Below are 288,358 nucleotides of genomic sequence, written 5' to 3'. Positions count from 1 at the left end.
CCTCAGAGTTCTTGTTTACTGTTGTTACATTTTTTTTAACAATAGGAAGTTACACTTATTTGTATGGGTGTAATTTTGAACCAAAAGTTTTTATATTTTATATTTTGCTTGAAGTATCATATTACTCATTTCTTGTTCTGTGTCTTTTTCTGGCCACTGTATAATTTCCTTTTATTGCTGTCTAAAATTTACTCAAATCCCAACCTGCCATAGGAAGTTAAAATGTGCCTGTTGAAGAGAATGTCCTCTAAACTGCCCGAAATGGCCTTCTTTCACTCTGAGCCCTAGCATCAGTGAAATAATAACATGCCATTTAATTTGGATTGTGCCAATCCATAAATACATTTCTATTATTTTCATTAATTTTTTAATATAATTTCTTAAGTACCTTTTGCAAAAGCATTTTTCTGCTTAACACAATGATATGTGTGATACAATAGCACTGACAATAAATGCTTACATAATGATGCATCCCTGGGCAGAGCATTGGTGGAACCAGAGGACACCAATTTAAGGTGAATGGGAAAAGAACTAAAATAGATATGAGGAAAACCTTTTTTATGCATTGTGTGATTAGAATCTGGAATGCATTGCCCAGAGGTTGGTGGAGGCAGATTCAATTAAGACTTTCAAAATGAAATGGATAAGTATCTAAAGAAAAAAAATTGCCGGACTACAGGGGAAAAGCGGTGGACTGGGACTAGCTGAAACAAGAGACAACACTGACACAATGGGCAGGACTTTCAGCTCGGCATGCGGGTGTGTACCTGACACACACGAGCGTGAAATAACGTGTGATGATGTCGGGCAAGCGTCCCGACACCATCGCACACTCACGCGATATTTTGGTCAGCAGACGCGTGTGAGAGTCAGCCTGCCGACAATTAAGAGGCCTATTAAGTCCATTAATCAATTAACTTAATTAAATAGAATTCTTTGTTGCCCGTCTAACCTTATGGTTGGCGGGCAGGTGAATAGGCCAGTCAGCCTTTGCATTTTTTGTGAAACCTCATCCACAGTTGGGATGATGTTTGGAACAGTGATTTAAAAAAACAATAAATAATTTTAAAACTCATTTTTCACATGTCCCTGCTCATGTGACAGAGTCCCTAGGCCTTCAGGGAGCTTTCACTGAGCGCACCTGCGCGCATGAGTAAGCTTCAGCGCTCACGCTTCTCCCGCTCCCACGCTGGCAGCACTGAGATTATCAGCACGCGGTTCACAGTGGCTGGCCGGGAAATAACAAGGCAGCTTGAAATCATGGTTGTGGCCCGATCGCGGGCGTGGGATCGTTGTGTGGCCGCTCCCGAGCCCGCCCACCCAACGAGAGTAAAATTCTCCCCAATAGGCTGAATGGTCTCCTTTTGTGCTGTAGCAATTTTATGCTTATATAATGACACCATTTAGTAATGTATGGAATAGTCATCACTTTACACCAATAAATATTTTTAGAAGAAGAAAAGGTTGTATTACAAAAACAGAAACAGAAATACCTGGAAAAACTCACACTGTTGAATTCAGTTCTGTTGAAGGATCATGAGGACGCGAAATGTCAACTGTGCTCTTCTCCGCCGATGCTGCCAGACCTGCTGAGTTTTTCCAGCTATTTCTGTTTCTGTTTTTGATTTGGATTTCCAGCATCCGCAGTTTTTTGCTTTTAATAGGTTGCATTACGTATTTTTCATGAAACAAATTCTTTCTGTGCAGATGGTGCAATTTTCAAACTTGTTTCAAGTAAATTTAAATATGTAGTCATGATTCAGGTTTCTACTACTCTGATTGGATCTACCTTCTAATAATTAGCTTTATTTTCGATTTCAAGGCCATGCAGAAAAAAGTTCTGCTTAAGTAAACATGGACTGGATATTCCCATTGGTTGTTAGCTATTGAGCTACATGGACTGCAGCAGTTCAAGAAGGCAACTCACTACCGCCTTCTCAAGGGCAACTAGGGATGGGCAATAAATGCTGACCCAGCCAGTGAAGCCCACATCCCGTAATTGATTAAAAAAAAAGACTGTTGTCTCAGGTCTATGCTATCAGTAGCTTAATGGATAATATTTAGAAGCAGGAAATGGGTATGATTTTTCCCCCTTTCTAGTAAGGTGGTGGTGGTACACTGTTCCCATAGTGCAGATCAGTTAACTTAGCATCTGAAATGTAAACTAAGTCCTTCGAGGTCAGTCAGGGTTACGCCAGGCAATGCACCCACCAGCTGGAGGAGGTGGTTACATATGCAATAGCCTCACTTTTTTTAACCATACTGTGACTTATATATTTAAAGATTGTCATATTTTGATGGGAAATAGGCATTCAAACAACCACATAGTTCAAGTGCGCTAGGACTTGGGACTGAATTTTGCCATCAGGAAACAGGGGGCGGGACCTGCTCGCTGACAGGCAAAATGACGACATCATCCCGCCCCATTTAAATTTTCAGGAAGGCGGGGGCACAGCAAAATCAGCTGCAGGCCCGCTGACCTGTCAATCGCCAATTGAGGCCGTTGACAGGATAATGAAAACAATTAAAGGATCTGCCCATCCAACCTTAAGGCTGGTGGGCAGGCCAGGAGCCCCGGCGGCAAATAGAAAAAACATGAAATCTCATCCACCGTCGGGATAAGGTTTCATGTAGGATTTTAAAAACTTTAATAAAGTTTGAGTGAAATTTATTAACATGTCCCATCTCATGTGACATTGTGAGGAGGACAGGTTAAGGTTTTTATTATTTTTCTATTTTTAATGTTTGTACAAGTGCAAGCGATCTCCCTGAGGCAGCACTTAGCCTCAGGGAGATATGCGCAAAAGAGTGCACTCTCACATTTGGGGAAACCCCCCCACCCCCCGCCCACACAGGAATTGCATAGCACTTCCCACTGGGCTTCACGCTGGGCGGGCCTTAATTGGCCCGCCCACTTAAAATGGAGGAGGGGCCCGCTTCTCTGGCAGGGATCGGCTCCCCGCCTGCTGAAGATTGGGTCAGGCCCACCTGCCCCGGTGGGCAGTCACTGGGTTTTGAGGCATTGCTAAAGAGAGAAGTGTGACCTTGTATACTCCCACATGATCATACAACGAATGCTCAGGCATTCTGATTTCTAAGCCATTTTTAAGTATTTTTTTTATTCATTCCTGGGATGTGTGCTTCGCTGGTTGGGCCAGCATTTATTGCTCATTCCTTGTTGCCCTTGAGAAGGTGGTAGTGAGCTGCCTTTTTGAACTGCTGCAGCCCATGTGGTGTTGGCATCTCTGACTGAAGTGCATGAAATGGCTTTAAATTATTTTATTTTGCACTTTTTCCCCAACCCATTTTGTTTAAGAAGTCTGTCATTTAGATACAGTTTTATAAATAATCGTTGTAAAATAGCCTTTTACTTAGTACCTTGAAAACTAATTACAGAATGGACCCAACCGTGTAAATGATAAAAGGCCAAAGGAAGCTTTGTAATTACAATACTTGTCATGATAATTAGTGTCCTCTCAGTAAGTCTTCACTGTCAGACCATTGTTTGAGAAGACTGGTCAACAGCTGTTTTAATGACACACTTGCAAAGGATCTGTTAGGATTTTCTAAAGCTTAAATGCCTAAAATAGCCTTAAAAATTGGAACCGGGTGTCAAATAAATTGCTTTTATACTATCATCCCTGGCGTTTCTTCCTTCTGTGCGTTATATTGCAATTTTTACATGCCTAGACTTTACAAAATACGTGATATGCAGCCAAAACAAAACCTTTCCTTAATTATAGTCATGGACAATAGCCAATTTAAGATGTCCAGAAATCTCCATAAAAGACCTTTTTTAGTTATGGAAAGTGATGCAATTGGATTTTATTACAAACAGCTGCATCATAACTCTTTGAGTTTAGGTGGGCTATGTAGATTTTCTGGAAACAGTAATTGTTTTTAAGTCCCTTCGCTGCACATCCCCCCAACTCATCCAAATAAACACACACACACACACACACACACACACACACACGTGACCTTTCAGCTAATCATATTCAGGATATAAGTGGAAATATTCTAAAATAAGACTGCTTTGACAGAAAATTAAAGCTGCACTGAACTGGGTTTGGAAAACATTGGGTGGAATTTTACAACCCCGCCGTCATGGGGGGCAGGGGTGTAAAATGCGGCAAGTCATTTAAAAGTCCATTGACTTCAACAGGTCTGGAAAATCCCACCGGAATTTCTGCCCCTATTAGAATTTTAATTCATCTAGCTGGTCAAGAATAACTCCCCATTGGACTAATTTGGTGTAAAACTGTTTCTTGAACACCGGATGTGTGCAGCCCACTGTATTTGCAGTTAGAGACCAACCTAAACTTGGAGTTAGGCTTCTTCAATGTGCCTGTCAGGGACCAAATGTATGTTTCAGGACCTGCCAACTTTATAAAACTAGGTGGAACATGTACCATGCATGCTCCGCTCAATTTTATGGCAGGTTAACCAATGATTCTGAAAATGAATTAAGCTTTTTTTTCATTCACCTTATATAGAGCATGGAAGAACGGATTGCTGCTGACCCATGCTCAGCCCTCTTCCATTCATTTCACTACTATGCACCTCACAGGAATTATCTAAGGGACGGCTTACTATCTGAGCCCACAAATTTTGGTTCATCCTCCACAAATGAGTTTCGTGAAGAAGCCCTAGTGGCATGTGTAGCTTGTGGGTATTATGGAGTTCAGGCTCAACACCTACTTGATCATATCCTTTACTAACAGAGCTACCCTATCTCCTAAACAAAAATAAAAATAAAAATACCTGGAAAAACTCAGCAGGTCTGGCAGCATCTGCGGACAGGAACACAGTTAACTTCAACAGAACTAAGTAAAAATAGAAGAGAGCTGAACTATGACCTATGTATGACCTATATGAAATATACCCTATCTCCTTTTCCTTTCTGCCTATTCTTCCAGAATGTCAAGTATCACTACATATTCCCATTGCATATTCAGTTCCCAGCCTTGATCACCTTGCAACATGTCTCTACAATAGTTAACCGATCATACTCATTAGCAGTATTCTGCATTGTCAGCCTATATGTGTTCAATTCCATTTGGATCCAAAGATAACAGTGGATTAGGAACCAACTTGGATCTAAAATGCAAGCCACTATCTTCAGGCATGCATTCTAGGTGAATAAAACCAATTTCCTCCCCATTGCCTCTCCTGCAATGTTAATTTGCAGATATGATTGAAAACCCTTGGAGGGCCTAGCTAAGCTATTCTTTATTTACTAATCCATAATCACCAGAATGAGTACATTTGCAGGGAGGCCCATGTGTTTACTATGTTGATTAATAACTCAGAATCATCAGATACATCACTGAAACTTGTACAGGTCTTCTGATCAATGCTACATGGAGTGGAAGTAATATTTTGGTAGAAAAGCATGTGTAGCATGCCTGCAATTTCCTGATATGCACTCCTAGCTGGTGACATTGTGCACTGAGAGCACAAACTGTCAACATCTTAGATCCAAATTGGGTCCTAATCCACTGTTATCTTTGGATCCAAATGGAACTGAACACATATAGGCTGACAATGCAGTATACTGCTGATGAGTATGATCAGTTAGCCATTATAGAGATACATTTGCAAGGTGATCAAGGCTGGGAACTGAATATGCAATGGGAATATGCAGTGATACTTGACATTCTGGAAGAATAGGCAGAAAGGAAAAAGAGATAGGGTAGCTCTGTTAGTAAAGGATATGATCAGTCCTGCAGTGAGAAATTATCTTAACTTGGAAGATCAAGGTGTAGAATAAGGTTGGTTGGAGATAAGCAATAATAATGGAAAACAGTCACTGGTGGGAGTAATCTATAGGCCCCTAAGAATAGCTGAACTGTAATAGAGTATACACCAAGAAATAATGGGTGTTGTAAATAAGATACTGCAATAATCATGGTGTCTTTAATCTTCATATATATTGGGTGAAATAAATTGGGAAAAGTAGCTTTGAGGATAAGTTCATAGAGTGATATTTGGGACAGTTTTTTAGAACAATACATTCTGGAACCAACCAGTGAACAGGCCTTTTAGATTTGGAAATGTGTAATAAGGATTAATTAGTGATCTTATGGTAAAGAATTATTTAAGGAAAAGAGATCATAATATGATGGAATTCCACCTTTAGTTGGAGGGTAAGAAACTTAGGTCTGAAACTAGTTTCTTAAAATTAAATAAAGGCAATTACAAAAGTATGAAAACAGAGTTGGTTAAAGTGGGCATGAAAAATAGGGTTAAAAGATGGAGGATGAGCAGTGGGAGTCCTTTAAAGAGTATTTCAAAGCCCTCAGCAAAGATATTGAGGCAGAAATGCTCTATTAGAAGATGGACAGACCATGGTCAACTAAACTTTATACTAAATTGGAAAAAAGCACACAATGTTGCAAAGGTAAGCCATAAGATGGGGAAAATTTTAGAAGCCAGAAAAGGATGGCTGAAAATAAAAGAAGAAAATAGATCATGAGAATAACTAGCAAGAAATGTATAAACAGACAGTAAGAGTTTCATCAAGTATGTAAAAAGGAAGAGATTAGCTAAAGTAAATATTGGTCTCTTAGTAGATGAGACTGGGAAATTAATAACAAGAAACAAGGAAACAGCAGAGACTTTGGACAAGTATTTTGTACATCTTCCTGGTAGAGGACACTAAAAGCATCCAAGAATAGTAGAAAATCAAGGAGCCAAAGAGAAGGAGGGACTTAAAATGATCATTTAACCTGCCAACACTGGCAAAATGTTAGGTGGCTCACCCCACAGGCATTTAACAAAACGAGTGTTAATCGGTCCCTATCTGGATGAAGCCCTGCTCAGACAGCTTTCAGCTAATCAAATGGTCAGCAGGTCTCTGGTCCCGGTGCAGCCACCAGGAGTTGTAACCATTGCTGGAATTATAACAGTCACAAATGCCAAGCAGCTGGAGACAGAGTGCAAAGGTAATGGAGAGGGGTATCATTGTGACCAGGACAGTGACCCTGGTGAGGGGTGGTAAGGGGAAGTTGGAGGGGGCCAGGGTAGACAGGCCACGGGGCAGGGGAATCAGGATGGGGGGGAATGACCTGGAGGTGAGGCGGGCGTGCTCTCTGAAGGGCCCAGTCAGAGCTGCTGGAGATTTGGAGCTGAAATTTACAGCAGCGTGAAGGGGGTAGGGCTGCTCATGCCCCTGAAAAATTGCTGGGCATTATTTTCCATCTTCAAGTACCTCATCTCCTAAGTTACATTTCTTCATTTAAGAACATAAGAACATAAGAAATAGCAGCAGGAGTCGACCATTTGGCCCCCTCGAGCCTGCACCACCATTCAATAAGATCATGGCTGATCTTCTTGTGCTTCGATTTCCACATTCTCATCCAACCCCGATAACCTTTGATTCTCTTGCCTAACAAGAATCTATCTACCTCTGCCTTAAAAATATTTAATGACTCCGCCTCTACCACCTTCTGAGGCAGAGTTCCAAAGTTGCACAACACTCTTGAGAGAAAAAAATTCTCCTCATCTCTGTCCTAAAAGAGCGACCCCTAATTTTAAATCAATGCCCACTTGTTCAGTAGTTCTGGACTCACCCACAAGAGGAAACATCCTTTCAACATCCATGTTTTCCAAGGCTGTTCAAGATCTTGCATACTTCAATCAAATCACCCCTCACCCTTCTAAACTCCAAGCCCAGTATGTTCAACCTTTCCTCATAAGACAACCCACTCATTCCAGGTATCAATCTAGTAAACCTCCTTTGAACCATCTCCAATGCATTTACATCCTTCTTTAAATAAGGATACTAAAACTGCACACAGTATTCCAGTTGCAGTCTCACCAATGCTTTGTAAAAGTGAAGCATAATATCTTTACTTTTATGTTGAATCCCTCTCATAATAAAGGAAAGCATTCCATTAGCCTTCTTAATTACTTGCTGTACCTGCTTACTAACTTTTTGTGACTCATGTACCAGAACACCTAGATCCCTCTGCACCTCAGAATTATGCAGCCATTCTCCATTTAAGTAATACTCTGCTTTTTTATTTTTCCTGCCAAAGTGAAAAACTTCACATTTTCCCATATTAAACTTCATTTGCCAGATCTTTGCCCACTTATTCAATCTATTTATATCCATCTGTAACCTCCTTATGTCCTCTTCACAACATACCTTCCCACCTATCTTTGTGTCATCTACAAATTTAGCTACCATGTCTTCGCTCCCCTCATCTAAGTCATTGATGTAAATTGTAAAAAGTTGAAGCCCCAGCACAGACCCCTGTGGGACTTCACTCATCACATCCTACCAATCAAAAAAAGACCCATTTATGCATACTCTCTGCTTTTTGACAGCCAGCCAATCTCCTGTCCATACTAATATGTTAACCCCTGCACCATGCACTTTTATTTTCCGTAATAATCTTTGATGTGGCACCTTATCAAATGCCTTCTAGAAATCTAAGTACAGTACGTCTACAGGCTCCCCTTTATCCACTGCACATGTTATTCCTTCAAAAAAACTCCAATAAATTCGTTAAACATGATTTTCCTTTCACAAAACCATGTTGACTCTTCCAAATTGCCTTGAGTTCTTCTAAGTGCCCAGCTATAACCTCCATATGATCGATTCTAATAACTTCCCCACAACAGACATCAAGCCAACTGGCCCATAATTTCCTGTTTTTCTGCTCCCTCCCTTCTTGAAAAGAGGGGTTACATTTGCTACTTTCCAATCTGATGGAACCTTTCCAGAATCTAGCGAATTTTGGAAAATTAACACCAGCACATCGACCACTTCATTATCCACCTCTTTTAAGACCCTAAGATGTAGTCCATCAGGTTCCAGAGACTTGCCAGCCAGCAGCTTCATCAATTTGCTCAGTACCATTTCCCTTGTGATTTCAATTTCACCAAGTTCCTTTCTCCCATTCACCCACTGATTTGCAGCTGCTACTGGAATGTTTTTGTATCCTCTGTAGTGAATATGAAAGCAAAATATTTGTTCATTTCTTCCTCCATTTCCTTATTATCTACTATTAACTCCCCACTGTCACTCTCTAGAGGACCGATACTCACTTTACTTACTCTTTTCCTTTTTAAGTACCTAAGTACTCTTGCTATCCGTTTTAGCATTTAGGCAACTTTTATAAATTACTCTGCTCTTGTCAGTGCACTTAAAGTTTTGCTAAACAATTTCTGATTCAGAGAAATGTACCAAATCTGCAATGTGACAAAGAATGTGTGCATTGTGCTGTACTTGGAGGGCAATCTTGATTTTGTGCATCTGCAAGTTTACCCATTCTGAACTGACTGAATGACATCTGGATGGTGCTGCTCTGTGCTATGACTCAGGTGCTCACAATGATTTTCTTAATTTACTAACGCTTCCTCAGTTCATTCTGTAACTGAGTATTTCTGCAGACATCACTTATGCACAGTTGGCTGCTCTGATCCTCCCTGATATACGCGGGTTTGAAACAGCAATAACAATCAGCTGTTACCAGCATAGCAATTTGCACGCCACATCTTGAGTCTGTGGATTCAAAATGTACTTAGTTTTAGATGCATTATTCTGTGAAAATGTTAGGCTGGATTTTGGGGTCAGTGGTAAAGCAATAGCACTTACAGCTACCTTGAAGAAGGCTGCCCACAAAGAACTAGCAAACTCTATGGCACAGATTTCCCCTTTCCCAACAGCTGTTTAAGTCTTGCTCTTAGTCAAGGCAACCTCCTGGCATCTAACAGTAGTGATGTCAGCAGACAGGGTAAGCAGCCAATCACACTGGAGTATTCTCACAGACAGGAAAGCAGAAAAGTAATTAACTTCACTTTTAAATTATATTTTCAAATAGCAAAATGAATTATATGATTGTATTAAAAAGAGGAAAAAGGACTTCCATTCATGACCCACGGATGCCTCAAAAAACTTTACAGACAATGAAGTACTTTGAAGTATAGCCACTATTGTAATATAGGAAATGCTAAAATATCATATTTAAATGTTTTTAAAAATTATTGTAAAAATATGTAGAACCTTTTACCCTAATGTTGAAATTTTACATTCCACAAATATAAAATTAGCTTTTCAGGGCCAGTGAAGGTCTTTAACATTAAGTAAAAAGTTTGTATGCTATTAAAACCCCAGTCATGTCACATTCAACAATGTGTAAATTTCCAAGGATTTTTACAGCATGATTAACATCATAAAAATGGTGGTTTCCATAGCTTCACTAATGCTTAGGGATTGGATTGCTCTCTGCAGGGGAGGAGGGAGGGGCCTCAACAGTGCACCCTCTGGAGAAGCATAGAATTACTAACAGAAACTTCTGGATTTCCACCTATTCTGCATATGTGTGAATTCCTAAAATTGTTGTCAGCTTCAGTGGAGTAGTGTCAGCAAACATTTCTGCTTTCACTACCACTGCAAAATTCAGGTCAATAAACAGTGAGAAAAATACATTTTGTGGAAAATAAATCAAACCTTTACAATGCCCTTCTCCCTTAAACATTCTGATATAAATTATGGTTCTGAATTCCTGGTCAGATATGGGGGTAAAGAGTGGGAAAATTGTCCAACAAACTGAACAATTTGGGGTAAAATTTGGTTCTGCCCTGCATCGCATGCTCTGTAACTGCTAGTGAGGAGAGAGCAAGTGAGTTTTCTGCCTACTGTCCTTGGTCAAGCGGATGTGTTGTGGTGAGTTCTCAATCTGCCCAGGGAATTTCACACAGTGTGCTGCTATAACAGCAACAACAGCAATGTGGATTTCAAGGGAGAATTTACCATTGAAAAATGTCCCAAGGTGTTTCACAGAGGTGTGAATAACCAAGAATGGATCCCAACCCAAAGGAGGAGATAATAGAATGGGTAGCCAAAAGCTAAACTAAAGAGTCAGAAGAATGGAGAATGCATTAACATCTTTGTTGTTTGTTTAAGTTTGTTAAAGGCTGGCGATCAACTAAGAAAATGCTTGTGCATAATTGCAAAAGGCAATTAAAAAAACACAATTAGTCACATGAGTTAGTTGGAGTAAGAAAATATTAAGTAAAAAAAAAATGGCAATATGGATGACACGGATAGAATTGAGTAGGGAAGTGATGTTTTCATACCAAAAGTTTGACTGGAGCACCCACTGTCAGTAACATCAGCCTTTATGACATTGATTCCTGCCAGAAGTCACAGACGATTTCACAGGAGATAGTTACTATTTCATCCACTGCTTCATGAAGGAAGTAACTGATGTCCTGTTCATGCATGCACCTACATACATTTTAGTAATGCCCAATGCACAGGAAGGCAGCTTCAGTTTTACCTCATTGCTTGCTTCCCTGAAGTACAATGTCATTTAGTGTACCCATTTACCCACTGATGTGTTTACTAAGAGTCCTGTGCATTCTTAAATTAGAGATCACCATAAAACTGTATGCAACTACTGCAATGATACACATCAAGCACACACTCCAAGGTTTAGCATAATGAATGCATTCTGTTTGAAGGTGGAGAATATATGGAAAACAGTCTCCTTAGATATTTGAGTTATACAGTGAAACCATAGCTTTAGCTAACTCTTTACAATCCCTGTAACCCAGAAGGGATTAGGTGCATTACCACATGAACAAGGACCCTCATGGAACAAAATTTTAGAATATTTAACTAACGTTTATATACTTGAACACGTTGAGGAGGGAGGGGGATGGGGTCTTAAAATTGCCCCAATACATAGACTAAATTGATACTGTATGCTGCACAATGTTGTCAAGGTCAGAAGCCTCACATATTAGCCTTAGATGAGAAAGAGCAGCAAAGAATGGAAGATCATCACATGACGATGTACAGCAGCCATCACAACCCAGGAGATAAGCGCATGAGAATGTGATTGGCTAAGCATTCTAATGAGCACAAAATATTTCTCTTAGGTACACTTTCAAGCAAGAAACTGTTAGTAACTTTACCTGCTTAACTTAGTTTAAGAACGATTTGGCCAAATTTTGCAGTCAGCGTCCCTCGCCACTTCTTTACTGTCGCTGGATCAAAATCTTGGAACACACTCCCTAACAGCACTGTGGATATGCCTACATCACATTGACTGCAGCAGTTCATGAAGGTGGCTCATTACCACCTTCTTGGGGCAATTAGGGATGGGCAATGAATGCTGGCCTAGTCAGCAACGTCCACATTCCATGAAAGAATAAATTAAAAACACTCGCCATTCACTTCATGGACAACTACCCACAAAATCTTTGCAAACTTTAGAGCACAGGTTTGCCCTAATCTAGAATCTGATCTATAGAGGGTCTATGGTTTCTGTGAACGGGACAAGAAAGACCAAGGCCCTTCACCCAATCAGACTGAAGAATCCTTGATGAACCACGTAGGGCAGAATCTTGGGGAGGTGATGTTTGTCATGGCCGCTGGCTAGAGAGTCAGTGAGATTCTTGTGCCATCTCTTTTCAAGAAGGTCCGCCATATTTTGTGCCAATCAGGTACTTGCCAGGATAGCAGTGGACCTTCTCCCAGGATCCAAGGACCCTGGGGGTGGAAGTCCTGCCTGCTAAGAGCTGCTAGCCAATCGGAGGCTGACATTTCCTTTGAGCGGCAGTGACACCAGGGATGCAGTGGCTGCTGCTGGTATGACACTCACTCAAGGCCTAGGATTGTCACTGGATCCCAGGCAAAAGGTAAGTGATGGTATGAGGGTCATGATGTGGGGTTGTTGAGGTTGCGGGGGCAGTTGAAGTGTGGTTGGCAGCAAGTGCAGGGGGGTGACTCTCAGCAGCCCCTTCCTTTCCCCGTGCCAGCTCCCTTGATGAGAACCTTTTCATAAGAGGCACAGAGCTGCCTCAGGGAGATGAAGAGTTATAATAAAGAAATTAAAAATGTAATAAAACATATCCCTGTTCATGTGACTCTGTCACATGAGGTTTCCTAAAAAGTGCAATGGCCGCTTGGCCTTTTCACCCACCCGCCAACCGTAAGGTTGGATGGCAGCAAAAAATTCTATTTAATTGATAATTTAATGGCCTTAACGGGCCATTTAACTGTTGGCGGGCGTGCTGCTGAATCTGGTGCGTGCCCTCCGAATGAAATATCGCTTGACTGCGCATTGACATCGGGACGCAAGCACAACATCAACACACGTCATTTTACACTTGAGCTAAAAATTTTGCCCCTAGATTCCGTGTTTAACTCCACATGTGTGGACTCCAGAACTTGCTGTCCAATTTGCCCCATAGTGATTGTGAGTGATGATAACCTAACCATTATTCTTATTGCACAGAGTAGTCCAATATATTCAGTTTGCTTTACATTTGTCAGTATTACATTCTTCTGTAAAATAACTGAATGACACTATACTAAATATAATAAAAGTGTCCTAATTTTATTTTGTATATGAACATGTATGGCCTGATTCTTCCAAATATTTTTTCCAATTACTTACTGTCTGTAAAAAGGAGCAGCTTAATAATTCTTTATTAGCCCAAGCCTCATTATAATATTAATCAATGTGCCTTTCAGAAGTTTGGAGAAGTAGGCATATGGAAAGATTATAAAATTCAGTTCATATTGAAAGACATCTAAATTTTACAGCCTCAAGCATTGCAATCATACATCTAAATATTGTGAAGTGTAAGTAAACTCCTGTTCATAAGGGAGACATGGTCCATTTAGAGGAGAGACCAGTGACATTTAACCTAGGAGACTGTCTAGGGCAGACCCAAAACTTGTATGAGTCTGATCTCTGATTTCTAACTTCTCTTCTTTTTCTCCTTTCTCTATCCTGCTTTTGTTAATTTTGTTAATGATGTCTCTTGTCTGTTCTCATACTAGGAAGAAAAAACAGCTCTGAGATACTCTATGAAGAAAAAAGACAAGACAAGCAGTGATAACTGAAAACAAAAACATATTTGGATAATATAAGGGTTCCCATTAATTCTGGAATCCCAATGGATTTTATGTTGTTATATAATTCAGGGCATATACACCTACATCAAAATGGAAGCTGACCTGATAGAGGAAGTTAAAGCTCGCTGGCAGCGGGTGTGAGGATGGCGTGCGCGGAAAATATGGCGCGACCTTCTTCACGACGGCATAAAGGCAAGTCACGCTCGTCTGCTCAGCCCGCTGATCCCACCATCAGACAGGAGGGAGCTAATTGTAATACATCAACAAATAATTAAAAGGCCATCCCGCCAGGCTTTTGGAACCCTACCATATCATCCGTCCAAGTCGGCATGCTTTCCCGCACTTCACAACAGCACACTGGGGTGAAGTGCACTTGGCAGCCTTCACTTTGGGGGAACTGAGGTGAGTGAGCAGCAGCGTTCTCCACAGCTCGCCTGTTACCCACAGGCCTCAGGGGTGCCGGGGGTGGGGGGCAAGTGCTGGCAGCCTCAGAGACAAATGCTGAGGGGGGAGGGGGTTGGTGTCTGGGAGCAGTCGGAGGCGACTGCTGAGGGGGTGGTGTCCGGGGTCAAGAACTGGCCAGCCTCAGAGGCAACCGATGTCAGTGGTGGGGGCGGGGTCAAGTGCTGCCCTGGGGCTGCATCACGCACACAGACAATCAAGGTGGGAGTCTGGGTAAGCGAGGGAAGTGGCCACGCATTAGGGACACCTGTATAAACTGACCATGCCTCTGCGACTGAGACAGATCAGGCGCAGCCACAGTGATATGATCGGGGTCAGGGCCCTAGACTGGACGCCCATGCAATCATCACAGGGGCACCAAAGGGCCACCAAGCCCTCCATACCTTACTCCGTTCCCCGCCCACCCTGTGCCTCCATCCCCCAGCACAGACTTCGAGTCCACCAGCATTTTATTGGACCATGGAGCAGTTGGACTGCACATGTTGTACAATCTCCTTGTCAACATTGGCCATGTAGCAGTTACTGCTGGAGGTGCTCACAGCCCCTTATGATCTCAGCATCCTGGTTTGGACCAGTGTCCGCATGTCTCAGGTTGACAGGGCAGCCATGCAGCACACTCATCTCTGGCCATCCGAGGGGTGCCCAGCACTCTCCAGGAAGCATTATGGGGCTGTCACACAGGGCCAGGAAAGGTGTTAAGTACAGCCAAGGTAACAATCTCTCTCTCTCTCTCTTTCATGCTGCAGGAGGACCACACCAGGATCATGGATCCCGGTGATATAGCTGTGTGCCTGATGGCCTACAGAGACCATAGAATACAGAGGAGGGAGCGACTGAGGCACCTGGCTGCGCAAAGGCAGGAGCAGCAACCTCAGGAAGAAGGGGCTGCTGGGGCTCCTGCAAACGCTGCCCAGGAGCGACAGCAAGCTGTAGCTGGTCGGCACCTAGCGACAACCAAGGTCTATAGACGCCACCTGCCATTCCTGCAGATGACTGAGAACCCGTGTTGCCGATGACTGTGCATGTCCAGGGACCTGATGTCTCACATCTGCCATTTACTGCAGGACTTGGCGCAAGGGGACATGGAGGGCATCCAATGCCGGTGGCTTTGAATGTGACTGCGGCGCTAAATTTCTATGCCAGTGGCTCCTTTTAGGGCTCCACAGGTGACCTCTGTGGAATATCACAACCCGCCACCCACCATGAGGTCACGGATGCTATCAACTCGAGGGCACACAACTTTGTGCATTTCTCCCGGGACTGGGACAGCCAAGGGCCTTTGGATTAGCCCTGATCTCGGGATTCCTACAGGTGCAGGGTGGGATTGACTGCACCCATGTGGCACTCAGGTCTCCATCGCTACACTCAGTGGACTTCACCAACTGTAAGGGCTTCCACTCACTGAACGTGCAGCTGGTATGCGACCACCAGAAACACATCCTGCAGGTGTGCACACGGTTTCCAGGGAGTGTTCACGATGCCTACATCCTGAGTCGCTCGCAGATCCCTGAGGTCTTCCAGGGTCCACAGAGGTTGCAGGGTTGGCTCCACAGGGACAAGGGCTACCCACAGAGGCCGTAGCTCATGACACCCATGCAATGGCCTCGAGACTGCAGCAGAGCGAAGGTATAATGAGGCTCATGCTGAAGCTCACAACTTGCTGGAGCAAAACCTCGGGATGCTGAAGATGTGGTTCCGCCTGGACCAGTCTAGTGGAGCCCTGCAATACAGTCAGCAGAGGGGGTCATGCATCGTCGTCGTCTGCTGTGCCCTTTACAACCTAGCGCTGCAGCAGGGAGAGGAACTGGCTGAGGAGGAGATGGAGGAGCTGGAGGTCTCCTCAGATGAGGAGGGCGCCAGTGGGATGAGGGTCAGAGGGTTCTTCGCTGTGATGATGATGGGGATGAGGCTCTCGCACTGGCTAGATGAGGCAGGCACACTCGGGAGGCCCTCATAGCTGGCAGATTTGTGGAGGATGATGAGGTGTCCCTGTAGATCCTTACATCACAGTTGTGAACGTTTGACTCCAGTCTGGCTTATTGCAGTGCCAATATCCTCTGAGAGAATGCTCCTGTCATGGAGATGCAGTGGAGGCCCTAATCGTCACTCGATCGCAGAATGTTGATGACAATATGCAGTGATCTTCCCATGGCCTCTGAGAATGTCTGACTCCTGTCTGGCTGAGGGAAGCTTGCTTGTGCTGCATGATCAGAACCATCTCAGAGACACAAGGATGGAACTTTAGACGCACCTGATGCTGTGTCCACCTTCAGCACCTCAGCCCTTCAGGAGCTGGAGCACAGCATCACTGGTCACAGATGCTGGTGTGATGGGGGCCAGCCCCACCTTAAAGTTGCTGAGAGCACACAGAGAGTATGAGAGAACTTTGAGGCGCCTGCCCACTACATTCTGGCAGCAATGACCAGCACTGCCGAGGTGCAGGCATCATTACCGTGTCCAGGGAGTGTGAGGCTGGATCATCACTTTGGTCTGAAGGCCACACGGTGCACAGGGAAGAGGCCCTGGACTGAGACACCTGCCTTTATCTTGTGCAGAAAGGTTTCACAACTGAGTGACAAGAACACTGCTCATCAGAACAAGGAGCCACCGGCAGGGAGACATTCTTAGGAGTTTATATACATATGATCAACACCTGTGGCCAGGCTTTGTAACTACTTTTACCTAACTTTCCTATCCCTGCCACTACATCTTTGTGCTCCCCAGATATCCATAGCAGAGGTGGAGGCAGCCTGTTGACTGTGATGTCCTGTCTCTGGTGACTTTGGCGTGTATCCTCTGGAGGGCCGACACATGGTGGACCCAAGCCTGCTTTCGGGATCTGCTATGTGGCAGTGGCATCCTCCTCGGCCTGTGAAGCTGGAGCTGCTGAGGTCACAGGAAGAGGGGAGTCGGATGGGCTTGTCACTCCCAAAGTCACCTGGGTGGATGGGCCCGGAGTGTGCATCTGCTGATCCTCCTCCCTATGGATGCCTGAGGGCCCCTGGCTGACTCTGTGAGTGGAAAGGGTAGCTGGAGTGAGATTGAGATGCCCGGCACCGCTTTCACACTCACACTGTTGGAGGCCAACTATGGCATCAGCGATGGAGTTAAGCCGGCACAGCAGGGCAGGAATGACGTCCTGGACCAAGGACTCCATGGCGGCCGCCATCCTGCCAGTGTTGCCCTCGGTGTGTTGCAATGCCGGCGCTATCACCTCAGCCTGAAGATGGACGGATCCCTCCATCATGCCTTGCAATCTGAGGAGTGCAGCGGACATCCCTTCCTGATGTTCCCGAGCTTGCCTTTGCAGCTCCAGCAACTGTGACATGACCAAGTCCAGAGTCTCATCATCTGACAAGGACTCAGCAATGCTCTGGCCTCCAGCAGTCCTCCGAGTGCCGGGGACCTAGGAAGTACCTGCCTCCGCCTGCTGTGAATCAGAAAACGTGATGTGCTCACCAGTTTGTGATCCTGAGGCTACTGTAAAGCTAGATCCCACTGAGGTGTGTGTCTCTGGGCTGGTGGAGGGTGTGGGTGAGCGCTATGATGGGTCAGTCTTCGGGGAGTGTGTCTCCAGATTCTTCATCAGAAGTTTCTTTGGGTCTTGATTCGAGGCCCTGGGTCATGGACTCTGTCAGCTGTTTGGCAGATGTGCCTGTGAAAGCAAGGGGTCAAAGAGGACACATCACTCACGGCATGGTTGCCTGATGGATGTTGCGCTGCTAGATCCTCACTTGGTAGAGCACTGCCGACCTCACCGTCAGCACAGGACTGGTCCCGCTCATCTCCGGACAGCTGGATGGCTCTGTTTTCGAATTCTGTCAGGACTTTGATTGCTGGCATCCCTCCACCTGTCTGCAACCTTTCCCTCCTGTTGTGAGCCAGTTTGCCCTGCATGGATAGAGATGGGGAGAGTATATCAGGACTGCTGCTGGACCAGATGATAAGTATGCCTGGCCTGTGTGGGTGGTGAGTGATCCCATGGACAGGCTGAGAACAATGAAAGTGTGTGTGAAAGAGTGAATAGTGATGTCCCTTGCACTGGCAGTGAGTGAGGGCCCTGTGGATGTCTGATGGGTTTATGAGTGGCTGAGTTGGGAGTGATGAAAAGCGTGACCTACCCTGGTGGGATGGAAGAGATCATTCATCCTTTTGCGGCACTGGGTGGCTATCCTCCTCTGCAGTGCATTTGCGCTGACCACCACTGCCATCGCCTCCCAAGCTGGTTTGGTGATTTTGCTGCCAATCCTACAGCCAGAGCTGGGGAACAGCACATCCCGGTAGCCTCCACAGCATCCAGCAGTCATTTGAGGGACCTGTCATTGAAGCGGGGGCTGGCTGCAGTATTTTTTCCTTTGCTGGCCATGTCTCCTGGGCCGCGGTGGTGAGTTGGTGGCAATGAGCATTTTGCTGGCAGCTGCCTTTTAAAGATGGTGGCCGGTGTGATGCGATAGTGGGGTGATAGCTGGCGGGCGAATGAGAGCCTGCTCACCATGGAAACGGCCTGTTTCATGGGAATGAATAAATAATGAGGTAGGCTCGGGACAATATGGCGTGAAAACCTGTTATTTCTCTCGGCAGGTGGGACTCCATTATTCCCGTTCTGGGAAAATTCTGCCCAAAGATGAAATAAATCCAAAAGGTATCTGTATGTCATTTTCTTTTTGTATTCCAGAGGAAATAAAGTGATATATCATTCTTACCATATTAACATAAATCAAAAGTGATGTAATAATGCATTTTTGGCATCTTTTTCACAAAGATCTTTCCCATGAAATCTGCACTGCATGTCACAATAGTACAGATTAAAATCCAAAGTTACTACTTGGTCTTTATCTAATGGGTTCAATTCTTGAGAGTAGTTGTGTTGGTGGGAATTTTCCACTTGTAGTGTTAAGAAATCTCAAGTGTAAAGTGCGGATATTGCAGTTCTATGTTTCTTCAGCAGTTGGAGGATACATGACTTTTCTAATCTGATAAAGCAGCTGATCATGTTTGAGCCTATTTTAAGTTTTCTGCTTTGCAGTTTCTTCTACTTTAAACCAATTATGCCAAGGTAGAGTGCAACATCTTGGATCGTTCAGTAACAATTGAAGGTGGAACTCCAGATAAAAGCCATCTTGTTTTTTTTGTTGAAAAAACTCAGCTTGCTCTTAAAACTGTCTATCTGTGGGATTTTTTTTCAGATGTAACATTTGACTTGAATTTATCACTTCAGTGGTTAGTGAATAACCAAATTGCTGATAATTCAGTGGGGAGTAAAGAGATACTCACCCAAGGAGAAATGCAAATTGCCAAGTGAGTTTAAACAGACCAGTGAGATAGATGAACCAAATATTCTTCCAGTAAAAGCAAGTCCATATTTGACCACCTATCTATTTTCCTTTTTGTTTTGTTTAATGAATTTTCTGTATTATCTAAGGAAGTATAATTTGCTAAAACAAACAGCAACCCAGTGACATTATTATTGATATTTATTCATTATGAAAATGCTCTATCAGATTTAATTGATACCAATGTGACTTAGTCAAGTTGGGATGGGTGCGCAATGGATTTAAAGTCTTGATAATGGGCTGGTTGTTTAAGTGATCTTACATAACCAAGGAGCATTGAATATCTCTCCACCAACAACATATTAAACAATCAGATCCATCCACTATTTTTTTTTAATGCAATGGCATTCAAACCCATTTATTTATCAATAAATCGCAGTGCAGCTAATTTTTAATTGATGCTTATTCTCTAACTCATAGTTATACTCCAGTTTAAAGCATTAGTGTGATTAGGCTTTGTGTACAGTTTGGTTTTGCTAAATAAAGCCTTTATTATTCTTATTGGTAAATCAAGCAGGTCTTCTATCAGAGAGAAAGTTTAGACTGACCAGCTGAGTACTGTACAGTAGTCTGTCAACCTGTTTTTTTTAGGACTTTTGAAAATAGAAACTCAGGTCCAGCACAATTCCAGGCAAAATTTGGAACGCAGTAGTTGTGAGGCCCAATTATGAACTGCAACAGTCCTTGGTCTGGTTTTACTTAAGGCCTAATTAAATAGGTACTCTCCATGTTTATTTTAAAGAAAGATTTTAATTCTTAGTGAACAATGTTCTTTAAGCCATGAACAGATTTGAGAATCAACAGTTTTATACAAAACAGATGGCCGTGTACAGTAATACAGAGGTAATAAAGCAGGTTTTTTTGTACTTACTAGTTATCCCATTTCCTTGGAAAGATGTAACACTGACTTAACCCCATTTACCAATGCCTCTGGTAAAAGAGCAATTGCAGCTTTGGGATATCATGGAAACAATTTTTAATGCAAACTGGGATCAGAGGAAAGAAATGACAGGTTTTAGATGTCTGAACTGACTGGAAAGCCTGGGCAAAAAATGTTACCATTTTTAAAAGGAATGTAATGTACATGTGGAGATAACTGCGAAAATATGGGTGTAATCCAGTACTGACTCTAATAGTTTTACCTTTAGTAAAATGTAAGAGAATGTTGGTAAAATCTCTGTGTTTTTCTCACATTGCCCAACCAGATCTTACCTTGTAAAAAATATGCTTTTGTAAAATTGTATGACTGCAATAACATAGTATACTACAGCGAGCATAGCAATCAAGAACTACTAGCTAATAGTGAGTGACAAATACAGTGAGTTATAACCAATAATATAGCAAGTTACTAACTTAAGTAGAAAGTTATAATTACTAGCTAATATAACAAGCTACTATTATAACAAACTATTACTGCTAACTGATATAGATAGCTATTCTTAATAACCAATAAAGCATTCTATTACTATTAACCGTTATAGCAAACTACAAAGCACTAGTAATTGACGTGTGACATAATGCTATTGTGAATGACAAAAGCATTTTTTTTACTTTAGAAATCTTACAATTTTAGAAAAATAAAAACATTAACCCAGTATTCACTCCTATCTACTCCCACTCCCACCCAAACAGTCCCCTTCCCCCACACTCTCCAAATACATTCAGTAGCATCCAGCTAAATTACTTTGCTTTATTCATTCTGTAACTTGAAATTTTATATTTTATTCTTCAAATGTGATATGGGAGAAGCCACAAAGGAAGCATAGTATCAACACTTAATAAAGCATATAGCTACACTGTTATTTTAATAAGTTGGTCACTGGAGTTAGCTGAATACAACCGTTGCTTCCTACTGGAGAACAGGACTTCCAGTGCAAGTGTCTTGCACAACACATGCAGGAAACTGCCAGATTCCAGCTTCCTGGTGTCATGGAGTTAAGACCTCACTATATTTTTATGATATATGTATATTGCTTCCTAAAATATTTAAAACTGGACAAAGACTTTAAAAATGTTGAAGCTATATCTGCCTGTAAACTTGAGCAAAAGAGCTTTCTTGCAATAACTGAGAAGCTGACAACTCATTATCTCTAAAGAGATGCTAATGACCCCTGTGGCTGCAGAGATCAAATTCAAAGGGAATTACACAAAGGCCATCAATATTTCCTAAGCCAGGCCTGGCCAATGGATACTGACAGTCTGCATGGTCAAAGGACCTAGCAGCCTCCTTTGAAATTCTTGATGGTTGGGACATTCAGAATCTAGACAAAGGAATATACATCCTTTGTCAAAGCCAAAGTGGATAGCTGGGAGTCATGTAACATGACCCTTCTAGCTGGAAGGACCTGTAACACGGTCTTCCTGTACTGCCACTCAGTTTACCATTTTCCATCAAGCAAGCAATAGCTCAGGACAAAGGCTTGGCCCAAGTGAATGCCTGGCCCCTCTCTACACTGTTTCTACTGGAACTTCTGAACTTCTGTAATTCATCCGAATGTGCCTATCCCATCGTGGAAGTGATCTCTACTGGAAAAATGAATTATCCAGCATCAGCCTTCAACCTGCTGACATTGGTGAATGAATACGCCATTGGACTTTGATTCTGAGCTCTGGACTTAGGTGAAACAATAAGTTTTTATTCAGTGGAGAGAGAAACAGAGTTAACATTCTGAGTCTATATGACCCTCCTTCAACTCCAAGAAAGAATCATATGGACTTGGAATGTTAACTCTGTTTCTCTCTCCACAGATGTTGCCAGAAACTTGTTAAGTTTTTCCAGCATTTTTTGATTCTACTTCACAGTGTTTTGTTTATATCTTAGTATTTACACTTTTCCCTTCTTTATTCCTCTTTTATTGTACGAATGCAGTAGGGCTATGTAATGACACACCCCCTCCTAGGTTTTGAATGTGTGTGAATAAATTAACCCTCTGAGTTTACCCTATCTTGAATTTGCTGCTGGGTTATTAATAAAAATTGAATCACAACAAAACTGAGGGGTTGGGAAATATGCCACCGCTTATAAAGGGGGGAATCAAAATCAAAACATCTTTTGTTTACAGACAGGCGGTGGGAGCAGAAATTAGGGCTGCTTACATTAAACACCCTCCTGCTGTCCTGTCCATAACACTAGTCATGTTCTCAGCTATGGCAGTGGACTTATACCAGGGCCAGAATTTTATACTCCCCCACCAGCATGTTTTTAGGTGGGGGGGCACATGAAATTGATGGGATGGGATTCCCTTTGGGTTCCCGCCCGCCCCGACCACGCAGCAATTTTATGCTGGAATGGGCAAGGACTCAGACAGGAAGCCTGCCCTTTCCCAATTTGAGGCCCTTAATTGGCCAATTATTAGCCACTTATGAGCCGTTTCCCAGCCAGCCTCAATTTCAGGCTGGTGAGGGTATTGACCTTTAGTGGAAGAAGCCTGAAAATCAATGGGCTTCGATCTCAGGTGGGAAGTGGAAGTGAGGGGATGCCTCCACTAGAAGCCCCATTCTGAAGTCCCCTTAAGGCCTGGTGGTCTCTGGACCTCCCTCCCCACACCCAACCTCTCTCCTGGGACCCTGATCATCCTCTTCGCAACCCCCCGCAGGCCTGCCCTACCCTACCCGCCCTGGGACCCCTTGAATTACCTTGGCTTCCAGTGCCCGGACTTGGTCTCAAGCGTCCTCATGTAATTCCTCATCAGTCCACTGCAGCTCTTCTTGCTGCAGGGGCTAGAGAGCTGCTGGCCAATCTCTAAGGCAGGATTTCCTTCTGAGACAGGGGCCAAAGTCTTGCCTGCAGCCATTTAATTCGAGCATGAAATGCCTACAGGGCACTTGGAGTTGGCGGGGAAATCTTTGGATGGCAGGAAGCAAGACTCTACCATCCAAAAAACATAAGCCCAAGTCTAATTTACTTAGTGACAATTTTATGAAATAACTGGCACAAAGTGGTTCTGAGTAAGTACTTGACAATCTCAACCTTGATATTGCCCTACTATTTATAGATTCCAGAGTTCATAGATGCAGAAGAGAATTTCCTTGCAGATGTTTGACAGAATGCCATCACTTGTGTTTTCTACATAAATTGTCTTCCTTCATAATTGTTGGGTGGGAACTAAAGCTGCAGTCAGCAAAGGTAAGAATAAAGAGAAGTAGTGATTGAAAGGGAATATGTAGAAAGTTTCATTCTGGGGTACTTTACTGACTTCAGAAGTTTGTTCAGCTGTTTTTAATGTCTGAAGCTTCTTTAGCATCTGTTTTCAGTTTTATTATAAAATATTTGACCTGTAAGCAGAGTTTTGTTAAAATAATTATTTTGGCTTTTTTAAATTGATTGCATGCAAAAAAGAAGTTAAAAATTCAGGTTTAATAAACATATCAGGTTACCTCATTAATCAGGAACATTCCTTCTTAATTTTCAAAAATGTAAGGGTGAGAAATTTGGCTCTTCAGTCCCCAATTTTGGGCACTACTAGTGTCCACTTGGAGGCATGGTGCGCAGAGGGTGGTGTCCCTGCCTCTGATCTATAAGCTCTGGGTTCAAGCCCCATCCTTGGACTTGATTCCTAATGAAGATGTTTTCATAATGCAGTAAAACAGGTTGAATATCAGCCTGCAAATCCTTCAAACACATGCCAGTGGCAGGCAGTAAGAATGGGAGAGATTTCTGATCAGCCATGCGATGGAAAGAAAGTTGGAGTCTCTACCAACATGATCCATAGCTCCAGACTACAACATGTATGTAAAAGGTTATGTTGCCACAGCAACATTGAATTCTGAGTGAACTGTAACACATCATCACTCTTAGAGTTCCAACCGCAAGTACACTTGTGCTAGACCTATACAATTAATGCCCTGCTGCCACAGAGAATGGGCAGAATTTTCCCCCCGTTGGGGGGGAAGTTCAGGAGTGGGTGCGTGGAGGCGCGCCTCCAATTGGCGCCCCTCCAATCGGCGCCCTCGATCGGGGGCACGTGCCATTTTATGTGGGTGGACCAATTAAGGCCCACCCAGCGTGATGTCCGCCAGGAAGTGCTATGCGCTCCCTGTGCGGGCAGAGGGGATTCCCTAAGCCAAGAATGCGTTCTTTCATGCATGAGGCTAAGTGCTGCCTCAGGGAGATCGGCTCCACATTAAAAGATGTTTAAAATAGAGAAAAAAAATTTCCCCGAAATGTCCCCTCATATGACACTGTCACATAGGTTGGAACATATCCATCACTTTCAGTTTCACTTTTATTAAAAATTTATAAACCTTCATGAAACCGCATCCCGCCCATGGATGAGGTTTCATGCTTTTTCCAATGCCCGCCAGGGCTCCCGACCTGCCCAATACCCTTAAGGTTGGACGGGCAGGTCCACTAATTACATTATTCGCTTTGTCAATGGCCTTCAATTGGCCATTGACAGGTTGGCAGGTGCACGGCTGATTCAGCTGAGCCCCCGCCAACCTGAAAATTGAAATGAAGCAGGGTGATGTCGGGAGTTCTGCCCGATGTCATGCCATGGCATTTTACACATCAGCGAGCAGGCCCTGCCCCCTGCTTGCTGACCAGGAAATCCTGGCCAATGTGATAGAGTTGACCTCTGCCTGGACTGATCTGGCTGAAGTACTCAGCAAAGCAGGTGCAAAGATTTATGATGGTTTTCTGCATAATACATAACTTGCTATCATATGGGCAGGTGTCTGACCCGTCTGTTGCGCCTCTGTCCTCACACCTTCCCCTCCCTCCCAGGACCATGATAGGGTACCCCTTGCCCTCAATTTTCACCCCAACAGCCTCCACATTCAAAGGATCATCCTCTGCCATTTCCGCCAACTCCAGCATGATGCCACCACCAAACACATCTTCCCCTCACCCCCACTGTCAGCATTCCATAGGGGCCATTCTCTCTGGGACACCCTGTTCCACTCCTCCATCACTTCCAACAACTCATCCCCTTCCCACCATACTTCCCCATGCAACCACAGAAGGTGCAACACCTGCCCCTTTACCTCCTCACTCCTCACTGGCCGAGGACACAAGCACTCAAATCAGGTGAAGCAGTGCTTCACTTGCACCTCCTTCAATTTGGCTTACTGCATTCGCTTCTCCCAATGCAGTCTCCTCTACATTGGAGAGACCAAACGCAGACTGGGTGACTGCTTTGCGGAACACCTTCGGTCTGTCCGCAAGCATGGCCCAGACTCTCCTGCCATTTGCCATTTCAACACACCACCCTGCTCTCATGCCCACATGTCCGTCCTTGGCCTCCTGCAATGTTCCAGTGAAGCTCAACGCAAACTGGAGGAACAGCATCTCATCTTCCGACTAGGCACTTTACAGCCTTCCGGACTTAACATTGAGTTCAACAACTTCAGACCATGAGCTCTACTCTTCCATCCTCATCCCTTTTTTGATCCCTTTTTAAAACAATTATTTTTACTTTTTATCTATTTCTATTTTCATTTTTATTTATTTATTCATTGTTTTATCCCCTTTTGTTCCCCCTTTCTATCCCTTTCTCTATCCATTTTCCCAACCACTGCCCGCTATCATCACCCCACCCCCAAAGGGCCATCTATTACTTGTTCCATGTTGTTCTTTCACAGAGTGCTTACCCTTGTTCTGCTATTAACGCATTCTGCTTTCTTACCTTTATGCCACTGTTAGCACCTCTTTTAGCCCTTACCACTACCATTAACACTCCCTTTACCTTTTCATCCATGATATCTTTGCCAATCTCTTCTTACCTCTGACCTATCGCTAGCCTTCTAACCAGGTTCATCTCCTCCAACCCCTTAAACAGTATAAATTTCATCACATTTCTACCTCTCTTTAACTCTGAAGAAGGGTCATACAGACTCAAAATGTTAACTCTGTTTCTCTCTCCACAGATGTTGTCAGACCTGCTGGCTATTTCAAGCATTTTCTGTTTTTATTTCAGATTTTCAGCATCTGCAGTATTTTGCTTTTATCGTACTTTAGTGAAGAATTGTGTGCAGTGTCAGCAACTGCAAAAGTTACCTTCAACAGCTCCATTACACCCTTGGGAGTGGCCAGGAGGACCATGGTGCTGTTACATATTAACTATGTGGGACCTTTCCTGGGAACAATGGGAAGAATTTTCCGTTTGACAGGGGGGCAGGCAGCCGATTGCTGCTGGAGAAATGGGCCGCGCCGCCATTTTCCGCGGGCGGGCAAATTAAGGCCCACCCAACGGGTTAGCGACTCCTGTGCAGAACAGGGAAATAGTCGCGGGGGTGGGTGGCTTCAGACTGCCGGTTCCAATGGGGAGCCAGCAGCCTGCATAAAGAGTGGCCATGACACCTACTTGAGGCAGTGCACCATGGCCACTTGGGGAAAGAGGGAGGGAGGACCGAGTGGACAGCAGCATGAGCAGGAGGAGGGGGGCAGGCTGCAGTAGAGGCCAGCGAAGGGCCACTGTGCCCCCTGATTTTCAGATGCATGCCTTGCTGTCCTCCTCCAAGAGGTGTTTATCCGTCAGCATGTGCTGTACCTGGAGGATGGGAGGAGGAGGGCCCCCCATGTCACCAGCCAGGTGTGGGAGGTGTTGGTGATGCTGTGAGCGCCCTTGATGATGTGCGGCGCACTGGCACCCAGTGCAGAAAAAGATTCAATGATTTGCTGCGCTCTGGATGGGTGATGTCAGTCTGGGCCATTTGACCCAGAAAGAAGCCTTAGCCTTTGAACCCTCCACCATGTCTTGCTATCGTTAATGCATTGGGCATCTGGTGCACACTGGGTGAGCAAATGGGTACTGACCATGCTTACATCAGCCTTAGTGGTTGAGGAGAAGATGGGTTCTCCCTGTAGCATATGTTGGTGTTTGTCACATTTGAGTAGTCTGAGGGCAACCTGCAGGGGAGGCCGGTAGACACATACTCAGAACTCCAACACATGTCATATTGATGGTAATGAGATGCTGCAAATGGTGCTTCAAGATCTTTTGGGCAAGTCTCATTTGCTGGCATCAGCGCCGCACCTATTTGATCCTCCTTTCCATGGGCGCTAGGACCCGTGTGATATTCAAAGTGATGGACGCCGAATGTGTCCAAGGTGGCCATTGGGGGAGGGGATTGGGAGCAGCTGTACTATCTTCTGGGGACTGATCACCAAGTAGTGTGGACAGGAGCCACTGGAGGCCTCAAATGGGCCACTGTGGTTGGGGTAAGGCATGCGCGTGCAGAGTACATGAACAATCAGCCCCAATAAATCCTCTTCTCTGTTTTGCAGGCAAAAAGTCACCACAATGCCAGGGAGCACCAGAGGACTGGAGGTGGGCACACCCTCCTCCAGCACCATACAACCTTTGAAGAAGAGGTCATGGAGCTGGGCAGGAGGCAGGAGGCCAGGAGGGCCGGAGATGGAGAGGCTGGGGTCCAGCGGGCAGGTATTTGAGGTCCACAGTCACATCCACTCTGTCTGCCCACCATCCAAACCACTGATGGTTGCTGGAATCGTTAATGCTGCAACACTGCTCATTCACAGACTGAGACACTCTGACATGTGGGTCATACACAAAGGTCCCTCATCCCCTTGAGGAATCACGTCTCTACCACCTTCCAAAGTCATCTTATCCCATTTATGACCACTATCACCATGGTCTAATGCCATGGCTTCACTGCTGCACAGCCAAAGGTGTTTTGCATCTTAGGGGGTTTGGGACCTTGATCACCATTTCAGCCAGTGCGCCCCACATTACTCTGTCCAAAAGGTCCTCAGCACCTCACCTGTGAACCTCATGGCACTCAATTTAGATAAATGCCAGCACGTTACTCATCCCTGCGCCAAGGGGAAATGTTGCCTCTTGCACACGCAGTCTATGCCCCTCATAACGGTATGAAGATCAATAATGTGACCTCTCAATCTCCTATGATCCACAGCAAATGTTGCAACTGTTTGCGATGTTTCCTCAGCCCCGCAACAATCCAGGCCACAATGCATCCAGGTCAGGTACCTCTGCATTCTCTCCAATCCTATCGTACATAACATGCCATGTGGCATTCCTGAGGCCATCTGACCAGCTGGTCTGCATGTGCGTTTAATGGTTGGGCTCCTCTTGACTTTTTCCCACCTCATCAATGTTCGTCTCCTTAGGGTCTTGAAAGGTGAGCGACTTATGAGGCTGGGGGGAGAAAGGGATGAAAGGTTGAACTGAATGTACGCTAACTGATTCACTGTCCTTGTTGTTAACTTCAGCATCACCACCAGTGCGACGTGCACCACAACCCCCCCTCCATACCTGAGGGCCAACGTGTGCAACTTGCGGCACATCATTTCAGCCAGCCGGGCACCAGCGCAGACACACACACGTTGGTGGGGACTTTACCGTCGGCTGGTGTCCCGGGTCACAGTGGAGCGGGCACATCACAATCGCTGGAGGAGATGGTAGGGGCAGAGATTGCCAATGGCTCCAGCAGCCGGAGAGCTGCAGGGGATGAGGCACATGCTGAGTCCGGCCTTAATGATGTGCCTCTGGAGTTGTCCCCAAAGCAGCAGCTGCAGGACAGGCGGCAGGATGTACGTTTGCATCTGGCAGGGTTGCATGAGGGAATGTTTCAGTTGTTCTCTGCGATGGAGGAGTCCAGGCAGAGCGTACATGAAAGTTTGACCCTCAGGGCAGAGCTTCAGGGCTTCCTCCAATGAGAGATTAGCGACTCTCATTGAGAGGGGCTTCAATAGAATGGAACATTTTATGATTGGGCTACGCTCTGACCTGAAAGCCCTCACAGCGGTAATGGCCACAGGTGGTCATTCCCAATGTGGGAGATGTTGTGGGCACCAAGCTTCGGCACTCGGTGCCCATGCGTCTGCGGTGAGCAGGGAGGTCGAAAAGGACCTCATGTCGGTGCAGCAGCTGCCTGTCGTCACTGTGAGCACCTCTCAGGGTGCTCCGGATGAGGTCAGCAGCTCCTCCGCCCCTCTGCCAGTCAACGTCTCTTCCATTGACAACTGGGGAGGTGCCAGTTCATGAACTGGCCAGTCCCTCCCAGGCAGGGCCAGCAGAGGCTCCACGGGCCAGAGGATGCCCGCCAAGGTCGTCGAGGCCAATAGGACAGCAGAGTCAGCAGGCTGTCTCACAAGCCACTCCAAACGATGGAGCAGCATGTAGACGTAGCACCCGAAAACATAAGCATAAGGCACCTTAGGCACTCCCAGGTATGTCACTGGTGATTTTGTGTTGTCTTTAGAATAGGGACCCAAATTCTTCTTACTGCAATTGAGTGTTGTTTGCTTTTCTTTTACAGAATAAACTCCACCTTTATTACCATGGGTGAGGGTCTTTTGTTTGTGGTGCATTTTTCTTTTTCACATATTTATCATGAGTGTTTGAGCGGACATCGATGTTTCTGTACTAAGCTGTTGGTTGCAGCTGAACAGGTGGAAGATGTGCCACATGTCGGAGTGCCAGGCAATGCTGTTCCTACTGATCCATGTGTGTGGAACTAGCTGAGGGTTCTTTGGATTAAATTGTCCCAGATGTCCCTGCTTCCTTGGTGTAATTGCAGGTCGTCGTTCTGCCCCTCAACATCGCCCTGTGCTTCCTCATCCTCTGAGCCACTGCTGGATTCATCATGTGCAGCCTCATCCACTGCGTCAAGGTCTTTATCGTCAACTGCATCCCCCCTTTCCAGCGCAAGATTGTGCAGAGCACAGCATGCTACCACTATCAGAGAGACGCAATCTGGGGGGTACTGGAGTGCACCCCCTGAGTGGTCCAGGCAACAGAAGCACATCTTGAGAAGACCAATGGCTCTCTCCACCACAGCCCTTGTGGAGCCGTGGCTCCTATTTTAGCGCTGCTTCTGTTCTTGGACAGCGTAGTGGTGTGATGAGCCACCTTCGCAGGGGATAGCCCATATCATCCACCAGCCAAGAATCCAGCTGAGCCGGAGCACTGAAGAGCCCCAGCACCTGGAAGTGTCTGAGGATGTAGGCGTCGTGGGAGCTGCCTGGGTACCTTGCACAGACTTGTAGAATCTGCATCCTGTGACAACACACTATCTGCACGTTCATGGAGTGGAATCCCTTCCTGTTGATGAAGGCACTGGGCTTACCTGCTGGTGCCTTGATGGCCACATGTGTACAGTCTATTGCACCCTGGACGCGGGAGAAGCCAGCAATGGCCGCGAAGCCTCTGGCTCGCTGTGCCTGACTTGCCTGGTCACAGCAGATGTGGATGAAGGCGGATACCCATCTGAACAGAGCCTCTGTAACCTGCTTGACAAAAGTGTAAACAGCTGATTGGGAGACACCGCAAAGATCATCCACCGAACCCTGGAAGGAGCCAGAGGCATAGAAGTGGAGGGCAACTGTGACCTTCAGAACGCTAGCATGGGGTGTCCGCCGACACAGTTAGAAGATATCTCAGGGCCAATCATCTGACAGATATAGTTGACTGTCCCCCTTGACAGTCAGAGCTTCCTTCGGCACTGCACCTCAGTCATATTGAGGTAGCTGCTTCGCCACCTGTATACCCTGGCAGCAGGATAGTGGTGTCTCCTGTGGCCCCTTGCACCTTGGACAACCTCTTGGCCCTGCATCCCTTGTGCCTGCGCCTGGACACCCAAAAGTGGCTCCTCTGGAGGCTGATTGTCCTGTTTTGGCCTCCTCCTTATTATCTCCCTCCCTTCCTCCTCAGGGGAGCTGCCTCCAGTGGAGAGGTCAGAACCCATACCCCCAGGCTAAATGGAGGCCTCCAGTGCCGCCCCATCACTCGGAGTAGCTTGTGAGACAGCCTGTTAACTCTGCTGTCCTGTTGGCCTCGATGACCTTGGCGGCCGCCCTCTGGCCCGTGGATCCTGTGCTGGCCCCAGCCAGGAGGGATCTGTCAGCACTTCCCTGCTCACCGTCGATGGATGGGCAACAAGCTGGAAAGCTTGAAGCCCACAACATCTCCCACATTGGCAATGACCAGCTGTGGCCGCTGGCGTTGTGAGAGCTTGTAGGTCCGAGTGTATCCCCAGGAGAAGCTGCCCCTCTCCAAGACAGTCGCCACTCTCTCCATGGAGGAAGCATGATTCTCTAACATGATACTCATGGCATCACTCATGCCCGTGGTGGACTCCTCCACCACAGGCACCAAGCGAAGCATAATCTCATGCAACACTCCCAGATGCTCCCGCACTCCCAGCCTCATTTCCTGCAGCTGCTGTGTCACAGATGACTCCAGAGGCAATCATCACCCCCCGACGCAGCATGTGCCTGGTCCCCTGCACACTTCCGGCTGCTGGCACCAAGGGCACTCTCTGTCTCTGCCAGCTCCTCCAGCAGATGTGAAGTGCCCTCTCCACTGTGCCCCGGGACACTAGCCAATGTTGCAATTCCCATCGAGGTGCTAATATCTGCATTGGTGCCTGCCTGGCAGAAATGGTGTGACGCAGGTGACAGTTGAGGGCCCTCAGGTGTGAGAAGGGGCATCTGTTATCGATCCTGGTCGACAGGCTCTGATGGTGCTGAAAGTAACAACAAGGACAATGGATCAGTTAGCGTCCACACAGTGATACACTTCATCCCTTTCCCCCAGGCTCATTATGCACTCAACCTTCCCGAACCTATGGAGATGAATATTGGAGGGGTGGCAAACAGTCAGGAGGAGACCCTAACATTACAGGTGGATACAGATTGGCTGGTCAGATGGCCTAAGGGATGTCAAATGGAATGTTATGTGGATAAGTGTGAGGTGATGCACTTGGGCAGGAGAAACAAGGTACGAGAATACAGGAGGAATGGTAGGGCCATGGAAAGTAAGGAGGATCAGAGGGACTTTGCTGGGCATGTCGACGGGCCCATTAAGGTAACGGGACAGGTACATAAGGCGTTTAAGAAGGTAAATGCCATACTTGCCTTTATTAGCTGAGGAATAGAATGTAGGAACAGGGAGGTCATGTTGCAAGTGCAGAAAACGCTGCCGAGACTACAGCAATAGTTCTGTATGCAGTTGTGAAATGTGCTTCATGGGAGGGATGTGATTGGAGTGGGGAGACTGCAGAGGTCACTGACCAGGATGCATGCTGGGCTGGAGAGTTGGAGTTATGAGGACACATAGCATAGACTGGTGACATTTCCCTTGGAGCAAAGGAGATTGAGGGGTGACATAATTGAGCTTTATAATGTTAAGAGGGGCATAGATAGGTTCAACAGAAAGGAAATTTTCCCCTTGGCGAAGGGATGAGTAACCTGGTGGCATTGATTTAAGGTAAGGGGCATGAGGTTGACAGGTGAGGTGATGAGGAACCTTTGCACACGGTAATGTGGGACACACTGGCTGAAAGCGTGGTGGATGCAGAAACCCTCCTAACATGTAATAAGTATTTGGACGTGCAGTTGCGATGCCATGGCATGCAAGGCCATGGGGATAGTGGTCAGGAATGGGATGAGGCCACTTTGGAAGGTGCTTGACATGAGCAGCTTCGAAGGGCTGAGGGACCTTTGTCTATGATCCACATGTCTGACTCTATCAGTCTGTGAATGAGCAATGTTGTTACAATAATGATTCAAACAATCATCAGTGCTTTGGATAGTGGGAAGACAGAACGGATGGGACCGTGGACATCAAATACCTGGCAGCGCCACCCCAGCCTCACCGACACCTGTGGGCCTGAGCACATGTTGTCTTTCAAGCTCCAGGGCCCCCTGCTCAAAATGGCACAAAATTAGCAACTGGGCCTGGCCGCCTCCAGTGCGCAAACGCTCAGAGTCATTGTGAGCATTCTTCTCCTGAAAAACAGAGAAGACCATTCACTGTGGCTAATTGCACATGTACTCTGCACACGCACGCTGCACCCCAACCACAGTGGCCCATCTCAGGCCTCCAGTGCCTCCTCTCCCCACTACTGCTGATCAGTCGCAAAAATATTGTACAACTGCTCCCAAAACAATGGCCACCTTGGACACATTCTGTGTCCATCACTTTAAGAAACACATGGACTTAGGTCCCATGACAAGGAGGCACAGCTAGGTGCAGTGTCTAGGACAGCAGATGGCTCTTGGCCATGAGACCTTGAGGCTCCCCTTCCACAATCTCATCACCCTGAATCCTTGAATAGGACATGTGTTGGAGTCCTGAGTATGCACCTAGCTGCATCCCCCGCAGGTTGTCCCCAGACTAGTCATGTGCAACTAAGAGCAACGCATGGTGTGGGGGAGAACCCATTTCCTCATGAACCACTCAGGCAGATGTAAGCATAGGTACTATCTGTTTGCCCACCCAGCATACGAAAAATGTCCAACATGATTCAATGCAATCACAACAGTAACTCTTGGCTGGGGGGACATGCCCTCAAAGGCTAAGGCTACTGCTGGGTTAAATGCCTAATGCCAACGAGGTACTCACCCTGCCAGAGCCCAACAAGTCATTGAAGTGCTTGCTGCACTGGATCCAGATACGCTGCACCACATCGTGGGGGCTCACCACCTCCTCCCAGGCATGCCTGGTCATTGGGGGGGGCCTCCTCCTCCCATCCTGAAGAACCAGCACCTCCCGCCATGCTGCCACCTCCTCGACAAGGGCAGCAAAGCATCCGTCAGAAAAGCGAGGGGCGCATTGGCCCCCCGCTGGCCTACCCTCCAGCCTGCCCTCCTCCTCTGCCCTTCCCTCCAGATTGCCCTGCTGAGCAGACAACCTGTGGTTGGATCTCCATGTGGCCGTAGCAAAACAGCCTACAGGAAGCTGCCAGACCTTCTTTTAAACGTCTGCTGCAACCTGCACACTCCGGCGATCCACAGGAGTTGGAATGTGTTGGATGGGCCTTAATTGGCCTGCCCACGCAAAATGGAGGCGCGGCCCCACTCAAGGGCACCGATCAGCGCCTTGCCTGCCCACGTCCACCCCTGCTCAGTCTGCCCGCCAAGCAGAAAATTTTGGCCCAAGAGCTTCTACCTAAGAAGTATCGGTTGATCAATTCTATTATTAGTACCAACTCGGTCACCACTCACAACAAGCATGCGACGAGGATCCACAGGATCCAAAAAAAGTCAACTACCTAGACTTGTGCACTCCATTAGTGTTCGTTTTTCATGTGCCTTTGCCTGTTCTAGTACTTCTATTCAGTGCTACCCCAATGGCTGCGGCATGGTTCGTGGGAGGTTGCTGACTTTCAGTGGGGGAGACAACAGATGGCCTTGCAGGATAACTTTGAATCGAGTATCTCTGGGCTTAGAAGCTGTGGACTGCACCATCTCAGCATTGGCAGCAGCAGCCTGTGCTGACAAACTGGCAGGCAACAGCAAAAGCACTGGAAGAGTAGAAGTGTTAGGAGGCGAATGCTGTCTTACTCAGAGAGGAAAAAGGTTTGTGCTCTGTGAAATGACTGTCACTCTCCTGGCCTGGCCCTTGAACAACCCTAGGAAGAGGTTGGAAGTTAGATTGTTCGAATGCTGTGAGAGCCTTCAATTCTCTTTGGACATTGTAATCCACAACCATAATCACAGCAGCCTGAGTCTGACTTTACAGCACTCAAACATTGGGTGGCTGCTGCATGCGCTGCACTGACCTGACATTGGCCATCAGGCTTTATATCATGGTTATGCCGATAAGAGAATGAACTGATTTGGCCACCACTTGTATGCTGGAAGGGATGGTCTGCAGACTCTGCACAAAGCCCTGTGCCAAGTAAGTTCTGGACTACTCCGTACTCCTTGACATTGAATGCAGGCTTTCTAGCAACCCAACTAATGCACCATGCATTACAGTACGCACATCAATGAAAATTACATGGGTATCAATGCATGGCTATATTCTGCTCATTTTTACAAAACACGATAAAAAAATCAGATCAGCTCCATTATGGGTGTGCAGGCCTCCCTGTCCAACTTTCCTCAGTCCAATTCTTTAAGCTCCAGTGTTCTAATGGAAAATCAGCCTTGGTTTCTCCAACCTCCCCGTTGATGGCCTCCATATATTATAAGTTCCAGCTTGTCCAAAAGTGATACTTCCTGTGACCTGGCAAAGAAATAGGAAACAAAGCCAAGGGAAGAAATTAATCAACAGGCAATGAGAAATGTGAGTAGTAGGTGTCAGTAACGTAAGGTACTAAAATAATAGTGTAAGAATATAGATTACTGTCCCTGCAACTAAATATATGGCTAATTATAGAATTTATTGGGAGCTATGACATTTTTATATGTCTTGTTATGCCATAAACATTATTCATATAGCAATATCTTCAGCTGACTCAGACATAAAAATGGCAGCAGGAACCACTTTGAGAAAAATACATTAAGTGATGCAATGGATTGAAATAGCAGGTTTTCAAACGTTTGTCTATCTGTCAATTTCTGTGGGGTCTTTGCTGACCTGTATTTCAGTGAATTGGTACAGGTAAGTTGCTTATTGAGTCAATGAGAAAAGAAAAGTTTGACAAGGTATCACATAAACTCCTAAATGCCTCTGAAATCACCTTCTCAAGGGCAATTATGGACAGGCAATAAATGCTGGCCTAGCCAGCGATGCCCATATCCCATGAATGAGTTAAAAAAGACTGGTGAACTAAACTGAGGCTCATGGAATAGTCAGTGTCAGCTTGGTCAAAAATTTGGCTTAAGGATAGACAGAAAACAGCAAGCCTTTGTAAATTATTGTTTTTCAGACTATAGGTTGGGAGACTGTGATATTCCCCAAGATTTAGTGTTTGGCTCACTGATTATTTTGATATATATAAGTGACTTTGATATTGGAATGCCAGGGGTCTTGTGGCTCAGTAGGTAGTGCCCTCTCTGCTTCGAAGCCAGAAGTTCTGGGTTCAAGCCCCACTCAAGGATTTTGTTGGTCGTGGAAGGATCATTAATGACATGGTTCAACAGGCTGATAATCAGGTTGCTGATCCTTCCAACAACTTGTCCACTATTCGCCAAAGGAAAAAAATGTGCTTGAAGATATGAAACACATAAATGAAATAGAGAGTAAAATTGCAATAGTTGCTGATGATCCCAAACTTGGAGGTGTGGCAGATAGTGAAGATGATACCAATTAACTGCAATAGGACAGATAGGCTAGCAGAATAGGCAGACAAGTGGCAGATGGAACTTAATGCTTCTTCTTTCTTGGGCAGTCCTTCGGGGTCCAGGATGACTTGCTTGCACATTAAAAATGTGTTCTCTGGTGACTGAAGAGCCCAATGCACGACCTGCAGTCTCTGTCACATGTGGGGGCAAATGGCTGTAGTGGGAACGGATGGCTGGGGTGCCCAGGTTGCCACGCGCTCCATTCGCTGTCGACGCTTGGCTACAGTTAGCCCTTGGCGATGAGACATGAGGTGTTCAACTCCTTCCTGGATGTTTTTCCCCCACTTCAGGCGGCCTTGGGCCAGGGATTCCCAGATGTTGCACTTTGTCAAGGAGGTTTTGAGGGTGTCCTTGAAGTGTTTCCCCTGCCCTCCTGGAGCTCGCTTGCCGTGTCGAATCTCTGAGTAGAGGGCTTGTTTTGGGAGTCTTGTATCAGATATGCAGATGAAGTGGCCTGCCCAGCGGAGCTGATCAAGCATGGTCAATGCTTCAATGCTGGGGATGTTGGCTTGAGTGGGTGACTGATGTTGGTGCACCTATCCTGCCAATGGATTTGCAGGATCTTGCAGAGGCAGCGCTGGTGGTACCTCTCTAGAGTTTTGATGTGCCTGCTATACATAGTCCACATCTCTGAGCCACATAGGAGACCAGGTATCACTACTGCTCTGTAGACCATGAGCTTGGTGCCGGGTTTGAGGTCCTGCTCCTCTAACACGTTTAATGCAGAAAAACGTGAGGTGATGCTTTTTGCCAGAAGTGATGGTGAGAAACAAATATAGATGAAATGACACAGTTCCAAAGAATGGGAAGGGACAGAGGGATCTGGGGTTCATGCGCATAGGTATTTGAAGTTGGCACCACATATTGAGAGAACAGTTATCAAAGCAAATGGGATCATGGACTTTATAAATGGAGGTATTGAGTAGAAAAGCAGTGATGCCAGGCTAAACATTCATAAAGCTCTAGTTATGCCACAATGAGAGTGTTGCACCCAGTTCTGGTCAGCACACTTTAGGGGGAATTTGAGGGTCCTTGAGAGGGTGCAGTGCAGGTTTAACAGAATGGTTCATAGAAATATAGAAACTAGGAGCAGGAGTAGGCCATTCAGCCCTTCGAGCCTGCTCCGCTATTCATTATGATCATGGCTGATCATCCAACTCAATAGCCTGCTCCTGCTTTCTCCCCATACCCTTTGATCCCTTTCTCCCCAAGAGCTATATCTAACTCCTTCTTGAAAACATGCAATGTTTTGCTCTCAACTACTTTCTGTGGTAACAAATTCAACAGGCTCACCACTTTCTGGGTGAAGAAATTTCTCCTCATCTCAGTCCTAAATGGTCTATCGCATATCTTCAGACTGTGACCCCTGGTTCTTGACTCCCCACCATTGGGAACATCCTTCCTGCATCTACCTTGTCTAGCCCTGTTAGAATTTTATAGGTTTCTATGAGATCTCCCCTCATTCTTCTGAAGTCCAGCCAATATAATCCTAATCAACTCAATCTGTCCTTATATGTCAGTCTCGCCATCCCAGGAATCAGTCGGGTAAACCTTCGCTGCACTTCCTCTATAGCAGATAAGGAGACCAAAACTACATACAATATTCTAGGTGTGGTCTCACCAAGGCCCTGTACTATTGCAGCAAGACATCGCTGTTCCTGTACTCAAATCCTCTGGCTATGACAGCCAGCATACCATTTGCCTTCTTTACCACCTGCTGCACCTGCACGCTTACCTTCTGCGACTGGTGTACAAGGACACCCAGGTCTATTGCACATTCCCCTCTCTCAATTTATAGCCATTCTGATAATAACCTGCCTTCCTATTTTTGCTACCAAAATGGATAACCTCACATTTATCCACATTATACTGCATCTGCCATGCATTTTTCCACTTACTCAGCTTGTCCAAATCACACTAAAGCATCTCTGCATCCTCCTCACAGCTCAACCTCCCATCCAGCTTTGTGTCATCTGCAAATTTGGAGATATTACATTTAATTCCCGCATCTAAATCATTAATATATATTGTGAATAACTGGAGTCCCAGCACCGATCCCTGCGGTACCCCAGTAGTCACTGACTGCCATTCAGAAAAAGACCCATTTATTCCTATTCTTTGTTTCCTGTCTGCCAACCAGTTTTTTATCCATCTCAATACACTACCCCCAATCCCATGTGCTTTAATTTTACACATCAATCTCTTATGTGGGACTTTGTCGAAAGCCTTCTGAAAGTCCAAATAAACCACACCCACTGGCTCCCCCGCATCAACTCTAATAGTTACATCCTCGAAAAATTCCAGTAGATTTGTCAAGCATGATTTCTCTTTCGTAAATTCATGCCGATTCTGCCACTATTTTCCAAACTATTAAATCTTTTCTAATGCACTCTAGAATTTCCCCACTACCGATGTCAGGCTGACTGGTCTATAATTCCCTGTTTTCTCTCTGCTTCCCTTTTTAAAATAGTGGGGTTACATTAGCTACCCTCCAATCTGTAGGAACTGTTCCAGAGTCTATAGAATCTCGGAAGATGACCACCAAAGCATCTACTATTTCTAGGGCCACTTCCTTAAGTACTCTGGCATGTAGATTATCAAGCCCGGGAGATTAATCGGCCTTCAATCAGTTTCCCCAACACCATTTCCCTACTAACACTGATTTCCTTCAGTTCCTCCCTCTCACTAAACCCTGTGTTCCCCAACATTTCTGGTATGTTATTAGTATCCTTCTTTGTGAAGACAGAACCAAAGTATGTATTTAGTTGGTCAGCCATTTCTTTACTTCCCATTAAAAATTCCCCTGTTTCTGATTGTAAGGGACCTACATTTGTCTTCACCAATCTTTTTCTCTTCACATACCTATAGAAGCTTTTACAGTCAGTTTTTATGTTTCCTGCAAGCTTACTCTCGTACTCTATTTTCCCCTTGGTCTTCCTTTGCTGAATTCTAAACTGCACTCAATCTTCAGATCTGATATTTTTTTCTGGCCAATTTGTATGCCTCTTCCTTGCATCAAATACTATCTCTAATTTCCCCTGTAAGTCATGGTTTAGCCACCTTTCCTGTTTTACAGGAATAAACAAGGCAGACAGGAATAAACAATTGTTGCAGTTCGCCCATATGCTCTTTGAATGTTTGCCATTGCCTATCCACAGTCATCCCTTTAAGTAATGTTTCCCAACCCATCATAGCCAACCTGCACCTCATACCATCATTGTTTCCTTTATTAAGATTCAGGACCCAAGTCTCAGAATCAATTACGTCACTCTCCAGCTTGATGAGGAATTCTATCCAGGGATGGAGGTTTTTGGCTACAAGGTTAGATTAGAGAAGATTACTACTTGGGGGGAGGGGGATGGGGGAGGTCCTCCTTTGTAAGCACCATATGGCCCAAAGAGGAGTTCCCTGGGAGCAATGACTGTCCCCGTGGTAATAACGCTGCCTGTGCACTGTGAACACTGCACCTCCCCCCCACAGCCCCACCCCGCCAATCACAATGGCTTGTCTGCCTGGCCCTTGTGTCGCTCAACCCCACTTATTCCTCTTTGAGAGTGCTCAGCCATTGAGGTGCCTTTTCCTTTCAGCTACAGCCTCAGTGATAGTTACCTCTAGCGGTGGTGCTGCTGACGTTGCAGGGCTAGTGGTCCTTTAATTGAGCCAGCAGCTCTTGAGGCTGGATTACATCATTAATTGGGATGGTGGCTCTGGCAGCAGCCACCTAATTGGCTGCTGCCAGGAATATGGCCCAGGTCCCCAGGCCCCACAGCTGCCTGAAGTGGGGTCAGCCCCATTTTCAGTTCTAGTGGTGGGACTTCCGCCGCCTGCACAAAATCCAGCCTTATGATTGGCATTCACCTTTGTTTTTGCTCAAGTCAGATATAATGCACCAATTTGCAGATGTATGCATGTGACATATGATATACATGACAATTTAATTACATTGATAGATGGTGCAACATTTACAGTCATTGTGAAGCTTGTCTCCTTGTCCACACTGTCATCAGGCAATACTAAATTGTATAATACATAACCAATAAGGAATTCACAGACAAAGTTGCTGTCATCAAGAATCAATACAATGTAAGCTTAGAGCTCTAAGTACAATTTGATGCTTTCTTCCTTCCGGCAAATAATTGTGTTAACTGGCCAAACTAAATTATTTCTTAGTAAATCCAATAATGCATGAACATGACCTGCTACATCATATATGTTGCATGCATTTTTTGACTTGTTTGTTTGTTGTCCAGTTTCATTCTTGTGCATATTGGGTTTAAGTCGCCTGTGATTGATCAGCAGCATATATTCCATAGGCTTTCTGCATAATTGAAGTTTTCCTATTATTGTTTTCTAATATGCTAGCATTATGTCACAGTGCGTTTTTAACTTGTGTGCCTTCATGGGAAACTGTTTGTGTATGTTTCGTTGAAAGATTGCTTTCTATTGTCCATTTGCAGGCCATTGTAATACTGTCCTCGCTTTGTTGTCTTTCTTTTTGTTCCTTTCATTTCTTGTTTGCTGCATCCAAGAAATTGGGAGATTTATTTTGGAACAGTGAGACTGTGTTTAGCTTGCAGGTGCAAATAAGGGCTGATGGTTAGCAGAGATCACCTACCAGTTGTAACTGACACCTACTCTGAGGTATCATTCCACCTTCAACACATCACTGAAGTATGTCTGGTATTTAGTGTCTTGAGCTTGCCTTGAGTGCTCCTTGCAGTGTCATGTTTTTTCACATATGACTGCAATTCCAAAACTTGAGTGATGAAAACTGCAGTGCTATAATCTTGTGGTTGTGCCATTTAGACAGAAAAACCATTGTTTTGCAATTAGCAGAATCATTATTCAACTATGCAAGCTGGACAACCTCAGGAGCTGTGCACTTTGACAAAATCTCAGATCTGTGATGAGATTCTTCAGATTTAAGTTCCAACTAAGTCAATGCTGTTAAACTACCTGCAATTGATGGCAATAATTTCCTGAATCTTATTTTTAAAGATGGCCTGGCTTGGTGAAGTAAATTCTTAATGAATGTGAACTATTTTGTAGTTACACTCAATAAGAAGAGTTCCGACAAACTGGACAAGGGGTTTCCAAATTTAGTCTAAGTAACAGTTTTCAACTGGTGGCATATCTCTGAGACCAAGCTAATGAGTGGTACTCCCATCAGAAAGTGAGACATATTTTTCTATATATCCCTTCGCATCACACAAACCACGGAAGAACATCCATTTTAATCAAACAACTTACTGGAGAATTATTTAAATAGAGTCTATTGTATCAGAGCGTCTGGGACTAAAGTCTCTTCTTAGATAGTCCCTCGGGCTCAGGGATAACTTGCTTCCACTCAGGTTCAATAAGTTCTGATTTGGCTGATAAGTCCAATGCACGATCTGCAGACACTGCCACCTGCGAGGCAGGTTGTACTTGAAGACTCAGACAGATGATTTATTTGCGCTCTCTTCAATGCCTCAACTTCACCCCTGCACGTTCCCAAAGAAGTCTCGATCTCAAAGAATTTGGCGCCTTCCCGAATGATCATTCTTCATTTCAGTCGGTCAAAAGCCAAAGACTCCTATGAGTTTGACCTCTTCAGGGATGCTTTGAAGGCATCCCTAAAGTGTTTCTGCAATTGTCCTGGGAGACTCCAACCACGGCCGAGTTCCAAGAAGGGAAGTTGCTTCGGGAGCTTAGTGTCAGGTTTGAGATCATGGTCCTCAAATATTCCTTTCCTCAGTCGTCCGAAGGCTGAGCTGGCACATTGGAGGTGATGATGAATTTTACCATCTATGTCTGTCGTCATCAAGAAGAGGCTCACCATTAATCTTAATCAATGAGGGGAGGTGTTTTGTCGTGGGAGCTGGGTGGAATAGGGCCTTGGTTTTCGGAGTGTTTAGCGAAAAGCCCATTTTCCCATAAGCTTCAGAGAAGGAATCGACAATGACCTGGAGCTCAATTTCTGAGTGAGTGCACACCCAAATGTCATCTGCATTCTGGAGCTCAATGACTGAATTTGGAGTGGTTTTGATTTTGGGTTGGGGGTGACATAGGTTGAATAGTTTCCCATCTGTTCTATAAATTATCTCCATGCCTGTGGATAGTTTTCTGGAGTAGAGATGCAGTATTGGAGTGAGGAAGATGGATCTAAACATAGAAACATAGACATAGAAACTAGGAGCAGGAGTAGGCCATTCAGCCCTTCGAGCCTGCTCCACCATTCATTATGATCATGGCTAATCATCCAACTCAATAGCCTGCTCCCGCTTTCTCCCCATACCCTTTGATCCCTTTCACCCCAAGAGCTATATCTAACTCTTTCTTGAAAAAATACAATGTTTTGTTCTCAACTACTTTCTGTGGTAACAAATTCCACAGGCTCACCACTCTCTGGGTGAAGAAATTTCTCCTCATCTCAGTCCTAAATGGTCTACCCAATATCCTCAGACTGTGATCCCTGGTCCTGGACTCCCCACCATTGGGAACATCCTTCCTGCATCTACCCTGTCTAGCCCTGTTAGAATTTTATAGGTTTCTATGAGGGCCCCCCTCATTCTTCTGAACTCCAGCGAATATAATCCTAATCGAATCAATCTCTCCTCATATGTCAGTCCCGTCATCCCAGGAATCAGTCCAGTAAACCTTCGCTACACTCCCTCTATAGCAAGTACATCCTTCCTCAGATAAGGAGACCAAAACTACATACAATTCCAGGTGTGGTCTCACCAAGGCCCTGTACAATTGCAACAAGACATCCCTGCTCATTTACTAGAATCCTCTGGCTTTGATGGCTAGCATACCATTTGCCTTCTTTACCGCCTGCTGCGCCTGCATGCTTACATTCACCGACTGGTGTACAAGGACACCCAGGTCTCGTTGCATATTCCCCTCTCTCAATTTATAGCCATTCAGATAATAATCTGCCTTCCTGTTTTTGCTACCAAAATGGATAACCTCACATTCATCCACATTATCCTGCATCTGCCATGCATTTTCCCACTTACTCAGCTTGTCCAAATCACACTGAAGCATCTCTGCATCTTCCTCACAGCTCAACCTCCCACCCAGCTTTGCGTCCTCTGCAAATTTGGAGAATATTACATTTAATTCCCTCATCTAAATCATTAATATATATTGTGAATAACTGAGGTCCCAGCACCGATCCCTGTGGTACCCCACTAGTCACTGCCTGCCATTCAGAAAAAGACCTGTTTATTCCTATTCTTTATTTCCTGCCTGCCAACCAGTTTTCTATCCAACTCAATACACTACCCCCAATCCCATGTGTTTTAATTTTACACGTCATTCTCTTATGTGGGGCTTTGTCGAAAGCCTTCTGAAAGTCCAAATAAACCACAACCACTGGCTTCCCCTTATCAACTCTACTAGTTACATCCTTGAAAAATTCCAGTAGATTTGTCAAGCATGATTTCCCTTTCATAAATCCGTGCTGACTCTGTCCGATTCTGCCACTGTTTTCCACGTGCTCAGCTGTTAACCTTTAATAATGGACTCTAGAATTTTCCCCACTACCAATGTCAGGCTGACTGGTGTATAATTCCCTGTTTTCTCTCTGCCTCCCTTTTTAGAGTGGAGTTACATTAGCTACCCTCCAATATGTAGGAACTGTTCCAGAGCCAAAGAATCTCAGAAGATGACCACCAATGCATCCACTATTTCTAGGGCCACTTCCTTAAATACTCTGGGATGTAAATTATCAGGCCCGGGGATTCATCGACCTTCAATCCTATCAATTTCCCCAACACCATTTCCCTACTAACACTGATTTCTTTCAGTTCTTCCCTCTCACTAAACTCGTGTTCCCCAACATTTCTGGTATGTTATTAGTGTCTTCCTTTGTGAAGACACAACCAAAGTATATATTTAGTTGTATGTAGTTTTGGTCTCCTTATCTGAGGAAGGATGTACTTGCTATAGAGGGAATGTAGCGAAGGTTTACTGGACTGATTCCTGGGATGACGGGACTGACATATGAGGAGAGATTGAGTCATTAGGATTATATTCGCTGGAGTTCAGAAGAATGAGGGGGACCTCATAGAAACCTATAAAATTCTAACAGGGATGTGGTTTATTTGGATTTTCAGAAGGCTTTTGACAAAGCCCCACATAAGAGATTGACATGTAAAATTAAAGCACATGGGATTGGGAGTAGTGTATTGAGTTGGATAGAAAACTGGTTGGCAGACAGGAAACAAAGAGTAGGAATAAATGGGTCTTTTTCCGAATGGCAGGCAGTGACTACTGGAGTACCACAGGGATCGGTGCTGGGACCTCAGTTATTCACAATATATATTCAGCCATTTCTTCGTTCCCCATTATAAATTCTCCTGTTTCTGACTGTAAGGGACCAACATTTGTCTTCACCAATCTTTTTCTTTTCACATACCTTCTCTTCACATAAAGTAGAAGTGCATCACAAACCACAATGCATTAACCTCTACCAAAAATCTTTCTATAATATATAATATACCTTGCTAGAAAGTCCATTCCAGACTTTCAGCATCCTCTGTGTACAGTAATTAAATTCAAACCTTTATGCACCTTCCTTCTTCTGAGCATGAACCAATCATCCCTACTTTAAAATTTGTGTCAAAACTCTAGCATATTATAAGGATTCCATTTTCCTATTCCTTTAAGAGTCATGAATGCTTGAATAGTTTCTCCTCTCAGGCTTCTTTTGCTAAAGACTCCAATCCCAGTTTCTTCGACCTATCAGCGTAGCTGAAATGTCTTAGTTTGTTTCCCTTTTCTGCACTCTCTTCATAGCCTGGATGTCCTTGCTACATTATGGCAGCCTGCACTGTATTGGTCAGCTGTGGCCATATGTGGCCATACCAGCTCCATGCAGATTCATGACAACCTAATGGGATTTCTACGTTGACTTCAACACAGGCCATCTTTGTGATTCTCCATTCTCCATATCGCAATGCCCTGAGGGAAATCTGTGCACCCAATCTCCAAGGCTTCTTGTTCCACGGTACTGCTGAGGCCTGAAATGAAAGCTGTCCTTCCTCATATTTGCATCTACTCATGGGTATGGTGTGCCAACTTTTTCAGCAGCATGAAAGTAAGTTATTAGTGTGTGGTTCCATTAATAGGGCATGAATTTGTGTAAGACATGGTGATGTAGTCATGATGAGTGAACTAAAAGAAAGGCTTGCATTCATTTCATGACCTCATGACATCCCAGATTGCTTTAGAGCCAATGAAGCGCCTTTGAAGCATTGTCACTATTGTAATATAGGAAATGGGCAGCCAACTTGCACACTGCAAGCTTCCATAAGCAGCAAGATGATAATAACCCAGACTGGCTGTTTTTCTTTTAGTGCTATTGATTGAGGGATAAATGCAATGATGAGCTTCCTGTTTACACTAGAAAACTTGTGTCAAAGACTAATGAGATCTGATCATAAAAATAGTTTGGGTGTACCATCGAATAGATATTGCAATTGCCTCATCCACCAGAGATGAATGAAGCTAAAACTTACCCTAGTGCAGGTTTCTAGTTCGGAGACTCTGAACCCTGTTAGAATGGTTTTCTGTGAGCCTGCCTCCTTTACTTTTCATTGCTGCAGTTCCATTTGCTGCTTTCTGCTCTGGCTGCTGCTCCTCTTCCTTCTTCCTCTAGTCAGAATAGAATTGCTAGAAGGACCTCCACATAAAGCCAACAGCCCTTTAAGATTTCAGAAGTTTGTATGGATGCTACAGACATTTTTGTAAAATGATCTAAGAAACCAAAAGCCACAATATATTACCAGCTAAATTTTCCTCCAATCTTTGCACTGTTTTGAGTGGGCAACTGCAGTATCTCTTCCCTCCTGACCTGTGCACTCATGGTTTGTGGGTGGGTTGAGGAAGCAGCACTGATTAATATGAAAATAATCTTCAGTATCCTGAGAACGTTAGCTGAGTCCTGTTTAAATGCTGTAATTAGAACTCCACCTATTTCTGGTGGGAGCATTGGCTGCTGAAATCAGGGTCTGCCTGAAAATTAGAATAGACAGGCCACTCATGTGAAGTTGCTGATTTATTCCTCCTGATTTTTGTATTTTGCATCCCATTTCAGGTCCACAGTGAGATGAAAATCGACCCCACTGAGTTCAAACGGCAGGCAAATGTGGGCCTTAAAACTCTGAACTCAAACCAATGGCTTTATCATTTCCAATAGCTTACAGGTGCTGTTGTTTCTTATATTTCAATTATCTGAAATGTAGAAAACTTATTGTGTGCCTTTCTATTTTCTTTTAACCAAAGATCTTAGTCATAATCCATAATCCTCTTTTACAAATACTAACTAATGAGGTTTTAAATGTAGCTGGTTTCATATGTAGTGCTTTTTCTCCATCTTTAAATAAAATGTAAAAAAAATGCTTCTACTCATTGATGTAGGTTTAATTAAAAACTGGGTATTATATTTGCCATCAACATTTCATTATTTATTTTTCACGTAAGTCTGCTCTCACTCAGTGTCAGGTTGCAAGGATAAGGAAAATTGTAAGAGTGGAAGGATGTTGTCATGTCTTAAGGATAGCAATTCCTTCAGTTTGCTTGGTCAGTTATCAGGAATAAAGTGTTTGAAAATTGACCAGTAATGACTTCCTTTACCAGTCTAATTGTGTTTATTGATCTAAGGAGAATTGTTGGGTGGCAGCTTTATGCTGATCTATTGTTTTCTTTTTAAGAGAAGGGAAGGGGAAGATGGAGGAAAAAGTTGACAAACCTTGGACCAAAGTATTTGTGTGGATTCTGTATTTGACTGAGTCTTACATTGTAATTTTTATTGATCTGTGTTGACTGAATTAATTTTTATTAGAGGCCTATCTATTGCAACCACCAACTCCCCACCAACTCTGAAAGGTGATCACCATTATTTTGATCACAATTTTGGTAATCACATCAAAACTCAGAATTTTATAGTGATAAACTTCATATATTGAACAATTATTATAAGACTGCTTTCGGAGTGTGTATAAATAAAAGAACACTCAATTTGGTATCAAGATTAGACTAATTCTGTTGTGAACATAGAATTTCTCTACAAAGGGTAATGTAGGTTCTTTCTAGGAGACCAATCTTGTTTGAACGTGGCATCACAATAATATTCTTTACATGAATCGTACATGGTTTGTTTAATTTATGCTCTGAAGAACAAGTCTTGCGACTTTTCTTAAATTCCATTAGTACTGCTTCACAGAGGTTTAAAGTCAGGCAATGAAGAAGGAAAGGCTTATTTTGGATTTGCTGTCCTAGGGTCAGGTACACACAAATTCCAACTGAGCCTATTGCATTCCCTAGGTCTTACAGCGCAGACCAGATACAATTTCAGCGTTAGAGATTGCTCTTGTTTTGGTAAAAGCATGACTTATTTTCATTAGGTAGTCACTTGGGGCTTGACCAAAGCTTGCCTCAATTCTTTGGTCTGATAACACAGCCAGTGTTACTCCCAGTGGTACATGTCGAGGATGTTTAGACTTTATGTTATGTTTTAGATGTGCCCAAGAAAGAATCAGGACAACTGCTTTTTTGTATGATGAACCATTATATACAGAACTAGTCAGAAAGTGATGACATTAATCAAACTCTTGTGATGCTGAGAATGCTGAACACAATCAAAAACAAAGAATCCAACATAGGGAAAATTTCAAACATTTGAAAACACCTTCACAAATTATGATAAATATATATCTTTGCTAGAACACAAAAAATGCAGGACAAACTTCCTAGATGTATTTTGGAACTAATTTTTAATTTAAAAAAAAACTGAACACACAAAAACACACACAACAAAGACACATTTACATGGTTGAAGGAAAGTTTCCTGTTATTTTCTCCCTTAATCATGCTGCTGTCAAGCAAATTGGCATGTGACATGTTCCCATGTGCCTGCAGTGCTGATCTGAAATGACTGTAGAATGTACTTGAATGGGACAGGAGGTGACATTCCCTGCTGGTTTTCCTTTTCCAGGTGAACTGTCCATCCGCCTCTGCTCAGGACTCCCCATGCTATTACAGTGGGATCAAAACTCCATCCCACTAGTTTAGCTCACAGCAAGCTTTTTTAAAATATAAAAATAGAAAACTGGAAATTCTCAGCAAGTCTGACAGTATCTGTGCTCAGAGTTGTTTCAGGTCATGACCTTTCATCAAAACTGGGAAAAGTTAGAAATATAATAGGTTTACAGGAGGTAAAATGGGGGAGGGTGGGAAAAAACAATAAAGGGAGGTCTGCGACAAGGCAGAAGACAGAGGACATTAAATAATAAGAGTTGCTGAGGTAAAGCCAAAGGGAGTAGTAACGGGACGAGAAAAGAAGCAAAAAATGGCTCAGAGGGGTCTAAATTGCAAAATAATGAACAACTGCTGTCCGAAAGTAAAAATAACAAAACCAAGGTTCAGACCAAACCTTGAAAAGAAAATGAGACAAAATGGAAGGGCTGCCAAATGGTCTGAAATCGTTGCTTCATCTGGAAGATGTGATTGGGGTGAGCCTCTGCCATTTCTGCATCTTCCAGCATGATACCACCACCAAACACATCTTCCCTTCCCCTCCCCTTTCAGCACCCAAAAGGATTGTTCCCTCCTCAACACCCTGGTCCATTTCTCAATCACCTCAAACTCAACTCCTTTCCATATAGCGCAAGAGATGTAACACCACTCTTGTAACTCTTCTCTCCTCCCTGCACAAGGGCTCCAAACACTCCTTCCAGATGAAGCAGTGATTTAAATGTACTTCTTTCAATTTAGTATACTTCATTTGCCGTTCAAAATGTGGCATCTACATTGGTGAGACCAAGTTCAGATTGCATGACTGCTTTGTAGGACACCTTTGCTCAGTCTGCAAACATGACCTTGAGGTTCTGGTGGCTCATCATTTTAATTCCTCAACTTGCTTTTATGCTCATGTTCTGTCCTCAGCCTGTAGTGTTCCATTGGCGCTCAAAAGAAGCTTGAAGAATGGCACCTCATCTTTCAATTAGGCACATTACAGCCTTCTAGACTCAACACTGAGTTCAATAATTTCAAACCATAATGTCTGTCTCATTTTGTCTCATTTGTCTCTAATGTTTGTCTTGTTTTCTTTGCCAGTTTTGGTCTGAATCTTGGTTTTCTTGTTTTTGCTTTAAGATAGTAGCTGTTCATTTCTCTGCCATTTACACCTCCTCTAGACCCATCTTTTGCTTCTTTACTGATCCCATTAGCTCACCCTTTGGCTCCTGCCCTATCGCGGACCATTAAATGTTTTTTCTGCCCTCCCCCATTTCACCTCCCTAAAACCTATTATATTTCTAATTTTCCCCATTCCTGATGAAAGGTCATGACCTGAAACTCTTTCTCTCTTCAAAGCTGCTGCCAGGCTTGCTGAATATTTCCAACATTTTCTGATTTTATTTCAGATTTCCAACATCTGCTGTTTTTTTGCTTTTGGAAGCTTTTTGAAAAATGTATTCACTTTGCAAGATATTTTTGAAGAATTTCACAAAAGAGAGCCAGAGACATATTTACATGCTCATGGTCATAACTATATTCAAACTGAAATGGTAGAATGTGTGCTAACTGATTACCCACTAAAGTTTCAGTTGATAAATTCAGAACCTAGAGGGGAAAGAAAAGAGTAAAAATAGGTGTTAGAACATATCAATGACAACCAGGATGAAGGAAATTATCCTGTCTAGGACATCTAATATCAGCTGATTTCTTACATCAAACATGAATGGTTTGCTGCCAAGTAATGAAACCATTGTTTCATTCAATGTTTTTCAAAGAGGGGTGTTAGTAGCTGCTTTAACTTTGTTTTTAAATTGGGAAAATAAGAAATCTAAACAAGACTAGAGAACAAATATTTCAATGGAAGGGTCTCCCATTGAATCATGGAGTTCTGTAATGCTCTGTTCTTGAAATGCATTCATGGTACTCTAGTTGTAAACCAGGCCATTAAGTTTTAAACATACAGCTTCCAGGCTATTGCTCATCACTGAGTGCTCACCCCAGTAAGATATCCACAAGGTAGTGTGAGCGATAGATTACTGCTGCATTCAGCCTAACAAGAAGAATTAATACAACAGTTCTCAGAATAGTGGTTATTGCTGTATGAATGTAGTCAATAGACTATTCCACTTGTTACAGGCTGGAGGGGTGTTAATTTAAATGGCCCTGATTTCTCCTCCCACCAACCATTTGTAAACAGAAAGGTGTTTTATTTTCTTTCCCTTTTATAAGCAGTGGCTTATTTCCCAACCCTTCAGCTTTGGTATGATCCAATTTATATTGATAACCCCACAGCAAACTTATGATAGGATTAGCTCAAATGGTTAAATTTATTTGCATACACTCAAAACGCGGAGATGGGGCACCACATAGCCCCCTGTGCAGCCATATAGTAAAGGAGTAATAGAAGAAGAAAGATTCACAAGGCAAAGACCAGAGAGAAAATGATTATTGTTGCACATGTGCCCAGAGTCCAGAATCAAAGAGGTATTCCTTCACGGATGTCCACAGGATGAAAACTTATGCTGTATAATTCACTTCTCCAGTAGAAATGACTTCACACAAGAAGATAGACACAAAAGTGGATCAATTTTGTAGGCAATGGTACAGACATTCCTGTAGAAATGGAGTATATGGGGCCAGGTATTCAATCTCGGTAGAGCCTCTTTTCTGTACTGATGTTTACAGATGTTAAAATGGAAGACTGAGCTTTACCGTTCCACGAGGCAATTTTACTAGTTCCATAAGTAGGGTTTATATCACATGTCTCCCATCTCTCCACTTTGGTTTTAACAAAGGGTATGTATCCTTTTGTCTGCATCCGTGAAATTATTAAATGTTCCAAACATTAAGACTTGAAAGGGAGGTTGCAGGGTCCTTTGTCCTAGCAGACAAATAGGCCCCTGGTGGGCCAGGCCTGGCTTAAGAAATGCAGATGGCCTTTGTATAGTTCTCCTTGAATTTGGTCTCTGCGGCCCACAGGGATCATTTGTGTCTCTTCAGAGATAAAAAGGTGCAAATTTTTGCAATACTGCCATGGTAGCTCCATTTGTTCAAGGTCACAGGCAGACACAGCTTCAGCCATTTTTAAAGATCTTTGTCCTGTTTTTAAAATGTTAAAAATTAGCCATGAGGATATCTATACATTTTATAAAAATATATAGTGTGAGGTCTTAGTCCCATGACACACCAATCTGTATCTTCTGTTACAATCAGACATTGTGCAACCAGTTTTAAAATATCCTGTACATAAATATCACATTTCCAATGAATAAGTCTTGAGATGGTTATGATCCCAGCTGATGCTACTACTGGACAAGTCACACCCTAGGGTGGAACCTGGCTTATTTTTTTTTAGAAGTGTGGAAGGTGGCTATTTAACAGTCACAGGAGTCTGATGACAAACTTTTAGCCAAAGAATAAAATATTTAGTAAACAAGGAAAAAAACTATGTTACACTAGACAAAAAGGTTCAAAAGATTTCAATACAAACACCAGTAAATGAGTCAAATTACACTACCCCTTCATCCCAACTATACCTTTACAGGTACATACAAATTTGTAATGATAACAATTTAAAATATCTATCTTAAAACTCTAATATTCACTGTAAGTATTCAGTACATGTAAACTAATAGGTGAACAATGGTCAGACACACCACACTGAAAAAGTCAAGTGACAGATACCACTCAAAACAGATGCTATGGACTTCTCATCAACACAATCCAGATGTTTGGTACACTATGAGGCAACCGGTATCACTGAAACTCTCACCAGGATTTCCTGCTCCCAATCACAGCGGGTGTCATGGTGGATGAGACAGCTAAATCTCGTGAGGAGGCCCAAAGCCAGTTTTACGATGACGTAAAACGAGGAAACAATTGTGTGCTTCAGCTGTCACTGGTGGGTCGCATTTCCCGCCATCAAATGTCGTGAAAGTCATTAGTATAAATCAGCAACACATTATGATTCTTGCTCACCACACTGTGCACCACACTGGATTAAGAACCCACATTGGCATGCAATTAGAATGATGTGTTTCACAATGGAATTTAAACAACTGCGCTTCGCGAGAGACTCTGAGGTTAGTTCGCATACCTTGCATCACGCAGCACTTGTGGGCATCAGCGCCAGTGTTTGCAGGCTGCTCCGCATTAGGTTCAGGGGCGTCTCACTGGCAAGTCTCTACAGCTGCCACTCTAGGGTTAAAGCAGGTGTGCTTTACTATGCTGCAGAGCAATGGCTAGATTGGAGAGGGAGCAAGACAGGACTGAGGGAAGGGAATGGGCTGCCGGGGAGGGCTCCAGTGGGGACAACAAGCAGGGCCATGAGACACATGACTTGGGCGTGGGTGGGGGGGTTGCATTAAAGGGCCAGCAACTGAATTGATAGTTCCAAAATGAGGACAGAGGCACAGCTGAGTCAGGTAAGCATGAGTTCAATTGACACGCAGGGAGTTAGGAAAGTGAAGCAATAAGTCCTATTCATGCAACACTGATCCCTCAAAGTGGCTGTTCCCCTAGTTATAACCCCTCGTTCACAGCCTTTTAATTCATCAGAGTATTATTGAGCTGCAGAACTATTGAATGGCTGGACAAGCTTGAGAACTCCCTTGGAAATGTGGCCATTCATCACTCACAGGGGAGAAGCCTCTGGACTTCCTAAATTAATCTCATGTAGTCACTGAACATTAACCCTCATGTTTAGTCCAAACAGCGCAGGTAATGATGATCCCAGTGCCTGGGGTGAAAGCAGAACATCTGCCCGCTTTTCTCAATCCGTTGGCAGTCGGTCATGTGGGCTGGGGGTGGTGCGCTGGGGGATGTGGTGAACGTTTATGTGCAACCTGCACTGGGCATCAATTCAGGAGCCAGTACTCTCGAGCATACACAAAACGGTCTTGAGCCCACAATCATAGCTGATTCCTTGACAGAAAGTGGACCTTTGGAAACAAGTGTATTTTTCATTGATGCTGGAGCGAGGAGACTATCAGGAAGATGGGTCCTGGTGTTATCGTTGTCTGCATAACCGCAAACAGGCAGGTGAGAAGAATGAGAAGAAGTTGATGGAGACATCTAGCTCGCCAAAGGGAGGAACAGAACACTCAGGACCAAGGGGCAGTAGGTCCTCCTGTGGATGCAGAGGATATTCCTCAGAGAGCCGTCATTTGTAGGTGCCTCGCTAAACCCAGGATGTATAGATGTCACATGTGTTATCTGCAGATGAGTCACAGACTCCTAGGCATGTCAAGGGATCTGGTGATTCACATTTCCCACATTCTGCAGGATTTGGCAGCAAGGACACTTGGAGGCACCCATTGCCAGTGGTTGTGAATGTAACTGCCACACACAACTTCTACAGAAGTGGCTCCTTCCAGGGCTCCACTGGGAACCTCCATGGGATCTCCAAACTATCAACCCACAAAGGCGCCATTTTGTAAAGGCCCATAATTTAGTCAACTTTGACTGAGATCAGGCAAGCCAGAATGCCAGAGCGCTCAGTTTTGCTGAAATTTCTGGTCTCCCACATGTGCAGGGTGCCATCAACTGCATTCAAGTGGCTATAAAAGCTCCCTGGCAGCAGGGAATCCAGTACATCAACCAGAAAAGCCACCACTCGCTCAACTTGCAACTGGTGTGCTTGGACTGGGCTTGGGCTGACAAATGGCAAGTAACATTCGTGCCACACAAGTGCCAGGCAATGACAATCTCCAACAAGAGAGAAGCTAACCATCAGCCCTTAACATTCGATGGCATTACCATCACTGAATCCCCCACTATCAAAATCCTGGGAGTTACCATTGACCAGAAACTGAACTGGATCAGCCATATAAATACTGTGGCTACAAGAACAGGCCAGAGGCTAGGAATCCTGCAGCAAGTTACTCAGCTCCTGACTCCCTAAAGCCTATCCACCATCTACAAGGCGCAAGTCAGGAGTGTAATAGAATACTTCCCACTTGCCTGGATGAGTGCACCTCAATAACACTCAAGAAGTTTGACACTATCCAGGACAAAGCATGCCACTTGATTAGTACCACATCCACAAACATGCACTCCCTCCACCACCAATGCACAGTAGCAGCAGTGTGTACCATCTACAAGATGCACTGCAGGAACTCAACAAGGCTCCTGAGACAGCACCTTCCAAACCCATGACCACTACCATCTAAAAGCATAAGGGCAGCAGATGGATGGGAACACCACCACCTTGAAGTTTTACTCCAAGCCACCATCCTGACTTGGAAATATATCACATTTCTTCACTGTCACTGGGTCAAAATCCTGCAACTCCCTCCCTAACAGCACTGTGAGTGTACCTACACCACATGGACCACAGCGGTTCAAGAAGGCAGCTCACCAACACCTTCTCAAGGGCAACTAGGGATGGGCAATAAATGCTGGCCCAGCCAGGGAAGCCCACACCCCATGAATGAATATTAAAAAACAACTTAGAGATGATTCATTCGGTTATGGTGCACTCCCTGAAGTGACACTGACATCCAGCAGTTTAAGTTAGGGATCCTGAGCTGCATTTACCCTAAACCTAATATGGAGGTGGAGTACCTGAACATGACAAGGTCAGACACTTGGCTGCCTGATCTTGAAATACCTCCTCTCACACACAGCCAGTGTGCCCCCATGGCCAGCCCTGGCTCTTGCAAAGCCCAAAATGATCAGGCAACATGTAGCTCTCAATGGCACATATCATGCCTGCTTCATCATATACTCACTCCTATCCAATTGCTCTGCTCCACATCATCTGAAGCAATGATGTATAATTCCAGAGCATGCTTAAAAGCTGTTGTGGCCTCCAGAAATCACCATTTGGAAGTAGCATCAATAACCTCTTGGAGTTAAGGCGATAGGACGCACACCGTTTTCTACCAACTTTGTGATGAGACCCTTCTCCCTGGAATAGTTGTAATTACAGGGTGAGTGAGGCTTAAGTTTGGAAGTCTCAGTGCCTGCACAAAAATGTGTCATTGCTTCGCCATCTTGAGGTGGCAAGGTGCTCTCATTTTTTGCTGAGATCAGCAGATTGACACTGGGAACATCAGAAACCTGTTTGACTGAGGGCAGTGCTTGTCAGCTCTGACTATAGGCTCAAAGCATTCAAAACCCTGCCAAGAGACAGTGGGCAGATAGAGTTGGATGATACATGAGCCTTCTCCACATGTGAGCACATCTTAAATACCACACCTTCATCTGACAAGAATGCAGACGAGATAGGGGCACACCTCTGCTTCATTCATACAGAGCCAAGAATGCACTTGACGGGACCCTACAAGGTGTGGGAACGAGGTTTGTTCCACAAGCACACTTAACTTGAAGGTGCAGGCATTACTGATGTGGAGAATTATGTTGAAATGGGACACTCACTCTGGTGAGATAGTAGCACTTTGCACGATAGAGACAATTTCCATAATGGGTGCAAGAATCAAGGCATCACACATGATTGGCAATGACACAGCTCATCATAAGAAGGAATCCTAGACAAGGAGAGTTATGAAATGATTGTGAGTCTATTTACATTTGTGAATATTATATACATGTGGTTAACACCTATGTCAAAGTTGTACAACTACATCTTTTGAATTTTCCTTACACTGCTGCTATGTCTTGGTGCTCCCCTGACATCCACAGCAGAGGTGGAGGTAGACTACTGACTGCTACACCCTGTCTGTGATGACCTTGGCAGGCGTCTCTGGAGGGCCGAGACCTGGAGGGCCCCAGCCAGCTTTGGGGATTCTGTCATGCAGCCAGTGCAACCTCCTTGGGTTGTGGAGCTGGAGATGATAGGGTCACAGGAAGAGGGGATTTGGATCAGCTGAACACTCCCAGACTCACCTGGGTGGATGTTCCCACGGAGTTGAGCTGTTGATCCTTCTCCCTATAGGTGCGCAAGGGTCCCTGGCTGTCTTTATGAGGAGAAGGGGCAGTTGGAGTGAGATCGAGGTGCCCCGCCGCCCTCTTGTGTTCACACTGATGGATGTCACCAATAGCTACATTGATGGAGTGCAGCTCCTGTAGCAGTGCAGGACCAATGTCCTGGACCAACGTTTACATGGCAGCCGCCATCCTACCAGTGTTGACCTCGGTGCGTTGGCATGCCAGGGCTATCACCTCAGACTGAAAGCGGATGGATTCCTCCATCGTGCATTGCAATCTGAGGAGTGCAGCGGACATCCCTTCTTGATGTTCCCTTGCTTGTCTTTGCAGCTCCAGCAACTGATTTAGCATTGAGACCAGAGGCTTGCTGTTGCACTTGGACTGAGCAGAATCATGGCCTCCAGCAACCTTCCAAGTGCCAGCTACGCCTGATGTCCCTGCCTCCACCTGCTGTGGAGCAGATGTGCGCAATGCTCACCAGATGTGACCCCGAGGCTAATCTAGAACTATGTGCTACTGAGGTGTGTGTCTCTGCATTGGTGGAGGGTGTGGGTGAGTGCTGTGATGGGTCTTCAAAGATGTTGTCCTCAGGTTCCTCATTTGAGGTGTCGTTAGGACTAGAATTGAGGGCCTGGCTTGTGGATGCCCTTGGGCAGCTTCCCAGTGGTGTCTATGAAAGAAAGGAGAGACAATTAGTGCATGGCAGGTGACTCTGAAACAGGAGCAATCAATCTCACTATGGTAGTCTGGTGCAGTGTAGGATCCTCACTTGGTTGTGCACTGCTGACCTCACTGTCAGCACAGGCAGAGTCGACGTCCTCTCCAGCTAGCTCTATAGCTCAGTTCTTGACGTTGGTGAGAACCTTGATCTCGGGAACTCCATCCCTGGTCTGGGACCTCTCCTTATTGTGTGCCAGCTCGTCCTGAATGAAGACAGATGGAGAGAGTGTGAGCAAGACGCCTGTGAGGGCAGATAGTAAGAATGCATGGCATGTGTGGGTGGTGAGTGGGGCATGGCACCCTGGACAGGATTAGGACACAAACTCCAGAGGAGATGAGGCCAGATGGTGATGTGAGGATGTATGAGAATGAGTGGTGACATCCCTTGAGGTGGCAGGGAGTGAGATCCTTGTGAATGTGTGAGTTGAGACTGATGAGATGGTTGACTTCCCTGGTGGAACAGAGGAGATTGTTCATCCTCTTTCTGCACTGGGTGGCTGACCTCTTCTGCAGGGCATTTGCACTGATCATGGCTGTGACCACCTCCCAAGCCAGATTGGTCACCTTGGTGGAAGTCCTGTGTCCAGTGCAGGGGTAGAGAACATCACACCGGGCCTTGACTGTGTCCAACAGGCGCACCAGTGAGGGGGTCACTGAATTTGGGTGCAGCATGCTTTCTGCCTTTGGAAGCCATGGCCTTCACTGGAGATGCCCTAGGATGAAGAGAGTGCAAACGCTGTGCAGGGGCGTAATTTAAATATGGCGCCACCTGTTAGGGAACTCTGAGGTCACAATGGGGCGGACAAATCAGATGCCGCCTACCAGCAAAACAGTGTGTGTGCATGTGCCCAGGACCGTTTATCCGCCTGGGACCAACAAAATGCACCAATTGCGCATGTGCGGCCATTCTATTGCTGGTGCATTCGCAGAGACCTCTGGGGCCTGCTGGGATCTGTAGTTCCCAAACTACAAGGCCCATGATATCTTTGTCAATCCTTAGCCCTCACCCACCGCTATCCTTCTGTCCTGCTTTACCTGCTCCAACTGCCCCTCCAACACCACCCCTCCCCCCCCACTTAAACACTATAAATTCCATCACTTTTCTACTTCTCTGTAGCTCTGAAGAGGAGTCGTATGGACTTGAAACGTTAATTCTGTTTCTCTCTCCATAAATGCTGCCAGACCTGCTGAGTTTACTCAGCATTTTCTGCTTTTATTTCAGATTTCCAGTATCTGCAGTATTTTGCTTTCATCTGAGGCCCAATCTCCAATTCTTTTCCTTTTTGGGTTCATCAAAGAGACATTTTCTGCCTCTTTTTATTGATGGATGTAGATTGAGTGCTGTTCAGGTTAAAAGACTGGACTATTCCTTTAATAATCATTGGCTCTCTACCTTTGAGTCATTAGGTTTCCACCTTCATTCCTCCCACACATCACAATCAGTCCAATTCCTGGAAAGGCAGCTACATCTTGGGTAGCAATGAATAATTTGTAAACATACTAATCTACAAATTCTTAACTTATTACATTTAACAGATCATTATCCATAAGCACTTGTTAGATTTTAGTTGTCAGTGGCTCTTTATCCCTGGCATTTATAACTAATTTCAGGTTTTCCTGACCAATTAGCATGAGCAGGTATGATGGCAACCTGGATGAGTCTATTTCAGTTACTGTACGAGGTTAGAAATTAAAGGATTACCCAGACGTTTTAATAAAGTGTAAGACCACAGCAATGGACTCACCACATCACATTGATATCTCCCAGAACTGGTGCTGTGTGTGATAAGGGCCTACTGAAAGATTCTTTTCCCTCTCAACAGGAGGAAAAATTGTAAACCAGAGAGAAATTAACATAGCTGGAGATTGCTGAGGAGATTAGTGCTGATATAGTGCCGGAAGAGGTTCAATGACCTAATCAGGTAAGGAAGGAGAGTACAATGGCACATTCAAGTATATCCTGAAAGAATGTCTAAGCCCAAACTCCCACAATCTACTTTTCTAAGACTACTCCTCCTGTGCATCACTTCTTATACCATCTAACCTTACAGGTGCACCCATCCCTTTCTATCAATGCAACCTTCACATCCCCATCTGACAATCCACCACTAACACTGAGCTTAATGCAATGTCACACCTATCACTCACAGTGACTCTCAACAAATGTCAACCATCCATACACTAACATTCAGTAACATTTGTAACTCTCCTTCCTTGGAGGAGAAGAGAGTGCAGAGCTCTGAAGATAAGCCGAGTGTTGACATGTCTGGCCATCAGAGATGAAGAAATGGTGTTGGGGGGGTGGGGGGTTCTTCCAGCTACCTGGTAACAGAATTTTTTTTATTCATTCATAAGATGTGGGCTTAGCTGGCTGGGCCAACATTTATTGCCCATCCTTAACTGCCCTTGAGAAGGTGGTGGTGAGCTGCCTTCTTGAGCCGCTGCAGCCCATGTGGTGTAGGTACACCCAGTTTGATACAACTGAATGGCTTGCTTGGCCATTTCAGAGCACATTTAAGAGACAGCCACATTGCTGTGGGTCTAGAGTCACATGTAGGCAGGCCAGACCAGGTAAGGACGGCAGATTTCCTTCCCTAAAGGACATTAGTGAACCAGATGGGTTTTTATGACAATCGATGATGGTTCCATGGTCACGATTAGACTTATATTTGCAGATTTTTATTGAACTTAATAATGTTGCAGGTCTTCATGATGCTGTGTGCATCCATGGAAAGAGTGACCACCTGCATGGAGCATCAATATTGACTATCAAATGAGTGTATACCTGGTCTCATGAATGACTTGCACACTCTGAATGCTACTTTGATCAGGCTTGGTGAAAATCCTTCAGCACATTGCCGATCTGCAGCAAAGTGTTCTCCAACTCATTGCTAACAGGAACTGTGGATGGGGCATGAGCGGAAAGATGGAAAAAGGGGACATGGAAAAGGGGCCCCTGCTCAAACTGCTTCCATTTCTCACCACCCCCCACCCTCCAGTCAATACCCCATATACTGCCTCCTATTCCACTAGCTGAATCTGCCTTTCACAGGTACAAATCTTTGGCAGGGCCCTGATGAGCTCCAAAGCCCAGAGGACATTGGCCAAGAGTATAACCGTCAGAGCTGAAGCCACAGATGTAGCAGACAAAGGAAGAGTAAAAAATTTTAGCTGTGGAAGGGTATGCATGTAGGTGTTTAACACAGTTTTAGTTTATTGAGTTTCTGTTTAAATTTCCATAAAATTAAAATTATTTGTTGGCTCATTTTCCCACTTGTCCATTTTTGCCTGCTGTCGGACAGGTGGCTTTCTCACTTGTGATGAATGGTAATACAAGAGTTAAAGATGAGCAAAGGTGTCTGTGACAGAGATGCTTTATTGATTGTAGGATAGATTTGTCCTTGAGGTATGGAGGGGGACAAGTGGACCAGAATTTGGCTGCATAGCAGCTGCACTGCTTCAATTTAACAGACCAATGCCAATAGGCCATTCTGGACATCCTATGCAGCTATGTGGCCTGTTGATGATGTCCTCACCACATCAAGTCCTCCTACTCCTCATATTATTCCTCTTCCTCTGAAGAAGAAGAAAAAGAAACAGTGTGTTCAGCACTCCTCCAGCCCTCATTGTTCCACTAAGTTGTGCATGGTGCAGCACAATGCTATCATTTTCAATACCCAGGCTGGTGTACACAGATGTGTTCAGGCACCAAAATTGTACCTACAGCATCCTGATTGCTTGCTTGATGACAGCTTTCATGGTAAAATGGCTTGGATTGTATTTTTCCTGGGCCACATTGTCTGGGTTCCTAACTGATGTCACCAACCATGCCTTCAGTTGGTCACCCTCAATTACAAGTAGTCATTCACTAACAGCTTTGAGGTGCGGAGAACTCAGGGAACTGCTTTGCCGAACACCTGCGGTCTGTCCGCAAGAATTACCCAAACCTCCCTGTCGCTTGCCATTTTAACACTCCACCCTGCTCTCTTGCCCACATGTCTGTCCTCGGCTTGCTGCATTGTTCCAGTGAAGCCCAACGCAAACTGGAGGAACAGCACCTCATCTTCCGACTAGGCGCTTTACAGCCTTCCGGACTGAATATTGAATTCAACAACTTTAGATCTTGACCTCCCTCCTCCATCCCCACCCCCTTTCTGTTTCTTCCCCCTTCCTTCTGTTTTTTCCAATAATTTATATAGACTTTTCTTTTCCCACCTATTTCCATTATTTTTAAATCTTTTATGCCCCCCCCACCCTCACCCCCACTAGAGCTGTACCTTGAGTGCCCTACCATCCATTCTTAATTAGCACATTCATTTAGATATCACCAACTTCAACACCTGTGTCCTTTTGTTCTTTTGTCTGTGACATCTTTTGATTATTTGCTTCTATCACTGCTTGCTTGTCCCTACAACCACACCACCCCCCTCCGCTTCTCTTCCCCCCCACCCCACCACCCGACCACCACCTTAAATCAGCTTATATTTCACCCCTCTCCTTGGATTCACCCAGTTCTGCTGAAGGGTCATGAGGACTCGAAACGTCGACTCTTTTCTTCTCCGCCGATGCTGCCAGACCTGCTGAGTTTATCCAGGTAATTCTGTTTTTGTTCAAGGAACCTTAACTGACACAGGACAAAAAGACAATGGCAGCTCCCTGACAATCTTACAAATATGCACAAGCATGGAGGTATTTTTGTTATTGCACAGAAGCTGCACATTTATAAAATGGAATCAGTTGCATTTGATGAATATTCCAGGGTGATCAGGACACCTTAACTGCCACTTGTGTAGAGTTGGTGATTCCCTGGACTTGTGGGAAGCAAATTGCAAGAATCTGTAAATATTTCCTGCAGATCCCTAGAAGGAGGGAGAGGTAAAGAAATTAACCCCACTTGCAACTTTGACCTCCGCTGGCAATGCAACTTGGCAGAAGGTCTTCTTTCAGGAGACTGCAAATGCCAGCGACCACCTGGCACAATACCCTGACCCCCTGAGGCACTAGTGCTTGAACATGTCCAGGAAACTGACCCTCTGCCTATAAACCCCTTCACCTGCCTCCTGCTTCCTGCAAGCTGCATCCCTGTGTCAATCCCATTTCTCCTTTAGAGCAGCAGTCCCGTGAAGAGGAGGCTGCTCCTGATGGTGCTTCTGGTGTTGTTGTTGCTTCTGCTACTAATGCTGACACTGATGAGGCTGCTCATCTTGGTCCTCATTTGAGGTCCAGCTACATAAGCCATTTGACAAATTGGGAAGTTGATCATATCTCAAAACTCCAACTAGCAGAAATGACCTTCAAAGCATTGGAAATCACCTCCAAGGTAGTGAAAGCACATTCTCATAATATTACTAGACACTCTGGTTTTGCCAGGATAATCCTGATTTTATATTAAAGATCCTGGTGCCCCAACAGCTTTCTCTAGATTGCTCAAATGTCTGGGTTTTCAGGACCACAATTTCTGGAGGGATTTATGTCACCATTACTCTAATGTACTGCCACAAATTATTCCTTATATTGGGATTAACAATGCATCTCTATTTGTACTATTTTTGTTATATCAACCGGACCATGGATACTACAAACCCCTGAAATTGAGCAGAACACCCAGTAATTGCACCTCAAATGATCAAGGATATTTTTGACTGATTTTGTGTCATGTACATTGGTGCGCTGATGTGGATGGTAATGATTCTCCCAAATTCTGGGGGAGCTGCACTGTGGAGTGTGGTTTGTGTATGGCAGCTGGCTTTGATGCAAGTGAAGGCTAATCAACAGGGTTGATACAAGGACTTGAAATTCACACTAGTAAGTAAATAGAACACTGACAAAGTCATCACACTAATTTGATTTATTGTTACGTTGTGATGCACAGAGGTTTCTGTCATGTTACATTCAGTTATCATATTAGGCTAGAGTGGATCACTAATCCAATGCTACCACTCCCCTGTGAACATTTCAATACTTTTGCCATAGGAAAGAAGATGATTGCACAAACAGGTCTAAGTTAAAATTGCGGTACTGCATTTACAACCAGAACAGCATAAATATAGCGTTAACACCTGAGACTAACACAGATAATGAAGGTACCATATCACTCATTGTCCAGAGCCACCCTAAAGGTCAGAAGTATTCCTAATTAGCATAATGGTGTGAAACACAGGCTGGGTTTTGGAATCTCATTGGTACAGACCTTCTTTAGAATGCTCCTGGTCCATGCCAAAACTTTTCTGAAAGTTCTTTTTCATTGTAATTCTATCAAAATTACCCCTGCAGATCTGAAGCCACCGCAAGAAAATTCCAGGCTGTAGTGATATAAAGTTTATGGCTATTGAGAGGAAACTTTTATAGTGATGTAAACTTCTGGGTGGGAATTTAGTTACAGAATTTTGCAGCACAGAAGGAGGTTGTTTAGTTTGTTGCACTGGTCCCTGCTCACATAATCCCATTCCCAGTTCCCTCTTCTTGTAACCTTAAATATTCTGCTTTTCAAATGTACATTCACTTCCCTTTTAAAGGTTATTATAGATTCTGCCTCCTCCAGTGTAGCATTCCTAACAAGTTTGTGAATAAAAACATTCTCTTCACCCCTCTTTTCATTCTTTTGGCCAAAATGTTAAATTTGTGCCCTCCGCAATTACCGATTCACTGAACAGTGGGAACATTTCTCAATTTACCTTAAGTCTCCCCCTCTTTATCTCCTCCTAACCTTCTATGAAATATGTAACTCAGAAATGGAGTAGAAATTTTCATGCTAGTACAAGAGCCCTAACTGGGGTTAGGAAGTTTTAAAATCCTTGGTCAGGATGATAGAAGGTCACACTTCATTCTGGAGTGGAATTTGCAGCTTCCATTCAGCATATTGATGGACAAGTTGCTTCAAGATGGGGGAGCTGGAAACAACATTAAAGGTGCCCTATCTCCTTAGGAATGTAGCAAATCATTTTGTTACTTTACAAATACATAACCCGGTAACTGGTATTTAAGTATATCGTTGTGTTACTCGTGCACTAACTAGACTCTTCTTGCCTAACAAAAACAAAGTACCCCAAACACTTTTTAATGAAGACAGCCTGCTCTTTAAAATATGCAGCTGCGTGTTTTGTAATACTGTGCTTGGTTGGTTAACACTTTACTGGAAAGGAATGTGAACAAGCATATACCAACACCTCAGATAGTATTTAATATTACAACTATGATAAGGAACAAAGCTTTAATTTTGACTGATTTCATATAAAATAGCCCCAAAAGTGCAGGATTTGTGTGTGTATGTGAGTGTTGGGCAGACGAGTGGGGTGGGGGTTGAGTGGCGGAGGGTGGGGTGGGTGGGGGTTTGTGGGCTCTACCCAATTTGATTTTGTACAGAGTGGAAATGGAGCAATAGGATTTTGGGTCAGACCATGGCCCAGATCTTCCTCTAAGTGCAGAGAGGGTGCATTCAATGTTGTCTGCAATTTAAAATGCCCACTTACCACTTTATTTGAGAGCCTTTGCACCTTCTGGTGCCAGCTCCAGCAGGGACGAGCAGAATTGAGCAGCTAATTGTTGAATGTAATTTCAGCACAGTCACACTCCTTTTTCTCATCATGAACTGCTGGGAGGTGGGGGCAGGGCTGAACATTGCAAGGGTTGCTGGGGAGAGGGTGTCGGTGGTGTTGAACATTTCCAGGGTGGGACTGGGTGAACATTGCTGGGGTGGGAGAGGGGTGAACCTTGCAGCGGGAGGGAGTTAAAATTTCTGGGGGGGGGGTGTGTGAAAATTGCTCGTGGGGGTGAAAATTGCTGAGGGGGGTGAACATTGCTGGGGATGGGGTGAACATTGCTGGGGGGCCTGAACATTGCTCGGGGTGCTGAACATTCCTCAGGATGCTGAACATTGCTGGGGAGGAGTGGGGGTGAACATTGCTGGGGGGTGGGTAGGGGTTAATATTGCAGGGGCGTGAACATTGCTGGGAGGAGGTGGTGAGCATTGCTGGGAGGTGAACATTGCTGAGGGAGTAAATATTGCTGGGTGGATGGGGGGTGAACATTGCTGGGGAGGGGTGAACATTGCTAGGGGGTAAGTATTGATGGGGGTCAAAGATTGCTGAGGTAGTGAACATTGCTAGGGGGAAAATATTGCTGGGGGGTGGATATTGCTGGGGGGTGGACATTGCTGGGGGACTGAACATTGCTGGGGGGATGAACATTGCTGGGGGTGAACATTGCTGGGGGGTGGACATTGCTGGGGGAATGAATGTTGCTGGGGAGGGTTAACATTGCTGGGGGACTGAACATTGCTGGTTGTGTGAACATTTCTGGGAGGGTGGGGGTGAATGTTGTTGGGTGGGTGGGGGGTGACATTGCTGGGGGTGTAAAGAACATATCTTTTTATTTCTGTTGGAATGTGGATTAAAATTACAATGTCTGCAGTTTGAAGGACATTTCTACTGGAACAGTGTGAGGGATATATACAATGTTGCTGTTCTGGAACAGAGTGTGCCATGAAACACAGGATGGTGCCAAGGAGGAGTCTGGTCTAATGGGGAACTGTCTGGCAACAGCGATTTAATTAGCTCCTGACCAGGTGACCAGGGTTTATGTGAGAGCAGTGCAGCAGAATAGGTCCTAGCCTAAAAGGAAATGACCTAAAACCTCTCTTTCCTGTGTGTATAAGATTCCAGTAATTGTACAATAATAGCTAGCTGGGTTTTTCTCCTCATATCTCTATAACTTGCTTTCTCTCTGAGAACCTCTGTCAAGAGGCAAAGGGGATAATCACTGTTAGAGACATTAACAGGCAAGTGCTCAGCCAGTAGACTAAAGACTGAAAGTACTGGAAGACCATCTCCTGTCATCAACAAAGAACTGAAAGGAATTTGGAAGACATTGATCAAAATCAACCCATCAATTCCCATACTCCCGAATTGGTGCCCGTATTCTGGTAACCTAAATTAAACAATTAGGTGGGTTTATCAAACTTTTTCACATTTTTCCTAGCTCGGGAAACAGTGAGGCTTGATATCGCAGTTTACTATCCCCAGTTAGTCGTGACAGGGGAGTAAACATCGTTGGGGCATAAACATTGCCGGGGGTGTGAACATTGCCTGGAGGGTGAACATTGCTGCGGGGGGTGGTGGTGGGTGTGAACATTGATGGGGGGATGAACATTGCTGAGGGGGTAGTGAACGTTGCTGAGGGGTAAACATTGTGGAGGGAGTGTGGGGCCAACATTGAGGGGGTGGTGAACATTGCTGAGGAAGTGATTATTGCTGTGGGGTGAACATTGCTGTGGGTGAGGTGACATTGCTGGGAGAGTAAACATTGCTGGGGTTGGGGTGAATATTGCCAGGAGGGGGATGAACATTGCTGGGGGTGGTGACCATCACTGTGGGGGTCTGAGGGGGGTGGGTGGTGAACATTGCTGGGGGGGTTAACATTGATGGGGGGTGAACATTACTGAGAGGGTGGGGGGAACATTTCTAGAGGGGTGAACATTGCTGAGAGGTAAACATTGCTGAGGGAGCATGGGGCCAACATTGCTGGTGGTGGTGAACATTTCTGGGTGGGGGTGAACATTGCTCGGGGGGTGAACATTGCTGTCGGTGGGGAGACATTGTTGGGGGAGCCGGGGTGACATAGCTGGGAAGGGTAAACATTGCTGGGTGAACACCACTGTGGGCAGAGGTGAACATTGCTGGGGGGTTAAACAATCCTGCTGGGGTTGACATTGCTGGATGGGGGAGTACATTGCTGGGGGAGTCAGGGGTGGCATTGCTGCTGGGGGGGTGAACATTACTGGGGGAGTCAGGGTGACATTGCTGGGTAGGGCGAACATTGGCAGGGGGTGAATATTGCTGGGGATTGGGGATGTGAACGATGCTGGGGGATTTGGGGGGCCGGAGTGGTGAACACTTCCAGTGAGGGTAACATCGCTGGGAGAGGAAGCTGTCAACATTGCTGGTCAGGTGGAGGGGGTTCAAGCATTACTGGAGAAGGCAGGAGTGAACATTGCTGTGGTGGGACGGTGAAACTTACAAGGGGTGGGGTGTGAAATTGCTGGGGGAGCTATTGTGCTCTGACACTCCAGCTGATTTACTTAGAGTTACACTGTCCGAATACCTGCTATGAATAGCTCCAAGTAAATCCATGCAAAAACCAGAGTAAGTATGGGCCAAGCAGCCCAAGTTTATTTTTTATTAATTGATGGGATGTGGGTGTCGCTGGCTGGGCCAGTATTTATTGCCGATCCCTAATTGCCTTGAAGAAGGTGGTGGTGAGCTGCCTCCTTGAACCACAGCAGTCCATGTGGTGTAGGTACACCCACATTGCTGTTAGTTCTGGCTATTTAATCCCACTCTTGCAGGAACTGTGGAGCAGCCTGGGAAGCGCAAAACCGGCAATCGCAAGTTTAAACTTCCACATAAGTACTGCATATGTGCGCATGTCAAAACTTCCTCAGGGTCCCAACGCATGTCAGCAACGTAAGTTGTATCAGAGACCTCTCCCCACATCAGAAGATTTGGGCCCATTTCTGTAAGATCTTTTTACTCTTTTGATTAAATCAATTAAACTAAATTAACATAACAAGGGACAAATTAAAAAAGCAGCCCCTTAAAGGGATACTGCAAGAGAAAACCAAAATCACGAAGGAAGCTTACAACATCAAATCAAAATGTGATTAAAGGGTCAATAAAGCACCCCAGCTCCCACGTTGCCCAATGGGCATGGAAAGTCTCGACTGTGCCAGTGAACACCTCTCCAGCGACACCCAGCTGGGAACGTAGCCTCGGAAGAGGGGCAGACAGTCGGACCAGACGACTGTAAGGTCTTTTTATGTCCTCACAGGAAAACTCCAATGAAGGGCTGTGGGTGCTATATCTGTCAATCCTCTAAGCCCCCCTGCTGCACCCCCACAACATCATGATGCCAATTTTGGAGACAGTCCTGGCAAGATGCTGGACTCCCTGGAAATTCCACCAGGTGTTATTTTACAACCAATAGTATGAAGTGCATTTGTCATACAAAGGATAATATGTAAGCCACACACGGAAGGCAATGACTCGAAGATTGATGGCCATTTGGTTATCTACAAACCAGTGAGGGAGCAGCATGGAAGAACATCTAAACATGTTTAGAATAATGCCAGACTGGCCTGTATTAATCTCTCCCCTGAAGGAGTGGCAAGCTGTTGCTTTAGGGCCCAGCTGGTCTCCTGGGGTAGAAGCAGCAGCAGCACTATTAATGGCACTTAATATTTTCAGGATTTAAGATGGCACTGCACAGAAAAAATGAGAAAATGAAAACCCTATCATACCAAGCTTACTGTCTGGTTTTAAAGAAATTTGGGTTTTTAAAAAAAGACCACAGTTTCCTTTTTAGGAAAGATAAAAATTAGAATTTATTTGCTGATATGGCGCATTGTGAATAGGTTATATGGAAAAGGAAGGGGATTGTGGATAAGGACAGAGATCTAATGGATCTACAAGGCAAAGGCCACTTTTCTGTTGCTCAGTGAGCAACAGTGGTTGTAGTCGTTTCATTTCACCAGACGTACCATCAGTGATATAGGCTGGAATTTTCCTTCTCTGTTGGCAGCGGGTGCCATGCCAGGGATGAGTGGACAATATGGCAGGATGGTCAAAAATTGGTTTCACAACGTTGTGAAGCCAGTTTGCGATCATCTGCTCCGCCCGTCAATGGCGGATCATATTCCCCGCCGCTAGACATCAGGAACATCATTTTAATATATCTGCATATCATTATAATCCTGCTCACCAGGATCATCCCCCACACTGGATCATCCAGGCAACAGCATTTAAAAGGCATGCACCTGGCGAGCTGAACTTCGAGGGGAACTTGGAGGTGAGTGCACATTAACATTGCACAGCACTTGTGGAGTCATCCGTTGCACTTCAAGGTTGAGGTGTTGCACATTCAGTTGGGGGCACACTCAAATGGCTTTTTCCTGGTTGGCTGACAGTGTAGTACTGGGGCAAGGGCTGCACTTCATCTCAGGTGAGTTGGGTGGGGCAAGGCAGCCCGGTCTGATGGTAGTGCACAAGCACATGCCTGGGAGGGGTGGCTGGTGGGGAGGCCTTGTTGGAGACAAGTGGCCACACTTCCACACTTCGTGGAAACCTTGTATAAAGTGACTATTCCTCCACAGTTGAGACAGTTCAGGCGGAGCCGCATCGACATGCTTGGAGTCGGGCCTCAAGCTTATCTGCCCACTCAAACAATGAAGAGGCAAGAAAATGCCACCAAATGCTCCAGAGCTTTTCACCACTTAGGCATAGACTGCAAACTAATGAGCATTTTAGTGGACTGAGGAACAGTTGGACGACTGGGCATGATGTACAATTGCCTTGCTAAAGCTGGCCATGGAACAATCACTGGTGGAGGTGCTCACAGCCCCTTGCAATGTCATCATCCCGGTTTGAACCAGTGTCCTGCATAGTTTAAGCTAACAGTGCAGCCTTGCAGTGCAGGTTAGAAGAATGCCTACGCCTGAGCTGAGAGCACAGCATGCAGTCCAATGGGCAAAGCTGCCGCCAATCTGTCAGGTGGAGTGGGGTGGAGGTGGGTGGGGTTTTGGGCGGCCATGAAGCGCACTAAACTCTGGTCATCAAAGTGATGGCCAGCACTGTCCAGGATGCATTAAGGGGCCTTCAGGCTTAACCAATAGAGGTTCTTAGGACATCCATGCTAACCCATGTGTCTCTCTCTCTTTCAACTGCAAGAGGAGTACATCAGGAGCATGTAGCCTGGTGCCCTAGCTGTATGCCTCTGGCGTACAGAGGATGGAGATGAAGGAGAAGAGAGCAACAGAGGTTTCTGGCTGGACAGAGGGAGCAGCAGCACCCTCAAGAAGAATGGGTGGTTGGGGGTTCCTGCACACGCCACCTAAGAGCCACAGCTGTTGCTGGTCGGCACCTAGCTAGACCCAGGGTCTATCGAAGGCGCATGTCATCCCTGCAGATGACCGAGAACCAGTGTCGCCGAAGAATGCTCATGTGTAGGGAACTGGTTGGTCACACCTGCCTCCTGCTGTAGGATTTGGCGCCACGGAGACATGGAGGGCATCCACTGCCAGTGGCTGTGAAAGTGACTGCAGTGCTCAATTTTTACATCAAAGACTCCTTTCAGGGCTCCACAGGTGACCTCTGCAGGATATCGCAAGCCTCCGCCCACAAATGTATTCCGGAGGTCACAAATGCCATCTTCACGAAGGCACACAAGTTTGTGCATTTTGCTTGGGATCAAAGCCGGGAAGCAAGAATGCTGGGATTTGCTTAGATCTCTGGTTTCCCACAGGTGCAGGGTGTACTCATGTGGCGCGAAGATCTCCGTGGCAACAAGCAATCAACTATGGCAACCACAAGGGCTTCCATTTGCTGAATGTTCAGCTGGTGTGCGACCACCAGAAACACATCCTACAGGTCTGCACATGATTCCCGGGGAGTGTCCACAGCTCCTACATTCTCAGTAGGTTTCAGATCCCTGACGTCTTCCAGGGTGCAAAGGGGTTGCAGGGTTGGTTCCTCAGGGACAAGGACTGCCTGCAGAGGACATGGCTGATGACCCCTGTGTGGCAGCCTCAGACTGCAGCACAAAGATGGTACAACGAGGCCCGTACTGCATCTCACACTTTGGGGGAGCAGACCATCGGAATGTTGAAAATGAGGTTCTGGTGTTTGGACCGGTCTGGTGGAGCCCTGCAATGCAGTCTACAGTGGGTGTCACACATCATCGTCACCTCCTGAGCCCTTCATAATCTGGCGCTGCACCTGGGAGAGGAGATGACTGAGGAGGAGATAGATGAGCTGCACATCTCCTCTGATAAGGAGGAAGTCGATGGGGATGAGAATGAGGAGGTCCTTGAAGGCGACGATGACAGTGATGAGTCCCTCATGCTGGCCAGATGAAGCAGGTGCGCTCGGGAGGCCCTCATGACTGCTAGATTAATGGACGATGATGACGGCATGCAGTGAAGAGACACCATAGATCCTGATGTTGCCTCTATGAACTTTTGGCTCCTGACTGGCTGATGGCAGCACCCATACCCTCTGTAATAAAGCTCTTGTCATGGAGATGCAGTGGATGCCCATTGTCCCTACATTCAGGAGAATGGCGATGATATGCATTAGGGACACTCCATAGATCCTCACATTGCTTATGTGAATGTCTGACTCCTGTCTGGCTGATGGCAGCTCACTTGTGCCCTGTGAACAAGGTCATATCATGGAGATGCAGTGGGAACTTGTCCTCACCCTATGGCATCCTTCATGAGCTGAGCCCTTCAGGGCCACACTGTCACCGGGCACAGATGCTGATGAGATGCAGGGCCAGCTGCACCTCAGAGGTACTGGGAGCACAGAGAGAATAACAGTAACTCTGTGCCACCGGCCCAGGATGTTCTGGCAGCAGTAATAAGACCCAGCGAGGTGCAGGCATGACTGTTTTGACCAGTGACAATGAAGGCGCAACATCAGTGTGATGGGAGCGTTGCAGAAAACATAGGGAAGGGGCCCTGGACTGAGACATATGCCTCCATGCCTTTATCTTGTGCAGAGACCAAGGTTTCACATCTGAGTGACACGAACACTGCTCATCAGAACAAGGAGCCATTCTTGGGTGTTTATTTATAAAAGTGAACATTATGTACAAGTGATTAACACCTATGCCAAGGCTGTGCAATTACGACTTCTTAACCCTGCCCGATTGTTTGTCCCTCTTCCGTGGCTACGTTCACGGCCGGATGTCCTTGGAGAGGGAGCATGCGGTGTCTGCCGGCACTCTCGAGGCCTTCCATGCTCGGTGGGCACCGCGGGGACTGGGGTGTTTTATTGACCCCCTTAATCACATTTTGGTTTAAAGTTTGTAAGTTTCCTTTAAACTTTGTCCTTAGTTTTACAGCTGACCTGAATTAGGGGCTGTGCTTGATTTATCCTAATTTTGTTAATTTAGTTTAATTGTTTTAACTCTAAAAGAGTTACATCTTCTTAACCTTCCTAAACCTGCTGCTACATCTTGGTGCACCCCCGACATCCACAGCGGAGGTGGAGGCAACCTGCTGACTGCTATGCCCTATCTGTGATGACCTTAACGATCATCCTCTGGAGGATCGAGACAGGGTCGTGGCCTGCTTTCATGGACTTTCTGTGTGGCAGTGATGCCCTCCTCAGCCTGTGGAGCTGGAGCTGCTGGGGTCACAGGGAGAGGGGATTCAGATGAGCTGGACACTCCCGGAGTCACCTGGGTGGATGGCCCTGGAGTCTGCACCTGCTGATCCTCCTCCCTATGGGTGCCTGAGGGCCCCTGGCTGACTCCATGGAATGAAATTGAGCTACCCTGCAGCCCTCTTGCATTGACACTGTTGGAGGCCAAATATGGCATCACCGATGGTGTTAAATTTATAATTTCATTAGTTAAATTACTTAATATAACCTAAAATTAACGTTGAGTGATAGTTCAAACCTTGAATCCCTAATTAGTTAAACAAAATACAGGTAATGTAGCTGTAGGAGCTGGTGTGATTCACAACAACCATATCTGCAGGAACTGTTTGCAGCTTCAGTTACTTCAGCACACAGCTGATGAGCTGGAGTCTGAGGTTTGGACGCTGTGATGCATCAAGGAGGGAGGAAGTTGCCTGGACACTGTTTCAGGGGCAGCTGCAGCTCTTAGGTTAAGTACTTTAGATTAGGCCCATGGTCGTGACCCCCAGTTTGGGAAGCCCTGCTCTAGATCAACCAGTTGCCACCCACTCCAGCTGTGAACCCCATGTCACTTGACAGTTAGCAATAACTACAAGTTACATTTATATAGTGCCTTTAACATAGAAGAATGGTTCCAGGCACCTCACAGGAGTGATATAAGGCAAAAGTCAGCTTAAGTTATGTAAATTGTGAATTCCTGTGACCCTGCAAACCCTGTTAGTAGAGATCAGAAGTGGACAAACTTTGTCCTACGATGAGATGCACTTGGGTCAATATATCAAAATTAGTTCATAAGTAGTACACCTTTTTTTTCTATTTTATTTCTTACATCTTGAGAAAGCAACAACAATTTGCATTTATATAGAGCCAATGATGTGGACAAATATTCCGAGGTAACTCCTCAATCAGGCTTTTTCAAGGCTAAATGAGCAGTGAGCTGTAATGAGCCTCCAGGCACATCAAACAGCTGTATTCCTACCATAAGTAAGAAGCACAATTATGTACCATTATACACAATCGGAGCCTTCTCAACTCTAGAACACAACCAGCAATGCAAACCAATTCCTGGATAATAGTAAATTCCAAACATGTTCACCATTTTCTTTTCCTTTGTCTTCAGGATTTCCATCTTAGATTGTTAATTTAATCTTGTTTACACTATTTTTAACATTATCCATCATAAAACTCTTCCAGATCAGGCTTCTAGAACTTTTCTTTTGAACTATTTGAATTCTCCACAGTGAATTTTAACATAAAATCCACGCTTTGGCCTTTCTCCAATTATTACGAGTTTATCAATTTCATTGGTTCCATCAGATTCACTTTTTAGCTGTTTTGATACTCAGTCCCATTCCTTCAAACCCCAACCCCAATTTTTGTTTACTGTGTGGTCCAAAGCCACCTCCCTGGTACCCTCTCTTGCACCTAGATGTCCTCTCCTCAGCTGTTTTCATGTGGATTATCATTTCACTTTGTCCTCTGTTATATTGGGTCAGTATTCATTTGATCACATTTTTAATGTTCACATTCATGAATATTTATTAGCCAAATCATTCATTGTTGCAAACAATTCTCAAAGGTATTTATTACTATACTCATCTGCAATAATTAATAACTAATTTTAAAAATCCAATTAATTCTTTTTCATTTAATCATCTTTAATATTTGATTTTAAAATGTTCAACTTATGAATAATTATATATATTCATAAATTTAAATAAGTTCATTATTTAATATTTTAAAATGTTCCTTAGTAAAGGTAGATTTATGTTTCCAAGGTTATCCGACATCAATCACATGTGACTAACAGTGTAATACCATCAGTTGGGATACAGTACAGTTGACATCAGTACCATCGACAGCTCCAACAGGAAGTGAAGTAAAAATGAATAACAGGCTATCCTCTGACGCTCCATGGACAATGTTAAGGGAGATTGATTAGTCATGTGACCAAAGTGGATTAGTAAAAGCTGTCACCAGAGCAAGTGTAAAGAATGGTATAGTTTTAAAATAGAAAATCATGCAATGAGCCAACAGTTATACTGCACAATATCAGAGGAAAAGGACATGAATAAATAAGGTGGCCGCTTCAACATTAATTTCTTTGAAAAAGCCTTGCCAACTGGACAATATTACACTGACAGTTTTTACACTGATATGTATTTCCTCAGAAATATATAAACATCAAGAATTCGATAATGAAATGAAGTGGGTTAAAATGGAGGATAAATCATTGGAGTCCAGTGGGGTTCAGTCATGAGACCGTTGTTTGTAGCAGTAGATCTAATAATACACAGATTACTGAGCAGGAAAGGAATGGTCTCAAGGGAAGGAGTCAGCAAACATTTGGAGAGCTAAGGGTAGGTTTATTTGAATTCACATCACAATTTGGACATGGGGGTCAGCAGGCAACATAGGATTTTCTGGTCATTCATTTTTGGACTGAAAATCGTTTGGGAGTCACTGACCATTGTGCTTTAATTCCTGAGATACGCACCCAGCATGTGGAACTTCTGATAAGAGAACAAGTTCACAAAGTCTGCTTATCTAGACTTTCCTGATGATATATTGTTATTAGCAGAAATGGAGCAAGAAATGTAAAGCAAAATGGACATTGCCTACAAGATTAGACAATATGGTAAATTTTTGTCTTTGCTACATGGCAGTAGTCTTACAGAACAGTGTGCCTGCTCTATGGGTTATAGGACACATTGGATTTTCATTTAATTAATTTAATCACTTCTGTTCTCACTGGCCCCCATGCCTTTTATTTATAATTTTAGTTTTTAAATCCCTTTCTGTGTTTCCACCTCCCTATTTCTTCCATTCCAACACCCTCTGCCTTACACTCTTCATCCCAATGACTCAGGCCTCTTGTGCATCAACTCTCCCTTTACTCCACCATTGGCAGTTTTGTCTTCAGCTACTTAGGCCTTAGGACTTAATCCCTAGAACTCTCTATCTCCGTACCACCCCCCCTCCTTTAAGACCATGCTTAACACTCACATTTTTGACCAAGCTATTGATTATCCCTCTAAAAATATCTACTCATTTTCCTCTGTGAAGCACGTTGAGATTTTTTGCTATTTAAAGGTGCAGTATCAATGCAAGTTGTTGTTGAGTTATCAGTGAGCATTGGCAAAGTACTTAGTGCTTTTGACAAACTGGATAGAATATGGAGAAATTTTAAATATGCCTCAAAATAAAGGTCTAACTATACAATAGATGCATCTTTTTTTTGCCCACATATAGCACTAAAATCTGTGACAAACGATATGGAAAAAAGTTGACCCATCTGACATCAATTTATTTTCAAGTGAATTAGAATTGATTGGTTAGATGAAGTGATGAATGAGCTGGTCAGAGAAGGAAGAAAACAAAGCTTACTTTGCCCGTAAGCCAAATTGTTAAGTAATAAACTTGGCAACTACATGTTAGTCAGCCTAACGTCAGTGGTGGGGAGATGTTTTAAGGACGATAATCCAGGTCAAAATTAATTGGTATTTGGAAAAATGTGGTCTAGTGAATGAAAGTCAGCATGAATTTGTTAAAGACAAACATGTTTTATTAATTTGGCTGAATTCTTTAATGAAGTAATGGAAATGGTTGATGAGGGAAATGTGGTTGATGTTGTTATGACTTTTAAAAGGCATTGATAAAGTACCACAAAATAGACTTGTTAGCAAAATTGAAGCCCGTTGTGACAGTGGCAGCATTGATATGAAATTGGAAAGGGACAGAAAGCAGATAGTAGTGGAGAATGGTTGTTTTTCAGACTGGAGGGAGGTATAGGCTAGTGTTTCCCAAGGGTTAGGATTAGGACCACTATTCTTTTTTGTATATAATAGTGACCTGATCCAGTATAAAAGGCATAATTTCAAGGTTTGAAGATGATGTGAAACTCAGATATGTCACAAATAATGAGGAGAACATTTATAGACTGATGAAACGGGGCAGGGGGCTGGGGTAGTGTGGGTAGACTGGGGTATGGTGGTGCCCCTATGCCAAGCCGGGAGGTTGCTCAGTAAAAGCTTGTGGCCTCCATGTGGTCTCTGAGCGGGGGATCCTTCTGAATGGGCAGTTGTGGTCCAGCGAGATCTCTGCTCCCCACACCCTAGTGACAAGAGCTGTCCATGCTGAAAGCCCCCTACTCTCCACAATGAAACCCCCACTCCTCACCTGGGCCCACCTAAGTGGCATCAGCGAGCCCCACAGATTCACTTTAATCCTAGCATCCTCTCCATCTTTGCTGGTTTGGGCCTGCTGCAGTTCCAGCAATGGACACTGCTCCTGGTAGCGCTGCTGGGATTAAAGAGCTGCCGGCTATCCAACAGCCTGACAGTTCTCAGTGACAGAAGCCCTGACAGTAGGCTGTTAGCTGCCTGATTGCCATTGAATTTCATCGGGGCTTCCGAAAATGGTCGCAGTGAGGTTTCAGCCCTGCTTTCCAGGCAGTGGAAGGGACCATCTTTGCAGTCATTAAATTCAGCCCATTATTTACACTGTATGTTATTGTGATCTGGAATGGGCTGTCTGAGAGGTTGGTGGAAGCAGATTCAATAGTAACATCCAAATAAGAAATGGATAAATATTTGAAAGAGGAAAAAAATGCTGACTTGAGGAGAAAGAACAAGGAAGTGAGAAAGCTCTACCAAAGAGGCATGATGGGCTGAATGGTCTCTTTTTGCGCTGTATTATTTTATGATCCTATGAATAGCACTTAGGTTCGCCAGGGCATATTCTCGGGTGTTACTATGGGAAGCACTAAACTAAAATGGAAAAAGCATAAATAATAAATAGTAGAATGGACCTAGAATCTGACATTACCTATGAGGTGGTGCAGCAATAGCTAATGTATTTGGATTTTCAAAAAGCATTTGATAACGTGCAACACAAGGGGGAGAATTTTCTTCCCGTCGGGCGGGCCGGTCGGGAGCAGTTACGGGGCCTATCGGCACCCGCGATTGGCTGCATGCTGCCATGTTACGTGGTCGGGCCATTTAAGGCCAGCACAGCATGACGCGTGCCCGGTAGCACTCAGTGCTACCTGTGTGGGTGGGGGGAGGAGGGAGAGTCGGAGCCTGCGCTCTATCACGTATGCAGAGCTGCCTCAGGGAGATTAAGTTGAATTTGAAACTTCACAATAAAAGAAGTTTAAAATGATTTACACATGTCCCCTCATGTGACAGCATCACATGAGGTGGGACATGTTTATCAAATGCTTAATAAATATTTATTAATTTAATAAACCCTTCATGAAACCGTATCCCGCCCGTGGATGAGGTTTCATGAAAAATGCGAAGGCCGCCTGTGCTCTTCGCCTGACCACCAACCCTAAGGTTGGACAGGCAGCCCTGTCAAATAACTTAATTAGTTTATTGAGGGCTTTAACAGGCCTTTGACAGTTCAGCAGGCGCACATCGGAGTCAGCTGCATGCCCACCGAGCAAAAGATCAGAATGACATGCGGTGATGTAGAGATGCACACCTGACATCATCACACTTCATTTTATGTGTTGGCATGTGGGGCCTGCCCCAACATGCCAAATAGAAGAGCTTGCCCTAGAAGCAATTACACAAAATTAGGACTCATAGGATTGGGGTAATACATTAGCATGGATTGAGGATTGTTTAATGGACAAAAAACATAGAGTAGGAATAAACGGGACATTTACACGTTGGCAGGCGGTCACTAGCAGGACAAAAACAGAATTACCTGGAAAAACTCAGCAGGTCTGGCAGCATCGGCGGAGAAGAAAAGAGTTGACGTTTCGAGTCCTCATGACCCTTCGACAGAACTTGAGTGAGTCCAAGAAAGGGGTGAAATATAAGCTGGTTTAAGGTGTGTTGGGTGGGGGGGGGGGGGTGTGGTTTGGGTGGGGGGAGAGAGAGAGAAGTGGAGGGCGTTGGTGTTGTTGTAGGGACAAACAAGCAGTGATAGAAGCAGATCATCCAAAGATGTCACAAACAACAGAACAAAAGAACACATAGGTGTTAAAGTTGGTGATATTATCTAAACGAATGTGCTAATTAAGAATGGATGGTAGGGCACTCAAGGTATAGCTCTAGTGGGGGTGGGGGGAGCATAAAAGATTTAAAAATATTTAAAAATAATGGAAATATGTTGGAAAAGAAAAATCTATATAATTTATTGGAAAAAACAAAAGGAAGGGGGAAACAGAAAGGGGGTAGGGATGGAGCAGGGAGCTCAAGACCTAAAGTTTTTGAATTCAATATTCAGTCCGGAAGGCTGTAAAGTGCCTAGTCGGAAGATGAGGTGTTCTTCCTCCAGTTTGCGTTGGGCTTCACTGGAAAAATGCAGCAAGCCAAGGACAGACATGTGGGCAAGAGAGCAGGGTGGAGTGTCTACGGACTTGAAACATTAACTGTATTCCTCTCCGCAGATGCTATCAGACTTGCTGAGTTTTTCCAGGTATTTTTATTTTTGTTTTTGGTTTGGATTTCCAGCATCCACAGTTTTTTGCTTTTATCACTGCTTCTCTTTATTTATTCAACTAGATAAGTTAAGCGCGATTTCTCTTTCATAAACCAATGAGGACTTTATCTAATCCTGTTAATGCTTTTCAATTGTTGAGTTACCATGCCTTTTATAATATACTCTAGTATTTTCCCCTTTACTGATGTTAGGCTAACTGATGTTAGGCCTACCCCTATTGGGGTAATATACTTGTAATTCCCTGTTTTTTCGCTTCTTCCTTTTTAAATAGTGGGGTTACATTTGCCACCCTCCAAACTGTAGGAACTGCTCCAGAGTCTGTAGAATTTTGGAAGATGACCACCAATGCATCCAATATTTCAAGGGCCACTTCCTTTAGTAGTCTGGGATGTAGATTATCAGGCCCTGAAGACTTTTCAGTCTTTAACCCCATTAATTTCTATAGCACCATTTTCTTTACTAATATTGATTTTCTTAAATTCCTCCCTCTCATGGTGGTTCCCTAACATTTCTGGGAAATTATTTGCGTCCTCTTTTGTGAAGACAGAACCAAAATATGTATTCAATTCTTCTGCCATTTCTTTGTTCCCTATTATAATTTTCCCCATTTCTGACTGTAAAGGACCTACATTTGTCTTCGCTAATCTTTTTCCCTTCATATATTTATAGAAGCTTTTACAGTCAGTTTTTATGTTCCTTGCAAGTTTACACTCATATTCCAGTTTCCACTTCTTGATTAATCTTTTTGTCCACTTTTGCTAAATTCTAAATTCTAAATTGCTCCCAATCCTTAGGCTTGCTGCTTTTTCTGGCAACCTTTGTATCTAACACTACCCCTAATTTATTTTGTAAGCCATGGTTGAGCCACCTTTCCCATTTTACTTTTGCGCCAGACAGGAATGATCACCCTGGAGACTTCATCCCATGAAGGGTTGGTCAGATGGCTCGGCCTCCTCCTTCTATCCTCAGAGTATAGGACACCCATCCTGGGGTCCATTGCATTGAGCAGCATCAAAGGAAGCGTCACTGAATTTGGGTGCCAAAGCTATCTGTGATCAGTGAGCCATCTCCTCCTTCTATGGTGGGTACGGACGAAGTTGATGCCCATACTTACATATGAATTAGGAGCAGGAATAGGTCACAGATCCCTTCAAATCTGCTCCAAAATTCAACATGATCATGGCTGATCTGATTGTAACCTCAACCCCACATTCCTGCCTACCCCCAATAACTTTTCACCCCCTTGTTAATCAAGAGTCTATCTAGCTTTGCCTTAAAAATGACCTTCCTCCATCATAAGGTCATTTTTTGATGATTGCACGATGTCAGCACCATTCACGACACCTCAGATGCTGAAGCAGTCTATGTCCAAATTCAGCAAGACCTGGACAATATCCAAGCTGGGGCTGACAAGTGGCAAGTATCATTCACACCACATAAGTGTCAGGCAATGACCATCTCCACCAAGAGAGAATCCAACCATTGCCCCTTGGTATTCAATGGCATTACCATCACTGAATCCCTCACTATCAACATCCTGAGGGTTACTATTGACCAGAAACTGAACTGGACTAGTCATACAAATACTGTGGCTACAAAAGCAGGTCAGAGGCTAGGAATTGTGCAATGAGTAACCCACCCCCTGACTCCCCACATTTTGTCCACCATCTACAAGGCACAAGTCAGGAGTGTGATGGAACACTCCCCACTTGCCTGGATGATTGTAGCTTGCCCAACACTTAAGAAGCTTGACATCATCCAAGACAAAGCAGCCCACTTAATTGGCACCACATCCACAAACATTCAGTCCCTCCACCACCGACGCACAGTAGCAGAAGTGTGTAGCATCTACAAGATGCAATTCAGGAATTCACCAAATCTCTTTTGACAGCATCTTCCAAACCCACTACCACTAACATCTGGAAGGACAAGTACAGCAAATATATGGGAACACCACCACCTAGAAGTTCCACTCCAAGTCACTCATCATCCTGACTTGGAAATATATCACCATTCCTTCACTGTCGCTGGGTCAAAATCCTGGAGCTCCCTTCCTAACAGCACTGTGGGTGTACCTACACCACATGGACTGCAGCAGTTCAAGAAGACAGCTCACCACCACCTTCTCAAGGGCAGCTAGCGATGGGCAACAAATGCTAGCCTTGCCAGAGAAGCACACATCCCATGAATGAATAAAAAAACAAATTCAAAGACCATGCTTCCACCGCCTTTTGAGGAAGAGAGTTCCAAAAGTCTCACAACCCTCTGAGAGAAGAAAATTCTCCTCATCTCTATTTTAAATAGTAAGCCCTAGTTCTACATTCTCCCACAAGAGGAAACATCCTCTCCACGTCCACCCTGTCAAGACCCCTTAGGTTCTTAAAGGTTTCGATCAAGTCACCTCTTAATCTTCTAAACTCCAGCAGATACAAACCTAGCCTGTCCAACCTTTCCTCATAAGACAACCTGCCCATGTCTAGTATTGGTCTGGTAAGCCTTCTCTGAACTGCTTCCAATGTATGCATTTACATCTTTCCTTAAATAAAGAGACCAGTACTGTACACAATACTCCAAATATAACCTCCCTACTTTTGAAATCAATTCCCCTCACAATAAATGATAACATTCCATTAGCTTTTCTAATTACTTGCTGTACCTGCATTGTAGCCTTTTGTGATTCATGCACTAGGACACCCAGATCCCTCTGAATGTCAGAGCTCTGCAACCTCTCACCATTTAGCTAATATGCTTCATTTTTATTCTTCCTGCCAAAATGGACAATTTCACATTTGCCCATATTATACTCCACTTGCCGGATCTTTGCCCATTCACTATCTACGTCCCTTTTTAGCCTCCTTATGTCCTCTTCACAATTTACTTTCCTACCTATCCTTGTCTTGCCAGCAAATTTAGCAAACTTAACTTCGGTCCCTTCATCCAAGTTATTTTAAAATATAAGCCTTTTAAATTTGGTGCCCGGATACAACGGCAGGGCAAGTGCCATCCAGCCCGCCCTGCTACATGGTAAATTGGGAAAGCCCCAACAGCATAATTAATTAGACCAGCATTGTGTGATTAGATGCGAATTCCCACCAGCCTCCGTGGCTAGATATACTCCTGCTTCCCATGCCCGCCACTGGGCTTAGGCTCAGAATGGAAAGTTCCACCCATTAAATCATGGGGTTTGACAGGGTCAATGTCAATTTCTCCTTGCTGGGGAGTCTTGAACATGGAGTCACAGTCCCAGAATAAAGAGTTGGCCAACTTAGGACTGAGATGAGAACAAATTTCATCGCTCAAAGTTTGGTAGCCATTGGAATACTCTACCCTAGAGAGCTGTGGATGCTCATGTGTTAAGTATATTCAAGAGACTGATGGAATTTTGCATATTAAGGGATTAAGGGATTTAGGGGTAGCTGGAAAGATGGAGCTGAGGTAAAAGTTCAGCCTTAGTCTTGTTGAATGGTGGAGCAGGCCTACTCCAGCTCTTATTTTTTTTATGTTCTTATATTGCCAAAAACTGGGAAAATACAAAGCAATAGTGCTGGCCCTGTGCTTATAATGCATGAAAGACAACCTTTTACATAAGAAAAGCAATTTTAAAAATGAGTGATAATAAATTTTAATAAATTTTACTCCAATCTATACTTTTACCAAAACCTAACTGAAAACCGAATTGTTAAGTAATGCAATACAACATTAAGCAATATATCAATTAGTTAACGCATGCCAACGTTAAACACTGTAAGATAATACCTCAAAAGAGTGATTCATCTAGAATGCTCTGAAGTGGTATATCTTTTAACAATATATGAACTTTTAAGTGAACATCTCAACATGAGACCAATTGAAGTTATAAAAAAATGGTTATTTTTAAAATCTCAAATGATTTTTTTAAAAAACAAACATTCATTTTGGAGTGAAATGTATCCATCCAGATTCTTTTCCATCTGACACAAATGACACACAGATATAAACACATGGAATTCGAAAGTTGGTGTGCCAAATTTCTGGCAAAAATATGAGGGCAGAATTGTCCCAGGTTTGCATGAAGTGTGATAGCATTTGGGTAAAACAACGTTTTTACCTGCTGGCTGCAATGGTAGTTTTTCAAACCTGCAGAATTAATTATGCAATCCTGGGTGATATGCCATTTCAATGGCAGGCGGACTCTTGTTCGCCCGTTTGCCACACCAGCATCTCACTGTTTCATCATGCCGGGTGCCAGATTTAAAGTGCAGCCATGCGCACACCTCTCAGTGCTTCCAGCCCACCACTGCTGCAATGAAGACATGGCCCTGAAAGGCAAAAAGACTGCAGCCCCCATGGTTCAATGCCGTGTCTCTCAAGCTCCTTTTGGGCGCAGTGGAGGTTTGCTGTGATGTTCTCTTCCCCCTCTCTCGCAGAATAAGCAACAACCTCACTAATCCGGCTTGGGAGGTGGTGACAGTGGTGGTCAGTGCCAAGGCCCTTCAAAAGAGGACAGTCACCCAGTGCATCAATAGGATGAATGATCTCCTCCATTCCACCAGGGTAAGTCACTATTCTCATCACTCTCAACTCACACAAACCCATAGGGCCTTCACTCACTGCCAGTTCAAGGGACATCACCATTCACTCTCTCACACACAACTTCATTGTCCTCAGCCCATCTATGTGACCACTCACCACCCACACAAGCCAGGCATACTTATCATCTGGCCTGGCAGGTGTCCTACTTACACTTTTTCCATCCCTACTTATGCAGGACAAACTGGCAAAGTGCAACAAGGAGAGGTTGCAGACTGGTGGAAGAATGCCTGAGATCAAGGTCCTCATAGACTTTGAAAATGCCATCCAGCTGGCCGGCGAGGATCTGAACCATTCCTGTGCTGACAGTAAGGTTGTAAATGCTGTACCAAGTGAGGATCCAGCAGTGCAACATCCATTAGACAGCCATGCTGTGACTGATGTGTCCTCTTTCACAGGCCACTGCAATGCATTGATTACCTCTCCTTGCTTTCACAGGCACATCTGGGAAACAGCCGATGGAGACCCCGATCCACGGCCTCCAATCAAGCCCTGAAGAAACCCTTGAAGAGGAACCTGAAGGCACCCTCCTTGAAGTCCTGTCACAGCACTCTCCCACACCCTCCACCAACGCAAAGACACAGACCTTGGTGGGACCCAGCTTGAGAATAGCCTTGGGATCACAACCTGGTGAGGCACATCGCACTGTGTGATCCACAGCAGGCGGCAGCAGGGACTTCCCAGGTTCCTGGCACTTGAAGGGCTGCTGGGGACCAAATATTTGCTGAATCCGAGTCAGGTGATGAGCCTTTGGACTCAGTCATGCCACAGTAGCTGGAGCTGCAAAGGCAAGCTCTGGAAATCAGGAAGGGATGTCCGTTGCACTCCTCAGATTGCAAGGCACGATGGAGGAGTCCATCCATCATCATGCTGAGGTGGTAGCACTGGCACGTCAATGCACAATGTATATGCAAGAGGGGTGCAAAACATCTCAATCTCACTCCAGCTACCACTTCTCTTCAAGGAGTCAACTGGGGCCTTTGGACACCTGACAAGCAGGTGCACACCCCGGGGCCATCCATCCAGGTGACTCCGGGAGTGTCCAGCCCATCTGAATCCCCATGTTTCTTTGGCATCAGCAGCTTCAGCTCCACAGCTCAAGGAGGGTGGCACTGCCACACAGCAAGACCCCGAAAGCAGGCCGGGGCCCTCCAGGACCCGGCACTCCAGAGGACGCCCATCAAGGTCATCACAGACAGAACGTAGCAGTCAGCAGGCTGCCTCCATCTCCACTGTGGATGTCCAGGGAGCACCAAGACGTAGCAGCAGGTTTAGGAAAATTAAGGAGATGTAGTTGCATAGTCTGGGCATGGGTGTTAATCACTTGTACATAATGTTCACTATTGTCAGTAAACTCCCAAGAATGAGCAATGTTCTTGCCACTCAGATGTGAAACCTTTCTGCACAAGAGAAAGGCAGATGTCTCAGTCCAGGGCCTCTACCCTCAGCTTTGTGCAGCCTTCAGACCACAGTGATGGTCCAGCCTCACATGCCCTGGACACATTACTGCTGCCTGCACCTCGATGGTGCTTGTCATTGCTGCCAGAATGTCATAGGCATGCGTCACAGAGTTCCATCATTCTCTCTGTGTGCTCTCAGCACCTTTAAGGTGGGGCTGATCCCCCTCTCTTCAGCATCTGTGACCAGTGACACTGCTCCTGAAGACCTCAGGTGCTGAAGGCGGACAAAGCATCAGATGCTTTCAAAGTTTCATGGCAGCATCTCTACATTATGACCCTGATCACAGAGCACAAGTGAGCTGCCCTCAGCTAGGGAGAAGTCAGACGTTCTCAGAGGCAATGTGAGGATCTATGGAGTGTCCTCACTGCATGCCATCATCATCCTCCTGCAATTGACCGACTATTAGGGCCTCCGCTGTATCTCAATGACAGGAGCATTCTCACAGGAGGTACTCGCGTTGCCATAAGCCAGACTGGAATCCAACATTCACAGATGCTATGTGGGGATCTATGGGGTCGCCTCACTGCATCATCCTCCACAAATCTAGCAGCTATGAGGACCACCCAAGTGTGCCTGCCTCGCCTGGCCAGTATGAGGGCCACAACCACGTCACTGTTGCCTCCAAGAATCTCCTCATCCTCTTCCCCATCAGCGTCCTCCCTATCGGAGGAGACATCCAGCTCCTCCATCTCCTCCTCAGCCAGCTCCTCTTCCCGTTGCAGCACCAGGTTGTTAAGGACGCAGCTGAAAATGATGATCTGTGACATCCTCTGTGGACTGCAGGGCTCCACCAGACTGGTCCAGGCACCGGAATCTAATTTTCAACATCCCGACGGTTTGTTCCACCAAGTTGCAAGTTGCAGCATGAGCCTCATTATACCTTAGCTTTGTTGCAGTCTGAGGCCGTTGCGCAGGTGTCATCAGCCAAGGCCTCTGTGGGTAGCCCTTGACCCCGAGGAGGCATCCTTGCAGCCTCTGTGGACCCTGGAAGACTCCAGTGATCTGTGACTGACTGAGAATGTAGGAATCATGCACAGTTCCTGGAAACCATGCACAGGTCTACAGGACGGGTTTGTGGTGGCCACACACCAGCAGAACGTTTAGCGAATGGAAACCCTTGTGGTTGACATAGTTGACTGTGGGTTGAGATTTGAGCGCCATGTGAGTGCAGTCGATGGCACCCTGCACCTGTGGGAAAGCTGAGATCTGGGTGAATCTAAGTGCTCTTGCATCCTGGCTTTCCTGGTCCCAGTCAAAATGCACAAATTTGTGGGCCCTTGTGAAGATGGCATCTGTGACCTAATGGATGCTTTTGTGGGTGGAGGCTTGTGAGATCCCACAGAGATCACCTGTGCAGCCTTGAAAAGAAACATTGGCTTACAAATTGAGCGCCACAGTCACTTTGAAGGCCACTGGCAGTGGATACCTTCCAAATCCACATGACACCAAACCCTGCAATGCTGGCAGCTGTGACTGACCAGTTCCCTAGACATGTGCAGTCTTTGGCGACACTAGCTCTTGGTCATCTGCAAGAATGAAAGGCGGTATCTATAGACCCTGCGTCTATTTAGACACCGACCAGCGATGGCTCACTGTGGCTCTTTGGCTGCGTGTGCGGAAGACCCAGCTGCCCCTTCTTCCTGAGGGTGCTGCTCCTCCCTTTGCACAGCCAGGTGTCTCCATTGCTCTTTTCTCCTTCATCTCCACTCTCTGTAAGCCACAAAGCATACAGCTAGTTCACCAGGCTCCATGATCCTGATGTACTCCTGCAGGATGAAAGAGAGAGGCACATGGGTTAGCATGGGTGCACTAAGAAACTCTCTTGGTTAAGTCTGAAGGCCCATTAACACATCCTGGAGAGTGCTGGACACCACTTGGATGGCCAGAGATTAGTGCGCTGCATGGCTGTCCAAAACCCCACCCACCTCCAACCGACCGATTAGCCACAGCTTTGCCCACTGGACTGCATGCTGTGCTCTCAGCTCAGGCGTAGGCGTTCTCCTAACCCACACTGCAAGCTGCCCTGTTAGCTTGTACCATGGGGAGACTGGTCCAAACAGGGATGCTGACATTGCAATGGGCTGTTTGTGCCTACACCAGTGACTGCTCCATGGCCAGCTTCAGCAAGATTGTACAATATGCTCGGTCATCCAACTGTTCTGCAGTCCACTGTAATGCTCATTAGTTTTCAGTCTGTGTCTGAGGGGTGAAAAGCTCTGGAACACTTGGTGGCACCTTGATGCCTCTGTATTGCTTGAGTCATAGAGTCATGGAGGTCTAAAGCACAGAAAAAGGCTCTTCAGCCCATCGAGTCTGCACCGGTCAAACAAGTACCTAACTATTCTAATCCCATTTTCCAGCACTAGGCCCATAGCCTTGTATGCCATGGCATTACAAGTGCACATCCAAATACTTCTTAAATGTTATGAGGATTTTTGCCTCTACCTTTCAGGCAGTGAGTTCCAGATTCCCACCACCCTCTGGGTGAAAAAAGTTTTCCTCACATCCTCTGTAAACCTCCTGCCCCCTTACCTTAAATCTATGTCCCCTGGTTATTGATCCCTCCACCAAGGAGAAAAGTTCTTTCCTACCTACCCTATCTATGCCCCTCATAATTTTATACACCTCAGTCATGTCCCCCCCAATCTCCTCTGCTCCAGGGAAAATAACCCCAGTCTATCCAATCTCTCCTCATAATTAAAACTCTCCAGCCCAGGCAACATCTTGGTAAATCTCCTCTGCACTCTCTCTAGTGCAATCACATCCTTCCTACAATGAGGATTCCAGAACTGCATGCAATACTCTAGCTGTGACCTAACCAGCATTTTATACAGTTCCAGCATAACCTCCCTGCTCTTATATTCTATGCCTTGGCTAATAAAGGCAAGTATCCCATATGCCTTCTTAACCACCTTATCTACCTGTTCCGCTACCTTAAGGGACTGGTGGACATGCACACCAAGGTCCCTCTTATCCTCTGTACTTCCCAGGGTCCTACCATTCATCGTGTATTCCCGTGCCTTGTTTGTCCTGCCCAAGTGCATCACCACACACTCATCCAGATTAAATTCCATTTGCCACTGATCAGCCCATCTAACCAGCCCATCTATATCCTCCTGTAATCTAAGGCTATTCTCCTCACTATTTACCTCCCCATCAATTTTCATGTCGTCCGCGAACTTACTGATCAACCCTCCTTCGTTAAAGTCTAAATTGTTTATATATACCACAAACAACAATGGGCCCAACACTGATCCCTGTGGAACCCCACTGGACACAGGCATCCAGTCACAAAAACACCCCTTGATCATCATCCTCTGCTTCTTGCCACTCTGCCAATTCTGGATCCAATTTGCCAAATTGCCTTGGATCCCATGGGCTCTTACCTTCGTTATCAGTCCCCCATGCAGGACCTTATCAAAAGCCTTGCTGAAGTCCAAGTAGACTACATCAAATGCATTGCCTCATGTAGACACCTACAATCAAATTGGTCAGACATGGCCTCCCCTTAACAAAACCATGCTGACTGTCCTTGATTAATCCCTGCCTCTCCAAGTATAGATTAATTCTGTCCCTCAGAATTGCTTCCAATAGTTTCCTCACCACTAAGGTTAGACTGACTTGCCCCTAGCTCCCTGGTTTATCCCTTCTTCCCTTCTTGAATAATGGTACCACATTGGCTGTACTCCAGTCCTCTGGCACATCTCCTGCGGCCAGATAAGTATTGAAAATTATTGCCAGTGCCCCTGCTATCTCCTCACTTCCCTCACCCAACAGCCTGGGATACATTTCATCCGGGCCTGGAGATTTGTCTACTTCTAAGCCTGCCAGACCACTTAGAACCTCCTCCCTTTCTATGCTAATTTCTTCAATTATATCACAGTCTTCCTGCCTGATTACCATACCCACGTTGTCCCTCTCACTCGTGAACACCGACACAAAGTATTCATTTAGAAACCTACCTATATCTTCCGGCTCCACACACAAATATACCACTATGGTCCTTAATGGGTCCTACTTTTTCCCTAGTTACCCTCTTACTCTTAATGTAAAATAACTTTGGATTTTTCTTTATTTTACCTGCCAATGTTTTTTCATGCCCCCTTTTTGCTCTCCTAATTTACTTTTTAAGTTGCTCCCTACACATTCTATACTCCTCTAAGGCTTCCGCTGTTTTTGAGCCCTCGGTATCTGCCATAAGCACCCCCCTTTTCTCTTCATCCAATCCTGTATAATCTCTCAACATCCAGGGTTCCCTGGATTTGTTGGTCCCACCCTTTGTCTTTCTTGGGACATGTTGGCCCTGTACTCTTCCTATTTCCTGCTTGAATGAGTCTCACTGCTCTGATGCAGATTTACCTAAAAGTAGCTGCTCCCAGTCCACTCTGGCCAAATCATATCTGATCTTATTAAAATCGGCCTTCTGCAATTTAGAACCCTGATTTCTGGCTCATCCTTGTCCTTTTCCATTACAACCTCGAATCTAACGGAGTTTTGATCACGATCTCCACAATGGTCCTCCACTGATATCTCTACCACCTGCCCGGCTTCATTCCCTAAAATTAAGTCCAGGACCTCTCTTGTAGGACCTTCTACATACTGGCTTAAAAAGTTCTCCTGGATGCATTTTAAGAATTTCACTCCCTCTAAACCTATCACACTATAACTAACCCAGTTAATGTTGGGGAAGTTGAAATCCGCCACTATTACTACCCTATTATTTTTACACTTGAGTGGGCCGACTCCAATCATATCAATGTGGCTACGCCTGAACTATCTCAGCTGCAGGGGATTGGTCACTTTATTCAAGCTTTCTCTAATGTGTAGCTGCTTCTTTTGCCCACTACACCCCTCACCCAACATGTGCATGTGTGCTACTTTCAACCACAGGACAGCCTTTACACACCCCCACCCCCCACCGCCCCCCACATACACTTCCAATGTCACCTCAGCCACAGGGTAGCCTTTGCCCCCATCCCCCAATGTACTTCAACTGCTGGGCAGCCTTTGTCCCACCCCCACCACCAACACATCTCAACCTTGAAGTCCAACAGGTGTCCCTCATGAGAGCTCACCTCTGTCATGAAGCTATTAATACATATATCACTAGAAATTATTTTTCTTTTAAACATAGAGATTTAGTCTGTGGGTGTGTCTGTGTATGTTTTAGTTGGATTAAAGCCAGCCAGCCTGTATACTTTGATGTATACTAGTTTGATGTGAGAGAGGTAAGGTACATTTGCATGTTGTTGAATAGAATTTTCAAGAAAGGGGTGAATTCTGGCACCAAGCTAGCAGAGATCAAGCCGGGTGTTTATATTACTAATAAAATTGGTACTATGAAAGGGACTTTATTGTTAGAATAGGTGGAGTACAAAAGGGTTGATGATACAATGAGAATTCACATTCAGTGAGCTGTGTTGGTATAACAGACAGACAGTTTTGTGTGTGCAGGGCAGAGGCAATGTAAGGTCAAGCTGTAAGCCTACAACTGTCTCAACAGGAACCAAAGAGAAAGGAACCTCAGTTGGAATTTTTAAGGTGAAAATGCTTTGCCTGGTGTCTACTGAAAGCCTGTGGGTTGCTGTTGTTTTAATGGAGATTAGTTTGGGAAATTATTAAAAGTTATGATAGTAGTAATTTGTAGCCATGTGTATATGTTTAACTTGTGTAAGTTAATAAAATTTTTCATTTAGTTTGATATAAACCCTCTTGAGAACTGATGGTCTGAGTGAGCTTGCACACGAGCAGGGGAGGGAGCTCATCCCTCCTGGCTGTGAGACACAGCCAGAGTGAGTGTGGTTATTGGCAATTTGGTGCAAAGTGGGAATTCGGTACAGAGGGGAAGAGGTGCTCTTTGCATTTTTCTTTGCTATCCAACTTCTTAAATCTTCAGAAAGTGGCCTTGCCCTGCTGCAGCAGTAGAGGCTACAAGGGAGAGAAATGACTGGTAAGTAGTGGGTAAGGTCGGGGAAGTATTCACTACTTAAATCGCTTATAGTTTAAGGTCTTTTTTGCGGTTTATAGTTTGTATATTCTGTAGTAATGAGGATCAGAAAAGAAGGGCCCTAGAGTAATTGATTTGAAAGATTTAATTGAAATGGATAAGTCATGGCAGGAGCACTCAAAGCCATGGTGTGCTCCTTGTGCTCCATGTGGGAAGCTGGGAACATTTCCAGTGCCCGGGACCAGCGTGTGTGCAGGAATTGTTTCCAGCTGCAGCTCCTGGAAGCACATGTTTCAGAGCTGGAACAGCGGCTGGGGACACTGTGGTGCATCCACAGTGTGGATAGCACATTTAGAGAGGTGGTCACACCACAGCTCAAGAGACTTGAGGAAGGAAGGGAATGGGTGACCACCAGGCAGTCCAAGAGAAACAGGCAGGTAGTTCAGGAGTCTCCTGAGGTCCCGCTCGCAAATCAGTATTCCATCTTGGAGGCTGATGAGGGCACTGGTTCCTACAGAGATTGCAGACAGAGCCAACCTTCTGGCACCACAAGCAGCCTGTCTGTACAGGAGGGGAGGAAGAAAGGAAGACCAATAGTAATAGGGGATTCCATAGTCAAGGGAACAGATAGGAGCTACTGTGGCCGTCAACATGACTCCAGGATGGTGTGTTGACTCCCTGGTGCCAGGGTCCGGGCATCCTGAAGGGGGAGGGTGATCAGGCAGAGGTCATGATGCATGTTTGTACCAATGACATAGGTAGAAAGAGGGATGAGGTCTTGCATCAAGAATTCAGGGAGTTAGGCAGTAGACTGAAAAGCGGGACCTCTTGGAATGTAATCTCTGGATTACTCCCAGTGCTACGTGCTAGCGAGCACAGAAATAGGAGAATAGCACAGATGAATATGTGGCTTAAGAGTTGGTGCAGGAGGGAGTGTTTTGGATTCGTGGATCACTGGGACCGTTTCTGGGGAAGTGGGACCTGTGCAAATGGACGGTTGACATCTGAATCAGAGTGGGACTAACATCCTTGCGGGGGGTTTGCCAGTGCTGTTGGGAGGAGCTTAAACTAATTCATCAGGGGGAGGGGACACAGAATGTTAGCAGAATAGGGACACATCATAATACAGCAAAACAATCAAGTCAGAGGGAGTAGAGCTGCATTAAGTTTCAAGGGAATAAGGCAAGGCTGGATGGACTCTACTTTAATGCCAGGAATATTACATGTAAAACGGATGAGTTAAGGGTGAGGATTGACACGTGGAATTGTGATATGGTAGCAATCACAGAGACGTGGTTGAGGGAGGGGCAGAATTGGCAGCTCAACATTCCGGGATATAGGATCTTCAGGCAAGACAGGGGAGGGGTAAAAGAGGAGGAGGCATTGCATTAGTTGTTAAGGAGTCAGTTACTGCAGTAAGGAGAGATGATATCTTGGAGGGGGTGTCGAATGAAGCTTTGTAGGTAGAGCATAGGAATAAAAAAGGAGCAGACACATTGTTAGGTGTTTATTATAGACCCCTAGATAGTCAGTGGAAAATTGAGGAACAAATATGTGCACAATTCATGGAGGTGTGTAAAAATAATAACATTAGGATAATTATATTAGGTGATTTCAACTTTCCCAACATTAATTGGGATAGACATAGTGTTAAAGGCTTGGATGGAGTGAATTTCTTGAAATGTGTACAGGAGAACTTTTTAGGTCAATATATAGAGGGTCCAATGAGGAACGGGGCAGTGCTGGACCTAATTCTGGGGAAGGAAGCCAGACAGGTGGTTGAGGTGGTGGTGGGAGAGCATTTTAGTGATAGCGACCACAACATGGTACAATTTAAGCTTGTTATGGACAAAGAAATAGACAAGTTGCAAAAAAATGTTTTGGATTGGGGGAGAGTGGATTTTAGTAAAATAAGCCAGGACCTGGCCAAGGTAAACTAGGAACAGCTAGTTGTGGGGAAATCTACAGAACAGCAGTGGGGGTGTGTTCAAAAAGGAAATGGGGAGGGTACAGGCTCAACATGTTCCCTCTAGGGTGATAGGGAGGAGTAACAAGCCCAGAGAACCATGGATGACCAGGGATATTCAGGATACAATGAGAAGAAAAAGAGAGGCTTTTAGCAGGTTCAAGGGGAGCAAATCAGCAGAGGCATTAGTGGAGTACAGAAAGTGCAGGGTGGAGCTTAAGAAAGCAATTAGGAGAGCAAAGAGGGGATATGAGAAAGCTCTGGCTGGTAAAAGTAGGGAAAATCCCAAGATTTTCTATAAGTATATCAATGGGAAGAGGATAACCAAGAAAAGAGTAGGGCCCATTAGGGACCAATGGGGCAATCTATGGGTGGAGCCAGAGGACATCAGTAGAGGATTGAACAAATACTTCACATCCGTCATCACCCAAGAGAATTAGGATGAAGGTATGGAACTTGGGGAGAGAGACTGTGAGGTACTTGAGCAAATTGATATAGGGAGTGACAAGGTATTGGAGGTGTTGGCAGGCTTAAAAGTGGACAAATCTCCAGGTCCGGATGATTTGTGTCCCAGACTGCTGTGGGAGACAAGGGAGGAGATCACAGGGGCTCTGACCCAAATTTTTAATTCCTTTGTGGCCACGGCGGAGGTGCTAGAGGACTGGAGAACAACAAATGTGGTTCTGCTATTTAAGAAGGGTTGCAGAGATAAGCCAGGGAACTACAGGCCAGTGAGTCTCATGTCAGTGGTAGGGAAACTATTGCAGAAAATTCTGAAGGAGGGAATCTATCTCCACTTGGAGAGGCAATGTTTGATCAGGGATAGTCAGCATGGCTTTGTCAGAGGGAGGTCATGCCTAACAATTTTGATTGAATTTTTTGAGGAGGTGACCAGGTGTATAGATGAGGGTAGTGCAGTTGGTGTAGTTTATATGGATTTCAGTAAAGCCTTTGACAAAGTCCCACATGGGAGACTTATAAAGAAGGTAAATGCACATGGGATACAGAGTAATTTGGTAAGGTGGATTCAAAATTGGCTTTGTGAGGAGACAGAGGGTGATGACAGAAGGCTGCTTTAGTGACTGGAAACCAGTGTCCAGTGGCGTACCACAGGGATCTGTGCTCAGTCCCCTATTATTTGTCATTTATATAAATGGCATAGATGACCATGTGGGGATAGGATCAGTAAGTTTGCGGATGACACTAAGATTGGCCGGGTGGTTAACAGTGAGGTTGAGTGTCTTGGGCTACAGGAAGATATAGACGGGATGGTCAAATGGGCAGATGAGTGGCAGATGGAATTTAACCCTGAAAAGTATGAGATGATACACTTTGGAAGGAGTAAGTTGACAAGGAAGTATTCAATGAATGGCATGACACTAGGAAGTTCTGAGGAACAAAGGAACTTAGGCGTTTGTGTCCATAGATCTCTGAAGGCGGAGGGGCATGTTAATGGGGTCTTGAAAAGGTATATGGGACACCTGCCTTTATCGATCAAGGCATAGATTACAAAAGTAGGGAGGTCATGTTGGAGTTGTATAGAACCTTGGTGAGGCCACAGCTGGAGTACTGTATGCAGTTCTGGTTGCCACATTATAGGAAGGATGTGATTGCACTGAAGGGGGTGCAGAGGAGATTCATCAGCATGTGGCCAGGGATGAAACATTTAAGTTATGAAGAGAGGTTGGATAGACTTGGGTTGTTTTTGTTGGAGCAGAGGAGACTGAGGGGCGACCTGATCGAGGTGTACAAGATTATGAGGGGCATGGACAGGGTGGATAGAGAGCAGCTGTTCCCCTTAGTTGAAGGGTCAGTCATGAGGGGAGATATGTTCAAGATGAGGGGAAGGAGGTTTAGGGGGGATGTGAGGAAAAATCTTTTTACCCAGGGGGTGGTGATGGTCTGGAATGTGCTGCCTGGGATAGTGGTGGAGGCGGGTTGCCTCACATCCTTTAAAAAGTACCTGGATGAGCACTTGGCACGTCATAACATTCAAGGCTATGGGCCAAGTGCTGGTAAATGGGGTTAGGTAGTTAGGTCAGGTGTTTCTTATGTGTCGGTGCAGACTTAATCGGCTGAAGGGCCTCTTCTCCACTGTGTGATTCTGTGATTCAGTGAATCTGTGAATCCTGAATTTAGAGCTTTGACTCAAACACACAAAAATAAAAATATAGGTTATGACAGTTGTTTAAAGATTACTTCTGGGACTTTTAAATAACTCAGCTTTATCAACTGCTGGGTCATAACATCTCCAAGTTCCCCTCAAATTGCAGCCCGTGAAGTACGTGTTTTACGTCAGCGTGCAATCGCATCGATGCGAGTGGATGATCCAGTGGGGGGTGGGGGGAATGATTCCGGCAGGCTGGCCTTATAATGATATGCTAATGTAATACAATGAGGGTCCCAACGGCCAATGGCTGGAAATGCGTCCTGCCAGTGATAGTTGGAGCAGACGATTACAAACTGGTTTCACAACATTGTGAAAACGATTTTTGGCCTTCTCACCAGATTGCCTGCTCAGGTCATCGTACACAGCCAACGCCAGCGGGCACAGACAATTCCACCCTTTTTTTAATTCATTCATGGATGTGGGCTTAGGCCAGCATTTATTGCCCATCCCTAACTGCCCTTGAGAAGGTGGTGGTGAGCTACCTTCTTGAATCGTTGCAGTCCATGTGGTGGTAGGTACTGTGTTAGGAAGGGAGTTCCAGGATCTTGACCCAGCGACAGTGAAGGAATGGTGATATAACTCCTAGTCAGGATGGTGACTGACATGGCAGGAAACTTCCAGGTGGTGGTTTTCCCTTCTATCTGCTGCCCTTGTCCTTCTAGATGGTAGTGGTCATGGGTATGGAAGGTGCTGTCAAAGGAGCCTTGGTAAATTCCTGCAGTGCATCTTGGAGATGGTCCACACTGCTGCTATTGTGCATCGGTGATGGAGGGAGTGAATGTTTGTTGATGAAGTGCCAATCAAGTGGGCTGCTTTGTCCTGGACAGTGTCAAGCTTCTTGAGTGTTGTGGGAGCTGCACTCATCCAGGCAATTGGGGAGCATTCCATCACACTCCTGATTTGTGCCTTGTAGATGGGGCACAGGTTTTGGGGAGTCAGGAGGTGGATAACTCATCGCAGGATTCCTAGCCTCTGACCTGCTCTTGTAGCCACAGTATTTATATGGCTGGTCCTGTTTAGTTTCTGGTCAATAGTATCCCCAGGATGTTGATAGTGGGAAATTCAGCGATGGTAATGCCGTTGAACGTCAAGGGGCGATGGTTGGATTCTCTCTAGTTGGTCCTTGCCTGACACATGTGTGGCATGAATGTTACTTACCACTTGTCAGCCCAAGCCTAGATATTATCCAGGTCATGCTGCATTTGGACATGGACTGCTTCGGTATCTGAGGAGTCGCAAATGCTCCTGAACATTGTGCAATCATCAGTGAACATCCCCACTTCTGACCTAGTGATGAAAGGAAGGTCATTGATGAAGCAGCTGAAGATGGCTAGGCTGAGGTCACTACCCTGAAGAACTCCTGCAGTAATCCCCTGGAGCTGAGATGACTGACCTCCAACAACCACCACCATCTTCCTTGGTCCCAGGCATGACGCCAACCAGTGGGGAATTTTCCCCATGATTCCCATTGACTCCGGTTTTGCTAGGGCTCCTTGATGCCACACTTTGTCAAATGAGGCCTTGATGTCAAAGGCAGTCACTCTCATCTCACCTCGGGAGTTCAGCTCTTTTGTCCATGTTTGAACCAAGGCTGTAATGAAGTCAGGAGCTGAATGGACCTGGCGAATCCCTGACTGGGCATCAATGAGCAGGTTATTGCAAAGCAAGTGCCCCTTGATAGCACTGTTGATGACCTCTTCTATTGCTTTACTGATGATCAAGAATAGATTGATGGGGCGGTAATTGGCAGGGTAGGATTTGCCCTGCTTTTTGTACAGGACATATCTGGGCAAGTTTCCACATAGCCGGATAGGTGCCAGTGTTTTAGCGTACTGGAACAGCTTGGCTAGAGGCATTGCGAGGTCTGGAACACAAGTCTTCAGTACTATTGCCTGAATATTGTCAGGACCTTTAGCCTTTCCAGTATCTAGTGCCAACAGCCATTTCTTGAAAGCACGTGAGTGAATCGAATTGGCTGAGGACTGGCATCTGTGATGCTGGGGACCTCTGGAGGAAGCCAAGATGGATCATCCACTCAGCACTTCTGGCTGAAGATTGTAGCAAATGCTTCCACCTTACCTTTTATGCTGATGTTCTGGGCTCCTCCATCATTGTGGATGGAGATATTTGTGGAGCCTCCTCCTCCAGTGAGTTATTTAATTGTCCACCACCATTCATGATTGGATGTGGCAGGACTGCAGATCTTAGATCTGATCTGTTGGTTGTGGGATCGCTTATCTCTATCTATCTCTTGCTGCTTATGCTGCTTGGCATGCAAGTAGTCCTGTGTTGTAGCTTTACTAGGTTTACATCTCATTTTTATGTATGCCCAGTGTTGCTCCTGTCATGCCCTCCTGCACTCTTCATTGAACCAGGGTTGATCCCCTGGCTTGATGGTAATGGTAGAGCGGGGGATATGCCAGGCCATGAGATGACAGATTGCGTTTGAGTGCAATTCTGCTGCTTCACTGCGCCTCATGGATGCCCAGTCTTGAGCTGCTAGATGCGTTCAAAAGCTATCCCAGTTAGTATGGTGGTTGTGCCACACAACATGACGGAGGGTATCCTCCAGGTGAAGGTGGAACTTTGTCTCCACACTGACTGTGTGATGGTCACTCCTACTGATTCTGTCACGGACAGATGCATCTGCAGCAGGCAGGTTGGTGAGGTTGAGGTCAAGTATGTTTTATCCCTCTTGTTGGCTCCCTTACCACCTGCCGCAGACCCAGTCTAGCAGCTATGTCATTTAAGACTCAGCCAGTAATGGTGCTACCAAGCCACTATTGGTGATGGACATTGAAGTCCCCCACCCAGAGTATATTCTGCACACTTGCCACCCTCAGTGCTTCCTCCAAGTGGTGTTCAACATGGAGGAGCACTAATTCATCAGCTGAGGGAGGGCAGTACATGGTAATTAGCAGGAGGTTTCCTTGCCCTGAGACTTCATGGGATCCGGAGTCAACATTGAGGACACCCTGTGCAATTCTCCCTCCTGACTGTATACCATCTCTGCTGGGCTTGTCCTGCCGGTGGGACAGGACATACCCAGAGATGGTAATAGCAGTGTCTGGGCTATTATCTGTAAGGTATAATTCCATGAGGGTGACTATGTCAGGTTGTTGCTTGAATAGTCCATGAGACAGCTCTCCCAATTTTGGCACAAGCCCCCAGTTGTCAGTAAGGAGGACTTTGCAGGGTCAACAGAGCTGAGTTTGCCATTGCTGCTTCCTATGCCTAGGTTGATGCCAGGTGGTCTATCTGGTTTCATTCCTTTTTTGTGACTTTGTACCAGTTTGTTATAACTGAGTGGCTTGCTAGGCCATTTTAAGAGTCAACCACATTGCTGTGGGTCTGGAATCACATGTAGGCCAGACTAGAACAGCAGACTTCCTCCCCTACAAGCCAGATGGGTTTTTACAACAATCAACAATGGTTCCATGGTCATCATTTAACTTTTAATTCCAGATTCCTAGCAGGATTCAAACACCATTCCCCAGAAAATTTCCCTGGATTTCTGGATTACTAGTCCAGCAACAATACCATTATGCCATCACCTTCCCTGAGTGTATAATGTCATACTTAGATGGGCTGATACATTATTTGGGGTGAAACCTAGTTACATTGAGTCAGCATCCACTATCCTCCAGATTTCTGTAGTATTTTGGGAACAGATGAATAATATTCTCCTATATTACCATCACATTACAGAGATACAAATTAAATTCTGTGATTTTCTGCTAGGAATCATCTTTTTCCAAAATCTTTCGTGATTCAAATAGTTTGCACATTTTTATGATGCTATTATTTTTTTCAGCTAGCTTTGTTTGCTGTTTTCTTTTGTCCAGCCTGGTACCTGGAGAATCTCGCCAATATTTCTTGTAATGGTCCTGTGGTATAACATTATGTTCAGAGCAGCACCAGCATGGTGCTTTGGAACATTGCTAGAGCCTTTCATATGTGGTAAGTTACTGGATATATTAGTGATTATGGGATGTGCTTTTTAAATAAAAGGAAATGATTCATTAGTTCAGAATGAATGTTCAAAGGTGGCAGCAAAAGGGAAAACGTATGGTTTAAAGGGAATTCAGATTTGCAAGTGGTGTGAAGCACTGTTCCAAGGATCAGTGCTGAAACCACTGTTACTTAAAATTTATCGAAAGGATTTGGGTTCAGGAGTTGGTAGCAAAATTTCAAAGTTTGTAGATTGTTAGGATCCCCATAGACAGTGGTGAGCTTTAAAAATAAGAATTCAAACTTCCAGTTCATAGTTGAAAGAATGAAACAACAAAATTTCACGTTTTAAGACTTTTCCGGTAACAAGCAGGCTAAAAGAACTATTGACTAGACACTTTTTATAGGCAACTTATAATTTAAACTACAGAACTGAGCTTTTCCCTTTTATTTTTACCACGGCTGAAAAACCCATTTGACCAGTGACTTGACAGCACCTTTATATACTTATTGAATTTTAATGGACCCAGTCCAAAGTGGTTCTTCGCTCCCAAGGTTTTACTTCCTTTCCTTTCCTTTCCCTTCCCGGCTTGGTTGGTGGCGTAGCTTTACTGTCAATGGCTGAGTAATCCAGAGGCCCAGGGTAATGCTGACGGTGAAATTTGAATTCAATAAAAATCTTGAATTAAAAGTCCATGAAACCATTGTTGATTGTCATAAAAACCCATTTGGTTCACTAATGTCCTTTAGGGAAGGAAGTTTGCCATCCTTACCTGGTCTGGCCTACATGTGATTCCAGACCCATAGCAACGTGGCTGATGCTTGACTGCCCTCAGAAATGGCTGAGCAAGCTACTCAGTTGGTTTCTTCACCACCTGCCGCAGACCCAGTCTATCAGCTATGTCCTTTTGGACTCAGCCAGCATCTGTGCTACCGAGCCAGTCTTGGTGATGGACATTGAAGTCCCCCACCCAGAGTTCATTCTGCACACCTGCCGTTCTCAGTGCTTCCCCCACTTCCTCCAACATGGAGGAGTACTGATTCATCAGCTGAAGGGGGAGGGGCTTTTCTATTCTTGCTGCCAATGTAGATAATCTCATATTTTCCCACATTATACTCCATCTGCCAATTTTTTGCCCACTCACTTAACCTATCTATATCTTTTTGTAGATCTTTCATATCCTCCTCACAAGTTGCTTTCCTATCTACCTTTGCATCATCAGCATATTTTGCTAAAAAAGTATTGATTCCTTCAACCAGTTAATTAATATAGGTCGTAAATAATTGAGGCCCCAGTACCGATCTCGATGGCACTCCGCTAATTACAGCTTGCCAACCTGAAAATGATCCATTTATCCCGACTCTCTGTTTCCTGCTATTTAACCAATCTTCTATCCATACTAATATATCATCCCTAACACCATGAACTATTATCTTGAGCAGTAACCTTTTATGTGGCACCTTATCGAATGCCTTTTGAAATTCAAAAGCACGACATCTACTGGTTCCCTTTTATCCATTCTGTTTGTTACATCCCCAAAGAGCCCTAGTGAATTTGTGAAACACTATTTTCCTTTCACAAAACCATATTGATTGTGCCTGGCTCAATTCTGATTTTCTAAATGTCCTGCTACTACCTCCTTAATAATGCACACCATTTTCCCAGAAACATATGCTAGGCTAATTGACCTACATTTTCCTGCTTTCTGTCTCCCTCCTTTCTTGAATAGGATATTACATTTGCAGTTTTCCAATACATTGGGACCTTTCCAGAATTTAGGGAATTTTGGAAGATTGCAACCAATGTATCCACTATCTCTGCAGCCACATCTTTTAAAATCCTATTTTTTTTATTCATTCACGGGATGTGGGCTTCGCTGGCTGGGCCAGCATTTATTGCTCATCCCTAGTTGCCCTGGAGAAGGTGATGGTGAGCTGCCTTCTTGGACTGTTGCAGTCCATGTAGAGTAGGTACGCCTACAGTGCTGTTAGGAAGGGAGTTCCAGGATTTTGACCCAGCGACAGTGAAGAAATGGCAATATATTTCCAAGTCAGGATGGCGAGTGACTTGATGGGGACCTTCTAGGTGATGGTGTTCCCATCTATCTTCTGCCTTTGTCCTTCTAGATGGCAGTGGTCTTGGGTTTGGAAGGTGCTGTCGAATGAGCCTTGGTGAATTCCCGCAGTGCACCTCATAGTTGGTACACACTGCTACTACTGTGTAACGGCAGTGAAGGGAGTGAATGTTTGTGGATGTGGTGCCAATCAAGCAGGCTGCTTTGTCCTGGATGGTGTTGAGTTTCTTGAGTGTTGTGGGAGCTGGACTCATCCAGGCAATTGGGGAATACTCCATCGCACTCCTGGCTTGTGCCTTGTAAATGGTGGACAGGCTTTGGGGAGTCAGAAGGTGAGTTACTCCTCACACAATGATGAAGGCCATCAGGTTCAGCAGGTTTGGCTTTAGTCCCATTAGTTTTCCCTGAACTTTTATCTAGTGATCATGATTGTTTTAAATTCCTCTGTCCCTTTTGCTGTTCTTTGGTGCTTTTTGTAGCTTCAATCATGAGGACAGAGACAAAATACTTCTTCAAATTCTCTGCCATTTCCTTGTTTCCTATTATTCATCCCCCAATTTGACCCTTTACTCACCCTTTGCTTACTCTTTGTTTCCTTCTTATTTATTAGTAGACACTTTTACTCTGTTTTTGTATTTCTTGCTAGTTTATGCTCATACTCTAGTTTCTTCCTTTAATTTTTTTAGTCATCCTTTTCTAATTTCTAAAAATTTCCCAATCTCCTGGCCTATCTTTTCAACATTCTACATCTTTTCTTTAGGCTTGAAGCCATCCTTAACTTTCTTAGTTAGCTATTGACGGTGCTTCCTTCTCATAAAGTCTTTCTTTGTCAATGGAGCCACTTCCTCAGGTATTTTGTCCCCACCTCGGCCTTTCCAAGATGACCCCCACCCACCCAGAGGGCTGCACCCTACCCACCCCCACCCACCCCCTCAACCCCAGGCCTCCCAAATTTGTCCAAGGCCCCAGCACATAGAATACTTAGAATATTGGAACTGCCTGTAGTTCCAGTTGCAGCCACTGCTCCCAATGGCGCTGCTAGGACTACAGAGCTTCCAGCCAAGCAGATTGACCAATAGTTCTCTGAGGCAGGACTTTCTCCTGAGTGAGGGGTGGAAGTCCCACCTACAGCCAATTAAGGAGCATTAAATGGCTGCGGTACTGCCAACGTCGATGCGTGAGCCATTTGACTTTCCACCCCTCCAGAATAAGCACCTGTTTGGTGCACAGAGCTTGCCAGAAGAATGCCCAAGGCTCAAAATAACAAGAGCTTTATTCCGGTAAGGATAGATATACTCTGCCCACTGATCACCTGTTCTTGACCAGTAAGTAAAATCAGTCCCTATGCTCCTTGTTTATTCTAATGTCACTGTTTCTTAGAATGGCTGGAATTTTCCCAGGCAAGGGGAGGCAGGGCTTTGGTGCATTCAGAGTGTTAAATCCTGTTACAAGGATGTGTTTTTTTAAAAGAAAAAGAATCAATTTCTGATGCCTTTTTTCTGGCTGGATTTTTAATGAACTGTCATCCTATTAAGACAATGGAAAGACTGCCAGCCAACCAAATATACAACTTGCATTCCACCCCCAAGTGGGATGGAAAGGAACAGACTATCCAACAACAGCCCTCTCCCAACTCTAGGCAGCATGAAAGACCCCATCTCCTGCTGACCTTTACATCTACCCCTGTTCCTAATTTATATGTTCATATGTATATTTGTATGTACATAATTATATGTTCTACAACACAATGACTACAGCAGACATGGTAATTGAACTCCTCTGGAATATATAGCCAACAAGGCTTTTTTAAAGAATTGTTTTTACAAGTCAGAGCAGAGATCAGGAGGATATACGGAATGGCTGAAAGAGCCAGGTTTCTCTCTCTCTTTCTATCTCTCGGAAGTATTGAGCCTGGATATTGCAAAGTAACCATCCTGGGAAGAGGAATCAATTGCAAACCAAGATTTTTTTGGGATAAAATGTAAAAATGTGGCCTGTACAGCTTCACCCAAAAAAACAACTGAACAATATGGCTGCAGCATGGAATTTCCGCAGTGAGATCAGACGAAGGACAGTTTACTGTATATTTCTTTGATTGTTTATTTTCTTCATAGAATCACATAATCACACAGTGCAGAAGAGGCCCTTCGGCCCATCGAGTCTGCACCGACATGTAAGAAACACCTGACCTATCTACCTAACCCCATTTACCAGCATTGGCCCATAACCTTGAATGTTAGGTCATGCCAAGTGCTCATCCAGGTACTTTTTCAAGGATGTGAGGTAACTCTCTCCCACCACCCTCCCAGGCAGCGCATTCCAGACAGTCACCACCATCTGGGTAAAAAGGTTTTTCCTCACATCCTCCCTGAACCTCCTGCCCCTCACCTTGAACTTATCTCCCCTCATGACTGACCCTTCAACTAAGGGGAACAGCTGCTCCCCAGCCACCTTGTCCACGCCCCCCATAATCTTATACACCTCGATCAGGTCACCTCCCAGTCTTCTCTGCTCCAATGAAAACAACCCAAGTCTATCCAATCTCTCTTCATAACTTAAATGTTTCATCCCAGGCAACATCCTGGTGAATCTCCTCTGCACCCTCTCCAGTGCAATCACATCCTTCCTATAATGTGGCGACCAGAACTGCACAGAGTACTCCAACTGTGGCCTCATCAAGGTTTATACAACTCCAACATGACCTCCCTACTTTTGTAATCTGTGCCTCGATTGATAAAGGCAATTGTCCCATATGCCTTTTTCACTACCCCATTAACATTCCCCTCCGCCTTCAGAGATCTATGGACACAAACGCCAAAGTTCCTTTGTTCCTCAGAACTTCCTAGTGTCATGCCATTCATTGAATACTTCCTTGTCAAATTACTCCTTCCAAAGTGTATCACCTCACACTTTTCAGGGTTAAATTCCATCTGCCACTCATCTGCCCATTTGACCATCCCGTCTATATCTTCCTGTAGTCCAAGACACTCAACCTCACTGTTAACCACCTGGCAAATCTTTGTGCCATCCTCAAACTTACTAATCCTACCCACCACAGTCATCTATGTCGTTTATATAAATGACAAATAATAGGGGACTGAGCACAGATCCCTGTGGTACACCACTGGACACGGGCTTCCAATCACTAAAGCAGCCTTCTGTCATCACTCTCTGTCTCCTACAACAAAGCCAATTTTGAATCCACCTGATCAAATTACTCTGTATCCCATGTGCATTTGCCATCTTTATAAGTCTCCCATGTGGAACCTTGTCAAAGGCTTTGCTGAAATCCATGTAAACTATATCAACCGCACTACCCTCATCTACACACCTGGTCACCTCCGCACAAAATTCAATCAAATTTGTTAGGCATGACCTCCCTCTGACAAAGCCATGCTGACTATCCCTGATCAAACCTTGCCTCTCCAAGTGGAGATAGATTCTCTTCTTCAGAATTTTCTGCAATAGTTTCCCTACCACTGACGTGAGACTCACTGGTCTGTAGTTCCCTGGCTTATCTCTACAACCCTTCTTAAATAGCGGAACCACATTAGCTGTTCTCCAGTCCTCTGGCACCTCCCCCATGGCCAGAGGGGAGTTATAAATTTGGGTCAGAGCCCCTGCAATCTCCTCCCTTTCCTCCCTCAGCAGTTTGGGACACAAATCATCTGGACCTGGAGATTTGTCCACTTTTAGGCCTGCCAACACCTCCAAAACTTTGTCACTCCCTAAATCAATTTGCTCAAGAACATCGCAGATGTTCTCATCATCAAATAGCCTGAGTGGTTGGCTTCTGGGAGACAAGGATTACCCACTGAGGACCTGCTGACCCCAGTGTGAACCCTATCACAGAGAAACAGGAGAGGCTTAACAGCGGCCATTGCACCACTGGGCCTTTGGCTTGCTCAGGATGTGGTTCCGGTGCCTTGACAAATCTAGAGGCACTCTTCAATTTACCCCAGCAAAGGTGTCCAGGAATGCTGTGTTCTGCTCTGCTCTTCACAACCTGGCATTGCAGAAAGGACTGGAGCTGGCACAAGAGGAAGTTGGACAGCACCCGGCATCCTCAGAGGAGGGGGAGGAGCCGGATATACTGTTGGTACCTGCAGCGGCACACCTGGCTCCCAGAGAAGCCTACAAAGCCCTCACTGCGGGCCCACTTCACTTGAAAAGTCTGCCTGCAGCATTCTAAACTTTCCATCAAGACCCCTGTTTAAACACCACCACCCCAACCACACCCCACACAAACATCCCCCCCTACAGTCAGCCAGACAACCATCACCGTCACATTTCCTCACCTTTCAGGCTGATCACACCATTCACCAGGAGGAAACTGAACAGGGTGAATGGGAGATGCAACAAAGTAAAGGCTGTGAAAATGAGGAGTTCACCCATGTGAATCCCTTTGTGTAACTAAAATGTCTTCCTCTTATGCTTTCTAATCCTTCTACATGATGTGACCCCAATGGTTTCAGCTGAGCTAGAAGCAGGCTACCCTTTCCCCTACTCTGACAAATGAGGTGGATGTCCTCTGGGTTTTGGACACTGGGAGGGCCCTGCCAAATACTGTCCCACCTGTACCTGAGCAGGGCAGATTTGGTCATTAAGACAGGAGGCAGTGCATGCATCTCTGAGTGGGGTTTAGAACAAGGGCTGAGAAGTGGAAGCACCTTGAAGCCCCCACTGCCATGTATCATTTTTACATCTTCCATCTCAGGGCCCACCAGCAATTCTCTGCTAGCTAAGGAGATGCTTTGTTGAATCCTTTGTAAACTGGCAGCCAGAGTTTCCAGGCCATTGTCAAGGGTCTGACCACTCTTTCTGTGGAAATGGCCATTATCGCAAATGCTTGAAAGACCACAGCAGTGATGCCAGAGATGGACTCCTCCATTCTCCCTGCAAAGGTGTACACTGCATCTGGAAATGCTGAAAGATGCAAACACAAATTCTTATTGCTGTTCCACAAGTACCCTTTTAATTGATGACCCCTGAGACTCAGCACATACATCCAGCAGAGCTCAGCTTGAAATATCCCCCACTGTTGTCCCTGTCTCCAGCACCTGATCCTGCTCACATGTAAATTGCACTTGACCATTTCCCATCCTATCTGATCCACAAAGTATGTGTGTTTGCGTTGGTGGAGAGTGTGCAGGAATCATGTGATGATGCATCCTCAGCTTCCTCTGAGAACTTCTTAGATTTACCTATAATCTCCTCTGTCGTGACCCATGATGCACCTGTGGGAGATGATAGCCATGGGCAGAGTATTGCACTTGTCAGGCGGACGCACCCCCGACCTGAATGAGCGTAAAATGACACACAATGACGTCAGGCAAGTGTCCCAATGTCATGGCGCACTTGTACGATTTTTCCATCAGCAACTGTGCGTGGGAGTTGGCTGCGGGTCTGCCGACAATTAACAGGCCTATTAAGGCCATTAAAGTTCTAATTACCAGTGACGGGGGGAGGTCCAAGCCATGCTGGAAGCCTGGCAGCTTTAGCTGCATGGGCTAGTGTTGGAGAAGTGGGGAACATCCTTTGTGGATCTCCTGGGCGCATTGGAGGCACAACTCCCTTATTGCTCCTCCAGGTCTCTCGAACCCACCCGAACCCCGTCACCATCTTCTCTGACACCCCCAAGCCTGGACTTACTTTGGCTTCTTGACGTAGTGGCACTACCTGTAGTCCCAGCACTAGTGCTAGCGGAACTACAGAGCTGTCAGCCATCGGATTGGCTGGCATCTCTCTAAGTCGAGACTTCCTTAAGGTAGTCTCACCTTAAGGCAATTAACACTGCTTCCAGCATTAAATTGCTGCAGGGAAGCCAATGGCATAGTGAGAATGCTCCCCCCGATCTTTTAGTTGGTCAGGTGGTGGGAACCATGACGCCCTGTGAGATCCAGCCCCTGGTCCTGCAGAAATTTCCTCCTTCCCACTGGTACATTTAGGCTCAACTCATTGTCGCCATTGTGATCATGCTGGGATCCCTTTAAATAGAAGATATTTCATCGCTTTAGCAGGCTCATCATCCCACCCGCCCTGCCTGATTGGATGCACAACTTGGATGTGGAATGATAATGCCGCGGCTCTGGGAATGAGCCTTGGCAGAGCCCACTAATTAGTAAACTGGGTTCTTGATCCACAAAAATGACACCAGTATTCAAGAAAGGAGGGAGAGAGAAAAATGAACTACAGGCCAGTTAGCCTGATTTCACTCAAGAGAAAATGCTGGACTTTATCTAATAAGTTTTAACAATACACTTAGAAAATCATAGTGTGATGTCACAATGACAGGAAATTGTGACTGAGTGATATCTACCTATAACTTCACCAGCTAACCAAAATCATACTGAACTGTTTAAAGAGGGCCTTTTTTTTAGGACATAAAGGCACCAACTAAAGATGGAAGCCACAAATCACCTGGGGCAGAATTTGGAGGTTGGCGGGCAGGTGCAGTCGGTAGGCTCGGGAGTGGCCAGGAAACAGGCCACCATCCGCGATCGTCCCCTGACAGTGATTTCACACTGGCAGGCCAATTAAGACCTGCCAAGCATGAACAGCAGCTCTCCAATGGTTGGCAAGCAGCTGGAGGGGCTGAAGACAAATGGATGGAATGTGATAAGAGACGTAGGAGAGGTTGGGAAGCATATATGCCTACTGTGTGTGCTTTGCCCTCACCAGTAAGGGCTGAAGATGGAGTTTGTGCAGCATGATAGATGAAATTCTGGTGAAGACAAAGTGCCCGTGAGACAATCAATGTTGATGTCTCCCCGGTTAATATTGTTTGAGATCCCTGAGCAGTGTAACCCATTGAGTGCATGGTGCCATGATGAGGGTGTGAATTTGGAGGTAGCTGAAGGTTGACCTACCCTGGCAGGGTAGATGAGATCATTCATTCTCTTACTACACTTTATGGCATTCTGGTGCCTGATCAGATGACCTGCCTTGCAACTGCCTCCCGGTCTGGTGAGGTGAAGTTGGTGGGCTTCCTGGAGCCATCCCCGAGGTAGAGGATGTTGGTGCACTCCTCTTAACTAAACCTGAAAGGAGTTGTGGCCAAACGTCTGTACAGCAGTCTTCTTGGTCTTGTGGGACATCTCAGGAGATGCAGAAACACATGTCTGGACTGGAGAGAGCAAATTTGTGTATATCTGGGTGATGTTTAAATATGGTGCCTGGACATTCGACCCCATTAGGTAACAGTGGGGTGGACAAATCATTTCCTGACCCACCATGTGATTTGGAGAGATACTCATCTATGCATAACTAATTAGCTTCCGAACGTGAAATTGGGCACGATTTCCTGTCACTCCAATCAGTGGGAAATGTGCTGCAAAACCCAGGGCACTTAGCTTCAAAAATGGAAAATTCTACCCCAAATTCTTTCATTAGAGGCGGTACAATGAAGGTTTACTAGCTTGGTTCCTGGGATGACAGAATTGTCTCTAATAAGAAGAGTAAATTAAACCTATATTCTCTGAAATTTAGAAGAGTGAGAGGCAATCTCATTTAAACATACAAGGTTTGGGAGGGACTTGACAGGCTAGATACTGAGAGGTTGTTTTCACTGGCTTGGAAATCTAGAACACGGGTGTACAATCTCAGGATAAGGGGACAATCATTTAGGATGGAGGTGAGGAGACATATCTTCATTCAAAATTTTGCAGAGCTTTGGAATTGTCTATCTCAGAGTTTGTGGTTGCTCAGTCACTGAATTTATCTAAGGTTGGCATAGACAAATTTTTGGTCTCTCATAGAAATATAAAAGTTAGGAGCAAGAATAGGCCATTCGCCCTTTCGAGGCTGCTCTGCCATTCATTATGATCATAGCTGATCATCCAACTCAATAGCATGCTTCCACTTTCTCCCCATAACCTTTGACTCCTTTTGCCCCAAGGGCTATTTCTAACTCTTTCTTGAAAATATACAATGTTTTGGTCTCAACTACTTTCTGTGGTAGCAAATTCCACAGGCTCACCACTCTCTGGGTGAAGAAATTTCTCCTCATCTCAGTCCTAAATGGTCTACCCAATATCCTCAGACTGTGACCCCTGGTTCTGGACTCCCCAACCATCGGGATCATCCTTCCTACATCTACCCTGTCTAGTCCTGTTAGAATTTTATAGGTTTCGATGAGATACCCCTCATTCTTCTGAACTCCAGCGAATTTAATCCTAACCGACTCAAACTCTCCTCATATGTCAGTCCTGCCATCCCAGGAATCAGTCCGGTAAACCTTTGCTGCACGCCCTCTATAGCCAGAACATCCTTCCCCAGGTAAAGAGACCAAAACTGCACACAATATTCCAGGTGTGGTCTCACCAAATCCCTGTATAATTGCAGCAAGACATCCCTGCTCCTGTACTTGAATCCTCTGGCTATGAAGGCCAACATACCATTTGCCTTCTTTACCGCCTGCTGCACCTGCATGCTTACCTTCAGCAACTGGTGTACAAGGACACCCAGGTCTCATTGCACATTCCCCTCTCTCAATTTATAACCATTCAGATAATCTGCCTTCCTGTCTTTGCTACCAAAGTGGATAACCTCACATTTATCCACATTATACTGCATCTGTCATGCATTTTCCCACTCACTCAGCTTGTCAGCATCTCTGCATCCTCCTCCCAGCTCACCCTCCCACCCAGCTTTGTGTCATCTGCAAATTTGGAGATATTACATTTAATTCCCTCATCTAAATCATTAATATATATTGTGAATAACTGGGGTCCCAGCACTGATCCCTGCGGTACCCCACTAGTCACTGCCTGCCATTTGGAAAAAGACTCATTTATTCCTACTCTTTGTTTCCTGTCTGCCAACCAGTTTCTATCCATCTCAATACACGACCCCCAATTCCATGCGCTTTAATTTTACACGCTAATCTCTTAGTTGGACTTTGTCAAAAGTTTTCTGAAAGTCCAAATAAACCACATCCACTGGTTCCACCATCAACTCTACTAGTTACATCCTCAAAAAATTCCAGTAGATTTGTCAAGCATGATTTCCCTTTCGCAAATCCATGCTGACTCTATCCGATACTGCCACTGTTTTCCACGTACTCAGTATTAAATCTTTTATGATGGACTCTAGAATTTTCCTCACTACCGACATCAGGCTGACTGGTTTATAATTCCCTATTTTCTCTCTACCTCCCTTTCTAATTAGTGGGGTTACATTGACTACCCTCCAATCTGTAGGAATAGTTCCAGAGTCTATAAAATCTCGGAAGATGACCACCAATGCATCCACTATTTCTAGGGTCACTTCCTTAAGTACTCTGGGATGTAGATGATCAGGCCCTGGGGATTTATCAACCTTGGATCCCTTAAATTTCCCCAACACCATTTCCCTACTAATATTGATTTTTTTTTAGTCCCTCCCTCTCACTAAACCCTGTGTCCCCCAACATTTCTGGTATGTTATTTGTGTCCTCCTTTGTGAAGACAGAACCAAAATATGTATTTAGTTGGTCAGCCATTTCTTTGTCCCCCATTATAAATCATGGAATCAATGGATATGGGGAGTGGGTGGGAACAGGGAGTTGAGGCCAAAGATCAGTCATGATTATATTAAAGTGCAGAGTAGGCTCAATGGACCATATAGTCTACTCCTGCTCCTCTTTCTTATGTCATTATGTTCTTAAATGGTTTGGCTACTCCAGCAGAAACAAAGTCCAGAAAAGTCCACCAACACTGCCATTCCCGCCCCACATGTTTCTTTGAATCACCTCATTTGATCCCCTCTTGTTGGCCTTATCTTACTGCTATATTATAATGTTTATCTATATGTCTCTTGAACTTTTCAAGCTTTATTAATGCTTTGTCAGGTTTAACCCAATCTAATAACTTTAACTTCATTGAAATCAAAAGTCTTGGTCCCTTCAGTAATGGCTCTTATTCTCCTCTTCAATTGCTTAGAGCAGAGTTAGTGCCAAACCCTCTGCTTTCTTGAACCACCTTCAAAAATTTGTCAATCATTCTGCCTGTATCCTGATCATCTAGATCTTTTTCTCATATTCAATCCCATATTTTATCCAGTATCTGTCTCCTCACTGCTGGACTTTTCTGATCACTGTTTTGTATTTACCTCTTGCAGAATCAAAATCAGACTCCTTAAATTAGTCCCATCTTGTTTGGCACTGTAAGTCTGCCAATTGGACAGTCGACAAGAATTCTTTGCTGCCTTTCCTTGGTCCAACTGTTTTCACTCCACTGACACTCTTATGTGTGCCAGTGGAACAATAGTTATCTAGCTGGCATATAACCATACCTTGCTTTTTCCTCCTCCCAAACCTACTAATAAATTTGCCTTCACTCTGTTGTCTCTACCACTTGCACTTTGTATCCACTTATACCTTTTGTAAATCCACAATTAGTTTCTAACTGTAACTTTGTTGATAAAACATGTTTTACTTCCCTTACAATAGCTGCTCTGTATTGTTCCTTGCTAAATATACCTTACAAATTATGCTCAATTGTTAGCTAAAGATGAAGCTGAGCTTTATGTTGCACATTTCTCCTCTAAAACTAACTTTTATCTAGGAGTTATTTAGGACTAAGGGGCAGGGTGTAAAAATTAGAGTCGGACCTTTCAGGAGTGAAATTAGTAAATACTTCGACACACAAAAGGTGATTGAAGGTTGATTCTTTCACAAAAGCCAATTGATGTTTGATCAATTTTAAATTTTAAATCTGAGATTGATTGATAATTGCTATCCAAAGGTATTAAGGTACAAGGAGTTAGGCCACAGATCAGCCATGATCTAATTGAAGGGCAGAACAGACTGAAAGGGCAGAATTTCCCTTGACCATTGGCATCAGGCATCATGGAGATCGTGAGCAGGCAACATGGGGAAAGCCCAAAAATCGGCTTCACAACATCATAAAGTCAGTTTGCGATCGTCTGCTCCACCCGTAAATGGCAAGCCACCTTTCTCGCCACCGCAAGTCAGGAACTTCACTTTCATACATCTGCATGTCATAAGCCCAGCTCGCCGGAATCATCCCCCCACGTTGGATCATCCGGGATCACACTGACGTGTTTCACAACAGAAAATATGTGACCTGCACCTGGCGAACTGCACTTCACTCGGGACTTTGAGGTTTGTTTGCCTATCTTGCTTTGGGAAGCACTCATGGTCATCGGTGCCAGGCTTCACAGGCAGCACCACATCACTTTTAGGGGGGCTCACAGTTAGGTCTCTACCTACCAGGCCAGCTGTAAGGCAGGGGTGGCTTTTCAACAGCTGCAGGGCTAAGGCTTGCTGGTGGGAAGAGGAAGAAGTGGCCTCAGGCAAGAGAAGAGGCTGCAGAGCGAGGTCCATACCGCGAAAGGGGAGTATCCCAGGGTGTGTGTGGGGGCACATGTTGGTCTGTGCAAGTGGCCTCAGGAGGGTGAGGGCTGAGGAGGCAGTCTCCAGAGGAGATGAGGCTGGATGGAGATGTGAGGGTGTGCGTGAGAGTGAGTGGTGATGTCCCTTGAGCTGGCAGTGAGTGAGATGCCAGTGAACGTGTGATGGGCTTGTGAGTGGGTGAGTTTAGAGTGATGAGATGGTTGCCTTACCCTGGCGGCACGGATGAGATCATTCATTCTCTTTCTGTACTGGATAGTGAACCTCTTCTGTGCAACTTTGGCAATGGCCACCACTGCCACCTCCTCCCAAGCCAGAGTGGTGACACTGATGGGCCTCCTGCCAGAAGGCATCCCAGGGTTGCATCACTGAATTGGGGGGATGCAGTCTCTTTGCTTTCTGGGGCTATGTCTTATGTGCAGCAGCCCTGGGCTGGAAACACTGAGAGGTGTGCGCGCGGTTGCACTTTAAATATGGCACCTAGCGTGAGGAAGTGGCGAGGTGACGGCATGACAAGTGGATTGGAGGCAGCATGTTTCCAGGAATGCATAATTAATGAGCGGGTTTGGAATGATACGGCATGAAAACCTACCACTGCGGTTAGTAGGTAAAACTTCCTTACTTCCTTACTCACGCCCTCTAACACACTTAGTGGAAATCTGGGATGATTCCACCCAAAGGTCTAAATGGTTACTCCTGTTCCTTATGTTCCGAAGCTGCCATTATTTTTGCAGGTGAGTTGTATACAGAGTCTGTTCCAGCTCTCGAGAAGCCGGACACCTCATTATAACACTTAAATCAAGCTTTCACAGCATAGTTTGGAGACTGATTTAAATTTAATGCAAGCTGGCCAGGATTCCCAGGACTGAGAAAAGGCAGTAAAATGCAGATGGAAGAGGCGAGATTAAGCTGTGAAGTAATTTTTATAGCAATGCCTATGTGCCGGCAGAGCAGGAGTGCTACCCCAGCCCCTCAAGCAAACTTTCTGCTGATCACTGCCTCTCTTTGCTGCTGCAGTTGGCTATCATGCCCCACCCTTTGCCTCTATTCCACTCTCCCTCCCTCCTGGTTGCTCTGCTCCAGGTTCCCCACCAAAGCCTAAATCTTTTTCAATTGCTGGGGACCATCCTCTACTTCCAATTTTCTCCTGGACTCGGTTAGGCTGAATGGTCAATCTATCTCAACAATTTTATGATTAACAGTTCATATGGTCTTATACAGACCACTTGGACAGATCTAGCAATCAACTGTGAAAGATAAGATTTAAATAGCTGCAGTATGCAATTATTTGTCTGCTGCTCCATTGCTGTGGAATTTACCCCATAAAAGAGCAGATTCCACAGTATCTAGTCTAGTATATAACATTCATGTCTCCTTGAAGTGTTATTGAAAGAAAACATCAATGGCCAGATGTACAAAATTGCACATTTCAGGTGCAGAGCCTCAGTTACTGGGAGCGCATATTGGGTTTTTGAATGTGTGTTCCCCACAATTTCTCATCTATTACTTTTAAATTCCCCATATCCCAGTGGACGTGGCACTATAAAAAGGACAGTGATTTGTGACACTTGCCTCTATACATATTGTAATCAATAACACATATGGCAGATTTACAAGGCAGAATAGCATTACTGACAGCCCAACATCACCCTCTATAAGGCGCTTGGCAGAAACAAAACTGAGAAGCCTCATGGCACATAAACAGGTGGATCTCCATTGCTGTCAGAACAAGGATAAATTGTGCATATTATTTTTAATTTTAGTTTATGACAAGGAAATCTGCTGTTAGCTCTAATTTTTAAACACAGAATTTGTCAGCTAGAGTTGGAGCTGCTGGTCATGATTGTAGTGTGTGAAATTCAGCAAAAGAGTCGGCAGGAAGAAATCAGCAAATGTTAAATTGCACCATAAATAAAAACAATAAAATGCAGAGGGTATGTTTCGTATGTTTGTGAGATGAAAGCCAGTCACTGACTCCTAGGTGTCTGCATTCAGTTGACAATGTACTTCAAAAGGTTCGACTTTGTTTGCTTCAAACTGTGTTTCTGGATTTAATGTAATGTGAAACAGAACGGAGTTGTGAAGTGATTCGTGTGAAACCTGTGAGTCAGTAATCTGCATATCAAAAAGTCTGGGATTAGACTTCTCTCGCGCAAATGTTAGATGTGAATAAGTAATAAAAGCTGCAGGAAGATGTTGAAACATGATTGAAGAAGAATGAGAAAATGACAATATGGCAAATATCTGAGGAAGCCTTGTAAAAATGAAGACCAAGAACAAGACGAAAGGGGAAATTTATGCAACCTAAATACCTTAGACTTGACCAGTTCAGGAAGATTAACATTTAAGAATCTTCTTCCTTTTATAAAAGGAAGCATTACTCACATTTGCATAAACTGTCCCATTCCACTTTTCTCCATACAGGTAGTTCACTGTAGTTTCCTAGTTTAATGTTGTTTGTACCTTAAACTAGAGAGAATGGCACTAACCTGAAAATTACTGTTGCCAATATTAGCATTTGAATTATCAGTGCAATCATGTGACATTTAATTTAGAAAAGGTGTTAATTGCCTATTTGTTTTCAGTGGGTTAACATTTCTGTTAAAATATGAAAGTCATGCAAACATTATTAAGAATTCAGCATTTTTTAAGCTGATATTACTATCAGTAACTTCTCGGTTTATGTTTTAATGTTGAACCAATTTGAATATAAATGCTAAAGAGGGGGCTTAACCAATGCTACAAAACCAATAACTTACACTGTCCTCTATCACTTTAATGATTTCAGACTCTCTGGCCTTAATCTTCTTTTCATTCTGGATATACAGCCCCTCTATACCTCCAGTCCTCACTAGCTTGGCCTCCAGATCCTCTGCACCTTCCTTGACCAGCAGCCAAACAAGTCTCCACCCACCACCACACTGCCAGGCTGAGCTTGTTCTTACATCGGACAACCTTTCTCAGCTCATAAATAAAAACAAAATACTGTGGCTGCTGGAAATATAAAAACAAAACCTGGAAATACTCAGAAGGTCATGCAGTAGCTGTGGAGGGAGTTGGTTAACATTTCAAGTTAAAACTAACAATCACACAGGCAAGTCCCGAGGTCAGCGCGCGGCATCGTAATATTTCGGTCACCGGGCGCGCTATGCACTGCGATAAGCGCCCACCATTAATTAAAGGCCTTGTTAAGGACATTAACTTGCCAATCGACAAGGATTTTGAGAGACCCGTGCAAACTTAGACTTGGTGCACGGACTCAACGGGCAGGCAGGTAGGTGATTTTTTTTATCAAATCTCATGCACTGGCGGGATATGTGGGCTCAGAGGGGTTGTTCATGTTCTTCATGAAGTATTTAATGCAGAAAGTGTTTTAAACTTGCCTGTTTGATTGTTACCAGTTCAGATCAATTTCTAAGAGATTTCTGTGTACTTTGAAGCTTCAGCTCACCAGTCTGCAGACAGTAATCTTTATCGGGCCTGCAGCTTTCTGGAGGCCTCCATTTAGCCTGAGCATATGTTCTGACATCTCCACTGGAGGTAGCTCCTCTGAGGAGGAAGGGAGGGATGGAATAAGGAGGAGGCCAGGAGTGGACAATCAGCCTCCAGGGGAGCCACCTTTGGGAGGCCAGATGCAGGCACAAGGGGTGCAGGGCTAAGAGGTTGTCCAAGGTGGAAGGGGCTGCAGAAGATGCCACTATCCTGCTGCCAGGGTATACAGGTAGTGAAGCAGCCACCTCAATATGAATGAGGTGCAGTGCCGAAGGAGGCCCTGTCTCTCAAGGGAGACAGTCAACTATATCTGTCAGATAATTAGCCCTGAGATCTCCCCTAACTCTGTGGGTGGACACCCCATGCCAGCAGCTCTGAAGCTCACAGTTGCCCTCAACTTCAATGCATCTGGCTCCTTCCAGGGCTCAGTGGGAGATTTTTGTGGTCTCCCAATCAGCTGTCCACACTTATGTCAAGCAGGTTACAGACACTCTGTTTAGATGGGCATTGACCTTCATCCACTTCCGCTGCGACCAGGCAAGTCAGGCACAGTGAGCCAGAGGCTTTGTGGCCATTGCTGGCTTCCCCCCGGGTCCAGGGTGCAATAGACTATACACATGTGGCCATCAAGGCGCCAACAGGTGAGCCCGGTGCCTTCGTCAACAGGAAGGGCTTCCACTCCATGAACGTACAGATAGTGTGTGGTCACAGGATGCTGATTCTACAAGTCTGTGCAAGGTACCCAGGCAGATCCCACGACGCCTACATCCTCAGACACTCCCAGGTGCCGGGGCTCTTCAGTGCTCCAGTTCGGCTGGATGGTTGGCTGGTGGGTGACAAGGGCTATCCCCTCAGAAGGTGGCTCATGACGCCTCTCCGCCATCCAAGAATAGAAGCTGAGGAGCGCTACAATAGGAGCCATGGCACTACAATGGCTGTGAAGGAGAGAACCATCAGTCTTCTCAAGATGTGCTTCCATTGCCTGGACCGCTCAGGGGGTGCACTCCAGTACCCCCCAGATCACGTCTCTGTGATAGTGGTAGCATGCTGCGCTCTGCACAATCTTGCGCTGGAAAGGGGGGATGCAGTTGACGATGAAGACCTTGATGCAGTGGATGAGGCTGCACATGATGAATCCAGCAGTGGCTCAGAGGATGAGGAAGCACAGGGCAATGATGAGGGGCAGCACGCCAACCCGCTACTACACCAAGACGGCAGGGACATCCGAGACAATTTAATCCAGTAAACCTTCAGCTAGTTCCACACACATGGATCAGCAGGACCAGCATTGCCTGGCACTTCCACATGTGGCACCTAGGTTTTACATCTTCCACCTCATCAGCTGCAACCATGGGCTTAGTACAGAAACATCAAAGTCCACTCAAACACTCATGATATGTCTGTGAAACAGACAAATGCAGCACAAAGGAAACACCCTCAGCCACGGTCAGAAAAGTGGACTTTATTCAGTCCAACATCAAACACAAACATCTCTCTTACATACATAACTATTTGTTCCCTAATCTAAGGCCAACACAAAATTGCCAGTGACAAACCTGTGGAGTGCCTAACATGCCTTATGCTTACGTTTGCGGGTGCTACGTCTGGGTGCCGCCCCATCGTTCGGAGTGGCTTGTGAGACAGCCTGCTGACTCTGCTGCTCTATTGGCATCGATGATCTTGGCAGGCATCCTCTGGCCCGTGAAGCCTGTGATGGCACTCCCCAGTTGTCGCAGCCTGAACGGATGCAATTGTCACTGGCAGAGGGATGGAGGAGCTGCTGCCCTCATCCGGAACACCCTGAGAGGGGCTCACTGAGACGACAGGCAGCTGCTGCACTGACATGAGGTCACATTGGAACTCCCCACTCACCGCAGATTCATGGGCACCGAACGCCAACTCTTGATGCCCAGAACATCTCCCATATTAGGAATGGCCATCTGTAGCCATTAGCGCTGTGAGGGCTTGCAGGTCAGAGTGTAACCCAATCAGAAGACTCTCAATCCGATTGAAGCCTCTCTCCATGAGAGTCGCCAATCTCTCAATGGAGGAAGCCTGAAGCTCTGTCCTGAGGTTCATGCCTTCACTTACACTCTGCCTGGACTCCTCCAACACAAAGACCAACTGAAGCACACCCTCATGCAACCCTGCCAGATGCTCCTGCGAATCCTGCCACTTGTCCTGCAGCTGCTGCATTGGTGACATCTCCAGAGGCACATCATCACTGCCGGACTCAGCATGTGCCTGGTCCCCTGCAGTCCTCCAGCTGCTGGTGCCATCGGCAATCTCTGACCCTGCCATCTCCTCCAGCGATTGTGAAGTGCCCTCTCCATTGTGCCCCGGGACACTAGCTGACATCATAATCCCCATCGATGTGGTAGTTGCTGCGCTGGTGCCTGGCTCACTGAAATGATGTGACGTAAGTTGCAAGTGTTGGCCCTCAGGTGTGGAGGGGGGGCTCTGGACTTGTTGGCCTCGGCCATGCGGTGGTGATGCTGAAATTAACAACAAGGATACTGCATCAGTTAGCGTTCAGTCAGTAACACCTTTCATCCCTGTCCCCGCCCAGCCTCATAGTGCACTCAACCTTCAAGAACCTAAGGAGACGAACATTGGTGGGGTGGAAAATAGTCAAGAGGATGCCCAAAAATTAGATGCACATACATCTAATGGTCAGATGGCCTAAAGAATGCCACATGGAATGTTATGTGGCATTGGAGTGGGGAGAGTGCAGAGGTTCCTGACCTGGATGCATGCTGGCCTGGAGAGTTGGAGATATGAGGAAACATTGCAAACACTTGCGACATTTGCCATGGAGCACAGGAGATTGACAGGTCACATTATTGACCTTCAAATCATTATGAGAGGCATAGACTGGATGGACAGAAGGCAACATTTCCCCTTGGTACAGGGATGAGGAACATGGTGGCATTTATTTAAGTTGAGTGCCATGAGGTTGACAACTGAGGTGCTGATGACCTTTTGGACAGAGTAATGTGGGAAGCACTGACTGAAATGGTGGTGGAGGTACAAACCCTTCTAAGATGCAATAAGTCTTTGGATGTGTAGCAGCGATACCATGGCATGTTAAGCCATGGGGATAGTGGTCACAAATGGGATAAGGTGACGTCGGAAGGTGCTAGAGATGCCCATCCTCAAGAGGCTGAGAGACCTTTGTGCATAACCCACACGTCTAACTGTATCAGTCTGTGAATGAGCAGTGTTGCTGCATTAATGATTGCAGCAATCGTCAGTGCTTTGGATGATGGGCAGACAGAGTGGACGGTACTGTGGGCCTCAAATACCTGGCCACTGCACCCCAACCTCGCTGACACCTGCTGACCTGGCCACCTGCCTCCTCCTCAGCTCCATGGCCTGCTCCTCATACGTGGTGAGGCGCTGGAGCATGGCGTGCCCACCACCAGTCCTCTAGCGCTCCCTGAGATTGTGTTCGATTTTTGCCTGCAGAACAGAGAAGAGGATTTATTGGGGCTGATCGTTCATGTACTCTGCACGCACACGCCGCACCCCAACCACAGTGGCCCATCGGGGGCCTCCAGCGGCTCCTGTCCACACTACTAGTGATTAGTCCCCAGAAGATAGTATGGCTGCTCCCATCCCCCTCCCGCAATGGCCACCTTGGACAAATTCGGCGTCCATCACTTTGAATAACACACGGGTCTTAGCGCCCATGGCAAGGAGGCGCAACTAGGTACAGCGCTGAGGCCAGCAGATGGCTCTTGGCCACAACACCTTGAGGCTTCCCTTCCACCATCTCATCACCATCACTAAGACATGTGTTGGAGTTCTGAGTATGTGTCTAGCTGCCTCCCCTGCAGGTTGCCCTCAGACTACTCAAATGCAACAAACACCAACATATGCTGCGGGGAGAACCCATCTTCTCCTAAACCACTAAGGCTGATGTAAGCATGGTCACTATCTGTTTACCGACTTAGTGTGCACCAAATGCCCAATGCAGTAACGACACTAAGACGTGGGTGGGGGGGGGGCTCAAAGGCTAAGACTACCTGCTGTGTCAAATGGCCAAGGCTGACATGGTACTCACCCTTCCAGAACACAACAAATCATTGAATCATTTGCAGCACTGTGTTGCAGTACACCGCACATTGTCATGGGCGCTTACAGCCACCGCCACCTCCTCCCACACCTGCCTGGTGGCGTGGGGAGCCCTCCTCCTCCCATCCTCTGGATAGAAAATATCCCGACTGTTCGACACCTTTTCAAGGAGGACAGCAAGGCAGGTATCTGAGAAGCGAGGGGCACAGTGGTCCCCCACCGCTGGCCTATCCTGCAGCTTGCCCCCCTCCTCCTGCTCCTGCTCCTGCTCCTGTGCTCTGAAAGCAGCATATCACTCTCTGTCAGTGGCCATGGTGCGCTGCCTCAACGAGGCTGCCTGGCCACTCTTTATACAGACTGCGTTCCCCATTGGAACCAGTGGTCTGAACACGCCCGCCTCCACAACGATTTTCCCGTTGTACATGGGAGTTGCTAACCCGCTGGGTGGGCCTTAATTGGCCCACCCGTGCTAGTTACGGTGCGACTCATTTCGCCGGCGGCAATTAGCTGCCCGCCTGCCGCCGACTTGGTCGGGCCCACCCACCCGTCAAAGGCAAAATTCTGCCCAACATTTCAAGTCCACACAACTCTTCTCCCCAGCTCTGAAGAACTCTGTTTCTCTCTCCACGGATGCTGCCACATCTGCTGAGCTTTTCCAGCATTTTTTGTTTTTATGCCAAAACCTTATGCTGACTTCCCCTTCAATGGGAGCCTCAACACTTTGGGGAGATTTTTCCCCAGTTGGGTGGGGTCGGCTGGGCCCATTAAGACCCGTCCAGCATGAAACGTGGGGAGCAGTGCTCAGCGCTGCCTGCGTGGAGGGTGGGGGGAGGGCAAGTGTGAACTTCAAGCACGTGTGCAAGTGCACGCTGGGAAAGCTCCCTGAGGCACAGAGCTGCCTCAGGGAGATGAAGAGTTAAGAACATTAAAAATAAAGATTTCTAAAATCTTATAAAACTTGTCCCCTCATGTGACTCTGCCGGTCACATGAGCAGGGACATATTATTAATTAAATTTTAACATTTTTATTTTTATTTGCTTTTGGAAACCTCATCCCGCCCATGGATGAGGTTTCCTAAAAAGTGCAAAGGCTGCTTGGCCTCTTCGCCTGACACCAACCATTAGGTTGGACGGGCAGCAAAAAATTTAGGTTAATTGATTACTTTATGGCCTTAACAGGCCTTTTAATTGTCGTCGGGCACGCTGCCGACTCTGGCATACACCTGCTGACTGAAATATCGTGCGCGTGTGCGATGACATTGGGACGTCATCGCGTGTCATTTAATGTTCGGTCGGGTCAGGCACATGCCCTGCCCAACAAGTGGAAAATTCTCCCCGAGCGTGCCAACATCAACACGCGGTCACGTGATAGTTCGGTCAGTGGGCGGGCGCTGGAGCCGGCAGCGTTCCCGCTGACATTCAAGAGGCCTGTTAAGGTCATTAAGTAATCAATTAATATAAATTTTTCCCTGCCCATCCAACCTAATGGCTGGCATCAGGAGAAAAGGAAATCTCATCCACAGGCAGAATGAAGTTTCCAAAAGCAAATAAAAATAAAAGTAAAACTTTCATTTTTGATTAGTAACATGTCCTTGTTCACATGACCGAGTCACAGGAGGGGACATGTTTTATTACATTTTTATTTTTAAAATTTTTTTCATATCGCTTCATCTCCCTGAGGCAGCTCTGTGCCTCAGGGAGATTATGAAGAGCTCCCTCGCGTGTATGTGCAAAGCTGATGTTCAGCCCCCAGCCACGTCCACCCACCCCCACCGAGTCCACCCACTAAGGGCAAAATTTTGCTTCATTTTTCTTCTGCAGTTTTGCCCTGACCCTTCTTAAAAACACAGATATTATGGGGTAGGATTCCAGGTAGGGCCCTAGGCACCTTGCTGTACCTCATTCTGTGTGGGAGGTATCTTGGGCTAACTATAATTATGCAGAATAATAATAAACTGAAGGGTGCCAAGTTAGAGCTTCTATCATCACCAATAAATAGACATGAAACTTCCCAGAAATGTAAATATTTTACACGAGTAGTTTTGAATCATTTTGACTGAGAGCCACTTTATAAATCTACCCCCAGTGGAATCAACTAATTCTTGCCACACTGGTGAAAAGATTCATTAGAAAACATTGCTTTGGTTATTTTCCAACAGTTGCAATTAATTATGAAAAGAAAAATATTGTCCATTTGTCTATTTTTTGTCTCAACAAATTCCTTTATTATGCATGTCATAATATGGTGACAAACCATACCCAAAAATTGAATCCATTCTCAATTACTATGGTTTAAAATTTGGCATAGTCGTATAATGTATGGCATTTCTGTAACAACAGTGAGATGTACGATAACGGTGACCTTTCGCTTTGCTGCTGTAAATCTTCATGCAGGCTCCGAGCACACCAGCAACTCATTTAGTGTAATATTGCAAGGGGAAAGATGTTTCTGTTTTCCTTCAGCTCTTTAAGTAATGTTTCAATGCTCTAGGAAGGTGAGAAAGAAGACATTCACATTGTCACAGAAACATTTCACAGTCTCAGAGATTTAAAAAGCTAGTTGCATCAAATATCATTAAAGAGTTTGGGATAAAAGTGCTGAAAAGTCTTCTTTGCTTAATTCTGTTAGATAGGCCCCAGGGTATGAAAATACCCTGACTTTGTGGAAGAGCTTGAATACCATTAAGGTGTTGTACCATCTGTTTACACACTATCATCAGCACTTATTCACTTTGATCATTCTAGCCAGCAAGTGTCAGTGACACAAATTGTACTACAAAGGGCAAAGACATTTTGCTCCAAGGGCTGTTTTTAGGTATATATGAAACCATTTTGTCTTTTGAGGATGGTGTGAAGTTGAGGAGTGTTGAAGAGAATACTATTGTTGTTGAGACAGGAGCAGTCAATGATCAATGGTGCACTTGTTACTAGTCTACAGATTGCATTTGTGTCAAGTGTTGAACGCTTAAGAATCTTTATCTTAGGTAATAATTGTACACAGGAATTCTGCAACAGTTCCCCTCTCAAAATAAGCAGCTATGCAAAGGCATCTAATTCCAGTGAAAAATCACCTGCCAATGTGTCATATTATGCACAATAAGAGGGAGCTAATAATTACATCCTCCAGACTCCCTGGTTTGAATTGAATCTTGAGAAAGTAGCATGCAGCTGATGCTCCGTTTCATCCCGCATGTTAAATCAGAAAAAAGATTTGCAGTTCTTGGCAGATCACTGTTTATGTTTCCAGTCCCATGCAGCTTGTGAAGGGTGCCAGCTACAATCACACAAGAAGAACTGTGCAATGCCTTATGATTACAGTGCACACTTTTCTGCAAGAGGAATTAGTCTCGTGGGTGTGGAACATTTAAATGGGGATTTGGAAATTGGATATGAAGCACTTAAATTTCATTGGATGATTGCCAAATTACAGTGCTGCATGATCTTTTGGCTGTTTAAATTAATTTAGTATAATTTATTTAATTCTGAATATGTGTGTCAATAAAAGACCCTGACTAGATGTGAGACATATACTATGTGATTAGCTCGGCTACATAATATGGGCGATGAAACTAATTTGGCACAATGTGGTCTCTCAGCAAATGCTTCCTAAAGGGCTATTTTTGATTGTGGAATTTATCCTTAGAAGGCTGAATTAATTATGATTTCTTGTTTGTTTTATTTGTTTTTGACTTGAATTTTGGTAGCAGGTTTTGGTTGCTGTTATTAAAAATCTATTGCCATGATTTTTGAGGAAAGGAAGAATTTGCGTCTGAACCTTATCACACGCTCATGATTCTTCGAAGTGCTTCTGTATGAATTTGTGAGCGTGTGCCTGTGTTCTTCTCTTTTTAAATGTTGTCATCTATGATGTCTTCTTTGTTTCATCGACATTTTAATGTTTGTGTTTACTATTTGAGTGAGAGATGATCTGCTACATCATTCTCTTGATAATTCCTCCTTGGCTGCATCAGGGTTTTCTTTATAAATATATATTTTCCTCTCACTTTTATTAATTATATCAATATTCTTGTCCACCTCTTACCTTCCAGTTTCAATGAAGGGTCTGCAACTGAAATTTTAACTTATCTGTTATCTCCATTGATTCTGTCCGACCCAAATCTGGGATTTTCTGGGTTGTTTTCCCAAGTTTTTAGTATTTGCAGTATTTCACTTCTTGCTTATATTCAAATGACAGCGGTGTTGGGTGAGGGACAATTTGGGATAGGATTACTTCCTGCTCTTTGAATAGTGCTACAAGAGCTTTTATGCCCATTTAAGCAGTCACGCCATCTCATTAACATCTCATTTTAAAATGCACCATCTCCAACCACAAAGCACTTTTTCAGTATAATACTGAAGTGTCAGTCTCAATTATCTGCTCAAGTCGAATTGAAATGGCAAACCGCAGTAAGCCAGGGCAGTGTGCAAGATTCAATAAAAGTGAAAGCCTTTGGATTACAAAATGAGACAAAAATCTTGATATCATTTCATGTGGACGTAGGGAGCAGGCAAAGTTTGGAGAGAGCAAGGGTGATGGGAATACAATACTTTTTGCTGAAGAGAATATGGACCACAGATGGTGAGCAAATCAGCAAATATATCGCAATGGGCGGTATAGCTATTTGAGGTAGAAGTGGCTGGCTGAACACAGTTGTGCCAGCCAATTAACAACATGGAGGTGTGGCGTTTGGCAAATCAAGTGACAGGGGTGAGCAGGAAGACAACAAGCATGGCATCACATGATGGGAGCACAGGTGCTTGCACCATTTTTGAATGGGAGCCAAACTTGACTGCAGTTTTTCAAAGCTTCTAGCATCACCCTGTCAGCCATTATAAAGGACCTACCTTTTAAACAAATCAACAATCTTCAACTCCCAGGCCAACAACCTTCATCTCCCAGCTCGACAACCGTCAACTCCCAGACCAATAACCTTCATCTCCCACACCAACAACCTTCATCTCCCAGCCCGATAACCTTCATCTCCCAGCCCGAGAACCTTCATCTCCCAGACCAATAACCCGCATCTCCCAGACCAACACGCTTTGACTCCCAGACAAACAATATTCGTCTCCCAGCCCGACAACCGTCAACTCCCAGACCAATAACCTTCATCTCCCAGACCAACAGACTTCAACTCCCTGACACCCACTGAGGAAGAGACTCTTGACCTGGCCAGAGAGCAGGCAGGATGAGCCATTGCTGGTGAAGAGATTGAGTGATGTGTGGAGGCCTCAAGCTTGGTGTTCACCACTGGGCAGAAAGGAAGCACTCCTCAGGTATGGATGGGAGGTGAGAATGAGAAGGTCTTTGTCCTGATTGTTTGTGTTCTCCATACAGTTTCTCCACTCCAGAAGGATGGGCTGCTCCTTTGACAGGGACACTGCTGTCCACCTCTGAGTAGGAGGGCATTGAACCCATAGAGGATGCAGTGTCACATTGTTCCCTGGCCCCTCCACTACTGCAGAATCATTCACTTCGGTGCATATGAGTTTGCGACTTGATTCAGGGTCCCAAGATGTTAAGCAGTCCCAGACACACAGGAGTTAGCTGATTGGCTGTGACTGCCAAAGGCCCTGACATTCAGAGAAGGTTGTTGGAGACAAGGTTCATGCTGAGCCCCAGGCTGATGACAGGCCTCTGGTGTTAGCCACATGGAACCTGCTGGAGTTGCAGTGACAGGCAACTGATGGAGCTGCCAGAGGTTCTACGCTGCCATACACCAAAGAAAAAGGAATCCATCCAGGGCATAAGTTCTTCCATGTCACTAGGCTTTGTCCATGGAGAGGCTGGTGACCCTCAGGGAGAGCCAGATCCAGCAGACCACTCGGTAGCTGTCAGGTATGTGTGCAGACTTGCAAACCATCTCTTTGTACATGCAGTCCATGAAGCAGTGGCCAGAGGGGGAGGAGAAGGGGACAAGATACCTCGACTCTCCATCAGGTGGCCCTCCATCTCCGGTAAACAGGGAGGTCCATTGCATGGTGAGAGGAAGGAGGAGCAACAGCCTGCCACATCTTGGGGCTACTCTCAAGGTGCTCTGAGGGTGGACAGGTGCTTCTTAGCCCCTCTACCAGTGACCCAAACACCTCCAGTAGCTGTGACCACAGGGGAGGTAGCTGCAAATGATCAAGAGACCCTTAGCATGCCTGGTCTCTCCAGTCTTGGACACCCAGAGAACAGCCACCATGTTCATCTCAGGCCATGGGATATCGCGGTCAGCAGCCTGTCTAACATCTTCAGCCGTAGATCATCACAGCACTTGAAAGCGCATAAGAAAAAGTACTAGATATACTAGGGTGGTACGGGTGTTGAAACTTTAAAAATTGGTCTTTGTGTGTCATTCAGTTGTGTTGGGGCATTTATTCTTAAGTCCATTATTCAGTGACTGGGGTGTCTTTGCACTTGCAGTGTGAACCCTTGGACCCTCATCTGCCTGTTTCTAGGGGGAAGACGGAGTTTTGCCCTCCCCACGGAAGTGGCAATACACTTGGACAGGCTCGACAATTGGTGCTGCTAAGTGCTAAGTGTGATGACGTGCAGGGATGACGTGGCCTGGTGGTCTCACTCAGCAGGCAGCTCAAGGACCTCATGCCTGCTGGAAGAAGATGTGACTGATGTTGTCACAAGCCTCCCTAAAGTGTCTCTCTAAGGCTCTTGGCTCTGGTGCAGGAAGCTCATCTCGCTATCCTGTCTGATGTGCCCCTTCTCCACATCCTCCTCATCAGAAGAGGAGTGAATTTCCTCCAGGTCCTCTGGCTGAAAGGCCTCAGCCCTCTGCTGTGCTAGATTGTGCAGCATGCAGTAGGATGACAATGATCCTGGAAGTTCTTACTGGGTTATATTACAAAGTGCCACCAGAATGGGCTAGGTAATGAATTGCATCTTGAGTAGGTGATTGTCTGCTTGATTGTTGCCCGGGTTGACCTGTGACAGGCATGGCACCGTTCCTCAGCTACAATGCGAGGGTATCTCATTGGCGTCAGCAGCCATTTCTTCAGTGGGTGACCCTTTGTCTTCAAGGATCCATCCCTGGGAGGCGTGATGGGCGAGAACAACTGTGCCAGTTGGGAGTGTTGGAGCACATATGCATCATGAATGTTCCCTAGGAAATGGGCACAAACCTGCTAGATGCGGTTTCAATGGTCACAGATCAGTTAGAAGTAGAAATGAGTAGAAGTCCTTCCTGTTTATGAAGGCTGTAGTTGGTCCAATGGAGCTTTGATAGCCACATGAGTGCAGGCGATTACACTGTGACACATAGAAAGCCTGCAATGCCCAGGAACCAATGGATCCAACTTCTTTGTCTGGGTTTTAGAGTCAGTGCGGGAGCGTAAAAGCTCTCCAGCCCTCTTAAACAAGGCAGTGGTGGGCAGCTGCCTAGGATATCCCACACATATCCCCATTAGATCACTGGAAGGAGCTGGATGTGTAGAAATTCAGTGCTCGGGAGACTTTCAGTGCCACTGACATTGGGTGCCCATCCAGTCCCATTGCAGGTTGGATTGCAGCATCGCACACACGTCAGTGATGGACAGGAGCAGTCTTCTCTGGAACCGGAGCTCCAACATCCAACATCTGGAGATAGTTCATGCAACTCCTGAACATCCTGCAATGCGGGACTGCCTGTCTTCACTCATTTCTGCTGCCATTCCCCATGACGGGTTTCTGCGGCCTGTCCAGCCACTGGCTGTACATCTTGCTACTGCTGCTATGCCAACATTGGTGACTCTGGGACCTGGTCCGCCCTCTGTGCCACTCCTCCACCACTCAGGGGTCCAGGAGGATTGGGTGGACGAGTCCTAAGTCTCATTCACTCCCCTTTACTGGTTGCTGACTTGGAGGGAATGTCCTCCAGTGGGTCTCAGGCCTTGCTGATAAATCTGGCGCCTGCAACTCCACTCCTCTGAGCTGCTCCTCAGACCTGCATCCCTGACCTGGCCCAATGCTTAGAGAGTTCATTGGATTCGTTACCCTTTCGGTGAATGTCTGGATACTGCTCCTTTGAATGGTCTGGGATCTGGTGACCTGTGGTCTGTATGCTTCACACACTTAATTTGGAAATTTAATTCCGTTCAGTGGTATGCAAATGCAACATCATTACCTCTTTAACAAGCTTAATTGCATTCCTGCTTCTTCCATTTGGCATTGTCACCTGTCTGCTTCCCTAGAGATCCCAGCACCAGGTGTCCGAATTGGCACATCCTGCGGGATTCTACGGAGCCGTCCCCACGCCCTGCTCCATTAAATTCTATCCACTGTTTTTTAAATCAGTTTCTTATGTAAGTCATGTAAATTTTTTCTCTTATACGCTGATGTTAAAACATAGAAAATTGCAGAAGCAGCTTGACATATCTGCAATCTAGAATAAGGCTTTAAGCTTGTTGCTCTGTAGAAGTCGTACGGACTTGAAACACGAACTCTTTCTCTCTCCATAGATGCTGCCAGGCCTGCTGAGTTTTTCCAGCATTTCCTGTTTTTATTTCAGATTTCAAGCAGCCTCAGTATTTTGCTTTTATTTAAACTTATTGCATTAGCTTGAATTCTTAGTACAAGGCTCTGTGTTAAATAATGCTGACACTGTGACAGCAATCTGTCTTCTGATGACAACACCACAAAGCTAGTATCTTAAATCTGTGATGAAACCCAGATTTAGTGTTCCATAATTGAAGGGTAAGTGACAGTGGAGTACATGACTGCGGTGATGAAACAAGGAAGGACAAATTTCTGTAAGTGTCTTCCTGTCATATCCACTAAGCTCCAAACTCTCTGAAGACCATTTTTCATAATACCATAAAGTGTAAAACCATGCTTTATATTAAAAAAATGATTTTTGAATTTACTGGCTGCAATTCCCTAATTGAGTTATTTAAAAAAGACTAAAGCCACATTCCAGCGACTTGGGATCACAGTCAAAGATGGCTGCACATTTGCATTGAAATGGAGACAACCTGTCTGTAAAGCTACACCAGGAATAACAGCCTTGAATGAGGGCCATCTCCGATCCCATTAGCAAATCATCTAGACAATCACCAGGGTACTCAACTGAGTGGAGACAAATCAGAACACACAATCAGTTGGACAATGGGATCTGTAGTAGAAGGGATTTATTTGAACTTTGATATGCTAATATGATACAGTATACATCATTCCAGGAAGTGATGCAATATCATGTGATCTTGCTCTCTCTTGTAGACCTCATGGCAAGATAAAGCCACAGTAAAATGTTTCTTAATAAAGTTAGTGTTTTTCTTATCTCAGCATACTCTGTAAAATCTGTGTTAGTACAGTAAGACCAAGAATGTTATAGGACGTGGCTGAGAGAGGAATTCTCCAACGATCTAATCAAGATAGAATGCAGTAGCCATGACCATATTTGGATTGCTGGGCAGCCAGAGAGAGAACGTCATATGCAAGCCGACCATCTGTGTGTTTTAAGCACTTACATTCTCTGCATAACTGGACAAGCAACTGAGGTGCTGAAGGAACAAGGCCTTGAATGGATTCCTTTTTTCTTTCTCTTTCCATCCAACTTGCATGTTTTTTGAACCCTGTCTGTGGATTTTGACAATCCAGCTGTCATGGACAGAGATTTTCAAAAGAACCTAACCCAGCATTGTTGTCTCCAGAAGAAGAGATAAATTGTCCATCTACAGCTTTAAACCGCCTTAATGCCAGAAGTAACAGGACCGCCGAGTTCAGCCTGAAGCCAGCCGAGTCACCACCTTCAAGAATTGCACACCCCTTTAATTTTACTGGACTCTAAATTACATAATCTATCCTCCCCACTCTGTAATCTAATTGTGTGTGCAAACTTTAAAATGTGTGTGTATATATTTGTGAAAATCAGAGCATTTTTATTATTTCACTTAGACCCTATTAAGTGCAATAAAAACTATCCTTTTTTCCTTTTTAAAAACTCGGAAAACCTGTCAGGTTTTTATGATCACAGAACAAAATCCATTAAGCAGTAATGGAATTGATAGTATATCCGTTTTTTGAAAAAAAGTTTGTTGTGGTCAAATGAGAGAGAAAAGAGGGGAGCCATTCAACCCTTCCTCACTTGATCGTAAGAATACAAATTACATTTAATCCAGGACAGGCATGTTGGCAGTGTTTCGATGAGGTTTTACTGTTGCTACTTTGCTTCGATCATTTACCATGTCTTGTTGTCTTACCATATCTTGATGGAGCTTTGTTTATCTTATGACAAGCTTGAGGTAGTCAGTATAATTTTTCTTGAAACTATAGGCAGAATTTTCCGTGTGTTGGGCAGGTGGGCCTGACCCAATCGCCGGCGGGCGCGGAGCCAATCGCCGCCAGCAATTGGGGCTGCACCGTCATTTTACATGGGCAAGCCAATTAAGGCACGCCCAGTGTGACATCCGCTGGGAAGCGCTATACGCTCCCTGTGCGGGTGGGCGGAATCCCTGAAATCGAGAGTGTGCTCTTTTACACATGCGCATGAAAGAGCACACTCATCTCCCTGAGGCTAAGTGCAGCCTCAGGGAGAACGCTTACACTTTTAAAAATATTGAAAATAGAAAAAAATTCCCTTACATGTCCCCTCATGTGACATGAGCTGGGACATGTTCATAATTTAAGTAACAACTTTATTACAATTTTTCAAACCCTACATGAAACCTCACCCACCGGTGGATGAGGTTTCATGTTTCTTCTAGTTGCTGCCAGGGCTCCTGGCCTGCTCGCCAACCTTAAGGTTGGATGGGAAGGTTCTTCAATGGCTTAATTGATCCTGTCAATGGCCTCAATTGGCATTGACAGTTCGGCGGGCCCGCAGCTGCTTTTGCTGCACCCCTGCCTTCCTGAAAATTTAAATGGGGCGGGGTGACGTCAGGGGTTCCGCCCAACATCATCCCGCGTCATATTACGCGTCGGCAAGTGGGCCCCGCCCCCTGCTCACCTACGGCAAAATTCTGCCCTATTTATTCATAGCTATTTACCAAGATCTCAGGGTAAGCACGTGGTTTTCAGGACACAGAACTTCCTCTAGTAGTTTGATTCAACCTGAAATCAAGCATCCCTTTCTCCCTGGATAGCTTACAGTTGTCAGCCAGCAATTGTCGATGCATCCCATTGGTGGGTTCTGTCAGACAAATAGGCAAATTCAGCTCTTCAGTACCTTCTTCAATGATGGGCTTCAGCTTCTTGAAAAAGGCAACAGAGATTTCAGCAACATTGGCAGTGGAGTCAAAGTGTGTAATAAGATCTAGTACCTACTCTTCCAACAGATCACCAGCTTCTGCAATGGCTTCATTCTCATGAACTCTGTCAGGAAAGAGTCAACCAAGTCCTAGTAGCTCCTCTGGTGAATGGTCACTGTCTTTCTTCAGCGACTTCTATTTCTGTACCTTCTAGCCTAGCTGCGATCTCGTCCAGGTGGATGATGTTTCTACAATAAAGAGTGATTCACTGTGCAATGAATGAACTTCAAGTGCTGTTGCTGTTTCAAAGTCTGTCAATCCTCCAACCAACTTGGAAATTAATCCTTGTGTATTGCTTCATTGACCTCAAATGATACCTCATTGAGCTTCTGTATAAGACCATGTTTTAAACACACTGGCCTGCTGAGCACAGAAATTTGTTGGCTCTGTAATTTATGAAATGTTTCTTTAACTTCTTTATCTTCATGCCTAAGGGTTGTGGTGACCCTTGTTACAACCAGTTGAGGAGGAGTGAACTGGCTCCCCTCTATCCAGCCTCCTTGGTTCGTCACAATAAAGGTTTTTAAATTTCTTTTCCACATGGATGACTTTTTCAAATCCAAATGTATTTTTTACTATCTATGCAGTGGAACAAAAATGAACTAATCAACAGGTATTCTTGAGTCAAAGAAAAAGCAAGTTTATTTGTCACTAAATCCAAGAAAAATTAATAATTTTAATATTAATAATTAATAGCATCATGGTCTTATTAAACTAATCATGAACCATTTCTCTATAGGCAGAACTGTATTATGTACATGATACAGATCATTTCTAATTCAATTTTAGAGTTATCTTCACAGCTTTGCTGATCCTGTTTCTATTTAATTCCACTGAGCTGCATATTTTGTTATCTTTTAATACAGATAACCGCATGTGTGGACATCAGCTTGACAGAAATGTTTGTACGTGTCATGATATGAAGGAAGTAATCATAGAAACCAATTTCCTTGCTCCAAGAGTAGAAAGCAACCTAGTCTTGCTCGGTTCACTCCTCTCACTTTCATTTATCTTAGCAAATAAGTTGACATGAAGGGGGATTGAACTTTTGAAAAAATCACCAGCACATGATTTGTCCCTTTCTGAACAGTCCTTTCCATCAATAAAGTAAATAAAACTGAAAGTTGATAGAATTGGAAAAAGCCTAATTAACTTATCCAAGGAGTTGTGGATAATATTTACATAGTACCTTTTATGAAATTCCAAAGCATTTCATAGAAATGAATTACTTTTTGAAGTGTAATCATGGTTATAACATTTGGAAACACGGCAGTCAATCTGTGCACAGTAAAGTCCCACATATAGTCAGGAGATAGATGACCAGAGAACCTGTTAAAGTGGCATTGGCTGAGGGATAAAAGCAGACCAAGACAAATCTTGCTTTTAGAGGGAGGTCATGCACTTTAAATAAGATGATTGAGTGCCTGTGCATATCTCAAAAACACTTAATAAGAATATTTATAATAAAAGAAGCTGATGAAAGAAATGTCTCTAGACAGGATCTAATTAGGTTGTGATGTACCTGCTGATTTGTTCATCACCTGTGGTCTGTCTCCCCTACTGCAAAACATATTACATTCCCATCACCCTTCGTCTCTCCAAACTCTGCCAGCTCCCTGTGTCCACATAAAATTACATCAAGATTTTCATTCTCATTTTGAAATCATTTCATCTTATTTACTTTATCCCATTTTACCTCATTTTACCTTATCTTGCACACTGCCCTAGTCTTCCAGAGTATCCTTTTTTCATCCTGTTCCTCCTCCTCAAAAAGCATGTCAGCTTGGCTCAATGGCAGGACTCTCTTCTGAATTAGAAAGTTGTGAGTTCCAACCCCATTTAAGAAATTGTAGAATCATAGCATAGTTACAGCACAGAAAGAGAATATTCAGTCCATTGTGTCCGTGCCAGCTCTCTGCAAAAGCAACTCACCGGTCCCACTGCCCTGCCTTTTTCCTGTAGCCCTGCAATTTTTTTTCGCTTCAATTCTCTTTTGAAGGCCTCAGTTGAATCTGTCTCCACCATTTTTTTAATTCATTTATGGAATGTGGGCTTCGCTGGCTGAACTAGCATTTATTGCCTATCCCTAAACTCTCAGGCACAGCATTCCAGATCATAACCAGGCAGTGGGTAAAAAGCTTTTTTTCTTGTCTCCATTGCTACTTTTGCCAGTCACTGTGAATAGGTGTCCTCTGGTTCTCAACCCTTCCACCAACAGGAACAGTTTCTCCCTATCTACTCTATACAGACCCCTCATGATTATGAATACCTCTTCTAAATCTCCTCTTAATCTTCTCTTCTCCAAGCAAAAGCTTCTACAAACTGTTCCCGATGTCATGGTCTCTTACAGTCTGCTGCCAACAAATATGTTGATGGTCTCAATGTAGACCTCAAGGGATCTGTCTCTATGCTAAGCAAGATATTGAGACTGATGAGGGTTCTGGTCATGAAGTTTATTACTAGCAGCAACTATACACAGCTCTCTACAGGCCTTGATCTTGCCTGGGCCCTAACAATCATATAGACTGATTACTTGACTATATTCCTGACTTATAAGGTATCCATAAAGTCTTACTGATACAGAGTCACAGACAGTAGTGAGCATCTGCGGTAGATATCACAGGCAATGGTGAGCATCTAACATGAAGCATGTACCTTTTATCCTCCAGCCTTACATGTGGTGATGTCATAGTGATGTCATTATACAGCTTCTTAAAGGTACAAGTCATTGTCTGCATTGGCATGCGTACAATATCTCAACACCTGTAACTAAATTTCCTCATCCATGGAACCATTCTTGTGAACCTTTTCTGCCTCCTTTCTAAAGTATTCACATCCCTCCTAAATTGTGGTGCCCAGAATTTGACGCAATACTACAATTGAGCCAAACAAGGCTTTTATACAAGTTTATCATAACTTTCTTGCTTTTGTAGTCTACACCCCCATGTATGAATATGCTTTATTACTGTTTTCACAACCTGCTCTGCCACCTCCATTAATTAGAGCACATATATTACCAAGTTCCTCTGCTGATGCACCCCCTTTAGAATTTTACCTATTATTTTATATTGCCTTTCCTCATTCTTCCTACCAAAATGAACCACTTAACAATTCCTTGCATTAAGTTTCATCTTCCACTTGGCTGTCCATTCTAACAGCCTGTCTATGTCCTCTTGAAATCTATCACTATCCTCCTCACTGTTCACAATATTTCTAAGTTTTGTGTCATTTGCAAATTTTGAAGGTGTGCCCTGTGCACCAGAGTCTGGGTCATTAATATTGACCAAGAAAAGCTGTGGTCCTAACACCCACCCTGGGAAACCACACTATTTATCTTCCTCCAGCCCAAAAAAACAACTGTTCACCATTGCTGTCTGCTTCCTGTCACTCAGACAACTTTGTGTCCATGCTGCTCCTATCCCTTTTATCCCATTGGCTTCAACTTTGCTGACAAGTGTTTATCAAATTCCTTTGAGAAGTCCATGTACACCACAAAAACTACATGACCCTCATCAACCCTCTCTGTTATCTCATCAAAAAAGCTTAAGCTCCTGAGCCCATAGTTGAGGTTGATGCTTCTGTGCTACATTAAAGGAGTGTTGCTTGTTGGAGTTGATGCATTTCAGAGAGGTGTCAAACAAAGGCTATTTCTAGCTATTCAAATAGACGTGAAAGTTCTTGCAGAGGAGAAATTAATCCTAGCCCAAATTTTCCCTACCCCAACATTGCTTCCATTCTAATATAAGCAAAAAGCAAAACACTGTAGATAATGTTTTGTTGAGTGTTTGGGGTCTAGACCGGGGTTTTGGGGATTGTTTATTCTCACAAAGTATGCTGTCTAAGTCTGTTGTTTCTTAAAAGCATTACTTTTTATTTACAGCAAGTATTTATATGTTTGGATCTCTGCATGAGGTTGGAGCTTCTCCTCCTGCCAGATCTCTTACTTAGACATGATTCCACTATTAGACAACACCTGCTAACCAATCCTGACTGTGCTAAGAATTATACTAGAAACCAATTTAAGATTGTCAGTTGGGCTCGCAGTGCAGCTCACTTATGCATACTAGAAGCCTCATATTCACACACAGGACCCTGTCCTTTGTAGACAAAAGGAATATATCCACATATTTTGACTTTTTCAACTAAACAGAAGTTTAGGGAACTGTCAAAAATAAAAATAAAAATACTTGGAAAAACTCAGCAGGTCTGGCAGTATCTGCGGAGAGGAACACAGTTAATGTTCCGAGTCCATATGACTCTTGGGAACTGTCATTCCCTGGTTCATTTCCAGGGCAATGCCTTGACCAATCAGAGTTGACCTGCCCAGTTTGAACTTGAACAAAGCTTGGTAGTTAACTGTTCCATGCTGCAATCTCCAAGGCAATGCCTCCACTAATCAGAGTCCACTTGCCAACCAATCAGCACTCTCTTCTCATGCAGTATCAATTGTTGCTCACCCATTAAAGTTGGAAAAATTCTTAGGAGCTATCCTGATGATTGCAAGACAAAAAGCTTTGACAGCATGCCTCTTTATTCAGCAATAATCAAGTTCTGTACTACCAAAATGACTATCTCTCATCTTTCTTAAATAGCATAGGGATATGAATAGATGAAGAATGAGCTGGAATGGTCAGCAGGCTACAGTCATCATTTAGTCTTGGGAGAAAAACATTGAAGCCCAAGGTCAGCCATGATCGTATTGAATGGCAGAGCAGGCTCAATGGGCCAAATGGACTTGTCATGCTCCTATTTCTTTGTTAATATGTTCTTGTGTCAGGATCCAGACATGGGTTTTAGGGGATGTCTGCGCTCTCCCAAAGTATGCTGTTCAAGTCTGTAGATTCTCAAACCCATTACTCTTTATTTATAGCAAGTATTTACACATTTAGACCTCTGCATAATGTTGGCGGTCCTCCTCCTTCCAGATCTCTTACTTCTCAGTCGTGTGATCTGACATCATTATTACATCAGCTTTACTCGACAGATACTAGAAACCTGGAAAAAGAAGCAGAAAATCCCAGAGACACTCAATAAGTCCAACAGGATCCATGGAGAGAGCAGAGCAGTTAAAATTTCAGGGTCAGGCCCTTCATCAAAACTGAAAGATAAACAGTGGGCAAGAATATCGATATAATTATAAAAGGGAGAGAAAATATATATTTATAAAGAAAACACCGACATGATGAACGGAATGACTTTTTAGATCATCTCATTCAAATGATAAACAGAAACTTTAAAGAAACAAAGAGGACATTATAGATAAACAACAGTTGAAAAGAAATGAAGAACAAACACATGCATACTCATAAACACACACAGAGGAGCTTGTGGCTTCTTGAGGCTGTGATAAGGTGTTATTTAAATACAAGAAGATGTCACAATTGCAGGAAATGATTTTGGATGTGAGGGAGTTCTGGGGCCCACCCAGTAAACAACACACAATGTGCCCATTGATGCCTTGTGAACAGGGTCTGAGAAATAGATGAAAACTATGCAAATCTTTAGGGACCTCCCTACAATAGAGAAGTTTAGGCAAAGTTGGGTCCTATGCCATTTGATGTGTTGTTCCACATGTTCTTGCTCTGCCATTCTCATGCCAGATGGGAGAGGTTGTTACGCACATTCTCATTGTCCATGCCTATAGGTCAGGTGCATGCTTCAGCCCCCATAACAAGGCCCAAGAGAAACCCTTTGGGAAGGCCAGAAACAGGGATAACCAGCTCCTGGCCTAATCTTTTTGCTGGAGTTACAGTGGGGGTTTGCCAGAGGGGGGCTACAGATTTTCAGCTTGTTATTTTTTAGAGAAAAACATTCATTTCTCCCATTCTTAGTGAAAAATGGAACATTGGACTCACTGATAGCAAGCACAAGTGATATAAAGGCAAGTTGCTCAGAACTCCCAAGCTGGGCTTATACTTGAAGGGACTGCAGGTCAGGACTAGGTTGCAACACTCTAGCCTAACTCTCTGACCCACACTTTGTTTTGCGTGCACATCCTTGTTGGGTTCACGTGGTCGGTGATTTTACCCTTTAACTTCTCCTGATGTAGGGAAGCGCTTTCAAAGTTCAGCATAGATATGTTTTTGTAGTTCTGCGTTTAATTTTACCTGAGGTAAATTATTTTTTCATTGTGCTGCACCAGACTCATCATATCAAACATACCAACAGATTGAAAGTATTAAATTGACATAAGAGCCCAAAGCTCCATGTAATGAAGGCCTCTCTCCGTGAATATAGTTTGAATCAAAATGAAATACGGGTTTTACAATTGGAGCAGGCATATTGATTGGCAGGTCAGGCATGCAGGTCAGGAATGATGGGTCAGGTTTTCAGTTCATTCCTCAAACCAGCCTATCTACAAAGTTATGCGAAAGGAAATGGTGGCTACATTTTTTTCCCCTTTAACATTAGCTCTAAAAAGAAGGCCTGAATTTACCTCCAATCCTCTGTCCTAAATCTGGCAAGAAAAATATGAGGAAAGTGGGTGGTGGGGATTATCAGTGAGCCTCTCTGCTCCAAACTTAATGACCCCACCCCAACCCTCCATCAACTCCATTGGGATGGTCATCATTCACCTTATTGTACCTGATGTGTCCAAATTCCAGCAGGCAGGCAAAGCCTGGCAAGCCACCCCGTTTCCCTGCCGTAAACCTAAAAGACTGCCGGAGACACCTGGTCATAATCGCTGGGGCAGCGCAGAAGGACCTCAATGCCCTTTTTGGAAAGAAAAGCACCCCTCCCATTCATTCTGCCCTTACTCATGCCTATTTAGGCTAAAATATGAAAACTGCTGATTCCTCTTTTATCTTTGCGGATTTAACTTGTCCTCCCTCATCAGGTGCTGTGGCAACAGAATTTATCATGGAGGAGTCTGCCTGCTTGCTGCTTGAATCAGTAATGAACCCCAAACCAGGACACTGGCTTGCCCCACTCCAACTCTTTTGGCTTAAGTAGAGTAGAGTCCAGGCCTTGCTGACACTATTTCCAATGACCAAAGTCATCATGGCCTGAGCTTTACTGTCTGCGCCCCTGCCAAGCCCTGTCTCCCCACTGTAATTTCCATAAAGCAAATGAGTCATGAGCAATCAGCAACTATCTCAGGAAGCACAGGTCTGAGCAAATATAGGTTGCTTGATGTTTCTGCCATTACCTTTGTTAATCTGGGGCAGAATATCAGAAGAAAATTGGAGCCCTAGTTACATCGCTATTCCTGCCCCATAATGCTTGAACCCATTTGTTAATAACTTTTAATAATTGTAACACTCCTGAAGAATCTTTTAAGTACTTAGGAGTGTATGGTGACTCCCCAGATTATGCTGTCAGCATCTGTTTGAAAAGGTATCCATGTCAGATTCAATTTGGCACATGGTTGGCAGCATATCTGACGTGTGTAAGATTGATTTAAGAAGAATACTCCAGTGAAATGATTTGTCTCCTTGAAATTTAATCAGATCTTAAACAAAATTCATAGTGTATTGGATTTCAAGTTGAACTGCTATTAGATTAACCCAGTACCACCCAGGACATTTTTTTACTGAGAACCTAGTGACTAATTTCAGCTGCATATTTTCAGTATACTTGGGTGAACAGTCCTGCTTACAGCAGGTTTGGGCAGATTTGGTCTTGATTTTACATTTTCCTGAAGCACAAATAGAAAGGGTTTGTGGCATTTTGAGCACATCAAAGTGAGGGATGTTAGAAAAGAAACATTTTGCATGCAATTTAGTGCCGAACGAGGGACAGTTTCGCAGATCCATTCCCCCTAGGAACTGAGCCAAATCTCCCGAAACTTAATTCACTTAGGACCTTACAATCAGATAGGGGAAACTTTCACCCATCAAACCTATTCCATTATAATCAGCAAAAAGGAGAATCTTCATGGTCTATGTGACGGGGCACCATATTATGTGGTGTATTTAAGAATAGTCAAGAGTGCGAAAAGGCTATTCAACTCCTTTTTTAATTATGGGATGAATGGAAAAGACCAGAATAGAACAAAATAATTTGGTGAAGTTCTGTATGAAGTTAATTGAGTTAAGTTTAGATAGTCACATGCATGTTATGCTGTTATCATTAATGGTTTGTTCCTGTATGCACACTAAACTTTATAGCTTTGTTGTTGCAATGTTTATTTAAACCAGTTGCGGAGAGAAAAATGTTATTGATTATTTTGGGTGTTTTAAAAGTTCAGTAGGTTAAACAGTGTGATGGCTTAGGGAATTATTCACTAACTAGAGAGCAAAACCAAGAGAGTCATTTTAACTTGTACCCAGGAATGATAACAATTCAAAAATTCATGGTCTCAAATGTAAGCTCTTAATTTAACCACCACATTTCTCAAGGACAGTTAGGGATGGGCAACAAATGCTGGCCTAGCCAGTGACACCCACACTCCAACAATGAATAATTTAAAAAAATCAATAGAAGTGTATATTTGTTGAAAGAATTTGATATTTGTTCTGTGTTGTGAAAGGGCTTTGAAAGTTCTATATCTTATACATTTAATAATATTTTTATTAAAGATACAATGCAATTGTGTATCGGTGAGGCGATGGCGTAGTGGTACTGTTGCTGGACTAGTAATCCAGAGACCCAAGGGTAATGCTCTGGGGATCTGGGTTCGAATCTGCCATGGCTGATGGTGGAATTTGAATTCAATAAAAATCTGGTTTCGTTATTGCTGTAAAAACCCATCTGGTTCACTCAATGCCCTTATGGAAGGAAATCTGTCCTACATGTGATTCCAGATCCACAGCAATATGGTTGACTCTTAAATGCCCACTGAAATGCAAGCCACTTAGTTGTTACAAAGTCACAAAAAAGGAATGAAATCAGACAGACCACCTGGCATCGAAATGGCAGTGACAATCACAGCCCTGTTGACCCTGAAAAGTCCCCCTTACTAACATCTAGGGGCTAGTGCCAAAATTGTGAGAAATGTTACACAGATGAGTCAAGTAACAGACTGACATAGTCATCCTCACAGAATCACACCTGACAAATTATGTCCCAGATATCACTATTCCTGGGTATGTCCTGTCTCACCGGCAGGAAAGAACCAGCAGAGGTGGCAGCACAGTGGTATACAATTGGGAGGGAGTTGCCCTGGGTGTCCTCAACATCGACTCCGGGTCTCATGGCATCAGGTCAAACATGGGCAAGGAAACCTCCTGCTGATTACCACGTACCGCCCTCCCTCAGCTGATGAATTAGTGCTCCTCCATGTTGAACAACACTTGGAGGAAGCACTGAGGGTGGCAACGGAGCAGAATGTACTCTGGGTGGGGGACTTCAATGTCCATCACCAAGAGTGGCCCAGTAGCACCTGACTGAACTGGCCAAGTCCTAAATGACATAGCTGCTAGGCTGGGTGTGCAGCAGGTGGTGAGGGAACCAACAAGGGGGAAAAACAGACTTGACCTCATCCCCACCAACCTGCCTGCCACAAGCGTAACTGTCCACGGCATTATCGGTAGATGTGACCACCGCACAGTCATTGTGGAGGCAATGTCACACCTTCACATTGAGGACACCCTTCATCGTATTGTATGGCACTACCACCGTGCTAAATGGGATAGATTTCAAACAGATCTAGCAACTCAAGACTGGGTATCCATGAGGCAGTGTGGGCCATCGGCAGCAGCAGAATTGTATTTGAACACAATCAATAACCTCATGGCCCGGCATATCCCCCACTCCACCATTACCATCAAGCCAGGGGATCAACCCTGGTTTAATGAAGAGTGCAGGAGGGCATGCCAGAAGCAGCACCAGGTATACCTAAAAAATGAGGTGTCAATCTGGTGAAGCTATAACACAGGACTACTTGCATGCTAAACAGCATAAGCAGCAAGTGATAGACAGGGACAAGCGATTCCACAACCAATGCATCAGATCTAAGCTCTGCAGTCCTGCCTCATCCTCAATGATGGAGGAGCCCAGCACATCATTGCAAAAGGTAAGGCTGAAGCATTTGCTACAATCTTCAGCCAGAAGTGGCGAGGTCCCCAGCATCAGAGATGCCATTCTTCAGCCAATTTGATTCACCCCACACCCATATCAAGAAACGGTTGAAGGTGCTGGATACTGCAAAGGCTATGGGCTCTGACAATATTCCGCCAATAGTACTGAAGACTTGTGCTCCAGAATTTGCTGCACCGCTAGCCACGCTGTTCCAGCACAGCTACAATGCTGGCATCAACTTAGCTATGTGGAAAATTGCCCAGGAATGTCCTGTACACATAAAGCAGGACAAATCTAACCTGGCCAATTACCGCCCCATTACTCTGCTCTCCATCATCAGTAAAGTAATTGAAGGGGTCATCAACAGTGCTATCGATGGCACTTGCTGAGCGATGACCTACTCACTGACGCTCAGTTTAGGTTCGACCAGGGCCAATCAGCTCCTGACCTCATTACAGCCTTGGTTCAAACATGGACAAAAGAGCTGAACACCTGAGGTGAGGTGATAGTGACTGCCTTTGACATCAAGGCCGCATTTGACCGAGTGTGGTATCAAAGAGCCCTAGCAAAACTGAAGTCAATAGCAATCATGGGGAAATCCCTACGCTGGTTGGAGTCATACCTAGCACAAAGGAAGATGGTTGTGGCTGTTGCAGGTTAGTCAACTCAGCTCCAGGACATCACTTCAGGAGTTCCTCAGTGTAATGTCCTCAGCCCAATCATCTTCAGCTGCTTCATCAATGACCTTCCTCCCATCATAAGATCAGAAGTGGGGATGTTCGCTGATGATTGCACAATGTTCAGCACCATTCGCGACTCCTCAGATACTGAAGCAGTCCATGTCCAAATGCAGCATGACCTGGAAAATATCCAGGCTTGGGCTGACAAGTAGCAAGTAACATTTGTGCCACACAAGTGCCAGGCAATGACCATCTCCAACAAGAGAGAATCCAACCATCGTCCTTTGATGTTCAATGGCATTGCCATCACTGAATCCCCCACTATCAACATCCTGGGGGTTACTATTGACCAGAATCTGAATTGGACTAGCCATAAAAATACCGTGGCTATAAGAGCAAGTCAGAGGCTAGGAATCATGCAATGAGTAACTCACCTCCTGATTCCCAAATCTTGTTCACCATCTACAAGACACAAGTCAGGAGTGTGGTGGAATACTCTGCACTTGCCTGGATGAGTGCAGATCCCACAACACTAAAGAAGCTCGAAACCATCCAGGACAAAGCAGCCCGCTTGATTGGCACCACATCCACAAACATTCACTCCCTCCACCACTGATGCACAGTAGCAGCATTGTGCACCATCTACAAGATGGCACTGCAGGAATTCACCAAGGCTCCCTCGACAGCACCTTCCAAAGCCATGACCACTATCATGTAGAAGGACAAAGGCAGCAGATAGATGGGGACACCACCACCTGGAAGTTCCCCTCCAAGTCACTCACCATCCTGACTTGGAAATATATTTCTGTTCTTTCACTGTTGCTGGATCAAAATCCTGGAACTCCCTCCCTAACAGCACTGTGGGTGTACCTACACCACATGGACTGCAGCGGTATAAGAGGGCAGCTCACCAGCACCTTCTCAAGGGCAACTAGAGATGGGCAATAAATGCTGGCCCAGCCACTGAAGCCCACATTCCATGAATGAATTAAAAAAAATGCATCTAACATCTACACTGACAGTACCGGTGAGTGTGAAACACTTTTGAAAAAATAAAATTCTTAAAAGCTTAGCTTTATTGATTTAATTTAAAATTAACACATTCAGCAGTATCTATTGCATGAATATTTAGGCACAGCCTTTAAGACAGATGCCAATATTTCTGGTGCATAATCATTTGCTTTCATGAGTTCAATGGTAGCACTGATTTTTCAAAACCTGGTGGTGATTATATCTCTGTTCATGTTCAGTGGGAACCAAATTAAGCGAAATCATCCTTTCATATCACCCTTTCATATCGTATGGCCCTTCAACACTCAAATTCTTCAAATCAGTAAAACAAGAGGCCAGCATAATTTTGGAGAAGGAGGTATTAGCATAAGTAGGACAACACTAACAAAGCAGCTCCTGTTGTAGAGCTGCATAACAGGAACTATACCCAGCTGGCTACCAACCAGTTTTCCACCTGGCAGAAATAAATCACGCGGATAACTTACTCACACCTGGAAAATAACTCAGCAGCTGAATTCCAGAAGCTGTTGTTATTGCTGGATTCGTCAATAAAGCTTTTGTCAGTGCAAAATTTGCTGACCAAACATCAGTTACATGCATGCGCTAGGGGAACCGTTTGTCCTGTTATGTCACTAGGTGTGAGCGATGCCAACATCATCATCTTTGGCTAGGATTTTCCGGTCCCATTGTGGTGGGATCTATCACAGGAGATTAGGCAGCCCAGCCAAAAGCCCAATTACCTTTTGGCAGGACGAGACAATCCTGGCACCGGGTGGGGCTGGACAACCCCACCCTCTATTTACAAGGGTTGAATTGTAGCTTAGTAGATCAGCCCCAATAAAGTTGGTGAGATCATTGGAGCAGAACTCCCTTCAGCTTGTGAGTTAATGAAGTTCTGAGGTGAAGTTTTACATTAGTGGGATTTTTTGTTCCTGCCGATATCAATGGAGTTTAGGATGGCTCACTGCATTTTATGGCCCCGTTCCCGCCGCAATTGGGCAGTAAAATTCCGGCCCTGGTTTCATTTATACCACAGTTATATAACGTTTCCACCAGGGGGAGTCTAGACTCCAGTGGCGGTGGACCTATGACATAAACATGTAGAGGCGACTCTACAATATTACCTTCTCAAGCCCAATTAGGGATGGGCAACAAATGCTGGCCTAACCAGTGACACCCACATCCCATGAGAGAATTAGAAAAAGACTTAGCGGGTAGATTCAGTGGCTGGCAATATAGCAGCTCTAAAATTGATTCATTCTTGTTTATCCTTTATCAAATGATTGTGACAGCAGGACTGGTGTTGTGAAGCTTTGAGATTAGAAAAAAGAGAGGAGAAGTTATAGCCATATTTTCCAATAAAACAAAGCTTTAAAATAAGGCAGAAGTTATGCCAAGTTTTTTTTCTTTGTAAAATGAGAGCCATACTGCTGCAATAAGTAAACAAAATAACTATATCAACAAATGGCTTGGGCTTGTACTGGTTGGAAGGATTTTGATTGAATTCTCTTGATTTTTCTGTTCAAATTTAGCATTTTTCTATCTTCAGTTGTTCCATTAGATTTGAGAGGTGCTGTTTGATCTAAATTGAAAACAAAGTCTGTTCACCAGAAGATCTTGACCACACAATTCAGGGACACCACTTTGCTGAGGGCATTTAGCATGAGCATTAGGGATGCGCACCGGGAGTGCAGAGAGTGACGTCAATTTGAAGCCAGTGCTGCCAAAACTGCCACCTGCTGCAGCCAGAACTGCAGCCTCACTGTACTGCATGGACCACATTGCCAGGGACTGTGAAGGTGACCAAGGCCATGAACTTTTATGCATTAGGCTCCTTTCAGGGTGGAGCAGGCAATATTTGCAACATCTCTCAGTTTGCTGTTCATTGGAAGTCACTGAGTTGTGTAGAAAGGTGATAGCATTTCATTCTATTTTGTCCCTGGCAATGTGGTCCTCAGTTCTGGCTGCAGCTGGCCGTTTTGAGAGCACTAGTAGCTAAGGTCTCTTAGATGCAGAGACAGGGGAAAATATCATTGGGAATGAGGAAATGGCAGAGACTTTGAACAAATATTTTGTGTCTTTCTTCACAGTAGGAGACATAAGCTACATATCAGAAATAGATAGGGGTGAATAAGAGCGAGGAAATTAAGGTAGTTAATATCAGCAGAGAAAAAGTACTGGATAAACTCAAGGGACTAAAATCCGAGACACTTGTTTGACAAATTGATCGAGGATGCAACTTGTAGGAAAGATAAAGGGCAACCAGTAGATGTAGTTCACTAGGATTTCCAAAAGGCATTTGATAAGATGTCACACAAACGGCTAATATCCAAGATAAGGGCTCTTGGAGTTGTAGATGGGAGTGGTGAGTGGGAGGTGTGGTGATATATTAGCACGGATAGAGGATTGGTTGATGGACAGGAATCAAAGGGATGATGGGGTATTTTTACATTCTCAGGCTGAAAATAGTGGTGAACTGTAGGGATCAGTACTGAGGTCTCAATTATTTCCAATCTATGTTTGCTGACGATACAGAGCAAGGTGGGAGTGCAAGCTGTGAGGAGAGCTCAAAGAGACTGCAAAGAGATATGAACAAGTTAAGTGAATGAGCAACAAGGTGGCAGTTGGAGTATAATGTGGGGAATTGGAAGATTATTCACTTTGGTCGTAAGAATAGAAAAGCAGAATATTTTATATACTTTTTTATTCATTGACGGAATGTGAGCTTCGCTGGCTGGGCCAGAATTTATTGCCCATCCTAGGTTGCCCTTGAGAAGGTGGTGATGATTTGCCTTCTTGAACTGCTGCAGTTCATGTGGTGTAGGTACACCCACAGTGCTGTTAGGAAGGGAGTCCCAGGATTTTGACCCAGTGACAGTTAAGTAACAGCAATATATTTCCAAGTCAGGATGGTGAGCGATCTGGAGGGGAAATTCCAGGTGGTGGTGTTCCCATCTATCTGCTACCCTTGTTCTAGATGGCAGTGGTCGTGGGTTTGGAAGGTGCTGTCGAAGAAACCTTGGTGAATCCCTGCAGTGCATCTTGTAGATGGTACACACTGCTGCTACTGTGCCTCGGTGGTGGAGTGAGTGAATGTTTGTGGATGTGGTGCCAATCAAGCGGGCTGCTTTGCCCTGGATGGTTTCAAGCTTCTTGAGTGTTGTGGGAGCTGCACTCACCCAGGCAAATGGGAGTATTCCATCACGTTCCTGACTTGTGCCTTGTAGATGGTGGATAGGCTTTGGGGAATCAGGAAGTGAGTTACTTGTCACACAATTCCTAGCCTCTGACCTCCTCTTGTAGCCACAATAGTTAAATGGCTAGTCCAGTTCAGTTTCCGGTCAATGGTAACCCCCAGGATGTTGATAGTGGGGGATTCAGTGATGGTAATGCCATTGAACATCAAAGGGCGATGGTTGGATTCTCTCTTGTTGGGTATGGTCATTGCCAGGCATTTGTGTGGTGCAAGTGTTACTTGCCGCTTGTCAGCCCAAGCCTGGATATTGTCCAGGTCTTGCTGCATTTGGACATGGGCTGCTTTACTATCTGGCGTGAAACTTGTTAATGTTGATGTTCAGAGAGACTTGTATGTAATCATACAAGAAACACAAAAAGTTAGCATGCCACACACACACTTCTCCCCCCAGAATCACTCCTGGTCCAGCTGTGTATAGCTGAACTGCTAGTTGGGAGGATGCAGGGGGAGAACTTGTGAAGCCTGTAAATGAAGCTGAAAGACAACATTACACATTACTGAGTGAAAGTGAATATATTTTCAGATTATAAAGTGACAAAATCTGTTCACCCATGCAACCACTTGTGATCAGAATTTCTTAACTTTTCTAGGGCTACCACTCCTTCCAACTGCTGCACTGACATCCGCAGCAGGGGCGGAGACAGCCTGTGCAATGGTTGGCCCTGTTGCCTCTGGTGACTTTGGCATGCGTCCTCTGGAGAACTGAGGCCTTGAGGACCCCGGCTTGCTTTGGCTATCCTCCTGTGGGCCAGCTGCTCTCTCTGAGGTGACAGAGGATGAGGTTGAGGGGGTCACAGGCAAAGAAGACTCGGAAGGAGTTGACAGCCTCTGAGATTCCTGAGTGGATTATCCAGGGGTGTCCAGCTGCCGGTCCTCTTCCTTTCAGGTGCCCGAGGGCCCCAGCCTGACTCCTTGAGGGGAAGGAGCATCTGGAGGGACGTCGAGATGCCCTGTTTCCATCTCGCAGGAACTCACCAATGGCTACCATGCTGTAGTGCATGTCTGCGGGCAGCTGGCATTCTGCTGGACCAGGGCCTACATGGCCTCTGTCATCCTTCCCATGGAGACCTCCATATGCATACATGTGGGCATCACTTCACCAGAGAGCAGGCAGACACACTCCTTTGACTCGCGTGCCACTCTGTTGAGGGCTTCCAACAGCTCTGCATGGTATTCCCCCACCTTCTGCTGATTCTCCACAATTAGTTTGAAGGCCAAATCGAGGGGTTCATCATCTGACTCAGACCTCATAAATGCCTCTTCCCCAGCAGTCCTCTGAGTGCTGGGGAGCTCAGCTGAACCTGCCTCCTCCTGCTGGGGACATGTGTCTGTGCGGTGACCACCAGATTATGAACCCGGACCTGCTCTAGATCTAATCCCACCGGGTTGTGTGTCTCTGCACTGGTGCAGGGTGTGGGTAAGCGCTGTGACGGGTCTTCTAAGTTGCTTAGTTCCAGCTCTTCAATGGAGAAAGAGTCCTCTTGGCTGGAGGTGAGGACTTGGATGGAGCAAAGGGACTGGCTGGCTGAGGGTGTCGGTTGCTTGGCAGAGCTCCCTGTGAATCAAATTAGAGATAACTAGTGCATGGCAGCAGAGTCAAAAGCAGGAGAGAGAGCACTCACATTTGCGTTGAGGGGGATGATGTGGTGCACGATCCTCATGTAGGTATTCACCGCAGACCTCATGATCGCAGTAGGCACAGTCCATGTCTTCACCAGTCAGTGTGATGGCACACTCCTCAAAGCGAGTGAGGGGCCTAATGTGGGCCACTCCACCATCGGCCTGGGACCTCTCCCTGCTGTAGTCAGCCAGCTTCTCCTGCATGAAAACAGATGGAGAGAGTGTGAGCAGGGCACATGGCACTGCAAGGAGTGTTTGTGTGGTGAGGGGAGCCATGGACGGGATGAGGGCCTGAGCTCCAGAGGATATGAACCTGATGGAGATGTGAGGGTGTGTGTGAGAGTTAGTGGTGTTGTCCATTGAGGTGTGAGATCCCTGTGGATGTGTGATGGGGTTGTGAGTGTGTGAGTTGAGTGTGATGAGAAGAGTGACTTACCCTGGTGGAACGGATGAGATCATTCATCCTCTTTCTGCACTGGGTAGCTGTCCTCTTGTGCAGAGCATTGGCACTGACCACCGCTGTCACCACCTCCCAGCTGACCTTTATTGGTGACCTTGCTTGTTGGTCTTCATCCAGAGTGCGGGTAGAGGACTTTGCAACAGGCCTCCACTGGGTCCAGCTGGTGCTTGAGGGAGGTGTCACTAAATTTGGGGGCAGCATGTTTCTTCCCTTTGGCAGCTATCAGTTCCCAGCAGCTTCCTATCCTTTGAAGAGTGCTAGCTCTATGCCTTTAAATGTGGTGCCTGGTTACCGAAGGCCTGAGGGGTCAGCAGGCTGGGTGAATCAGAGCCTGTCCTATAGGTGACCTGGAGTGTTTCCCAGGAATGTGTGATTAATGAGGCAGGAATGGGACAATATGGTGTGAAAAGCCGCCATTGCGGCAAGTAAAATGTCCTTTTTCCCATCCGCTACTGCACTTAGTGCAAATCTGGGATGATTGCCCCTTGATGTCTGGATTTTCGTCTGCGGGTCAATTGTGCAGGGTCAAGAAAGATTGAGAGGTTGAGACATTGGTCATCCATCGTTAACGAAGGAGACGTCATTACCTTGTCAGGTGAGTGTGAACAAATTAAATGTTGTCCAACTGTTAGCTGACCCAGGAACAGATGGGATTGTTATTGTTGTTGCCTTATTCAAAGTGTACTCTATTGAAGCACTGAAAGCTTGGAGTGGATTCCCAAGACACAGCCATAGAGATGGCATTGTCTTGCCACCACAACCTCATACAGATATTCTGCAGTGAAATGGTTAATTGCCGAGACTCAGTGGATGAATGATGAAAAGTGCCATGCTCATTATCCCATTCACTTTCCCTCTTGCCACCTCTTATGTTCTACTGCGGGGTCACTTTGCTCACGAACTGGTTGCACGCTTATCTGCCAGCGGGTGAGTCGATTACGATATATAGCAGATGCAGAGACCAATACGAAATGAAGCACATGCTATTTATTTACATAGACAACAGAGCACTAACATGATGTGTGCTTCTCCAACCAGACCCTGTTCTAGACTAACATTAACATGGTAGCCCACGCTGCATAACTATTGGGTCTTATTGTCACATGGTCAATCTCCTCACATTCTCTGAAAGACGTATTACACCTTAGGTTACCACATCCCTCCCACTTTACTTGAAAGTACATTTTACAATATATTAACTATTTACATAAGTAAACTATTTACAAATTCAGTCACTCTGGAGGCTTTTTCAAAGGTATCAACCATCATAGTTCCACAACTTCGGATGGTTTATCTGAGGCCTCCCTCTCAGGAGTTATCTGTCCACTAGGCTTCCCGGTAGGAGCCTGTAAGTTTGCCTCTTCGACCCTCTCAAGTTCACCTGGTCCTACAGGTACTTCCAAAGCAAGAGGAGTTCCTTCTACCTATGGTGTAGACTCCAGTGGGAATTTTTGGCCCACCTTTTCTTGTGGATCTGTTTCCCTTTGTCTGAGGTGATCTACATGTATCCTGATTATCCAACCTTCAACCAATATATGGTAGGACAGGGGTCCTGTCAATGCACTGACTTCACCTAATAGCCATTGCAGCCCATCTCCAAAGTTCTTTGCAAAAACTGCTTCTCCTACAGTGAAGTTTCTTTCACGACTGTGGTAAGTGTATCCATTTACCTGTGCCTGCTGACTTCTCTCTACCTTCCCCACTAAATTCAGCCTTATGTGACTCAAACATGTCATAGAACCATAGAACCATAGAACACTACAGCACAGAAAACAGGCCATTCGGCCCTTCTAGTCTGTGCCAAAATATTATTCCGCTAGTCCCATTGGCCTGCACCTAGTCCATACCCCTCCAGACCTCTCCCATCCATGTATCTATCTAATTTATTCTTAAAACTTAAGAGTGAGCCCGCATTTACCACGTCAGATGATAGCTCGTTCCGCACTCTCACCACTCTCTGAGTGAAGAAGTTCCCCCAAATTTTCCCCCTAAACCTTTCCCCTTTCACCCTAAAGCCATGTCCTCTCGTGTTTATTTCTCCTAATCTAAGTGGAAAGAGCCTACTCGCATTTACTCTGTCTATACTCCTCATAATTTTGTAAGGAAAATGTCCTGAGACTTCTCTTCATCAATAACTCTACAGGGGCAATACCAGTAGTTGTGTGTGGCTTAGTCCTATAGCTGAGCAGGAAACATGATAATTTTGTTGCAATAGAGTCCCCCTCTAGTGTTTTCCATTCTGGCCTTGAAGGTCTGGACTGTCCTCTCAGCCAACCCATTGGATGCAGGGTGGTATGGCAAGGTTTTGACATGCATTATGTCATTGAGTTGTAAATCTTTGTTATTTCCTGCTGTTGAATGCTGTTCCATTATCAGATACTATTATCTCTGGTAAACCATGTATCACAAAACCCTAATGCAATCTGTCTATGGTGGCAGCAGATGTGAGTGATCTCACCTCATATACATCTATCCACTTCGAGTGAGCGTCTATAATCAAGAGGAACATTGTGCTCAAAAAGTCCCCACTTAGTCAATGTGCAGGTGGACCCATGTCCTTCCTGGCCATTCCCAAGGATGCAGTGGAGCAGATGGAGGCAATTTCTGCACCTATTGGCACTGCATGCAGCTCTTGGCCATGTTTTTGATTTCAGTGTCCATCCCTGGCCACCATAAGTAGCTGCACACCAACATTTTCATTCTGTAAATGCCGGGGTGAGAGCTATGCAGTTTTATCAAAAATGGTTTTCTTCCTTGGGGAGGCACAATGACTGTTGCTCCCCACAGTAAGTTGCCATCCTGGCAGGTGAGCTCATAACTCCTGATAAAATAGGGATTCATTTTGTCCAACTTTGGCCCGTTAGACTATCCCTGCAAGACTTATTCCCTGACATGAGACAAAACTGGATTGTGGACTATCCATTCTCTGATTTGTTTGACGTTCACTGTTCTTGAGGGATGGGTACGTTCACATTGCTGTCCTTTAGAGGTAATCAGCTCAGTTGGCATTTGCAATCTGGCTTCCCAGCCAGTGGATAAAAGTTTATTTGAAGCAGCTAGAATCAGTAACCACCTTTGGATACGTGCTGTGATTGAGGGTATTGCCTTATCTTCCCCAAACAAGCCAAGTAGTGGCTTGTCATCAGATATGATGGTGAAGTGATGACCATGGATGTATTGGTGAAATTACTTAATGTCAAATACAAACAATAAGCCTTCTTTGTCTGTTTGTGAATATCTTTGTTCTGCCTCACTGAGTGTTCTTGAGACTTAGTCAATGGGCCATTCGGAGCCATTGCCATCTGGCAGGAGAGTGATGCCCCTACTCCGTAAGGGGATGCATTGCAGGTTAAAATGAATGCTTTCTTTGAGTTGAAATGCACCAACAGGACCGATGAATGTGGTAACTGCTTTACTGCTGTAAAAACCTGTTGTTGTGGAGCTCGCCAAGTCCACCTGTGGTTTTTCTTGAGTGACCCGTAAAATGGAGTCAGTACTGTTAACAAATTTGGGATAAAACCAACGTAGTGGTTAACCATTCCCAAGAAGGACTGGAGTTCTGCGGCATTTTTTGAGGCTGGCACCTCACAAATAGCTCTCACCTTGTCTTCTACTGGTCGAAAGTCCTGCGAGCCGACCCTAAGACCCAAGTAATTCACTTCTTTTGCTTGGAAGATACATTTTTCCCTTTTCAAACGTACTCCAGCTTGTGAGAAATGCTTCAATACCTTTTCCAGGTTAGCCAGGTGTTCTTCATCAGTTATTCCAGTTACTCGGACATCATTGAGATAAACAATCACATGGGGTAATCCTTGCAGTAAATTTTTCATAATCCGTTGGAAAATGGCAAAAGCCGATGGGACTCCAAAGGGTAACCTGGTATACTGGCATAACCCCCTATGTCTGTTGATAGTCACAAAATCCCAAAAGGCCTTTTCTAGCTCGACATGCTGGTAAGCGTGGTGTATGTCGAGTTTCATATACATGGTTCCCCCTGCCAGCTTGGAGTATAATTCATCAATTTTCAGTATGGGATGCCTGTCTAGTCTGGCCACTTTATTAACGGTCAACTTATAGTCCCCGCATATTCACACACTCTGGTCAAACTTTAGTACTGGAACTATGGGCGCTGCCCATTCGGAAAATTGTACAGGTTGTAAGACTCCCAACCTTTCCAGCCTGTTCAATTCAATATCCACTTTTTCTTGTAATGCACAGGGGACTGACCTCACCTACAAGTATCTGGGGTTGCTGCAGGATCCACGTGGATTTTAGTTTGCAGCCCCTGAATCTTCCCGAGCTCTTCCCTGAACACAGAGGCATATTTCTGTAATAATTCTTGCAGATCTTTCATTCTGAGTTGAAAAATCTCAGTCCTCTCCAACGTTATTTCCTTAAGCTAGTTCGGACCTTGCTGTACATATATGAGTTGGACTTAAATGTAGGTGGTATGATCAAGAAGTTCACAGATGACATGAAAATTGGTAGGGTGGTAAATAGTGAGGAGAATAGCCATAAACTGCAGGACGATAACAATGGACTGGTCATGTGGGCAGAGCAGTGGCAAATGGAATTCTACCTGGAAAAGTGTGAGGTAATGAACTTGGGGGGGGCTAATAAAGCAAGGGATTACAATATGAATGGTGGGACCCTGGAAAGTACTGAAGATCAGAGGGGCTTTGGTGTGCATACCCATAGATCCCTGAAGGTAGCAGGGAAGGTAGATAAGGTGGTTCAGAAGGCATATGAGATATTTGCATTCATTAGCCAAGGCATAGAATGCAAGAGCAGGGAGGTTATGCTGGAACTGTATAAAACACTAGTTAGGCCACAACTGGAGTACTGCATGCAGTTCAGGTCACCACATTATAGGAAGGATGTGATTGCACTGGAGAGGGTGCAAAGGAGATTTACCAGGATGCTGCCTGGGCTGGAGGGTCTGGGCTATGAGGAAAGATTGGATAGGCTGGAGTTGTTTTCCTTGGAGCAGCAAAGGTTGAGAGGGGACCTGATTGAGGTGTATAAGATTGAGGGGCATAGATAGGGTGGATAGAAAGGCAATTTTTCCATTAGTGGAAGGATCAATAACCAGGGGACATAGATTTAAGGTAAGAGCTAGAAGGCTAAGAGGGGAGTTGAGGAGAAATTTTTTCACCCAGAGGGTTGTGGAAGTCTGGAACTCACTGCCTGAAAGGGTGGTTGAGTTAGAAACTCTTGTAATATTTAAGAAGTATTTAGATATACACTTGCGTTGCTATAGCTTCCAGGGTATGGGCCAACCGCTCAAAAATGGGATTAGTGTAGTCAGATCTTTGTTGACCGACCTAGACACGATGGGTCGAATGACCTCCTTCAGTGCTATAAACGTCTCTGAGTCTATGAGTCTAGAGCTAGATCCTCGCCTGCTACCACTATCAGGGATAGGTTAGCAGAGTGCCTTCTATATTTTTGGAATCCTGCATATACCTTTTACTCGCAAATTTTCGCTAGTATATGTCTTTAATCTGGTTTCTAAATTTTCCAGCTTTAGTGAGTGGCCTTCTCCATTCAGACACTTAAACATGTGTTCCACTATGACTGTCATGGATGTGCCTGTATCCACCTCCATTCAAATGGGTTTTCTGTTGACTTCTACTGTCACATAGATTGGCTCTGTTTTATCCATTTTTAAGTTGTGTAGCGAGTAAATATCTGACTGTTTCTTCTGGTTCCTTCATTATATAAATTTCATGACTTCTGTCTTTTCATTTCAAATTTTGCCTCAATCTGTCTTTACAATATTGCATAATGTGTCCATTGCGATGGCAGTAGAAACACTCAGTTTTTCTAAATTGTTGGTCATTTGCAGGCTGTCTCGTTCCAATTCTGCTGGTATTAATGTGGTTTTTATCTGATAGACCATTGATTTTTGCTGGTCTGTTAATGGTGGCTGTATCCCGTGGAGCCCTGCTCTTTTGCACCATTTCTAGCCGGTGCCTCCCTCCCGACGTGAAGAATGGCGCCATTTGTGCTCCCTTGATTTCTTCTGAGTCCCTGACTGTGCTTTCCATTGCGAGCGCAAACTCCAGTGCCTTGTTGAAGTCTAGATTTGTTTCTGACAACAACCTTTTTTGAATGGCATCTTCATCAATCCCACACATTAATTGGTCTCTTCACATGTTGTTAATCGACGTCCCAATCTCACAGTGCTCTGTCGGTTGTTTTAAAGCTGCTACATAGCAAACAACTATCTCTCCAGAGATGAAACACCTTAAATTGAATTTAAAACGCTGAGTTGTTACCAAGGGTTTCGGCTGAAAGTGGCTTTTCATTAGATTCACCAACTCATCAAAGCTGTTGGAATCTGGGGCTTTGGGTGCCATTAAACTACAAATTAGGCCATATGTTTTACAGCCACACATCGATAAGAGGATTGCCCACCTCTTTTCTTTCCCCAGTAGGTTGTTGGCCAAAAAGAAAAACGCGAGGCATTCAATATAATGTGACAGTCATCAGTGGTCTGATCAAAGGGTTCGATGTGGCCAAACTGTGGCATACTGGAAGGAGATAACTTCGACGACTATGATGAGGGATTTACTTGCAATTGGCCTGCAAGGCACAGCTGATTCACTTCAGTTGAGTTTTTGCGGCTTTCCTTGGTATGACTGGTCGTGTTTTGCCTCTTCGCCAATTGTTGTTTTACTGCGGGTTTGCTTTGCTTGTAAAGCAGTTGCACACTTATCTGTTGGCAGGTGAGTCGATTACAATAAACTGCAGATGTGGGGACCAATTTGAAATGAAGCACATGCTATTGATTTACACAGACAACAGAGCACTAACATGATGCGTGCTCCTCCAACCAGACCCTACTCTAGACTAACATTAACACGGTAGCCTGCGCTAGACAGCTATTGGGTCTTACAGTCACTTGGTTAATCTGCTCACATTCTCTTAAAGGTGTATTACACCTCAGATTACCACACCACCCATAAATTAGGATGGCCCAGACAGTTAACCCTTGACCAAGTCCCTCACCTCACATCTGCACACTGTCATGGCATAAGATGGAGTAAACTAGTGGGGTTGTCAGTGGTCCCAGAGCACAGTATGCTACTTTGGAGTCACAGATGCAACATACATAGCACCAAGCACTTGTGCAGTGCCATTCTTTCCACCACACCTTATCAGTTTTCACTGCTGATATTCAGAAAATTGTTGGTGCATGTAAGCACACAAAAGCAAATGAGAGCATCGTAACCTGAATGGCTTACAATCCTTTTCACCTTATATTTTTATCAATAGAATGTCACACAGGAGGTGTGGGGGAAGGGATGGTCCAGCTGCCCCATGCTTTTCTGATCAAGACTTTTAACTGTTAGTGGAAGAGGTCCAGAGGAGGGGATCTGTCCTGTACCCTGCTAGCCATTGAAATCCACCTGCCACAACCAAGAAGACGTGGACATAAACTGCGACTGTAATGAACACAACGGGAAAGCTAAAGCATTCCTGGGTTCAGTATTAGAAAAGGCTCAGTAACCTGCTGCATTGCAGTGAGGTGAGCAGCATGGCTCATCCACACAGAGTTCCAAGGGAAGGGTCACATCTGCATGCTGCAGCTAAGGTGCAAGACATGGAACGTACCTCTGTTTCAGCATTGAGACATGTATGTATACACAGCTCATGTAGGCGCACACAGCACACATGTGAATGAGAACCTTGATGCACAGACGCAGTGAAGAGCAAAATCCCTGCATGCACAATATATCAGGCTAAAAGGGTGAGGAACGCTAAGGAGGTGGCCCGGATTGGGGGTGGGTCTACCTGGCTGAAAACTATTCGTTCGGTTGAACAGTTGGCCACGGAGGTAGCCAGGGTGCCCGAACAGCTGTCTGTTGGTGATGGTGAATTGCCGGTAGCAGAAGATAAATTTGGTGTTGGAAATTACATTGGCATGTAATGGTGGAGGTCATGATGTCACTTCACTGAAGGGATGTTGGCATGAAAAGAAGTGCAGGGAAGGAACTGTGTCATTAGGATAGTGTGAGCCTGGTTAAGGCAGTGGTGTGCATCAGACCGTGCTTTCACTATGAGAAGGGTGACACCTAAACAACTCCTTTTGTGTTTCTCACAGGTCCCAGCTCTGGTCCCTCACCCCCACCTTGGGCCAAATCATCTCTTGGGCATCAAGAGGAGGAAGAGATGTCTGAGGAGGCAGCGTCACATCATACTAGCCCGCAAACCACCAGCTCAGACATCAGCATGTCAGGGGGATTCAACGCAAGTGTAGAGACGGTGGTACAGGGTGAAAGTCACCATACCAGAGTCAGAGAGATCTGTACACAGTCCCCCGTGCAGGAGGGTGAATAGACATGATGATGCTCCAATGGGCAGGGACATGCAGAGATGCAGAGGCTGCAGTCTGAAAGAGGTCTCCAGTGGGTGCCTGCACGATGAGGCAGGCCACCACACACCTCATTGCTCTTTAGACTGAGCTTGCCCCCATCTCCTCAGAGGCAACACTTCGGAGGAATGTCCATAAGCAAAGGGCGCTGTTTCACCTACAGCACTTTTCACATTGTATAAATCAAATTTGAGCACTTCTTGAATATATTTACTTACACTCGTACGTGACTCGGTGTGCGTTTGTACACCCCGGATCTCCAAAAGCATGGTAAAGTTATGAAGGGGGTTCTTGCCAGTAACAATAATGGTGGCATGCTGAGGTCCATCTCAACATGATGTCATCAGGAGCAAGGTTGTCACCTGATTTGTAATGCTTCAGTGGGCATCTTCCTTCTCCGCTGTATCACATAAGAATCCAACTTTCAAAGGCTTAGGCGCTCAGATTCTCCTTGTAACTTTCACTGTCCATCTTAACCTTAAGAGAAACTCAGATGCTGGGCAGCATGAGTGCTGCATTCACAGCATTCATCTGCACTGTAGTCTTACACTTTGGTGTAGGCAGTGCAGCTTGACAGGTCATGTTTTCTCCAAGTAATATTGTTCGTCTGCTGCAACTTGGCTGCCAATATTTGACTAGAGTTGCCTTCCCGGTGGCGCAGAATGTTCTTTGTGTAGCAGGCAGAAATATATGGAAGCTAGGAATGTTGCATATGGTGTCCACTTCAGAAACTGGGCCGATGGCTGGAATGGATGGTGTGCAAGATCTTTCAAAGAGTTGTTGTTACACAGTTATGTCTCCTCTGTGCGAGATGCCTTATCTGCATCTGTGCTACAACATAGAATCCTATCAGCATATGAAGGGTTTTACGTCTTAAGTCATGTTACTCTCAGCATTGCGGGCATAGTTTGATTATGGACAAGCTGGCAGCTTGGGCCCCTCATTTACAGTCATTGACATTCATGTGAGGGGGCCAGGTTGTGAATCACTTATTACCTTGTGTGCTTGCAATATGATGAGTCCCATGGTTATGATGGTGAGGATTTCAGCCACATGAATGTGACTGAGTCAAACTCATTGATGTATATTCTCTCCATTGTGGGGGATGGGCGGTACCGTGAGTAATTGTGGAGTCAATGTACAATGTCCTTTAGGTGGAAGTTGCTAACCAGGGACTGGATGATGACAATTGTGAGGTCGGAGTACCTATTTCGTGAAGAGTCTGGTAATGATCCTCTCCTACACAGAATCAGTACTGGCTACATGGCCATGCCTCCAGCTGCTCTACCATTGGTGACCTCCTCATCCTCAGCCAGTTCTGAATCATCAGAATAGACTGGGGCTTCCATTTCCTCCTCACCTTTCTTATCTTCCTCCCTTTCAGAGGTTGGAGTTCTGCCCATGGCCTCATCATCAATTTCAAGGCCGCTCCACTGCACAATGTTGTGCGGCATGCAGCACACTACTACTATTCTTGGAACACCACCACCTGGAAGTTCCCCACTAAGCCACTCACCATCCTGACTTGGAAATATATTACCGTTCCTTCACTGTCGTTGGGTCAAAATCCTGGAAATCCCTTCCTAACAGCACTGAGGGTGCGCCTACACCACAGAGACTGCAGCGGTTCAAGAACGCAGCTCACCACCGCCTTCTCCAGGGCAATTAGGGATGGGCAATAAATGCTGGCCCAGCCAGCAAAGCCCACATCCCATGAATGAATAAATAAAAAACCCTTGCTGGGGCATATTGCAGAGCTCCACCTGAGCGACCAAGGCATCTGAAGCACATTTTTAAAATGCCAGAGGCCTACTTGATTGTACTCTTTGTGATTATATGTCTACTGTAGTAGTTGCATTCTGCCTCAATTTGAGGGCTCCTTAAGGGAAACATTTCCCAGGTTCTTAAGGGGTAGTCCTTGTCCCCTAGAAGCTAACCACAGATCTTTATTGGAGGCTGAAACAGCTGAGGAAGTTGGGAATTCCTTAGTATGAAGGAGTTGTGGAAGCTGCCAGGGAACCTTAGACAGACTTGATGGAAGACCTTGTTGTGGTCATAAACCACCTGTACATTGAGTGAATGAAAGGACTTACAGTTGACGACATTGTCCGCATGTTGAGTTATGGCTTTTATGGCAACATGGGTGCAATCGATAACACCCTGCACCTGAGGGAAGACAGCTAATTGGGCAAATGCCATGGCTCTTTGCATCTGATTCGCTGAACTAAAATTCTGGAACTCCCTTCCTAACAGCACTGCGGGTGTATCTTCAACACATGGACTGCAGCGGCTCTTGAAGGCAGCTCACTACCGTCTTCTCAAGGACAATTAGGGATGAGCAATAAATGCTGGCCCAGCTAGTGAACTCACAGCCCGTGAATGAAAAAAAATAAAACTATGCAGATATTAATATGTTCCACCAATTTGAGGGCTCCTTAAGGGAAACATTTCCCAGGTTCTTAAGGGGTAGTCCTTGTCCCCTAGAAGCCAACCACAGATCTTTATTGGAGGCTGAAACAGCTGAGGAAGTTGGGAATTCCTTAGTATGAAGGAGTTGTGGAAGCTGCCAGGGAACCTTAGACAGACTTGATGGAAGACCTTGTTGTGGTCATAAACCACCTGTACATTGAGTGAATGAAAGGACTTACAGTTGACGACGTTGTCCGCATGTTGAGTAATGGCTTTTGTGGCAACATGGGTGCAATCGATAACACCCTGCACAGAAAACAGGGCATTAGCTACAGCCATTAAGGCTGTGTGCTGCTGACTAGGACATACCAGATAAGTCTCCTGATGAGAGCTGGAAAGAGCCTGAGGCAAAAAAAAATGAGAGCGACGTTCTCCTTTTTAGCCATTGGCAAGGCATGGGGGTTGCTGGAGCATGGCTCAAGGTGTTCCTGAATCATGTGACATGTCTGTCACCACCTCACAGTTTTACCTCAGTTGCCTCCAGCCTTGGTTCACTGTCATATTGAGGTAGGATGTCCTAGGTCTGCACATCCTTCCCACAGGGTAGTACCTGGTTGTCCTGCCCCTCTTCCTCCTCCTTCCTGGTGCATGTGTGCAGTAATATCTTCCTCCTAATTTTGCCATCCCCCTGGCCTCTGGCTGTTCATGTTGGCTGGCTTCTAGGGCCTCTGTGTGCAAGGGTGCCAGGCTCATCTTCTATCTTCCTTTGAACAAAGCCCAGTGTGCCCTTTTCCAGCTCAAAGTTTTTCCTGGAACCTGAGTGCACAAGTCAGTAGGGACAAAGTAAGTTGCCCCGCAAGTCCACCAGCCCCATCCTCTTACTCCCTTGGCTTAAGGCAAGGCAGTTGGTGCAAAGATTGTGCCAATTCTATGGCAGTAAACACAAGTTTAAAGCTAGTTCCACAGGGATAACTGCACCTCCTCAAAGGAGTGTCCTGGTTATCCAAATAAATGCATGAAGTTCAGACCTGCTCTTACCAGGGCTGGACTGCACACTTCAGGTTCTACACTCCTAGGCTACCCAAATTTGACTTGAATGGAGACTGCTGATGATTTAAATGGTAAACTAGCTCTGTGAACCATGCATGTGCAAAGCACGCCACCCTCCTCCCATTCTCACCCCCACGAAAATGGGAAGTGCTGTGTTCGTGGGCAAGGCTTGTGGTTTCTTGATTCGTTACAAGGCTCTCCATGATGATGGAAATCCAGGCCTGAGACTTTGTTTCCTCTGGTTGGGGAATCTAAAACATAGGGGCAGGTTCGAGATAAGGGGCTGATTGTTTAGAGTAAAATGAGGAGAAATTTCTTCATTCAAGGCATAGTGAACCTTTAGAATTCTCTAGCCCAGAGGGTTGTGAATGCATCATCTTCGAATAAATTTAATGCTGAGATAGACAGATTTTTGGTTTCTCAGGGAAGCAGGGAAAGAGTTGAAATCCAAGATCAGCCATGATCATATTGAATGGCAGTGCAGGCTTGATGGGCCGTATGGTCTTCTCCTGCTCCTATCTGCTAATGTTCTAATGTGCGCAACTTTGAATGGAATGCAGTTTTCCCCATGCCATTGACAACACGTATGTTGTTTTGCAAGCACCATATGTCAACTCTAAAGGAATGCCATTCCCTCAATGTCCAGCCAGTATGTGACCAAATGCAATGTATCATGCAGGTCAATGTCCATTATCTTGGTAGGAATCATGATGCCTTCATTCTGTGGCAGACCAAAGTGCCAACTGCATTTAAGCCATCACAACACAGTGGCTACTGGGTGACAAGGACTATCTACTGAGCACATGGCTCATGACTCCAGGCTGCAAGCCACACACAGGTACATACATGCATAGAGTGAAACTCATGCTGCTGTGCAAAATGTGATAGAGTAGATCACTGGCACGCTGAAAAAATGATTCAGTTGCCTGGACAGCTCTGCAGGAGCCCTGCAGTGCTCAGCCGAGTGAGTGTCAAGAATAATGGTAGTCAGCTGCATGCTGTACGATCTCACCATCATGAAGGGGCAACCTTTCCGACCAGCTTTACAGTGAGCAACTAAAAAAGAGCATTAGGAGGAGGAATAAGATGAGGAGGAACAAGAAGGGAGGTGGCTACTAAGAGAGCCCTTTGCTTGCCAGACTGCCCTTGATAGACTCATCTGTCTGCAATACCAATAAACAGAAACTCAATTCCCCATTCACCAATAGTTCCACATCTTACTTCCCTCTGTCACTAACCTCTGTCCGCTTGAGCATAATGCTAAAATAGAAGACGGCACAAATAAGTTTTCCAAACCAAATTTAAAAATCAAACTATGCCATATTGCAGACAAACTATTCAACCTTATGAATTCCCTTTGTGCCTGTCTTCCATGTGGCTTTGTCTGTTCTGGTACTCCTACTCAATGCTTCCCCAGTGGCTGCAGCATGACAAGTGGAAGGCTGCGGACTTTTATTGGGAGAGACAGTCAATAGCCTTGCAGGATGACTTCAAGCAGCTCTGAGCCCAGAAACCCTTGCTTCAGACTGCACCTTCTCAGAAAGAGCAGGAGCCATCTGGGCTGGCTGGATGGACAGGAAAGAGCAGTGACAGAGGGGCAGGAGTGAGAGAATATATGCTGTCATCCTGAGGGAGAAAAGGAGGTTTGTGCCTCACAGAGCCACTGCAATTTGTCTGGGTCAGCACCTTGGCAACCCCAGCAATATATTGGAGGACAGATTGCTGGACTTCTGTGAGAGGCTGCAAGCCCCTTTGAATGCTGTTATGAGCAATGACAATGGCTGCAGTCTGAGCTTTCATGGCAGCAGCATGAACTTCTATGACTTCAGACTGAGCTTACACTGCAGCACTCATATGTTGGGTGTTTTTTCCTTGTACCTTGACATTGCCTGCAGGCTTTCTGGCAGCTCTGCCAATGGACCAAATATTTCAGCGTGCATACCGTTACAATCTTCTTCAGGACTGTTTAAAGAAGAAATCAGAACACCAAACAATTAAACAAACAGAATCATGCCACAAGATTTCACATTTTTAAACAAAAACAAACTGTATTGTGTATATAAGGAGCAATTAAGCAAAGTAAGCACTATTAGCTGAACACAATAGTTTAGAAAGACTTATGCTAAAACTCAGTTCTACTTTTTACTCCCCCCACCCCCTCAAGAGTTCCCTTATCTAATGAAATCTTGAAGGCTCATTTGGTTTTCCTTGGACAAGCCCAAAAGGTATGCCACAGCCCTCTGGAATTTACTTTAACTTTCCTTGGTATTCCAGCTATTTCTCAAAGGTAAGCTTCTATGGGGGTCCGTCCATTACCTTTTGGTTATGCAAAACTGCACCATTTCCTTTACACAACTCATTACTGTGGATGCCTCAGCTCCTTGTTCAGGTTGCTGGCAAACATCCAACTGCCTTCACTCATCTTTTCAAGCTAACCCTGTTGACTGCTTTGGGCTCTGTGAGGACAACTGTAGGTCCACTGGCTGAAACTAGAGCAAATCTTCCAGCTGTTTTTCCCTCACAAAGCCCAGACTGAGATAGATCCCCATCCACATTTCAAGCAATGAACAATGAAGTTAGTATTTTCTCTGCTTGAAATGCAGGCCTAATTGACTATCACCTTCTGTTGGCCCTCTCAAGCTGGTGAGATACAGCAAAGCAAAGTTACAACTGCCCCTGTCTATTCCCAAATTGAATTGCCTACTTCTGTCAGCAAACAGAGAAGGATACATCTAACAATATATCCTTCTAACCAAAGCTCCAGACTGAATCCTTAATGCTATGGCAACATGGCATGCTTTGGCTTGATTCAACCAGAACTGCTAGCAAATTATTTTACCTTCAACATTACTCTTTGATTCTGTAACCCATATGAATAATTTATGTTTCTAATGAAGACAGGATAATGCTTCCCAGACTTATTGGTATCTTTACAAAGCCAAGAGCAAGCTCCCTGCTGTTTTTATCTTATCTTTCTACCTGTTGACCTCTTAAATCAACATGGACCCAAATTTTTTAATGTAATAAATTTCAAGCTTATTTGAACTGCATTTACTTCAGGGTTGTGACTCCGTTTCTCAATCAGGTGCCCCCATTTTCTACAATTTAAACTTTAATTTCTAAAATTAAAAGTTATATTCTAAAACATATAAACCATGAACTAGATTAGTGCAACAGCCATTTCCTATGGGCCACCCCCATCAAAGTCCTCATCTGAATCCTCTGCGATGGAACTCGTGTGCAAACTTGCCATATGATAAAATGATACCTGTGTTATCCTTGTCCCCTGCAATTGCTGCAGGCACTAAATTCCCAGTGTCTCACCATGTGCAGATCCCACTAGTTATCCTGTAAAGTAGGTATAGTACTAATATCTGAGCTGGTGGCTGCAAGTGGGAGAGTGAGTGATGCTGTTACTTCATCACTGCCTTCCCACTCTTTCACCCCTTTCTGCTCCATCACTGCTTCACCTGATAGCAGTTCTTGGGCATCTGAAAGGAAAAAGGTACAAGGTTATGGTTATAGTGAGGGGAGTAGGGTGAAAACAAGGGGTGCATACTTACAGCTTCTGGAGTTTGTGAATCAGAAGAGATTTTGGGGTGAGGGGAAGGTGGGATGTGGGAAGAGGGATTAGATATGAGCATACTGTTACCTTCACTGTTTTCAGCCCTGCCATTGACTGTGGTACGTGGCCACATGGTATCAAGCACTGTCTCCTCCTTGAGGGTATTTACGCCTGTCCGCCATCAGTTAGCTGCTGCTGCTTCAGGTTATGCATCATCTATTCCTGCAAGAGAGAGAGAACCATGCCAGTGAATCTTTCGCAATGTGTTTTGGGTGATGTGGCTGTCATGGTTAGAACCATAGAAAAGTTACAGCATAGAAAGAGGCCACTCAGCCTATTGTATCTGTGTGGCCGAAAAATTAAAAAAAAACTAACTGCCCATTTTAATCCCATCTTCCAGCACCTGGCCTGTAGCCTTGCAGATTACAGCACTTCAGGTGCTGATGCAGGTGCATTTTAAATGAGCTGAGGGCTTCTGCCTCCACCACCAAACCAGCCAGTGAATTGCAGACACCCACTACCCTCTGGGTGAAGAAGTTTTTCTTCATATCCCCTCTAATCCTTCTACCAACCACCTTAAATCTGTGCCCCCTGGTAACTGACCTCTCTGCCAGGGGAAACAAGGCATCCCTGTCTACTCTATCTAGGCCCTTCATAATCTTTTGGACCTCAGTCAGATCACCCCTCAGCTTTCTCAGTTCCAAGGAAAACAACACCAGCCTATCCAGCCTTTCATCATAGCTGCAATTTTCAAGCATTGGCAACATTCTTGTAAATCTCCCTTGTACTCTCTCCAGAGCAATTATGTCCTTCCTGTAATGTGGTGACCAGAACTGTACACAAAATTCCAGCTGTGGCCTAACCAGTGTTTTATACAGTTCCATCATTACATCCTTGCTTTTGTATCCTATACCTTGTCTAATAAAGGAAAGCATTTTATATGCTTTCTTCACCATTTTATCCATCTGTCCTGCCACCTTCAGGGACCTGTGGACATGCACACCGAAGTCTCTCATTTCCTCTACCCCTCCTAATACCCTCCCATTTATTGTGTATTCCCCTGTTTTGTTTGCCCTCCCCAAATGCATAACCTCACACTTCTCTGGATTGAATTCCATTTGCCACTTTTCTGCCCACTCAACCAAACCATTGATATAATTCTGGAGGCAACAGCTATCCTTTTCTCTATCAACTACATGGACAATTTTTGTGCCATCTGCAAATTTCCCAATCATGCCTTCCACATTTAAGTCCAAATCATGAATATGTACAACAAATAACAAGGGCCCCAACACTGAGCCCAGTGGAACAACACTGCAAACCATTTTCCATTTTTAGAACCTGTCATCAACCATTACCCTTTAGGCAGGATTTTACGTCCCGCGGGCGGGCGCGCGCTCAACCCGATTGGGAGTAAAACAGCGCACAATAACGTCGGCAAGTGTCCTGACATCATCGCACACTCACGCGATATTTCAGTCGGCGGGTGTGTGCAAGAGTTGGCATGCCTGCCAACAATTAAGTGGCCTATTAAGGCCCATATACAATTAATTAAAAGCAATTTTTCGCTGCCCGGCCAACCTTACGGTTGGTGGGCGGGCAAATCAGCCAGGTGACCTGTGGATTTTTTTATGAACCCTCATCCACAGGCGGGATGAGGTTTCCAAAAGTAATTTTTCAAAGTACAAATTTTTAGACATCATTTTTAATACGTCCCTGTTCATGTGACTGAGTCATATGTGGGGACATATTTCTCTTATTTTTAAAATCTTTATTTCAGCTTGTACAAATCTTCAGCTCCCTGAGGTGTTCCCCTGCACATGAGCAGACTTCTGCACTCGCAATCCTCCCGCCCCCAACCGGGCAGTGCCAAGGTTCTCAGAGCGTGTTTCACACTGGCTGGCCAGCGTGAAATCATGGTCAGTAGCCAATCGTGGGCAACAGACCTTTTCACAGACACTCCTGGGCCCGCCCACCCCGCCTACCTAATGACTGGAAAATCCTGCCCCAAGTTTCCTGTCACTGAGGCAATTTTGAATCCAACTCGTCACATGCTCCTGTATCTCACGGGCTTATACTTTTCTGACCAGTCTGCCATGTGGGGCCTTGTCAAATGCCTTACTGAAATCCATATATACAACCTTACTGCACTAACCTCATAATCACAGAATCACAGAATCACACAGTGCAGGAGAGGCCCTTCGGCCCATCGAGTCTGCACCGACATGTAAGAAACACCTGACCTACCTATCTAATCCCATTTACCAGCACTTGGCCCATAGCCTTGAATGTTATGACGTGCCAAGTGCTCATCCAGGTACTTTTTAAAGGATATGAGGCAACCTGCCTCTACCACACTCCCAGGCAGTGCTTTCCAGACCATCACCACCCTCTGGGTAAAAAAGTTTTTCCTCACATCCCCCCTAAACCTCCTGCCCCTCACCTTGAACTTATACCCCCTTGTGACTGACCCTTCAACTAAGGGGAACAGCTGCTCCCTATCCACCCTGTCCATTCCCCTCTTAATCTTGTACACCTCGATCAGGTCGCCCCTCAGTCTTCTCTGCTCCAACAAAAAGAACCCAAATCTATCCAACCTCTCTTCATAACTTAAATGTTTCATCCCAGTCAAAATCCTGGTGAATCTCCTCTGCGCCCTCTCCAGTGCAATGACATCCTTCCTATAATGTGGCGACCAGAACTGCACACAGTACTCCAGCTGTGGCCTCACTAAGGTTTTATACAACTCCAACATGACCTCCCTACTTTTGTAATCTATGCCTCGATTGATAAAGGCAAGTGTCCCATATGCCTTTTTCACCACCCCACTAACATGCTCCCCCACCTGCAAAGATCTATGGACACACACGCCAAGGTCCCTTTGTTTATCAGAACTTCCTAGTGTTATGCCATTCATTGAATACTTCCTTGTCAAATTACTCCTGGTAAAGTGTATCACCTCACACTTTTCAGGACTAAATTCCATCTGCCACTTATCTGCCCATTTGACCATCCCGTCTATATCTTCCTATAGCCCAAGACACACAACCTCACTGTTAACCACCCAGCTAATCTCTGTGTTGTCTGCAAATTTACTAATCCTACCCCCCACAGAGTCAATTATGTCGTTTATATAAATGACAAATAATAGGGGACTGAGCACAGATCCCTGGCTTCCAGTCACTAAAGCATCCTTCTGTCATCACCCTCTGCCTCCTACAACTAAGCCAATTTTGAATCTACCTTATCAAATTACCCTGTATCCCATGAGCATTTGCCTTCTTTATAAGTCTCCTGTGTGGGACCTTGTCAAAGGCTTTGCTGAAATCCATATAAACTACATCAACTGTGCTACTCTCATCTACACACCTGAACACCTCCTCAAAAAATTCAATCAAATTTGTTAGGCATGACCTCCCTCTGACAAAGCCATGCTGACTATCCCTGATCAAACCTTGCCTCTCCAAGTGGAGATAGATTCTCTCCAATAGTTTCCCTACCGCTGACATGAGACTCACTGGCCTGTAGTTCCCTGGCTTATCTCTACAACCCTTCTTAAATAGCAGAACCACATTAGCTGTTCTCCAGTCTTCTGGCTCTGCCCCCGTGGCCAGAGAGGAATTAAAAATTTGGGTCAGAGCCCCTGCGATTTCCTCCCTTGCCTCTCTCAGCAGTCTGGGACACAAATCATCTGGACCTGGAGATTTGTCCACTTTTAAGCCTGCCAACACCTCCAATACCTTGTCACTCCCTGTATGAATTTGCTCAAGAACCTCGCAGTGTCTCTCCCCGAGTTCAATACCTTTATCCTCATTCTCTTGGGTGAAGATGGATGTGAATTATTCATTCAACACTCCAGCAATGTCCTCTGGCTCCACCCATAGATTGCCCCATTGGTCCCTAATGGCCCCTACTCTTTCCCTGGTTATCCTCTTCCCATTGATATAGAATATCTTGGGATTTTCCCTACTTTTACCAGCCAGAGCTTTCTCATCTCCCCTCTTTGCTCTCCTAATTGCTTTCTTAAGCTCCACCCTGCACTTTCTGTACTCCACTAATGCCTCTGCTGATTTGCTTCCATTGTACCTGCTAAAAGCCTTTCTTTTCTTTTTCATCATAACCTGAATATCTCTGGTCATCCATGGTTCTCTGGGCTTGTTACTCCTTCCTATTGTCCTAGAGGGAACATGTTGAGCCTGTACCCTCCCCATTTCCTTTTTGAACACGCCTACTGTCCCTCTTTCGATTTCCCCACAAGTAACTGTTCCCAGTCGACCTTGACCAGATCCTGCCTTATTTTACTAAAATCCACTCTCCCCCAATCCAAAACATTTATTTTTGCAACTTGTTGATTTCTTTGTCCATAACAAACTTAAACTGTACCATGTTGTGGTCGCTATCGCTAAAATGCTCGCCGACCACCACCTCAGCTACCTGTCTGGCTTCATTCCCCAGAATTAGGTCCAGCACTGCGCCGTCCCTTGTTGGACCCTCTACATATTGACCTAAATCCTCTTTATTTCTTCCTCCAAAAATTCCATTAAGTTAGTAAGACATGATCTTCCCTTAACAAATCCATGCTAACTATCCCTAATCAATCAGTGCCTTTCTAAGTGACAGTTTATCCTGTCCCTCAGAATTGTTTCCAATAATTTGCCCACCACCAAAGTCAGACTGACCAGCTTACAATTTTCTGGCCTGTCCCTCGCACCCTTTTTAAATAATTGTACAACATTTGCAGACCTCCAATCTTCTGATACTGCGCCTATAATCGAGTGAGGATTGAAAAATGATCCTCAGAGCATCCTCTATCTCCTCCTTGGACTTCTTTAACAGCCTGGGATACAATCCATCCGGCCCTGGTGGCTTACCCACCTTCAAAGATGTCAGTCCCTCCATTACATCCTCCCTGACTAATATTTCATACTCCCCTTTAACTAGAGTATCTGCTTTGTCCCTCTTAGTGAAGATGGAGACAAAGTACTCACTGAGAACAAAAACAAAAAATGCTGGAAAAACTCAGCAGGTCTGACAGCATAGGTAGAGAGAAAGACAGAGTTAACGTTTCAAGTCCATATGACTTCTTCAGAGCTAAAGAGAAGTAGAAATTTGGTGAAATTTATACTGTTTAAGGGGGGCAGTGGGGTAGGTGAAGCTGGATAGAAGGCCACTGATAGGTGGAAGCAAAGGAAAGATTGGCTAAGATATCATGAACAAAAGTTCAAAGGGGTGTTAATGATGGTGGTATTGGCTAAAGGAGGTGCTGATGGTGGCATTAAGGATAGAAAGCAGAATGTGATAATAGCTGAACAAGGGTAAGCACTCTGGAAAGAACAACATGAGCAAGTGACAAATAGCCCTAGTGGGGGTGGGGTGGGGGGAGGAGACGGTGATGGGAAAAAAGATCAAAAGTAGGATAAAGGTGGAGATAAAACAATGAGTGAAAATAAACTAAAAAATAAATAAACAAAATAATGATAATAAAAATGAGTGGAAAAAAATTAAAAAATAAACATGAAAATTGAAAAAAGGGGGATAGAAAGAGGGTGAGGATGGAGGAGAGTTCATGGTCTGAAGTTGTTGAACTCAGTGTTAAGTCCAGAAGGCTGTAAAATGCCTAATCGGAAGATGAGATGCTGTTCCTCCAGTTTGCGTTGAGTTTCACTGGAACATTGCAGCAGGTCAAGGATGGACATGTGGGCATGAGAACAGGATGGGGTGTTGAAATGGCAAGTGACAGGGAGGTCTGGATCATGCTTGCGGACAGACCGAAGGTGTTCAGCAAAGCGGTCACCCAGTCTGTGTTTGGTGTACAGGAGCTTCACTTGAAAGGAGTATTTGGGCCCTTGGACGGTGAGGAGTGAGGAGGTAAAGGGGCAGGTGTTGTACCTTCCGCGGTTGCATGGGGAGGTGTCGTGGGAGGGGATCCTCCAATGAATTTTGCCTTTACTCACTGAGAAGCCTGCCCAGATCTTCAGCATCAGAGAACAAGTTACCATATCTAATCAGCCCTACCCTTTCCTTAGTTATTCTCTTGCTCCTAATGTACTGGGAAAACATCTTTGGGTTTTCTTTGATTTTACCTGCCAATATTTTTTCATGTCCTATCTTCGCTTTCCTAATTACCTTTTTTACTTCACCCCTGTACTTTCTATACCCCTTTAGGCTTTCTACAGCATTAAGTTTTTTGTGACTATCATAAACTTTCTTTTCCTGCTTTATCTTACCTTGTATACTTCTAGATAACCATGGGGGTCTAGATTTTGCAGTAACAGTCTTTATCTTTGTGGGGACATTTATACACAGTGCCTGTAGAATCTTGCTTTTGAATGCTTCCCACTGGTCTCTCACTGATTTCCCTTCAAGTAGCTGTAACCAGTCCACTTTCGCCAGATCACATCTTAGCTTTGTAAAATTTGTCTTTCCCCAATTTAGAACTTCTACTCCTGTTCTATCTTTATCCTTTTCCATAATTATATTAAATCTAACTATATTGTGGTCACCATTTCAAAATGGTCACCCACTGCTACTTCATCCACTTGCCCAGCTTCATTTCCTGAGGCTAAATCTAGAACTACACTCCCTCTTATTGGGTTTGTTATGTGCTGGCTAAAAGAGCTCTTTTGAATGCCCCCTGTGCCTATTACATTGTTCGTATCCCAATTGATATTAGGGTAGTTGTAGTGCCTTATTGTTTTTGTGCTCAGAAATTTGCCTACATATTTACTCTTCTATCTCCCTGTCATTATTTTGGGTCTATAGTATACTCCTAGTTGTGTGGCTGCCCCCTTATTATTCCTGAGCTCAACCCATATGGCCTCATTTGATGATGAATGTGATATATCATCCCTCCTCACAGTTGTAATTGATTCTTTAACCAATAATGACACATCCCCACCTTTTTTAGTCCTCTCTATTGTGCCTGAAAACCCTATATCCAGGGATGCTAAGCTGCCATTTTTGCCTCTCTTTAAGCCAAGATTCCGTTTTAGCAATGAAATCATGCTGCCATGTGTCTATCTGTGTCCTCAGCTCATCGGCTTTATTTGCTATACTCCTTGCATTTAAATAAATACCTTTTAACGTTGCTAAATTCCTGTGCTGTAAATCTTTTAACATTTGCTTCTTCTGTCTTTCAGAGTCAACCACTAATTTTCTGCCTCCCGCTCCCTGAACTGAATTTATCCTATCTGAATCTGCCCTCAGGTTTCCATCCCCCTGCCAATCTAATTTAAACCGTCCCCAACAACACTAGCAAATCTCCCTGCAAGGGCATTCGTCCAGTTCCTATTCAAGTGTGGACTGTTCGGCTTGTACGAATCCCACCTTCCCCACAACCGGTCCCAATGCCCCAGAAATCTAATGCCCTCCCTCATGCACCACCTGTCCAGCCATACATTCATCTAGTGTATTCTCCTATTTCCATACTCACTAGCACGTAGCCTTGGAAGTAATCAAGAGGTACAACCGTTGAGATCCTGCTTGCTTATATCACAGTATCACAGTGTTATGGCACAGCAGATGGCAAATGCTGAGCTGCTCAAATCCCAGAAGAAAACTTGAAACAGCTGCCACAACTGTTTTGCAATTTGTATTTTTATTTTGAGATGCGTGCCTTGAATTCAGTAGTAATAAGTCCACCAAGTCTTAGAGGTATTTTACAAAACTAAATTAAACATTTATTAATAGTAAAAAAGATTTTAAACACACACATAGGCCCACAAATTACTACTATAATAACTCCTAACTCCCCAATCTGACTCCCAGTTATACCTCCATTAAGGCAACAGTAAAAACAAATACATTTCAACAGACCCAGGAAAAGCACACAATACCCTGGGCAATGATATTCAATGAGTTTTCTTAGCTTCAGTTCCTGTAGAGCATCATGGGCTGCTCGGGTATGCAGGGAATGGGGAGAAAAGAGACCGGAGAAATAATGGTAGGGGATTCTATTGTTAGGTGCACAGATCTGTGCACCTGTTAGAAAGTGGATGTCCTCAGGGATCTGTTGTACTACCTGCCTTGCCTTTCTTCCTAGTCTCTCTTTGCCTGCTATTTCATAAGCTCTGGTTGAGTAGCCTGCAATATATGCAAGCTGTGAAATGTGGGTGTGTGTCATGCAACAGCGCTAAGTGCGTGAGGTTGAAGTAGACCATATGGATGTTAGTTATGAGCTCTGATTGATTGAAATAGTTGGTAGCTGAGCTATGAGGGTGTGTGGTAATTTGAGCAGTGACTGAGGCTGGTGATACACTTGGTGGGTATGTCATTTGAAGATACATTCACTGATCCTGACCACTCATGTGAGGTCATTGAATGCTTGTTGGGGTTATTTGTTCCCAGAGCCTTCACAAATGTTGGCTGGACAGGCTCCTGACTCCTGTGGATAGGTAACACCTCCACTCCTGCCAACCTCCTGCACCAAAGCCTTCAGTGCAGCATCTCAAATTCTTGGAGCTGGCTCTCTGCTGTTTGGCCCCATTCCTGTGTCTTTCCCACATCAAAGTCATATTTAGAATGTCTTTCAGCACTTGCTTAAAGCTAGTGTCTAGCTTTAAATAATTCAGTCTAGCTTGATCCTGTGCTAGTGTCTCATGATTTTGCACCCCCGCTTAAGTGTGTAGCCATCAACAGCCACTTAGCATTGACTGCACACCACAATCACTTAAATAGCAAGCAGCATGACGTTTGTTGCTGCACAGGAAGCAACAGGTATGGTTTAATCATACATCATGATGCTCATGCCCATTTTCAGAGGTATTAAATTTCCAGACCCTTAGTTCAGTTTTGAACAGTTTTCAACTGTTGTAATAAAATGGACTGAACATAGGTTGCATACTATTTGTCTGACGCACTGCAGTTGTAACCTCACATCATTTGCAACGGCACTAGATGTATTCTTACAGAAAGCAAATTAAAGTTTATTGCATTTGCTCAAAACACATCTACCTCCCTTTGATTCATTGCCTTACTGTAAAAGGGCTTCCAGTGTTTGGAAGCAGTTCTTGAGCAGCAGTTGGAAACACCTGTATGTATTTTTCATGGCCTTGCCTTCAGGCACCACAGCACAATAGCTAGATCATTAACAGTATCATATATAAGTCAGGGAGAGGCACTTACATTCAATGGCCCTTCTGCAGATCTAGCCAAACTCTTACCCCTCCTGCTTTGCTGCCGATCAGCACAGATCAGACGAGTGCTTGCAAACACTTTAGGTATCACTTGACAACATTCTCAGGGAGACTCATCTGCCAAAAGGAGTCTATTAACCTGTCTCCAGTGCAGCATAAAGCACAAATCAAACTTAGCACCGACCACCCTCATTGTTTTCCTTTGAAAAGACTTGCATGTTGCAAGAATGAGTCTGTAAGCTGTAAGTTAACTGTAAAATTGGATGAATATAATGTATGTGTATGCAAAGATAAATGTACATCATAATAAATTTGCCACCTTAAATAATATGTACAGATGTACAACATACATAGCAAAGGTAAGAAGTCACTGATGGGAGTTGTTTATAGGGCCCCCAACAGTAACCACACTGTAGGATTAGGTATACAGGAAGAAATAATGGGGATTGTGAGAAAGGTACAGTAATAATTATTGGTGATTTTAATCAATATATAGATTGGATGAATCAGGTTGGCAAAGGTAGCCTGGAAGATGTGTTCATAGATTGTTTTTGGGACAGTTTCTTTGAACCGCATGTTCTAGAGCCAACCAAAGAGCAGGCTATTCTAAATCTGGTAATATGCAATGAGACAGGATTAATTAATGACCTCATAGTAAAGACTCCAATAGGCAGCAGCAATCATAACATGATTGAATTTTGCATGCAGTTTGAGGGATTGAAGTGTAGGTCTAAGGCTAATGTTTTAAACTTAATGAGAGCGATCATGAGGGAATGAACAGAGAGCTGGCTAAAGTGAACTCATAAATGAGGGTAAGAGATAGGTCAGTAGAGATACAGTGACAGACATTTGAGGAGATATTTCATAACACTCAGCAAATATGCATTCTGGCAAGAAGGAAAGACTTCAGGGGCAGTATTTTAGGTTGGCGTGCAGGCATGGGACGATGTTGGTTAGCATCCTGATGCCATCCTGTGCTCACGTGATATTTCAGTCGGCAAGTGCGCAGAAAAGTCAGAAACACACCCGTCGACAATTAAAAGGCCTATTATGGTCATTACAGTTGTAATTGTCTCTGATTTTCCATGGTCCGTTCAACCTTTACGGTTGGTGGATAGGAGAATTGGCCAGACGGACTTTGCATTTTTCATGAAACTTCATCTAAGGGCGGGATGAGGTTTCCATTATTAAATAATTTTTAAAAATCTATGGACAGCATTTTTATCATCTTTTTGTTCAGATGACTGATTGTCATTCTTTTCCTGATTTTACAAACATCATTTAACTGTTTTCAAGTCTTCAGCTCCCTGAGGCAGCTCTCTGCCTTCAGGGAGCTTTCGTTCTGCGCTCGCCCGCAGTTATGACACAGCAGTTGTAAAGGCTGAGTTATTTAAAATCCCAGAGGGAAACTTTAAACAACTGTCATCACCTATAATTTCAATCGGTATGTTTGAGGTGCAGCTCTGAATTCAGGAATAAAAGTCACCAGGTCTAGAAAGGTTTTATATATAAATTTAATTAAACATTTACTAATTTAACACATTTAAACACATACACATGTCTACAAATTACTACCATACTATTAAACAAATCTCCAAATTAATCACTCCCACGTAATCTTCCCCAAGGCAACAATAACCCATAGACTTAAACAGACATCAGGCAAAGCACATTTTATCTTATGAATTCAAAATGACGTTCCTTTCAATTTGGTTGCTTTGCACAGTTGTAGGCTTACAGATGGTGTGGCTCTGACTTCCATACAAAACTCTTTCTAGCCTTCCCTTTGAATGTAAATTCTCATTGCATCAACAGGCCATTTGAACTCCACCTCTTCTAACAATAAAACCTCTTTCCTAGTACCAATTTTATTAGTAATATAAACATATTGCTTGGTGTCTCCTAGCTAGGTCCAGGATTTCACCCCCAATCTTTGAATGGTTTATTCAACAAAATGCAAATGTGCTCTCTACATTACTGTTTACATCTCAAAACTACTACACATCAAAGCACCCAGACTAGCTGGCTTTAATCCAATTAAGAGACACACTCACACCCACAGACACGGACTACACCACAAGTCCAATTTAAAATAATTTCCAATAACATTATTTACATTAATATCTTCATGACACCCAGGCCTGCACTTACGTCAGTTCCTGCCCTCCTCCCACCCCCATCTCGGCAGCGCTGAGCATTTCAGTGTGTGCTTCATGCTGGCTGGCCATTAATTGTCCTGGCTGATCCCAGGCTGACTGATTGCGCCCTCCCACCAACCTAAAAATCCTGCCTCAGGGGAAGAATGCACCATCCATGGCTAACTAAGAAAGATAGTATCAAATTGAAGGGTAAAGAACATTCAATTCCACCAAGATTAGTGACAAGTCAGAAGATTGGACACAATGTACAAAGCAGCAAAAAATGACTAAAAATAAAGAAGGGGAAATTAGAGTATGAGAGAAAGCTAGTTAGAAATATAAAAACAGACAGTAAGAGTTTCTGCAGGCCTTAAAAAAGGAAAAGAGCAATTAAAGTGACAGTTGGTTTTCTAAAGAGAGAATCTGAGGAACTAATAATGGAAAATAAGGAAATGGTGAATGAATTATCAGGTATTTTGTGTCTGTCTTCACTGTGGAAGACACAAATAACGTCCCAGAAATAATTGTAAATGAAACGGTGAAAGGGAGGGAGGATCTTATAATAATTACAGTCACCAGGGAAAAGATACTAGGATATTGTTAGAGCTAAAGGCTGGCAAGTCCCCCATGTCCTAGTGAACTTAATCCTAGGGTCTTAAAAGAAGTGGCTGCTGAAATAGTAGATGCATTGATTTTAATTGTACTAGGGCAGAATTTTGTCCTTGGCGGGCAGGCTTGGCTGGGGGTGGGGGGCAGGCTGGGGATGTTTGGGAAGACAACTGCCACCTGCAATCAGGACCGGAATTTCACACTGGTGGGCCAATTAAGGCCCGCCCAGTGTGAAACACGAGCTGCAGTGCTGAGTGCTGCCTGTACGGGCGGCAGGGGTTGGAGGGAGAGCGGGCTGAGTTCGAACTTCGCGTATGTGCATGAGTGCACGCTTCATAATCTCCCTGGGAAAAATTCTCCCTGCCCCTCTGGGGGGAGGAGGTTCAAGAACGGGCGCAGGCGGGCGCGCCACCATTCTACATGGGTGGGTCAATTAAGATCTGCCCATCATGACGTCCGCCAGGAAGCGCTATGTGCTCCCTGTGCAGGTAGCGGGGGGGCGGGGGGGGGGGGGGGGGGGGGGGGCGGTGGGGGTGCAGGCGGAGATTCCCTAAACTGAGACTGCGCTCTTTCGGGCATGCGTGGGAAAGAGTGCACTCATCTCCCTGAGGTTAAGTGCTGCCTCAGGGAGATCAGCGCCAAATTCAAAAATGTGAAATATAGAAGAATAAGATTTCCCTGACATGTCCCTTCATGTGACACTGTCACATGAGTCGGGACATTTCCATCACTTTTAATAAAAGTTTCATTAAATTTTTAAAAACCGACATGAAACTTCATCCCGCCCGTGGATGGGGTTCATGCGTTTTCCGAAGCCCGCCAGGACTCCCGGCCAGCCCGCCAACCTTAAGGTTGGATGAGCATGTCCTCTAACTACTTCAATTAGTTTTTAAATGGCCTCAATTAGTCGTTGACAGGCTGGCAAGCGCACAGCTGATTTGGCTGCGCCCCTGCCGACCTGAAAATTGAAATGAAGCGGGGTGACGTCGGGAGTTCCGCTCGATGTCATCCCACATCATTTTACACGTCGGTGAGCAAGCCCCACCTTCCGCTCGCTGAACTTAATATCCTGCCCCTGAGGCACAGAGCTGCCTGAGGGAGATGAAGCATTGTTAAAAAAAGAAACTAAAGAAAATAAAAATGCCATAAAACATGCCCCCTCATGTGACTCTGTCCCATGAGAAGGGACATATCATTAATTCAATTTTAAAACTTTTATTTTATTTTTATATTCTTTTGGAAACTTCATCCTGCCCATGGATGAGGTTTCCAAAAAAATGCAAAAGCCTCTTGGCCTTTTTGCCAGCCTGCCAGCCGTTAGTTGTACAGACAGTGAAAAATTTAGGTTAATTGATTACCTAATGGTCTTAACAGGCTATTTAATTGTTAATGGGCGTGCTGCCGGCTCCGGTGTGCGCCCACTGACTGAGCTATCACGTTAATGCGCGTTGACGTGGCATGCTCGGCCGACATCAATACGTGTCACTTCACATGCGAGTGGGTCAGGCGAGTGAAAATTTCTGCCCCAAGATTCTGGAAAGGTCCCATCAGACTGGAAAATAGTGAATGTAACTCTTCAATTCAAGAAAGGAGGAAGTCAGAAAACAGGAAGCTACAGGCCACTTAGCTTTACATCTGTCATAGGGAAAATGCTGGAACCTATCATTAAGGAGGTTATAGTGGGACATTTAGAAAACCTAAGTGCAATCAGACAGAATCAATATTGTTTTGTGAAAGGGAAATCATGCTGGACCATTTTATTAGAGTCCTTTGAGGAAGTAACAAGCAACGTAGATAAAGAGGAATCCTTGGCCGCCTCTACGCTTTTTCCTGGGCCAGCTGGCCTGAGTTCAGTCCGGACTCACCCTCCGGCAATGAAGAGTCCATCTCTGCAAGCACTTTCTCCCAAGTTGGCAGGCTGAGCCAGGAATTTTCCCGACTTCTACTACCTGCCTCGAGGATAAAAAAGTAGATCAAGGAGTCTGCAAAGGGTTATAGATAGGTTAAGTGATGGGCAAAAGTTTGGCAGATTAAGTATGATGTAGAAAAATGGGAACTTGTCCACTTTGGTAGGAAGAATAGAAACACAGCATTTTATTTAAATGGAGAAAGATTGCAGAACTCTGAGGTACTGAAGGACCTGAATGTCCTAGTACATGAATCACAAAAAGTAAGTATGCAGGTACAGCAGATGTTTAGGAAGGCAAATAGAATGTTGTTGTTTATTGCGAAGAGATGTTTTGCTACAGTTGTACAGGGTGTTGGTGAGACTATATCTGGAGTACTGTGTACAGTTTTGGTCTCTTTATTTAAGAAAGGACGTAATTGCATTAGAATTCATTCAGAGAAGTAGGGAGAGACTAGAACTAGGGGATACAATTTAAAAATAAGTGGTCTCCCATTTAACATGGAAATGAGGAGAATTCTTTTTTCTCCAAGTGTTGTGAACCCATGGAATTCTCGCCCCCAGAGAACAGTGGAGGCAGGGTCACTGAATATTTTTAAAGCAGAGTTGGATAGATTCTTGACTAACAAGGGAGACAAAGGGTATAGAGGGTAGATAGGAAAATGGAATTGAGCTCATAATCAGATCAGCCATGATCTTATACAGTGACAGAGCAGGCTCAAGTAGGCTACCCCTGCTCCTAATTCTTATGATTGTATGTTTGTGTATGGCTACATTCACGTAAAGAAGTGAGTATGGGTTCTATCTGGGCCATTAGGTACTTTCAGCTTCACCAGTTGGTGTGAAACTTACAAAAGCACAAAGAAGTATTTTTCTTGTTAAAGGCCAGATGCAACCTTTTAAATTTGCACAGCATCAAATCAGAATTAAACAGAAGAATTGCAGACCTGGATTTTTGCTCATCTGACCAGCTGGGGTAGAAGAGGTCAGAAAGACATGAGGAAGCTGGACGTCAGGATTGCCCCCCATTCTGTGGAGTGTTTAAGTGAGACATCGGAGAACAGTACCCCAACTGAAAGCCAGCCTGGTTGACAGACAGCCTGCAGTCAGGTGGGGACCTGGGTGGTGAGGGCTGCAGGACCAGGTAAGTGCACAATAGGTAGCGGGAGCAACAAGGTTAGGAGGGGCCGAGGGGCCAATGCTGGGGTAGCAGTGAAGGAGGAGGGATGTTGACCCTTGGGAAGTTGGGGGGTGGTGGGGTCGATTCCTAGGGAATGGGGCAGAGGAGGGATGTCAATCCCTCGGGGCTGAGGGGAGCAAGGGTCAATTGAAGGAGCTATACAATGCAGGGGTCCTGGAATGGGGGAGAAGCTGAGGCCTTGGTGGGGGCAGGGGCAAACTGCATGTTTAGAAAGGAAATTGGAGCCTAGGGCAAGGAAATAGTCAGGCGTCTGAAGCTGAGGGGTGGCATTAGGAGCCTGGTGGGAACATGGTTGAAGGCTTGGGGGTGGTGACATGATTGGAGGCCTTGCGAGGAAGGTCAGGCGTGGGGGGAGCTGCCCGATTAAGGTATTGCTCAGGTAGGCAGGCTGAATCCAGGAAGTAAGTGAAAATCATCTCACCTCCTGGATCCGCCAAGTCCTCACCTGAATGTAGCTGCTGGATTTCTTGAGGATCAGTTTTGGGTATTGGAGTTTATGTATAATGAAGGAGAGGAGGCTGGCGTGGAGGATATTGGAATAAGGAAGGCAGAATTTCATCTTAATACACTTGGGGCAAAAAAGGATTACCTGGGTGGAAGGCATAGAGGGAAATTGGGCCTATATAGTTCTTGGCTTAATTTGCTATTCATTCATTTAAATCATCCCTACCTGATTTTCCTTTGTGTTCTGTACCAGGAAATTATTCAATGCCCAAGAGTTATTGGAGAAAAGTCCATCTTTACGAGTCTTGAGGTAACAAAAATGTGGATGTGAGTTGCTGCAGCAATGGTGATATGGTAAAGGAAGAGGTGGATGTGCAGATAAGTGGTTTCAGTACTGGATTGGATGTGGAATTTGAAGCTCTGTATACATTAGTGTGCAGGAAACCCTGAGGGGCTATGGAGGGACTGGCAGCAGGTGGGATAGTTTCAGTAAGGCCAGAAAAGATGTTGTCCTACAAAATCTGTAAAATAAGTATGATTCATGCTGTTTTCAGCGCAAACTCCACTGGTACCTTAAAGGGACAGTTGGCTTGGCTACCTGATGCTCAGCTCTACTGAGCAGAGTGCAGGAGCATGAGCTCCATCCCAATGGAATACCAAATCTGCATCTGGATCCTAATCATGTCCTAAGACCCCAATTTTGGGTAAGAATGCTGGCTAACTAAATTGAAGCCAGCTTGAAAATCACATTAAGTGGTCCTCAGGCACAGGATCAGCCACAAGTTCTTTTTAAAAAAATTTTTATCTTATACCGCTCTGTTCATGATGAAAGATACTCCTGGTCTTTCTGTGGAAGTTTTGAAGTAAGAACAGTTTGGCTTTGTTGCATGAAAATGGGAGCACTGATGTTGAGGATCAGGACTCTAAAGGCGTCAAGGGTATGGGGAGAGAGCAGGAGTATAGCATCGAGATAGAGGATCAGCCATGATCATATTGAATGGTGGAACATAAGAACATAAGAAATAGGAGCAGGAGTAGACCACTCGGCCCCTCGAGCCTGCTCTGCCATTCAATAAGATCATGGCTGATCTTCTTGTGTTTCGATTTCCAAATTCCCATCTATCCCTGATAACCTTTGATTCCCTTGCCTAACATGAATCTATCTACCTCTGCCTTTAAAAATATTCAATGACCCTGCCTCCACCACCTTCTTAGGCAGAGAGTTCCAAAGTCGCACAGCACTCTGAGAGAAAAAAAGTCTCCTCATCTCTGTCCTAAAAGAGCGACACCTAATTTTAAAACAGTGCCCCCTAGTGCTGGACTCACCCATAAGAGGAAACATCCTTTCGACATCCACCTTGTCAATGCCGTTCAGGATCTTGTATACTTCAATCATATCACCCCTCACTCTTCTAAACTCCAGTGGAACAAGCCCAGTCTGTCCAACCTTTCCTCATAAGACAATCCAATCATTCCAGGTATCAATCTAGTAAATCTCCTTTGAGCCACCTCCAATGCATTTACATCCTTCCTTAAATAAGGAGACTAAAACTACACAGTATTCGAGATGTGGTCTCACCAATGCCCTGTGCAACTGAAGCAGAACATCCTTACTTTTATGTTCAATCCCTCTCGTAATAAAGGATACCATTCCATTAGCCTTTTTAATTACTTGCTGTAACTGAATGCTAACTTTTTGTGACTCAAGTACTGGAGCACCTAGATCCCTCTGCATCTCAGAATTATGCAGCCGTTCTCCATTTAAGCAATACTCTGCTTTTTGGTTCTTCCTGCCTAACCAAACAACTTCACATTTCCCAACATTAAACTCCATTTGCCAAATATTTGCCCACTCACTCAACCTATCTATATCCGTCTGCAACCTTCTTATGTCCTCTTCACAACATACTTTTCTACCTATCTATGTGTCATCTGCAAATTTAGCTACCATGTCTTCACTCTCTTCATCTAAGTCATTGCTGTAAATCATAAAAAGTTGAGGCCCCAGCACAGACCCCTGTGGGACTCCACTCATCTGTGACAATCACAGACTCAGACTCGAAGGGACTACTGATCTACTCATGCTCCTATTTTCTATGTTTCTATGTAACTATGATGTGACTGTCAGCTTTGAGGATTCTACTTAGAATATAGAAAGTTTGGTGAGGCAACACATATCTATGATTGGCTGAGGTTTTCAAATAGTAGTGCGCCATTCATCTGTAAAAGTGTCTGCCCCTTGGGTCTCTATCTGGGGTTGCCATGTCACATGCTTCCTGTTCTTCAGGGGCCAGCCCTTCAACATCTCTGGTATCCTCTTGGGCATTTATCATCAGACTTTTCCAGAGTACAAATTTGTGAATACAACATGCTATTACAATGTAAGAGACAGTGTTGGGAATATGTTGCAAGTTACCTTAGGACTTATCGAAACACCCTTAACTTCCTTTGAACATCCCAACATCTTGCTTAATTCTTGTCCTTGCCTTAATGTGTGCTTGTTTATCATTCTCCTCTGCAGTACAGGTTAGTGCCTATGTCACAAAAATATGATAATTCTCATAATATTATTGTGATTTATTGTAAAAGTAGGTTAATAGTGGGGTTTGGATAGTTTCTGTGTGTGTGCATGTGTGTGTCTGTGTGTGTCTGTGTGTGTGTGTGTGTGTGTATGGGATTTAATTGAATTGAAGACAGCTGGTCTGGAGACTTTGATTCATCAAAAGAAGATAGGCTTGAAATGTTAAATATGTAAACATGGGTGAAGTTTTATAATGTGAGGTGAGGAGAATTTACATTTTTAGATAAATCAGGGCAGTTTGAATTTCAAAGAGATGGTAGGATGTTTACACCTAGCCAGAGAAGTTAGGCCAAGCAGAGTGTTTATTTTTCCCAAAGGTTACTGATAATATTAGCATAATGAAAAGATTTATATTGTGAGCAAGGTAAAGTTCCAAAGACATATGGGAACAATGGAATTTATATTAAAATGGGGAAACATGTACAACGGAAAATGAGGTTGTGTGTTAGGGAAAGCATTGTAAGATCTAACAGAAGTGTGAGAAGCCTCCAGTATTTGCGCATTAAGCCTGCTGCCTACAGAAACTGAAGCAGGGAAAAGCCATTGTGAATCCTATTTTCCAGGGTATTGTGTTAACTTGCTGGTGTCCATTTAAAATCCTTTTCTTTTACCATTGCCTTTATGGGGGTGTAACTGGAAGCCAGATTAATTAGGGGTTTTAGCAGTTATTATAATAGTAATTTGTAGACTCATGTATGTGCTTGAAATCTTTTCTTTTGTTAATAAATGTTAAATTTAGTTTTCTAAAATATCTTTGAAGTCTTGGTGGACTTATTACTTCTGAACTCAGGGCACACATCTCAAAATAAAATACAAATTGCAAAACTGTTGTGACAGCATGATCGAGTTTCCCTCATGGATTTGATCCATCTGGCACACATCACCTGCCGCATAATAGTCTACAAATAGGTGCCATGAACTATGGCAGCAAGAGGTATCCTGTTCCTTGTCACTGCAATTGAAAGAGCTGGAACCCTGAACTGATGAAGAATAGAAGCACCATGACAGCTCAACTCAGCATATTGTGTATTCCAGAAGCGGCACCTACTATTGGAAATGATCTAAGAATTGAAGGAATGGGATGTTTCGAAGTTCATATAAATGTATGGGTTTACTTTTGGGGCACCGAATGGCACATGGGTCTAATAAATAGTTTCAATATACCTGAAAAATCTCAAAATTAGGAAAAACCTAGGTGACCTCGCTATCAGATAACATGATAAAATTGTATAAATTGTGCTTCCCTGGCAAAGGAAGCATTGATGAGTAACCTGAGCGAGAAGCGTTGAAGGTACCTATATTTCCTGGAATGAGCCTTTGCCATGAAAATTGAGCGATGTAGTCACTTTTCCTGCCAATCAGAGTTGAGGATGATATGGACCTTAGTTGACGATCTGACTCCAGCAGCAAAAAAGAGCTTCTCATAAGCTTTCTCAATGAAATGTAAATGCTTGAGACAGAACTCCTTGGAAAATAAGGTCTCCAAATGTAAACCTGGATGTAAACATTCTGCTGGACGGGAGTATTAGATGGTCTTGCAAAGACTTCCTGATTATTACAGTAAATCTTTTTCTGCAGTGAGTCCCAAGATATGGTCAAAGAATTCCACAAACAATCTCAATGGAATGGTACCCCTTTCACGGTATGCTTCTGCCTTGATAAACAAATCCTGTATTCACTGCAGCTTTCAAACATTCACATGTTCTTGAGGTAGATAGGATTGGAAAACGGAAGTCCAGGAATTGGAGATTGTGATGTTGTCTTGCTCCCATCTGTCATTTGCACGTGGTCATCACTATGAGGAAAAGCAATTCTTCAAAGGACCCTGAAGCCTGACAGAGTTTATGCCAGTGGGCATTGCCAGCAGAACGCCAGTATAAATTTTGGCCCTTAGAAATTCTTATGCCCACAAAGGCATAATTACTGATTTATCTCTTTCTCCAATGCTGAAATTTTGGGGCCTATATTTTCGAAGGCAAAAATGGATAACGATTTGAAGCAGACAAAGGTACAGTGTTATGGGGAGAGAGCAGGGCAGTGCAAGTAAACTTGAACAGATGATGTGTGCCAGTTGGATTAAATCTATAAGGAAAACTTGATCATGCAGTCACAACTGTTTTACAATTTGTATTTTGTTTCGTGATGTGTGCCTTGAGGCTGAATTTTCCCCCCGTTGGGGGGGGGGTGTTGATGGGCGGGCGCATGCGGGCACGCTTCCGATTGGTGTCCCCGATCGGAGGCGCAGTGCCATTTTACATGAGTGGGTCAATTAAGGCCCGCCCAGCGTGACGTCCACACAGAAGCACTATGTACGGGCAGGGGAGTGAATCCCAAAATCGAGAGTGAACTCTTTCATGCATGCACACGAAAGAGCGCACTCATCTCCCTGAGGCTAAGTGTAGCCTCAGGGAAATCAGCTGCACATGTTAAAAAGACAAAAATAGAAAAATAAAATTTCCCTCACATGTCCCCTCATGTGACAATGTCACATGAGTGGGGACTTGTCTATAATTTTTACAAAATCTTTATTTAAATTTTTTAAAACCTACATGAAACCTCATCCCACCCGTGGATGAGGTTTCATATTTCTTCTAGTTCCCGCCAGGTCTCCTGGCCAGCCCGCCAACCTTAAGGTTGGACGAGCAAGTCCTGTAATTACTTAATTGATCCTATCAATGGCCTCAATTGGCCATTGACAGGTCGGCAGGCGTGCAGCTGATTTTGCTGCGCTCCCGCCTTCCTGAAAATTTAAATCAGGCGCGGTGATGTCAGGAGTTCCCGCCACCCCCCGCTTGCTCACTCATAAAATTTTGCCCTTGAAGTCAGAAGTACCATGATTTCAGAGATTTCTAGAAAACTAAATTAAACACTTATTAATAAAAGAAAAGATTTCAAGCACATACATAGGTCTTCAAATTACTACTACAAAATCTCCTAAAACCCCCAATTAACCTGGCTTCCAGTTACACCCCCATTAAGGCAACAGTAAAAACAAATAGATTTAAACAGACCCAAGCAAAGCAAAATAATACCCTGGACAATCACATTCAAAATGAGTTTCCGCAGCTTCTGCTCCTGTAGACAGCAACTTGATGCACAGAGGCTGGAAGATTTTCACACTTGTGTTAGATCTTAGAATGCCTTCTCCCTTAAATATAACCTCACCTCCTTTATACATGTTTCTCCTTTTTAATGGAAATTCCATTGCCCCTACATGTTTTTGCAACTTTACTTTTCTCATAATATAAATGTTTTCACAGTACTAATTTTATGAATAACCTTTGGGAAATATAAACTCACCATTTGGCTTAGCTTCTTCTGGCTAAGTGTAACATCTTACCATCCCGTTGAAATTCAAACTACTCTAGTTTATCTAAAAATACAAATTTTCTTTACACCTCACATTCTAAAACTTCAGCCATGATTAAGTATTTAGTATTTCAAACCTAGCTTCCCTTTTGATAACTCCAAGCCTCCAGACCAGCTGTCTCCAATTCAATTAAATCACACACACGCACACATAGACAGACACACACACAGATAGACACACCCACAATCCAAACCCACTATTATCCTACCTTTACAATTAATCACAATAATATTATGAAAATAATTATATTTTCATGACATCCCCCTCCTTGCTGGAAAATGAGCCATCATAATTTAAAAAGACAGCTTCATTTTCTTAGCCTATCTTGCATTACCTCCTATACTTATTTATATACTCACACTGTTACATTACCAGATGCATGCATTAACAGAACAATGTGTATACAAATCCTTTGTATCAACAGAAATCATTCTAGTCCAGTGTCCAGGTTTTGAAATGTCCAATTTTCACTTTCAGCTTCAAACTCTTGACAATGCATCTGCAATTAGATTTTCTTGTCTAGCCACATGTATAGCCTGTAGATTAAATGGTTGTAGTAATAAACTTCATCTGAATAGCCTTGCACTTCTGTCTTGAAATTTGTCCAGAAACTTTAAAGGATTGTGGTCTGTATAAATAATTATTTCTGACAAATTGTTTGCAACATAAATCTCAAAATGCTGTAATTCTAACACCAGACCCAGAATCTCCTTTTCAATTATTGAATATCTTCTCTGTTGTATATACAGCTTCCGTGAAAAATACCCTATCAGTTTCTCAATCCCAGTTTCATCTAATTGCAACAGCGTGGCCCCGATGCCTATATTGTTTGCGTCAATAGCCAACTTGAATTTTTGGCATAATTGGGTACTGCCAAAACTGGTGTCACAGTCAATACAGTTTTCAAACTCCTGTGTCCATTGAAACATCTTATTCTTTTTTAATAGTTCAGTCAATGGAGCAACCACACTGCTAAATTTTTGTGCAGATTTCTGGTAAAACTCACTCATGTCCAGAAATTTCAAAACTCCTCATTTTGTTGTAGGCACAGGTAAATCCACAACAGCTTTGACTTTCACATCTCGCTGAGCCACCTTACCATGTCCAATGGTATGGCCTAGATATGTAACTTGCGCTTTTGCAATCTCACTTTTAGCCAAGTTCATCGCCAAATTAGCTCCTTGTAATCAACAAAGTAATTCTTCCAAATGCCGTAAATGCTCTTCGCAAGTCTGACTGAAAACTATCACGTCGGTAATATAAACAGCACAATTGCTCAGCCCTGCAATTACTTTGCCAGTCTTTGAAATATTGCAGGTGCATTCTTTATTCCAAATGGCATGACTTTAAACTGATATATTCCATCCGGCATCACAAAAGCCAACATCTCATTTCCTTTCTCTGATAACATACTTGCCAATATCCTCTCAGCAAGTCAATCTTGGAAATAAATTTTGATTATCCCACTTTCTCCATGTAATCTTCAACTGTGGTATAGGATGTGAATCTGTTTTTGTCACTGCATTCACCTTTTGATGGTCTACACACAATCTTTATGTTCCATACAATTTTTGTACCATCGCAATTGGCACACTCCAGTTAGTGCAACTAGACTCAATGTTATCATTTTGAAGCATGAATTCAATTTCTTTCTGTACTTGTGATAACTTTGCTGGATTTAATCTATAAGGATGTTGCCATATCGATGGTGGAACTTCTACACACACATCATGTATAGCTAAATTAGTTCTCCCCAGCTTATTCCCACAAATAGTTTTGTGTGACTGCAATAGCTTCTCCAAATCATTTTGACACTTGCTTGGGAGGTAATTTAATATTTCATTTAAATTTTCAAGTACTGCCTCATTATCCAAATTGGTTAGAGGAAAATCAATTTCAGAATCCTTAATTTCTACCTCTTTCTCTTTATCTACCAATAATACCTCCGTTTGGTCCTCTTCCCTGTCAAAGTACTTTTTAAGCATATTTACATGACATACCCTCTGCTTCTTTCTTCTATCTGGAGTATTTATTAAATAATTTACTTCACTCAATTTCTTCTCAATCCTGTAAGGCACACTAAACCTTGTGTTTAACAAGTCACCCAGCACTGGTAACAGAACCACCATTTTTCCCCCAGTAGCAAAACTGCAAGCTGTAGTTTTCAAGTCTGCTTTCACTTTCATCATTTGCTGTGGTAACTTTAAATGTTCGCTAGCTAACTCACGTGCTCTATCCAATCTTTCTCTGAAGTCTGATACATAATCCAGGAGAGTAGTTTCCGAATTTTGACCCACAATTTCCCATGAATCAATTTCAGTGGTCCCCTTACCTCATGAACATAGACTAACTCAAAAGGACAAAATCCAGTTGATACATTAGGAGCATCTCTAATAGCAAATAACAAGAATTGAATACCCCTATCCAAATCCTGCTGATAGCCCTGACATCATGCCCTCATCATTATTTTTAAAGTTTGATGCCATCTTTCCAAAGCCCCTTGTGATTCAGGATGGTAAACTGTTGGCTTTATCCCCAAACTGTTCACTATTTCCTTAAACAGATGTGACATGAAATTTAACACTGATCTGATAGTATTTCTTTTGGTAAACCATATCTTGTAAAAAATTTAGTCAACTCTTCCACAATTTTCTTTGTTGTAATATTTCTCAAAGGTATCACTTCAGGAAACCTTGTAGACACATCCATTATGGTCAGTAAGTGCTGATTTCCACTTTTAGTCATTTTGGCGGTGGTGGGGGGTGGGGGGGTGTGGGAGCGGTGGGGTCCTACACAATCAATCATGAGCCTAGTAAAAGGTTCTTCAAATGCTGGAACTGGAATTAAAGGTACTGGCTTAATTACTGCTTGTAGTTTCCCTATCACACAACATGTGTGGCATGTTCAACAGAATTTGACTACATCTCTATGCAATCCAGGCCAATAAATTTTTTTGTATTTTTGCCTGTGTCTTTCTAATTCCGAAATGTCACCCCCATTGGAATTTCATGAGCTATTCTCAGGATCTCATTTCTATATCCAAATGGCATAACAATTTTCCCTCCAGTTTTCTTCTGCTGGAACATGATAAGGTTGCAAATTTCTCAGTAAGATGTTATTCTTAAGATAATAACATTATGGAAAACATTCTGCCTCTGTTTCTGAATAAGCTGTTTGATATAACTGTATTATTTGCATATCCTCTTTCTGTAACTCTATCAACTGACTTGAGCTAAATATCTCAGCTGCATCATCCTCCATTCTTTCTTCCTGAACAATCTTATCAAAAACTGTGTCAGTTAATTGGGCTTCCATACATTCTCTCCCCCTTTTAATTTCCTGTTCTTCCTGTTTTAACCTATGAGCCTGTTACTTGAGGTTACTTGTAGGGGTAAAGAAAGCAGACATAGTTGAAATGATTGCAGGTGGAAGGGATACCTGCTACTAGTGAATCATAGCTGGAGGTAGTGAGACTTCAGTTGGAATTGAAAAAATTGGAACTAGAGGCAACAGAAAAAAAAAAGGGAAAGAGAAAGGGCATTTCAAAGGGAACAGGCAGAAAGGCAGGAGAGAGAAAGAAAACAGGAAAGGGAATTAGAAATGGTGAGGTTAGAAAAGGAAGAAAGAGAATAAGAGAGAGACAGAGAATTCCAGCTGGCAATTAAAAAAGAGACACCAGGAGGTGAGGAAGGACTTATTTCCAGATCAGAAGCCAGTGGGGAGATATTTAAATTTGTAGAAGATCTTCCAAAGTTTGAAGAAAGAGATAATGAAGCATTGTTTATTTCATTTGAGAAGTTGGCTAAACAGATGAAATGACAACAAGAAAATTGGACATTGTTGTTACAATCCAGGTTGGTGAGTAGAGCACATGAGGTTTATGCTTCACTGTCAGAAGAAATGTCAGTGAGCTATGATGTTGTTGTAAGGATGCTATCTTGGGTGCATATGAATAGTTCCTCAGGCATACAGGCAGAAATTTAAGAATATGAGAAAACAGCCTGGGCAAACTTATACTGAGTTTGAGAGAGTAAAACAAAGTAATTTTGACTGGTGGACACAGGCATTAAAGATGATATATGCAGCTCTTAGATAAGTAATTCTTTTGGAAGAATTTAAAAATTCAATTCCTTTGGTAGAGAGAACTCATGTAAAGGAAAAGTGGGTTAAACTGTAAGACAAGCAGCAGAGATAACTGATAATTATGAGTTTGTTCATAGATCTAAACTATTTTTCATCTCCCTTCATATCCGCTGCCAAATTCACAACCTGTAACCACAATATTTATATGGCTAGCCCAGTTCAGTTTCTAGTCAACGGTAACCTCCAGGATGTTGATACTGGGGAATTCAGTGATGGTAATGTCACTGAACATCAAGGCGCGAAGGTTGGATTTTCTTTTGTTGGACTTGGGCATTACCGGACAATTGTGTGGCATGAATGTTATTTGCCACTTGTCAGCCCAAGCCTGGATATTGTCCAGGTCTTCCTGCATTTGAACATGGGCTGCTTCAGTATCTGAGGAGTCATGAATGGTGCTAAACATTGTGCAATCATCAGTGAACATCCCCACTTCTGACCTTATGATGGAATGAAGGTTATTGATGAAGCAGCTGAAGATGGACTGAGGACACTACCCTGAGGAACTCCTGCAGTCATGTCCTTGAACTGAGATGACTGACCTCCAACAACCACAATAATCTTCCTTTGTGCTAGGTATGACTTCAACCAGTAGAGAGTTTTCCCCTCCTTCCCACTGACTCCAGTTTTGCTAGGGCTCCTTGATGCCATACTTGGTCAAATGCAACCTTATTGTCAAGGGTAGTCACCCTCACCTCACCTTGGGAGTTCAGCTCTTTTGTTCATGTTTGAACCAAGGCTGTAATGAGGTCAGGAGCTGAGTGGCCCTGGTGGAACACAAACTGGGCATCAGTGAGCAGATTATTGCTAAGCAAGTGCCGCTTGATAGCAATGTTGATGCCCCCCTTCCATTACTTTACTGATGATCGAGAATAAACCGATGGGGTAATAATTGGCCAGGTTGGATTTGTCCTGCTTCTTGTGTACAGGACATACCTGGGCAATTTTACACACAGCTGGGTGATGCCAGTGTTGTAGCTGTACTGGAACAGCTTGGCTAGGGGTGCGGCAGTTCTGGAGCACAAGTATTTAGACCATTGTAATGTAGTGCAGCAAGGTCCCACAAGCAACAATGAGATTGATGACTACATAATTGTTTCCATGATGTTAGTTGAGGGATGAACATTGACCAGCACACCCTGCACTTCTTCAATATTGGCAATGGAATCTTCTTTTATTCTTCTTCTTTCGTGGGATGTGAACATCATTGTTGGTGAGGCCAACATTTGTTGCTCATACCTAATTACCCTTATGTCCACCTGAGAGGTCAGAGGAGGACTTGGCTTAATGTCTGCTCTGAAAGACAGCACCTTCAGTGCATATTTAGTGAGTCAGAAGGTTCCAAGTGGTGATGCACAGAGTACATGTAACCGCAAGAAGTTGAAGTGGAGGATGGGAAGCAATTATTGCTGGGGAGAAGCCGGGGAGAAGCTGGGCTTTAAACTAAACAGATGGGGTAGGGTCCTGAGGAGGGGATAAGTAGGCTTACAAAGCAAAAGGATATGGTGGCATTGCAGGGCAGCTACTTAGGTAATGATACCCAGAGTGTGACAGGAAGGGACAGTGTACAAACATAAAGAATCAGCAGCAAATAGGGTCAAAAGAGGAAAAAATGGTAAAAAGGCAAAATTAATGGCTCTTTACTTAAATGCACATTGTATTCAGAAAAAAAATGAATTAACGGCACAAATAGAGGTTAATGGGTATGATCCTTTAGCCATTATGGAGACATGGTTACAAAGAGATCAAAGCTGGGAATTAAATGTTCAGGGGTATGTGACTTTTCAAAAGGACAGGCAGGAAGGAAAGGGTGGTGGGGTAGCTTTGTTAGAAAGAGATAAGATAAGTACAATAGCAGGAAAGGATCTTGGATCGGAAGATATAGAATCTATATGAGTGGAGGTAAGAGATAACAAGGGGAAGAAGACACTGGTGGGAGTAATCTATAGGCCCCCTAACAGTAGCTACGCTGTCACACAGAGAATAAATCAAGAAATAATGAGGGCATGTAAAAAAGGCAGTATATTAATTGTGGGTGGCTTTAATCTTCATGTAGATTGGGAAAATCAAATTGGCAGAGGTAGCCATGAGCAAGAATTTATAGCCTGGGATTTTTCGGCCCCGCCACGGTCAGGACCCACCATGGGTGAGGCGGCGTCCCAGCCAGAGGTCCATTGACTTGAGGCAGGGCCAGAAGATCCCGGTGGCGGGCGGGTGTGGAAAATTCCTCCCATAGAGTATATTTGGGACAGTTTCCTTGAAGAGTATGTTGTGGATCCAACCAGGGATCAGGCTATTTTGGATCTGGTAACATGTAATGAGGCAGGTTTAATAAAGGACCTCAGAGTAAAAGATCCCCTAGGAAACAGTGACCATAACATGGTGGAATTTAGCATTCAGTTTGAGAGTGAGAAGCTTAGTTCAGAAACAACTGTGTTAAGCTTAAATAAGGGTAATTACAAAGGAATGAGGGCAGTGTTGGCTGGAGTGGACTGGGAAAGGAGTTTAGCAGAAAAGGCAGTTGAACAATGGCAGATGTTCAAGAAAATAGCTCATGACTCACAATAAAGATATATCTCAGTGAGGAAGAAGGATTGTAGGAAAGGGATAAACCAACCATGGTTAATCAAGGAACTTAAGGATAGTATCAAAGTGAAAGAAAAAACATACAATGTGGCAAAGATTAGTGGTAAACTAGAGGATTGGGTAAGTTTTATAAACCAACAGAAGATGACCAAAATAATAATAAAGAAAGAGAAAATAAACTTTGAGGGTAAACAAGCAAGTAATATAAAAACAGACAGTGAGAGCTTCTTTAAATATATAAAATGGAAGAGAGAGGACAAAGTCAATAAACGTCCCTTAGAAAATTAGGTTGGGGATATAATAATGGGGAATCAGGAAATGGCAGAGGAATTGAATAAATACTTTGCATCAGTCCTCATGGTAGAAGACACTAATAGCATACTAAGAATACTAAATAATCATGGGGCAAAAGTGGGGGAGGAAATAAATACAATAACTATCACAAGAGAAAAAGTACTAGGGAAACTAATGGGACTAAAGGCCGATCAGTCAACTGGACCTGATGGGTTGCATCATAGGATATTAAAGAAGTAGCTATAGAAATAGTGGATGCACTGCTAGTAATCTTCCAAGAATCCTTAGATGCTGGAAAAGTCCCAGAGGACTGAAAAACTGCCAATGTAACACCCTTATTCAAAAAGGGAGGGAAACAAAAAACAAGTATCTATAGACCAGTTAGCTTAACATCTTGCCATTGGGAAAATGTTGGAGTCTATTATAAAGGATGTAATTGCAGAGCATTTAGAAATACATAATCTGATCAAGCAGAGTCAGCATGGCTTTATGAAGGGGAAATCATGCCTGACAAATTTATTAGAATTCTTTGAGGAGGTGACAAGCAGGATAGATAAAAGGGAACCAGTAGATGTAATATGTTTGGAATTCCAAAAAGCATTCAATAAGGTACCACACATAAGGTTACTTAATAAGATAAGAGCCCATGGTGTTCGGGGTTGTATATTAGCATGGATAGAGGATTGGCTAACTAATAGAAGACCGAGAGTTGGGATATGGGGGGCATTTTCAGTTTGGAAACCTGTAACTAGTGGAGTGCCATGGGGATCAGTGCTGGGGCCACACTTATTTACAATATATATTTATGGCTTAGATGATGGAAATGAATGTACTATCACCAAGTTTGCAGATGACACAAAAATAGGTTGGAAGGCAAGTAGTGAGGATGACACAAATAGTCTACAGAGGGATATAGACAGGTTAAGTGAGGAGGCAAAAACATGGCAGATGGAATATAATGTGGGAAAGTGTGAGGTTATGCACTTTGGCAGGAAGAATAGAGGAGTACACTATTATTTAAATGTAGAAAGACTGAAGAAAGCTGAAGTACAGAGGGATTTGGAGGTCTTCATGCATGAATCCCAAAAAGTTAGCATACAAGTTCAACAGGTAATAGGTAAGGCAAATGGAACATTGGCCTTTATTTCAAAGGGAATGGAGTATAAAAATAGGGAAGTCTTGCTAAAAATATACAAGGCACTAGTTAGACCACATCTATAATATTGTGAACAGTTTGGTCCCCTTATCTAAGGAAAGGTATGCTGGGATTGGAGGCAGTCCAGATCCTGGGAATGGAGGGATTTTCTTATGAGGGGAGGTTGAGATGGTTGTGCCTGTAATCATTGGAGGTTAAAAGAATGAGAGGCGACCTTATTGAAACATATAAGATCCTTAGGGAGCTTGACAGGTTAGATGCCGAGAGGTTGTTTCCCCTTGTGGGAGAGTCTAGGACCAGAGGGCATAATCTCAGAGTAAGGGGGCACCCATTTGAAACAGAGATGGGGAGGAATTTCTTCTCTCAGAGGGTAGTCAATCTGCGGAATACTTTACTGCAGAGGGCTGTAGAAGCTGGTTCGTTAAGTATATTCAAAGTTGAGATGGACAGATTTTTAATCAGTAAGGGAATCAAGGGTTATGGGGAAAGGGCAGGAAAATGAAATTGAGGATTATCAGATCAGCCATGATCCCACTGAATGGTGGAGCAAACTCGATGGGCCGAATAGCCTACTTCTAATCATACGCCTTATAGTCTTATGAGACTTAGCCTCAGTTCACAACCATCTAGACTCAGATCTCTGAGGTCCAATATTTCAAAAACCAGATGCTTGCAGTGTAGCAAGCTATGTATGGGTAATGAAGACGACATCCCAGAAGGTGCTGCAGGAGACATTCAGTTGGCTGAGTCAGGATGAAGCCCCTAGCAGCAGAGGTTCTAAGGACTTGTTGATTTTTGGCTTGACAGCTAATACAGATGCTAAAGATTCCTGATCACTTGACTTCAGTGATTTGATTGGTGTCATTTGGTCTGGCTTTCTGCTGATCAGTAGCCAACCATATCTGCAGTTCAGTATGTGTGACCTGGCAGGCTTGCCCATGCATGATAATGTCTCTTGGCACAGCACGATGTGTGTCCCCTTCAACTAGTCACCTCAGCTGCACTTGCGGTATGCGGATGAAGCTGATACTCAGTAGCACAGGAGTGCAGCCTACACTTGGTCTCTGCAAATGCAGCTGTTTTAAGATCAAGGCCATTTCAGTCTCCGAAAGCTCCTGCAAGAATGCAGCATCCTGTCACTTTCCATCCTCCTGCCATTGGAGGAACACCAAGGGAAATAGGTTAGATTGAGCGGGCACATCATTCAAATTGGCAAATGGAGGATTAAAACAAAATCAGTAGGAAGGGGCATGTAACTATGGCATGAAAACATTGTTAGTTCTAACATATTTTGTCCGCTGTGTTTTTGACAAGGTGGGCAGAAATATCTTAGCCATTAATTTGTATAATGATCCAACATGATGCCTGTAATTAGTTATGGTGGAGAGGCATGGATCTGGAATGGAATGAATTGTTGTTTCTGACAAGCGGATCATGGTGACAGGGTTGTATGTGTAGTAACTACAGATGGAATTTTGGAAATGGTCTACAGGATAAGCTGTCTTGTAGCTGGTAAACATTTCCCTGTGCTATGTCTTCCAACAGTGGGCCCTGGTTGTAATTCTGAATCTTTCTCTTCTTCCAACAAGCTGGTGAAAACCTGAGAACTGCTAAATTATGGAGAATACAGCACACCATCACATATGAGACACCCTGACTGGACTAGTCTGAAGAGCTTCCTGATCTGCCATGGAACTTGAAAAGTGCTTCCTAAATGGCAAGTGAAATTGTGTAATTGCTGCAGAGGGTAGCATTATCTCCAAGCAGCTCTTCAGCAATGAAGAGTGCGTCAATGGCAGATTACCTCAGGATTAGGGATCAGGGCAGCTACCTGGAAATGAGGTATTCAATATGCTTTGATGTTGATCACTAACCAGCTAAGTGCGAGCTTTCATGTTTAGGAAATCAATCGATATTTTGGTGATATTTTGCACAAGTGATGCTTGGGTTTGTGGAAATCTTGCCATTCAATAAAAGCAGACAGTCTTTTCTCACCACTGACCAGAGGAAATGGTGATGAACAGCCAAAATGTGAGAACAATACAGGAGTAACATTTTCTTCATCATCCATGGGATCTGAGCAAGGTCACCATTTGTTGCTTTTCCCGAATTGCTCTGGAGAAGGTTGTGCAGAACCATTTTCTTGAACAGCTGTAGCCCCCGTAGTATAGATATATCCATGGTGCTCTTAGAAAGAAAGTCCCAGGACCTTGAACCAGAGATGATGAAGGAACAGCAACATCCAAATCAGGATGGTGTGTGGCTTGGAAGGGAACTTGAAGGTGGTGGTGTTTTTGTGTGTTTGTTGCCCTCGTTCTTCTAGACAGAAGAGGGTTCAGGTGTGGAAGATGTTTGTGTGATACAGTGATTGATTGCAAAGATCCTGAGGCATAAAAGTTGAGGGCTGCAGTTACTTTCAAAGATTTACTTGAGGTGATGCCTCTGCGCTCCTCCAATTCCAGGCCTTTCCACCACCTACAAGGCACAAGTCAGGAGTGTGATGGAAAACTCCCCACTTGCCTGGATGAGTGCAGCACTCAAGAAGCTTGACACCATCCAAGACAAAGCAGCCCGCTTGATTGGAACCATATCCACAAACATTCATTCCCTCCACCACGAACACACAGTAGCAGCAGTGTATACCATATACAATATGTACAGCAGGAATTCACCAAGGCTCCTTCGACAGCACTTCTAAATCCATGACCACTATCATCTAGAAGCACATGGGAAGCATATAGATGGGGACACCACCACCTGGAAGTTCCCCTCCAAGTCACTCACAATCCTGACTTGGAAATATATCCCCGTTCCTTCACTGTTGCTGGGTCAAAATCCTGGAACTCCCTTCCTAACAGCACTGTGGGTGTAGCTACAACTCATGGACTGCAGTGGTTCAAGAAGGCAGCTCACCACCACCTTCTCAAGGGTAATTAGGGATGGGCAATAAATGCTGGTCCAGCCAGTGACGCCCACATCCTATGAATGAATTTAAAAAAAACTTTGTCGAATACATTTTGGAAATCCAAGTATTCTTGTGACAAATGTATTTTCATAATAACTGTGTACAAATTCCAAACAAGGCCTTTAACAGAATGTGTTAGCCTGTTGGAAAGCCAATTATTAACCAACACTAGGCATGATTATTTCAAATGAGCCACAGATTGTTGAGAAGGGAATTCATTGGCGTGAAGCAGGTGGGATTGCTGCAGATAGAGGAAATTACTGACAGCTTTCTTTTAGAGATGGGGATTTGATGCTCAGATCCCTACTTACTTAATTTCCTCCACCTTGAATCCATCATAAAATGCGTGGTAGCCCAGAGGAAAATCTAGGCCAATGCTTTTAGGTTGTGTACTTTGTGAGGCTTTCTTCAGGAAACAGACATAGAACATCTGTCAGGAAATTCCTTGGAACCACTTTCACTCTGCCAGCATTATTTTGCTGGAATTTCTGTGGAAATCCTGTTTACATGCATAAACGGGGTTTTCACTGAATTTCCGCTCAGTAATGAAGGCAAGGAGGCAGCTCCATGGAACTTCCTGTCCATCTTTATCGGGGCCAGAATATTACGCTCATCAGGCAGGCACGCGCCCAACTCGAACGAGCGTAAAATGACGTGTGATGACGTCGAGCAAGTTTCCTGTAGTCGTCGTGTACTCACACAGTGTTTCAGTCAGCGGGCATGCATGGGAATCGGCAGCATGCCCGCTGATAATTAAAAGGCCTCTTAAGGCCACTAAAGTCATAATTGAAAGAAATTTTTCACTGCCCGTCCAACCTTACATTTGGCGGGCAGGCGAAAAGGCCAAGCAGCCTTTGGATTTTTTGGGAAACCTCATCCACGGGCAGGATGAGGTTTCCAACAGCTATTAAAAACTAAATAAAAATTTAAGCATTTCATTAATAATATGTCCCTGCTCATGTGACAGAGTCACATGAGTGGACATGTTTTGTAACAATTTAAATTCTTTATTTTTATTTCTTAAAATCTTCATCACTCTGAGGCAGCTCTGAGCCTCAGGGAGCTTTTCCTGCAAGTACTTGCGCGCATGCGCAGAGTTCCCCGAACGCCCTCCTCCCCCACCCCACCTCACAGGCAGTGCTGAACTCTCCAGCACGCATTTCATGCTGGGCGGGCCTTAATTAGCCCACCAGCATGAAATTGCAGTCCTGACCCGATCGCGGGCGGTGATCGACTTCCCAGCCGCCCCTACTCATCCCTGCCAAGCCCACTCAAAGAGGGCAAAATCCTGGCCTGGATGTCGGCAGTGCTAAAATTATAAATTGCAACTTATAAGATACAAGCACATATCAGGAGAGCAATGCAACAATTTATAATGAACAAAATAATTATGAGTCTTAAGTGGAAGCTCAGTGCAAAAGCAAAAGATGTTTAAGCTAAAGTAGGTAAATTATGAGCAAGTCATGGATAGAGCAGGGAAAGAAAAAATTTATGGACCATTACTTGCTTCAGTGTAATAGGTAATCAAGCATCCTCCAGAGAGTATTCTGACACTGTTACCATATTATATTTTTCCAGCCTTTATTTCATAAATGCCTAATTTCTTGTTCATTAACATCAAAACCAAAATATCTCATGGATCCACAGCTGAGGAGAGTGCACTGTTTTTCCAATTCAGAGCCCCTCTATATAGTTCAGTATTGCAGGCTTTTTGGAAGGAAAGAAGGAAACAAAGTTACAGAAATTCAAGGTACAGCTGACTATTAATGCCTATGGAACATGTGAGCTGTAGGTGTCATGCAGTATTGGGTACAGCTCTGCCACTTTTTTCCTGTTGATTAGAAACATCTGTAGACAGAGCTCTGATCTTGGTACCTAGAATCATAGGGCTGAATTTTCCATGCCTGTTGGTGCCAGGTGTGTTTGGCGGCATGAGCAGACAATATGACAAGAAGGCCAAAAGTTGGTTTTGCGACATCATGAAACCTGTTTGCGATTTTCTGCCCTGCCCGTCAATGGTGGGTCACATTTCCCGCCATCGGACGTTAGGAACCTAATTGTAATATATCTCCAAATCGTATAAGCCCAGCTCATCGAAATCATCCCCCACACTGGATCATCTGAGCATATTGCTAAAACACACCGGTGCAGAACATGTTTTAACAACTGTGAAGCACAGAAGTCGGGACTTACTGTCAGGGCCTTGCTCACATCGCAGACATCCAAGTGGCAGAAGATGGTGGAGCCTGACAGCAACGGGACCCTGGAGGAAGGTCCATGACATGAAGGTCTCATGGACATGGCTCCACCGTGAAGCAGCTCATAGAAGGTAGGAAGGCACCGTTGAGAGGCTGCTCACAAAGGATGATCATTGAGGGGTGGGGAAGAAGGTCCAGCTGTGTTTGGCAGAGAAAGGTGTACTGGGGGGGGTTGCGGGAACAAGGTCTAGGATTGACTGGGATAGGAAGAGGTGTCGGAGGGTTGAGGTTGGGAGGGAGGTAACGAAGGTGTTGGGGTTGAGGTTGGGGGAGGAATGAAGGCATCGGGGATGAGGTTGGGGGGGAAACGAAGGCATCAGAGGGTGAGGTGGGGGGGAGCAGAGATGTCGGAGGTGAGGTTGGGGGGGAGCGAAGATGTCAAGGGTGAGGCTAGGAGGGGTGGGGGGAACGAAGGTGCCGGTGGTGAGGTTGTGGGGGAGCGAAGCAGTCGGGGATGAGGTTGGGGGGGAACGAAGTTGTCAGGGGTGACGTTGGGGGGAACAAAGGTGTCAGGTGTGAGGCTGGGGGGGGGATCGAAGGTGTCGGGAATGAAGTTGGGGGGGGAAACAAAGGCATCAGGGGTGCGATTGGGGGGAATTAAGGTGTTGGGGGTGAGGTTGAGAGGGAAATGAAGGCATTGGGGGTGAGGTTGAGGGGGAAACGAAGGCATCGGGGGTGAGGTTGGGGGGAACAAAGTTATCAGGAGGTGTGAGGTGGAGGGGGAGGAACAAAGGTATCGGGGGGTGAGTTTGTGGGCTGAAGAAGGTGTCGGGGGTTGAGGTTGAGGGGGCGATTGGAGTACAGGGGGTGGAAGGGATAATGGAGGAGAAGACAGCAACTGGGAAGGTAGATGTAAGGGAGGAGGAAGTTGTAAGGGAAGGAGGGGGGAATGAATCAGAGAGGAGAAGTCTGGGGTAGGAAGTCTGGCGAGGAAAGGAGTAAGGGTGGAAGAAGTAGTGGTGGAGGAAGGATTCAGGAAGGGGGAAGCCCTAAGGGATGTGGTGGCAGCCCAGTGAGGGGTGGAGTCTGGGAGCAGGGGTAAGGAGTTCCAAGAGGAGAAGGAGTTCCAAGAGGGAAAGGAGTCCAGAGGTCGGGGGGGGATGTCCAGGTGAACATGCAAGGGAGGGCTCTGATGAGTCCCTGGGGAGTGAACTGAGGGCGGGCATGGTAGGAGAGAATGGTGAGAATGGCTGAGGGCAGAGTGAAGCGGTAAGGCGGGAGGCTGAGGATGCGATGGTATTGATAGAAAGGAAGGCGAGGGTGGTTGGTGGGGCTCCAAGTCAGACTCGGACCCTAGAGGGGGCAAGGAGGAGGTTGGAGAGGTTAATGTGGATGGGGGGTGGGATTTTCGGGAAGGAGGGGAACATATACATTCACCTGGACATCCCAGAAAGAAAAGGGTTGTGGCTGGTAGGTCACGGAGGGGAGGTGGTAGGTGATGCCATGGGGGTCGACAGTGATGGGGGAAAGGAAATGGGTGAGTGGGGGAGGGAAAGGGACAGGGGACCAGAAGAAAAGCTATAGCTCTACCGTGCTTGTTAAATCAAAAATGAAACAAGAGTCATGGTGGGTGAGATCAGTTGCTGCATGGGAGTGTGATCAGTGGGTGGATGGAGATGCAGGTCAGCTCAGATGGACAACTGAAAGTGAACCTTAGCAGACAGCATTGAAAATGCTCAGAACATTGAGATGAGTGTGAGGTAGGAAAGATCCGATTACCTGGGAGAGTGCTTGCACAAGGTTCCGAAAGGCCTCGCCACACACACACTTCCCCCTTCAGAAACACTCATGGGCTGGCTGCGTGCAGCTGAACTGCTAATGGGAGATGTGGGGGAGATGCAGGGGGAGAACTCGCAAAGCCTGTCAAAGAAGCTGAAAGACGCCATTACACATCGTTCAGTGAGAGTGAATATATTTTTAGATTGTAACGTGACAAAATGTGTTCACCTGTGCAACCAACTGTGATCAGAATTTCTTAACTTTTGAACACCTGAGACTTTAGCTGCTGCCCTGACATCTGCAGCAGGGGCGGAGACAGCCTGTGCAATTGTTGGCCCTGTTGCCTCTGATAACTTCAGCATTGGTCCTCTGGAGAGCCGAGGCCTTGGGGACCCTGGCTTGCTTTGGCTGTCCTCCTGTGGGCCAGCTGCTCCCTCTGCGGTGACAGAGGATGAGGTTGAGGGGGTGACAGGCGAGGGGGACTTGGAGGGAGAGGACAGCCTCTGAGGTTCCTGAGTGGGTGACCCAGGAGTGTCTTGTTGCTGGTTCTCCTCCTCCCTTCGGGTGCTCGACCTGATTCCTTGTGGGGAAGGAGCACCTGGGGATTGTCGAGGTGCCCTGTTTCCCTCTCGTGTTGCCACTGCAGGAACTCACCCATGGCTACTGCAATGGGGTGCAGGTCTGCCTGTACCTCTGTGTTCTGCTGGACCAGGGTCTCCACGGCATCTGCCATCCTCTCCATGGAGACCTCAATGCATGCACATGTGGACACCACTGCATCAGAGAGTAGGTAGATGCATTCCTCGGACTCACGTGCCACTCTGTTGAGGGCATCCAATGGCTCTGTGTGATGTACACCCACCTTCTGCTGAATCTTCATGATGAGTTGGAAGGCCGAAGCCAGAGGCTCATCAGCTCACTCGGACCACGCAGATGCCTCTTCCCCAGCAGTTCTCCAAGTGCCAAGGACCTTGGCTGAATCTGCCTCCTCCTGCTGTTGGCCCATGTCCATGTGGTGACTACCAGATTGTACCTGGTCTAGATCTAGATCCCACTGAGGTGCGTATCTCTGCACTGATGGACAGTGTGGGTAAGCACAGTGACAGGTCTTCCAGGCTGCTTATTTCTAGCTCTTCAATGGAGGAGGTGTCCTCTTGGCTGGAGGTGAGGATGTGGATGGAGCTGAGGGACTGACTGGCTGAGTGTGTCAGTGCTTGGCAAAGCTTCCTGTGAGCCAAAGTAGAGATAATTAGTGCATGGCAGCAGAGTCACAGTTGCTTTGAGAGAGGGATGATGTGGGGCAGGACCCTCATGTGGGTGTGAGCTGCTGACCTCACAGTCACCGCAGGAATGGTCCATGTCCTCACCAGTCAGTGCAATGGCACACTCCTCAAAGTGAGTGAGGGGCCTAATGTGGGTCACTCCATCCCTGGTCAGGAACCTTTCCCTGCTTTTGCAAGCCATCTTCTCCTGCATGACAACAGATGGAGTGAGTGTGAGCAGGATACATGGCGCTGCATGGAATGCTTGTGTGGTGAGTGGAGAGATGGATGGGATGAGGACATGAGCTCCAGAGGGTATGAGCCTGATGGAGATGCAAGATTGTGAGAGTTAGAGGTGTTGTCCCTTGAGATGTGAGATCCCTGTGGATGTGCGATGGGTTTGTGAGTGTGTGAGTTGAGTGATGAGAAGAGTGACCTACCCTGGTGGAACAGAGGAGATCATTCATCCTCTTTCTGCACTTGGTAGCTGTCCTATTTTGTAGGGTGTTGGCACTGACCACTGCTGCCACCTCCTCCCGTGCTGGATTGGTGATGTTGCTGATCTCCTGCAGCCAGAGCAACGTAGAGGACATCACGCTGGGCCTCCACTGCATATAAAAGGTGCTTGAGGGACGTGTCATTAAACCTGGGGGCTGCAGTCTCATTGCCTTTTGGAGCCATGTCTTCTATGCAGCAGTCCTTGTCGGGAAGCACTGTGATGTGTTCGCACGGCTGCACTTTAAATATGGCACCTAGTGTGATGAAGCAGCGAGGTGATGGCATGATGGGTGAATGGCCCACCCGCCATTGAAACAGTGTGTTTCCCAGGAATGCATTATTAATGAGGCGGGATTGCAATGATACGGCATGAAAAGCCCCCATTGCAACCTGCAGGTAAAATGTACTTTTTCCCACCTGTTACCACACTTTGTGCAAATCTCGGACGATTAAGCCCATAGAATCATAGAATAGCTACAGCACAGAAGATCATTCTGCCTATTGTGTCTATGCTGGCTCTCTGCAAGAACAATTCACCTATTGCCACTCCCCTGTATTTTCCCTATAGCCATAAAATCTTTCCTCTTCAGATTGAATGCCGCAATTGAATCACACACTCAAGCAGTGCATTCCATATCCTAAGCACAAGCTACATAAAAGCGTTTTTTCTCATGTTGCCATTGCTTCTTTTCCCAATCACCTTAAATTGGTGTCTTCTGGTTTCTCAATCCTTCCAATTTGTACTTGTTCCTTTATCTGTAAATGTAGTCCTGAGGGCATTTCTGGGTGGCTGAAGGAGCCTCTGCTGTAGCCCGAGCTAGCTGGCATCCGCCTGTTGCTCCTCCTTTACTTCATCAAAAAAACTTAAGTAAAGGGATTCCCAGTTCCACAATCCATAGTACCAGTAACACTCACATCCCAAAAAATGGGAATGCTAAAACACTTAGCAGTGAATTGCCAAAATGGATAAAAATCAACAAAAAATCTGGAATACAGTATCAAAATTCAGCAACTTGATAGCCCCTTTAAATGCACTTCCACATACAGCACAGCTTCTAGCAAACATAAGTTCCTGTGGGTTTATAATCCAGTTCCATTAAGGCACACACACACATTCCAGGAAATTGCTGGATATCTAAATTATGGTTAAATTTTGCAACTAAGAAAATTGTGGGCAATCTCAGCAATGCAAGCAGAGCTGACAGATGCACTAAATGGCCAGAGGTGGTGTAACTGATCTCCTCCCATAGTTCTGATTGGCTATACCCATTATGTTCATTCGAGATCTGGCACCAATCTCAGAATTCTGTCTCAAAATCTATCCTGGTTACATTAAAGATTATCCATTCATTCTATAAGTCAAATAGTCTTTCTGACAGCATACAGAATATTTGAGTTTATTACTTTTATTCAAGCATTGCTTATTTAAAGTTGATGTTTCGAGTCCTCAAGACCCTTCAACAGAACCTGTTGTTGAAGGGTCATGAGGACTCGAAACATCAACTGTACTTTTCTCCATCAATGCTGCCAGACCTGCTGAGTTTTTCCAGGTATTTCTGTTTTTGTTTTTGTTTTGGATTTCCAGCATCCGCAGTTCTTTGCTTTTATCTCTTGCTTATTTAAATATGCTTTTGTAGAAAATTATAAGGAAACAGAAGCACAAAATAATGTTTTGGTGAAAAATCACACCTAAATGTTCCCTTGGTCCAGTTCAGTTTGTGCATTTCCAGTTTTTTCTTTATTTTTCCACGATTCCCAAATTGTAGATTACATGCAGCTCTGAATGTTAAAATAAGGAGATATTTAATATCAAACCTTAAGTTAAGCAAAACAATTGCATAATCAATTTGGAGATAAATTTTGTAAAGCACCAGAACAAATAAATCCATAATTAACTGCCTTCCTGCTTCTCACCTTCTGATTGTCCTTTATTTGATATCACCTGCTATGTCATTGAGTTTTGTTACAATAGTGGGCTGAATTTTCATTCAGGGGTCAGGAACCTGACACAGGACTAGTTCCCACTCCCCCACCCATACGTGTTATGGACACGCCTACCGTCAGTTTGAAACTGGGAGCCAATTAAAGGCCAGCGAATGAGTTCACCATTCAATCAGGGACAGTGGGATCACAACAATAGAGGGCCAATGGGAGGCCCTTCAGCGATCACAGCACCATCAACCGAGGTGGAACGTGCACACCTGAAGATAGAAACAACAAAGGAGAAGGCAAGGTAAGTTTTTCTGAGTTTTAAAAAGGCCAGAGCTGCCTGGGCATAATCCTGGAAGGGCAACATGGTCAAGTCCAATGTGGGCTGCATGCATTGCCGACTGGAAATTCCAGTCAGCTCCAAAACAGGGCCTTAACATGTCCCTTAATTAAAATAATTTTCAGATAATTGACTACCCATCACTCACTGATCCAACCCTGACCTCACCTCTTTGAAAATGACTCAGGGTCAGAATCAAATTGCTGGCCTGTCTACCTCTGATCTGGACCCCAAGCTTTTACTTAATGGGGATGAATTGGTAAGTTTACAACAAGGTGGCCTAATAAATGAACATCAGCTGTGTTATACTGCCATACATTTAGCATCATATATTTATGGTGTCTGGATTCTAGACCACAATCATAAATCTGTCATGCAATTTTATTCTCCATTGAAATGCTTGGAACTTCTTTTGCCACACTGGTGTGAAAACAATACTCCATCCTACCACAAATGTGCTACTTTCAGAAAGCATATCAAATATAATTGTAGTTGGTAAAGGTATCACTATTCTTTACACTTTTGTAATTTGAGAACTGAGTGGTACACTGGGTTGGAACATCTGAGACCCAGGATTAAATACAGTCCAAACTCATGAAATGTATGTCTCTTCTCTCTACTCGCTGTATGCATATTAAGTGGAAGAATTGTGGGAAATCTCACTAAGTCTTCTATGAGCTCCACCAAATAGCACATGGATGCCATTATTTTGCACTAATTCAGAAACAACAATTACAGAAGTTATAATAATGGTCAATTTGGCAAATAAAAGCTGTTCTCTTTAGAAGAAGGATTTTTTAAATATATATATTATTCTTTCATGGGATTTGAGCATCTCTGGTAAGTCCAGCATTTTTTGGTCATCCCTAATTTTCTTTGAGAAGATGTTGAAGAGCCATATTCTTGGACCGCTGTGGTAATCTGGTATAGATAAACCTAGAGTGCTGTTAGGAAGGGAGTTCCAGGATTTTGATGTAGTGACAGTGATGGAAAGGAGATATAGTTCCAAGTCAGGTTGATGTGTGGCTTGGAGCAGAAATTTTGATGGTGGTGTCCCCATGCACCTGCTGCCTTTGTCCTTCTAGGATGGTGAGAAGTCACTGTTATGGAAGATTCAGTTGAAGGAGCCTTGTTGAGATAAGGAACATTATTAGGGTTATGCTCTCAACTTGTTTGCTTTAAGACTCTACAATGCATATTCCTGATCAGGGACAAGCTAGCATAGAATCCATTACCTTCAATTGGAGCTGCAGGTCTCTATGACCCATTCGCCCCGACATCCCCCATTGATGGGGTAGACCACAGAATTACATCTGATCACTTTTTGGATGTTTGATGGGAGTTAGATTGTAAATGGTGGTAAAGGACTGCATGTTATGATGATGGTATCATACTTAAAAGTTGTAAAGTCCAAATTGGGGCTGTATTGAATAAGTAAGGTGCAAAATCATTTACTGTTTCTTGAAAAATTTCAGTTTGGATGTTCTATCATAGTATGAGCTTGCACCAGCTCTGAAAAAAAAATGTATGCATGCTGAATTTACTACTTTGCTGTAAATTCTGGCTACTCAATTTGTACATTTCATATCTGGTTTCAGTGTCCAGATTCAATTTGATAGCCTGTGGTTAATTTCGATCAAATCACCCGAGTCCCTCATAAAAATGTTTCGCAAAGGGGCTCCTTAACTTAGTTCCGCGATTATATTACACAAAGACATTTATTTCTTTCTGATTTACAATTGAATTTGATGTTATGTTGTTGCATTTATAGAAAGTTGCAAAACAATTTGTCAGCTTTTTCTACCTGTGCTCTAAGAACTGCCTACAGTTGATATAACCTCTTCCTGTTCACCTTTGCCCCCATCTTTTACATTTTCACTCTTGGAAAAGAAGATGGACCAGTATTTATTTCTCAATAGCCCTCACAGTTGTTTACATCACCAAGATACTGCAACAATGGTTTACTGTTGTCTGTCTAACAGCTGCACTGGCAGTGTTGGGAATCAGGAATGTACACAGCTAAAGAAACTATGAAAACAATGTGCAGACTGCTGTTTCACACCTTACATGCAACCGCTATTAACTCTTTCCTCACTATGCACAAATTGTCACTGATATACTTAAAGGGTGCCTTGAAGGAAACAAAGTACCGGTAATTGCTTTCTGACAATAAATTCTCAGGTTTAAGCACTGCTTGCGATGCAGCACTTAACAGTTGGTGACTGGAAACTGTCAGCAGCCCAGTTGTGTGCTTGATTGTTTCCTGCAGGCCAAGTTGCCAAGGTATCTATCTGTATATCCTAATGATCCCACACAGGGAGTTCTCTATGACAAGACTCGGACTAAAGCTAGGATTTGAATTCTTGTTGACCATTTTCCATTTCCTATGGGCTACTTATTATTATGTAGATTCTATTAATTTTACATTATATGTATGTATCAGAAGCAAGTATTTGTATAACTGATAGCAAACATGTAACAAACATCACAAATGGCCATTATGGGTGTGATTTCTTAACTTAATCAGAGATTTATTTTAAGTAAAATTACGTATATTTTATTTTGGGTCATTGATTTGAATCACACAATCACTGAGAAATATCGTATAAAGTTGTTGATTGCACAAACTATGCTCTGTGGCAAAAGCAGAGAACCAATTTCATTGATTTTTCATGCTGTCTTTAGTAGGGTAATGTTTTCTAACAGGGAAAAATGTTAAGGATCTAAATCAGCCCAAGTCAAAATACAAATCTAGGGTTTCCTCAAATATATTTCTCAAATTTATATGAATTTTAATCTATTCAGATTTTCGCTTTGGTTTGTTGCTCAGCGTTGCTGAAGTTCTTACTTTGGCATCAGCTCATTCCAGTTCATAGTTATTAGAGGACACCAGGTGGCACAGTTTGCAGTTATATAAAGTGAATGGGACACATGGCATCCGGAAACATGACTATAGACTTATAAAATTAACAGAGTCTATAAAATAATATATATTTTTTAAAAAAACAGCATCGAAGCAGAAAATAGAATGTATAAAATTATGGAATTGTTGGACCTTTGAAAAATAAATGATGCAACTAATTCATGCCTGAAGTATAAAAAGAAACTGGAGGCAGTTATTCGCCATTAGTGAGTATGGCCATTTTATGTACACAGAATCCACTGAATTTGTAACATCAGTGCAATGCTTTGCTTAGTTGATTTATAGATTCATCATAAACATGCCTTAGGCCAACTTTAATTAATTATACTTGGGACAAAATTGTTATTTATTGTACTCTTGCAAATAATCTATTCCTTGCAGCGGCCCCTACTCCACTGCTGCAACTATGCTAGAAGAACAGTAGAAAATCCACTTATACTTGTGAATGGGATTTCCACTGATCTTCTAACAACTTTATGAAGATGGAATGGGTGCAGTTCCAAGAAAATATACTTCAAAGAAATATTGTTGCACAATAGGGAGGAAAATCCTATGGGCAAATTTTTTAGCTTGGCGGGCGCGCACGCACCCAACCTGTTCGAGCATGAAATGACGCGTGTTGATGTTGACCAAGCGTGTTGACTTCAACATGGAGTCGCGCAATAGTTTGGTTGGCTGGGGCACGCTAGAGTCGGCAGTGCACCCACTGACAATTAAACGGCCTGTTAAGGCCATTAAAGAACCAATTAACTTAAATTTTTCACTGCCCATCTCAGCTTGCGGTTGGAAGGCAGACAAAAAGGCCAAGCAGCCTTTGGATTTTTTTGGAAACCTCATCCGTGAACAAGTTGAGGTTTTCAAAAGCAATTAAAAACAAAATAAAATTTTTAAAATTTAATCAATAACATGTCCCTGCTCATGTGACAGTCACATGAGGGGACATGTTTTGTTACATTTTTCAAATCTTTATATATTTTTAAATTCTTCGTCTCCCTGAGGCAGCTCTGTGCCTCAGGGAGATTTTCAAGTGCTCACTCACGCGCTCGCGCAAAGTTCGTGCTCGCCCTGCTCGCCCTCCTCCCCTCCCCCTCTGCACATACAGTGCTAAGCATTGTTGCTCACATTTCACGCTGGGTGGGCCTCTGCCAAGCCTGCCCGACATGGGCTAAGTTCTTCCCTATGATTATGCTGTCCTTCTGAGCACACCAGCAAGATACCCAAACCATCCTTAAGCTCACACTTCATTAGCATTCAACAAACCAACAGTCTGGTCCTTGGGGAGAGTTGTAGGGGTCCTGGAGGGGGTAGGGGGTGGGTGGGTGATAGAGGGGCCAGCAGTGGGTTGCAGTAATTTTGTGTATCTCAATTTTGTATGGTTAATCCAGCCTCTGTTCACTTTGCTACAAATTTTGCAATGCTGCTGCAACCATTTTAGCATTTACAGGAAACTGAGTTTACAAAGTGCCCTGCTCAAACATGCCTAACTGAGAGTGGCTGCAAAAACAAGGAAAACGCACCAGCAGGCAAATGTTTTACAATCTAAACTGGAACAATTTAAGCATATTTACATTTAGTCACACTAAATGTATTTTGTTTCACATATGTTCGATGGCATTGCATTTAAAGTGGCAAATTCTTGAGAAATAAGATCATAGACACCTCAAGCTCACAATGGTAAACTCATTTGTGTTTCAACCAAATGAGAAGTTTTTTTGTTTTATTAATTTCATCAGATATGTCAGCACCATGTGTGTTACCTTTAGCGAGTTTGTTTGTAATGCCATGTCAAGAGATCTTGTCTGCAAAATGTAATATAGCCACAGAATCATAATTATTTACTGGAATTGCATCATTTAATAATTTTGTGTGTATATATTATATATTTATATATTTTAGGTTAAATATTATTTATATATATTCAATAAAGATTTAGTAAGTTTATCTGAAGTTTTCGTTTCGTGACATGGGGCATGCCACCACTGATATGTTCAGTCTGCAGCATTTGCAAGAGGAATATTGTTCTGTGGACAATGTGTAGGTAAATTTTACACTTTGGTAAATATATCTACTAAATCTATCACAGAATTTAAGGCCAATATTGTAACATGCCCAACATTTTCATACATTGCTCTTATGAATAACTTTAAGAACTTGCATTTATATTGTCATTTATTGGCTGTGAAACACTTGGATTATTTTAAGAATGTAAAAGACTCTTCATAATGCAAGTTCTCTCTTACCTTTCTCTCCCATATGTAGTGCTTTTAATATAATAGATGTTGCAAAGCACTTCACAAATGTGTTGCAGAAGAATTATGATAGATTGCCAAAGAGATAGGCTTTGAGGAGACTTGACAGTGTTGAGGGAGAGATAGCAAGGTGGAGAGTCTCAGGACAGAGTTCCAGAGTATGAGGCTAAGATTATTGAATGCTGTGCCACTGAAGGAGAAGTAAACAGGAGAGGCAAACAGAAAATCAGTGTGCATATGCATGAAGGCAGTACTTGAGGAGATTACAGTGGTGGCATAAAGTGAAGATATAGAGAGATTAGAAAATCAGGCTGAGGGTTTTTAATGCAATGTGTTGGGGGATGGAGGTAATTGTGGAGCAAATCTTAATGCAGGTAGGAGATGAATGGTAAAGATTTGGATGAGTCGGACTTAATGTTAGATGGAGCTTAGGAGGCTAGTGAAAGTGGGGTTGAGCATCCAGGAAGTCAAGTCTGTGAGTAATAAAAGTGTGGATAATCTGAAGTAAGGACAGAGGTGAAAATATGTAGTTCTGGGAACAAAAGGGAAAGAGAGTTTGGAGATCATATCAGAGCCAGACAGAACACTGAGATTGCATTCAATCAGGTTCATCCTTACTGGGCTACTGAAAGTGCAAAGAGGATAGAATGGGTGGTGAGATGGGGAAAGTGCTTTTTAATTTGTTTACAAGTTGTGAAAATATTGGCAAGGTTTCATTTATTTCTCATCCCTAATTGTCCTGAAAACTGCTGCATTCCTTGCAGTGTCAGGGCTTTCACAGTGTGGCCACCATAAACGAAGGAATGGCAAAATATGTCAAAGAATGGTGTGTGATTTTAAAAGGAACCGGGAGGTGATGTGTTTCTATTACATTATTGTTCTTGTTCTTTGTGATGGTAGACCACAGGGAGAAGGAACTAACTTTGATGAATAGCTGCAATGCATCTGGTAGATACACTTATCAAATGTTCTCCAGACTTGTTTCCCATCCTCTATTCTACCTACATTTCAGGTCATTCAAAGCTTTGCTGCCTGTATCCTTTCCCTCACCAAGCTCATTTATAACCTTATCCTCATTGACCTACACTGGCAACACCTCGAACTTAAAATTCTCATCCTGTTTAAATTTGTTCATGGCCTCACCCCTTCTTGTTACTGTGACCTCCTTAATCTCTATAACCCTAAAAAGCTCTACATTCATCTGGCTTTGGCCTCTAGTGCAATGACCCCACTCTTCACTTTGCATTAATGGCAATGTATTCAACTGCTTCAATCCAACGCTGTAGAATTCCCTCTCTGAAACTACCTCCCACTTCTCCTTTAAGACCCTCTTTAAAATCAACCTCTTTGACCAAGCTTTTGATTGTCTCTCATAGTATCTCCTTCTTTAGCTCAGTGTCGATATTTTGATTATCTCTCTGAGAAAGGCATTTTTTTCTTGGTTTGGTGTTGTTGTATATATTGCAGCCTCAGTGTACTATTGATAGAGGAGCCACTTACTGAGAGCAATCAGAGAGATGCTAATCTGAGGGTTGCTCTGTCCTGAATAGTGTTATTGTGGCTACGTTTATCTAGTATTCCATCACACTCCTAATTTGAGCCTTGGTTGAGAGGTGTTAAGGGGTCAGAAGGTTAGTCACTTGTACAGAATCATCAGTCCTGCTTTTGTAGCCACACTGCTGGTATTGTAGATCTGGTTACGCTTCTGATCAATGATGACCACAAGATGTTGATGATGGGTTCTGGAAAATGATGGTGCCATTGATTGTCAGAGTAAATAGATTTATTACAGAAGGTTATTGCCTGCATTTATTTGGCAATAGCTAAACAGAATGGTTTCCATTTTACCAATGGTAAGGTTCAAAAAGCTTTGAGTTATCAAAGAACTGATATTGGACAATGTTGATGATCATGGGGACATGATACTGAAATCTGTATTTGAAAAGTGTACCTACCGGATGTTTTGCAGCAATTCACCGAGGTTAGTTCTTTTCCTCTGAGTTCTACCATCACAAAGAACAAGAGCAGTAATGTAATAGGAACACGAGCCAGAATCCTCTGGTCCCATTGGTATTGGGCATCATGGAGGGCAGGGGATGACAATATGGCTTTCTCGCCATCATGAAAGCAGTTTGAGATTGTCCACTCCACCTGTCAATCACAGGCCACATGTCTGGAACCTAATTTCAATACTTTTAAAAAATTTATTCATGGGTTGTGGGTGTCGCTGGCTAAGCCAGCATTTATTGCACATCCCTAATTGCCCTTGTTCAGAGGGCATTTTTTAAGAGTCAATATTGCTGTTGGTAACCGGGTGAGGATGGCAGATTTCCTTCCCTAAAGGACATTAGTGAACCAGATGGGTTTTTACAACAACCAACAATGGTTTCATGGTCATCATTAGACTTTTAATTCCAGATTTTTCTTGAATTCAAATTCCACCATTTGCCATGGTGGGATTCAAACCCAGGCCCCCAGAGCATTACTCTGGGTCTCTGGATTAATAGTCCAGCAACAATACCACTACACCATCGCCTCCCCCTTTAGCATCTCATTATAAGCTCTGCTTGCCAGCATCATCCTCCCTCACTGGATCATCTGGGCACGTCGGTGTGATTGCACGCTGACGTGTTTCACAACTGTACATTAGCAACGGGTACCTGGCGAGCTGCACTTAGCTCAGGACTTGGAGGTTTGTCTGCCTTCCTTGCTTCAGGCAGCACTCACAGTCATCAGTGCTGAGCTTCACAGTCATCAGTGGTGACTGTTATGGAGGGCTTACGAGCAGGTCTCTACCTACCAGATCAGCTGTAAGGTGACTTTTCAATGGCTGCAGGCCTAGGGTTTGCTTGGAGAAGGGGGAGAAGTGGCCTCAGATAAGGGAAGAGGCTGAAGTATGAGGCCTGTACTACAGAAGGGGGGTATCCCAGGTGTGTGTGGGGGTACATGTTGATCTGTGCAATTGGCCTCCAGATGTTGAGGGCTGGGGATGCAGTCTCCAGAGGCTAGATGGAGATGTGAGGGTGTGTGTGAGAGTGAGTGATGATGTCCCTTGAGCTGGCAGTGAGTGAGATGCCAGTGAATGTGTGATGGCCTTGTGAGTGTGTGAGTTTAGAGTGACAAGATGGTTGCCTTACCCTGGCAGCACAGATGAGATCATTCATCTGTTTTCTGCACTGGATGGCTGACCTCCTCTGTGCAGCATTGGCCCTTACCACCTCTGCCACTGCCTCCCTAGCTGGAGTGATGAGACTCCTGGCCTCCTGTGGGCAGAGCGGGGGTAGGGACATCATGACCAGATTCCACGGCATCCACAAGGGGTCCCAGGGATGCATCACTGAATTGCGGGGGTTGGGTTGCACTCTTCTTGGCTTTTGGGGCTATGCCTTCACCGGAGCAGTCCTGGGCTTCAAGCATTGAGAAATGTGCACGCAGCTGCAGTTTAAATGTGGTGCACTGCGGGAGGAAGCGGCAAGGTAACAGCAAGGCGGGAAAACCAGAGTCTGCCCACCAGCGAGATGGCGTGTTTCCCGTGGCTGCATAATTAAAGACGAGACGGCGCAAAAACCCGCCATTGCATCTGGCGGGTAACGCTACTTTTTTTCTGCCCACCACTACATTTTGTACAAATCTGGGATGATTCTGTCCACCAACACCTCCTGGCTCCTTTGAAAGTCACATACCACCCTCACTTTGACATATTTTGCCATTCCTTTGTATATGGTGGCCACATTGTGGAAGCCCTGACACTGCAAGGAATGCAGCAATTTTCAGGACAATTAGGGATGAGAAACAAATGAAACCTTGCCAACATTTCTCATAACAAGTTAAGCCATGATTGAATTTACCCTGAAATTTGAGAGGGAAGATCTGGAATCAGATGTAACGGTATTACAGTTGAATAAAGGCAACTACAGAGGCCTGATGGAGGAGCTGGCCAGAATTGACTGGGAAATGAGCCTAGCAGGAAAGACAGTGGAACAGCAGTGGCAGGAGTTTCTGGGAGTAATTTGGGAGACAAAGCAAAAATTCATCCCTAGGAAGAAGAAGCATAATAAAGGGAGGACGAGGCAACCATGGCTGATAAGGGAAGTCAGGGACAGCATAAAAGCTAAAGAGAAAGCACACAATGTGGTGAAGAGCAGTGGGAAACCAGGGGATTGGGAAACCTACAAAGGCCAACAGAGGACAACTAAAAAAGAAATAAGGAGGGAGAAGATTAAATATGAGGGTAAAGTAGCCAGTAATATAAAAGAAGACTGCAAGAGTTTTTTTAGATATAAAAAAGGGTATGAGAGAAGCAAAAGTGGACATTGGGCCACTGGAAAATGATGCTGGAGAAGTAGTAGTGAGGAACAAAGAAATAGCAGAGGAACTGAATAGGTACTTTGCATCAGTCTTCACAATGGAAGACACGCGTTACATCCCCAAAGTTCAAGAGTCGGGGGGCAGAGGTGAGTATGGTGGCCATTACCAAGGAGAAGGTGCTAGGAAAACTGAAAGGCCTGAAGGTGGATAAATCACCTGGACCAGATGGATTACACCCCAGACTTCTGAAGGAAATAGCTGAAGAGATAGTGAAGGCGTTAGCGGTGATCTTTCAGGAATCACTGGAGTCAGGGAGGGTTCCAGAGGACTGGAAAATCACTAATGTAACCCCTCTGTTTAAGAAGGAAGTGAGGCAAAAGACGGGAAATTACAGGCCGATTAGCCTGACCCCCGTCGTTGGTAAGATTATAGAGTCCATTATTAAGGATGAGGTTTCAGAATACTTGGAAGTGCATGGTAAAATAGAGCAAAGTCAACATGGTTTCATCAAAGGGAGGTCATGCCTGATAAATCTGTTAGAATTCTTTGAGGAGGTAATGAGTAGGTTAGACAAAGGAGAACCAATGGATGTTATCTACTTGGACTTCCAGAAGGCCTTTGACAAGGTGTTGTTAAGGAGGTTGCTCAGTAAGATAAGAGCCCATGGTGTTAGAGGCAATATACTAGCATGGATAGAAGATTGGCTGTCTGGCAGGAGGCAGAGAGTGGGGATAAGGGGGTCCTTCTCAGGATGGCAGCTGGTGACTGGTGGAGTTCCACAGGGGTTGGTGTTGGGACCACAACTTTTCACTTTATACATTAATGATCTAGATGAAGGAACTGAGGGCAGTCTGGCTAAGTTTGCAGATGATACAAAGATAGGTGGAGGGACAGGTAGTATTGAGGAGGCGGGGAGGCTGCAGAAGGATTTAGACAGGTTAGGAGAATGGGCAAAGAAGTGGCGCATGGAATACAATGTGGGGAAGTGTGAGGTTATGCACTTTGGTAGATGGAATAGAGGCATAGACTATTTTCTAAATGGGGAAAGAATTCAGAAATATGGAGTGCAAAGGGACTTGGGAGCCCTAGTCCAGGATTCTCTTAAGGTTAACTTGCAGGTTAAGTCGGTGGTTAGGAAGGCAAATGCATTGTTGGCATTTATTTCGCGAGGACTACAATATAAAAGCAGGGATGTGCTGCTGAGGCTTTATAAGGCTCTGGTCAGACCACATTTAGAATATTGTGAGCAATTTTGGGCCCCGTATCTCAGGAAGGATGTGCTGGCCCTGGTAAAGGTCCAGAGGAGGTTCATGAGAATGATCACAAGAATGAAAGGCTTAACATATGAGGAACATTTGAGGACTCTGGGTCTATACTCAATGGAGTTTAGAAGATTGAGGGGGGATCTGATTGAAACTTACGGAATACTGAAAGGCCTGGATAGAGTGGACATGGGGAAGATGTTTCCATTAGTAGGAGAGACTAGGACCCAAGGGCACAGCCTCAGAGTAAAGGGAAGACCTTTTAGAACAGAGATGAGGAGAAATTTCTTTAGCCAAAGAGTGATGAGTCTATGGAGTTCATTGCCACAGAAGGCTGTGGAGGCCAGGTCATTGAGTGTATTTAAGACCGAGATAGATAGGTTCTTGATTGGTAAGGGGATCAAAGGTTACGGGGAGAATGGGGTTGAGAAACTTATCAGCCATGATTGAATGGCGGAGCAGACTCAATGGGCCGAATGGCCTAATTTCTGCTCCTATGTCTTTTGGTTGGTTACTGAATGCTTTTAAGGAAGCTGTGTGCCTCCATGTTAACTGATTTTCTCTTTTTCACTAATGTCAGCAGTTTTTGTGGCCTCAGAATACCTGACAGGGATAAGGAGCCAAGAAGGGCTGAATCCATAAGGCAAGTGCCTTTACAGTACTGCTTGCGAGCCAGAAGTATGAGTGTTTTCTTCAAGCCCAACAAGCTATTCTGTAAAAGACCCTGTGATCTGTCCAGACCCCAAACCCACAATCATCAACCTCACCAATGATCTTGACGCCCCCCACCCCCACCATCCCAGGAGCACCAGCACAACCCCCTTGTCACACTCTATCTCTTCAGGGTCATCCTCTATTACCGCCACATGGCCTCCCTGCTCTTCTGCTGCATCCTTTTACTACAGGCTTTCCTGCCTGACATGCAGTGAACCCATCAATCAGCCTGGATGATTGGAGCAAAAATTAAAAAGGAAATCTGTAGGATATTATAGAAACTCTTACTTCCAGTTCCCTGCCCAAAACTCCTCCCCACCCTACTCTAAATATGCAGCTTGGTAAATATCAGGGCTCAACTATACTTTCTGTTCACAGGTGCTGGCTGACTTGTGTGTTTTTAGCTTTTTCTCCTTTCCCTTTATTCAGGGTTGGGTTTGAATGTCAGCTTTTGTTTCTTGTCAGGTTCTTCTCTACATTTTGTCAGTTGCTTACATAAGAGATTTCACATTCTATTTATGCTTAATTTGCATTCTTTTAGACCAGGGTTCAAAAAGTGTAAGTGCAGGGTTTAATCTTTATGGTACTAACATTAGCTCTTTTCCTACGTTTACTGCCAATAACATAATTAAGACCAGAAGTGACCAGCTCAGCTCTTGACCCCTTGTCTAAAAGAATCTCAGATTTCAGTTGGATTTGTAATGTGATTTTTTTTTTGCTAAGTTTTGGGGGGCGGTATTCCTGGATCACTAATAGGCATTTTTAGTCAGCCCCTATTCACATTATACATTGTGCTAAAATATTAGTCATTCATGTGCATTTTTCATCTATCAGGGATCCATGCAGGCAGAAAATCAGCCCTGAATGTTTCCATACACAGTTTTTGTATTATTTAAAGGTGTGGGAAGTAAATCTGTCCTTGTGCAAGTGGTCATAATGCTCATTTTGAGAGCCAGTCACGTTAGGCCAAATGACCTCCTTCTGTGCTGTTAAAATTCTGTGATTCTGTTTCTTTAACCCACTCTGCCTATCAGTCAGGCCAGCAACAACAATATGTTGAGTACATTTTTAGTTCATCGCTAAATTTGGATATTAATTTAGGTTGTGTTGGGCTTCATCCACTTCTACCCTCCTTCACAAAATATTTACCATGGTAGTAGACTACAGTTATAATTTGCCACTTAAATTGCATCAGTTAAAAAAATACTCAAATGCAATCAAAATGACATCAAAGAATAGCTCAGATTTTACTATGGAAATGATGGCAAAGCTGTCAGAATTCGCTGTCATTCTGCACTGAAAGTGACAGCAACTTCAGGAGCTCGAATATGCGCATAATAACAGAAATCTAGAAATTACTATAAGTGAGCCTATAATCCTTCATAGGATGCACTATAGAGATGGAGACTGCTATCTCCCTCGCAATTGAATTGTTGAGAATTTACACTCAAATGCTATTAAACTGACTGTAAAAATCCTTGAAAAAGTTACACCTTTTTGAATGAGGTGTAATTTGATTTTAAGGACTTGTTACCTTCACAATTACTGCTAAACATCTTCTCTGGCCTTGAAAGCTAATTTTATATTTGTACAGGGTTGGAACAGAACTGAAAGCCTTGTTCCCTTTCCCTTACTGTTTAATGCATTTCGTGAAAATGAAGATGTGTGTTTCTTAGCCTATGGAGAATGTGAAAGCTTTCCTGGGTTAAAATGAAGAGGATTATTCATTCACATATTCACCCCAAAGTCTAAACACTACGTAACGCATGCGCGTGCACTTACACACATGCACACAAGATACAGTCCAAGAGAATAGTGCACTTTTACAAGTTATAAACAAAAGAATAGTTCATACCTCACGTTTGTGGCTTGCCATAGGAAAAACAATTGTTGCTGCCCCATTGAAGGTGACATTTTCACTCTGAAAGAGTACTTTAGGTGGGTTCAATAGCTGGAATCATATGTCGGGATTACTGCAGGATTCCCTTGAAGAGATGGCTGATCAGCAGGTCACAAAATGAGTCATTTACAGTTTTCTTACCAGGAGGTCAAGTGTCTCTTCTGGTGGGCTTTGAAAAGGAACAGGCTGAGGAGACTTTTTAGATGCAACAGCCTCCAGGTTTTTAAAAAGGCATGGATCTTACTGCCTTTGGCTGATGTTGATGTTCTCGGAAGACAATATTCTTGTGTAAATTGACTAACTTCTCTCTGATTCTTGGGATAATAGATTTGTTATCTGTAGCCAGTTTCAATCACTTGATGGCAAGTTTCAGTGCCTCTCATCATCTACATAATGGGTTGGAGTCAGGGTGATTGATACACAATGAGGGGAATGATTGTTAACCCATAAACATACCAATTATGATTAGCTCACTGGAAGATCTTATTTGATATTCCATTCTCATGGCTCCAAAGTGTCTGGCAGCCATTGTTTGTTAGATCTTTTCCATTGAACTGGTAGGGATGGTCCCTTTGCACCTGAGAAACCCATTTGCATTTGAGAGCTTTCCAGAGGCATTTTCAGACATGAGTTAATTCCATCTTAACAGTCTTGTTAGCTTTCATTTTCAAATAAAAGAGAGTTCCAGAAAATTATATTCACATGACATATTTGTGACTGAAGGATCAAGTTGAGTTTTGCCAACAACTAACAAATAGTGTGTTCAATGGATTTGCAGTAATTTGTGAACTATATCTGTTTGTAGCTTTGTTTGCTATTTCACAATATAAATTAAATGGATCATTTATTTAAATATGCACTGTTCATCATGATGGTATTTGACCATGTAAGGCAATAATACCTCAATCATATCTAGAAGAAGAGCTTTAGTATTTATCATGATACAACCTCATTCCTTGGCTTTAATATTACATAGTTCTAGCTTGAGTGCAAAGGTTCTGCCCCTCAGTTTTACCCACGCCTGGTATTGTCGGCTTGCAGAAGCAGGGTGCAACTTGTTCTAAATAAATCTTCTAACTTTCAGATACTAGCATGGCACTGAGCCTGACTCATATCATTATCTCTTGAGAGATTATCAGACCACATAAGTAAGAAAAAGACCAAAGTAATTGATTGGAGCAACGCTAATTTTGAAGGGATGAGATTGGATGTGGGAAGGTAAATTGGCAAGGTAATAGAACAGCAGTGGGAAATATTTAAAAAGGTGATTAAGAGGGTTCATGAGAAATATATCCAACTAATAACAATCTGGCCACTAACCAGAAGGCCTCTCTTTCGTTGTGAAGATTTGAAAGAGCTCCATTCGTTGCTGCAGCCTGATTTGCAACTATGGTCCACAGCACGCACAGCTCTGACTATGCCAGAAAAAATTACTACACTGCTCAATTTATACCACAGGCTTATTCCAATAAGACAAGCAAATCTTTTCCAGATCAGCAATTTGTTGTGCATTTTTCTATAGGGCAAGTTATCAATTTTGTCTTCACCAGGACAGCATGAATTTGTATATAATTTTCCAGCACTTACAGACAGATCACTGAAAGGGCCATCAAATGTTAAAAAAAATCGATGTATCCTCCAAGCTTGTGCAGGGTATTGATTCCACTGCACACAAGTGGCAGTGTGTGCACTAAGTATAAACCTTCCTATTTGTATAAACTGCAAAGGTTTCAACTCCTAAAATGGGCAATAAATGTAAAGCTTCTTGCACATGAATTTGTGACATGCTGCTGTCATAATGCATTTAATACATTATCAGTTCAGTGCCCCAACTTTCTTCACCTTCAAGGGCATAGAGCGAAATGTCTGATTGCTAACAACTGATATCTTCTATCAGCATGGATCAGGACACCCTTTTGTAGGAGCTTTTTTTTGTTTATTCTCTTATGGGAGATGGACGTTGCTGGCTGGGCCAGCATTTATTGCCCATCCATAACTGCCTTGAGAAGGTGGTGGTGAGCCACCTTCTTGAACTGCTGCATTCCATGTGGTGTAGATACACCCACAGTGCTGTTACGGAGGAAGTCCCAGGATTTTGACCCAGCAACAGTGAAGGAACGGCGATATATTTCCAAGTCAGGATGGTGAGTGGCTTGGAGAGGAACTTGCAGTTCGTGTTATTCCTATGCATCTGCTGCCCGTGTCCCCGCTAGATGATGTAGGTCACGAGTTTATAAGATGCTGCTGAAGGAACTTTGGTGAATTTTTGCAGTGTATCTTGTAGATGGTACACATTGCTGCTACTGTGCATTGGTGATGGAGGCAGTGAATGTTGAAGGTGGTTGATGGGTGGCCAATCAGCCAGGGTGCTTTCTGCTGGATAGTGTCAAGCTTCTTGAGTGTTGTTGGAACTGCAATCATCCAGGCATGTAGACAGTATCCCATCGCACTCCAGACTTGTGCCTTATAGATGGTGGACAGGCTTTGGGGAGTCAGGAGGTGAGTTACTCTCCGTAGAATTCCCAGCCTCTGACCTGCTTTTGTAACCACTGTATTTATATGGCTGGTCTAGTTCAGTTTCTGGTCAATGGCAACCCCCAGGATATTGATAGTGATGGATTCAATTATGATAATGCCTTTGAATGCCAATGGGAGATGATTAGATTCTCTCCTTTGGAGTTAATGCTCTGGGGACATGGTTCCAAGACCCACCAAGGTAGCTGGTGGAATTTAAATGCAATTCAAAAAAATCTGGAATTAAAAGCTAATCTTAGGAATAGTGGCCATGTAACTATTGTTGATTGTTGTAAGAACCCATATGACTCACTAATGTCCTTTCAAGAAGGAAATCTGCTGTCTTTACCTGTTCTGGCCTACATTTGATTCCAGATCCACAGCAATATGGTTGACTCTTAACTGCTTTCCGAAATGGTCTAGCAAGCCAAGGGCAATTAGGGATGGGCAACATTCAGCGACAGCTTGCCAGCAACATCCACATCCCATGAAGGAATAAATAAAAATCTCCTCTCAGCCTTTTAAAAGGGGAAAGGAAAGTGAATTAAAAAAAAGAAAAAAGAAAAAATTGAAAAGAACAAGCAGAAAATAGGGCATATTTGTAACCCAGTTAAGGAATTGTTGCATTGTCCCTTGCAAAGATAATGAGTGAATGACAGTGAACACTGTAGTAATGGGGCAGAATTTTGCCTTTGGTGTGGGGGTCAGCAGGGGTGGGTGGGAGCAGTTGGGAAACCAAAGCCACCTGCAATTGGGCCCGAAAGACAATTTCACGCTGGTCTCTGCGCTGCCTGTGCAGGCTGGGGGAGGAGTGTGAGCTGGGCGTGCGCCGTTCCTTCACTGCCTCCTTCAACATTCACTGCCTCCATCACCAATGCACAGTAGCAGCAATGTGTACCATCTACAAGATACACTGCAGAAATTCACCAAAGTTCCTTCGGCAGCATCTTATAAACTCGCGACCTACATCATCGAGTGGGGACACGGGCAGCAGATGCATAGGAATAACACGAACTGCAAGTTCCTCTCCAAGCCACTCACCATTCTGACTTGGAAAAATATCACCGTTCCTTCACTGTTGCTGGGTCAAAATCCTGGGACTTCCTCTGTAACAGCACTGTGGGTGTATCTTCGAGCATGCACGTGAGTGTGCGCGATGAGGGCTGCCACAGGGAGATGAAGAGATATGAAAAAAATTTTAAAATAGAAATGTAATAAAACATGTCCCCACATGTGACTCTGTCCCATGAGCTGGGACTTGTTATTAATGAAAAAATAAAGCTTTTATTTTATTTGTCCGTGGATGAAGTTTCCAAAAAGTGCAAAGGCCGCCTGGCGTTTTCACCTGCCCGACAACCGTAAGTTTGGACAGGCAGTGAAAAGTTTATTCTTAATTACTTATTAATGGCCTTAATAGGCTTTTTAATTGTCGGCGGGCATGCTGCCGACTCCGGCACGTGGCCGCTGACTGAAATATCATGCGAATTCGTGTTGTTGTCAGGACTCTCGCCCGAAGTCATCACGCATCATTTTACACTCGGTCGGGTCAGGCATGCGTCTGCCTGCTGAGCGAAAAATTTTACCCATGGTTTCCTTCAAACTGGAGAAAGAAAGATAAGCAAATTTAATATAATCAGAAAAAAGAGGGAAAGAAGGAAAACACAGGCAGATGAAGATACAGCAACAATGAAAGGGGAAGTTAGTCAGTGAACGTTTTTTGTTCACTCTCAGGATTTGTGCCCATTTGTTGCCCATAGTTAATTGGCCCTGCGAAGGTAGTGCTGAGCCACCTTCTTGAACCGCTGCAGCCCATGGTTTTGCAAATACACTGACTGGCACATTAAATGCAGCCCATGGTATTCTAAGGAAGGCTGTTTGAGGATGTTGACTTAGAGACAGTGAGTGAAAGCTGATATAGTTCCAAGTCAGGATGATGTGTGCCTTTGAGGAGAATTTGTAGGCATTGGTGTTCCCATGCATCGGCTGCCCCCATCCTTCTCAATGGTAAAGGTCACGGGTTTAGAAGGTGCTATCAAGGAGCGTTGGTGAGTTACTGCAATGTATCTTGTATATGGTGCACACTGTTGTGCCGGTGATAGAGGGATTGAATGTTTAAAGTGGTGGATGGGGTGTCAGTCAAGCAGGAAGCGTTGTCCTGGATGGTGTCGGGCTTCTTGAGTGTTGCTCACTCCAGGCAATGAAGAGTATCCATCATGCTCCTGATTTATGTCTTGTAGATAGTGGAAAGGCTATTGGGAGTCAGGAGGTGAGTTACTTACCACAAAATTCTCAGCCTCTGAATGGCTCTTGGAGCCACAGAATTTTATGTGGCTGGTCCACTAAATGTTTGGTTTCTGGTAACCCCTAGAATGTTGATGGTGGGGAATTCAGTGAAGGTAATGCTGCTGAACGTAACCTGCTTTTAACAAAAGGAGATTATTAAACAATATAATGTATCCAATGTGGATCTAGACATTGGAATCCCTTTTCTAGCATATTGAGGAAAATAGCTACTTTCATCAAGCTGATAAGAGCATGACAGATTTGGTACAGTATCGCTTAACATTGTTTATTTGCAATATGAATAGACTGCGCACCTGACTGACTTAATACAAAGGCTGAGAAAATATCAATGAGCGGAATCATCCCAGGTTTGCACCAGGTGTGGTAGTGGGTGGGTAAAATGATGTTTTACCCATCGATCGCAATGCTGCCTTTTTACTCTGTCTCGTCCAAAGTTAATTATGCATTCCCGGAAAACATACTATTCTGATGGCTGGCGGGCTCTCACTTGCCCACCATGCCATCATCTCGCCTCTTCATCATGCCGGGCGCCCGTATTTAAAGTGCAGCCATGTGCACACCCCTCACTGTTTCCAGCCCATGACTGCTCTAAAGAAGACATGACCCTGAGAGGCAAAAAGACTGCAGCCCCCAGGTTCAATGACTCATCCCTCAAGCACTTTTTCAACACAGTGGAGGCTTGCTGTGATGTCTTCTACCTCTGCTCTAGCTTCAGGATGAGCAGCAACGTCACCAATCCGGCTTGGGAGGCGGTGGCAGCAGTGGTCAGCGCCAATGCCCTGCAAAGGAGGACAGCCACCCAGTGCTGCAAGAGGATGAATGATCTCCTTCATCCCGCCAGGGTAAGTCATTCTTCTCATCGCTTTCAACTCACACCCACAAACCCATCACACACCCACAGGGCCCTCACTAACTGCCAGTTCAAGGGACATCACCATTCACTCTCTCACATTGTTAGGAAATAGAAATAGCTTAAGTAAGTTATACTTGAACTTGTGGGTGGTAGGAATGAGTTTTAGCTTAAAGCTTAGGTTTGATTTGTATTTCTGTATCTGTGTGTTAAGAAAGGCCAAATGGAGATTTAGTTTCACTTTAAAAAGCTGCTTGCATTTCTAATGAGACATTTACGATCCTTGTTAAGTGAAAGTAAACACACGCCTAGCAACAGGGGGCCAGATAGGCAGATTTCTCCCACAGACACAGACACAGAAGAAGAAACCATTACTGTGCTGACAGTAAGGTTGGCGGTGCTCTACCAAGTGAGAATCCAGCAGTATGACATCCATCAAACAACCATGCACACCTGCCAAACAGCCAACAGAGCCCATGACCCAGGGCCTCCAATCAAGCCTCGCTTTTGAGTAGCCTCGGGTTCACAATTTGGTGAGCACATCGCACTTTCTAATCCACAGCAGGCAGCAGGGACTTCCCAGATGTCCGGCACTTGGAGCAGTGCTGGAGGCCAGCAATTTGCTGAGTCAGGGCCAAATAACGACCCTCTGGACTCAGTCATGTCATAATTGCTGGAGCTGCAAAGGCAAGCTCAGGAACATCAGGAAGGTATGTCCACTGTACTACTAGCTTGCAAGGCACAATGGAGGAGTCTGTCCATCTTCAGGCTGAGGTGATAGCACCGGCATGTCAATGCATCAAGATCAACACTGGTAGGATGGCAGCTGCCATGGTGACTTTGGTCCAGTTTGTCACTCCTGCACTGCTGCATGGGCTCAACTGCATCGATGGTGCCATAGTTGGCCTCCAACAGTGGGTATGCAAGAGGGATGTAGGGCAGCTCCATCTCACTACAGCTACCCCTTCCCCTCAAGGGGTCAGCCAGGGGCCCTTGAGCACATATAAGGAAGGAGGGTCAGCAGATGTAACCCTGGAGCCATCCATCCAAGTGACTCCAGGAGGGTCCGGCACATCCAAATGCCCTCTTCCTGTGACCTCAGCAGTTCCAGCTGCACAGGCTGAGGAGGGCGCCACCGCCACACAGCAGGACTCCGATGCCTGGACGTCCGGGTCTTAGCTCTCCAGGGGACACCCATCACGGTCATCATAGACAGAGCATAGCAGTCAGCAGGCTGCCTCCACCTCCACTGTGGACATCCGGGGAGCACCAATATGTAGCGGCAGGTTTAGGATGGTGAAGAAGATGTAACTCTTTCGAGTCAAACACGTTTCCATCTGTTTCAGATGAAGTTACATTGTTTCATAGTTTGCCATTGTGAGATTTGAACTCTTGATAATCTTTTAAATGAAAACAATTAAACCAAATCAACAAAATTGGGATAAATCAGGCACAGCCCCTAACTCAGGTCAGCTGTAAAACCAAGGACAAAGTTTAAAGGAACCTTACAAACTTTAAATCAAAATGTGATTAAAGGGGTCAACAAAACACCCCAGTCCCCGCGGTGCCCACCGAGCACGGAAGGCCTCGAGCGTGTCAGCAGACACCGCGTGCTCCCTCTCCAGGGACATCCGGCAGCGAACGTAGCCGCGGAAGAGGGACAAACAATCGGGCCGGACTCCCCCGTCGATCGCCCGCTGCCTGGACCTGTTAATGGCCAACTTGGCCAGGCCCAGGAGCAGGTTCACGAGGAGGTCCTCCTCCTTCCCGACCCCCTTCCGCACCGGGTGCCCATAGATCAGGAGCGTGGGGCTGAAGTGCAAACAAAACATCAATAAAAGGTTTTTCAAATAACTAAAAAGGGAGTGCAGCCTACAACACCCTATATATACATGATCCACGGACTCCACAAGACCGCAAAAAGGGCATGTGTCCTGAGAGTCCGTGAACCTATGCACCCTCTTATTATAGGAGACTGCTGCATGCAACACCCTCCAACCCAGGTCCCCGATAGAAAGGGGGAGGACACCTCCGTAGAGGGCCTCCCATCGAGGGCCTCCGCCGCCGGACGGCAACAAGGCACGCCAGGGCGTGTCCGGGCGGCGGACAAGGGCGAGAAAATGGAAGGTGTGCAGCAGCAGTCCGTACAAAAAGCCCCTCTTTGCCGTGCCAAAAGGCACAGAGGGCATGTCCCCGAGGCGGCTCATATTGCGGGAAACCAGCACCCGAGGGAGGGTTCGGGGCTTGGGGCCAATGTGGAATTCTGTCCGAACAGGGGAACGATCAGACGGAAGACCACCGCGCACCTGGGCTACCTCAAGACCTAAAATTACATCGGGTCCGAGCACGACCGTCCTTAGGTCTCGGATGGCATCGGCTGCGACCTGGACACTCACAGATGCGCGTCGCGCCAACTCCTGCGGGAGCATCCAGCCCAGTCCTCCGCCACCCAGCACGTCCCCGATCCTGGTCACCCCTGCGGCCACAGCCCTCCTCTCTGCCAACCACTGAAAAGGACGGAGGGGTGGATTCCTGAGCAGCGGCTCTCTGACGATAGCCGCTACTCCTGACGGGGGAGAGCTGCATCGCGAGGTGACCATTTTCCAGACTTTGATCAGGTCCTGGTAAAAGACGGGCAACGTCTGCAAGGAGCCACCGAGGCCCATCTGTTCTATAAACAGGAGCTGCACATCATAATTCAGGCCATGCACCTGATGGAAGAAATACGTCGTCAGGGCACACCATCTAGGAGGAGGCTCAACGTAAAGGTATCGCTGCAGGGTCTGAAGGCAGGAAGTCACCACCTGTGTGCGTAGGCACACTAGCGCCTGACCACCCTCCCTAAGCGGGAGACTCAGAACCTCGGCAGCAACCCAGTGCAATCTTTTGTCCCAGAAGAAGTCGACTAACAATCTCTGGATTCTTGTGACAAAGTCCGGGGGAGGGGTCAAAGTGACCAGCCGATACCACAACATGGCGGCGATCAGCTGGTTTATGACCAGAACTCGACCTCGGTAAGATAGCACTCGGAGCAGTCCTGTCCAGCGCTGCAGGCGAGCGGTGACTTTCGTCTCCAGTTCCTGCCAGTTTGCCGGCCAGGATTCCTCAGCAGGGCAGAGATGGACCCCCAGGTAGAGGAGGCTGGTCCTGCTCCAGGTGAAAGGCCTGAGCTCCTCGGGTAGGAGATCCATCTGCCACTGACCGACCAGGAGTCCAGAACATTTACTCCAGTTGATCCTGGCAGAAGAAGCGGCAGAGTAGACCTCCTGGCACTCGCGCATCCTCCGCAGGTCAGTCGGGTCACTAAACATAAGGAGCACGTCATCGGCGTAAGCCGAAAGGACCACCCCGATGCCCGGCCCGCGCAGAACCAATCCCGACAACCTCCTCCGCAAGAGGCGCAGGAAAGGCTCCACGCAAATAGAATACAACTGGCCAGACAGGGGGCAGCCCTGACGTACCCCTCTCCCAAAGCGAAGGGGCGCCGTCAGGGACCCGTTAACCTTCACTAGACACTCCGCGGCGGTGTACAGAAGTCGGATCCGGGTGACAAAATGCGTCCCGAACCCGAACGCTCGCAGAGTTCCGAGTAAGTATCCGTGATCCACCCTGTCGAACGCCTTCTCCTGATCGAGAGACAGGAAGGCGCTTGACAGACCAGCCCTCTGGGAATGGTGGATGATGTCCCGGACCAGATGGATGTTATCATAAATGGTTCGGTCCGGGACGGTGTAGGACTGGTCAGGGTGGATCATGTGGTCCAGCACGGTGCCGAGCCGAGAAGACATGGCTCGGGCGAAGACTTTGTAGTCCATGCTGAGGAGGGAGACCGGGCGCCAGTTTTTCAGAAGGCGGAGATCCCCCTTCTTCGGCAGCAGGGCAATCACGGCCCTGCGCCATGAAAGGGGCATCTCCCCGCTAGCAATGCTCTCCCCCAGGACCCCCGCGAAGTCGCTCCCCAAGACGACCCAGAACGCCCTGAAGAACTCAACGGTCAGCCCGTCTAGTCCCGGGGTTTTGCCCCTAGAAAGACCGTCGAGTGCGCCGGTCAGCTCCCCCAGACTTATAGGGGAGTCAAGCTTTCCGGCGCACTCCGGGCCGACCTGCGGCAGGTCCTCCCACAAAACTCTGCAAGCTTCCTCGCTGGATGGATCCGGAGAGAACAGGGCAGTGTAGTAATCTTTGGCGATGGCCCTGATGCCCTCCGGGTCCGAGACAAGGGATCTGTCGTCGGCCAGCAGCGTAAGGAGCTGCTTAAGGACCCCGTGCCTTTTTTCCAGTGAGTAGAAGAAGTGGGAGCCATGGTTCATCTCCTTAAGGAAACAGATCCGCGACCTCACGAACGCGCCCCGAGACCCGACCAGTTGCAGGTCCCGCAGCGCGCCCTTCTTCTCAGCGTACACCGACTGCAGGGCCGGGTCCGCGTCAGGCTGAAGGAGACGTGCCTCCAGGTCGAGCACCTCCTTCTCCAACTCCTCAACCCTGGATTTGCGTTTCTTTGTCGACCCCTTCACGTACTCTTGACAGAAAACTCGGACGTGAGTCTTGCCCACGTCCCACCATAGCCTCAAGGAGGGGAAGCCTCCCCGCTTACTTCTCCAGCCAGCCCAGAAGCGACGGAACGAGTCCAGGAACCGCTGGTCTTCCAACAACAGGTTGTTAAAATGCCAGTACGCGGACCCAGTCCGAGCACAGAACGAAGTGAGCTCCGCCCACACCAGACAGTGGTCCGTGCACGGAACCTGCTGTATAGAAGCAGCCGGAACGCAGGACACGTACGCCTTTGAAACGTAAAGGCGGTCGAGTCTGGACGCTCGGACTCCAGGTGACACAAAGGTGAACACGCTGGAGTCAGGATGGAGATTTTGCCAGACGTCCACTAAGTCGAAGGACCTGACCAGGTCCCGCAACTTACTCACACCTCGCGTGCAGTGCGGGGTACCGTGACGGTCCCGGACCCCGAGGGTGCAATTGAAATCCCCCCGAGGACGATGCACTCACCAGCGTCAATGGAGCCGAGATGAGTGGACACTTCTTCAAAGAAGCTCGCTTGCTGCTGCGTGCCCAGGGGAGCGTACACATTCACAAAGTGAAGCACCGCCCCCCCCCAGACGCACAGTCAGGTGCAGCAACCGGCCTGGCACCGGCTCCTTGACCCCCAAGATCTCCGGCTGAAAATGCGGGGCCAACAAGATAGCCACCCCGCCCGAATTGGAGGCTAGGTGACTCATGTAGACCCCCCCTTGCCACTCCAGGAGCCACGTGGCTTCGTCTCCCGGAACGGTATGGGTTTCTTGCAGGAAGCACAACGCATACTTCCCGTCCCTGATGACCGAGAAGTTCTGGAACCTGCGCTGTGCGCCCCTGCTGCCGCGGATGTTGAGGCTGGATATAGTCGTCTTCATTGTCAAAGGTACATCAAACCTTCACCGTAAGTAATTAAAAAAAAGAAGAGGACTTTTTAGTCCTTCCTCTCCTTCAGGAGCCCAGCGAGAAACGTTTGGACCCTCCGCCGCGCGTTCCTATCCAACTCGGGAGACTTGAGAGCCTCGCGAGTGGACCAGAACACCAGCGGAAATGAATGCCACCGGTCCAAGGCCAACTGAACCCTGTCTCGGCGACTGCGGTGCCCTGACAAAAAGTCGCGGAGTTCCCTTGGGGGGATGAGGGGGGAGTCAGTGGAGGGCACCAGGGGATCCACCGCCTCGCTTGAGAGCGACTCCGCATAATCTCCAACGCTCACCACCGACACCCCGTCCTCCTCCGGGTCGTCGCCTCCAGCTTCCGACCCCTCCCCCGCATTGAGTACGGGGGCTGATTCGGAGCCGCCAGCTGGCTCTATCTGTGCCTCGATACCACCCCCAGGATCAAGGCCAGAGGAGTCCTCTCTGGTCTCCTCTAAACTTTTTGGGCCAGAGGGCAGCGGCAGTTCTGATGCCCGCTCTCCTCCCGGCACCGGGTCGTCCGGGGAGCTCAGGACAAGCTCCTGACCTAAACATAGGACGCCCGGTGTCAAGGATTGGGAGGGAGCGGGAAGGCCTTCCTTTTCGCCGCCACCCAATGACGCATTTATATTTTTTAAGATTTCAAAGCTGCAGTCCCCCGACGAGCCAGAAGGTACCTCGGGGGTATTAAGTGCACTGGAGTCGGACACCACCTCAAGGGAGGTGCCCCCAGCGACCACCGAGGGGCCCTGTTCAGGGGACAGCAGCAGACTGGTAGGGGGAACAGTGGTAGGGGTAGGGGTTTCGGGTTCCCCCAGAGGGCAGGGAAAGGTTTTACTGGGTGGAGACGCCACCACCTCTTCATCAGGGGAAGGGACACACCAACTTCTTCAGTTTGGGCATCGCCCACTTCCTCCTCCGAAGCGTGACGTCTCTTCCGGGTCAGGCTAGGGGCTAGGGAGACCTCCATTTCCGAGGCCTCCTCCTCCTTGTCCAGCCCTCCCGGACACTCCACCCTCTGGGTTTTTGATGTTTGTTTCCCCGGCTCGGGGTCCCGCGTCTTTTCCCCGCCGGCCCCGGGAGCATGCGCAGGGACGACGCCGGGCCCAGCACTCGGCGCCTTAGCGCCCACGGACCTGGGAGCACACGCGGACACGACGCCGGGGCCGGATGATGTTTTATCCCCCGAGCCGGTTTTTCCAGGTGTTTGGGGGGTTTGGGGTGTTTCAGGGGCCGCCTCCAAATTTCGGGTCTTCCTCCGCGCCTTCTTACGGCGCGGGGGCTCTCCCCCCGCCTCACCGGCAGCCGAGATGGCAGCTGCTGCCGGGGTCGCTTCCCTTTGCGGGGAGGGAGATGGAGTGGTGGCGGGGGGAGGAGGGGCGGTGCCAGCCGCGGCCGCTTGGGTGGGGCTCGTGGCCTTGGAGGCAGGACAGTTCTTTCTTACGTGCCCCACCTCCTTACAGGCATGGCACCGCACGCCCTCTGCAGTCCAGAAGACCCGATAGGTGGTCCCCTCAAAATTAACCAAGAAGGCCCCCTCCAGGCACTCCTCCCGGGCCAAGCGGACGAAAACTTGGCGCCGGAAGGAGTACACGTGGCGGAGGGCCGAGTCTTTGAGGCCGAGCGGGACTGGCGCAACCCCCGACCTGACCTCCCCCAGCTTATTAAAGGTGGGGGAGGAGGAGCTCACATGGTATAAAGGGCGGGACATTTGAAATAACAATCTTCTGGGCGGTGGCCTCAAGGGGATCCACCGCCAGAAAAGTCCCGCCCACAGTGAGCCCCTTCTGCAGGGCGAGTTGCACCACCCGCTCGGACCTCAAGAATAGGATGGCCCTCCCATAAATCTTTGAGGCCGCGACAATGGCTGAGAGGCCAACGACCCCAGCCATAGCCTTTACGCAAGCCTCAATAGTCATTGCAGGGTGAGCGTAGCATTTTACCCCGAGGTCCCTGGTGAGGAGACGGAATGGCGACAGGGCAGCGGGAGCAGCAGGAGCTGCAGAAGCAGCCACCCCCGCATAGGTCTTTTTTGTAGGCCCTGCCACCGGTGACAAAGCCGCCTCCACATTAGCCCTCGAGGGCCCGGCCACAGGAGATGTTGAACTGGCCTTAGGGCCAGAGCCACGCCCACCCTGGGAAGGATTGGCCATTTTTTTAAAAATTATATATATTTTTTAATATATATTTCATTTTTTTTTTAATATATAATGTTCCTCCCTAGGGAGAGAGGTAGTAATAACCTCCCCCTTTTGTACAGGAGAGGAGAGGAGGGAGAGGAGTGAAGGACAGGGAGGCACAGGAGGGAAAAGGGAAGCGTCCAGGTGGGTGTCTTCAGTGAAAGGTGGAAAGTTGGGTGGGGGCCTGATGATCTTCTTGCAGGGGGAGGAGATGTCTTCATCAGCCACCGCTGGCCTTACTGGGAAAGGGCTGGGTGGGGTGGGGGGGTGGTAGCAGAAAGGTGGTTTTAACCACACACCCCTCTCTCTTCCTTCCCCAAACCTTCCTGCAGTCTTCTTTCCTCCCCCTACAAAACACAGTCCTTTATTGCCCCCACCTTACACAAACAATAATGTTGGACACCCACCTAGGATGTTGTTTTTAGACACAGTCCTGGCCTTCCTGTCCTGCAGCAGCAACAGAAGCTGTTCTTCTTCTCTCCCTCTCTCTCCTTTTGCTCCACAGGGGCAGCAGCAGCAGCAGCAGTAAACACCCTCAAGTCCAGGAGCAGCAGCAGCAGCAAACACCCTCGAGTGCAGGAGCAGCAGCAGCAGCAAACACCCTCAAGTCCAGGAGCAGCAGCAGCAGCAAACACTCTCAAGTCCAGGAGCAGCAGCAGCAGCAAACACCCTCAAGTCCAGGAGCAGCAGCAGCAGCAAACACCCTCAAGTCCAGGAGCAGCAGCAGCAGCAAACACCCTCGAGTGCAGGAGCAGCAGCAGCAGCAAACACCCTCGAGTGCAGGTCCAGCAGCAGCACACAGCAGAAGCAAACCCAAAGGCAGCAGCAGAAACAGTTGAAACACTGAGGAGCAGCAACACCAACACCACACACCTTCTCTCCTCAGTATCAGGGAACAAACTGAATCCACAATTGCCTCCACGAGATCATTAAGAAGATGAACTCTTGATAATCTTTTAAATGAAAACCAAATCAACAAAATTGGGATAAATCAGGCACAGCCCCTAATTCACGTCAGCTGTAAAACCAAGAACAAAGTTTAAAGGAAACTTACAAACTTTAAATCAAAATGTGATTAAAGGGGTCAACAAAACACCCCAGTCCCCGCGGTGCCCACCGAGCACGGAAGGCCTCGAGAGTGCCAGCAGACACCGCGTGCTCCTTCTCCAGGGACATCCGGCAGCGAACGTAGCCGCGGAAGAGGGACAAACAATCGGGCCGGACTCCCCCGTCGATCGCCCGCTGCCTGGACCTGTTAATGGCCAACTTGGCCAGGCCCAGGAGCAGGTTCACGAGGAGGTCCTCCTCCTTCCCGACCCCCTTCCGCACCGGGTGCCCATAGATCAGGAGCGTGGGGCTGAAGTGCAAACAAAACATCAATAAAAGGTTTTTCAAATAACTAAAAAGGGAGTGCAGCCTACAACACCCTATGTATACATGGTCCACGGACTCCACAAGACCGCAAAAAGGGCATGTGTCCTGAGAGTCCGTGAACCTATGCATCCTCTTATTATAAGGGACTGCTGCATGCAACACCCTCCAACCCAGGTCCCCGATAGAAAGGGGGAGGACACCTCCGTAGAGGGCCTCCCATCGAGGGCCTCCGCCGCCGGACGGCAACAAGGCACGCCAGGGCGTGTCCGGTCGATGGACAAGGGCGAGAAAATGGAAGGTGTGCAGCAGCAGTCCATACAAAAAGCCCCTCTTTGCTGTGCCAAAAGGCACAGAGGGCATGTCCCCGAGGCGGCTCATATTGCGGGGCACCAGCACCCGAGGGAGGGTTCGGGGCTTGGGGCCAATGTGGAATTCCGTACGAACAGGGGAACGCTCAGACGGAAGACCACCGCGCACCTGGGCCACCTCAAGACCCAAAATAACGTCGGGTCCGAGCACGACCGTTCTCAGGTCTTGGATGGCATCGGCTGCGACCTGGACACTCACAGACGCGCGTCGCGCCAACTCCTGCGGGAGCATCCAGCCCAGTCCTCCGCCACCCAGCACGTCCCCGATCCTGGTCACCCCTGCGGCCACAGCCCTCCTCTCCGCCAACCACTGAAAAGGACGGAGGGGCGGATTCCTGAGCAGCGGCTCTCTGACGATAGCCGCTACTCCTGACGGGGGAGAGCTGCGTCGCGAGGCGACCACTTTCCAGACTTTGATCAGGTCCTGGTAAAAGACGGGCAACGCCTGCAAGGAGCCACCGAGGCCCAGCTGTTCTATAAACAGGAGCTGCACGTCATAATTCAGGCCGTGCACCTGACGGAAGAAATACGTCATCAGGGCACACCATCTAGGAGGAGGCTCAACGTAGAGGTATCGCTGCAGGGTCTGAAGGCGGAAAGTCGCCACCTGTGTGCGTAGGCACACTAGCGCCTGACCACCCTCCCTAAGCGGGAGACTCAGAACCTCGGCAGCGACCCAGTGCAATCTTTTGTCCCAGAAGAAGTCGACTAACAATCTCTGGATTCTTGTGACAAAGTCCAGGGGAGGGGTCAAAGTGACCAGCCGATACCACAACATGGCGGCGATCAGCTGGTTTATGACCAGAACTCGACCCCGGTAAGATAGCACTCGGAGCAGTCCTGTCCAGCGCCGCAGGCGAGCGGTGACTTTCGTCTCCAGTTCCTGCCAGTTTGCCGGCCAGGATTCCTCAGCGGGGCAGAGATGGACCCCCAGGTAGAGGAGGCTGGTCCTGCTCCAGGTGAAAGGCCTGAGCTCCTCGGGTAGGGGATCCATCTGCCACTGACCGACCAGGAGTCCAGAACACTTACCCCAGTTGATCCTGGCAGAAGAAGCGGCAGAGTAGACCTCCTGGCACTCGCGCATCCTCCGCAGGTCAGCCGGGTCACTAAACATAAGGAGCACGTCATCGGCGTAAGCCGAAAGGACCACCCCGATGCCCGGCCTGCGCAGAACCAATCCCGACAACCTCCTCCGCAAGAGGCGCAGGAAAGGCTCCACGCAAATAGAATACAACTGGCCAGACAGGGGGCAGCCCTGACGTACCCCTCTCCCAAAGCGAAGGGGCGCCGTCAGGGACCCGTTAACCTTCACTAGACACTCCGCGGCGGTGTACAGAAGTCGGATCCGGGCGACAAAATGCGTCCCGAACCCGAAAGCTCGCAGAGTTCCGAGTAAGTATTCGTGATCCACCCTGTCGAACGCCTTCTCCTGATCGAGAGACAGGAAGGCGCTCGACAGACCAGCCCTCTGGGAATGGTGGATGATGTCCCGGACCAGATGGATGTTATCATAAATGGTTCGGTCCGGGACGGTGTAGGACTGGTCAGGGTGGATCATGTGGTCCAGCACGGTGCCGAGCCGAGAAGACATGGCTCGGGCGAAGATTTTGTAGTCCGTGCTGAGGAGGGAGACCGGGCGCCAGTTTTTAAGAAGGCGGAGATCCCCCTTCTTCGGTAGCAGGGCAATCACGGCCCTGCGCCACGAAAGGGGCATCTCCCCGGTAGCAATGCTCTCCTCCAGGACCCCCGCGAAGTCGCTCCCCAAGACGTCCCAGAACGCCCTGAAGAACTCCACGGTCAGCCCGTCTAGTCCCGGGGTTTTGCCCCTAGAAAGACCGTCGAGTGCGCCGGTCAGCTCCCCCAGACTTATAGGGGAGTCGAGCTTTCCGGCGCACTCCGGGCCGACCTGCGGCAGGTCCTCCCACAAAACTCTGCAAGCTTCCTCACTGGACGGATCCGGAGAGAAAAGGGCAGTGTAGTAATCTCGGGCAATGGCCCTGATGCCCTCCGGATCCGAGACAAGTGATCCGTCGTCGGCCAGCAGCGTAAAGAGCTGCTTACGGACCCCGTGCCTTTTTTCCAGTGAGTAGAAGAAGGGAGAGCCACGGTCCATCTCCTTAAGGAAACAGATCCGCGACCTCACGAACGCGCCCCGAGACCCGACCAGTTGCAGGTCCCGCAGCGCGCCCTTCTTCTCATCGTACACCGACCGCAGGGCCGGGTCCGCGTCGGGCTGACGGAGACGTGCCTCCAGGCCGAGCACCTCCTTCTCCAACTCCTCGACCCTGGATTTGCGTCTCTTTGTCGACCCCTTCGCGTACTCTTGACAGAAAACTCGGACGTGAGTCTTGCCCACGTCCCACCATAGCCTCAAGGAGGGGAAGCCTCCCCGCTTCCTTCTCCAGCCGGCCCAGAAGCGACGGAACGAGTCCAGGAACCGCTGGTCTTCCAACAATAGGTTATTAAAATGCCAGTACGCGGACCCCGTCCGAGCGCAGAACGAAGTGAGCTCCGCCCACACCAGACGGTGGTCCGTGCACGGAACCTGCTGTATAGAAGCAGCCGGAACGCAGGACACGTACGCCTTCGAAACGTAAAGGCGGTCGAGTCTGGACGCTCCGACTCCAGGTGACACAAAGGTGAACACGCTGGAGTCAGGATGGAGATTTCGCCAGACGTCCACTAAGTCGAAGGACCTGACCAGGTCCCGCAACTTACTCACACCTCGCGTGCAGTGCGGGGTACCGTGACGGTCCCGGACCACGAGGGTGCAATTGAAATCCCCCCCGAGGACGATGCACTCGCCAGCGTCGATGGAGCCGAGATGAGTGGACACTTCTTCAAAGAAGCTCGCTTGCTGCTGCGTGCCCAGGGGAGCGTACACATTCACAAAGTGAAGCACCGCCCCCCCCAGACGCACAGTCAGGTGCAGCAACCGGCCTGGCACTGGCTCCTTGACCCCCAAGATCTCCGGCTGAAAATGCGGGGCCAACAAGATAGCCACCCCGCCAGAATTGGAGGCTAGGTGACTCATGTAGACCCCCCCTCGCCACTCCAGGAGCCACGTGGCTTCGTCTCCCGGAACGGTATGGGTTTCTTGCAGGAAGCACAACGCATACTTCTCGTCCCTGAGGACCGAGAAGTTCTGGAACCTGCGCTGTGCGGCCCTGCTGCCGCGGATGTTGAGGCTGGCTATAGTCGTCTTCATTGTCAAAGGTACATCAAACCTTCACCTTAAGTCATTAAAAAGAAGAAGAGGACTTTTTAGTCCTTCCTCTCCTTCAGGAGCCCAGCGAGAAACGTTTGGACCCTCCGCCGCGCGTTCCTATCCAACTCAGGAGACTTGAGAGCCTCGCGAGTGGACCAGAACACCAGCGGAAAAGAATGCCACCGGTCCAAGGCCAACTGAACCCTGTCTCGGCGACCGCGATGACTCGCCAAAAAGTCCCGGAGTTCCCTTGGGGGGATGAGGGGGGAGTCAGTGGAGGGCACCAGGGGATCCACCGCCTCGCTTGAGAGCGACTCAGCGTAATCTCCAGCGCTCACCACGGACACCCCGTCCTCCTCCAGGTCGTCGCCTCCAGCTTCCGACCCCTCCCCCGCATTGAGTACGGGGGCTGATTCGGAGCTGCCAGCTGGCCCCACCTGTACCTCGATCCCACCCCCAGGATCAAGGCCAGAGGGGTCCTCTCTGGTCTCCTCTAAACGTTTTGGGTCAGAGGGCAGCGGCAGTTCTGATGCCCGCTCTCCTCCCGGCACCGGGTCGTCCGGGGAGCTCAGGACAAGCTCCTGACCTAAAACTAGGACGCCCGGTGCTAAGGTTTGGGAGGGAGCGGGAAGGCCTTCCTTTTCGCCGCCACCCAATGACCCGTTGACATTTTTTAAATTTTGAAAGTTGCAGTCCCCCGATGAGCCAGAAGGTACCTCGGGGGTATCGAGGGTCTCTGAGTCGGGCACCACCTCAAGGGAGGTGCCTTCAGTGACCCCCGAGGGGCCCTGTTCAGGGGACTGCAGCAGGTTGACAGGGGTAATAGTGGTGGGAGTCGGTGCAGGGGTTTTGAGTTCCCCCAGAGGACAGGGCGAGATTTTACTTGGTGGAGACGCCACCACCTCTTCATCGGGGGAAGGGACACACCCAACTTCTTCAGTTTGGGCATCACCCACCTCCTCCTCCGAAGCGTGACGTCTCTTCCGGGTCAGGCTGGGGGCTAGGGAGACCTCCATTTCCGAGGCCCCCTCCTCCTTGTCCAGCCCTCCCGGACACTCCACCCTCTGGGTTTTGGGTGTTAGATACCCCGGCTCGGGGTTCCGCGTCCCTTCCCCGCCGGCCCCGGGAGCACGCGCAGGGACAACGCCGGGCCCAGCACTCGGCGCCTTAGCACCCACGGGCCCGGGAGCACACGCGGACACGACGCCGGGGCCGGATGTTGTCTTTTCCCCCGAGCCGGTGCTTGCAGGTGTTTGGGGGTTTTGGGGCGTTTCAGGGGCCGCCTCCAGGTTGCGGGTCTTCCTCTGCGCCTTCTTACGGCGTGGGGGCTCTCCCCCCGCCTCACCGGCAGCCGAGATGGCAGCTGCTGCCGGGGTCGCTTCCCCTTGCGGGGAGGGAGATGGAGTGGTGGCGGGGGGAGGAGGGGCGGTGCCAGCCGCGGCCGCTTGTGTGGGGCTCGTGGCCTTGGAGGCGGGGCAGTTCTTTCTTACGTGCCCCACCTCCTTACAGGCATGGCACCGCACACCCTCCGCGGTCCAGAAGACCCGATAGGCGGTCCCCTCAAAATTAACTGAGAAGGCCCCCTCCAGGCACTCCTCCCGGGCCAAGCGGACGAAAACTTGGCGCCGGAAGGAGTACACGTGGCGGAGGGCCGAGTCTTTGAGGCCGAGCGGGACTGGTGCAACCCCTGACCTGACCTCCCCCAGCTTATTAAGGTGGGGGAGGAGGAGCCCACATGGTATAAAGGGCGGGACATTTGAAATAACAATCTTCTGGGCGGTGGCCTCAAGGGGATCCACCGCCAGAAAAGTCCCGCCCACAGTGAGCCCCTTCTGCAGGGCGAGCTGCACCGCCCGCTCAGACCTCAAGAAAAAGATGGCCCTCCCATACATCTTTGAGGCCGCGACAATGGCTGAGGGGCCGACAACCCCAGCCATAGCCTTAACGCAGGCCTCAATAGTCATCTCAGGGTGAGCGTAGCATTTTACCCTGAGGGCCCTGGTGAGGAGACGGAATGGCGACAGGGCAGCGGGAGCAGCAGGAGCTGCAGAAGCAACCACCCCCGCATAAGTCTTTTTTGTAGGCCCTGCCACCGGTGACAAAGCCGCCTCCACATTAGCCCTTGAGGGCCCGGCCACAGGAGATGTTGAACTGGCTTTAAGGCCAGAGCCACGCCCACCCTGGGAAGGATTGGCCATTTTTTTTTTTAAATTATATATATTTTTTTATATATATATATTTTTTTAAATATACAATGTTCCTCCCTAGGGAGGGAGGTAGTAATAACCTCCCCCTTTTGTACAGGAGAGGAGAGGAGGGAGAGGAGTGAAGGACAGGGAGGCACAGGAGGGAAAAGGGAAGAGTCCAGGTGGGTGTCTCCAGTGAAAGGTGGATGTTGGGTGGGGTGTGATGATCTTCTTGCAGGGGGAGGCGATGTCTTCACCAGCCACCGCTGGCCTTACTGGGAAAGGGCTGGGTGGGGCGGGGGGGGGGTAGCAGAATGGTGGTTTTAACCACACACCCCCCTCTCTTCCTTCCCCAAACCTTCCTGCAGTCTTCTTTCCTCCCCCTACAAAACACAGTCCTTTATTGCCCCCACCTTACACAAACAATAATGTTGGACACCCACCTAGGATGTTGTTTTTAGACACAGTCCTGGCCTCCTGGCCTTCCTGTCCTGTAGCAACAGAAGCTGTTCTTCTTCTCTCCCTCTCTCTCCTTTTGCTCCACACGGGCAGGTCCAGCAGCAGCAGCAAACACCTTCAAGTGCAGGTCCAGCAGCAGCAGCAAACACCCTCAAGTGCAGGGGCAGCAGCAGCACACAGCAGAAGCAACAACCCCAAAGGCAGCAGCAGAAACAGTTGAAACACTGAGGAGCAGCAACACCAACACCACACACCTTCTCTCCTCAGTATCAGGGAACCAACTGAATCCACAATTACCTCCACGAGATCATTAAGAAGATGAACTCTTGATAATCTTTTAAATGAAAACCAAATCAACAAAATTGGGATAAATCAGGCACAGCCCCTAATTCAGGTCAGCTGTAAAACCAAGAACAAAGTTTAAAGGAAACTTACAAACTTTAAATCAAAATGTGATTAAAGGGGTCAACAAAACACCCCAGTCCCCGCGGTGCCCACCGAGCACGGAAGGCCTCGAGAGTGCCAGCAGACACCGCGTGCTTCTTCTCCAGGGACATCCGGCAGCGAACGTAGCCGCGGAAGAGGGACAAACAATCGGGCGGGACTCCCCCGTCGATCGCCCGCTGCCTGGACCTGTTAATGGCCAACTTGGCCAGGCCCAGGAGCAGGTTCACGAGGAGGTCCTCCTCCTTCCCGACCCCCTTCCGCACCGGGTGCCCATAGATCAGGAGCGTGGGGCTGAAGTGCAAACAAAACATCAATAAAAGGTTTTTCAAATAACTAAAAAGGGAGTGCAGCCTACAACACCCTATGTATACATGGTCCACGGACTCCACAAGACCGCAAAAAGGGCATGTGTCCTGAGAGTCCGTGAACCTATGCATCCGCTTATTATAAGGGACTGCTGCATGCAACACCCTCCAACCCAGGTCCCCGATAGAAAGGGGGAGGACACCTCCGTAGAGGGCCTCCCATCGAGGGCCTCCGCCGCCGGACGGCAACAAGGCACGCCAGGGCGTGTCCGGTCGACGGACAAGGGCGAGAAAATGGAAGGTGTGCAGCAGCAGTCCATACAAAAAGCCCCTCTTTGCTGTGCCAAAAGGCACAGAGGGCATGTCCCCGAGGCGGCTCATATTGCGGGGCACCAGCACCCGAGGGAGGGTTCGGGGCTTGGGGCCAATGTGGAATTCCGTACGAACAGGGGAACGCTCAGACGGAAGACCACTGCGCACCTGGGCCACCTCAAGACCCAAAATAACGTCGGGTCCGAGCACGACCGTTCTCAGGTCTTGGATGGCATCGGCTGCGACCTGGACACTCACAGACGCGCGTCGCGCCAACTCCTGCGGGAGCATCCAGCCCAGTCCTCCGCCACCCAGCACGTCCCCGATCCTGGTCACCCCTGCGGCCACAGCCCTCCTCTCCGCCAACCACTGAAAAGGACGGAGGGGCGGATTCCTGAGCAGCGGCTCTCTGACGATAGCCGCTACTCCTGACGGGGGAGAGCTGCGTCGCGAGGCGACCACTTTCCAGACTTTGATCAGGTCCTGGTAAAAGACGGGCAACGCCTGCAAGGAGCCACCGAGGCCCAGCTGTTCTATAAACAGGAGCTGCACGTCATAATTCAGGCCGTGCACCTGACGGAAGAAATACGTCATCAGGGCACACCATCTAGGAGGAGGCTCAACGTAGAGGTATCGCTGCAGGGTCTGAAGGCGGAAAGTCGCCACCTGTGTGCGTAGGCACACTAGCGCCTGACCACCCTCCCTAAGCGGGAGACTCAGAACCTCGGCAGCGACCCAGTGCAATCTTTTGTCCCAGAAGAAGTCGACTAACAATCTCTGGATTCTTGTGACAAAGTCCAGGGGAGGAGTCAAAGTGACCAGCCGATACCACAACATGGCGGCGATCAGCTGGTTTATGACCAGAACTCGACCCCGGTAAGATAGCACTCGGAGCAGTCCTGTCCAGCGCCGCAGGCGAGCGGTGACTTTCGTCTCCAGTTCCTGCCAGTTTGCCGGCCAGGATTCCTCAGCGGGGCAGAGATGGACCCCCAGGTAGAGGAGGCTGGTCCTGCTCCAGGTGAAAGGCCTGAGCTCCTCGGGTAGGGGATCCATCTGCCACTGACCGACCAGGAGTCCAGAACACTTACCCCAGTTGATCCTGGCAGAAGAAGCGGCAGAGTAGACCTCCTGGCACTCGCGCATCCTCCGCAGGTCAGCCGGGTCACTAAACATAAGGAGCACGTCATCGGCGTAAGCCGAAAGGACCACCCCGATGCCCGGCCCGCGCAGAACCAATCCCGACAACCTCCTCCGCAAGAGGCGCAGGAAAGGCTCCACGCAAATAGAATACAACTGGCCAGACAGGGGGCAGCCCTGACGTACCCCTCTCCCAAAGCGAAGGGGCGCCGTCAGGGACCCGTTAACCTTCACTAGACACTCCGCGGCGGTGTACAGAAGTCGGATCCGGGCGACAAAATGCGTCCCGAACCCGAAAGCTCGCAGAGTTCCGAGTAAGTATTCGTGATCCACCCTGTCGAACGCCTTCTCCTGATCGAGAGACAGGAAGGCGCTCGACAGACCAGCCCTCTGGGAATGGTGGATGATGTCCCGGACCAGATGGATGTTATCATAAATGGTTCGGTCCGGGACGGTGTAGGACTGGTCAGGGTGGATCATGTGGTCCAGCACGGTGCCGAGCCGAGAAGACATGGCTCGGGCGAAGATTTTGTAGTCCGTGCTGAGGAGGGAGACCGGGCGCCAGTTTTTAAGAAGGCGGAGATCCCCCTTCTTCGGTAGCAGGGCAATCACGGCCCTGCGCCACGAAAGGGGCATCTCCCCGGTAGCAATGCTCTCCCCCAGGACCCCCGCGAAGTCGCTCCCCAAGACGTCCCAGAACGCCCTGAAGAACTCCACGGTCAGCCCGTCTAGTCCCGGGGTTTTGCCCCTAGAAAGACCGTCGAGTGCGCCGGTCAGCTCCCCCAGACTTATAGGGGAGTCGAGCTTTCCGGCGCACTCCGGGCCGACCTGCGGCAGGTCCTCCCACAAAACTCTGCAAGCTTCCTCACTGGACGGATCCGGAGAGAAAAGGGCAGTGTAGTAATCTCGGGCAATGGCCCTGATGCCCTCCGGATCCGAGACAAGTGATCCGTCGTCGGCCAGCAGCGTAAAGAGCTGCTTACGGACCCCGTGCCTTTTTTCCAGTGAGTAGAAGAAGGGAGAGCCACGGTCCATCTCCTTAAGGAAACAGATCCGCGACCTCACGAACGCGCCCCGAGACCCGACCAGTTGCAGGTCCCGCAGCGCGCCCTTCTTCTCATCGTACACCGACCGCAGGGCCGGGTCCGCGTCGGGCTGACGGAGACGTGCCTCCAGGTCGAGCACCTCCTTCTCCAACTCCTCGACCCTGGATTTGCGTCTCTTTGTCGACCCCTTCGCGTACTCTTGACAGAAAACTCGGACGTGAGTCTTGCCCACGTCCCACCATAGCCTCAAGGAGGGGAAGCCTCCCCGCTTCCTTCTCCAGCCGGCCCAGAAGCGACGGAACGAGTCCAGGAACCGCTGGTCTTCCAACAATAGGTTATTAAAATGCCAGTACGCGGACCCCGTCCGAGCGCAGAACGAAGTGAGCTCCGCCCACACCAGACGGTGGTCAGTGCACGGAACCTGCTGTATAGAAGCAGCCGGAACGCAGGACACGTACGCCTTCGAAACGTAAAGGCGGTCGAGTCTGGACGCTCCGACTCCAGGTGACACAAAGGTGAACACGCTGTAGTCAGGATGGAGATTTCGCCAGACGTCCACTAAGTCGAAGGACCTGACCAGGTCCCGCAACTTACTCACACCTCGCGTGCAGTGCGGGGTACCGTGACGGTCCCGGACCACGAGGGTGCAATTGAAATCCCCCCCGAGGACGATGCACTCGCCAGCGTCGATGGAGCCGAGATGAGTGGACACTTCTTCAAAGAAGCTCGCTTGCTGCTGCGTGCCCAGGGGAGCGTACACATTCACAAAGTGAAGCACCGCCCCCCCCAGACGCACAGTCAGGTGCAGCAACCGGCCTGGCACTGGCTCCTTGACCCCCAAGATCTCCGGCTGAAAATGCGGGGCCAACAAGATAGCCACCCCGCCAGAATTGGAGGCTAGGTGACTCATGTAGACCCCCCCTCGCCACTCCAGGAGCCACGTGGCTTCGTCTCCCGGAACGGTATGGGTTTCTTGCAGGAAGCACAACGCATACTTCCCGTCCCTGAGGACCGAGAAGTTCTGGAACCTGCGCTGTGCGGCCCTGCTGCCGCGGATGTTGAGGCTGGCTATAGTCGTCTTCATTGTCAAAGGTACATCAAACCTTCACCTTAAGTCATTAAAAAGAAGAAGAGGACTTTTTAGTCCTTCCTCTCCTTCAGGAGCCCAGCGAGAAACGTTTGGACCCTCCGCCGCGCGTTCCTATCCAACTCAGGAGACTTGAGAGCCTCGCGAGTGGACCAGAACACCAGCGGAAAAGAATGCCACCGGTCCAAGGCCAACTGAACCCTGTCTCGGCGACCGCGATGACTCGCCAAAAAGTCCCGGAGTTCCCTTGGGGGGATGAGGGGGGAGTCAGTGGAGGGCACCAGGGGATCCACCGCCTCGCTTGAGAGCGACTCAGCGTAATCTCCAGCGCTCACCACGGACACCCCGTCCTCCTCCAGGTCGTCGCCTCCAGCTTCCGACCCCTCCCCCGCATTGAGTACGGGGGCTGATTCGGAGCTGCCAGCTGGCCCCACCTGTACCTCGATCCCACCCCCAGGATCAAGGCCAGAGGGGTCCTCTCTGGTCTCCTCTAAACGTTTTGGGTCAGAGGGCAGCGGCAGTTCTGATGCCCGCTCTCCTCCCGGCACCGGGTCGTCCGGGGAGCTCAGGACAAGCTCCTGACCTAAAACTAGGACGCCCGGTGCTAAGGTTTGGGAGGGAGCGGGAAGGCCTTCCTTTTCGCCGCCACCCAATGACCCGTTGACATTTTTTAAATTTTGAAAGTTGCAGTCCCCCGCTGAGCCAGAAGGTACCTCGGGGGTATCGAGGGTCTCTGAGTCGGGCACCACCTCAAGGGAGGTGCCTTCAGTGACCCCCGAGGGACCCTGTTCAGGGGACTGCAGCAGGTTGACAGGGGTAATAGTGGTGGGAGTCGGTGCAGGGGTTTTGAGTTCCCCCAGAGGACAGGGCGAGATTTTACTTGGTGGAGACGCCACCACCTCTTCATCGGGGGAAGGGACACACCCAACTTCTTCAGTTTGGGCATCACCCACCTCCTCCTCCGAAGCGTGACGTCTCTTCCGGGTCAGGCTGGGGGCTAGGGAGACCTCCATTTCCGAGGCCCCCTCCTCCTTGTCCAGCCCTCCCGGACACTCCACCCTCTGGGTTTTGGGTGTTAGATACCCCGGCTCGGGGTCCCGCGTCCCTTCCCCGCCGGCCCCGGGAGCACGCGCAGGGACGACGCCGGGCCCAGCACTCGGCGCCTTAGCACCCACGGGCCCGGGAGCACACGCGGACACGACGCCGGGGCCAGATGTTGTCTTTTCCCCCGAGCCGGTGCTTGCAGGTGTTTGGGGGTTTTGGGGCGTTTCAGGGGCCGCCTCCAGGTTGCGGGTCTTCCTCTGCGCCTTCTTACGGCGTGGGGGCTCTCCCCCCACCTCACCGGCAGCCGAGATGGCAGCTGCTGCCGGGGTCGCTTCCCCTTGCGGGGAGGGAGATGGAGTGGTGGCGGGGGGAGGAGGGGCGGTGCCAGCCGCGGCCGCTTGTGTGGGGCTCGTGGCCTTGGAGGCGGGGCAGTTCTTTCTTACGTGCCCCACCTCCTTACAGGCATGGCACCGCACACCCTCCGCGGTCCAGAAGACCCGATAGGCGGTCCCCTCAAAATTAACTGAGAAGGCCCCCTCCAGGCACTCCTCCCGGGCCAAGCGGACGAAAACTTGGCGCCGGAAGGAGTACACGTGGCGGAGGGCCGAGTCTTTGAGGCCGAGCGGGACTGGTGCAACCCCTGACCTGACCTCCCCCAGCTTATTAAGGTGGGGGAGGAGGAGCCCACATGGTATAAAGGGCGGGACATTTGAAATAACAATCTTCTGGGCGGTGGCCTCAAGGGGATCCACCGCCAGAAAAGTCCCGCCCACAGTGAGCCCCTTCTGCAGGGCGAGCTGCACCGCCCGCTCAGACCTCAAGAAAAAGATGGCCCTCCCATACATCTTTGAGGCCGCGACAATGACTGAGGGGCCGACAACCCCAGCCATAGCCTTAACGCAGGCCTCAATAGTCATCTCAGGGTGAGCGTAGCATTTTACCCTGAGGGCCCTGGTGAGGAGACGGAATGGCGACAGGGCAGCGGGAGCAGCAGGAGCTGCAGAAGCAACCACCCCCGCATAAGTCTTTTTTGTAGGCCCTGCCACCGGTGACAAAGCCGCCTCCACATTAGCCCTCGAGGGCCCGGCCACAGGAGATGTTGAACTGGCTTTAAGGCCAGAGCCACGCCCACCCTGGGAAGGATTGGCCATTTTTTTTTTTTAAATTATATATATTTTTTAATATATATATTTTTTTTTAAATATACAATGTTCCTCCCTAGGGAGGGAGGTAGTAATAACCTCCCCCTTTTGTACAGGAGAGGAGAGGAGGGAGAGGAGTGAAGGACAGGGAGGCACAGGAGGGAAAAGGGAAGAGTCCAGGTGGGTGTCTCCAGTGAAAGGTGGATGTTGGGTGGGGTGTGATGATCTTCTTGCAGGGGGAGGAGATGTCTTCACCAGCCACCGCTGGCCTTACTGGGAAAGGGCTGGGTGGGGCGGGGGGGGGGTAGCAGAATGGTGGTTTTAACCACACACCCCCCTCTCTTCCTTCCCCAAACCTTCCTGCAGTCTTCTTTCCTCCCCCTACAAAACACAGTCCTTTATTGCCCCCACCTTACACAAACAATAATGTTGGACACCCACCTAGGATGTTGTTTTTAGACACAGTCCTGGCCTCCTGGCCTTCCTGTCCTGTAGCAACAGAAGCTGTTCTTCTTCTCTCCCTCTCTCTCCTTTTGCTCCACACGGGCAGGTCCAGCAGCAGCAGCAAACACCTTCAAGTGCAGGTCCAGCAGCAGCAGCAAACACCCTCAAGTGCAGGGGCAGCAGCAGCACACAGCAGAAGCAACAACCCCAAAGGCAGCAGCAGAAACAGTTGAAACACTGAGGAGCAGCAACACCAACACCACACACCTTCTCTCCTCAGTATCAGGGAACCAACTGAATCCACAATTACCTCCACGAGATCATTAAGAAGATGAACTCTTGATAATCTTTTAAATGAAAACCAAATCAACAAAATTGGGATAAATCAGGCACAGCCCCTAATTCAGGTCAGCTGTAAAACCAAGAACAAAGTTTAAAGGAAACTTACAAACTTTAAATCAAAATGTGATTAAAGGGGTCAACAAAACACCCCAGTCCCCGCGGTGCCCACCGAGCACGGAAGGCCTCGAGAGTGCCAGCAGACACCGCGTGCTCCTTCTCCAGGGACATCCGGCAGCGAACGTAGCCGCGGAAGAGGGACAAACAATCGGGCGGGACTCCCCCGTCGATCGCCCGCTGCCTGGACCTGTTAATGGCCAACTTGGCCAGGCCCAGGAGCAGGTTCACGAGGAGGTCCTCCTCCTTCCCGACCCCCTTCCGCACCGGGTGCCCATAGATCAGGAGCGTGGGGCTGAAGTGCAAACAAAACATCAATAAAAGGTTTTTCAAATAACTAAAAAGGGAGTGCAGCCTACAACACCCTATGTATACATGGTCCACGGACTCCACAAGACCGCAAAAAGGGCACGTGTCCTGAGAGTCCGCGAACCAATGCATCCTCTTATTATAAGGGACTGCTGCATGCAACACCCTCCAACCCAGGTCTCCGATAGAAAGGGGGAGGACACCTCCGTAGAGGGCCTCCCATCGGGGGCTTCCGCCGCCGGACGGCAACAAGGCACGCCAGGGCGTGTCCGGTCGACGGACAAGGGCGAGAAAATGGAAGGTGTGCAGCAGCAGTCCGTACAAAAAGCTCCTCTTTGCCGTGCCAAAAGGCACAGAGGGCATGTCCCCGAGGCGGCTCATATTGCGGGGCACCAGCACCCGAGGGAGGGTTCGGGGCTTGGGGCCAATGTGGAATTCCGTCCGAACAGGGGAACGCTCAGACGGAAGACCACCGCGCACCTGGGCCACCTCAAGACCCAAAATAACGTCGGGTCCGAGCACGACCGTTCTCAGGTCTTGGATGGCATCGGCTGCGACCTGGACACTCACAGACGCGCGTCGCGCCAACTCCTGCGGGAGCATCCAGCCCAGTCCTCCGCCACCCAGCACGTCCCCGATCCTGGTCACCCCTGCGGCCACAGCCCTCCTCTCCGCCAACCACTGAAAAGGACGGAGGGGCGGATTCCTGAGCAGCGGCTCTCTGACGATAGCCGCTACTCCTGACGGGGGAGAGCTGCGTCGCGAGGCGACCACTTTCCAGACTTTGATCAGGTCCTGGTAAAAGACGGGCAACGCCTGCAAGGAGCCACCGAGGCCCAGCTGTTCTATAAACAGGAGCTGCACGTCATAATTCAGGCCGTGCACCTGACGGAAGAAATACGTCATCAGGGCACACCATCTAGGAGGAGGCTCAACGTAGAGGTATCGCTGCAGGGTCTGAAGGCGGAAAGTCGCCACCTGTGTGCGTAGGCACACTAGCGCCTGACCACCCTCCCTAAGCGGGAGACTCAGAACCTCGGCAGCGACCCAGTGCAATCTTTTGTCCCAGAAGAAGTCGACTAACAATCTCTGGATTCTTGTGACAAAGTCCAGGGGAGGAGTCAAAGTGACCAGCCGATACCACAACATGGCGGCGATCAGCTGGTTTATGACCAGAACTCGACCCCGGTAAGATAGCACTCGGAGCAGTCCTGTCCAGCGCCGCAGGCGAGCGGTGACTTTCGTCTCCAGTTCCTGCCAGTTTGCCGGCCAGGATTCCTCAGCGGGGCAGAGATGGACCCCCAGGTAGAGGAGGCTGGTCCTGCTCCAGGTGAAAGGCCTGAGCTCCTCGGGTAGGGGATCCATCTGCCACTGACCGACCAGGAGTCCAGAACACTTACCCCAGATGATCCTGGCAGAAGAAGCGGCAGAGTAGACCTCCTGGCACTCGCGCATCCTCCGCAGGTCAGCCGGGTCACTAAACATAAGGAGCACGTCATCGGCGTAAGCCGAAAGGACCACCCCGATGCCCGGCCCGCGCAGAACCAATCCCGACAACCTCCTCCGCAAGAGGCGCAGGAAAGGCTCCACGCAAATAGAATACAACTGGCCAGACAGGGGGCAGCCCTGACGTACCCCTCTCCCAAAGCGAAGGGGCGCCGTCAGGGACCCGTTAACCTTCACTAGACACTCCGCGGCAGTGTACAGAAGTCGGATCCGGGCGACAAAATGCGTCCCGAACCCGAAAGCTCGCAGAGTTCCGAGTAAGTATTCGTGATCCACCCTGTCGAACGCCTTCTCCTGATCGAGAGACAGGAAGGCGCTCGACAGACCAGCCCTCTGGGAATGGTGGATGATGTCCCGGACCAGATGGATGTTATCATAAATGGTTCGGTCCGGGACGGTGTAGGACTGGTCAGGGTGGATCATGTGGTCCAGCACGGTGCCGAGCCGAGAAGACATGGCTCGGGCGAAGATTTTGTAGTCCGTGCTGAGGAGGGAGACCGGGCGCCAGTTTTTAAGAAGGCGGAGATCCCCCTTCTTCGGTAGCAGGGCAATCACGGCCCTGCGCCACGAAAGGGGCATCTCCCCGGTAGCAATGCTCTCCCCCAGGACCCCCGCGAAGTCGCTCCCCAAGACGTCCCAGAACGCCCTGAAGAACTCCACGGTCAGCCCGTCTAGTCCCGGGGTTTTGCCCCTAGAAAGACCGTCGAGTGCGCCGGTCAGCTCCCCCAGACTTATAGGGGAGTCGAGCTTTCCGGCGCACTCCGGGCCGACCTGCGGCAGGTCCTCCCACAAAACTCTGCAAGCTTCCTCACTGGACGGATCCGGAGAGAAAAGGGCAGTGTAGTAATCTCGGGCAATGGCCCTGATGCCCTCCGGATCCGAGACAAGTGATCCGTCGTCGGCCAGCAGCGTAAAGAGCTGCTTACGGACCCCGTGCCTTTTTTCCAGTGAGTAGAAGAAGGGAGAGCCACGGTCCATCTCCTTAAGGAAACAGATCCGCGACCTCACGAACGCGCCCCGAGACCCGACCAGTTGCAGGTCCCGCAGCGCGCCCTTCTTCTCATCGTACACCGACCGCAGGGCCGGGTCCGCGTCGGGCTGACGGAGACGTGCCTCCAGGTCGAGCACCTCCTTCTCCAACTCCTCGACCCTGGATTTGCGTCTCTTTGTCGACCCCTTCGCGTACTCTTGACAGAAAACTCGGACGTGAGTCTTGCCCACGTCCCACCATAGCCTCAAGGAGGGGAAGCCTCCCCGCTTCCTTCTCCAGCCGGCCCAGAAGCGACGGAACGAGTCCAGGAACCGCTGGTCTTCCAACAACAGGTTATTAAAATGCCAGTACGCGGACCCCGTCCGAGCGCAGAACGAAGTGAGCTCCGCCCACACCAGACGGTGGTCCGTGCACGGAACCTGCTGTATAGAAGCAGCCGGAACGCAGGACACGTACGCCTTCGAAACGTAAAGGCGGTCGAGTCTGGACGCTCCGACTCCAGGTGACACAAAGGTGAACACGCTGGAGTCAGGATGGAGATTTCGCCAGACGTCCACTAAGTCGAAGGACCTGACCAGGTCCCGCAACTTACTCACACCTCGCGTGCAGTGCGGGGTACCGTGACGGTCCCGGACCCCGAGGGTGCAATTGAAATCCCCCCCGAGGACGATGCACTCGCCAGCGTCGATGGAGCCGAGATGAGTGGACACTTCTTCAAAGAAGCTCGCTTGCTGCTGCGTGCCCAGGGGAGCGTACACATTCACAAAGTGAAGCACCGCCCCCCCCAGACGCACAGTCAGGTGCAGCAACCGGCCTGGCACTGGCTCCTTGACCCCCAAGATCTCCGGCTGAAAATGCGGGGCCAACAAGATAGCCACCCCGCCAGAATTGGAGGCTAGGTGACTCATGTAGACCCCCCCTCGCCACTCCAGGAGCCACGTGGCTTCGTCTCCCGGAACGGTATGGGTTTCTTGCAGGAAGCACAACGCATACTTCCCGTCCCTGAGGACCGAGAAGTTCTGGAACCTGCGCTGTGCGGCCCTGCTGCCGCGGATGTTGAGGCTGGCTATAGTCGTCTTCATTGTCAAAGGTACATCAAACCTTCACCTTAAGTCATTAAAAAGAAGAAGAGGACTTTTTAGTCCTTCCTCTCCTTCAGGAGCCCAGCGAGAAACGTTTGGACCCTCCGCCGCGCGTTCCTATCCAACTCAGGAGACTTGAGAGCCTCGCGAGTGGACCAGAACACCAGCGGAAAAGAATGCCACCGGTCCAAGGCCAACTGAACCCTGTCTCGGCGACCGCGATGACTCGCCAAAAAGTCCCGGAGTTCCCTTGGGGGGATGAGGGGGGAGTCAGTGGAGGGCACCAGGGGATCCACCGCCTCGCTTGAGAGCGACTCAGCGTAATCTCCAGCGCTCACCACGGACACCCCGTCCTCCTCCAGGTCGTCGCCTCCAGCTTCCGACCCCTCCCCCGCATTGAGTACGGGGGCTGATTCGGAGCTGCCAGCTGGCCCCACCTGTACCTCGATCCCACCCCCAGGATCAAGGCCAGAGGGGTCCTCTCTGGTCTCCTCTAAACGTTTTGGGTCAGAGGGCAGCGGCAGTTCTGATGCCCGCTCTCCTCCCGGCACCGGGTCGTCCGGGGAGCTCAGGACAAGCTCCTGACCTAAAACTAGGACGCCCGGTGCTAAGGTTTGGGAGGGAGCGGGAAGGCCTTCCTTTTCGCCGCCACCCAATGACCCGTTGACATTTTTTAAATTTTGAAAGTTGCAGTCCCCCGCTGAGCCAGAAGGTACCTCGGGGGTATCGAGGGTCTCTGAGTCGGGCACCACCTCAAGGGAGGTGCCTTCAGTGACCCCCGAGGGGCCCTGTTCAGGGGACTGCAGCAGGTTGACAGGGGTAATAGTGGTGGGAGTCGGTGCAGGGGTTTTGAGTTCCCCCAGAGGACAGGGCGAGATTTTACTTGGTGGAGACGCCACCACCTCTTCATCGGGGGAAGGGACACACCCAACTTCTTCAGTTTGGGCATCACCCACCTCCTCCTCCGAAGCGTGACGTCTCTTCCGGGTCAGGCTGGGGGCTAGGGAGACCTCCATTTCCGAGGCCCCCTCCTCCTTGTCCAGCCCTCCCGGACACTCCACCCTCTGGGTTTTGGGTGTTAGATACCCCGGCTCGGGGTCCCGCGTCCCTTCCCCGCCGGCCCCGGGAGCACGCGCAGGGACGACGCCGGGCCCAGCACTCGGCGCCTTAGCACCCACGGGCCCGGGAGCACACGCGGACACGACGCCGGGGCCAGATGTTGTCTTTTCCCCCGAGCCGGTGCTTGCAGGTGTTTGGGGGTTTTGGGGCGTTTCAGGGGCCGCCTCCAGGTTGCGGGTCTTCCTCTGCGCCTTCTTACGGCGTGGGGGCTCTCCCCCCACCTCACCGGCAGCCGAGATGGCAGCTGCTGCCGGGGTCGCTTCCCCTTGCGGGGAGGGAGATGGAGTGGTGGCGGGGGGAGGAGGGGCGGTGCCAGCCGCGGCCGCTTGTGTGGGGCTCGTGGCCTTGGAGGCGGGGCAGTTCTTTCTTACGTGCCCCACCTCCTTACAGGCATGGCACCGCACACCCTCCGCGGTCCAGAAGACCCGATAGGCGGTCCCCTCAAAATTAACTGAGAAGGCCCCCTCCAGGCACTCCTCCCGGGCCAAGCGGACGAAAACTTGGCGCCGGAAGGAGTACACGTGGCGGAGGGCCGAGTCTTTGAGGCCGAGCGGGACTGGTGCAACCCCTGACCTGACCTCCCCCAGCTTATTAAGGTGGGGGAGGAGGAGCCCACATGGTATAAAGGGCGGGACATTTGAAATAACAATCTTCTGGGCGGTGGCCTCAAGGGGATCCACCGCCAGAAAAGTCCCGCCCACAGTGAGCCCCTTCTGCAGGGCGAGCTGCACCGCCCGCTCAGACCTCAAGAAAAAGATGGCCCTCCCATACATCTTTGAGGCCGCGACAATGACTGAGGGGCCGACAACCCCAGCCATAGCCTTAACGCAGGCCTCAATAGTCATCTCAGGGTGAGCGTAGCATTTTACCCTGAGGGCCCTGGTGAGGAGACGGAATGGCGACAGGGCAGCGGGAGCAGCAGGAGCTGCAGAAGCAACCACCCCCGCATAAGTCTTTTTTGTAGGCCCTGCCACCGGTGACAAAGCCGCCTCCACATTAGCCCTCGAGGGCCCGGCCACAGGAGATGTTGAACTGGCTTTAAGGCCAGAGCCACGCCCACCCTGGGAAGGATTGGCCATTTTTTTTTTTTAAATTATATATATTTTTTAATATATATATTTTTTTTTAAATATACAATGTTCCTCCCTAGGGAGGGAGGTAGTAATAACCTCCCCCTTTTGTACAGGAGAGGAGAGGAGGGAGAGGAGTGAAGGACAGGGAGGCACAGGAGGGAAAAGGGAAGAGTCCAGGTGGGTGTCTCCAGTGAAAGGTGGATGTTGGGTGGGGTGTGATGATCTTCTTGCAGGGGGAGGAGATGTCTTCACCAGCCACCGCTGGCCTTACTGGGAAAGGGCTGGGTGGGGCGGGGGGGGGTAGCAGAATGGTGGTTTTAACCACACACCCCCCTCTCTTCCTTCCCCAAACCTTCCTGCAGTCTTCTTTCCTCCCCCTACAAAACACAGTCCTTTATTGCCCCCACCTTACACAAACAATAATGTTGGACACCCACCTAGGATGTTGTTTTTCAGACTCAGTCCTGGCCTCCTGGCCTTCCTGTCCTGTAGCAACAGAAGCTGTTCTCTTCTCTCCCTCTCTCTCCTTTTGCTCCACACGGGCAGGTCCAGCAGCAGCAGCAAACACCTTCAAGTGCAGGGGCAGCAGCAGCAGCAAACACCTTCAAGTGCAGGGGCAGCAGCAGCACACAGCAGAAGCAACAACCCCAAAGGCAGCAGCAGAAACAGTTGAAACACTGAGGAGCAGCAACACCAACACCACACACCTTCTCTCCTCAGTATCAGGAAACCAACTGAATCCACAATTACCTCCACGAGATCATTAAGAAGATGAACTCTTGATCTTGGGGTTACAAACCCAGTACCATAACCACTTGGCCATTTAGGCCAAGTGTGAAGAAGATGTAACTCTTTCAAGTACAAACCCGTTTCCATCTGTTTCAGATGAAGTTACATTGTTTCATAGTTTGCCAATGTGAGATATGAACTCTTGATCTTGGGGTTACAAACCCAGTACCATAACCACTTGGCTATTTAGGCCAAGCCGATGTAACTCTTTCGAGTACAAACCCGTTTCCATCTGTTTCAGATGAAGTTACAATGGCAAACTATGAAACAATGTGAGATTTGAACTCTTGATCTTGGGGTTACAAACCCAGTACCATAACCACTTGGCCATTTAGGCCAAGTGTGAAGAAGATGTAACTCTTTCAAGTACAAACCCGTTTCCATCTGTTTCAGATGAAGTTACATTGTTTCATAGTTTGCCAATGTGAGATATGAACTCTTGACTTTGGGGTTACAAACCCAGTACCATAACCACTTGGCTATTTAGGCCAAGCGTGAAGAAGATGTAACTCTTTCGAGTACAAACCCGTTTCCATCTGTTTCAGATGAAGTTACATTGTTTCATAGTTTGCCATTGTGAGATTTGAACTTTTGATCTTAGGGTTATAAACCCAGTACCATAACCACTTGGCTATTTAGGCCAAGCGTGAAGAAGATGTAGTTGCACAGCCCAAGCATGGGTTTTAATCACTTGTACATAGTGTTCACTATTGTCAATAAACTTCCAAGAATGTCTCCCTGCCTATGGCTCCATGTTCTGATGAGCAGTGTTCTTGTCACTCACATGTGAAACCTTTCTGCACAAGATAAAGGCAGGTGTCTCAGCCTCAGACCCCTCCTTTGTGCTTTGTGCAGCCTTCAGACCAAAGCTCAGACCAATGGTTCAGCCTCACACTCCCTGGACATATTACTGATGCCTGCACCTCGACGGTGCTGGTCATTGCTGCCAGAATGTTGTGGGCAGGCATCACAGAGTTCCATCATTCTCAAACTCTTGTGCTCTCAGCACCTTTAAGGTGGGGCTGGCCCCCATCTCTTCAGCATCTGTGACCAGTTACGCTAGGATCCTGATGGGGTCAGTGGTGAAGGCAGACAAAGGACCAAATGCTTTTAAAGCTCTATGTCTGTGTCTCTATGATCACCCTGATCACAGAGTGCAAGCGAGCTGCCCTTGGCCAGACAGGAGTCAAACATTCTCAGAGGCTATGTGAAGACCTATGGAGTGTCCTTACTGTATGTTGTCATCATCCCCCTGCATTCGAGGAGCTATTATGGCCTCCACTGTGTCTCCATGACAGGAGCGTTCTCACAGGGAGAATGTGCGTTGCCATAAGCCAGACATAGATGCAATGTGAGGATCTATGGTGTCTCCTCACTGCATATCGTAATAATCCTCCACAAATCTACAGCTATGAGGGCTTGCCGAGTGCTTTTGCTACATCTGGCCAGTGTGAGGGCCTCATCACCGTCATCACCATCTGATTTCCTCACCTTCATCCCCATCGGCTTCTCCTCAGCCAGTTCTTCTACCCGTTGCAGCACCAGGTTGTAAAGGGCGCAATAGGCGATATCAATGCGTGACCCCCTCTTTGGCCTATATTACAGAGCTCCTGCAGACCAGCCCAGGCATCAGAACTGCATTTTCATCATCCCGATGATTTGCTCCACCAAGTTACGGGATGCAGCATGGGCCTTGTTGTACCTTCGCTGTGCTGCAGTCTGAGGCTGCTTCATGACTGTCATCAGCCACGTCCTCTATGGGTATCCCTTGTCCCTGAGGAGCCATCACTGCGTCTGTGGGCCCTGGAAGACATCAGGGATCTGTGACCGACTGATACACTGTGCAGACCTGCAGGATGCATTTGTGGTGGTCGCACACAGCTGCACATTCAGTGAATGAATCCTTTGCGGTTGACATAGCTGACCGCTTGTTGTGACAGAGATCTGAGCGTAATGTGAGTTCAGTCGATGGCATCCTGCACCTGTGGGAAACCGGAGTTCTGGACAAATTCAATCGCTTTTGTATCCTGGCCCTCTTGGTCCTGGGCACAAAGCACAAAGTTGTGTGCCCTCATGAAGATGGCACCTGTGACCTCAGTGGTGCATATGTAGATGGAGGCTTGTGAGATCCCATAGAGGTTACCTGTGGAGCCCTGAAAGGAGCCACTGACATAGAAATTGAGTGTCACTGTCACTTTCACAACCACTGGCAGTGGATGCCCTCCATATCCCCATGGTGCCAAATCCTGCAGCAGGTGGCAGATGTGACCGACCAGTTCCCTAGACATACGCAGTCCTCGGCGACACTGGTTCTCGGTCATCCGCAGGAATGAAAGGCGGCGTTTATTGACCCTGGGTGTCGCTAGGCGCCAACCACCGACTGATCACTGTGGCTCTTCAACAGTGTGTGCGGGACCCCCAGCTGTCCCTTCTTCCAGAAGGTGCTGCTCCTCCCACTGCGCAAGCAAGTGCCTCAGTCGCTCACTTCTCCATTGTCTTTGCTCTCTGTACAACACAAGGCATTCGGCTAGTTCACCGGGCTCCATGATCCTGATGTATTCCTCCTACAGGATAAATGAGAGAGACACGTGGGTTAGCATGGATGTACTAAGAACCTGGCTTGGTAAAATCTACAGGCTCGTTAACTCATTCTGGAAGGGCTAGCCACCATTTTGATGGCCAGAGATTAGTGCGCTGCATGGCTGCCCGAGACCCCACCCACCTCCGCCCCTCTCCACCTGACCTATTGGTGGCAACTTTGTCCACTGGACTGCATGCTGTACTCTCAGTTCAGGCGCAGGCCTTCTCCTAACCCACACTGCAAGGCTGCTCTGTTAACTTGTACCATGGGGGAGACTGGTTCAAACTGGGGTAATGACATTTCAAGGGGCTGTGGGCGCCTCCACCAGTGACTGTTCCACGGCCAGCTTTAGCAAGGAGGTTATACAACTTGCCCAGTCATCCAGCTGTTCTGCAGTCCACTAAAATGCTCATTAGTTTGCTGTCTGTGTCCAAGGGGAGAAAAGCTCTGGAGCACTTGGTGGCACTTTCATGCCTCTGCGTTGCTTATGTGGACAAAGAAGCTAGAGGCTCAACTCCAATCATATCAATGTGGCTGCGCCTGAACTGTCTCAGCTACAGAAGAATGGTTATTTTATAGAAGGCTTTCCTAATGTGTGGCCGCTTCCCTTGCCCACACCACCCCTCCCGCAGGTGCTGGTGTGCTACCTTTAACAGCAGGGCAACCCTTTCCCCCCACCCCTCCCCCAATGTGCCTCAGCTGTACGGCAGCCCTTGCACCATCCCATTGAACATAGGAACATTGGAACAGGAGAAGACTATTCAGCCCGTCGAGCCTGCTCCGTTATTCATTTACGTTATTGTTAATCAGAAATCTATTAATCTCCACCTTAAACACACTCAATGATGGAGCTTCCATGGCCCTTGGGGGTCGGGAATTCCAAAGATTTACAACCCTTTGAGTCAAGAAATTTCTCCTTATCACAGTCTTAAGTGGCTTCCCCCTTATTTTGAAATTGTCTCCTCAACCAGGGGAAACATCTTACCTGCATCTACCCTGTCTATTCCATTAAATATTTTGTAGGGTTCAATTAGATTGCCTCTCATTCTTTGAAACTCTAGAGAATACAGACCCAGTTTCCCCAATCTCTCTTCATAACACAGTACCACCATACCTGGAACAAGCCTGGTGAACTTTCGTTGTACTCCCTCTATGGCAAGAATATCCTTTCTGAGGTGAGGGGACCAAAACTGCACACAGTACTACAAGTGGAGTCTAACCAAGCTTCTATACAATTGAAGCAAGACTTCACTATTCCTGTACTTGGAAATCCTCTTGCGGTAAAGACTAAAAAACCATTAGTCTTCCTAACTACTTGCTGCACCTGTATGTTAGCTTTGAGTGACTTATGGACAAGGACACCCAGATCCCTTTGTAAATCTACACTTTCTAACCTCTTACCATTTAGAAAATACACTGCACTTCTGTTCCTTCTAATGTTGCAGAGCGCTCACCAGGGTTGAGATGCATTGGGGGGCTTCAAGGGCTGCCCTGCAGTTGAGATGTGTTGGGGGATGGGGGGGATGGCGAAGGCTGCCCTGCAGTTGAAGGTAGCGCACAAGCATGTGCGGGGTGGAGGGGTGTGTGGGCGAGGGAATTGGCCACACATTAGGGACACTTGTATAAAGTGACCATTCCTCTGCAGCTCAGAGGGGTGGAGGAAGGTGGGGTTTTGGGCAGCCATGCAGCATGCTAATCTCTGTCCATCCAAGTGGTGGCCAGCACTCTCCAGGATGTGTCACATCTGCCAGCAACTGCCGGATTTGCACCACGTGGACATGAAGGGCATCCAGTTTCAGTGGCCGTGAAAGTGACCGTGGTGCTCAATGCCTATGCCAGTGTCTCCTTTCAGGGTTCTACAGGTAAGCTCTGTGGGATATCATAAGCCTCCACCCACAAATGCATCCAGGAGGTCACAGATGCCATCTTTGCAAGGTCACACAACTTTGTGCATTTTTCCCAGGAACAGGATAGCCAGGATGCAAGAGTGATTGGATTTGCCCAGATCTCGGGTTTCCCACAGGTGCAGAGTGCCATCAACTGCACTCATACGGTGCTCAGATCTCCGTCACAACATCAGCTGCAAGGGCTTCCATTTGCTGAATGTGCAGCTGGTGTGCGACTACCAGAAATGCATCCTGCAGGTCTGCGCAAGGTTTCCAGGGAGTGTCCACAACTCCTACATTCTCAGTCAGTCACAGATCCCTGAAGCCTTCCAGGGTCCATGGAATCTACAGGGATGCCTCCTCAGGGACAAGGGCGGCCCACAAAGGATGCAGCTGATGACACCCATGCAGTGGCCTCAGACTGCAGCAGAGTGAGGCTATAACAAGCCTCATGTTACGACTTGCAACTTGGTGGAGCAAAACATCGGGATACTGAAGATGAGAGTCCAGTGCCTGGACTGGTCAGGTGGAGCCCTGCAATACAGTCCACAGGGGTGTCACACATTATCATTGTCACCTGCTGTGCCCTTTACAACCTGGCACTGCAACGAGGAGAGGAGCTGGCTGAGGAGGAGATGCAGGATCTGGAGGTCTCGTCTAATGAGGGCGTTGACGGGGATGAGGGTGAGGAGGTCCTCGAAGACGATGATGACGGGATTGAGGTCCTCGCACTAGCCAGACGAGACAAGCATGCTCAGGAGGCCCTCATAGCTGCTGGATTTGTGGAGGATGATGACAATATGCAGTGAGGAAACACCATAGATTCTCACATTGCTTCTGTGAATGTTTGACTCCAGTCTGGCTTATGGCAGCACAAATACCCTCTGTGATAATGCTCCTGCCATGGAGACGCAGTGGATGCTCTAATATTCACTCAGTTGCAGGAATATGATGATGAGTTGCAGTGAGGACACTCCATAAATCTTCACATAGCCTCTGAAAATGTTTGATTCCTATCTTGCCAAAGATATCTCACTTGTGCTCTGTGATCGGGGTCATTTCATAGACACGCAGCCATGAAACTTTAAATGCACCTGATTCTTTGTCGGCCTTCAGCAACTGACCCCTTCAGGTGCACAGTATCACTGGTCACAGATGCTGAAGAGAAGGAAGCCAAACCCACCTTAAAGATGCTGAGAGCACACAGAGAGAATGAGAAAACTCTGTCTTGCCTGCCCACCACATTCTGGCAGCAATGACTAGCACCGTCGAGGTGCGGGCATCAGTAATGTGTCCAGGGAGTGTGAGGCCGGACCATCACTTTGGTCTGAAGGCTGCACAGAGCACAAGGAAGAGGCCCTGGATTGAGAGACCTGCCTTTATCTTGTACAGATTCGTTTCACATCTGAGTGATAAGAACGCTGCTCATCAGAGCAAGGAGCCATAGGCAAGGAGACATTGTTGGGTGTTTACCTACAATAGTGAACAGTATGTACAAGTGATTAACACCCGTGCCTTGGCTGTGCAACTACATCTTCTTAATTCCGCGCTCGGTGGGCACCGCCGTGACTGGGGTGTTTTATTGTCCCCTTTAATCACATTTTGGTTTAAAGTTTGTAAGTTTCCTTTAAACTTTGTTCTTGGTTTTACAACTGACCTGAATTAGGGGCTGTGCCTGATTTATCCCAGTTTTGTTAATTTGGTTTAATTGTTTTGACTCTATAAGAGTTACATCTTCTTAGTCACCCGGTGCGGAAGGGGGTCGGGAAGGAGGAGAACCTCCTCGTGAACCTGCTCCTGGGCCTGGCCAAGTTGGCTATTAACAGGTCCAGGCAGCAGGCGATCGACGGGGGAGTCCAGCCCAATTGTTTGTCCCTCTTCCGCGGCTACGTTCGCGGCCGGATGTCCCTGGAGAGGGAGCACGCGGTGTCTGCCGGCACTCTCAAGGCCTTCCGTGCTCGGTGGGCACCGTGGGAACTGGGGTGCTTTATTGACCCCTTTTATCACATTTTGGTTTAAAGTTTGTAAGTTTCCTTTAAACTTTGTTCTTGGTTTTACAGCTGACCTGAATTAGGGGCTGTGCCTGATTTATCCCAATTTTGTTAATTTAGTTTAATTGTTTTGACTCTATAAGAGTTACATCTTCTTAGTCACCCGGTGCGGAAGGGGGTCGGGAAGGAGGAGGACCTCCTCATGAACCTGCTCTTGGGCCTGGCCAAGTTGGCCATTAACAGGTCCAGGCAGCGGGCGATCAACGGGGGAGTCCCGCCCGATTGTTTGTCCCTCTACCGCGGCTACGTTCACGGCCGGGTGTCCCTGGAGAGGGAGCACGCGGTGTCTGCTGGCACTCTCGAGGCCTTCCATGCTTGGTGGGCACCACAGGGACTGGGGTGTTTTATTGACCCCTTTAATCACATTTTGATTTAAAGTTTGTAAGTTTCCTTTAAACTTTGTTCTTGGTTTTACAGCTGACCTGAATTAGGGGCTGTGCCTGATTTATCCCAATTTTGTTAATTTGGTTTAATTATTTTGACTCTATAAGAGTTACATCTTCTTTAGGCTTGGCCTAAATAGCCAAGCGGTTATGGTACTGGGTTTGTAACCCCAAGATCAAGAGTTCTTAGTAATTTTAGGTCTTGAGGTACCCCAGATGCGCTGTGGTCTTCCGTCTGAACATTCACCTGTTCGGACGGAATTCCACATTGGCCCCAAGCCCCGAACCCTCCCTCGGGTGTCGGTGGCCTGCAATATGAGCCGCCTCGGGTACATGCCCTCTGTGCCATTTGGCATGGCGCGGAAGAGCTTTCTGTACGGACTGCTGTTGCACACCTTTCATTTTCTCGCCCTCATCTGCCGCCCGGACATGCCCTGGCGTGCCTTGTTGCCATCCAGCGGCAGAGGCCCCCGATGGGAGGCCCTCTACGGAGGTGTCCTCCCCCTTTCTATCGGGGACCTGGGTTGGAGGGTGTTGCATGCAGCAGTCCCTTATAATCGGAGAATGCACAGGTTCACGGACTCCCAGGACACCTGCCCTTTTTGTGGTCTTGTGGAGTCCGTGGACCATGCTTATATAGGGTGTGGTAGGCTGCACTCCCTTTTTAGTTATTTAAAAAACCTTTTATTAATGTTTTGTTTGCACTTCAGCCCCACACTCCTGATCTACGGACACCCGGTGCAGAAGGGGGTCGGGAAGGAGGAGGACCTCCTTGTTAACCTGCTCCTGGGCCTGGCCAAGTTGACCATTAACAGGTTCAGGCAGCGGGCGATCGATGGGGGAGTCCCGCCCGAGTGTTTGTCCCTCTTCCGCGGCTATGTTCGCAGCCGGGTGTCCTTGGAGAGGGAGCACGCGGTGTCTGCTGGCACTCTCGATGCCTTCCGTGCTCGGTGGGCACCGCGGCGACTGGGATGTTTTATTTACCCCCTTAATCACATTTTGATTTAAAGTTTGTAAGGTTCCTTTAAATTTTGTCCTTAGTTTTACCACTGACCTGAATTAGGGGCTGTGCTTGATTTATCCTAATTTTGTTCATTTAGTTTAATTGTTTTAACTCTAAAAGAGTTACAACTTCTTAGTAATTTTAGGTCTTGAGGTGCCCCAGATGCGCTGTGGTCTTCCGCCTGAACAATCCCCTGTTCGGACGGAATTCCACATTGGCCCCAAGCCCCGAACCCTCCCTCGGCTGTCGGTGCCCTGCAATATGAGCCACCTCGGGGACATGCCCTCTGTGCCATTTGGCACAGCACGGAGGATCTTTCTGTACGGACTACTGCTGCACACCTTCCATTTTCTCACCCTCGTCAGCCACCCGGACACGCCCTGGCGTGCCTTGTTGCCGTCCGGCGGCGGAGGCCCCCAATGGGAGGCCCTCTACAGAGGTGTCCTCCCCCTTTCTATCGGGGACCTGGGTTGGAGGGTGTTGCATGCAGTAGTCCCCTACAACCGGAGAATGTGTAGGTTCACGGATTCCCAGGACACCTGCCCTTTTTGTGGTCTTGTGGAGTCCGTGGACCATGCTTATATAGGGTGTGGTAGGCTGCACTCCCTTTTCAGTTACTTGAAAAACCTTTTATTAATGTTTTGTTTGCACTTCAGCCCCACGCTCATGATCTACGGACACCCGGTGCAGAGTGTGGTCAGGAAGGAGGAGGACCTCCTCGTGAACCTGCTCCTGGGCCTGGCCAATTTGGATATTAACAAGTCCAGGCAGCGGGCAATCAAGGGGGTCATCCCACCCGATTATTTGTCCCTCTTCCGCGGTTACGTTCACGGCCAGGTGTCCCTGGAGATGGAGCACGTGGTGTCTGCCGGCACTCTCGAGGCCTTCGATGCTCAGTGGGCGCTGCGGGGATTGGTGTGTTTTATCGACCCCTTTAATCACATTTTGGTTTAATGTTTGTAAGTTTCCTTTAAATGTTGTCCTTAGTTTACAGCTGACCTGACTTAGGGGCATTTCTTGTTTTATCCCTTATTTTGTTAATTTAGTTTAATCGTTTAACTCCAAAAGAGTTACATCTTCTTAGTAATTTTAGGTCTTGAGGTGTCCCAGATGCGCTGTGGTCTTCCGTCTGAATGTTACCCTGTTCGGACGGAATTCCACATTGGCCCCAAGCCCCAAACCCTCCATCGGGTCCTGGTCCCCCGCAATATGAGCCGCCTCAGGGACATTCTCTCGGAGGGTCATTTGGCACGGCGCGGAGGAGCTTTGTGTACGGACTGCTGCTGCACACTTTTCACTTCCTTGCGCTCACCTGCCACCTGGACATGCCCTGGCATGCCTTGTTGCCATCCAGTGGCGGAGGTCCCTATTGGGAGGCCCTCTAGGGAGGTATCCTCCCGCTTTCTATTGGGGACCTAGGGTGGAGGGCGTTGCATGCAGCAGTCCCCTACAATCAAAGAATATGCAGGTTCACGGACTCCCAGGCTACCTGCCCTTTTTGTGGTCTTGTGGAGTACGTGGACCATGCTTACATAGGGTGTGGTAGGCTGCACTCCCTTTTTAGTTATTTAAAAAACCTTTTATTAATGTTTTGTTTGCACTTCAGCCCCACGTTCCTGATCTACGGACACCTGGTGCGGAAGGGGGTCGGGAAGGAGGAGGACCTCCTCGTGAATCTGCTCTGGGCCTGGCCAAGTTGACCATGAACAGGTCCAGGCAGCGGGCGATCGACGGGGGCGTCCCGCCCGATTGTTTGTCCCTCTTCCGCGGCTACGTTCACAGCCGGGTATCCTTGGAGAGGGAGCACGCGGTGTCTGCCGGCACTCTCGAGGCCTTCCGTGCTCGGTGGGCACCGCAGGGACTGGGGTGTTTTATTGACCCCCTTAATCACATTTTGGTTTAAAGTTTGTAAGTTTCCTTTAAACTTTGTCCTTAGTTTTACAGCTGACCTGAATTAGGGGCTGTGCTTGATTTATCCCTCATTTTGTCAATTTAGTTTAATTGTTTTAACTCCAAAAAAAAGAGTTACATCTTCTTAACCTTCCTAATCCTGCCGCTATGCCTTGGTGCTCCCTGGACATCCACAGTGGAGGAGGAGGCAACCTACTGACTGCTATGCCCTGTCTGTGATGACATTGGCAGGCGTCTTCTGGAAGGCCAAGACCTGAAGAACCCTGGTCTGCTTTTGGGGCTCTGCTGTGTGTCAGTGGCACCCTCCTTAGCCTGTGGAGCTGGAGCTGCTGAGATCACAGGAAGAGGGCATTCGGATGTGCCAGACATTCCTGGAGTCAACTGGGTGGATGGACATGGGGTGTGCATCTGCTGATCCTATTCTTTATGGGTGCCCAAGTGCGCCAGGCTGACTCCTTGAGGAGAAGGGGTGGCTGGGGTGAGATGGAGCTGCCCCACACCCCTCTCGCATACATGCTGTTAGAGGCCAACTATGGCATCAGCGATGGAATTCAGCCCATGCAGCAGTGCAGGACCAATGTCCTGGGCCAAGGTCATCATCATGGATGGACTCTTCCATCATGCCTTGCAATCTGAGGAGTGCAGTGGACATCCCTTCATGATGTTCCCGAGCTTGCCTCTACAGATCCAGCAGCTATGACACGACCGAATCCATAAGCTTGTTATCTGACTCGAACTCAGCAAATTTCTGGCCTCCAGCAGTCTTCCGAGTGCCGGAGACCTGGGAGGTTCCTGCTGCCACATGCTGTGGATCAGACAGTGTGATGTACCTCACCAGATTGTGATCCTGAGGCTATTCTCAAACTAGGACCCACCGAGTTGTGTGTCTCTCTGCTGGTGGAGGGTGTGGGTGCGCACTGTGATGGGATTTCAAGGAGGGTGTCTCTAGAGCCCTCTTCAGAGGATTCTTCAGTGCTTGATTGGAGGTCCTGGATTATAGACTCCATTGGCCTTTTCCCAGAAGTGCCTGTGGAAGCAGGGGGAGATAATTAATGCATGGCAGGACACATCACTAACGGCATGGTTGTCTGATGGATGCTGCACTGGTGGATCCTCACGTGGTAGAGCATCTCCATATTCACCGTCAGCACAGGAATGGTCCAGATCCTCGCTGGCTAGCTGGATGGTTCTGCTTTCAAACTACATGAAGACCTTGATTTCAGGCATCCCTCCACCGGTCTGCAATCTCTCCCTGTTGTTGTGTGCCAGATTGTCCTGCATAAATAGAGATGGAGAAAGTGTTAGCAGGACGCCTGCCAGGCCTGATGATAAGTATGTCTGGCATGTGTGGGTGGTGAGTGATCACATGGATGGGATAAGGACAATGAAGGTGTGTGTGAGAGAGTGAATGGTGATGTCCCTTGAACTGGCAGTGAGTGAGGGCCCTGTGGATGTGTGATGGGTTTGTGAGTGTGTGAGTTGGGAGTGATGAGAAGAGTGACTTACCCTGGCAGCACAGAGGAGATCATTCACCCTCTTGTGGCACTGGTTGACTGTCCTTTTTTGAAGGGCATTGGCGCTGACCACTGCTGCCAGCAATTCCCAAACTGGATTAGATTGCTGCCTATCCTGCAGCCAGAACAGGAGTAGAGGACATCACGGCGAGCTCCTCCGCATCCAAAAAGCGCTCGAGGAACGAGTCATTGAACCTGGGGGCTACAGTCTTTTTGCTTTTGAGGGCATGTCTTCTTTGCAGCAGTCATGGGCTGGAAGCACTGAGAGGTGTGCACACAGCTAGACTTCTAATATGGTGCCCGGCATGCTGAAGCAACGAGGTAATGGCATGGTGGGCGACTGAGAGCCTGCCTGCCATGGAAATGGCATGTTTCCCGGGAATGCATAATTAATGCGGCAGGTTTGAGACAATATGGGGTGAAAAGCTGTCATTACTGCACTGAGTGCAAATCTGGGACATATCCTCCCATTGATGTAACAGAGTGGCACTGTGAGTTTCCTGTACTTTAGTCACTGAAAGGGCCAGCAATTCCCTAGCAAATGTGGTATATGCAGTTAGTCCAGAACCTGGTGCATACCTGAGTGCCCAGACTGGAATGTGCCCAGATCACAGAAAAGCCATAAGTTTTTTTAAAAATCTTTTAACTGCAGCTCCTTTATGGAAGGCCTTTGGCGGATGGTGGGGGTAAGGGCCTAGTACCAACACTTCTTCCACTCACCCACCCGTGAACCTACACTAGACTTTCTTCTGGCTTCTTTGGTTAAAGTGTTGTATATTTGTTGTGTCACCAGCCTTCATTACCATACAAATGATCAGCCCTCTCCTCCATCTTGCAAACCTTCGTAGGGTCCATTGTGTTTGCATCTCGTCACTTATGCTGAGATGTGTTTCTTCAGAATTTCAGGGTCATTGTATCTTTTCCTGAAATCCAGAGGCTGATTTCAATTCAGAATTTATCACTGAGTCACCTTCAGTTTTTGGGAGGATAGATTGAGAAATTCTTTGTTTAACTGCTGAAGCCATTTATTAACCTCTTTCAACTTTTTCCACTATATTTTTTTGTATTCATTCACGGGAAGTGGGCTTCGCTGGCTGGACCAGCATTTATTGCTCATCCCTAGTTGCCCTTGAGTAGGTGGTGGTGAGCTGCCTTCTTGAACCACTGCAGTCCATTTGGTGCAGGTACACCCACTGTGCTGTTAGGATGTATTACCATAATTCAGTTCATGAAGCATATTTGTGCTTGTATGAAGTGCTTGTTTTTATTGCTGATCACCTCTATCCTCTCCAGAATTTAAGTCAGCTCAAGACATCTCCAGTGCAATTCTGAAAGACTTGGCAGCAGAAATGGGTATCCTGGATCTCTCCAACCTGACTTGCTATGTAGAGTTAGGGTCTCACTTATTGTACTTGTTCACAATGCATATGTCCCTAATCTTCCTTTAATCTAAATTGGCTCTATTTTATCAACAGATTTAAAATATGTGACAGTTTTATTAACTTTAAGTCAGTCTTTTTACCTTCTCACCCTTTTTCTATAGAATGTGCTCCTTATGTGAATTAGAAAGGGAAAAAAAAGATCTTCACAGTGACTGGCCTCAGCAAATTTGGCAAATTTACTCTGGAGTTATGACAGCTGACCCATGTATTGGGAGCTAGCATCCCTAGCAACCCACTAATTGTAATATCGAAACAGCTTGTTTATTTGTCGATGGCTTGTTTTAAAGATCTGTTGTAGAAGCCCAAAATTCTCAAGAACATTCTGGAGTACAAAGATAGAGAGGTTTGTCAGGTTCAGTTTGCATAGTTTCCTCAGTTTCATTCCATATTCTAATATATTTCATGGCATAATATAATGAAATAAGACAACTAATGTCAGTAGCATTTCACAGTGTCATCCATTCAAATTTTATTCTGAAAGCAAAATATTACCTGCACTGTTTCAGTTGATAATAGTCTGCAACAAAAAAGCAAACTTATAATTAAATGAGCCATTGGTATTAATAATATTTTATTAAGAAAATTTGACTTTTTGACTGCTGACTGAAAGCTGACCTATTTTGCACTAAATGGCCTGATACCTCATTTACACTGCAAAACTCATGCCAGAACTAATCCATTACAGACTCCATGAAGGAGAAATTTTGGCAATATAAATCATATTGGAATTATAAAGATAATATTTTTCCTGGAGGCAATATTTACTCTGACTGATTACTAAGTGGAAAAAAGTTTTCTAGACATAGAAGAGCATTTGGACAATATTCATGGTCATTAGCAGTTTCTGATATGGGTTTGACATTGTGATAAATGTGTTGTGTTGTAGATTTAAAACACCATCTGAGTCAATTATTGATGTACAGATCTAGTTTAGTCATGCTGCGTATTCTGAAGCATTAAATGACATGCACAACATTGGTCTAACTCACACCAGACTCTATAGTGATGTATTATTTCTCATGTAACTCTTTCTAGAGAAGTTTTTTTTAAAGGGGCAACTGTGGAGCAAATCAAATTGAGGAAATTCCAGGACTATAAATGCTTAGTGCAAGCTAATCAGTTAATATTCTATAGAATATACATATTTACATACATACGTATACATGCATATCATTTTATATATATATAACGTTGTGAAGGATAATTCCAACATTCCATACTCTCAGTGGGGATTGTGGGGTAATTGTCAATCTAAAAATCTGTCACAAGATAGCAGTCTGGGTCAGGGCTTCCTCAGCTGTATGGAAGTGGATGCTAGGCTCTAACAGCACCCACTGGGAAAGAGCAACAGGTGATTTGAGAGTTAAGAAGGACAACATCCTGGAACGACAAAGGAAGCTTGTAGTTTCATATAAGTATGATGAGCAGACAAGTTCACCAATGTCTAAAGTGCAAATAAGAAAATCACCTCTTATATCTCACCTATTGGCCACTGCGCAGCCATACATTCAAGTACAATGCTACACTTTAATTGAGAAACTATCCTTCATTTGTGAGCTTGCACAGTTGTGAGCTTTGCCTATTATGAGCTTGGTCAGTTGTGAGCTTGGATAATTGTGAGCTTGGCTGGCTGTGAATTGGTCAGTTGTGAGCTTGGTCAGTGGGGATGGTAGATATTCAATTATGGAGGCATCACAGATGAGAAAATCCAACTTTCATTTGATGTCCATATACATGCATTATCCAGCAGCATCATCACAAAGCAATCACTCAACCCAGTTGTAGGGTTTTAACTGCTTCTTTGACTGATTCAGCACAAATTTGATCTGGGATATTTTAGTCTCCAACTTTTTAATATCCACTTTATCCACTAGCTTAAGAGAGAAGCAGTGGCATATTATTAAGTAAACCCTAGGCATTTGGCAGCCTTATGGTGTAATATGAATTCTGCTCATGGAGATCCTTTTCAGATCTAAAATAAAGAAAGGGAGAATTTGAATTTATTTAGCACATTTTACATTCTCACAGTATTTAAAAAAAATACTATCAATTAATTACTTTTGAAGTGTAGGCCTGAATTTTACGAGGGTCGTGGAGACCTCCAATGTTGGAGTGAAAAGTGTGTCCTGTGAGCCTACATTTTCCCACAGCGGGACTTGTTCAGAAATTCTACCACAGGTGAATTGGCCATCTACATGCCCACTGCCCAAGTAAGAACAAAACCGGTGGGCTCTGCATGCTGCCAGCCCAATCAGAGGGCTCACAGCTCTGAAGCTTCAGCAGCACCTCCAGGCGCTCACCATAGAGGAAGGCATGAGACCTCAGAAGCTAGGCCAGAAAATAAAATATTCAGGGGACAAAGGATCAGAGAGGAAACACCTCCATGGAGGCTGTTGGAATCACAGGGGTCTGCCTTCCCTATCTGTGGCTGCTGCTTTAAGCCATCGAGCCTGGGGCTCCCCTCCTCCCCAAGCCCCTGCACTGTCACAGGGAGACCCCTTTCATTTTGCTGGGCAGTGTGTCACCACACCATTGGTAAAATATCGGTGGCATCTTAAAATGGCACCTAATTGAGCCTTTGGTTATGGCAATTGGCTTCACCACTTCCTTGGAGCAGGTAGGCTCCTGCAATTTTACTGGCCCTCCCATCTCCCAGCTTGCCTCCCTAGTTCCTGTTGTTCTGTACGTAACTATACCAGTCAATTTGTAGAAAAGCAGTCATGAAATGATGGTTTCTGGTTGTGTTAAAATAGTGTTGACAATTACAGGAACCTATTGCTTTTTTTCAAAAAAGTGACATGGCATTTTAACATCCATCAGAAAAGGCAGAAGGAGGTCTTAACCTAATGGCTTACCTAAAGAGAACACCTTGGACAGTGCAGTATTGCCTGAGTGCCACACTGAAGTAATAGCTGAAATTATGTGCTCAGCTCTGACGTAGGCTTGAACCCACAAGCTTCATAAAAGCACACCTGCTGAGTGAAATACTGATTATAATATTAATATTCTGAAAACTTTTGAAGAATATCCAGATTTGCAGTATGTCATGATGATGGGAAATTGTGACTAGGTGATCAGCTGATAATTTCACCAGCTAACCAAAAACATCCTGAACTGTTTAAAAGAGGCCTTTTCCTCAGACAAGAAAAAAAAAATGCATGGACTAAGGATGGCTGCCACAAGTCACCTGATGTTTGGAATTGTAAGTTGACCTTTTCTGGAAAGTTACTATAGGGATTGCACTGCAGACATGCCTTGACAAGATTACCAATGGAATATCATACCTGGGCATTTCAAGGCCCAATTCAAAGAGGAACTATGAAGACAAAGGGGAACTGCTAGCCAGCCAGTATATACAACCAACAGACACTCAAACATCCCCTGTGGAGGATGAAAGAACCCCATTTCCATTTGGTTTCTACTATCTTGAAATGTGTCAAAAGTTTCTGTGATGAAACATCAAAATGTGATTATTTGTTCTTTAACAGTGACTACAGCAGAAATGGTAATTGAATTTCTTTGGAACATACAGAGAACAGGACTTTAAGAATAGGGTTTGCCAAGCAGAGGGGGTGAAATCAGGAGAAGCTGCTAATGCAGCAGTAAGGAATCTCTCTCTGTCTTTCTTTCTTAAGCTAAGTAAAGCCCCATCTCTACAGTCTAAAAGTCAAACAGACAAGAGATAGTGAATGTCCATCAAGATGCCATCAGAGAGATTTTGAAAAAGACTTCAGCAGAGAAACGGGCTGAAGAGATCGCTCTCCCTCTCTCTCTCTTTCTTCCTCCCAGCCCCTGGAGGAAAAGCACAGGACCTGGTTCAGATCTACCAACGAACCGAGATCTTGTAAGAATTGCAATATATTTTACATCTACATACTCCAAGGAACCAGGTAACTTCAATCAGCTGAAACGCCTAACAACCTATGTCTCAAAGACAGCAAAGGATTTCCAACTGTATGCTCTTCTAATTTTTATTTGGACTCTAACTTTCCTTACTCCTGATACCTATGTGTGTAATGTCACGTCTTTTATTATTTTTTCCCTGGGGTTTAGTAACTAATAAACTTGCTCTTTCTCTGACTCAAGAAAATCTTGTGATTGCCTCCTTGTTTTTACTGCATAGACAGTAAAAGAAAATCAGATTTAGAAAAGGCATCCACGGGAAAATAAATTAAAAAACCTTTGTTGTGATCAACCAAGGAGGTGAATAGAGGGGAACCAGTTCACTCCTCTTCACCTGGTTGTGACGAGTATTAATATTAGACAAAGGAACATTTCTGTGTTTTGTGCTTTCTTCAAAGCTTGGTTGAGCCAGCTTTGGTGTCATGAGTTTGCAGAATATTATTTTAGTAAATAACTTGTGGTGAAGAAACTTCTTAATTCTCAGTAACTAAAAAATCTCAAAGAGCTAACTACACTACTTAGAGCTTTGTCTCAATCAATTATCTTCCTCTCTATATTGAATAGGTTATAAACCTTTCACTAATATATTTAGTCTCGCAATTTAATAGCGTATTCAAAACAGTTAAAAATGTATTATATTCAGCAATTATATAAATGTGCTGCAATATCTTCATATATATCTTGATATTATGCATTCACTTTTTCTTGCTTAGTTACTATGAGTCTTCTAAAAAGAAACAACAAATATCCATGACTTACATCGTTCTTTGTATCTAATGCGACCTTAAGTTCTGCTAATGGATTAATGGGTAAATGCAGCAGTCAGTGTAGTACTGAGTTATATGGACCAGAAATGTGCTAGCTTCAAATCCTGATTTGTGCTGAATTAGCTGACCTCACCCAAAGCAGCTGTTGGGTTGCTAAAATTGGTCCCTTGGGATACAGAGGAAAAATCAGCCAGGATTCCCATTTCTAATTTATCCAACGACTCCTGCTGGAAAATGGATATATATGGATGTTGGATGAGGAGACGATCGAGCTTGGTTGTGATTCCCTACAAGGTGAAATACCTTTCAAATAACCCAGTTGAAGAGATAGCATTTGGGCAAGATATCAGAGAATTGCTGGTGTCCATGGGGCCAGATACAAGCAAGGGCCAATGTTTTGAGGAGAATACAAGAGAGAAGAGAAAAATGGGGGTGGGAGTAACAGCATGAAAGGGTAGCATCATGTTTCAAGCAAAAGCAGAGACAGCAATTAAGGTCTTATCCTTGTCTGATTTGTGTCTGTTCTTCACTGGTCACCATTTGTTGGCATTGTGCATGCTGTGTTACCTCATTGTATCAAATCGCAAAGAGTCCTTTTTAATAGTGGGTCAGGCCATAGACAAATGTGTTTAATAGCAGGCCACCATGGCAGAATGAGAGGATCTGCACTTTCAAACTTAATGTAACGTTAAGTGAGTCCTGAGCAGCTCTTGCTGGTATCCATTTCACTGCAATGTTGGTTTATGTTACAGCCCTTTTTAAGCTTCTAATTGCCCTGTTTTGCTGACATTCATAGACATACCACATTTGAAATGAAAACACAACAGAAGGGTCAAGAGGAGGTTTTGAGTTAACAGAGTTCCCCAGGTGAGATTCTTCAGTGTATACATTAACCCTTGGTACAGCAAACATTTGAAAACAGATAAATTGAATTAATAGAAGCAGCAATGTCTTCCAGAGAATGTGCGTGACAAATTTACTTCTTGTATGAGAAGGGAAATAAGCGATGTGAACTGTGCCTCATTTTCTTCATCTCAATCTCAAATGACAAAATGTGTCTGTTTACATTATCATGTCTACTTTCCTTACTCTGCTCGTTATGTATAGCAAAATTGTAAACATGATCTTTTTGAATACTACGATATTGTGGTTACATATAGATCAGAGCAATTCTCCAACTCTGCACCCCCCACCATTCCCACTTTATAATGTGAGAAAAGTCTTGCCATGTTCTTTGTGAAAAGAGCACTCCTTTAAGTTAAGCAGAAAATGCAGCTTCCTTTTTAAAAAAAAACTCTCAGGAAGTGTTAAAGAACAAAGTATCATTCTGTTACTTTTCCAGAGGCTATAATTAAATACAGGATAATAAATAGCTGGCAGTTAATTCCGAGGCTGTAATTCAATCAATGAGTGCTGGTGATATCATAAACAATGAGAGTGAAACTCGAGTGCTTTATGATCATCAGCAGAGCCCCAAGGTTGAAGTAGAGCTTCAAACTCACTGACAGCTATTAGTTACAATATAGACTGAATAGTTCCCTTTTTTTAATAACATTTGTTTTCTACTTTCTTTACCATATGCAGCCGACACATGCAATTTCTCAGTAGAGGTAGCATGAGGTTGCTTAATGAAGCTAATTGAAATGTTTGACCTGAAGGTATATGGAATCATGATCAGATACTATTATGTATACTTTTTGGCAGCTGGTTACTAGTAAATAAACCATTCAGGATGTAATGTATACTATTGAAAATTAAGTCTGGGTAACACATCTTTTTGAAACATTAGTGCGATAGAGCTTTTCTCTTAATATAGATTGAATACTACGAAGTAATCTCTTACATGCCACAGCACTTTGTATCTAGTTACAGTAATAGTAAGTACCAGATGATTTGAATTGAAACGTTTTTACGTGTTTCAGAAAAAGTGGCAAATAAATTCCCTGTTATTAATAGTGCAACCGGCCAGAACTAATTGCAAGTTTTCTTCAGATCATGATTTTCTACTATAATAAAGGTGATTGACAAACATTCAACAGATTTGCATGCCAAAATACTTCACTACACATGTTGTATAAGATCTTGACTGAAAACCAATCAGTTCTGTGTGACCTGACTTCTCCATGGAAATACATCCTATCACGCAGCTCCAGAACAGTATTCCACTTCCCCAGTTATCACGATCATGTTTTGCTTTCTATGTCATGTGTTGAAGAGGCCTGTACCTATCCAATAGATGTCATCATAAAGTTTTGCCACATAAGGAAGACAGGAGCATGTTTCCAAGGGAGAGGGATGGAAATGCCTCAGAAATACAGTTAAACCATTATAGCTCGACTCTTAACATGAAGCTTTGCTCATGAAACATTGGACCTACATAATTAAAGTACTTAAATCTAGAGCACATTTGTAGCATCACACCTTTCAAACGCTTCACACCTCAGAAGGGTTACTCCTAATGATTCCACACCTTCAAAATTCATATGTCCATTGAGGAGAAAATTCAGATTCTGCCATTGGATATATAGGGCAGAATCTTCCGGTCAGCGAGCGGGGGCGAGGCCCGCTCACCGTCACGTAAAATGACATGGGATGACATCGGGTGGAACTCCTGGCTTCACCCCGCATCATTTCTATTTTCAGGTTGGCGGGGGTGCGGCCGAGTCAGCTGCACATCCGCCGACCTGTCAACGGCCTATTGAGGTCATTGAAAACTAATTAAAATCATTAATGGACCTGCCCATCCAACCTTAACGTTGATGGGCAAGCTGGGAGCCCTGGAGGGCTTCGGAATAAGCATAAAACCTCATCCTGGCGGGATGAGGTTTCATGAGGCTATTTAAATTTTTATCCAATTTTTCAGTAAAAGTTATAAACATGTCCCAACTCATGTGACTGTGTCACATGAGGGGACATGTCAGGGAAATTAATTTATCATTTGTATTAAAAATATTAATTATAAGCTGACCTCCCTGAGGCAGCACTTAGCCTCAGGGAGACCTGTGTGCTCTTTCGCACGCATGCGCATGAAAGAGCACACTCCCAGCTGAGGGAATATACCGCTGCCCGCACAGGGAGCGCATAGTTGTTCTGAGTGGACATCACGCTGGGTGGGCTTTAATTGGCCCACCCACTTAAGATGGTGGCATGCCCCTGATCAGGGGTTCCAATCAGAGGCACACCCGCCCTTGTGTCTGCGCACCTACCTGTGTGCCCGCATGCCTGCTCCCACACTTCCCCCCAAAAGGGGGGAATTTTTCCCATAATGTCCAATTGACTATTTGTGAATGAATCAAGAATAATATGATTATGAGAAGAATTAGTAACCAATTTAACAATGAGCAATAAAAATCCCTTTTATCACAGAGTAGCAGGTATCAAAAAACTGGTCAATTAAATCATTTGATATGATTTTCAATTGCTGTCCTTCACCCAGGACAGTGGATACATGTAAAACATAATGGTGAGCATCTGTTTCCTCTCCCTCACTGCAGCATATGTTGCATGTGCCCAGCTTGATCTTGGTTGGATGGACCCAGCTCTTTTTCTGAGTTCAGTTAATTTAAATGGACCAGCTGAGCACCAGACAGGATTACCACCTTCATGCATGCCAAATTGGGGTTTGGAATCTGTGCCCTGCTTCAGACTTTAAGAGGGTGAAATTGGATATTGTTGGTTTGCAGATGCAAATTGGGCACCAGAAAGGGTAGACACAAAATACATTTGATAATGGGTCTTGTTAGAACCATATCCACAAGAGCTGTATTTTCTTTTAAAATTTGAAAGGATATTGCATTATTTGGACACTTGGGAACTGACCTGTATTTTTTTTAAAGGTAATAAGTTCATCTTGGACTGGAGCAAGCATGCCTTTCCAAGAAATCACAGGACATCAGCTAAATGATCAGCATGGCAATTGTGGAGGACAGCTATTTGTCTCTTTGAACTGCAATCACTTTAATTGATTGAAAATAAAGCTGTTTTAAAGGCCAGGGCCTGATGATCTACTGGAAATCACCTGACAAAAGAATTTTACGTTTTGAACTTCTTTTTTTGAACTCAGCTGGGAATGAACTGAGACAGGGAAAAGCTGCCAGCTCACGCTCTCCTTACCTCTTTGGAAATATAGTGTGGTTATCAGTATCCAGCTAGGAATCCTCATCTCAGGAGAACTTGTCTGTATTTGGAAACCCGAGAGGCTGAGACAAGGATTGATCTGGCTCTAATTTCCTCCACGCTGAAACTCCGTAGGTCAGAACCTCCAGACATCTAATGGTGGCTAGCCATCTGTCCTTGCATGAGGGAGCAAAAGCTGACAGCATCAAAACCCTGTGAACTTTATCCATTTTATAAAGTTTTTCCTTCAACTGCCCATCTCCGCAGAGACCCTATTGGTGTATCCTTTGTTTGTTTGTGTGTGGGTGTGTGAGTGCTGGGGAATGTTAAAAGGGATAGATTGTTACACTTCCAGATTACAAATTGCGTGTTAACCAGTTCTTGTAACTTGTTTTGAAAAAGAAGCTTTGTTTTATAACAAACCAATCATTCTGAGTTTATTGAAAGTAGCCTGCTTAAAGTCTCTTTTATTCTGGGTCTAACTGTAGCGAAGGTAAATAATTGACCATTTTTGAAGTGAATTAGACATTTACGTTAATGGAACAACCTGTGGAGTAGGGGGGCTAGCTAAACTGCGCACTCCTCCCATCCCGGTTGTAACAACCTCAGGAACTATTAGGTCAGTGAGCTGAAAATGGCTGCTATGCCCTCAGGTAAATCAAAATTAAATTTCATGAATCATGATGGCAGCAGGGGAGGTTTCTTCCAGTTTGGCGGTGGACGGCTGGCTTTCCTTCCGGGGGGGGTGAGTTTAAAAGCTAGCTGCGGGGAAATGCTAGTGTGCTGTGAGAGTGACAGTGCAAGAAGTCCTGCAGTTGCAGTTGCGGGCAAGTCTCCCTTTCTCTCTCTCTGTTGCTGGAGGCAAGGCTCAGCAAAGCCACAATCAAAACCGAAAAAGGACAGCTTCTTCAGCTAACCTGCAGAACCAACTCAAAGGAATGGAAGTCAAGTCTATGTAGCCTGGTCTCATAACTTAAACCTTATGACTTTATATCATTTGCCTTGTAGCCCTTTCAAGACCAAGATACCCTTCCTAAGGTGCAATGCCCAAAATAGAATGCAGTACTCTCCATGGGGTCTAGCCAAGTCTCTGTACAACTAAAACATAACCTTCGCCTTTTTATATTCCAGCTCCCTTGATATAAAGGCTAATATTTCATTAGCTATTTTGATTACTTTTTAAATTTCATACTTTTATAGGTCTTCAAGGAATAACAGTCACCCAGTTAAAATAGAACATTGACTAGGAGATTAAAATGCCAAGAGATGGAGGTAGAGGCTCTAACTTTGACTTTAGACACTTCTGTAAATGCCTGGTATCTGTTGGCTACCTGTTTAAAGTCTGTCCCGGATTTTATTTCCATTTGAGTTTAAAATTAGGCAAGGTGGCTTCCGGGGAGTCAAGTTGACATTGCACATTTTATACCATTATCCAAAGTGAAAATTACACCACAGATTGGAGGAATAAGTTTTGTGAGGTGGCATTCTTGGCAGCGGCCTGCTTGCAGGGAGTCCAGTTTGGATAATCGGGCAGAGGCTCATGCACCAAACTGGCAACCCTCCTGGTTTTCACCTTACACAAAAGTTGTTTTGGAGTCAAGAGGTAGACATAACAGGCAGGAGGTGTAATGGTAATATTGATAGGAGAGGAAAACGTTTTCATAGACAAAAATAATTTATAATGCCTTAATTTAATGCTTATAATTTATAAAGCAGAGGCCATGTGGATTGTAACCAAGGATGGTAAAGGAAAGAAAGGTAATTTTTGACTATTGTAGCAGTTTGTACCACTGTTAAGCTCAATGGAGATGTAAGCTTAGGAATTTATCTCTATTTCTCTCTGTGTTACTACTTTTATTGTGTTTGTCTCACACTCTCCATCTACTAGCTTCCATCTAATGTTCTGGGTTTGCACAGAATAGAAATTGTGTCAAGGCATGGCTGGGATTTTTCCAGCGAAGATTCTCCCCCTCCGACACCTGCTTCTGGAGCGGTCTTATGCTGGTCAGGTGGGATGGCCAGAGGTGGGCCCTAAAGCAGCAGCTGTGTCATCACCGTATGTGAAAGAAAGTGCTGACTTTCCTTTGAAGAGCCTAGCTGCAGCCATCTAGACAAGGCTGAGGCTTGCAAGCATCCAGCAGCCAGGAATCACCCTCATTAGCTGGGTGCCATCTGACCCCTCAACAGTCAGGAGCTAGTGACCACCCCCTACACCCAGGAGCCCAAACTCCTCCTTGAACACAAAACAATGGCTGCCCAACTCGTTTCAAGGAAAGAAAGTGAAACGCATTACTGCATGACTGCGGAGTGCAGCAATACCAACAGCTGCCACTTTGTTGCCACCCTTTAAAAGGTGCTGAGGCTGAGATCCCTCACATCCACCATGTGCTTATTGAACAATGTGGAGAGGCCCATAAAATTGGGTTTAATTGCCCCCTTAGCAAACTCTATTGCCTCTCAATTCCTCATTTCAGATTGGCAAGTAGCATCCCCATACTGTTTGCTGTATGTCACTCATAAAATTGTGGCCCGGAGTGATGACATTGGATGTCCTTCCCACGCCCCCCCTTAACGTCCGCCCCACAACACCTCCATTGCTGTTAGTTTCTGCAACATGAATTCCCGAACAGCTCAGCCCTTTATATTTTTTCAACAAATGACAACATTTATGTAAACCATTTTGTTAATTGACAACTTGAGACATTTTACATCTGGCTTTATTATGATTTATGCCACTTTGAAATGCTCAAAGCTATCATAAACTTGTTGTTTGGAAGAAAACCTTTGAAAATAGGCAAGAAGGGAAAAATAGCCTTTGAATTATTTTATAAATCAATCCAATGGTCTTTACAGGTCTGTAAGTTTGTTCTGTTCAGAAAGCCCTAAGAAAAAATAAAAAGGCTCCAATGTTTTATTGTACATAAAAGAGGTGATTTACTGGATTTAATAGAACACATGGATATAAGCAGAAGTAGAAAAGGACCAGTTCAGCAGTAATTGCACATACTTGATTTGTATGTGGGTTACTATTATTGTGCTACCATTGTAGAAACAAAGGAAAAGCAGGAATCAGAATGCTGACTCCAGTCTTTTTAAATATTCCGTACTCTCCAGCTACTGGCTTAAGACCAACGTTCGACTGTAACTTCTTACTTTACACCGGAGTATCCAGAAAAATAATTAAAGGATCACCTTAACCTCCTGATTCAAAAACAACATGACAGCCTCACCTAAGGAATCCGATATCACCAGTATACAAGGGACAAGAATTTCTGAAGAAACACCATCCTGTCATAAAGGTTTTTCCAGGAGCAATAATGGTCTACTGTGTAAAACACAGTCACATGCGTGGCATGTCTGATTTTTTTCCCCCCAAAAAGGGTCTCAACAAATTTTGGAGTTTAGTCAGCATTGATGGTAATAGCTTTTCAGAAACCAGAGCCAGTGCAACAGTGGAGTAAGCATTCAATGAAGCTCCTAATCTAGACATTCTGACTTAATGCTATGCTCACTCTTCTCATACTAATGAGTAAGTAATTGAATAGGTCCAATTTTTTTGTGTAAAGGCACAGATTCATGCCTTATGTTCTCTTCAATAATTCAGTCAAATTGGAAAAAAAAACATGGACTGGACAAGAAAATAATTGAAAAAATGAAAATATATTGCATACATTCACTGCAAGGTCTAAGACAATGAATAGGTTTTACATGACACAAGCATTAATATTTGTGCATGTGTTTTTGTACATTTTCATGTTATCAAAATGCAAGTTCCACCTGCCAGTAACAGCAGCCAAAATGAAAGCTATCTCACAATCTTAATTTTTATTTTCAAATAGAAAACATTATTGCTGTCAGGAACTTCCTGTAATTCACAGAGATACTTGGATACTAGGGGGATATATTTTCCTCTGGGTGTTAAATCTGACGAAAGCAAATGATCAAGAGCAATATTAAATGGTAATGAGCCAAACTGGTTGTTACATAGCACTGCTCTGACTTTCATTCCTATTATAAAAAGACCAAAAAACAATCAACAAAATAATAAGTGGCCGTAAGCTTCTCTGTGCTACTCCTGCTCTGCCCTTGTAACTTTGTTGAAATGGGGGCGGACATCCCATTTAGCAACATTTCCACCAGTGCAGATATGAAGGCAGAACTGGAGCATCTCTGAAAGAAATCCTGGCCAAAGATTCCTGTTCAACGCTTGCACAGGAACACAGAAACAAAAACTGAATTCTGAACTTCCACTTGGAACATGGATTAGTTGTAATAAAGAAGCTCAAATCTGGAAGTGTCAGCACAGCTGGTACTTACTGGTTAAAGGAAGCAGCAGTGGATTTGTGGGGAATGCTGGTTTGGCAGCCACATCACTCATGAGACCAAAACCAGCTGGCAGTCCTGACCTGATCCAACTGGCAATGGTGCCCACAATATATCTATCACTGGTAGCTGTGACTCAATCCAACTCCTACACCCAGCATTAACCTGATCTGACTTCCATGGCAAATTGCATTCAAATGAATGAACTTACAGCCGATAGGCCACCCAGTCTTGCTTGCTATGAAGAAGAGAGCCAGATGGACAAGTTGGCCAAGAGCTCACACGTTTCAATTTGTATATATTTATTATAATCATATATTTGGGGAAAAATTATACTGCAGAATGCACTTAAGTAAAATTTAAAAAAACAAATATAATAAATTTCACTGATTCCAGAAATGCTACTGTTCATAATCAGGTAGTCACAAACAAGACATTGTAGATTAAATTTTCCTCTTCAACACATGGGTAATAATCTGATTGAGCAGACCATTTATGGAACTCATGCAATTTTCATTCCATTAATTTCATTGAAATGAAAATTAGGTGAGTTTTCTAATGGATGAAAAACCTGCTCTACCAGATTTCCACCCATGTGTACAAGATGAACATTTACCCCTCTATAAATAATGTCACTGTTGGATCCAGTGCCCTGGTTTGTTGGGACTAAAGGATCCAGGTTACACGCTTGTTTCAGGGTGACCGAGTTGGTACCAAAACAGAAAGGTCAGTAGACTGTTCTTAGAAGAAACACATTCTGCATATTTACAAAAGGATCTTAGCAGCTACACTTGTGCTTACAACTCAAAACTCTGTCTTTACTCTTCAGACTCTAACTCAAGACTACTGACTACAGGGGTAGACCGCACTACCCTGCTATTGGGTACCAAGATCATGTGATCTTACATTAAAACGTTTGTCTTAAAGGTATATTACACATCAGATTACTACAGTCACACTGTATAAGTTAAAGAAAATGTGCCTCCAACTGTGAATTAGTTCTCTGCAATGAGCAGCATTGAATATAGAGGACTCAAGATTTTCAACGAAACTAAAGCTTTCTTTTCTGATAAAACAAAAAAAACAAAATTTGTTTATCCTCAGCTGGATTGACTAAAGTGCTAGTGGTGGTTAGAAAAAAACATGAAACAAAATGGAGAAAAATAGAAATAAAGAAACACCAAACAGAAAAAGAAACAAAAAAGAGAAGGAATATAAAATTGAAACAAAGTGTACATGTGTAAATTGGAATATTGGTCAGCCTTGAAAGAGGGGCTCACTTTTCCTTTAGGTGTCGATTAGTGGAGCAGTAGGACTTATACCCCCATTGCACCCCAATCTCAACCCACTTTACTGGGTTCCATTCATGGCAGGATTCCTAAAAAAAATGTCCCAAAGGAGGTCATAGCCAAAATTGGGACCTTCAGCAGGTAAGTGCTCGAGGTAAAATGGAGGGAAAGCAATGTCCTCTCATTCCACCTGGGGACATTGGCAGCATTCCTGCCACCTTCTAGGCCTCCTACCAGCTTCTACATGATGATTTCAGGGAGTAGCAGTAACATGGATGGAAGGGAAGGAAATCTATTGTGAGGCTAGTCCCTCTCCCCTCTAGCATTTTCATGCTACAGGAGGGGAAAGAGTTGTCAACAGCAGTCATGGCAGGGGTGAATGTGGCACACATGGGGACTGAAGTCAAGGCCCTGTGGTCAGCCTTATTGCATGATTTTCATCTCTCTGTCTCCTGCTATTCTGCTCAATTTTGGGCTGAGGAGTCACAGAGGGGGCTCAAGATCTGAAAGTCTTCAGAAAGAAGCAAAGATATGATAATAAAGTAGAGCAAAAGTAAAAATACAAAATTGAAATGACAGAATATAACAAAAAAAGAAACAGGTATTTAAAGCAAATTGACAAAAATGCTAGAAAATTTGTAAGAGAACATTATATAATGAAATTGAAAGAAATATGAAAAGAAACTATTAAAATAATATAGTTTAGTAATGAAGTTACTGTTGAAGTAAACAAATGTGACAGTCCCCTGCTCCTAATCAAAGGTCACGAATCTTATTCATTCCAGGAATTATAGAGTGATGAATCGTGGATAAAGTTATGAAATCATAACAAGAGTGCAAGTTCTTTGTTGCTAAGTGAATATGTTTTCTTGGCATTATTCCTGCTGATTAATAACAGCCTTTTTCTTAGTTTCATTTATTACAGTATTACTTCCATTTATCTGAAATCTGAACTTGATATGCAAGAACACTCTGAAAATGCTTGCTATGTTTAACCTCTAACCTTGTTAACAGCTCTGGCTCATGTCAGTAGAGGAGTTCAACAATTACAAACAAATCAAACAAAACTGTGGTATTCCTTCTAGTATTGAAGTGCCCAATGCATCGTGGAAAAATCCTTGGTAAGAAAGCAAATCACAAAGACATCAATCTGCAAGTCCTTGTCCGTTGAACAGCATGTGATAAAGTATAGGTGTGATAATTATGGTGAAGTAAAAACAGTGCATTCAGCACATGTCTGATATGCAAAGTTTATGCCATGTTTGCACCTAATTGCTTTCAATTTCATAGTCATAAGAAATTAAGCAATTAGAAGTCTCCAGCTTTGAAAAGTGAGTAAGTATACCCAATAACAATCAAAATCATCAAAAAGTTTCAAAACCCTTTCAGGCACCATAGGGATAGCGGATAACTTTGAACTTCTATGAAAGCATAAGACCGGTAGTATCAGATCAGATGCCCATTACATACCCCACACAATTTCCCTCTTTGAACAGCCTCCAGTTTGAGATGATATCCTTCAGGAATTCCCAGAGTTGTCACTGTGTGATGAAGAGTGGTAATGACTATACATCTGGACTTTACAGATAGCACAGAATGAACATGTGCGGTGTGGAGAACCTCTCATCTCGCATCTATACGATTCAGGCAATTAATGGAACAACTCATAACATGTTTTTCATTAGGGTATTGTTTATAGTTTGTTTTCCCAAATACATTTTTAACACATAGAAGAATTAACTTCAAAACACTTGTTGAAGGAAATTTTGGCAAGAAAACTATTTTCAATTACTTGTATTATTTCATAGAGAGAGAGAGAGAGAGAGAGAGCCGTTATCTAAGAGTAGAAAAGAAACAGGCAGAGTGAGGAATAGAGAGAAAAAAATAAATACTTTCCTTTCATGTATATCCTCAGCATGTCCCCAAGCCACTTCACAGTCAATGGCCAGAATTTTACGTCTCACAGATGGGCGAGCACCAGACCCAAACAGACATGAAATAGCGCAAAATGATGTCGGACGAGCTTCCTGATGACATCCCGCATGCGAGCGCATGGGTGTCGGAGCACTCCCGATCAATTAAAGTGCCACTTAAGGCCATTAAAAAGCCAATTGTACTTGATTTTACATTGGCCACTCGATTTTGTGCTCATTGCACAGGCAAAACGGGCAGGCTGGTAGCCGACTTTTAACAAAAGCTCATCCAACAGGAGGATAGAATGGGTCTGCAGCATTGTCAGTGTGAGAAGTGAGGAGTTTAGGAGATAGTCTGCTGCTGGTTGCTTATTTGAATGTCACAGCTTCATCTCTGTTCTGAACTTCATTCTTAGCATTTCTAGGCTTCATTTCAGAACTCATTGGTGTCTCCAAGGCCCTTGGAGGATTTTGACCATGTGGACCCTTCGAGGCACCAGGCAGCCTTCGGTAACCTTGGTAATAGGGATTGTAGTCTCCACTGCTGGCACCTCCCCTGAGGAGGAAGAGAGGGGAAGGAGTCCAGGTGTCCCTTTGCAGCTTCCAGGGGAGCGACCTGTAGGGGGAAGAGATGCAGGCCAAAGAGGTGCAGGGCCAGCAGGTAGTCCAAGCTGGTAGGGGCTGCAGAAGACACCACTATCCTACTACCAGGGTTTACAGGCAGTGATGCAGCTACCTCAACATGTCCGAGGAGCAATGCCGAAGGAGGCCCCGCCTCTCAAGGGAGACCGTGATCTCCAATTGTCAGATGATTGGGCCTGAGATCAGCTCCGACTCTGTGGGTGGACACCCCATGCCAGTGACTCTGAAAGTCACAGTGGCCCTCAACTTCTATGCCCCCAGTTCTTTCCAGGGGTCAGTGGGGGATCTTAGTGGATTGTTCCAATCAGCTGTCCACAGTTGCATCAAGCTGGTGACAGACACTCTGTTCAGGCATGCATTGACTTTCATTCACTACCACTGGGACGAGGCCAGCCAGACAGAGCAAGCCAGAGGCTTTGCAGCGATTACTGGGTTCCCCCGTATCCAGGGTGCCATTGACTGCACACATGTGGCCATCAAGGCGCCAGTGGGTCAGCCAGCTACCTTCATCAACAGAAAGGGATTCCACTCCATGAACGTGCAGATAGTGTTTGACCACAAGAGGCATATTCTGCAAGTCCGTGCACGGTACCCTGCCAGCTCCCATGACACTTACATCCTGAGACACTCCCAGTTGCCAAGGCTCTTCAGTGCTCCAGCACAACTGGATGGATGGCTGCTGGGTGACAAGGGCTATTCCTTGAAAAGGTGGCTTATGACGCCTCTCCACCACCCAAGAACAGAATCAGAGCAGCATTATAATAGGAGTCATGCCTCCATAAGGGCAGTGATAGTGAGGACCATAGGTCTTCTGAAGATGCGCTTCTGTTGCCTGGACTGTTCAAGGGCAGCACTACAATACCCCCCAGAGTGGGTGTCACTGATAGTTGTTGTATGCTGCACTCTCCACAATCTGGCACTGGCAAGGGGGTCCCACTGGAAGAAGAGGATCTTGAGGCAGCTCCACAGCCCACAGAGGATGAATCCAATGGTGAGTCAGAAAAGGATCCTGGTGAGGAACAAGTTAAGGACGTGGAGGCAGACTTCTGGATCTTTCAGGGAGGCAGGGACACCAGGGATACCTTGTTCAACGCTCCTTCAGCTAGGCTGCCAAAGATCTGCTTCCGCCTAATGCCAGGGCTGCCACCTCCATTCCGGATGGCTGAAATGACCCTTTCATTTGAACCCAAAGTCCACTCAGTGCCTGTGCAATAAAGTTTAGGGCTACTCATGTCAAGCATTAGATACTGGCATACCCTGCACCTACAAAGCAAGTGAAGCATAGTCAGGCCATTAAGAAAAAAGCAAAATTTACATCGGCCAGAATTTTCATGTCGGCAATTCGGGGACGGGGCCCACTCGCCGACAGGAAAATGACGCGGGATGACATCGGGATGAACCCCCAACGTCATCTCGGTCCCTTTAAATTTTCAGGCCATGACAGGTTAATTAAAGTAATTAAAGGCCCTGCCCGTCCAACCTTAAGGCTGGCGGGCAGGCCAGGAGGCCCAGTGGGCTTCTGATAATAAATGAAACCTCATCCACTGGCGGGAGGAGGTTTCATGTCCGTTTTTTAAAACTTTAATAAATATAATGTGATATATATTAACATGTCCCATCTCGTGTGACATTGTCACATGAGGGGGACGTGTTAATAACATTTTTATTTCTCTATTTTTTAATTTTTGTGTACTGTCACTAATCTCCCTGAGACTGCACTTAGTCTCAGGGAGCAGTGCGCTCTTTCGTGTGCATGCGCAAAAGAACGCGCTTTGACAGCTGGAGATTCCCTCCCCCCTGCACAGGAAGCGCACAGCATTTCCTGTCGGGCAGGCCCCTAGGTGGGCCTTAATTGGCCCGCCCACTCAAAATGGCGGCAGGCCCCGTTTCGGTGGCGGGGGTCAGCTGTCCGCCCGCTGCTGAGCCGGTGGGGCCTGCACGCCCATCAAGGGCAAAGTTCTGCCCATCATGTTGGCACTCACATCAAATGAACATGACAATATATGGTGTGATTAGTCACACCAGTAAACATATTAACAAAACATGGCAGAACAGAAAATCACCTCTTGTGCTTACGGTGCCTTAAACTTACTTTTGCGAGTGTCTTGGTGTCCCCCACGTTGCTGGCAGCAGCATTGGAGACAGTCTGCTGACTCTGCTGTCTTGTTGGCCTTGATGACCTTGATGGTTGTCCTGCCTGGGATGAAGCGGCCAGTGCCATGGCTGGCATCTCCCCAGTCATCGCAGCCACATCAGATGCTACGGTCACTGGCCGAGGGGTGGTGGAGCTGCTGTTGTCATCCAGAGCACTCTGAGAGGAGCCCACAGAAATGCCAGGCAACTTGCGAGCCAACATGAGGTTGTTCTGGGCCTCCCTACTCGCCATTGATAGATGGGCACCTAGCTGGGATGCTGAGTGCCTCATCCATCTCCCACACTGGCACCAACAACCTAAGATCATTTCCTGGGTGAGGCTTGCAGGTCCGAGCACAACCCCAGGAGCCCCTGATTCTGTCCCTGGAGATGTCTCTCCATGAGAGTTGCCATTCTTTCAATGGAGGAGAGTCACCGCAGTGCTGATGCTCCGCATGGACTCTTGCACACCAAACACCATGGCATGCGTACCCTCATGGATCTCCGTTAGATCCTCCCACACATTCAGCTGGACATCCACCATCTGCCGCCTAATGGACAACACCAGAGGCTCATCACCTGCCTTTGATTCAGCATGGTCCTGGTCTCCAGCAGTCCTCTGACTGCCGGCGCACTGGGCACTCTCTCCTCCGCCTGTTCCTCAAGTGAGCATGAAGTGACTTCACCGCTGTACAATGACATTTTGGCCGAAGATCTACCGAGCTGCTGGTGCATGGTTCAGAGTGTTGGTGTGACATAGGTGCATCTGAAGTCCAGTGGCTCTCTGGTGTCAAGTCTGGCTCTTCGGGGTCCTGCATTCAAGTGCAAGCTGGCGATTCTAGGGGAGAACAATGACATGTCATTAGTTTAAGTTATCACACTGTCACTTTGCATGCTGGGCACCCTGGTGAGACAATAGAGACCTGCATCATGGTGCTATCGTCTTTCAATGATCAATGAGGACTCCAGGTTTGAGGCTCCCCTTAACGATGAGACTACACAAAAAAGTTTGCACACTCTCACCTCTGTGCACTGCACTCTTACCTTCTTCAGAGACCCCTGCCTCTCCACGACCAGCTGACCAAGGTGGGTGGCGGCTCTCCAACTCCAAGGCATCCATCTCGTACCTTGTCAGAATGAGGAGGTTTGGGGAGGCCCTCCGCCTGTCCTTGACATCTCAATGTTGTTATGTCTTCTCTTCTCCTGAAAGGACAGAGGACCATTGATTAATCCACTCTCTACTTGCAGCGCCATTGCAGCCTGGCCAACCCCACCTGAGGAACACCTTGCAGGGCACGTCTGATTCCTGGCCATCAACCTGCAAGGCACTTAGGCCAAGCAGCCAGGACTCGCCCCCTTTGCCGGCTCAGGTGTCAGTGACAGTTGGCACTCAGACTCAAACACCCCTCAGCTTCATCGACGGACGGCCAGCCCTTAACACTTCTCCGCATTGATACATGCTAACTCGGTACATACCCCTAACAAGCGCAGCAAATCACTGAACGTTTTGTGGCAATGCACACATGTGCACCGTGCAACGTCATGGCCGCTGACCTCGGCTGCCACTCCTCCTAGGCTTTTTGGTCTGATGCAGTGTCCTCCTCCTGCCATCCTGTGTATTAAAGTGTACCGCCTGATATCAACCTCCTCCACAAGGATAGCGAGGCACTCGTCCGAGAAACGGGGCAGCCGAGTGCCCACCCGACTTGCCCTCCCACCTGAAATTTCCACTCGCTGGTAAAGCCGTTGTTCCAGGCTCCTGGAAAGATTCCTAAGACTCTCCCCTTGGCAGCCTTCAGGGGGCTGCCTCTGCCAGTTTTAAAGTGCCCACTGGGTCACCATTGGACCGGTGCCTAACAAGCTCTTGGCCCCACCCAGCCCTTCCCAACTGCTGAGAGGGCGGCTTCACGCCGGGTGAACCTTAATTGATCATCCAGCGTGAAACCATGTTTGCAACACAATCACAGCCGGAAGCAGATTCCACATGCACTTCAGCTCCTATCAGCTTGACATGCATGCCAAGCATTGAATTCAGGCCAGTGAATTTCTTTAAATTGTAATCACTTACTTAATGTAATATTGTGGGATGACTACCTGTAAAAGCAGGCAATGCCTCAGCTTAGCAGAACATCCAAAATTTAGCACCTCTGATTATGTAGCGTTCCTTCAATTCTGCACTGAAGTGGAAGCCCAGCTTATGGCCTGCTTCTTAAAATCAGTTGCTTTGTTGTCAGCTGGGCAACTGTATCTATTTAAAAAGGAAAAGTCTGCAGGGCTGTGGGGTAAGGGGGGAAAGTAGGACTAATTGGATAGTTCCTTCAAACAGCTGGCACTGTCCCAGTGGCTGACTGGCCTCCTTCTGTGCTGTAGGATTCCACAATTCCATGATTTGCATTGCAGCATACATTGAAATTACCTACATTAATGACGTTGCACAAACACTAAGAGTTTTTGTATAACATTTCTCTCTTCATTACTTTAATGAAGGCCTTAATGACTTTAAAATAAACTAATTAACCCTTCTGCGGCAGCCTGCCCCGCTGAATGAAAATCCCAATTGCAGGAATCCATTTTTAAAGTAAAAACATAAAATGCTAGAAGTAGAAATGTTTGGATATTATACAGTTTAACAGGGGATGGAGCAGGTGGAACAAAATAGAAGGTCGGGGAGCTCAGGAGAGATTGACAAAGATGTCATGGACACAAGACAAGGGGAGTGTTAATGGTAGTGTTAAAGACTAAAGAAACTGCTGATAATGATATAAAAGTAAGATAGCAGAATGTGTTAATAGCAGAACAAGGGTCTGCGCTCTGTGAAAGCACAACATAGAGACAAGTGACAGATGGTCCTGTGGGGCAAGAGGGTGGCATTGGGAAAAAAGAGTAAATAATTTTTTTTAAATTTTAAATTGGATTCAAAAAGGGGTAGACGTGGAGGAGAGAGTTCATGGTTTGAAGTTGTTGAACTCAATGTTAAGTCCGGAAGTCTGCAAAGTGCCTGTAAGATGAGGTGCTGTCCCTCCAGTTTGCACTAGCTTCATTGGAACATTGCAGCTGGTCATGGATAGACATGTGAGCATGAGTGCAAGGTGTTGTGTTGAAATGGCAAGCGACAGGAAGGTCTGGGTCATGCTTGCAAACTGAGCAAAGGTGTTCCACAAAGCCATCTACGTTTAGTCTCCCCAGTGTAGAGGAGATCGCATTGGGAGCAGCGAATACAAAAGACCAAATTGAAGGAGGTGCAAATGAAGCACTGCTTCACCTGAAAGGAGTGTTTGGGGCCATGGATAGGGAATTCACCTGTCTCTGCGCACCCGACCCAGGAGCGATAGTCTGGGACCTCTAGTGTTTATTTCATTAGATTTACCCCTAGATGATGGATACAGGTGGAATATAATTGTTATTCATAAAAAATGTGATGGATGTTTTTGGGTGTAAATTCAACTATTTGCTCTTAAGGATGAAATGCAATTTGAGGCCCAGGTGTAGCAGGTGATGAAAGCATTTTGACACCTGCAGCTGATATTTTAATGGAAACTTGGAACAGATTTAGTAATTTAGTTTATTTTTTTCCATTTTTCAATCTAAATAAAATTATAACAATATCCCCATGCATAAGTAATAATACATTTTGGACTTAAAACTTACTTTCACTCAGGATTCAAGTTGAATTGAAAATCTAATTTGAACAATGCCAAGTTTATTCATGGAGATTAAATTTAACCCCGTTTGAGACACTTTACATTTGGGCGTTGCTATACTTTTAAATGTTAGCATACATTTCGGATGAGGCACTTTGGACACAAATCATTA

The sequence above is a fragment of the Carcharodon carcharias genome, chromosome 5, assembly GCF_017639515.1.
Source record: "Carcharodon carcharias isolate sCarCar2 chromosome 5, sCarCar2.pri, whole genome shotgun sequence".
Taxonomy (NCBI): domain Eukaryota; kingdom Metazoa; phylum Chordata; class Chondrichthyes; order Lamniformes; family Lamnidae; genus Carcharodon; species Carcharodon carcharias.
Note: the sequence above shows the minus strand (reverse complement) of the source record.